The sequence below is a fragment of the Panthera tigris genome, chromosome B4 (assembly GCF_018350195.1).
Source record: "Panthera tigris isolate Pti1 chromosome B4, P.tigris_Pti1_mat1.1, whole genome shotgun sequence".
Lineage (NCBI taxonomy): Eukaryota > Metazoa > Chordata > Mammalia > Carnivora > Felidae > Panthera > Panthera tigris.
The window spans coordinates 79732207-79992178 of NC_056666.1; the positions used below are offsets into that span (position 1 = coordinate 79732207).

At 48.7% G+C, this 259972-nt stretch overlaps 9 protein-coding genes across 37 annotated transcripts; 3 read left to right on the forward strand and 6 right to left on the reverse strand.

Annotated features, from left to right (window-relative positions):
• The first annotated feature begins 7729 nt into the window (after positions 1-7729).
• COPZ1 (COPI coat complex subunit zeta 1) lies at positions 7730-27981 on the forward strand. 4 transcript variants are annotated; one of them, XM_042992444.1, is made up of 10 exons: positions 7730-7836; positions 19038-19106; positions 20458-20539; positions 21154-21245; positions 22807-22862; positions 23421-23552; positions 24197-24274; positions 24435-24486; positions 25666-25704; positions 26544-27981. In XM_042992444.1, exons 1-10 carry the CDS (start codon positions 7819-7821, stop codon positions 26589-26591), a joined length of 666 nt encoding a protein of 221 aa, XP_042848378.1. In that variant the 5' UTR covers positions 7730-7818; the 3' UTR covers positions 26592-27981. The 4 variants fall into 4 exon arrangements, with proteins under 4 accessions (XP_042848378.1, XP_042848377.1, XP_007081486.1 ...); XM_042992443.1 differs by lacking the exon at positions 26544-27981 and adding an exon at positions 26300-26467; XM_007081424.3 differs by lacking the exon at positions 23421-23552.
• Positions 27982-37571: 9590 nt separating this feature from the next.
• On the reverse strand, positions 37572-39734 carry GPR84 (G protein-coupled receptor 84). The gene is made up of 3 exons (XM_007081558.3): positions 39694-39734; positions 39448-39552; positions 37572-38936 (listed from the first exon to the last, which is right to left on the reverse strand). Exon 3 carries the CDS (start codon positions 38926-38928, stop codon positions 37744-37746), a length of 1185 nt encoding a protein of 394 aa, XP_007081620.1. The 5' UTR covers positions 38929-38936; positions 39448-39552; positions 39694-39734; the 3' UTR covers positions 37572-37743.
• Positions 39735-44294: 4560 nt separating this feature from the next.
• On the reverse strand, positions 44295-65553 carry ZNF385A (zinc finger protein 385A). Of its 6 annotated transcripts, none has more exons than XM_042992447.1 (8): positions 65211-65553; positions 58422-58558; positions 50542-50652; positions 48767-48929; positions 46641-46883; positions 46127-46296; positions 45809-45904; positions 44295-45661 (listed from the first exon to the last, which is right to left on the reverse strand). In XM_042992447.1, exons 1-8 carry the CDS (start codon positions 65218-65220, stop codon positions 45431-45433), a joined length of 1161 nt encoding a protein of 386 aa, XP_042848381.1. In that variant the 5' UTR covers positions 65221-65553; the 3' UTR covers positions 44295-45430. The 6 variants fall into 6 exon arrangements, with proteins under 6 accessions (XP_042848381.1, XP_042848380.1, XP_042848383.1 ...); XM_042992446.1 differs by having other exon boundaries at positions 46641-46889; positions 65211-65547; XM_042992449.1 differs by having other exon boundaries at positions 46641-46889; positions 58422-58554; positions 65211-65545.
• Positions 65554-68954: 3401 nt separating this feature from the next.
• On the reverse strand, positions 68955-91384 carry ITGA5 (integrin subunit alpha 5). The gene is made up of 30 exons (XM_042992445.1): positions 91049-91384; positions 84518-84648; positions 82821-82933; positions 82565-82685; positions 82326-82387; positions 82191-82236; positions 81801-81926; positions 81523-81567; positions 81342-81385; positions 79184-79240; positions 78952-79004; positions 78436-78644; positions 77945-78136; positions 77672-77717; positions 77405-77506; positions 77165-77220; positions 76871-77025; positions 76408-76545; positions 76207-76274; positions 75676-75826; positions 75498-75590; positions 75272-75351; positions 75074-75154; positions 74859-74964; positions 74271-74423; positions 73030-73116; positions 72837-72950; positions 71885-71986; positions 71168-71290; positions 68955-70077 (listed from the first exon to the last, which is right to left on the reverse strand). The coding sequence occupies exons 1-30, from the start codon at positions 91279-91281 to the stop codon at positions 69994-69996; spliced, it is 3171 nt and encodes a 1056-aa protein (XP_042848379.1). The 5' UTR covers positions 91282-91384; the 3' UTR covers positions 68955-69993.
• A 33192-nt stretch (positions 91385-124576) lies between these two features.
• Positions 124577-140030, reverse strand: GTSF1 (gametocyte specific factor 1). Of its 5 annotated transcripts, none has more exons than XM_042992456.1 (9): positions 139879-140030; positions 138198-138242; positions 132240-132340; positions 130324-130450; positions 129802-129885; positions 129290-129407; positions 127835-127929; positions 126888-126924; positions 124577-124784 (listed from the first exon to the last, which is right to left on the reverse strand). In XM_042992456.1, the coding sequence occupies exons 2-8, from the start codon at positions 138211-138213 to the stop codon at positions 126908-126910; spliced, it is 558 nt and encodes a 185-aa protein (XP_042848390.1). In that variant the 5' UTR covers positions 138214-138242; positions 139879-140030; the 3' UTR covers positions 124577-124784; positions 126888-126907. The 5 variants fall into 5 exon arrangements, with proteins under 5 accessions (XP_042848390.1, XP_042848389.1, XP_042848387.1 ...); XM_042992455.1 differs by having other exon boundaries at positions 139838-140028; XM_042992453.1 differs by lacking the exon at positions 139879-140030 and adding an exon at positions 138815-138962.
• A 104-nt stretch (positions 140031-140134) lies between these two features.
• NCKAP1L (NCK associated protein 1 like) lies at positions 140135-197057 on the forward strand. The gene is made up of 32 exons (XM_007081429.3): positions 140135-140245; positions 158488-158856; positions 159965-160075; positions 160808-160900; positions 166439-166495; positions 166983-167125; positions 168067-168157; positions 168248-168385; positions 169198-169246; positions 169345-169501; positions 172217-172273; positions 172531-172627; positions 173180-173289; positions 173460-173592; positions 174063-174144; positions 174326-174384; positions 174600-174745; positions 176127-176259; positions 176530-176649; positions 178729-178874; positions 179158-179289; positions 180757-180975; positions 182856-182986; positions 185698-185795; positions 185931-186024; positions 186181-186263; positions 186563-186643; positions 189607-189700; positions 190619-190735; positions 191111-191220; positions 192705-192794; positions 196668-197057. Exons 2-32 carry the CDS (start codon positions 158755-158757, stop codon positions 196797-196799), a joined length of 3405 nt encoding a protein of 1134 aa, XP_007081491.1. The 5' UTR covers positions 140135-140245; positions 158488-158754; the 3' UTR covers positions 196800-197057.
• LOC102968267 (gametocyte-specific factor 1-like) lies at positions 148629-154945 on the reverse strand. Its single transcript, XM_007081428.2, has 7 exons — positions 154838-154945; positions 153162-153274; positions 152594-152714; positions 152311-152412; positions 151075-151141; positions 149556-149626; positions 148629-148807 (listed from the first exon to the last, which is right to left on the reverse strand). The coding sequence occupies exons 2-7, from the start codon at positions 153252-153254 to the stop codon at positions 148794-148796; spliced, it is 468 nt and encodes a 155-aa protein (XP_007081490.1). The 5' UTR covers positions 153255-153274; positions 154838-154945; the 3' UTR covers positions 148629-148793.
• Positions 197058-202969: 5912 nt separating the features above from the next.
• On the forward strand, positions 202970-230439 carry PDE1B (phosphodiesterase 1B). 17 transcript variants are annotated; one of them, XM_042992460.1, is made up of 19 exons: positions 214380-214720; positions 214955-215178; positions 217238-217360; positions 217658-217755; positions 219573-219686; positions 221048-221230; positions 221427-221493; positions 221841-221957; positions 223489-223671; positions 224122-224262; positions 224672-224772; positions 224881-225006; positions 225132-225233; positions 226349-226469; positions 226770-226851; positions 227182-227290; positions 227768-227898; positions 228407-228526; positions 229024-230439. In XM_042992460.1, exons 4-18 carry the CDS (start codon positions 217691-217693, stop codon positions 228508-228510), a joined length of 1746 nt encoding a protein of 581 aa, XP_042848394.1. In that variant the 5' UTR covers positions 214380-214720; positions 214955-215178; positions 217238-217360; positions 217658-217690; the 3' UTR covers positions 228511-228526; positions 229024-230439. The 17 variants fall into 17 exon arrangements, with proteins under 17 accessions (XP_042848391.1, XP_042848406.1, XP_042848394.1 ...); XM_042992461.1 differs by having other exon boundaries at positions 214380-214580; positions 214873-215178; XM_042992462.1 differs by having other exon boundaries at positions 214380-214580.
• Positions 230440-231523: 1084 nt separating this feature from the next.
• PPP1R1A (protein phosphatase 1 regulatory inhibitor subunit 1A) lies at positions 231524-239420 on the reverse strand. Its single transcript, XM_042990847.1, has 7 exons — positions 239212-239420; positions 235357-235417; positions 234311-234348; positions 233927-233990; positions 233190-233345; positions 232188-232294; positions 231524-231654 (listed from the first exon to the last, which is right to left on the reverse strand). Exons 1-7 carry the CDS (start codon positions 239293-239295, stop codon positions 231649-231651), a joined length of 516 nt encoding a protein of 171 aa, XP_042846781.1. The 5' UTR covers positions 239296-239420; the 3' UTR covers positions 231524-231648.
• Between the last annotated feature and the right edge of the window lie 20552 nt (positions 239421-259972).

Here is a 259972-nt window from a genome sequence, read left to right on the forward strand (position 1 = left end):
GTCTCCCTCTCTGTCTGCCCCTCCCCTACTTGCTCTCTCTCTCTCAAAAAGAAATAAACGTTAAAAAAAATGTAAAAGTCACGCAGAGAATATATGATCTAGCAATTCCATTCTGAGGCACTTAAGCAAAAGAACTGAAAATAGGTACTGAAATGTTTGTTACATGAATGTCCATAGCACTACTATTCTATCTATAATAGGCAGAAGGTGGAAAGAACCCAAATGTCCATCAGTTGATAAACAGAACAGTGTATGTTGAACAATGGAATATTGCAAGGCCCTGACAAGAAATGGAATACTGATACTTGCTAAGAAATGTAGGCATCTTGAAAATGTTATGCTAAGTGAAAGAAGCCAAATACAAAAGGTAAAATATGGTATGATTCCATTTGTCTGAAGTATCTACAGAGATAGAAAGCAAGTTGGTGGTTGCCAGGGTCTGGAGGGAGGGGAAAATTGGGAGTGCCTTCTTTATGGGTACCAGGTATTTTTGGGGGGGCAATGAAAATGTTTTGGACCTAGATAGAGGTGGTGGTTGCACATTGTGAATGTACCTAATACCACTGAATTGTACACTTTAAAGTGGTTAATGTTGTGCTTATGATTTTGCTTCAATTTAAAAAATTGCTTCTGTAATCTCATGCCTCTGCTCAGAAGTGTTCAGTGGGTTTTAACTATTTTTTTTTAATTTTTTTTAACGTTTATTTATTTTTGAGACAGAGAGAGACAGAGCATGAACAGGGGAGGGGCAGAGAGAGAGGGAGACACAGAATCTGAAACAGGCTCCAGGCTCTGAGCTGTCAGCACAGAGCCCAACGCGGGGCTCGAACTCACGGACCGTGAGATCATGACTTGAGCCGAAGTCGGGCGCTTAACCGACCAAGCCACCCAGGCGCCCTTATTTTTAAGATAATAAATAACAATGGCAGAGCATGTAACAGTTTACATATATTTTTTACACATATATCTCATTAATCCTTCCAACTTTATCCCCACTTTGATATACACTTTTTTCTTCATTCGTTTTTAATTATAAACACATGCTTGTTGTAACAAAGTCAAACAATACCAACATATATGAAGAAAAACTATTTAATAATCCATACTTTCCATCTCACGCCCTAGGGTAATATATATAGATTTAGATTTAGTTTTCTTTTCTTTTTAAAAAATATGTGCTATTTATGTACGTACGTATGTATGTATGTATGTATGTATGTATGTATGTATGTATGTAATCTCTGTACCTGAGTTGGGGTTGGAACTCATGAACCCTGAGATCAAGAGTTACATACTTTACCAACTTAGCCAGCCAGGTGCCCCTAGGGTGACCTATGTTAATGCTTTTCTTCCACATTTCCCCCTATGTTATGCTCTCTCTCTTTTTTTAAGATTTTATTTTTGAGTAATCTCTACGCCAAACGTGAGGCTTGAACTCATAACCCCAAAGATTAAGAGTTGTATACTCCACCAACTAAGCCAGCCAAGGCTTCCCCACCTCTATGTTCTCTCTGATTAGAGTGCTCTTCCCCCAGATATGAACATCATTCATTCCCTTACTCCTTTCAGATATTTTATCAAATATCTTCTTAGTGAGGTCTTCCTTGACTGAACTTCCTGTCCTCATTTCTCCCCATTGTGAACAGTAGGGCTCCAAATTGTGCCACAGAGCAGAATTGCCCCCTAGCCTCCTCTTTAGTTTCAATTTCTCCCTAACACTTATCACCACCTAAACTCCTAGACAGTTTTCTTGTTTCTTTGGTTGTTGTCTGTTCCTGTTCCCCAACTAGAATGCAAGTTCCATGAGGGTAGGGATACTTGTTTTGTTCACTGCTATATCCCCAGTGCCTAGAGTGAGTGGCTGGCCCTCAGCTGGCATTCAATAAATATTTGTTGAATGAATAGAATAGGATAGGATAGGATAGGATAGGATAGGATAGAATCATTTACAAACATAGTTATTCATGATTAGAGTCTTATTTTCTTTAATTAAAAAATGCAATCGTACCTCATAAATCCCTCTGCAACTTACATTTTTCATTCAGCATGTCACTACTACTTCTCCAGGTTAACGCATACAGCTAGAATATACTTTTTTATTAGTTGCATATTATTCCACAGTCTGGATGTACAATAACTTATTCAACTATTCCCTTATTTATACACAATAATATTATTTCTCGCCATTGTAAACAATGATGCAATCAGCATTCTTGTATATGTATCACTGCATATTGGGGTATGTTTTTATTTCTCTAGGTGAGGATGTACTTGTGTTTACTTTACAGAGTATCACCATAATAGTTTCCAAGAGAGTGTCACGGTTCCAACTCCCACAATCATCTGGTCGCACTATAGCAGCTACCTAGGTTTGCATTCAAGGCATTTCACAATCTGGCCACAAGGTACCTTTCCAGTTTTCTCTCCGTCCTCTTCTGTATTCCTTCCTTTGAATCCCCTGTGCCATCAAGTCAATCCCTCAAACATTTCTTACACAACCATGAAGACATTATGCTGAGTGAAAGAGGCCAGACACAAAAGGACAAATATTATATGATTCTACTTATAGAAGGTACTGGAATAGTCAAATTCATAGAGACAGAACAGTAGAATAGCGGTTACCAAAGGCTGGTGGTGGGGAGGGGTGAATGGGGAGTTGTTTAATGGGTACAGTTTGAGTTTCGGATGATGAAAAAGTTCTGGAGCTGGATGGTGGTGATGGTTGCACAACAATGTGAAATGTACTTAATGTCACAGACTGTGCACCTAAAAATGGTTAAAATGGTAAAATTTATGCTATGTGTCAAATAAATAAAAACATCTTACTTTGTTTTACAATTGGAAAAGAAAAAGAAAAAAAAACAAACAAACAGATTTCTTGTACGTCCCAACCTCTATACCTTTATTCATAGCAAACTCTACCTTGGCATTTCAGTCATGGTGGGCCTAACTCAACACCTCCTCTTCTCTCAGACCTTGACCACCTTCCCGAACCAATCCTGAGGGATCACTTCCTTCTTAATATCTGTGGTCCTTGTCTTTTAATCCTAAACTTCCCTTTGACACTGTTCATTCATCTTTGTATCTTGCATTTTCACAAATGTTCATCCCATTCAGGAAACACTGTTTGAGTGTTACCATTTAAAGGTTAGGGTGCTAAAGAAATAAAACGAATGGGACACAGATGGTAAGTCTAGTGAGTTAGATCGATGTATTATAACATGGTTAGATCCATGTGTTATAGCATGGCTATGACTAGAGTCGACAATGTCAACAAAGAGGAGGCATCTAACTCCACTTGGGGACTTCAGAGAAGGCTTCATGGGAAGAAGCTGATTTTGTCCTTTAAAAAATAGCTTATTAAAAGCTTTTTTTAATAACTTATTTTTCTCCTTTTAAAATAGCACTCATAGGGGCGCCTGGGTGGCGCAGTCGGTTGGGCGTCCGACTTCAGCCAGGTCACGATCTCGCGGTCTGTGAGTTCGAGCCCCGCGTCAGGCTCTGGGCTGATGGCTCAGAGCCTGGAGCCTGTTTCCGATTCTGTGTCTCCCTCTCTCTCTGCCCCTCCCCCGTTCATGCTCTGTCTCTCTCTGTCCCAAAACTAAATAAACGTTGAAAAAAAAAATTAAAAAAAAAAAATAAAATAGCACTCATATACTTTACAATTTTATCTATTTATTCGTTTAAAATATTAAAAAATTTTTAATGTCTATTTTTGAGAGAGAGAAAGGCAGAGCGCAAGTGGGTGAGAGGCAGAGAGAGAGGGAGACAGAGAATCTGAAGCAGGCTCCAGGCTCTCAGTTGTAGCACAGAACCAGATGTGGGGCTCGAACCCACAAACCATGAGATGATGACTGAGCTGAAGTTGGACATTTAATTGACTGAGCCACCAAGGAGCCCCTTCATTTACTATTCTAGGGAGGGAGGGAGGGAGGGAGGGAGAGAGAGAAAGAGAGAGAGAGAGAGAGAGAGAGAGAGAGAGAGAGAGAATTCATTCAAGCAGGGGAGAGGGGCAGAGGGAGAGATAGAATCTTAAGCAGGCTCCACACTCAGCTCAGAGCTCAGCACAGCGCTCAGCTCCAAGACCCTGGGATTATGATCTGAGCTGAAATGAAGAGTCCGGTGCTCAATTTACTGAGCCACCCAGGCGCCCCAGCACTCACACATTTTAGAACACGCGGAAAATACAGAAACATTGAAAAAAGTCCTAGCAGTTCAAAAACACCACCAGTTACATTTTGATATATTTTCTTCCAGTCTTTTTCTCTATCCCCCCCTTTCTTTTAAAGATTTTATTTTTATTTATTTTTATTTTTTAAATTTTTTTAAATTTTTTTTTTATTTATTTTTTTTAAATTTTTTTTCAACGTTTTTTATTTATTTTTGGGACAGAGAGAGACAGAGCATGAACGGGGGAGGGGCAGAGAGAGAGGGAGACACAGAATCGGAAACAGGCTCCAGGCTCCGAGCCATCAGCCCAGAGCCTGATGCGGGGCTCGAACTCACGGACCGGGAGATCGTGACCTGGCTGAAGTCGGACGCTTAACCGACTGCGCCACCCAGGCGCCCCTTAAATTTTTTTTAAAAGATTTTATTTTTAAATAATCTCTACACCCAATGTGGGTCTTGAACTCACAACCAACCCCGAGATCAAGAGTCACACGCTCCACTGACTAAGCCAGCCAGTCACCCCTCCCATACATTTTTAATAAATTGTTTATAATCGTATATACATGATTTTATATTATGTGTGTGTATATTTATGAGGGGGGGAGGCGAGGGATGTATGCATTTCCTATTTGATTGATTCTAGAGGTTTTATAGGTGAAGGGGAGGTGGAAGCAAAAGGACCAGGAATGATCATAGAACTTTAACTGTAGATAGGGCCCTAGAAATCTCTGGTGGGCTGTATCTGGATGGCTCAATCAGTACAGTGTGCAACTCTTGATCTTGAGGTCCTGACTTTGAGCCCCATGTTGGGAGTAGAGATGACTTACAAATAAAAAAAAAATCTTTAAAAAGAAATAAAAATAAAAGAATTAATTTTTTTAAGACTCCCAACATGGGGCTCAAACTCATGATCCTGAGATCAAGATTCACACACTCTACCAACTGATCTAGCCAGGCATCCTCAAAAAAAAAAAAAAAAAAAAAAAAATCTCTGGTCTGAGCCTCCCCATTTTTCCAGAAGTGGCATCTATAGTCCAGAGAGGGTACAATGACTTACACAGAAGTCTTTCAATTATTTTTTTTAAGATTAAAAAAACTTTTTATTTAAGTAAGCTTCATGCCCAGCGTGGAGCTCAACGTGGTTTGAACTCATGACCGTGAGATCAAGACTTAAGGTGAGATCAAGAGTTGGATGCTTAACCAACTGAACCACCCAGGTGCCCCAAAGATTTTATTTTATTTATTTTATTTTTTATTTTTTAAAAATTTTATTCATTTATTTTTGAGAGAGAGAGAGAGTGCATGCACCGGAGGGGCAAAGAGAGAGGGAGACAGGAACCCCAAGTAGGCTCCACACTGTCAGTGCAGAGCCCAGTGTGGAGCTTGAACTCATGAACCATGAGATCATGACCCGAGCCGAAATCAAGAGTTGATTGCTTAACCTACTGAGCCACCCGGTGCTCCCAGAAATTTTACTTTTAAGTAATGTCTGTCCCTAACGTGGAGCTCAAACTCACAACCCTGAGACCAAGAGCCGCACACTCTATGGACTGAGCCATCCAGGTGCCCCAGAAATCTCCTACTTACTAAGTCTGAGTCACTACAAGAATTAACATCTCCTATCCAGCCAGTTGTTTTCCCTCTATAGCACAGTCACGTAATAGCCTGGAAAGAAAAGAATGAGCCATCTTTTGGAACAATGTCTGACTGTTAAAATTTGTCAGTTACTCTGTTAAAGAAAAAGGAGCCCCCTCCCCCACTTTTCCTCCTCATGGCCTTATAGAACATCTAGCACTGGTGTAAGGTACCTCAGGTAGGACTGGAATACACAAGAGGCTCGTACCACAAATCAGAAGAGTGGATTGTAGCTAAGAACATGGTTTTAGAACCAGACCTCCTATGTTGGAATGTATGGTGGTCAATTAATCACTGTATGGCCTTAAGTCGATTTTGAATTGCTCCAAACTCTACTTTTCTCATCTATAAAATGGGAATAATAACCATCTACTTCATAAAGCTTTTCTAAAAATATTAAATAATATATTCAAAGATTTAGCAGGTGACTAGCACATAGTAGATGGTCATTAAATGTTCATTTTAAAAAAATTAATTAATTTATTGTGAGAGAGAGAGAGAGTGTACACGTGTGAACATGGGAGGGGCAGAGAGAGAGGAGACAGAGAGAATCCTAAGCACTGACACTGCAGAGCCCCACGAGGGACTCAAACTCACCAACTGTGAGACCATGACCTGAGCCAAAATCAAGAGTCAGATGCTTAACCCATTGAGCCACTTGGGCACCCCAAATGTTAGTTTTAGCATTAAGCTGCCAAGCTAAGGACAACCTTGTGATGCCAGGCACAATGCTAACTAAATATCTGAATAACTCCCCATTTGGACATTTGGAACAGATAAAGCCTAAGCCCTTACTTTCTCCAGATGTGAGGCTTGTCCCCTGGGATTTTACCAAAAAATCATATACCTTCCTTCATAGCATGTATGTTAGCTCTATAGTTTGTCATCGTTCTATACATTTCTCTTAGGCCCTCTGACTCTACTCTCAAATTATTAGAAAAACTCCTGATAGTTTTGGGTGCTCTTCTTAGAGAGCTCCTGAAGACATAATTGTCAGAAATGGGGGGAAAAAAAAATCCCTGTAGAGATAAGGCAATAGGTGTCCCTGACCTAAGGGGTGTCAGGACCAAGGAACCTAGCGGTAGGGGAAAGCTAGACTTCATCAAAACCTTTCCATATTGTGAAATCCCTGCGTTCAGTAAACTTCTCTTTTCTCATTTTGCAACAGCTTGTCCCTACTGGAAAACCGCAGACCCTGTCCCTACACCCTTCCTTATCCTGGACCCTCTACCCCTTTGTCCCTCCTACTCTCTCCTCTCTAGGGTCCAAAGCTCTAACATCCCGTTTCACGTCCGGTCAAAGAAAATCTACTTTTAGAAACTCATTGGCTTCTTGTCCTTCCTTGGGCCCAGCAAAGCCTGGGACTCCATCTTGGGGAAATTGTTACTGTAGCAGTTAACTCCCAGCGGCCTCGTTTTATTTAATACACTGGGCATCTCTTGGCTTTTACTCTGTGGTTGTGCAGACTTCCGGTGAGGATGCTGCACTCAGCGAGTCTGAGGGAAGAGCTAGCAGTGTTTGCTAAAGCAACCTTGGATATCAAGGGCCTACCTAATATGTGGCTCTTGGACTGGGGATTCCGGTGCGATTCCGTCACGAGCTGTCCTGTGTTAAGGGCTAAGGAGACACAGCGCCCCCTAAAGGGAGTGCGGATTAAAGCTGCTAAATCAGGCCTACGGATATCACGTGGTCTCTTCTCCACCAATTGAAAATTAATAATCGCTTCCTCTGTTCCCCTTGGAAACAACCCCGCCCCCTGACCCTCCCGCCCCATTCAACCTTGAGGTTTTGGCGTTGTATTGAGTGTTTAATCTGACAATCAAATGCCTGCGCCTTCTGGCTGGACACCTTGCTTCCGCTGAGCAAGCTAGTACACTGATTGGCCAATAAAGCAATAGCTGTTACGATATAGTCCAATAATCCTCATCCTGGGCGGGGTCTAATGAGGATGTAGGGCCAATCAGCGGCGGTGTTGCTTTTGCGGCTCCACGTCGGCACCAGCTGCGGGGCAAGATGGAGGCGCTGATTTTGGTAGGAGCCGGAGGGGCCGCCGAGGTGCTGCGGTGTCCAGAGGGGCTGGGAGTTGGGGTTCATCCTGACTGGGAGGGGGTAGAAAGGGGAATCCCGGGTAATCCTCGGGGACCGAAGGTTCTGCCAGCCCCTGGAATAAGCGTGTGGCCTGGTGTAGGAACTGTAGGAGGTAAAGCCTCGGTTTAGAGTAGAAAGCTCTTCCGGGGAGAGGGCAGAATCCGTGGAAAGTTGAAGGGAGCACATGGAGTCCTTAGAACGCATAGGATCATCAGCATACTGAATTGGGGTCCTTTAGGTTTCTCCTGATTCTGAGCATTATGGATGATACTCTGATTGGACTTTCTCCAGACCTCCAAACTGGCCCCAAATTGTAGGACTAGACTGCAGTTGTTTGTCATCACAGGGTCCTCCTGGTGGTTGTCATAGTTTCATTTTCCGTTGACAGTTCTGTTACATATCTTCAAAAAAACGGTTTTCTTTTTACTTAGGTCTTCTGTTAATCCCTGTTATGTAGTTTTGTCATGGTAAATGTATTCCATCAAAGTTCTGGAGTACCTGATAAGTTAGCATGGATTAAAGAATATTTTTTCCAGACTCCTTATTCTCTTCTCCTTTTTTCTCCCCTTCTAAGGCGTTAAGAATTCTTATTGTAAGATCTGGGATGCTAACTGTCCCTCTGGTTATATGAGAATTTTAGTGGCTAAAAAAGTGTTTTAGCTTCTTTACCCGTATAATCCGTTTTGCCTGTTAAAACAAAATACTGTTACCCTTTCTTTGGAACCAGACTGGCGGATTTCTCTCTAAAGTGCTCTGTTTTACAGTCTGGGGATGTTAATATGTATGTGTGCGTAGGAACTCAGCGGCCAACCTCCTTCCTTGATTAACTCCAGGCTCTTTCCAAAGACGTTTTCTTGCATCTTTTTCTGCTCTAATACATGTACATATCCAGATTTTCATCAGGTAGAAGACAGTAACAGGTTTGATTTCTTTCAAAATGGCAAAGATAGGGATAATTCCTTCTCATCATATGAATTGATCAAGTCTAGGTAGTGAGCTTAAAAGCTGAGGTTTAAAATTTTTTTATTTTTTGAGGCGCCTGGGTGGCTCAGTTGGTTGAGCATCTGACTTCGGCTCAGGTTATGATCTCGCACTCTGTGAGTTCAAGCCCCGCGTCGGGCTCTGTGCTGACAGCTCAGAGCCTGGAGCCTGCTTCAGATTCTGTGTCTCCCTCTCTCTCTGCCCCTCTCCCGCTCATGCTCTGTCTCTCTCTGTGTCGAAAATAAATAAAATTTTTTAAAAAATTTTTTATTTTTTAATTAATCTCTGCGCCCAGTGTTGGGTTCTAACTCATGACCTGGAGATCAAGAGCCGCAGGCTCCACTACCTGAGCCAGCCACGCACCTCCCGAGTAGTTTTTAATAAGTTATTTTCTGTACCAGGCAGTTAGCCAGTATTCTTAACCAGTTAACAGACTAGGATAAATTCCAGGGAATTGGTTTCTTTGGAAATTTTTAGGAATTTTTTAAATGCTCCCTACATCTGTTTACAAGGGAGCCTGCTTAGAGGTATAGGAGTGAGGGACATGATGCTTGGGGAGCCGTCTTAATAAGGGATATGTGTGTAGTGGTGAGTTGCGGGAGGTATATATGAAAATCTCACACATTTTCTCTTACCTCAGTTTTCAGTCTGCTTCCTTGTTGAAGTCTATTTCAGTCTGCCTCTTTCTTGTATCCATTTTGATCTGTACCTAAGATGCCAGATTCCTGCTACCTTGGTGAGGTACCCCTGAACTTTGCTTTTAAAACCATATTGATTCTGGGGTGCCTGGGTGGTGCAGTCGGTTAAGCGTCCGACTTTGGCTCAGGTCATGATCTCACGGTTTGTGAGTTTGAGCCCTGCGTCGGGCTCTGTGCTGACCGCTTGGAGCCAGCCTGGAGACTGCTTCAGATTCTGTGTCTCCCTCTCTCTCTGCCCCTGCCCTGCTCATGCGCGCGCGCGCGCTCTCTCTCTCTCTCTCTCTCAAAAGTAAATAAAAAAATAATAAATATAAAACCATATTGATTCTTTGTCATGAGAAATCTATGTGATGGGTTTAGGGGAAACCAAATTATAGAGAAGAGGGCTTGCTCAGGGAAGCACGTACTGGAGGATACCTCTCCAGTATGCAGAACTGTACTTTTAAGCATCAATTATATAAAGCATTTATTGGGGACAAAGTACTAACAGGTATCAATTCGTGTGCTGGTCTCCAAAGTTCTTATGATATTAAACTAATATTTTCCTTCCTCTGTGTCAGCTCTTTACAATTTCATTATATTTTGGGCCCCCAATTAAGAATTTATGTATCTTTCTCATCATTCCAGCCTTTCTCAGCCAGAGTTCTAGGAGAGAAGTAAGCCTAAGGCATTCATTAACGTAATGAATCAACTTCTCTGTATCCACAATGGCACTAGTTTGTACCATCCTTGGGAGAAGTTAAAAAAAAAAAAGTAGTCATTTAAATAGTTTTCAGTATTCAGTGCTTCAGATGAGGAACCCTAGTTGAGAATCAGGTGATACTTCCTAAATGTTTATTTCTCTCTACCCTCACAAACTGGATCATGGAATTTAGCTCCATCGGATTCAGAATCACCCTTCTGCACTGGTCCTTTTTAACCTCATGCCTTCCTCTGTTTACTCAGCAGCACCTCCTGAGTACTTAAATCACCATCGTTGTGAAAAGTATGAGGAATCCCTGGATCTTACCTTAGCTGTCTACTGAACTAGAGTTTACTGTACCCAGATAATATTTAACAGACCACTCCTTAAAGAGGCAGACACCTTCTAAAGTTCTTGTAGGCTTCCTTTGTTCACATTTTTGTTTTGACTGGACCTCTAGGGAAAACTGATGAATGTACATTCCTCTGTCCTCACCTCTACAAGGCACACAGCCATAGGGTATTGAGAAGAAGGGAAGGGTAATCTAGAGGGGGTCAAGAAGAAACATCTGCCGAAACTTAATCTGATTATGGGAACTTCTAAATACCAGTAGGTTCCCTTCATTTAGGTACTTTACAGTGGGTCACGTTTCTTTTTCGAATTAAGTAATCTAGCTAGGTTTTAAGCAGATTTGTCTAATCTTTCTCAGGTCCTGTTGTCGTCTCCTAAGGAAAGAGACCCTTTCATCAACTTCCTTCCCAGTGCTTAATAGTGCTCCCAGCCTGCATCTTTGTACTTAACTTCCTCTCTCCTGCTGTTTTCTGCTGATGCTCCCTTTCTTAGCTGTGAATGGAGAGGGATCTCTACAGGTCACCATTCTCCATTAATAACCTATGAAATCTTAAAGATAATGACTTACTCCCTTCCCCCTTTACCTTATTTTTTTTTCTTTTCTTTTTCCTCTCAAAGCTGAATTACTCTAGCAGTCTAGATCCTTCAATCTTTCCTCATAGGTTTCATTTTTCCTAAACCTCTCTGGATTCACTTTCTGAGTGTTTTTCCAGTGCTTTTCAGACTAGACTTAATTCCATTCTTTCTCTCCCTTTATACCATTTTTTATCCTAAAACAATGACCACATCCCAAATTCTAAGACTCCTTCAAACATCAGGGCATCCAGAGTGCACAAGAGCGTGCATCTTTGTGGAGGAGGAAACTATGCAGAATACATCAATGACTTAAAGGTTGATACTGCTCTGTGGCCTTCGCTTCCTGAATCATCTTAATGGGGCTTTTGTTAAATTCCTTTGGCACTAACAGTAGAGGTACTTGGCCTGAATGCCCCCTCCCCCTGCTCTGGGCAAAGGTATCAATTACATTAAGCCCCCAAAGCACTCCCATCTCGTTCCTGGCAGTCCCTTGTGCCCCTCTCCCAGCTGCGTCCTTGCCGGTGCCTGGCCCCTCCATTTCGTTAGGAGAAGCAATCTCCTCGATCCTGCGCCGTGGAGATATATTTCTCAGCTAGGGCGCGAGCTGTGCCAGCACTGCCCCCGGTGAGGTCCCTGGCAGCCATAAAAATTTTTATTGTGATTATGTTGGTGTCGGGGTGTCCATCTGGGTTATTGCACACCTAGTTTAATTGATTGAAGTTTAATTTATTGACACTTCAAATTAAATGATCAGAATAAACTGTGCTGTTACTCTGGCCGGCTTGTTTTAATGGTTGATTGCTGGAAGCAGACCTCGGCTTGAACTAAAACCCCCAAAGAGCAATTGACGCTGCTTCTAACTCTCTCCGTGTCTTGCCCTCCAAGAAGACCTCGTTATAGATTTCCGACGTATTTATATATATTTTTTCCCTCTCCTTCACAGTGGTGGGAAAGAGTTGGTCCCCGGCAAGGTATAAATTATATCAAAGGTCTAGGGGAGCTGTCACATGGTCAAAAGAGGAGGAGGGGGTCTCCATGTGAAGAAAGACCTTTGAGAAGCCAGGTCTTCCCTGTGAAGCAGAGGATGAATGCAATTATCCAGATATTTGAGGGAGCCTAGTGGCAGATTTAGGGTGTTTTTTTTTTTTTATCTAGATATCTGCTACTGTTCTTTACTCCGCTGACACGACTTGGTTAGAGTTAGGATATTGACCACTAGTCATGGAAAGGGGAAATCAAGAAGCAAATAAAGGATCGAACAGGAATACTGAATCCGTGTCCACCTATCCACTTACACTAGAGTAATTAGAAAGATGGAAGGCAGAGTGCCCTCCAGCAGCTGACGAAGATGGATTGGGGGGTTGAGTCCATGCGCGTCATAAGATGCCTGTACTGGCAAGGGCCCTCTCACGTTCCGTCTTCCCTGATGCTGTGCAGAATAGGTTTTCTCCCAGATCAGATTATTAGAGGAGTTCTCTTTATCCTTCGATTTCCTAGCTTTCCTCTTCTGGCGTTTGACCACACCCATCTCTTCAGAAGACTTTCCTGCTGTGTAACCTAAGTCACATGTTGCAAGTGAAATGCGTGTCTCCTTATCTGGGCGTTTAGTTTTCCCACTGTCAAGGCAGGTGTATCCACCTACAGCCAGATGGTTTGGATAGCCCTACCAATTTTCTTCAACTCCTTTTCTATTATTTGTATACTTTTTAGAGGGAGACTGAAACTGGGGCAGAGGATAGCAATTAGGCCTTAGGACATGATTTTGAATTTTGGGTTGGTAGACTGAAAGACAAACACAGAGGCTGTCGACCCATTCTTTTAGACTAGCAGATTAGGGGCAGGGTAGATAGCCCGAAATGTTATAAACAAGAACTCTGCAGAAATAGATCTAGTTCCATCGGATTTTTCCCTTTACTGATGATATTTAAATGAGAGCTCTTGGATTACCCAACTGGGAAGGTGGGAAGTTCTAATGTCGCTCTCAGGCCTCAGGTGCCAAGTGCTCTGATTTCTGCTTGTTCGACTTGTCTCTCTTTCCAGTGCTGCTTTGCTTTGTCCTGCGTTTCTGTAATTTTTCATAATAGTTAGAGAATGGACTGTGCACCCTCTGGGGAAAACTTCTCCGGATGAGGTTTTCTGAAATGAAAAAATAATAATAAGTTCTAGGCTCAGACTCACAACCCTGAGCCCAAGAGTTGCATACTCTACCGACTGAGCCAGCCAGGTGCCCTGGCTTTCTCAGTTTTAAGACAGGACCTGAGATTTTGCATTTCTGAATCTTTTGCATTAGGCTCAGTTATCTTTGTCCTTGCCTGTCTCACAGCCACCAAGTTCAGTCACTGAAAGCTGGAGGGGTATGGTGCCGACCTTTGCTCCCCCTGCTGGCTGTGTTAGTTTTCTCAGTCACATTTATTAATTTATGAAGGCCACACACATATTTATTGAAGTCATTATTTGGTTCGAGGCAGAGGAGAGGGGGTGATTTTCAAAAGTATCATTCATTTCCCCCTTTCCCCCTCCTCTCTCCACACCATCTTATTATCCTCACAAAGTATCATATTTAATTCTAACTGGGCTCCTTGAAATCATAAGAATTTGTGAATGTGTAGTTTTCTGGTAACGGGGTCCATAAATTTCATCAGCTTATCAAAAAGGTCTGCTGTAACTTAAGGTATTAACCTTAACTGATCTAGGTCAGGCCTCTCATTTCTCTGATGAAGAAGCAGAGTCCCCCAGAAAGGTAGAACTTGAGTTAATGGCCGACCCAGATTACAGTAAAGGATTTTAGGAGTTCGGAGACATTTTCTCCTATAGTGGTTGAGTTCTTAGTGACCGTGCTTTCACATTTCCTGTCTCTGTCAGACAGGAAGATTCTTTCTAGGTGTCTCTTCCTGACATCACTTCTTCCTTCCTAAGGGTTGTGTTCACTTTCTTCTTTATAACCAGTATTTGGTCTCATGGCAACTGGGTAATGTTCTGTGGTACCTGTGGCTCCTGGTCTTTCCTGAGTTGTGCTTGAATCTAAGCAAACCCTTGGGTAGTGTGTGAAAACTATGCTTCCCAAGCCTGGAGCTAATTCTTCTTTTTGTTTGAAGTCCCTAGGCTTGTGGCTGGCAAATTGGAGCCCTCAACCCCAGAGGAGCTTTTCATGTTAAAGGAGTTGGCACAGAGTCAGGGAGCAAAATACCTGCTTAGCTACGTAGAGCAGCTGGGAGTAGTATCTAGGGATTTTTCCTTCCAGTTTTTACCGTCTTGGTTTTGCTCTATAAATAGAGTTGGGGCACCAGGGTGGCTCAGTTGGTTGAGCATCTGACTCTTGATCTCAGGTCCTGATCTCAGGGTCGTGAGTTCAAGCCCTGCGTTGGGCTCTACGGTGGGCATGGAGCCTACGTTAAAAAAAAAAAAAAAAGGGTCGAGGGAAGAGTGTCTTGTTTCTTGTTGATCAAGACCTGTTGCCAAGCCAGGGTACTACTTTTTGGCATGGCCATAAAGATTTCTTTCTAAGTGGGAAATGAAGAACTTTCTAGGAATTTCAACCAGGTTCTTACTTGCGCCCCTTCAGCTGTGTGGATAGCATCCTCTAGCTCCACAAAGCCTTCTTGGTCACATCCCCCCCCCCCCCCCGTCCCCGTGAATTAAATAAAAATAATTGGTCTTAGCCCCCAGATATCCTGTGTGCCTGCTGCAAAGATTCCCCTCTCTCCACCCCCCCCCCCCTTTTCCTCTTCTGGTGACATTTCATGATCTTACCGCAGAGTGCCTTCTGACTCTGTACGCTGTGAACTGACTTAATTCAGTGCTTTTTCAGAGCCTATCTCTCCTAGTTTGACTCACAAGACACACAGAGAACTTCTATTCAGAGCTGCCTTTTTAATATTTTTGCTGATTACACTGCTGAGGAAGCTGCAGGTCATTTGAAGGCCCACAGGGGGCAGCACTAGGAATGACTTCCCCTGTAGTCCCCCGTGTGCTAGTCGCCGGGGTACTGGGAGGTGTTTTTCACCAGACCACAGAAATCCTCTGATTGAGATCGGAGACTCCTTTGCAGCAGGCTGGTTGCTTGTTTGGTGTTGTTTCAGCGCTCCTGAGGAGTCCCGTCTAATTTCCTTGACAATAAAAATGTACATGAAAATCTCTCTGAGCCACCCAACCTCCCGCAAACAATCTGCCTACATGTCATTTCCAGGCACTATTAGCATTTGAGGTGAAGTTCTGTTATACACTCAGGCTGTGGCTCTCTGAAAGTCAGTGCATCACAGAACTTTGTCTCGAAAGCTTTCTAGCAGCTACACATTTGGGAGTGGGAGGGAAGAATAGACCTTTTAAATCCTTTGAACATGGCCTAAGCTTGTAGGGTCTTTTTCAGTAATCAGCATTTAATGTGTTACAAGGTCAAACCTAGTCCATTGTCCAGGAGGCCCATTTCTCAATAGCTGGGAGTTATTTATAAACTTGCCCTTTGCAAAAACTCAAAATGAAATTACATTACCAGTCATGGTTTCTGGGGCCTTTAAACTGGCTAGTTTTATGGTATGAGAGGAACTCTTGGCCTCCCCCGCTCCCGAGAGATAAAGGCCCCAGGCTGAAGTGGCACCGGCTGTAGTCAGGAGGTGGCAGGAGACAGACGTAAAGGAGATGCTGCTGGCTCCAGCTGTAGCAGAGTTGAAGCAGCATCCGCTCATGCCTCAATTCTTGGCTTTATTGAGTATGGTTATTCCCTCGTTTGAAATGACCAGCCTTTCCTCCAGTGCCTTCTTACCTCTCTCAGAGTCAGATCTGGTCTTCTCCCTGCCTTCCTTTGCCTGCCTTTTATCCTTCCCAGTAACATCCAGTTCCTCTTTGGGGGGTTTCCTTGATAACATCTTCTAGGAAGCCAGCGAGAAAGGCCCAGGAATCTCTTTCTGTCTTTGCCAGCAGTTTCAGGCACTCATACCCCAGTGGCCACAAAGGGCATTGTCTCTCTCCTAGTTGGCTGGTGGCTATAAGGGTTTTTCTTTTCTTTGGGATCCATCCCATTCTTTCTAGGGATGCCAGACTCTATGGCTGCAGGAACCAGTTATCTATGCCAGACTAATGCCCAGTTTAAACCATTAGGAAGCTCTCCAAGGTTTCTGTGAATGTGGAGAGAAGAACAGAGCCAAAGATTTCCAGGGGAAAGTAGGAAAAATGCTCTCTTCCAAATTTCCTTCCCTGTGGGCTTCTTTTCCTCTGGTCCTTTCCTTCATTCCCACTGGTGTCTCCCTTTTGGTCATTTGAGGTTGGACCCTCAAGTTGCTATGGAATTAAGCCCGCGTTATGGAGAGATCTTCCTGTGGGGGTTAGGAGTGAGGAAAGCTTCTCTATTTGTGACCTTTTAGATGAGACTCTAGAAGACTTGCCTCTGCTAGACACAGAGTTCCTTAGTTTGAGACAGACTATTTATTCCAGGGAGTAATGTGTATGGAGTAGGCATCTCTATGGAGTGTTGATCAGAACAGAGATATGTTGGTAGTAGTATCACCCCAAATGGCCACACCAGAATGTATACCGATACATGGAAGTCTAATTATAGGAGTTCCCCTAGAGGGGTGCCTGGGTGGCTCAGTCAGTTGAGCACCTGACTTCAGCTCAGGTCATGATCTCATGGTTCGTGGGTTCGAGCCCCGCGTCGGGCTCTGTGCTGACAGCTCAGGGCCTGGAGCCTGCTTTGGATTCTTTGTCTCCCTCTCTCTCTGCCCCTCCCCCGCTCATGCTCTGTCTCTCAAAAATGAATAAACGTTTAGGGGCACCTGGGTGGCTCAGTCGGTTAAGCGTCCGACTTCGGCTCAGGTCACGATCTCACGGTATGTGAGTTCGAGCCCCGCGTCGGGCTCTGTGCTGACTGCTCAGAGCCTGGAGCCTGTTTCCGATTCTGTGTCTCCCTCTCTCTCTGACCCTCCCCCGTTCATGCTCTGTCTCTCTCTGTCTCAAAAATAAATAAACGTTTAAAAAAAAAAATGAATAAACGTTAAAAAAAAAAAAAAGAGTTCCCCTGGACACTTACTACTTCAAGAGATTTTTGCCTTATTCTCAAACTTCATTTCTTGTCACAATTATCCAGTAAATACTGAGAGTTTAGTGTGTCACATGTTGTTCTGGACACTTGGAATAAATCAGTGAACAAACAGAAATTGCTATTGTCAAGAATTCAGGTGAGGAAAGCTTACATTCTTCATCACCCTGTTGTCCAAACACTGGGTTCCCTTTACTCTCATTCTTAATTCCCCGAGGCAGGGTTGGCTCTTTGCGTGGAACCAGAAACCTCCTGGCGCCTCATGGGACAGTTTACCTTTGTAGAGGTTGGAGTTTCTGGATCCTTGGCAATAATTCTTTCATGCTCACTCTTGGGTCTTTATTAAACACATGCCACATGCTTGGAGGTTACATTTGGCCCCTGTGAGAACCGCGGGTTTCCTAAGCAAGGCCAGGAAAGGGAGGCAACAGCCCTGTCTCACAGCACAGGGGAGGGAGAGCAAGGGTAAGTAATGTTGATTAGAAATTCAAGGAATGTGGGGCTCCTGGGTGGCTCAGTCGGTTAAGCGTCCAACTCTTGTTTCGGCTCAGGTCATGATCTGGCGGTCCATGAGTTCGAGCCCTACACTGGGCTCTGTGCTGACACGTGGAGTCTGCTTGGGATTCTCTGTCTCTGGTCTCCCTCTCTCTCTGCCCCTCCCCTGCTCACTCGCTCTCTTCTCTCTCAAAAATAAATAAACATTAAAAAAAATTCAAGGAATGTGAGGTGCGCCTGGCTGGCTCAGTTGGTGGAGCACACGACTCTTGATCTTGGGGTCGTGAATTCGAGCCCCACGTTGGGCGTGGAGCCTACTTAAAAAATACATTAAAAAAAAAAAAAGGAAATTCAAGGAATATGAGCCTGCAGACACCTTCTACACACATAACACTGCCTCCCTTTCCTTCCTTTTCCTCTCCTGGTTAGCTGGTTCGTTAGAAGTTGCAGGAGTAGAGGAGCTTTTGCAATGTGATATGCTTTGCAGTTGGATGTAACCATTAAGGCTGAGGCCGTGGTTCCTTTACGAGAGCCATTATCCTCAAGATTTGATTGTTGATAGTGAAAGAACACTCCCCTCCTGCTCATTAACTCCAGGCTCCCGGCTTCTTAGACCCTCTTCTTACTGCTTTGTAACTCCCCCAAAATTCAGAATGGTTTTTGTCTTGGCAAGTTAAGCGGTAGTGTTGGGAGTATCGTAGAGGAACTGGGATCATAGGGGAAGTCTTGGAAGATGGATGTCTCGCTGGGCTGCGTTCAGAACTGGTGTGTCTGTGTGCACGAGTGTGCACACGCATGCGTGTTCGTTTCCCTCTGCTCAGTGTGTGGGTGGTTCAGGGAAGGCTTGCTTTATGCCTCTGCATTGCTACTGCATTGGGACTGCAGAAACTTCCAAGTACACTAGGGCATTCAATCCTATTTTCAGATAGCCTCGTGCAGTGCCTATTAATTAATCTGGTCACATTCCATACCTACCTGTACGTGGGAGAGCAGGGAGGGAGGGTAGTTTGGAAAATAACTGTAGCATAATGTTTGCAAATAACATTCCATGACCTACCTTGATTAAATCCTCTGTGAGTCCGGCTCAGAGACACTGTTCCTCTGATGCTATTTTGGAGTTCTTTGTCGAAATGCCCCCTCCCTCAATTCAGTTCATTCACCACTTGATCGTTCTCGGCGGGAATTGTCTACATCTAACCAGGCTGGGATAGGGGACATGCAGAGGCACCTCTGTATCCCCTTGCAGCCCCAGTGGGACTAGGGGAAGGTAGCTGGTTTGCCACTGGTAGCAGGAGCCTTCAGGACTGAAGGTATGTTCCTATCTCTTCAGGAACCCTCCCTGTATACTGTCAAAGCCATCCTGATTCTGGACAATGATGGAGATCGACTTTTTGCCAAGGTGAGATTCCCTTTGAAATTCACTGAGGAGCAAGACAAAGGCTGATTCTGAGATTTGGACCTGGGACTGCCCCCACTAACGCCTATTCCTTGATACTATAATTTTGAGAATTCTTCCATTTTCCTGTGACCACTCCAGATGAAAACCCAAACTGCTTCTGTCTCTTACTTCCCCTGCTTCCACACTTGCCTTCCACAGATTTTGACCTCCTTTGTTGTCAGCATTAGAGCAGGGAAAACCTTGGGAACCTTGGTTTCTGAACAGTACAGTGTCTGGATAGGAGAAGCAGGCTGCCCATGCCCATCACTCTTGTCCCCCTTCCTTTTGCGTTGTCACCCTGCCTGCGTTTTCCCAGGAAATTCTCTCGCAGTTCCAGGGTTCCAGCCCTAGGTCTGCAGTCACCACCAAGCTTGTTACCTCTTGATTTCCCCAGTGTGATGTTTCTAACTTTGGATCTATTGAAAGAGAGGAGAAAGGACACCCCTCTCCTCTCCCTCCATAGTCTCCCCCCTCCTGTGGAAATTTTTTCTGTCCCTGGTGTATTAACTCCGGGCGAGCACAGCATAAATCAATCAGCAGGTAGAGATTAGTTTAGAATTCACCAGCTGTTCCTCCCTGTAATTGGATGTAACTATGCAGGACACCTTTTGAAACAGTTATCCAGTTACTAAATGCCAGACCTGTCATAGGTCTTCAGCTGACTGCGACGGATTAGCCCCTAAAGAGCAGAGCGATTTAGCAGCCTAGTATCTCCGCCCCCGTGCCAGGAAGAGCTTGGGAGTGGGCTCAGCAACGTGCTAGATGGTCTCCTGTTTTCAGTTTTCAGAAAAGAGAGCTAAGATACGAGAGAGGTTGGATAGGCTTTGCCTTTCTTTAGAGGAAGGAGGTTTTTTGCAGCCTTTCCCCCATTCCTCAGTTTCATACTGTGCATGAGGGTCTGGAAGAAGTGTTCTGTGCTTCTAGTGTCTTTTGCATTCTTTAGCACTGCTCCCCCGATGTAGGGAAGCTCCTAGGAAGCACTCCATGAGATCAGTCTCGGGATTGCTCTCCTAGAGTGCAGACAGGGGTAGAGCTTCATCGTAGGGCTTGTAGGCCTCTGCCCTTACAGTCTTAGAAGTGTGAGGTGGGCTTGCCTACGGCAGGGTCCCTAAAAATTTTTTTTTTTTTTTTGGTATTCAATTACTCACTGCCCATTCCCTGCCTCCATAGTTCTTCCTTCTTCGTGTCAGTGTTTTTCCCTCACCCCATGCCTTGAAGGAAAGAAATCCAAGATCCAGGGCAAAGCACAATCACTAATCATTCTGGGCTCCCAGCTCTAATGACCCAACCCATCTCCTTTCCCTCTGACCAGTACTATGACGACACCTACCCCAGTGTCAAGGAGCAGAAGGCCTTTGAGAAGAACATTTTCAACAAGACCCATCGGACTGACAGTAGGTCATTTTCCTTTCACTGCTCCTGGTGTGGGGGGAACCGTGGGGGGCGGGGGGGGGCAGCAGGACTGCAGAGAAAGGATAAAACGACTGCCTCCTTTTTTCTCTTTTTTCCTCCTCCCCTCATATAATAAACTCTTCAGAAATGTAATGGGGAGGTGAGTGTACCTCACGCGGGAATACCGTGCTGGAAGGTTGGCTGTTAGCTACCTGTCTAGTCCCTGGATTTATGAGCCTCACTTGACAAATTTAACTGCAGCTCTGCTTATTGTACCGCATCCATTAGGGCAGGTAAATGGAAGTCTGTAAAGGTGACCGCTCTGCATTTTCACCTCCGAAGGATCGACTAGTATCCTGTCTCATATACAAGGAGGGAAATAAGGGTAGTTGGCGGGGGAGATGGTTAGAGGAGAAGATACGTTTCGATTTCCCCAAGTTTATACTTCCCTTTTACCACCTGGAAAGAAAAAGCAGGTCAACTTTGGTCTTTGGACTTTATTACAACCTACCTTCCTTGAGCCCAAATAGCTGGATGCCAGGAATTCATGGGAACTCCTTCTACCTACTTCCTTATCTCAGGCCACCCACTGTTTCCACCTTCCCCCCACCCCCAGGTGAAATCGCCCTCTTGGAAGGCCTGACAGTGGTATACAAAAGCAGTATCGATCTCTATTTCTATGTGATTGGCAGCTCCTATGAAAATGAGGTGAGAATCCCCATCGCTCTTTGCTATTGCTGACTCCACTTCCTAAACCATAGGCAGGACAGTTACTGGTTCTGGACCCTAGGAGGGCCACGTCCCTCTGGCTTCTGACTGGGCTAATGAAGTTATCAGAGTCCTGCTGCCCTCACAAATGTGGCCTAGCAAACAAATCGACTTAGGGGCCCCTGGGTGGCTCAGTCGGTTGAGTGTTCACCTTCGGCTCAGTCATGATCTGTGGTTTATGAGTTCGAGTGCCACGTCGGGCTCTGTGCCGACAGCTCAGAGCCTGGAGCCTGCTTGGGATTCTGTGTCTCCCTCTTTCTCTCTGCCTCTCCCCTACACGCACTCTGTCTCTCTGTCTCTCTCTCAAAACTAAACATTTAAAAAAAAAATTTTTTTTTTAAATCAACCTAGAATGCAGGTTTTTCCCCACTTGCTCTTTTTTTTTTTTAAGTTTTATTTATTTAAGTAATCGCTACACCCAACGTGGGGCTTGAACTCATGACCCCAAGATCAACAGTCGCTTGCTCCTCCAACTGAGCCAGCCAGGCACCCCCCCCCCCCCAATTGCTCTTTTATCTTCACGTTGGAGACACCAGATATGTTTTCATACATACTGATATACGGTATCAAGGGTCTTCCCTGCATAGTGTTTTCAGAGGTAGATTTCTGAGGTGTGGTCAAGGTCAAGGGGATGCTTGCTCCTACTATGAAGGCTCCACATCTGACTGAGCTTGGGTCAGTTAGCCAACATTCAGGGTCATGTTGAAGCCGTACATTCTGAATGGGTCACTTGAGAAAACTGTGAATATAGTCCTAACCTGCTTCCTATGCACAGGAAAAGCTACTTACCTCAGGTAGCGACGTCTAGGAGAGTAGATAAGTAAAAATAAGCCCCCACCTAATTTGAAGCAAAAGTAAAAGTTGGAGAGAACCAATTCTTTCTGAGCTTTTACTACTTTAAGTGCTTTGTAAGGTACATTGTTACCTAATCCTTACAGCACTTATGTGAGTTGTGGGTATTAGTGTTCTTGTTTTATAGATGAGGAAACCAAAACATGAGGAACAATATGAAATTGCTTGCATATGACCACCATTGAACTGTATAAATGGCAGTTTCATATGGTTCAACCTAATAACTTTCCCAGGGTCACACATATAGAAATGGCTCAGCTGGGATTTAAGCCCAACTCTGTCTGACTCCAAAGTCCATACTCTTTCCACTAACTCTCTGACCTTAGTTACTGTTTGGTTAATGATTTCTTTACCTAAGATCTCCAGTAACATATACGCAGTTGGTAAAGACCTGTAGAGGACTGCAATAGGAAAGTTTGAACAGTCTGGTCAGAGAGAGGTCTCAAATTGTGGGATCGTGTAGCAGAATTAATTTCTGCGAGAAACCACAGTTCCTCTTCCTGTTTTTGCTCTGACTTCCACCTTATGCTTTTGGTCCTTTGTGAAAGCCCATGTCTTTTGATGCTTAATGAATTGGCAGGTTTTGTTTTCAGGTAGCAGCTTTCAGGGCCTTGAACCTTATCCTTCTGCTTCTCCTGTCTCCCAACAGCTGATGCTCATGGCTGTTCTGAATTGCCTCTTTGACTCATTGAGCCAGATGCTGAGGTGAGCAGGCCATTCTTGACATCTGTTTGGGAGAGAAAGTCACTATTCATCAGGCCCAGGAATTTGTGGGGGAATTAGCAGAGGCTCCAGGGAATTGATTTACCTTGAGAAGTTAGGCTTATTATTTCAGAGTAATTTGCACTGATGGGGAAGACTGGATGGAAAGTGTGTCCCACCTGGGGGATAATTCTCCTAAGAAAGGGGTTTGGGAGGGAGCAATGTCTGTCTACTCTCATATTACCCAGTGGCTCTGTCAGAGTTCTGAGTACCTTTAAGGTGCTTTTCTAGACTTCATTAGAAGATAGGGAAAGGGCAAGTGTGGGGAAGTGTCCCAGATGTAACATCAGTACCCTGGGAATGGAGGCAAGACTCCCAGTTTTTAACTTTAGTCCTTAGTTTTTCGTTTCTATAGGACAGGAAGAATATGCCATTTACCCTCGCCTCCCCTCCACCTCCCCAGCAGCCAGCCCTCTGTTCCCCATGTAGATGGGCAACAGAAGAGATATAAGATACTTTCCTTGAAAACATCCAGGGCTCTGAACTTCATTCCCCCGGCAGCTCCCAAGTGAACCCAGTACAGACAGCCATCCGCCATCCGGAGCAGAACAGCAGGCGCTCTCAGCCCCACAAAATCAGCAGGGCGAATGGCTCAGATTTCCTCAGGAAGGGGATGATTTATTTCTTAGCCAGGTGAATGAATAGACTTCATTTCAGTGATCTAGTGAAAGAGTCAAGCTGACGGATGTGACTGGCCACATGTACAACCACCGGATCTGAAGCTGGTGGATGAGGGCCCTGACTGTTCCCAGCCCCCTGGTTGGGCTTCTTTTCAAGGCCTGAGAAGAGCTGGTGAGGGAAGGGGACGCAGGGGGAGCAGGGGAATGGGGAGAGGCTTAGAAAGTCTGTTAGAGCTTGAGTGCAAATAGAGTTTGCACTCAACTCCTCTCCACCTCCCGCCACCCCCAGATTGGATTTAGCTGTTTATTTGCTTTTTTCCACCCACTGATGGTAGTGCTTATGAGCACTGTCATGAGCAGCATCACGGTAGGTAGGGAAGAAACAGTAGCTCTGGATAATCAACTCTTGGATAGTCAGAAATTGACTATTTTTTTGACTCTCTTTCCTGACATTCCTGATCCTTACTTAGCAGCTAAGAATAGGAATAAGCTTAGAGTGGATTAGCCAAAAAGTTCTTATTTACTTACTTAACTTACTTTTTAGTCTGTGCGGTTGGTGGAGGCATTTTGTTGGTCTAGTTTAGGATCCCCAACTCAGACGGTGTGCTAGGTTCCTATGTGTCTTAGGCTGATTTTTCTCTTCTCTTGGGGACTCAGGAAAAATGTAGAAAAGCGAGCTCTGCTGGAGAACATGGAGGGTCTCTTCTTGGCTGTGGATGAAATCGTAGATGGAGGGTGAGTTTTCTGACCTGCCTGGAACCTCCTTGGAGCTGGGGTGAGAGGGTGGGATCGTTGCCTCTGTCCTAAGGCAAGTGGCCTTAGTGACCAGAGTATCCCCACAATGAGTCTGTCCTTCAGGCCAGAGTGAACGATGGTCTCTTCTTTGTCTTCTTAGGGTGATCCTAGAGAGTGATCCCCAGCAAGTGGTACACCGGGTAGCATTAAGGGTAAGCAAGAGTGTGCTCCCCTACATCCGCCGTCTACTCACCCTCTAGGGCCAGACCTGCTAAATTTATCTAAAGGTCAGGGCTCGTAGAATACATACAACCTTCTCCTCCCCTTTCAAATTCTCATTGTCTCAAAGAGGGGAAGCAGAAGGGGCATACTTTTGTCCCTAACCTGCTGCCTAGCGTCTCATACAGTCTTTGCCCAGAGGGGACATTTAGTACATACTTAATTGAATCAAAGATGAGTAAAAGAAACCTTAATATTAATGATTCTGAAACTATAAAGGAAGTTGAGGTTGGCTTATACTTCCTTTGGGGATGGATCCCAATCAAGTGAGGCAGAGGAGTGTCTTCCTTGTCATAAAGTCTTTACATAACTAAGGACAGCACCTGTCTATCAGGAAGCATTTATTTGCAGAACCTCAGTCCTCTTTGGTGCTAGGGATACCAGAAAGGGGCCTTTGGGTTAACCGTAGAAGCCTCCAGGTCTGTTGGGGAGAAAATGGTGGGTGTAGAGAGAGCCCACCAGCAAACTGTGGGGTGCCTCGATGTTTGAGCAAAGCAAATCTCCCCATTCATAGAATGTCCCAGCTCTGACCTCCACAGAGTGAAGGCTGACAGTGCCGGGTAATGGGAAATCTTCTCCCTTAACTGCCGTGGGCTCCATTTGCATAGTTTAATCTTCTCCTCTAACATATGTCTCTATGTGGCAAGAGAGAGGGTCCCCCCCACCACCCACTCCCGCCTTCCTCTTCTCAGGCTGCTGTTGCAGCAGTTTATTTCTTCAAATTAACATGCTGTCGTTACCCATCAGGCCTTGCGGGATCCATTAAATTACCCCTGGCTCCCCCTCATCCTTTCCCTGGCGATATTGATATTCAGGGAAGGTCTTCTCTGACTAGGGAATCAGGTCCCCCACCCCCAAGTTGAGGATCAGATAACCTGCTGATTACTTGGAATGGAATAAATCTTTTAAGAAGTCCTCCTGCCTTAAAACAGAGGATGGATGAAATGACCCTTTTCTGCTCACAGTCCCTCTGGCCAAGTAAAATTATGGCTGTACCACCTAGAAGGGACAGAGAAGTCGGGCATCTGCCTTTTCCTTCTCCACTACCAAACCTCAGTCGGGTTTCACTCCATCTTTCTCCCGTGCTAAATGCTTGTTTCTCCGTGCCATAGGGTGAAGATGTTCCGCTTACAGAGCAGACCGTGTCTCAGGTAGGACTTTCTCCTTTTCTTCCTCTCCAGACGGACTGGGTCACTAAAGAGACTAGAATAACACTCCACCCCAGCCCAAGTTGGAATGAGTCTAGAGACCGAAGACACATCTTTCTTGGCTCCCTCTTATTCCAGAGAACTGGGACTCCTACAGCCAAACACTCCCTACCCCACCCAACTCCCATCCCACTTCCCTGTGAGCAGTGGCTGTCAGCCTTGCTCTGTACCCTTCAAACCCTCCCTGCCTGATGCCTCATTCAGTGATTTATTCCCCAGCAGAGGCTTGCCTTAAGCAGATGGTCTGTGTGCGTGCGTGTGCACGCGCGCGCACACACACACACACGCACACACTTTCTCTCTCTCTTCTCTTATTATTCAAATGAGGGCTAAGCTGGAAATGCATATTCTAGAATAAGCAGGTTTTGCAGATCCATCCTGCTACTTTGCAGATAGACTGTCTACCTGATGCGGGAGGCAAGGGAGGGATTCTGTTTTCTACCTACTTGGAATTCTCACTAAGAAGCCCATCTGGATGTGGTAACCCCTCCTTTCTAACATATGTCCAGTAACCCCCAGTTTTTTTCTTTCCTCCCAGGTATACCTCTTCTCTCTTCATCCCCCCAGTGGATTTGAATTTTTTTGGAATTTCCCAAACTGACAACCCTCTAGGGCCTTAGAGAGCTTCTTCCCATCCCTCTACCCTTGGGGATTTTCTATTTGCCATTCTTCTAAGGACAGGGAAGGCAAGTGCGGGGAAGGAGAGCCCCAATCTCTGTCCTTGCCCCGCCCCCACCCCCCTCCCCCAGGCAAGCCCCTCACTGCCGCTCTTGTCCCTGCAGGTGCTGCAGTCAGCCAAAGAGCAGATCAAGTGGTCACTCCTTCGGTGAAGACCTCACTGTTCCTGGCTCCTCACCCCCTCAGAAAATCCACATATCTGCTGTGACTTCTCATCCAGTCCTCCAACTGATGCTCTCAGGGTCATCTCGGGGATCACAAGGGATCCTTAAGTCTCCATCCTCTCTGTGGTTGCTCCCCCAAACCCCCACTTATGCTTCCTATTCTTTCACACTTTTTTTTTTTTTAACAGCCTGGGAGTAAAGCTCCCATCAGATTCAAACGCAGGGTAGTAGGGAAAGCACCCTCTTCCTTTCTACACCGAATTGTGCTGTCATGCTCTCCTACACCCCCCCCCTCCATATTTTCTTCTCAACTTCGGTGCCCTTTGCTGCAGCTACACTTCAGATCAAAGCAGGAGAAAGAATGTGCTGAGTGTTTTCCTCCCTTTGCCTTTACCAGGCCTTCATCCCAACAGCCCATATGTTAGCAAGAGGAGGGAGGGAGACAATGTTTTTTCTATAGAATGAGTGGGGGTGGCATATTCCAGTCTCAGCCACAGGCCCACTCACTCACTGGCCTCAGCGTTTCCTCCCATTCCTTCTTACTGCCCTGTCCTCCAGCCTTGGGAGAAAAGATGGGGAACAGCTCGTGGGCAGGGGACAGAGTAGAGGAAGTAGGGATTTAAATGTTATGGGATAGGGCTTATAAAAGTCTGTATTTCAGTCACAGCTGCATTCTTAACCCTGATCCTGGCTTCTAGCTTCAGAACCGCTGTGGGTCTGTGAGTGTTCACTGTAGGACTGTCCATCTCCTGGTCCCACTACCTGGACTCTGTCCACCTTCGCCACCCCTGGGATCTTTGCCTGGCCTGTCCTCGCTGTGCCCTGGAGCAAAGCCGGTCCCTGAACTAAAACTCCCATTTTCATCCTGGGAAGAAGAGGTTTTGCTCAGAACTGGGGAGGGGGTGGGATTTGTGACTTGGGCCTCTGGGCTCTGTCCCCTTCGCTCCCCCCACATGCATTTCACTCCTCTGCCCTGGGTCTGCAGTCTCTGTTGCTTAACCCCCTCTTCTCTCTGCCTCAGCCTTACATCCAGGCAGTAGGTCTGCGCTCTCTCCCTCCCTGGGTCGCTGAGAGAGGTGCCCTTCTTCGGAAAACCTTTGGGATTTGGATTCCCCCAGGAAGATGGGGACGGAGCACCCACTCTTGGGTCTAACCTTTCCCCTGACCCAAAACTTCCCACAAAAATGTCTCAAAAAACACCTTCCTGAGGCTTCACTCTGCCCCACCCACTAACTGCCAGTTCTCCAAGACTGAAGTGGGTGAATAACCGGGCATATCTGAGGGGACGTTTTTGGGGTCAGAGATGTATGGAGTCAGGAGATAGTCACCCTCATCTACTGCTGTGCGCAAAGAGGAATAAAACAGATTTTTTTCCAAACTGCCTTTGTGTGATGTTTCTGTTCCTCTTCCTCTCTTTTTGGCAGCTGCTTCTATTCCTCTAGCCCCCCCCCCCATCACTCCCCATCTTATAATATTTCTTCCCTCCTACCTCAGAGACTCCCCAGCATTCCACCTCCCCCCACCCCCACCCCTAATTTACGGGGCTGTTTGCCTCCTTGGCATCCCTCCGTCCCCTCGCCTGGAAATTGGCGCCAGGGGTGGGGTGGGGGTGGTATTTTCTCAGTGGGAGTCCTGGGGAACCGAGCGCTCCCCCCCCACCCCCAAAGCCAGCTGCCGGCTCCCGCCTCAGCCATTAGTAACCCGGAGACGCGCACCTGCGTGGGGGCTCTCCTCAGCCCCTGCTCCCTTCCTGCACCTCCCACTCCTGCTCTGAAATGGCGCTGAGCGGGTTATTTATCGGAGCCAGCGCTGCTCCAGAAGGTCAGGACGGTGGTGTAAATAACCTCTTCTCGCCATTTCCCCGTCCCTCCAGAGCCTGCTCCCCTCCCCCTCCTCCACCTTTATTCGCACAAATGAATGTGGCTGGGCTGGCTCAGAGCCTGGCCCTGCATCTTAATGGGGCGGTGAGCTCACAAGATGGATTTAGCTGGGGGTTTTATGGTTGCCGCGGCGACAGGAGAATGCTTTGGTTTTCTTTCCCCCTTCCTCCGCAGGATTTTAAGGAGGGGGGAGCGTGGGGAGCCCTCCTCCGCACTGCAGTTTTGAAGGGTCTCCTCAGTCACCTCTACAGCTCGTAAGATGGGCCTTCAATCCCAGGAGTAAGCCAGAGAGACCACATTAGGACCTCGGGAAAGGAGGAGGGAAGGAAGGTGATGGGAGTGGGAAGAGCCTCTCCAGCATCAAGACATGAAACCGAGTTGTCCAGTCTTGCCTGCTGTATGAGAACCTGGCAGTTAAGCTCGTCAGCTGTGGGGCACCTGTGCCCAGAATCCCCCCTCAGCAGGTAGAAAAAAAAGAAAACGCTTGGGTTATCACCTCTGTAGTCCTGGATTGAAAGTTGGGGTATGGGGCGGCGGGCGGAGGGGGGCTGGATGAGGGCTAGGGATCTTTGGTGTTGCCTGTCTGAGACGGGGAGGAAGCAGTGTCCGGCCTTCCCATCCTAACCTTTCTACTTACCACCACCCAGCATTGACCCTGGTTGGGGGGTGGGGGGGAAGGCAGGTCAGTGCGAGCCTTGAGGGGTTGCTGATCAGTGACGGTGTGGAGAATGGAGCTGTATCTCAAACTTGAAATGCTCTGAGTCTGTTTCCCCAGCCTGGCCTCGTTTGAACTTCTCCTGCCTCCTCTGTTTCCCACGAGGAATGGAACTCTGGTGCCCCGGCCTGCCCTGGCCTACCCAGTCCCTTGGCCAGCAGCTTTCTTCCAGGACTATGAGCAAACCCTTCTCCAGCACTGACTAAAGCAGAGAAACCGGGGACAGGGGTCTGATCATTTCCCTCCATTGGTCTCTGATGCTGGGTCTCTTGTTTTGTAAGCTTTCCCTTCTTCCCCAGGGAACCCTGGGAAGCCCCTCCTCCCCTCTCCCCCTTCCTCCCCTTTGGCTGGGAAAGTGACTGCAGCCTGAACAGTGCCAGACACCTGCCTGCCAGATGTGGCGATTCCCCATTCTTCTTCCCCCCCCTCCCCAAATGTCTATCCTCTACCCACCCCACTGAGCTCAGGCAGAGGGAGCCCCCCCACAGGGTGATTTAGTGCTACAGTCCCTCTTCCTCAAGTGCCCCCCTCCAGCTTCTCTCCCTTCCCCTGGTGCCCATGCCTCCCTCTTTTATCCCCCATGTCCTGCAGATGGCTTCCTGGTACAGACTCCTCCTCCTCCTCCTTCTCCTCCTCTCACCCTAGGGTGCTGGCATGTTTAAGCCCCAGCTCCTGGACTGGAGAATGAATGGGTGGGGCAGAGGTGACTGGCCTCTCTCTCACCCATGGGAGAGTACATCAGCAGGGCCGAGGACAGCGGCAGCCACAGCTGATGTCACTGGTGGGGAGGGGAGGTGTTAGGGGAGGAGGAGGTGAGTGGGGAGGGAACCGGCACTCCAAGACTGTCTGCAGGGGAAAAGAGGTCTGTGAGACCTTCTCAGGTAGGTGAGAGAACCCAGAACTGTGGCTGCCTGCTGGACCTCACATCTTTGTTTCTCTGGCTGAGTCTCCAGATCTAGCTGCTGGATCTGTGTCGCACTATGACTCAGTAGATGCCCCTCAGCTCCTCCTATTCACACTGACCCAAAATACACTTACAGGGAACCTTTAGTCCTTACCCTCCTCTCTTTAGTGTTTGCCCTTCTGCAGCTTTTCTCTCTTCCTTCTCATCTTTACTTTTCCTCCCTTAGTTGAGCTTGTCTCCTTGGTCATCTGGCTTCCCTGTCCCCCCTTCCACCCCATATCCTAACACAGTATGGTCCCAGACCTCCCACCAAAGCAGGCACTCATTCAGAGCCTCTACTCTGAGGCTCTGGGGTGGCAGTGAGGTAGTGGGGCTGAAGAGAAGCAGAGGCAGGATGGATGGAGAGTCCAAGGAAATCGGAGAGGCGGGAATAAGATCGAGAAGCACAACGAAAGAGAAAAATGACTGACAAAGAGGCAGAGTCTGAGAGTTAGCAGAAAGCCAGCATAAGGAACTGGGAGAGTGGGAGAAACCAGGAAAGAACAACCAGCCTGGGAGCTGAGAAACAGAATGGAGAGATGGAGATAGGAAAGTCACAGCAAGAGAAGACAGCTGGGGAGGGGCCAGCCAAGGGGCAGGCTGGCTCTCCTGGGCTCCGGCTCCCTCATGCTGATGGGTCATAAATCTTGGGTGTGTGTGCACACGAGTGTCTGTCTGTCTGTCTCAGTGTGTTGAGTGCACAGCACATTTGTGTAGGGGTCGGTGGTGGGGACAGGTTCTCATTCACCCATTTCTTTCAGCAGCCTCCTTCCTTGAAGAACCCCACAGCAACCCCCGTGTCCCGGTGTTTCTGATTTCCCGGGGGCCATTCCCAAGGTCCTTCCGCATCTTAAGAATCCTGGCTTTCTTGCTCAGAATGCTGGCCTGCTGGAATGTGCAGTCGGGATCGGGATCCGTAGCATCAAGAGGCCCCAACCCCTCGCCGCCCACCCCCAGTGCCTGCTCACCAGCTGCTCCTGTCCATCTTCTCCTCCCACTCTTGTGTCTCTCCCCACTCCACCCCGACCCCTCCCCCAGCCTCTGACCCCCCAGCCGCCTGGGGCCCCGGGTTGGAGGGGAGACAAAGACAGGATTTATCATCAGGACAGAGAGGCAGCCAGAGCGCAGGGCTGAGGGCAGTGGCTGACCTCCCTGGGATGGGAGGGAGTGCTTGGCCAGATGCTGGGAGGCTGGAAGCCTGGGTTCCGATGGCTTCGGCTCACAACCCCCAACTTTTCTCACTCCAGCCTTGCTCTCTCCCTTGTCCCTGAAGAGTTAGGAAACAGAGAGAGGATGGCCTCGGGGTGATTTTAGGCCTCTGAGGGAAAACCCGGGAAGAGGGAAGGGAGGAGACTGACATCTCAGGGTCATTCTCTTATGCGTACAGAGGAAGATTCGGGAACCAGAAGCAATCAGGCAGCAGTTGGTTCCAGGACTAGAAAGGAGTTCAGGTGTACAACTGCAACCGATGAGATGCAGGCCTCTAATACAGAAGGACTTCTCCAGAACAGGCCCTGATTGCCAGTAGAGAGAAAGAAAGGTCCTTCCAGGTCCTGGAAGATGGGAGATCCAGGCTTACCTGAAAGCGAGGGAAGACATGGATCCCCCTAAGGGTTATTAGCTCCAACCCCTCTGAGGAGACCTTCCTCCCTGAGATCCCCAACTGCCTCCTGAGAGGTCGTGAGGAGCAGCTGGACCCCGCCTTTACAATAAAGAGACTATTGGCCAGAAATCGTCTCTACTCAGCAGGCAGGGTATGTGGGCAAGGAGAGGGAACGGTATGATCCAGGAGTTTCCGAGAAACCAGCCCATGTATCTTTCCGTGGACAGCTCCTGCAGCTCCCCTAGCTGCCCTTGGAGGCCCACGAGACCGTCTAGCACCTCAGTGCGTCGGAGGGCTCCACAAACCCAACTCTGAAGCTCTCGCACCCATTCCAGCTCCTGGCACCTGATATCCTGCTTCCTGCCTCTTTACCCTCCTGTCCTGGGAGAAGGCCGCCAGAGTTATCCCCAAGTGAGAAGAGGCTGGGAGGAAGAGAAACTGAGGCAACTGGGCGTTTCCAGCCTCCTGGCCTCTCACCACAATCCCACCAACCCATTCCCACCCGGGATTTGGTGAAGGAGACCTTCTCGCAGTTTCCTTCTACAAGCTGAAATCACTGTCTCAATTCCTGTGGAAAGCCACACATTTGGAAATTTTAGTGGCAAAGGGTCATGGATTGGGAGAGGACAAAAGAAGTGGGGTGGGGGATGGCGGATGGTGCAGGTTGAGGGGAAAAAAAAACAGGAAAAGGGAAAAGAGAGCATCTCGTTTTTCCTCACTCCCCCTTCCCCCAATTGAGAAGGCAGATTTACAGCCTTGGTTTGGGGGGGGGGGGTAGTGAGCATAAGGAAGACAGATCTGCAGTTCTGCCCTCTGAGTGTCTGGGTACTTAGCTTTAACTCCCCCATTAGCATCAATCCCCATCTTGCTGCCCATCCGTCTTCTGACATCAGCTCCTTCCCCTTTCTGTAGCCCAGGCTTTCTGACCCTAAGTGGCTCTTAAAGGGCCAGTCTAGACCCTTCTCTCCCTCCCTTTTCCCGCTCCACGCAGCAGAGTCTAGTGTGTGCGCTTTTGTGCACGCACGGTGGCCATCCTTACTAAAGCCACAGTGGATGGAGGGCACAGTGTTGTGTGTGTGTGTTGGGGGGGGGGCACCTCTTCTCCAGCTCTCTCTGTTCTCTTTAGATACTCCCCCACCCCCCATATTACTGACCTCCATCTTTGTTCACTACTTATCCAAGCCCAGAGTCAGAGCCCTTCTGACTGGGCTGGGGGTCACAAACACATGGTCCTTGGAGCTAAGGGGCTGGAGAAGGTATGTGGATCACAGGACAGATCCTCTCCCTCCCTCATTTCCTGGAGGCCCAGGGCAGGGAGTATCAAGGACTACTGGCTGTTTTTAATTCTCAGCCAGCAGTGGGGGTGGACAGGTTGGGGGCTGAGACTCCTAGGAGATGCCCTGAGCCCCACATTCCTAGCCTCCTTTCCCAGGGACCCAGGCTGTGGTCTGGGGTCGGGGAGAGGGGGGAGGGATTTCAAATCTTCCTCTCCCTGTGAGGGACGTGAATTGCCAGAGAAACCTGCCTGTGAATTTCCTGGCTCCTCTCCTCCATTTCTCAGCAACTTAGCTTAGGGGGGCAGAGGGGAAACTGGCTTCTCCCCACTTCTCTCCATCTTCTGCAGAAATGCTGTAACTGCACTCCAGGGGCTATAAGAATGCCAGGACACTTGGAAAGTTCCTCCCCCATCTGCCTTCAATCCTTTCTGCTGCAAAGATCTGCAGTCCTCTGAGGGGCTCTCCAGGGCAGTCCAGACCCCCTTCCTGATATCTGAAACCCATTCCCCACCTCCCTCGGCGCTCCCTTCTCTGGCTCAGGATGAGAGGGAATTGGTGGGTGGGGGCCTTGGGAAAGTGGCTACGCTAAAAATAGGAGCCCCCAGCTGCACCCCCCCATGGCCCCTTATTTATCACCTTGCAAACCTCACTCTCAAAGAAGCATAAATATTCCTAATTCCTGAAGGCCAGCCCTGCACTCATAAATTTAACTGGGGAGGTGGGCAAGGGGGAGGAGTGAGGTGTAGGGAAAGGGGAGCCCACCGCAGCCTTGAGGTAGAACGTCTCCTGGGGGAGGCGTGGGACTTGCCCTCCACCCCCCCCATCCCCCGCCCCCTTGCAGGCGCCTATGGGTCTTTCTAGAGAGGAGGAGTAGGCTTCTCTCAGTCGTTCCTCTGGGGATTCGGCTTCTCTCACTACACCCCACCCCCCACCCCATAAAAACCAACCTTAGCTCTGTCTTCTCTATTAGTTCTCCATCCTTCTCTCCAGTTTCTTCCCCGTTACTTTTCAGTTCTCTTTCCCTGCCCCTCTCTCTCCCCTCTCTTACTGCACCTTTGCTCCTCTAAGCCTCTGCCTCTTCAGAGCTATTGTCTGAAGGGAAATTTCAGTCTCTTATGCAGCAGTCTGGATAGTGAGGTTTGAAAATAAGTCTCTCAGTTCCTGGATCTCCCCCCCTCCCACCGCTCTGCCGCCCCCCGCGCCCCCCCCCCACCCGCTTCAGCCCCGTTGCCCCTTCAAATGCGCCCTCTTTTCAGCCCTTCCTTTTTTCTCCTCAGAGCCCCTTCTTTCTGTCCCTCAGTCTCCCCTTTCTCCCCAGCCTTCCTTTTATTCCCTTCACCCCTTTCATCCCCTCAGTTTCCCGCTTCACTCTTCAGTTCATTCTCTCTCCCTTCTCAATCTTCTCTCCCTACTCTACGCTCACCCCACCCCTACCCCTCAGATTCGCACCCCCCCCCGCCTATATTTACTCCTCCAGACCCCATCCTCTGCTGGGGATCCCCCCCACCACCATCACCACACCCCAATTCTCCTCCCCGGGGGATGAAAGAGCAGAGAGGAGGGGGGGCTCGAGGAACAGGTACAGTGAGTGCGGTTCCTCGAGGGGAGGAGAGCAAGGGGAGCAAGCAGAGGAGAGGGAGACCAAAGCTTTGGCGAGGGGAGGGGCATCCTGACTCCCCAGCTGCGCCCCCCTCTTCCCCGAAGCCACCGAGCCATAAATCAGGGCCAAGGCTGTTTGGCCAATGGTGGAGTGACTCGTAAATCGGCCTGTCAAGCTCAGCCAATGAGAGGAGGCGTTAAATCAAGTCCTGTCAGCGCTTGGCCAATGAGAAGCCCTGGGCTGACCATAAATCTGCCGGTGAGAGACAGCGAAAGAGAGAGAGCGTGCGAGCGAGCGAGCGCTGCCCGGGCGGGGACTGGGGAGGGGGCGCGGGGAGAGCGGGGAGGGGCGACGGGGAGAGAGCGAGGAGGGAGAGAGGAGTTGAGGAGAAAAAAGGCGATAACGGAGGTACCAGAGACGAAGACAGCCTACAGGAGAGACGGACAGATGCAGAGAGACAAAGAGAAGCCGCGAGAGATAGCGTCAGGAAGTCAGCGATTAGAGATCCGGCTCGCGCGGGGGACTGACAGAGATAAAGAGACCAAGAGAGACAGACACTGACTCCCACTCATGAGGGCCCCTAAGTGCACACACTTCCCCGAGACACGCGTGAGCGCCGCCCCACGAAGGACCTCGCGCGTGGACACGGACGCGCCACGCACACCCGCATGAGAAAGCCTGAGAGACCTGTTTGCTTTTCCTCCGCCTCTTTTTCCTCACTAAGTTGTTTGTTGAAACTAGAGGCGGGTGGGGGCGGGGAGGGCGTCGAGGGTGAGAGAGGAGGGGGTTGTATTCCTGCTACTATCTGGCCTCTCTGGTCTCAGACTCCAGGGTTTCCTCCTGTGCCCCGTGAGTCATTTTTTCCAAGCGACTGAGAATTGGGAAGTCCCTCCTTAGGTCTAACTTCAGTCTCTGTTGCTGCTCCTTTCTACTTGCCAACGCTTGTGAACTGCCTTCAAGGAATATGAAAAGTGAACCCTTTTACAGACCTTCAGAGAATTGCCAGCTTCCAGAATCTTAGAAGGGTGGAGCAGGAAGCACTTTTAGGAATTATCTGGTAACTTGATTCTAGTTTTAGGAAGGCAGCTGTCCTGTAGTGGTTAGACATGTGGGCTGAAGCGAGACTCTCTGCCCTCAAGTCATGGTCATACTACTTCCCAGCTGGACAAATTGCTTGAACTATTTGTGCTCCGATTTGTTCACTTGTGAGAATGAGATTGTAATAGATACTTAATGGTAAAATTTGTACGAATTACATGAAAGAATATATTTACAGGGTTTAGGACAGCACGGGGCACGTGGTAAGACTGCGCCCCACCCCCAACTTTGCACCCGCGATAAAGCCTGTGGTTCCGGTGGTCCAGGGTCCTGCTCACCTTCACAGAGCTAATTATCAGAGAGCCTTGACGAGAACCCTTGTCTCTACATTCCCAAGCTGATGTTCTTTATTGGTCCTGCTGTTCACCCCACCTGTCTGGGCCCCTGCCTCAGCACCCTGAACTTGACTCAGTTTTGAGGCTGCTGTGATCTTTGTTCTTTGGAAGAAGAACTCTCAGAAGCACGTGTTCTGCGTTAGGACACAGGATTCCTGGGACTTGGAAGTGGGTTGAATGTGAGGACATTGATCTGTCCACCTTGACCTATGGTTCTTTCTGCGCTTGTCTGAATCCCTCTGGACTTCACTTTGTTCCCTCCAAACCGTGGACTTGGGAGCAGGGAGGGGACAGCGTGTAGCCAGAGCAGCGGTACTGTCTACATGACTCTTATATTCCAGTGCTTGCCCAGTGCCCACCTGCTCCCCCCATTTCCAACCAAATAGACAAGAAATATCTCATGAGTAATCATAAATGTCTAATTCTTTACTTTCCCGCCTAAGCTTTGGAGGGAGGGGGGAAAGGGGTGCAGATCTCTGGGTCTTTGCCCTTGCTGGCTGGGTGGGAGGCGGTCTGTGGCCTCCCGGTCCCTCTGACACCTTCGGTCCTCAACAAGGAAACACAGAGAACCAGCGTCACCTGGTGGCCACAGGTGCTTTCTTTAAGTTCACACGGGTGCTGACTAGGGTGACAGGATGTTGGTCGTGCTAGAGGAAGGGAACATGGTTTCCCCTCAGCTGGACCCCTGAGCCCTGTTAACTAGAGTCTCTGTTCTGCTCTCATAACCCAGGATGACAAGAACAAGTCAGGGGGAAGTGAGGGGCCAGGACTTCAGTTGATTTAGGTCTGACTGGTGTCACTGCTAGGGCAGCCGGAACCCCTCTCTGCCATTGCCTCAGCTAAGCTCAGTTCATGTCCACGGAGCAGGGATCCTCTCCCATGACCATTCTCTTCGGCTAGGGCAAGGGCCAGGGCGTTGGACTCACAGGAGTGTGGCTATCAAAGCTGGATTACAGGGTGCCTGGGTGGCTCAGTCGGTTGAGCTTCCGACCTCGGCTCAGGTCATGATCTCCCGGAATGTGAGTTCGAGCCCCACGTGGGGCTCCGTGCTGACAGCTCAGAGCCTGGAGACTGCTTCGGATTCTGTGTCTCCCTCTCTCTGACCCTCCCCCGTTCGTGCTCTGTCTCTCTCTGTCTCAAAAATAAATAAACATTAAAAAAAAAAAAGCTGGATTACAAAACTTTTCTGAGCTAAATAAACCTGTTTGCGGGGATTAGGGGACTGGGGGCGCCGATCCTGGCAGTAGTAGTTAGGGACAGGAGCCATTTCTGGGAAGTTAAATGAAAAGACAGGTGGATCCTCTTAAACCAACTCACATGTTTTATGCCCGTAAACCCCTCAGCTGAAGGCTGTGTCCTAGGTCCTCTGCTTCCCAACCTTGCCGTGACCTAGGTTACCCAAACCCTCAACTGTTAGTTTCCAGCTGCACACCGGTCCTGGCCTATTATTCCCCAAAGACCACATCTGAGCCCTAGAAGGATAGAATTCATTTATTAATAATTAATAATGCATCTTGGGCAGCCTCGAGCTGAAGCATCGATCAAGGGATGGAGAAGCCTGGTTTGGGGATGGGGGAAGTTGTGAAAATGCCCACAGGCTTTCCTTTCGTCTGCTCCCCTACCAGCTGGCCACTTTAGCTCTGTTCTGGAGGAGACAGTGCTGGATCCTGGTGACTGGGGAACACAGTTCTAACGGAGCCTACGGAAACTCTGGGGCCCTCGTCTTAGGATGGAGCCGTAGGCTTGGCGGAACTGACGGTTCATGGCTGCATAGAGCACAGGGTTGATGCAACCGTTGAGCCAGGTGAGGTTGGCAGCGAGCATGTGGACAACCCGAGGAGCGCGGACCCTGGCATCCAGGATGTTGAGCAGCAAGAAGGGGATGTAGCTCAGAGCGAAGCAGAGGAACACAGCGAAACACATCCGGGTCACCTTCCCAAACTCTGACGGAGAGTCCTGAGTTCTTTGGGCTCTTTTGGTCGGCCTGCTCTTGGCAGGTGCTTCTGGATGGCTTTTCTCTGCCGCCTGCTGACCTACCTCCCTGCTGGGATGGTCCTCCACCTCTGATGAGTCCCCTTCCAGGGTCTGGGTGGTGGCAGCACTGACCGGCTCAGACGAAATCCCCTCGCTGGGCCTTCCTGACGCCCGCCCGCTGTCCAGCTCCTGGAAACGACCAGGTGTGGCCTCATCTGTCCCAGCCACATGGTTGGAGTGGATACTTGACTGCTTATACTGATCCAGCGCCTGTGCTGCTCGCTTCACTTGCCGGTGGATGAGCCAGTAGAAGATGCCGACGCTGCTGAGCCCCAGCACAAAGTAGATGCCCATGAGGATGGTGGTGTAGGGCCGGCCTCGGATGCGGTCAAAGCTGCAGGTGCAGACTACAGGCACCAGGATATAGATACGCCAGAGAGGGGCGAAGCTGGCCACGCCTACCACCCAGGTACTCACCAGTGCCAGCACCATCCCCTTGGCACTGAAAACTCGGGGAAAGAGCTTAGGGTGGGCAATGAGGAGGTAGCGTGCCAGGGCAATAAGGCAGAGGGTCAGGATGGAGACGGAGTTGGATGCAAAGAGGAGGAGTCCAAAGACCCTGCAGAAGGTGGCGCCGGTGCGCCAGTGCAGGTGGAGGTAGGTGTCCACAGAGAAGGGCTGGAGAAGGGTGCAGTACAACAGATCGGCCACTGTGAGGTTGGCGATGAGCAGGTTGAAGCGGGTGCGGAGCTTGGGCTGGATGGCCAAGGCCAGCAGGGTGAGGATGTTGCCCACGGTGCCTGTGACAGCTACCACCACCCCCCAGCTAACTGCAACATAACGATAGCCCAGTACGGACTCATGGTAGCAGGAGAAGTTGGCTTCGGAGGTGTTCCACATGATGGAGGCTGAAGAGGAGAGTGCGAGGGAAAGAAGGAGTCAGAACCTCGCCTTGAACTTAGGTCTCTTGGACGGCTCTGGGGCCCTGGACACCTGAGCTTTTTCACAAGCTTGCCAGCCTCCTGAGCCATTCCCAGGCCTCTTCATCCCCAACCTTTCCTGAGATCCCCAACCCCCCCCTCCTTCGGCTCTCTCAGTCCTCTCCCATTCTCAAAGATTTCCCCCAAATTCTTCTCTAAATATCTTTCGGTGTCCGCCCGCTCCAAACTCCAGGCCTCTTCAATATCCATCCAGATGTTCTCAGTAACCTCAGTGCCCTCTGACTTTTTAATCTTTTCTCTTTCCCCTAAGACCACCCAGGAATTCCCTACCTCTATTCAGGATGCTACTGGTCCCCTCTGCCCTTGTCTGCTACACACACGCAGGTCTCAGGTCTTGTTGTTTCGTTTTGTTTTTTTCATCATCCGGGAGATGAGGAGACAGAGAGAGTAAAAGTACACCCACCACAAAAGTACTCACCTGAGTCTCCCAGCCTTCAATTCTCACTCCAGTGGAAGAAGTCCAACTCACTTGAGTAGTCTTTTCTGGTGGGCGGTCAGGCTCCAGGACATGGTCGTGTGTCTCCTATTAATAAACGAGACTGAACGGATAAGAAACTCCCCAGTTTCTCAACCTCAGCCACTTCCTCCCTTCTCTTCAGTCCTACTCATTTTGTTTTGGCTAGTGCAATCTGGGCTTCTCTGGTGAAAATCCCCTGCTACTTACATCAAAGCTGTTTCGCTCCTTGCTAAAGACGAAGGCGTTTCTCTCCCCTCTTTGCATAGCAGGACACCTACAAGTTCATGGCCAAGAATTGTCTGGACAGGGAGACAGGCCATCAGAAGGCCTGGGCCACTTATCTAGGGGCCAAAGAGAAGACCAAGTTCCAGGAGCAATTCTGGACGCCCCGGAAGCCTTGCGTTTGTCAGGAAGGAGCACTGCCTTTCTTCTCTCCAGGACTCAGAGACGGTTCAAATCAGGGGGGTCCCATGTGATACCCTAACACATCTGATAAAAGGAGCCAGGTGAAAAAAGGTGAGAAAAGAAGTATTCTGGCTTCATTCCCCACAGGAGCACAGGCCGCCGTTCAATCGTTCATTCATTCATCTGTTCACGCAACAAACACGTGCTGAGGGCCTACTATGCACAAGACTCTGAGATAGACTCTAGGGATACAAGATGTTGTGACACATGGGCTTGCACATAGTCTAGCAAGGGACACAGATATATAGATATATAAATGCTTAATTGATTCTCTAAGGGGTCAGCAAACTTTGGCTTATGGACCAAATCTGGGCTGCCATCGGTTTTGTTTTTGTTTTTGTTTTTTTGTGTTTTTTTGTTTTAAACATTTATTTATTTTTGAGACAGAGAGAGAGCATGAACAGGGGAGGGTCAGAGAGAGAGGGAGACACAGAATCTGAAACAGGCTCCAGGCTCTGAACTGTTAGCACAGAGCCCAACGCGGGGCTCGGACTCACAGACCGCGAGATCATGACCTGAGCCGAAGTCAGACGTTTAACCGACTGAGCCACCTGGGCGCCCCTGTTTTTGTTTTTTTAAGTAAGCTCTATGCCCAGTGTGGGGCTTGAATTCATGACCCCTGAGAGCAAGAGTGGCATGTTCTGACTAAGCCAGCCTGGCGCCCCCACATCTGTTTTTTTTTTAATGTTTGTTTATTTACTTATTTTTTTATTTTATTAAAAAATTTTTCTTATATTTATTTATCTTTGAGAGACAGAGGACAAGTGGGGGAGGGGAAGGGAGAGAAGGAGACACAGAATCTGAAGCAGGCTCCAGGCTCTGAGCTGTCAGCACAGAGCCAGACGCGGGACTCAAACTCACAAGCCATGAGATCATGACCTGAGCCGAAGCCGGACGCTTAACTGACTGGGCCACCCAGGCTCCCCAGTTTATTTACTTATTTTTGAGAGAGAGAGAGAGAGAGAGAAAGAGAGAGAGAGAGCGCCAGCATGGGGAGAGGCAGAAAAAGAGGGAGAGAGAGAGAGAATCCCAAGCAGGCTCCCTGCTGTCAGTGCAGACAGGGCTCAATCCCATGGACTGTGAGACCATGACCTGAACCGAAATCAAGACTGACTTGAGCTACCCAGGCACGCTGCCCGCCCCACCACCATCTGTTTTTGTAGGGGCCATGAGCCAAGAATGTTTTTTTCCCCCACTTTCAAATGGTTTCATTTTAAATGGTTGTATAAGTACCTACATAATACCCTCCCTCAGTTTTGCCTCTTGGCCTGCACAACCTATAATATTTACTGTCTGGCCACTTAAGAAAAAGTTTACCAACCCTTACTCTAAAGGGTAGCAGCGACTTAAAGGAGCGAAATCGCCAAGGAGAAGGTCAGGAAAGGGTTCACAGAGAGATAGCTGGCCTGGGTTTTGAATAATGAACAGTTTTTTTGGAGGGAGGTAAGTAGAAGGACATTCGGGGCAAAGGGAACAGGATGCATAGAGTCGCAGAGGTTTAGGTAGAGGTGAACAAATACTGGGAGGTAGGGAGCAACAGAGAAGATCCTGGACAAGTGAGCAGGACGGGGGTGGAGGAAGTCCTTGTGCATCGTGTGAGGAGCTGGGGTTGTATCCTGGAGGCCATAGGGAGGTTTGCACTCACGAAGCTGTGAGTAAGGAGTGAAAGCGTGCAGGCCAGCAGTGAGAGAGACCAGTAAAGAGGCACCAGTTCAGACAGGAGCGAGGCAGAGCCTGAGCTGGGGCCAGGGCTAGCTTCAAAGACATGCCACATGTGTGATCACACGGGGCCCTGCACTTACAAGGGGCTGGGGTTGGCTTAACACTCCACACTGTCTTAAGATCCATTTTGAACAAGAAGTCCTGCTTTTTCCTCTTGCACTGGGACCACGAGCTCTGCAGCCAGTCCTGGTTAGGGCAGTGGCTGTGGGTATACAGAACAATGATCAGGATCCATGGGTCAGTAAGAAGTCAAATTAACCCGGTAAGAGGATTTATTTAGTGCTTTAGTGGATGAAGGGTTAGGAAGAGGGAAGCCTAGGCTGATTCCCAGTTTTCCCAGTGGCTGGTGGTGCTTTGCATCAGGAAGATAGGGAATAAATAGGCAGAGCAGCAGGCTTAGGGAACGGGGTGAATCATGAATTCAGTTTGAAACCAGGCTAGAGGTATGTATCTCAGCCCTCCTCACTCTAGTCTCTTCTAGCCTCCATCTCTATCCCCACGTGTGATCCAGCCCCTGCTTTTCTCCACCCTCTCTCTTATAGGACCACTCTTGCCTCTTGGACTTGGACTTCTGGATCTCCAGTCTCTGCTTTTTTTTTTTTTTTTAAGCTATATGGCCTGAAAAAACAAAACACAAACACCTAATCATCCTAAACTTGTTGGATTCCATTTCTAAACCCACAGTGAACTCCCACCCCCAACTTCATAGCTGACAAACCCAGGAGGCCCCTATTTCCCTTTCCTTCTCTCTCTCTTTTTTTAATATTTTTAAGTTTGTTTACTTATTTTTTTTAAATTTTTTTTTTTAACATTTATTTATTTTTGAGACAGAGAGAGACAGAGCATGAGCAGGGGACGGTCAGAGAGAGAGGGAGACACAGAATCCGAAACAGGCTCCAGGCTCTGAGCTGTCAGCCCAGAGCCCGATGCAGGGCTCGAACTCACGGACCGCGAGATCATGACCTGAGCCGAAGTCGGACGCCCAACCGACTGAGCCACCCAGGCGCCCCATACTTATTTATTTTTTAAAAATGTCCATTTATTTTGAGAGAGAGAGTGAATGAGCAGGGGAGGGGCAGAGGGAGAGAGAGACTCCCTAGCAGGATCCATGCACAGTGCCCAATGCAGGGCTCTATCTCACAGACCCTGAGATCATGACCTGAGCTGAAATCAAGAGTCAGATGTGTGCTTGGGGTGCCTGGGTGGCTCAACAGGTTAAGCATCTGACTTCGACTCAGGTCGACTTAGGCTCAGGTCATGATCTCACAGTTTGTGAGTTGGAGCCCCACATCCGGCTCTCTGCTGTCAGCACAGAGCCTGCTATGGCTCCTGTGCACCCACTGCCCCCCACCCTATCCCTGCTGGTTCTCTAAATAAATAAACTTTAAAATTTTTTTAAAAAGAGTTGGATGCTGAACTGACTGAGCCACCCAGGTGCCCCTATTTATTTATTTATTTATTTATTCATTTTGAGAAAGAAAGAGAGTGTGGGGGAAGGGCAGAGAGAGAGAGAGAGAGAGTATCCCAAGCCAGCTCCAAGGAAAGGAGAAATCGAGACCTGAGCTACAAGCGGGACACTTAACTGACGGAGCCCCTCCCTTTCCTTCCTCTTTAACAATCTTTATTTCACCTTCCCTCCCCCTTTCCTCTGAAAAACTGGAAGTGGGTGGAGGGGGGAAGTGAGCAAAGGAGATGCAATTCAGGGGGACCCTTGGGAAGATGCTGGGCTCTGGTCTGGCCTTTCTTTCTTTCTTGCCACCCAGCAGGGCTAGAGGGAAGGGGTCACAGAGTCAGTACTGTTCTTGGAAGTGTGACTGAGCTGAATTCTGGAGATAATAAAGAACATCTCCCCCCACATCATGTGCCAAGCTGCTGAACAGAGTGTACGTCTCTGTCCCACAGACCTGTAGGGGACCCAGAGGAGAAGGTGTCCTAGCATACCTGCATATCTGTAAATGGCATAGCCTCAGTTCTTTAGTCTTGGAACATGAAGTCTCAATGAACTTTTAAGAGACCCAAAGCTGTTCATTTTGCATATGGGGAAACTGAGGTCCAGAGAGGGGAAGGACTAACTCAAGGTCACTATATGGGGCCCAGCAGTGCCTAGAGCTCAGATGCCTAGTCCCTGTCCCAGCATCTTCCCATGCCTTGCGTGTTCCTGGCGTGGGTTTCCCATCAGAGGCACAAAAGCCCGGATTCTTTCCTTTGTCTGAGGCTGGATCTAGACTTGTTTTCCAGAATCTCGAGACACATGTGCCACAGGAGCGTCTTAGCCTAGGGGAGACTCCGTTTCCATGTCGTTGGCGCCGCCTGGTGGTGGAGTCGTGGAGAATTCTCAACTGCCGCGGCTACAGTCCGGCTACAGTCTTGAGACCTGGACTGGAAATGATTCCCCAGGGCCCAAGTTTACATTAGATCTGGGCGGGAGTGGGGATGAGTGATATTGGGAGCCTCTGCTCGCCTTGCACAGGCTTTGGATCTTGCCTTCTCCCACCCCCGTCTTTCCGGACCCCTCCTTCAGGCCCCCTTTCCCGTGTACCCTTACCCTTCACCATGCAGACAGATCTCCGGTTGAATAGCTCCCATATCGGCGGGCAAAGATTGAGAGTCTGAGTCTGGGGGACGGAGGGCAACGAATCCAGACTTTATTGTCGGGGAGAAGGAAAAGGGAAGACGTGGGTGGGGGGCCGGGGTTGCTACATTGTCAAGCAGAAAGAGTTGATGGGGACGGGAAGGCCAGTGGGGGCCCGTCCCTCTCCCGTGTCGGCTGCTAGAAGGGCTGACGATACGGAAACCACAGAGGGGGTGGGGTGGGGGGAGGGAGGTCACGCCCCCGCCCGAGTTGTGCAGTGGAGGTGTCTGGTGGGAGGGACAGCCATGAGGTCTAGGAGCTGGGACGGGGAAGGCTACAGACTCAGCGAATCCTGCGGAAAGGGGAGGGGCGGGGGCGAGGCTTCTATTGCTTTTTGCTCACAGTTTTGCGGAAGGCGAGGCGGGGGTGGGCTCGGACTGGACACCCCTTGCCCCCCTCGGTACCCCTTGGGCGATGGGTGCTGGTGAAAAGAATGGAATCCAGACTGGGGAGGAAGAAGGTGAGGGAAGGGTCTGTAGGGGCATCTACTTGGTCCCACCCAAGTGCCAGAGATGCCCCCAAGTGCTGCCCCCTATGATGGGCCCAGCTAGACCTGGGGCTGGGGCATGGTGCGGGGCGGGCACAGTGAGGTTGCAGGCGGTAAAACCAAAGTGCTTCTGAGGGACCCAGGATCCCGCCTGCTCCCCTCCCCCTGCGGAGGATGGGGGTGTTCACGGAAGCGCTTCAGTTTGGGGGCAGGGGCCGGAGTCCCAGAGTCCGCTTATTGCCAAGAAAAATCCATTTCTGCCCCCCGGACTCCGACCATGGCTTGTGAACCCCGTTTTGTGCTAGGTTTGGGGGGGAAGGGCTGAATGGACATGGCTTTTGGGAGGGGGGGTGTCTCCAAGGGGGCTCGGGGGTGAGACGGCCCCCCCTTTTCTAGGGGAGAGGGAAGGGCAGGGGGCGGGGTTCCCTGAGATCTGGGGTGTTCCCCCCCTTCTGAAGCCCCCCTCCCCCGCTACCCCTCCCCTTTCCTGGAACCCCGTACCTCGGGGTGGGGGGGAAGGAGAGAGAGAGATCATTCAGGGAGTGCCGGGAGTAGGGGCAGGCTTGGAGCCCGGAGGCCTGGGTCCCGGCTGGAGGTGGGGGGGGAGGTGTTGAATGGGAGGGGGTTCGGGGTTCAGGTCAGTAGGGGGAGAAGAGGATGGGTCCGTGCGCAGTTCGGATGGGCCCGGGTGCCGGGTGGAGCAGGGGGTGGGTGATCGGCGGTCCCTGGAGAAGAGGTGCGGCTGGGGCCGGGCGCAGGGACAGCGGGGAGCCTGCTGCCGCTGCCATCACCGCAGCCACCGCTAGGGGGCTGGGTAGCAGGCCTCCCGCCAGGGACTTGGGCAGCTCCTTGGAGAAAGTCAGAGTGCCCTGCAGCGGGGAGAGGGGCGGGGAAAGGGAGACCGAGGAGTCATTCTGCGGCCCGCAAACCCCACCCCTCCCCGTGCCGGCCCGCGTCCCCTTCTCCTCCCAGCTCCGGTCCCCCAATTGCCGAATTCTCCAGCGCCCAGGCCTCACCGCCAGCTCCCCCGCGCCTCTAGGTTTCTTGTGACGGCTCAGCAGCGGGTTGGGCTTCCCGGCCACGCCGTCTCGGTGCCGCCGGCTGGAAATGTGCTGCGGGGTGGGGGTGGGGGTGGGTGGGTAGGGAGGGGCAGTGGGTAAGGGGCTGTGAGCCACCCGGAAAGGAGTAACCGACGAGCCGGTAGGCACACCCAAAACACCTGGCCCCGCCCCTTCTGTGGTCCCAAGGAAAGGACCTGAGAGAAGCGCCCTCACCCAAGCTCCCTGTTTGTGAGTAGAGCTCCCTAGAATTCCCAGGAAAGGCCTTGGACCCACCTGTTTCAGTTGGACCTCCGAGTTGACCTTGACATTGCAGATCTCACAGTGGAAGGTTCGGTCCTGGGCAGGGGCCTCTGGTTCCCCAGGAGTGGGGGGCCCCAGACGAGGGTAAGCTTTGATGGGGCCCAGCCCACTTCTGGCCTCCAGAATTGTCTTGTGCTTAGTACCTGGGGCCCGCAGAGGGCAGAAGGTAAGGGGTGGAGGAAAACTTCTCCAGGCCTCCTCGGCAGCAAATACCCACCTTCCCAATTAAAATAGGGGGAAGCATCAAGTGTGGGGGTTTTCCAATCCCCTTGGGACACCCCCAAACACAAGGTAGGTCAGGGGAGAGTCACAGGTCGAAGAGTTAAGCAGAGGGGGAACTGAAGAAGTAAGTGGGAGATGATTAGGGAGGGAGATAGGCTGGTAAGTCTTGGAGGGGCCCGGATGTTGGAAGCCAGGGGCGTTAGAGGTGGGGAGGAGGAGTGGGCTGAGGATAGGGGAATAAGGGTCGGGGTGGGAGAGTCCTTACCTTTGTTATGAGCCTCAAGCTGGGACAGGGAGTTCACTGCCACCTTGCACAGGGCACAGTAGAGCAGCCGCTTGGCCTTTTCCTCCTCTTCCTTGCTGCCTCCAGGCAGGGAAGCTGGGGCTGGAGTGCCCCCTTCGCCCTTGGTTGTACCCTGACCAGTCTCCGGAATGCTGGGAGGGGATGGGGAGCCAGGCTGTTTCTCTGGGGATCCTGGGGCTGGACCCAGTCCATTCTCCATGGAGACTGTCGCTGGGGGAGAAACATAGGGGTCACCTCAGATGGTTTTTGGAGGAGATTCTTTATGTGGAGGAAACCCACCCCCATTTCCTGGAGGGCAAGGGCCCAGGAGTCCCCACCCTGTGACAACATGCATGCTCTCATGCCCTGGGCCCGAGCCAGATGTGGTCTAGCTGCTGCAGGCTGGGTGTGAGTCTCCAGCGCCTGGCCCATTCTCGAGAAGCTGGGAATGGTTGAGGGGTCCAGCCGCAGTGGCTTCCCCTTCAGGTTGAAGCTGGCAGCCAGCCTAGCCCTGGGGAGAGGCATGGAACAAGGATTCACCCCTCAGTGGCCTGCCAGCCAGCCTGGGCTTCCTGCCTGGCCAGCCCCTTCCCAGAGTCCTGCCCAGTCCCCAGGGAGGCATGCCAGAGAGCTCTAGGAAGGGGCAGAGGCAGCGTGAGGAGAAGTCGAGAGAGACAGTCGCAGACACGGCAAAAGGGAAACAGAAACAGCAGAACTGGAGAGGGAACAGGGATGCAGGCTGCTCTATAATTCATGGCTTGATTAAAGATGCACAGGCCCCAGGCCTCAGCGCTGGGTTCTGGCCTCTGTACAGGGGAAACTCTAGCACTCCCATTCTTGCTCCAGCAGCCGATCCAGTTTCCGGGTTGTGAGACCGCAGGCAGTGGGGGTGGGGCACTGGCAGAAAGGGACCTCCTGACCCCTGCACGTGTCCCTTTGCTTGTCCATCCTGTGATCTTTCCCTTTATTTCTCTTACTCGTTTGACATCCTTGACCTCCATTCCGATCCAGATAGCACACCCACGTCTCAAACTGGACAGGGCTTTGTCGTTTACAAAAGTAGGGCAGGTATCATTATCTCCTTAGAGATATCCTGTCGGAACTAACTAAATGAGGTAATATGCATAAAGCACCCAGAACATGAAATGTTATCTACCACCACCACTATCAGCGTCATCCCCGTTTTGCAGAGATGTTGCCAAGTTAAAAAAAGGTGACCAGGCTAAGAGCAGCCAGAGCACAATTAGAACTCAGCTCACCTGCCTGTCCTATCTGTGCATCCCTGAGGGATGTGTGTGTGTGTGTGTGTGTGTGTGTGCGCGCGCGTTGACAGTGGGATCCTGGTTCCCAAGCTGCTGATGTGGATGCCTGGTTCTCATTCTATTTGGGGTGGGGCAGAAAGGACAGGCAAGGATAAGGAGGAAATGGGGATGTTCAGTCTTTCTGGAGTTGATCATGACTGATATCTGATGTGGCAATCCCAGCATGAGGGGGGCTCATAGCCTCCTGTCTTGATATTCCTTCCTTCCAATTTCTTGGCTGGGAGTAGGACTGAAGATGGCCACCAGCCATGAGGGAGAAAGTCTCAGAGTTGCTTTTTGTAAACCTGGGAAAGATCTCCAAGATCTTAAGGTCTCACTCCCAGGATGCAGACTGGGCCAGAGAGGTCAAAAGATCAACCAAGATCATCCGGGGTGTTGCTTGAGTGTCCTGAGCTCTCAGTCTCCCCAAGGGGAAGCCCAGTGGGCAGGCCCTCAGATATCCTGATTCCCTCCCTGTCCCTCTCCCCAAGATGAAGAGGCCTCTCCCTAGATTTGATGGTTCCCTTTTTCTTGAGGAAGTTTGCCAGGTGGCCTCACCCTAGCCCCTCTCTGAGTCACTGGGTGGTGGGGAGGACAGACAGTGGGGACTCTGTTGAGAGGAGCTGGGGCGGGAGTACGGGTGACAGGATGGAAATTTTGTATCACTGTGTTTGGCTCCAGGACTCACCTTGGGTAGGGGTGGGGGGTGGGGGTTGAGGAAGAGAGAGATGAAAGCAGAGAATTCTGGGAAGCGGGCAAAGAACAGAGACGAGAGCAGTTGAACAATGTCGGGGTATTCAGACACACCTGGACGGGGGGCTACGCCATCCCCATTTGGGGGGGTGCTGCCTGGGGGAGCTGGGTCTCCAGGTTCCCGGACGCCAGGCTCCCTGCCTCGGGTCTTGGCAGCCTCGATGCCTTTGACTCTTCGGGCGTGGCGATTACCCTTGTAGTGTGCCTCAGCCTGGCTCTTTAGGGATGAAAGAAAAAAAGGGAATCTGAGATCACCTTTCATCCGACCATGCTCCCCACAGAGTTCCTTCAGGTCCTCGGGGTGGTCTCAGGAGGCTGCAGTGAATCTCTTACTATACCAGTGGGATGTAAAGCCATGCCGAGGAGCCCTGGTTTTTCCTGGGGTTCAGACTAGCTTCTCAACCTTGAGTCGCTGGGAACCTGGATCCTCACCTAGCCCAGACTCCACCCTACCACCACACCCAGGGCCTGGCTGATGACTCAGGCTTCTCACCTAGTTCTGGGTGAGGGAGGGTTACCCCAACCTATAATAGAATTCTAAATGGGAGGGGACCAGCAATCCAGCCAGCTAGCAGTCTCTTGGCCCCCTGGCCTTCTATGCGTGTGTCGTGTCTCCCGGCCTCTGGATCCAGTCTGGACTGCTTCTACACTCGGGCGAAGAGTCCCAAGAGCCCTGAGGCCTGGGCCCTACCCTGACTACTCCCCCTGGTTCTCATTTTTCCTGAAGCCTCTGTGGACACCCTGGAGGACCCTGGCCCCAAGCCCAGCTCTGGAGATAGAGACAGCAGCAGAGACAGCTGTCAAAACAGAGCCACTTGGTGGGGGAGGGAAGTGGAGGGCTGCCTACTATTGGCCCCCTGCCCCTCTAGTCCTCCACCCTCCACCAGGGAGTGGAGCCAGGGTTGGGAGAGGGGATGCCTGGGGTTGAGGTAACCGAGAGGCCTAAAGCTGGGTTGGTCCTGGTTCCACCCCCACCCCCACGTGCACCTCCTGCCTAGGACATACAGTTCTGGAGCCACAAGGTCACCCAGACAAGGATAGAGTAGAAATAAAAAGTATGGATAGGTAGGGAAAGAAAATTGATACCCCAGGGGTGAGGCAGTGGTGTGCAGAGCCTGGCAGCATGGTGGGTGTGTGCACGCGCGCGTGTGTGGACTGGGTAGAGAAACAGAACGTGCTTTATTTCCCCCTACTCAGCAGAATGAGGCTCTGCTGTTTTTCTCCAAAAGCTCTCAGAACCTGCACCCCACAAAGTCTCCTCTAGACCCACACAGAAGTCCCGAGGGAGCCTCACAAGGAGGACAGGACAGCTGGGAGGCTGGACACCTAGGTTCTGCGTTTTGGGTGGCTTCTCTCCATGGAAAGTCCCCCACGGGAAAGGACAGACAGAGGAGGAAGCCAGGTTAGAGTGAAGTGGGTGGACCAGGGGAGGAGTTTAGCAGAGGCCCCGGAGGGCACAGGCTCTGCACGGGAGTCAATGACCTAACTCAGCCCAGTGCCCAAGGACCAGTGGGCCAGAGGCCACTCTTGCACCCAGACATGATGGCCACCTGTGTTCTAGGAAATTCTGAGCCAGGGATGCCTCAGTCCCCAAGGGAGGGAAGGGTCAACCTGAGAGGACTGGCCGACTTCACGTTGAAATTACAGCCACCGCTTATCCCTCTCAAGTGCCTTCCATCCGCCCCTGCCCCTCCTACAGTGTCCCCATTCCCTGCTCTTCCCGATATCCCCTTTATCTCTGCCCCCCGCCCGAGCTCCTCTGTCCTCTGCTCTCCCGAGATCTCCAGGCTACTGCTGCCCCACCCATTTCGAGCAGCAAGGCTTCTTACCTGCGAATTGAAGCGGATCTGACAGACATTACAGGAAATGATGGGCCGCTTGGTCTTGAGCAAGGGTCCCCCAAAAGTGTGGGAGAGCACAGCCTTCTGCACAGGGTCCATCTGCGGAGGCAGGCTGGGGTGAGCCAGGAACCCCAGCACAAGCTTATGTCCATCATCCCCCACATTGGTTGCAGCTGGGTTGAACCAAAGGGCTCAGAGCCTCGTCCCTATCCCTCAGTTTGCCTGAGGGTTCTGAGCCTCAGTCCCCTGATCCCCTCCAAGCCCAATCCTCACCCTACTAGAAGGGCCTTGAGAGACCAACTGGCCCAGTGCCCCCATCTGACAGAATAGAAGTGGTTGGCCCAAGGTCACACGACCAGTTAATAGCAAAACTGGTACTTGAACTTGGGCTGCTGTCTCAGTTCATCATACCATGAAGATCCAACTCGGTCTTTTTGATGTACAGCTCGGCCAACCCACCAAAGGCCCACTGATGGGAAGTCCCAAAGCACCCTAGATCCTATGGCCTTCAGCTGAAGCCTCTGAACTCTTTGGACCCACTCCAGGGCAAGATGTCTACCAAGCCAAGCTTCTGGTCCCAGGAGACAGACATTCCCAGCTTCCCATCTCTGGGCCCCAGGTTGCCCTAACATACTCCCTAGATCTCTTTAAGGCAGCAGGTCTTAAGGGAGTAAAAGAACTCAGGAGAGAGTACATGGCTGTAGTGAATAATGGGGGTTGGGGGGGGGGGCAGGACCTAAGAAGCTGGGCTGGCCTGAGGCAGTGGAGAGATCTTCTGAACTCTTCCTCCCTTGATCACAGGGCTTCTGGGGCAGAGCTGTGGGGCTGGGCGTGATTAGGAACAGTCTTGCCCCCACCCTGGGTCAGCAGATGTCTTTGCAGTCTCCTGCCAAGAGTTCACATGAGGAAGGGAGAGGATGGGAGTTTCTGAGGCCTTCAGCTATCAAGGGATGAAGCCAGGGGCCTAGAGGCATGAAAACTGCCTCCCTGCACAGTCCTCCTCCCTTCTGGCCCCCTAGGCAGCCAGGGAGAGGCGAGACTGGAATGCACCCGAGGCTGAACAGGATTGGGTGATGGCTGGGACCTCTCATAAAAACAGAACGAAATTAGAACTGAAGCCTGGTCTTCCCGGTGGAAGGATCAAGTGAAAAATAGTTTCTGGGACCTGAGGGGTCCTTAGCTCCTCAGCTGCGGCCCTCCCCTGTGCTCAGGTCTTCATGGTTCCCAGTAAGACACTGGTGAGAGACAGGCATGTGAAGCAGGGAGAAGAAGGTGGCTGGAATCTGGAAAGTCCACAAATCCTGGCTCTCCCCAGTAGTCTCACTGGCTGGTTGGAAGGGGGCTTTAGCACCCCTGTGACATGGGCTGCCTCATTTGGTAGACGTAGAGGCGGGAGCCATGACCAAGTTCAGATGACTCGTCTGGCTGACAAGTGTCCATCTCTTGGCCTGCCCTTGGCTGGAAGCAGCCCCTTTCAGTAGCTCACTTTTCACCTCCTGGAAGCCCAGGTCCTATTCAAAGAAAAGCCAAACAGGGGAAGAAGGGGTGTGACTGCGGGTGTCTGGGCAGGCTGTGATCAATCTGTGCATGGGTGGAGTGTGAAGGAGTGTCATGTGCTGTGTGCACATCATTTATGTATCAACATTTCTGTGTCGGGGGCTTTGCCGATGCCATGAATGGTCAGGTTGTGCAATCTTCAGCTGTGTGTTTATCTGTGTGAATGTATGATGTGTTTGGCAGAAATAAAGACAGACCAAGTTGGAGACAGGCTTTAATCAGAAAGGGGAGACAGATGCCTGCTCTCGGCTCCCAGTCTCCAGGTGTCAGTACTCCCTATGCAGAGACACCCACCTCCCCCTGCCCCAGGGTTCTCCTCAGCCCCTGGACTTCCTCATATGCTGGGTGGGGAATGGAATTCAGCCCAAACAGAAACCCAATCTAGGCCAGGAAACCTAAGTCGATGACAGCACTAGGGAGAGAGGAGTGGGATGGAGAGGGGACAGCGGAGGCCAGGGTTCTGTCTCTGCCCCACCCATCACCCCAGCCTGCTTCCCACAGTGCCCTGAGGATGACCTGTGGGCTGACCATGCCTACATACATCCCAGGAGAATGGTCCCTGCCCCACCTGGGTCCCTCTTCCAGAGTGAAAGCCTTTTCTCTTGCATACACCCCTCCTCAGGTTTAAGTCCATAAACACCAACCAGGGGTTGGGGAGTGGTGAGAAAGAGGGTATCAACCCAGTGCACCATGGGTCCTTCCCACCCTCTCCTCCAGGAACTGAGGAGACACCAGGCTGAAGGTGAGGGCTCCTGGGCCCAATCCCTGTGCAGGTGGAACGTGAGCCACTGAAGTGCCGCTCCAGGCCAAGGTCAAGAGGCCCTGGTGACCTAGATGAGGGCTCTCTGGGGAGGGGTGGAGGCCAACATCTCCCACAGCCCATCCCACTCCAGAGCCCCTACCCTGGGATTTTGGCCTAGACACTGCCTGGAAAGGGCCACAAAACATTCCTCTCCCACCTGCCCTCCAACAGCAGACATGAAGGGGAATCGCTCCCTAAAGCTGGGGCAAAATGAATCAGGAAGGGCAAGGGGGAGGGAAGGGAGGAAACCAGATCAGGAACAGGAGAGGGGGCCATGATTATATTTCCTTCCATTGCCCTTTATCTGATGGAAACCGCTGCCCCATGTTTGACCACCCCACTTCCCCATCCTCCCCCCCACCCCCAAATAAAGGTGAAAAGAGAAGGAGGGTGCAATCTCGGGGATGGGAAGACCAGAGGGACAGGAAGGATTGAAATAGGAAAGAGAGTGAGCTAGGGGGTGTCTAAAGAGCAGGTGGAAGCTGGTGGGGGAGGGATGCTGGGAAAAGGAAAGATGCCGGGATGGGATAAGAAGGATTTGGCGGCGTGGTAATTTGAGGGTACATGTAAGACCTGATGGGAAGTCTGAAGATTTGGGGGACTCCAAGGATCTGAGAAGCAGAGGTGGGGGTATCCAGTATGGTGGCAGTAGTCTGGGGGTGCCAGCTGGGATCCAGAGATTGGCAGGGACCGCGCCAGTTATGGGGGATGGGCCAAATAACCCGAGGACCGGGCGAAAGGAGAGGTAGCCCGCCCGCCAGGGGCGGGCGGGGATAGGGTGGGGGGGCGCTGCGGCAGCGGCGGGAGCCAGGGAGAGAGGAGGGGCCGGGTGGCTTACCCTGCGGGACCCCGGGGGCCGCGACTCCATGGCCCGGGGTGGCGGACCCGGGCGGGGCACCCGAGCCTGGCCGGGCCGGGCAGGCCGGGGACGCGGCGCTCGTTGCCCGGGTGGCTCGGGGCTGTGCGGCCGGGCCGGCCCGAGAAGGGGAGGCGGTGCCGGCCGGGACCGGAGCCCGCCCCGGAGGCGGGGCCGAGGGCGGGCCGCGGACGGGGGCGGGGCTAGGGAGCCTGAGCAGGAGGAAGGGGGGCTAGGGTGAAAAGAGGAGAGGAGAGGGTGTCCGTATCCGGATACTCGTTCCAGGGTGGTAGACCTTGTCCTGGTGAGGGGCTGCTCGGTCCGACGATCGGGCATTGACCAGGTGACCTCGGCTTCCTCCACTGAGGATCCTTGCTGGGTCCCTTGTCCCCACCAATCCTAATGGACGGCTCTATTTCTCTAGCTCGGACATTTCTCCTTTCTTCCATCCCTTCCACCCTGGCCCTCGCTCCCTTGTTGACAACCCCTTTTCCGAGCCCCCAGACCAGTGTTCCCTCTGCACACGGCCCCTGTGCCCTTTTTACATGTCACTTCCCTTACTAGGGATGGGAAATCGAGCCCAGGTACCTAGGTGTCAGGCACTGCTCTCTCAGTGATTCCTCTGAAAGGTGGAGCTGGGAGGCGCCCAGAGCAGAAGCGACCTCATACTGGGGACAACGTCCCTAACCTCTTCTTCCTATCTCCTCCCCTCGCCCGCCACCTGCTGGACAGCTAGGTTCCCAAAGAGCTTATGTTTCATGCACTTGCTGCCCTCTGGCGGTCAAGTAGGAGCAGCACTGGGGGCTCAGGGTCAGGAGGGCAGAGCCGCTCCCTCCCCCAGACACCTCCTCATCCTCTCCAAATAGGTCTTAGGATTCCCGCTCTATCATCTCTGGTTCTCACCCTCTCCCATTCCGTCTCTCCCGACAGAGAGATGAGTGAAGCAGCGGACTGAGTGTAGAGAGAGGCTGTCTTTGGGAGACAATGAGAGACGTCCAAGGGCAGAGGAAAGCATAATACAGGGAAGGGTCTAAGGGGTAGGAACTGCCCCAGTAGGAGAGAGATCTGGAGGTATTGTATTAGTCCAGAATCCATTAGCCATGAATAATACCACCACCACCACCACCACCACCACCACCACCTAATGTTGACTGAGCCCTTGGAATGTGCCAGACTCTGTACTGAGCTCTTTGCATGGATTATCTAATTTAATCTTCACAACCACTATTCAGAATAAGTACTATTATTATCTTCATTTTATAGACGAGGGAACTGAGGTTTAGAGAGGTTAAATAATTTGCCCAAGGTCATAAGCTAGTAAGTGGCTGAACTGGGATTTGAATTTAAACCTGGGCAGCCTGACTCCAAAGCCATGTACTTAACTGCTGCACAGTACTGCCAAAGGTCTGTCTGCAGCTTTTCTGCAGTCCTCACTCCCCTGCAGAATTTGACACTATTGATGCAGCCCGCCACACTCTCTCCCTTGGCTTCTCCAACTCTACAGGCACCAGGCTGCGTCCCTACCCCCCTCCAGTGGCTCCCCCACATCCTTTGCTGGAGCCTCCTCCTATTCCTACTACCTAATTCTGCTTATTCCAAAAAGCTGAGTCTTGGCCTTTCTGTCTCTGGTCCTCTCTTAAATAAAAATAATAGCGATGACATAATAATAATCATAGCCGCCAACACCAGACATCCACTTTGTGCTAGCTATTCTGATTATGTAATACGATTCTCGCAACAGCCTTGTGAGTCGGTACTATTACTATCTGGTAAAATTCGGGTTTAGAGTAGTGAAGCCATTTGCCTAAGGTCACACAGCCAGTGCTCTCGGAATGTCAATTCAAATCCTGCCAGTCAGATGCCAGAGCTGGTGCTGCTCAACACCCTGCCGCACTCTCTGGGCTTATCAGGGCTCATGGCTTTAAATAGCTAGTCCTCACCAGAGGCAGTCGAGCCATGAACCCTGGGGGAGTGAGAAACCCTGAACTACCCATGCGAATTGCATGGCTTTGTGACCTTGGGCAAGTCACTTAACCTCTCTAGGTCTGTGTTTCCTCATCTACAAAATGGGGGAAATGATGAGAGACCTAAGGGCAAGCGTCAATGAGGTGTGTAGATGGGGGAAGTATTCCCAGCACCTTCTGCTCCAGTCGAACTGAATCAATTGGACCCCCTCAAGTGCTCTTTTCTAGCTCTTATTCATGCTATTTGCTTCAGTCTGGAATGTCCTCTAAGGCCCCTTTTAAAATCCTACGAATAATTCTTCAAAGCCCAAATCCTATGTCACCTGCTCCGGGTTGAATCCCTTTTTCCTCTGTTCTCCTTTTCCTGCTCAGCTCTGGTTGGTCCCTTAGGCACCACCTCATTCAGCAAGTCTTTCCTGACACCCCTTTGGACTCCCATACAAGCTAAATGCCTCTGACGCAGCTCTTTTCACCCTACAGGGTAACTGTTAACTTGTTATCTTTCCTACTAAACATGAGCTCCCCAGGGGCACAGGCTGAGTCCTGTGTCCCTGACACCTGGTACAGTGCCCAGCACATAGTAGGTGCTCAAAAAATTTTTTTGTTCACTTGAACCATCATTGGTTTCTCTGTCACAATATTTATAACTCTGCCTCTGTTTTGCGTTCTAGATTGCTGCATACATTTCTGTATTTCTCCCCTGAATAGAAGCTCCTTCCAGACTGGACCGTATCAGCAGTGCCCGGGGGGCTCAGTCGGTTAAGCATCGGATTCTTGGTTTCAGCTCAGCTCATGATCTCGCGGGTTCATAAATTTGAGCCCTGCATCGGGCTCTCCAGCTGTGAGCACGGAGCCCACTTGGGATCCTCTATTCCCCTCTGTCTCTGCCCCTCCTCTGCTTGTGCTCTCTCTCTCTCTCTCAAAAGTAAACATTAAAAAAAACAAAAACAAAAACCCACAAACTCTTAAAATTGAACCGTATTGTGTTTACCTTCACGTCTCTATTTTATCTAAAACAGTGCCTTGCTTATTATAGTCAGTATTCCATTTTCTCATCTGTAAAATGGATTAAACAATAGCTACCCTATAGGGTTGCTATAAAGACTAAGATATGAAGGGTACTTTGTAAACTTCAGAATGTAGTGCAGATGTTGGTTTGGATTCTTTGGGAGGAGTTTGGAGGAAGCAGCTGTGGTATAAAGAGAACTCCATTTGGAATCAGTTGCTACGGGTTCAAATCATACCTTAGCACATACTATGTCAACGTAGATAAATTACTAATCCCTCCCGAGCGAAACAGGAATAACAACGTCTACTTTGTTGGGTTGAGGTGAAGAGAAATGAGATCAGGTATAGAAACATCTATGGCAGTGCCTGCTGCATGGTTGATACTCAGTAGACGTTTTGCAGCTGAATATGGTTTGATGGTGGGTTATTTGCGTGGACTAAAGCTGACTTCCCCTGAACCTTTAGCTCTAGCCCACTTTCTAGGACCCAAATTCCAACTGTCTGCTGGACGTTTTTGGCTCAATGTCCCACTGGTTCACCAACTCACCATGTCCTAAAGTGAGCTTCACAGCTTCACCCCAGACCAGCTTCTTCCTCTAAACCCCGTCCTCTGTTGGGGCGCCTGGGTGGCTCAGTCGGTTAAGCGGCCGACTTCAGCTCGGGTCATGATCTCGCGGTCCGTGAGTTCGAGCCCGGCGTCGGGCTCTGTGCTGACAGCTCAGAGCCTGGAGCCTGTTTCAGATTCTGTGTCTCCCTCTCTCTGACCCTCCCCCGTTCATGCTTTGTCTCTCTCTGTCTCAAAAATAAATAAACGTTAAAAAAAAAAATTTAAAAAATAAATAAATAAAATAAAATAAACCCCTGCCTCTGTCGAGGTGACTTCTCCCTCCTAGCCACAGACGTTTGAATCTTGGAGTCAGTCTTGACTCATCCTCTCTCTTCTCCCCTATCCCCAAATATCAGTTGGTCACCATGGCCTAGGAATATTTCCTTGGAAACAAACCCCTTGCCCTTCCCCCTTCCTATATACTCACACTGCCACTACCACTGGCCCGGTGTGGCCTTCCAGGCTGCCCTTCAGGCCCACCTTGGTGGGACAGCCTCCTCCAACCTCTGCTCCCTTTCATCCAGCTGTCCCAATCACCTTCCTCAAACACTGCTCTGACAAAGTCATTTTGCTGCTTAACAATGGATAATGGCTCCCTATTTCATACTGTATTAAATCCAGACAACTTTTCCAGGCCTCTAAGCCCTACCCCACTGATCCTCCCCACCCAACTGTGGGTTCCAGAGAGCTAGAATTTACAAACAGGCAGGCTTGTGACCCTGCTTATCCCTTCCTTCTGGATTCGGCACCCGTCACCCCTCCCACCTCCCTGTAATCACTATCACCCATCTGGGTCTCACTGCTTCTCTAGATGGTGGACTCAGTGAGATGATTCATATAAAACATGTAGCACAGGGTCTGGCTCAGCAAATGGGAGCTATTATTGTTATTGCTGCTAATAGTATACCAGATAGCCAACAACGCTTGTAACTGACTAGAGACTAGAAGTCCGGGGAGATGGGGTCCTAAGGAAAGATAAGGAAGTAGATAGGAGAATCAGGGAGGGGTGAGTCAGAGTGAAGGAAGGAGCTGGGGTTTCAGGAGGGTAGGGTGGGCAGGCAGGCTGCTACTCACAGTGTTGTAGTTGCCGAAGAGGCCCAGGGTGGGGGCTGGCTCCAGTGGGAAGGGCAGGATCTGCTTGAGGTCCAGTGGGGGCTGCATGATGGGGGGCTGCCGAAGCAGAGGGAGGGGCCCTGCCCGGCTCAGGCTGCCTGAAGGGCAGAGAAAACATTACGTGGGGCAGGAAGATTGAAGCTTGGGAGCCCCACCCAAACCTGTCTGTCCCACTCCCCGGCTGGGGCCCCCACACTCAGAAGTGTGACCCCCATGCGCACACACACTTCCCCTGCTTGCTAGCTCCGGAGCAATGGAGCACGGTGCCCTGTGGGCCCAGGGGAGAGTGCACACCAGCCCTTCCCTTCTGGGTGTTTTTCACTTCCCCCTTCTCCAGCCTCCCTCCCCCAAGACCTTTAGGCATTTTACAAACCCAGGAAGAGGACAGACCTTCTCTGCTGGATCAGCAGGACTCAGGGAGCCCCACGGCTCTGGCCACTCCCTTCTTCTGGTTTTGTTTTTCCCCAAGGAATCCCAAAGGCGAGGTCTCACCCCAGGGGGGACAGGGTCAGGTGGGTGATTCCTCCCACTGCCCAGAGGGGAATGTTGAGGTCTCGATTTGGAGGAGGGCCGCTGAGTCTCTCGGGCTGCCCAAAGAGCTGTGATCTGTCCTGGCTGTTCTTAGTTAATTGTTGACATCTCTGGGGGTAGGTGATAAGTGAGTGGCGTTTGCCCTGGGAGGTGGACTGCCTGGGCCCATTCTCAGAGCCCCTTCTCCCAACCTTCCTGTCTCCCCCCAAACCCCCTTGTCTCCCTGAGAGTGTTCAGCTCCAGCACCGCAGGAGGAACCGCCACCCGGGCCTCTGGAAGGGGAATGCCTGGGTCTGACCCCAAGGGGAAATGAAAGTCCAGGCCAGCCACTCCACTACCCACCCTCCCCTGAAACTTTTTCTCCTCCCCTCAGAGCCATGGGAGGAACCTTGCCAGGCTCCAGTGGGAGGAGGCCAAAGGCCCTGAGGACCCCTCTGGGCTTCCGCTAGCCCAGCTCCCTTCTGTGACCTCGCTGTCCACCAGTCAGGGAATCCTGGCTGCCCTTCCCTGCTCTAACAACCCCCTGCCAGCAACAGGGGTTCCCAGGAACAAAGGCAAAGCCAGGAGGCTGCAAGTTTGGCCCCGTCCTCCCTTGACCTTACTGGGGCAGAGGGTACCCCAGGATCCTTCCCTGCTCCCTCCACAGAGACTGCCCCTTTGCATACCTTCAGTTTCTGGTGCCTGCTGCCCCCAGGCAGTGGCCTGGCCCCGGCCCCCCAGGGGCCTGGGCCTGACAGCGTCCCCTTCCCTTGGTTCTGCCCCCAGCCCCCTCCCTTGCCAGCCCCCTCCCCCCCAAGTCCAGTCAGTAGAATCAGCCAATCAGAGTCCTGGAAAAGTGGGGCAGAGGGGAGGGCGGGGGAGCAGGGATTAGGGAATCGGAGGCGAGAGGGAGGGGGTGGGGAGGGCTCAGGCACAGCTGGGGGCAGGGAGCTGGTCCAGAAAGGTCTGGAGGGGTCTGGCTCTTCTGCCAGGGTGGGTGGCCAGGGTCCCTGAGGTCAAGGCTGCTGGGAGCTTGGGCTCTAGAGGGCTAAGGGTTTGAAGGAAAGGGCAGGATGCTTGGCTTTGGCTCTTGGGCAGCTGGAGGTCTGTACACCCTGTGTCCATTCCCTCCTCTGCCATCTCAGAGTTAAGATGGGGTAGGGGGAGAGCAGAGAGAGAGAGAGAGAGAGAGAGAGAAGAGACAGACAAAAGTGAGTGAGAGAGAATGGGGAAAAAATGACAGAAGCCGGAGTAAGTGATTGAGAAAAGGGACAGAGATACTGACAGAGAAAAGAATAGTGAACAATGGAGAGATGGAAGACAGTGAAATGAGAGAGAAAAAAAAGAGACTGCAGAAAAGCTGGACACAGAGCTAGACCCCAGGGTGGAAAGACCGACAGAGAGCAGAGAGCAAGAAAGGGAGAGAGAAGAGAGGGACAGATGGTTTGAGGGGCAGTTTGACCACCTCCCCTTCCTGGTCTGTCCCCTCAGGACTCCTCCCCCCATGCACAACACCCCCCCCTCCACCCCAAGCCTGGCACACCAGACCAGGGCAGCCTTAACGAGCCCCGGGCAGCATCAGGAATGGTGAGAGAAACCTGAGCGCTCCCAGAGTCCCCGGCACCCAGCACCCACCCCTAGCAGCTGGTTTGGGGCTGGCACTTGCCCCGCCCCAGAGCAGCCCAGCTCCTTGACCCTTTTCCCAGCTCTAAATTCTCTTAAGCCCCATCCCTCAAGCCCCCATCTCAGAAGAGACAGATGAGTTCTGGAAAAGGGAATAGAAGAAAATACGTATTGTGGAGCCGCTATGTGCCAGGTAATGAGTTCTGAGTATTATCACATTTAATCTCTGAGGCAGCTATGATTCTATGGGGGTAGCTGATACCATTTTTCCCACTTGACGTGCGAGGAAACTGAGGCTCAGAGGAGTTAAAAACTTTGGCTCATGTCACATAGCCTGTAAGTATCAGAGCTGGGAGCTAAATCAAAATCTGCTGCAAATTCTTTCACTGCTACATAACCCCCGAGGACTCTAGTGTCACTCAGAAGGGATGGAGGTCCCAGCACAGACTTCCATCTTGTTCAAGGAGAGGAAGGTCCCTGCATCTTCCTGGGGTTGGAGGAAAACAAACAGCAGTGATTCAGTGCCCTATGGCCAGCAACTCCTCTCCTCCAGGACAAGAACCCAGGAGGGAAAGGGGTGGGGGGGAAGGGGGAGGGAGGATGGAGTGAGGCAAGGAAGCGAGGTGGGTAACTGGACATTCGTGTGTCTCCCCATTTTTGGGTCTACTGAGCTATGAGACGAGGAGAGGGGCAGAATGGCAGCTCACGGGCCGAGTGGGCAGAAGCAGAGCTCTCTCGTTTCAGGTAAGCCCAAGCCTCAGTCCCCTCTCCCTTTTTCTGAGAATACTAATAGTTGCCACTTGTTTTTTTAACGTTTATTTTTGAGAGACAGAGAGAGACAGAGCGTGAGCGGGGGAGGGGCAGAGAGAGAGGGAGACACAGAATTCGAAGCAGGTTCCAGGCTCTGAGCTGTCAGCACAGAGCCCACGAACCGCGAGATTATGACCTGAGCCAAAGTCGGACGCTTACCCGACTGAGCCACCCGGGCGCTCCATAATAGTTGCCACTTTTTGAAGGCTCTTTACGTGTCAGTCACTGGACCTACACCGTCTCCTTGAGGTTGTCTCCACTGCTCGGAAGCTGGGGAACTAGCTCATTTGGCAAATGAGAACAATAGTACTGCCTCAAGGAGTTGTGGAGAGGATTGAATCTATGTAAATTGCTGGCATGCCACAAAGGGAGCTAAATAAATGTTTGTTAAATGAACGAGTCCTCATCTTATCAATGAGGACAATCAGCTTTGAGAGGGGGAATTACTTGACCAAGGTCACACAGCTAGTGAGGGATGTGAACCTGTCTGTCTGGCTCCAGAGACAGGGTTTTCAAGCACTACACTTTTGTAGGTAGACTAGGGATGGGGTATTGGAGGGAAAGGCAGGTACATAGTAAGGTCTGGGGAAGCAGGAAATCCAGGGCTTCTGACATCCGACTAGGTGAGGTCTTCGGGCAGGTTTGGAGGGGGTAGGAGATCGAACTGGCGTGCGTGCGTGTGTGTGTACACATGCATGCACGTGTTCTTGCATGGCACACAAGTCAGGCAGGGCAGGGAGGAGTTGGGGCCTGGCTGGGGCAGGCCACTCCAGAGGGAAGCTCATTAGAGTAATTACCTCCAGCAGATAGAGCCCCACCCAGCTCTGTGGGGGAATTGCCAAATGCTTTATTAAAGACAGTTCCCAATGCACTTTAGAGGGGATGAACTCTCAGACCCTTGGATGGATGTCCATCTGGCTCTTTCTAGGTCCTACCTAGCCCTAGGCCCTTTGATCCCGCTCACACCGAGCCACAACCAAGCCACATCCAACTCCTTCCATCCCACTGAAGTCTGGTCTTTTTCTTCCTCCCTTTCCCAGAAATTTTGGCCAGGTCAGAGTCTCAGCCCCTTGGCTGTCTTAGGTCAGGTCTGGGGCCTCGAGCCCTTGTAGTAAAGAATGGGAGTGTCTGCCTTGAGCTAGCTCAGGGAGGGGTCCTGTCTGGTAAGAACAGGAGCCAGGAGAGGTGTTAGGGTAGGGCTGTGGGTTAGTGCTGGTCTTGGAGGTTGGGCCAGGCTGAGAGTGAGATGAGATATATGGTTGGCGTTAGGGTTGCAAGTTGTATTAGGGCCTTAACCCCAGGTGGTGAAAAGCCTGGATCAGCACTGGGTTAAGATGGGGGAATTAGACTCTGGAGCCAAGGGAGGAACTGGATTGGAGACTGGACCGGGATCTCATCTCTAATCTATCTCTTTTTCTCTTCAGGCCTTTTGGCCTCTTCCTCCCCAGCAGTGCCTGAAACTGGGGAATGAGGGGAGAGCCTTGAACTCCTGCGTCCTGGGTTCTTGACCAAATCCCATGTTTCTGTTCCTTTCTGCCTTGATTTCCCTCATCTGGACAGGAGGCAGGTTGAGGGCTGGAAAGGCTTTGAAGTCAAAGATTAAAGGAACAAGGGGATGATTATGAACAACTACTTAAAACATCATCCTTGATAACCCCAGGGTGGATGTAGGCGGGGGCGGGGCCTAAAGGGAGGAGGTGGCCAGGAAGGGAAGAGAGGGAAGATCCCTGGGAAATCTTCCCAACCTGACAGGACAGGGCCTTCTTCAATGCCCCCTCTCCCTATGGGACCCAGTTGGAGAGGACAGTAAGAAAGGCCCAGAACAAGGAACGGAGCCCAGAACCACCATCTGCTTAAACCTGGGCCCACAGTGTAGATCTTAAGCAGGTAGGCCGGGCCCCACCTGCTGGTCAGGGTCACCACGTACATGGACTCAATGGGCCTCAGTATTTGGAAGCTGAAAGCCTACAGGGCATGGCCCTGGGCGGGGGGTGGGGGGAGGGGGGTGGGCAAGGCCTGAGCCCTGGCTGGCAGTTTCCTCCCTCTCTCCTTTCCTCACAGAGGGCTAACGTGCGCGTGTGGGCCAGCAGGCTTCCCGCCCCTCTGTAGGTGGGCACAAGGAGGGAGTTAACTACAGTGTCCTGTCCCACATCAGGCAGATGTGGTGGGGGTCCAGTTGGCAGACCCAGGCATTTTTCCTGTGGTGGGGTCTTGGTCAGGCTTGAGCAGGTCTCGGAGGTCGTCTTTAGAGCCCACTGACCAGGGGAAGTGTGGCTCACACTGGTTTATTCTGGAAAAGCACGATGCTCCCTCTGGGGCCCGTGCCCAGGGTGGAGCCTGCGTCCAGGGTGGGGCCAACATGCAGGGATTGCACACGTTGGAAGAATGTGGGGCCTGTGCTTTGGGGACCTGAGTCCCAGATGTGATGGTGAGGGTCACTTTAGGCTGGGGATAGTCTTCATAGTTGGGTGGGGAGTCTCTTCTTTGCTGGAGATACTCATGGGAAGGAGGCAGGCACCAGTCATTCACGCCTCTGTTCCCTCATTCACTGAAGAGGTATAGTGGAGTGTTAGGTGGAGCAGGCAGACATAACATGGTGAAGGAGTGAGGAGGTACAGGAGGAGGAGAGAAAGAGAGGGAGGAAGGAGGGCAGAAGGGGAGAAAGACCACTAGTGGGAAGTCAACAGGGATCAGACCAAAGAAGGGAAGCCAAAGAGCAAACTGCAGAGGGACCCAGCAGAGCCCGGGCAAGCCCTCCATTGGGAGGCAGGGAGACCACAGGTGTCTGGGCCCGGTTGTGGGGGGGCATCTCCCACCATAAACAGGGCCCAGGAACCGGCCCAACCAGGGCAGAGGTCAGAGGTCAGAGGACACAGCAGGCCGGCCTAGTATTGTGGAGGCAGGGGCCTGGAGCCCCTGGAGCTGAGGAGGAGTCCAGACGCACAGCTAGTCCCTCTCCTCCCCCACCCAGGGGCTCCCTCGCGATGTAGGTCATGAGGATGGGGTGGCTGTGGCTGAAGGGTTGTCAGAGTCCCGCGGGGGCTCCCCTCCCCCATCCTTACTCTCTCCATTGCCCCTTGTTTCCTGGCGCCCCTGGCCCAAGGCAGGGGTGGGGGTGGGGGAAGAAAGAAGAAGAAGGAAGCTGGGAAGGAAGGGCCCAGGCAGCCAGAGCAAGGAGAGAGCGGGGCAGGTCCCGGCGTGTTGGGGCAGGATGGCTGCGGAGACAGGATCCGAGCCGCAGGGGCCCCGGGAAGGACAGTTTCCCACCCCTGCTTCTACCCAGCCCCCTTATCTCCAGCCCTCAGGTTCCCACCTCCCACCACACACACCTCGAAGCTACACCCACCATCTTCTCCCCGCCCGCCCCCCACTTCCTCCTTTCCCTCTTATCCTGGGCCCAGAAGGATGTCGGAGTGTCTGAGCTAAGGGTGGGGGAGGGAGAGTGTGTGCGGGGACGGGTCAGAACCTTTCCCTCAACTCCACTAGGCCAGGACCAGCCCTCTCCCCCAGCCTCTCGTAGACCGTCATATAATATTCATGAGCCTCATGAATACGCAATATCCTCATTATGGGGCGGGGGTCTCACTCGGCTCTGCTCTCTCCTTCACCACTCCCTAAATTACCCGGAGAGACGGCAGCGTGGGGAAGAGGGGAAGAGGGGACCCCCAGATGTGGAGCCAGATGAAGGGGGAGGGGGAACCGGTCGCTGACGGGCGGCCGCAGTCACCGCGGTGCCGGGAGGTTGGGGGGGTGACCTACTGAGAGGGACCCAGGAGCCCGGAGCCCAGAGCCGCAGAGCCCACTCACCGAGGATCATGCTGGGGACCCAGGCGCCCGGGGTTCCGCGTCGCTCTGTCCCGGGGGCCGTTCTGGCCGGGCTGGGGGTACAGGGGGAGGAGTCGGGGGAGGAGCAGAGGCCGGCCCAGGCGGAGCGGGGGCGGAGCCCGCAGCAGGTGAAGACGGGAGGAGGGGGAACCCGGGCACCCTGGGCTCCATGAGGGGGCGTCTTGACGGTTCCTCGCCCCTTCCTCTCCTACTGGCTGCCCCTGGGCCTCCTGGATTTACCGTGTCACTGCAACCAGGGCCGGGGGAACAAGACATCTACAAGACGGTGTGAGGTGATGGAGGAAGCTGGGAACTAAGATGCCTGGGTTCCCGGGAAGGGCTGAGTCTGAGGGCAGGAAGTCTGGTCGTAGGCTGATATAGGGTGGGGGATGCCTCAGTCCTCTGGGGAGGGATGGAGCCTGGGATGGGTGTGACACCTGGGTCCTCTCCGGAGTGACAGGCTGGGCAGGGTCGGAGTGGGGGGAGTGCAGAGAATGTTAAGGTCCTTTGTTTCTTTGACTTTGGAGCAGGATGCCTGGGGGCTGGGTTTCAGGGATGAAATGTGGGGCTGAAGATGGGTCCCAGGTTGATCTCTGGCTGGGGTTCAAATGCCTAGGTCCTCAGGGAAGGTCTGCATGAAGAGAGTTGCAATCAATGCAAAGAGGTGGAAAAAGAAGCTTGCCACTGAGATGATTTATTAGGGCAATCAGAAGATGATAGAGGATCCAGAATTGAGGCTCAACCCTGTAGAGAGGACCTGAATTGGGGTGGGGATGGGAGCACCCATCAGGCATCAGGGTCTGAACCCAAGGCATTCACCAAGGTGAGTGTGGATTGTAGAGGACTAGTGTGTGTGGTGAGGTGGAGGGGAGGATGGAGAATAGGGACGAATGTATGGGCTGGGGAGTGTCGGGGGGGGGGGGAGTACAGGACACTGGATGTATTTTAAGGACCATCAGGGGACTTGATTAGAGGTGGGCAACTGGGACCCCAGCATGAGGCTGGAGTCTGGGAGTCTGTGAAGTGTCTGGAGAAGATGCAGCTGCCACAGCCTGGACCTGTCTGTACCTGCCCCTAGAGGGAGGGCGGCAGGAGGACTTCCCAGAATGCCACACGGCCAGCTTCAGGCCAGCCCCCGCGCCAGAGGGAAAGGAGGTGTAACTGGGAAGTAGAACGCTTGGGATATAAGGAGGATGGAGGCAGGGAGGAAGAGGTTGGTAGAAGGGTGTTGAGACTGGAGTCTTGGAACAGTCAGGGAAGGGGACTGGGGACTGGCATTCCTGGGTTCAGCAGGGGAGTTGGGACTAGATGGCTAATTAAGGTACGAGAACTTCAAATTCCTGATTCTGAGCTTCAGCAGTCTCTTGCCTTTACCCCACTGATCTGGTTTGACAGAAAGATGTTCCAGCTCAAGGGCAAGAGAATGCTGGGGATTCCAATGCCTTGGTCTTGTTCTGATCCAGAGGCCCAGAGATGTCAGGGGACTGTGGCCTTGCTGCCCAACTGTGGCCTTGGGGGAGAATGTAGGGTCTCTGAGCCAATCAGAGGAGGTCTTGTTACTCCAGCTCCAACCTGCCACCATGTTGTTCAACTCTAGTGTCACAAAGCCTGCTTCTCCCCAGGTCCTGTTATCTAGCCTCCCCCCACCCCACCCCTCACACCTTTCCTTTTCTCTTCCCATTTTCTCCTCCTTGGTGAACTCAGAAAAAAACAGAGTCAGCATCAGGTGTGGTTGATTGGTGATACAGACCCCTTTGCCCTCTGATTTGTCCACCATCCCACGCTGTCTCCAGGGACTCTGAGTTAAGGAGGTCACAGAAGAGACCTCTCAGAAGAGGGGTTGCTTAGCTTACCAAGGTGAGGCAGCTGGCTGGAGGGCGGGGTGACCTTGCAGGCAGCTGGGGGTGGGGGCAGTGTGCGGGGTGAATTCATTATTGATGAGCCCTGCACCCCGGGCTACTAATGAGCCCAGGCTGGTTGCTCTAATTGATGTCAAGAAACTTGAGACCCCCAGATCAGCTTCCCGCCTGCCAGCTGCCTCTCCTGAGTCCCCTCCCCCTCCCTGTACCCCCAGCTGCTGTTCCCTTCCCAGGGCCTCCTTTCCATCGGCACACAAACAGATAAGGATAGGGCTCAGGCCTCCTAGCCCCCTACCCTCATGTCCCTCTGGATCACTCAAGTCTCAGGATGAGGGGCAGACATTCTCTGGAAGGGCTGGGAGCTTTGGAAGGGAAACAGACCAGAGCCTGAGAATTACAGTTCAGGGGCAGAAAGCCTGGTGCTAGATTACAACTGCGGCATTTCTGAGCCCAAGGAATTCCTTCCTTATGTTGTGCACCCTCAGGAGAGACCTTGTCACTCTCTGAGACTCAAAGGTACAGGCACTACACAGACACACCCATGACCCAGCTGAGTGGTCACAGTTCACTTCCCCTCCTCATTTCCTCCTGCTGATGGTGTAAGAAATCTCAGATCTGCCCCCTGGAATTTGGATGATGCCAATCCCAGCCCTCCGCCAAGAAGGGGAGTATGAGATTTCCTTCCTTGAGAATTCCCAGTGTCTTGTTATATGCTTCAGCTGCAATCCTTGGAAATACTGGGTAGCTCTTGGCCTCACTAGGTCTCTTCCTCCTTATCAGTCCCTCTTCATTTATGGGTTCTGGGAAGAAGTTCTAGGGTACAGAATTATCAAGAAGTCACGGATTAGAGTGTGCAGCAGCCTTGGTCTCCCAGGAGAGATATTTTTAAGGTGACGTAGGCACTGCTAGGCAGGAGCTTAAGTTAAAAAGAATAACCCCGGCGATGGGGAAAGAGAACGAGATGGACTTCACGCACTCTCCATCCCCCAAATTCCCACAAATTTGTGGCTATGCTGCCCTCTGGTGGCTGAATTCTGGTCTAGCATGACATGGACATCTGCCTCCGATAATCCATTAGAATTTCTTCACCCCTCTCCTCCCTCTTGTGGCACATTAGGACAGTCCTTGAAAAGACAGAGGACCCTGAGGGGCTCCCTTACTTTGATTTCTCTTCAAAGACCTAAACCATGTTGGTTAAGAATGAGGGCTTTCACAGTCAGACAAGGCTAAATTCGACTATGCTCTCGCACTCACTGGGTGACCTTGGGAAAGTTATATAACCTCTCTGGACCTCAATTTTCCCTCATGTAAATGGGGTTAATTGTACCCACTTCACAGGACTATGGATAGAGAAACGAAATGAGATAAGGTATGCAAACTATTTAACACCCTCTCTACCTACCAGTATACAATAAGCAGTGAAAGCAAAACAAAACAAAACAAAAACCTCACTGGCTTTCTTCTGATTTAGTTTTGTGGCTTTTTCTCTCAAGCCACTTCATTATTCTGATTTAGGGAAGCCCAGGTGAGCATTCTGGACCATCGTCCTCCACCTTCAACTTGGACCTCCCCCTTTGCACTCTTCCCTAGTGCTCAAACCCAAAAAGAAGGAATTCTTTCCCTTCTCTCCGGGAGGCGCTGGGAACCAGATCTGGTGGAGCTGGGTGACGGGCAGAGGAGTCAAGTCCTCCATTCCCCCCTTCCATCATCACATCATCTCTTTCACCTGAGAGAAGGGAACCCAAAAAGTGGTTCTATAGTTCCTGGGGGTCATACTCCTGGCTCCCAGTGGAAAAAAGCTGTGAAAAACAGACATTTCCTATCCACTGAGCCATCTGGTTCCAGGATGGGCTTGGAAAGAGTGGGGTAGGACACAAATTCCGGCTCTGGTCAGTGGGGGCACCGGGCCGGGTTTATTGCACTTGCAACAGAGTTTAAATAAGTCCCGGATGTCCGGAGCTGAGGTGAGGGGGGGTTGGGCAGGGAGAGAAGGGGCAGCGTCAGTGCAGCTGGTGGGCAGAACCCAAATCCTGCAGGCCCAGGACAGTGGGCTCCCCTTTTTCTGGGGGACTGGGAGGGCCTGCGTCTGGCCAGGCTGAGGTTCCAGATCTGTTGCCATCATGGCCCCTTCAGGGTCCTGGGCAATTCCTGACTTCTTCTGAGTCAGAGGTGGATTGGGCCTCCAGGCCCAGGTCTGGAACAGGCTCAAATGTAGTCCTGGATCGGCTTGGTTAGGTTCCCAATGTCTGAGTCTGAGTCCCAGATCAACCCCAGGCCCCAGGTTCGATCTGGCCCCATTAAAGTTCTGAGTCCCCTTGGAGCTGGTTCTGAGCCAGCATCGATCCTCGTTTGGGATCTGTCCTGAGCTGGGCCTGGGGCACCATCCACGGTTAGTGTTTCCTTGTCGGCCCACTGGGGTGGGGGCTGTCCAGAACTTCCAGGTCTCACTCCCCAGGTTCCAGGTTCTTAGCTGGGGGGCTTCCTGTGGATCTCTGGCAAGGCTGAGAATAGATCTTTGCAGGCTGGAGCTGGACAGTAAGTCCTGGTGGCACATCTGGCCCAGATAACTGGGACTGGATTCCCCAGGTCTGGTTCCAAGTTGTTTTCAGGAAACTCTCTCCAAAATGCAAAAGCTGCAGGGAGGCTGGGGCCTCTATCCCTGGATCTGAGTTCCCCTCTCCATGAGGAGGGCATGTGTAAACGAGGGTCCTTCACAGTGCATGGGGGGAGGGGATCCCCAGCTCCTCACCTCCCGGCTCTGGCCCTTCAAGTATGTCTCTGGGCTGGGGAGAGGAGCTTCTCCCTGGCCCTCAGCACCTTCAGGAAGTGCCCAGCCCCCTCCCTGTCAGTAGACTGAGGGTGGGGGGACTGGGCCTTGAGGCTTGGGAGTCTGGGACTGGGAGGAGTCAGGCATCAGAGGTGGCTGGTGGCTTGAGTTGAGCTTTTTCCATGGCGGTGCCGTATGGGAGGGAGCGTTTGAAGAATCCGAGCTAATGAGAGGGGGGAAGAAGGGAGAGTTTAGATATTCTGGCTTCCATTTCTCCCCAGATCTTATCCTAAGCAGAAATGAAGATGATTCTAGTGCTTCTAATCTCCCCATCTTGGGAAAGTGGCCTAAATTCCTGGCTGTTAAGATTCCCTCTCCAGGGGTGCCTGGGTGGCTCAGTCAGTTAAGTGTCCGACTTTTTTTTTTTTTAGTTTGAGAGAGAGAGGTCACAAGTGAGCAAGGGGCAAAGAAAGAGAGAAGCAGGACCCACGGGGGCTCGAGCTCACCCAGTGTGGGACTGGAACTCATGAACTGTGAGATCACGACGTGAGCCGAAGTTGGATGCTTAATGACCGAGCCACCCAGGTGCCCCAAATGTCCGACTCTTGATTTTGGCTCAGGTCATGATCTCACAGTTTGTGAGTTCGAGCCCCGCACTGGGTTCCATGCTGACAGTGTGTACGGCTTGGGATTCTCTCTCTTCTTCTCTCTGGCCCTCCCCCATGCGCGTGTGCACTCTCTCCCTCTCTCTTTCTCAAAATAAATAAATAAGTAAACATTAAGAAAAAAAAAAAAAAAGACTATCTCTCCAGTAGGTCCAATGGGCCAGGAGGGCTAATGCTGGGAGTGCTTTTGGTACACAGGGTTCGTTCATCAGTGCTGTGAAATTGCCCCCAGTTAGGCCAGGGCTGGCGAATAGTTTTGAATTCAAGATCCAAGTCTGACTGCTTAATAGTAGCTGCCTCTTGAGAAGGATTCTAAGGCCACTTCTAGGGTATAGTCAAGTGGTGATGGCTGCCATTAGTTTTTGTAGGAAGTGATATCACAAATGCCACATATTTGCCACTTGTGAGTAACATTGCTTTTTTAAGTCCAGGCAAGCTTAGCAGCTTGGGTCAAGAGACTCTTTCTGAGCTAGCGGTTTAGAAGGGAAGGATCCGACAGGCAGGGTCAGGATGGCATGCCTGTGGCCAGGGCAGAGGTAGGGGCACGTGGCTGGAGAACTGGTCTGGAGATAGATGCTTGGGACTACATTGGGTTAAGGGCAGAACCTGACAAAAGGGCAGCCAAGTCACGGGTAGGATGTGGCTGACCTTGTAGAGGATGTAGATGAGCAGACCTAGGAGCAGGAGGCCAATGAGGATGGCTAGGATAATGATCCACAATGGGACACCGTGGCTGCCTTCTGCCTTGGTCCACTGCACAGCCGTGGCCACCTAGGAAGCAAGTCAGGAGAGGTCACTGAAGGGTCCTTAGTTCTCCCCACCCTACGCTTGGCTGCCACTTGCCATCGGACCAAGACCCACCTCTTACCTCCCATGTTGGCCTAACGCAATTCTGGACGTTATAAAGTTTAAATTCCTCAAAGGTGCGTCATTGTCTCTTACTTTTGGGTCTTCACCCCTGCTGACTCCCCTCCCCAGAGAATATACCTTTCCTGACTAATTAGCTTGGTAGTTCCTGTTTATTCTTCAGGTCTCGGCTGAAACATCACTTCCTCCAGGAAGCCTTTCCTGACCCTGCAAGACTGCGTTTCACTGTCCCCGTGATGTGTTCCCTTAAATATCCTGGCACTTGTCACACTGTGTTCTCATTGCCCACTCGACTGTGAACTCCAGGAGTGAAGATACTCTGTCCATCTTGCTAATCGTTATATCTCCAGGATCCAGCCCAGGCTCTGGCACCTAGTAATGCTCAATAAACATATTTTACAATAACGAGGCCGGCCCCCACCCACGTCCCTGTTTTAGTGCCAGGCCCAGTACTCCAAGCCCTGGTGTCCTTGGCCCAGACCTCTGGCCCAGGTTCACCTGAAGTTCCTTTCGGGGAAGCTGCTGAGGCAGGATTCGGTAAGGCATCTTCAGGGCTTCATACACGGCTTCACACTGCAGGCTGAATGGCTGGTGCTCCCGCTGTGGGTGGGGACAAGGTGTTCGGGGAAGCCCCCCTTAGGATCTAGAGGACACAGGGGCTTCCCCATGATCTGGCTCAGGTTGTGATCTTTCCTATTTTGGACCCATTCTCTCCTGAATATCTGTGTTCCTTATATGAGATAACAGATGTGTAATTAAATAGGTGTAACTAAATAATGCATAATTAGATGATGGCATGTTCAATAAAAAGGTTTTTTGAGGGGTGCCTGGGTGGCTCAGTTGGTTGAGTGTCTGGCTTTGGCTCAGGTCATGATCTCACGGTTTGTGGGTTTGAGCCCTGCTTTGGGCTCTGTGCTGACAGCTCAGAGCTTGGAGCCTGTTTTGGATTCTGTGTCTCCCTCTCTCTCTGCTCCTCCCCCACTCATGCTCTGTCTCTTTCTCTGTCTCGCTCTCAAAAATAAATAAACATTAAAAAAAAAATATATATATTTTAAAGTTTTTTGAATCATTGATAGGGTTAAGCAGCCAGGACACTGCCTGGCCCACAGCGTTTGCTCAGTAAATAACTGCTCTTTACTATTCCTACATCTGCTTGCCTCTCCACTATGGATTCATCTTCCATCTCTGTTGTTTTTATCATTCTCTGCATGCTGGTCTCTCTCCAGTTCTCCCTCCTCTGAACGGGCCCGGAGAGGGAAGCTGTCACTCCCAGTGTGGCCACCAGGTGGCACAAAGGACACACAGCCCAGTCTAAAGGAGGGTGAGGGATGGGAGTGGGAGTGCCTGGGTCCCATTCACCAAAGGAGTTGGCTTAAGCACTAGGGAAAGGGAGGGGAAGATCAGAAGGCTCTGAAGGTCAAGGGTCAGGGCTGAGGTAAGGCTCCCTCACTTGCAGGAAGGTCTTGGCCCACACTCGAAAATGCAGTTGCAGACTTCTGCTCTCTTGCCGGTGCAGTGGCCCGAGCTCACAACGCAGCCTAAAACACTCTGCCTCGGGGCATTTCTGGGAAGAAAGGAGAGACTTGAATGTGGAGTTCTGCCCTTCTGGTGGCTCTGAGAACCCAAGTCCCAGTGTGACTTACCAAGATCTGAGGTCCTGAGGAGGCAGGGCTCCGGCCTGGAGCTTCCCGTCTCTGTAGCAGGTGGTGCTGGGAACCCTCAGGATCCAACTGGAAGAAGAAAGAGACCATTAGGGACCACTCTTGCCCCATCACAGTGTTGAAGTCAGCCAGCACCTGGGTTCCAGAGCAGCTTCAACCTATGTTTTTTTTCAATCTGTTCTTTTCGTCCATCCAGTGACCATCTCCTATGGCAAGGCAGCAAGCTCGGTGTTGAAATACAGACACGAACTAAACTTGGTCCTTGGAGTTTACAAGATGTGTAAGTAAATAGTTAGGTTCCCATCCCTGCCTCAGGGCCTTTGCACTGGCTGTTCTCTGCTTGGAATGCTCTTTCCTGAGTCTTCACAAGCAGGTTCATCCTTGTCTTTGAGGCCTCAGTTCAACTGTTACCTTCTCAAGAGATTTTCCCTGATGACTTCATTAAAAGACTCTGGTCCCCTAGCCTTTCCATGTTAACATTGCATGTCGATTACTTTTCAGTACCTGTTAATCTTTCCCTTTTTAATGTAATGTAATATAATGTAAATGTAATTTTTTAAAATGTTTATTCATTTTTGAGAGAGAGAGAGTGTTAGTTGTGGAGGGGCAGAGAGACGGGGGTGGGGGGCATAGAGAGCCCGATGTGAGGCTTGAACTCACGAACCCTGATATCATGGCCTGAGCTGAAGTCGGGTGCTCAACTGACTGAGCCACCCAGGCGCCCCTCCCTTTTTCATTTTATTTATTTATTTATTTATTTATTTATTTATTTCATTTTAATTGTCTATTACCTTCTACTAAAATGTAAGCTCCATGAAAGTGGGGGCCTTGTTAGTTTTGTTCGGTGAGATATTTCCTGAGCCTATAACAGTGTTCAGTGTAGACACTCATTTAATTAAATGTTGCCAATGGGTAAACAAACTTTAAACCAGGCATTAGGTCCCAGGGAAACAGGTCTGAAGGGGCCTTCTCAGAGAAGGTGGGACAGAGATGGGCCCTAGAGGTATGCCCGGGCCGGAAGGAAGGGAAGGATATTCTAGGCTGTGTATAAAATGGTCTTTTTCCCTCCCACAGCCTTGAGGTGTCTGTGGTCCTTCTGCCCCTTGTTCAGTGACCTCGGTCCTAAGCTTCAGGCACATCCTTGTTCTTCCAGGCCTCCAGGGACCTTCTTCAACCCCCCTAACCTTGGTCCCTCTCCCCATGCCAGTCTCCAGGCCTCTCACCTCCAGGCCCTGTGAGTTGGGGGGGTGACTGGTGGTGCAGTTACCAAGTCCTGTAACCCTGGTCATGTAGAGAAGTTGCTGACCTTCCAGAGCCTGGGGACAGCTGAGTTCCAGCACACCCCGGCTAATGGAGCTGGGGCCCAAGTTGATGAGCTGAGGAGAGGAGAACACAATCATCCTGAGAAGGAAGGGAAGGCTTCTGCCCTATTGAGACCCTGGGACACTACGGCCCGCCTTCCCCTCCTGCATGTCTCCCACCTCGGAAGTGAAGGAGGAGATCAACAGGTGGAGACAAAATCCTCTCCAGCCAACACTCTTGGAGATGGATCCATCCTTCCCTTCCAAGTCACTTAACTGGCTGGTCTCTCCTCTGGCTTTCCCTCACAAGGAACCTGTCCAGGCCTTTGCCTATCCCTCCCCCTCCCTCCTCTCTTCTCTTCAGTCCCTCTCTCTAGTCCCAGCCATCAGTCACTTACAGTGAGTGGCTCCCCTTTCCCTGTCATTCATTCTGGTCCCACCCCTCCACTCCCAGCAGCCTGCCCCGAACCAGCCCAGTGCCTCCCTGCCCCCGCCTTGACCGTCCCTCACCTCATAGACGTGGTGGACAGCAGGACCCACATCTCCCTCCTCCTGAGGCTGGTCTCGGGGATGCCAGTCGCTCACTGGGAATAGCACTGCCTCGGGTTTGGAGACACTAAAGAGGAGGGTGGTTTAGAGGACAGTGGAAGGGATTCCATATGCACCCTTTCCTAGAAGTATCTCCCCTCCCAGAAAGGCCCCATTTTTGCCCTGGGGGAATTTACCCGTTAAGGGAGACCTGGGCCTGAGCCTCCACTGAGAGCCTGAAGGAAACCACTTCGCTTTGGGAGTTGTTGAGATTCTTGCTGTGGGATGGAGGAGAGACTGAGGCAGTGCTGGAGCCCAGCTAAGGAGAATGCCCCCTGCACCAGGCCCCGCCCCCTGCACCAGGCCCCGCCCCACCGGCCCCACTGGTTCCCTACCTGAGAATCTGGAAGTCAAACTGGATGGTTTTCTTTGTGTCCCGGAGATGAGGGACTGTGAACCGCAGCCCCCCCCAGATCTGCGGGACAAGGAGGGAGGACAAAGGAGCCTGTCAGACTGGGCATTTGCCTCATCCCAGTTCCAGCCCCCTTCCCTATTCCACAGCTGTGCTCTGGAAAGGCTGGTCACTGTCTTCTCAGATCTTCACTCCTGTGCCAGACTTACACTGGCTCCTGCCTTCATGGGGTTGCCCAGGTCACACACCAGCAGGCGGCTCTGGTTCACAGCAAAGTAGTCACAGCTCAGGCTGGAGAAGTTCTGGAGGTGGGGTGGGTATAGGTAAAGCTTTGGTGCCCCTCTGACGGGGTCTCCTCCCAAACCCTGCCTCAGAATCCCCTCTCACCCCTGGGTTTCTGACGAGTCCTGAGTACTCAGCCTCTGGAGGGGCTGTGACCCGAAGCTCGGCCTCATAGGCGCCGCCCTCACCCACGTTCTGGGCGTGGAAAGTTAGGTTCAGGGAGTTCTTGTCACCCAGGTACACGTGGTTCTGCTCCCTGGAGGGGGAACACGGGGCAAAGGACACTGAGAAATTAATCCCCAAATCAGGACAATGAACCATAACAATAATAAATAATAATAATAACAGATACCATTTACTGCGTTCCAACTCTATGGCCAGAAGTAGGCCAGATGTTTTATGTAGATTATTTCATTTAGTCCTTCCAAAAAGGCAGAGAAATGGATGCTATTATTCCCACTATACAGATGAAGAAGCTGAAGCTCAGAGAAGTTGAGTGACTTCCTAAGGTCACACAGCTTGCTAGTATGTCCCTATTCTACCTTTTCAGGTGCCAAGTGCTTCCAAACACCACATGTTCTGCTATGCGACCCTGGCATCTTGGAATCCCCCAGCTTGCTGTTGGCTTTCACTTACCCAAACACTTCCAGCTGTAGGTCTGGCACACAGATATTGTCTTCTCCACAGTCCAGCAGGATCTGAGCCTGGGGAGCAGGTTAGCCTTGAGAGGCGGACTTTAGACCTCCTCCTGGGCTGAAGGCTCCCCGCTCCAGGGCACTGCCCCAAGGTGCCCAGGTCTCTTTCCTCCCGGGTCTCATCGCTCCCCCATCTCCTCACCTTGTCCTCGATGCGGCTCTTGCTCTGGTAATGTAAGACTGGCCGGAGGCCATGGCTGTCCACAGGGGCTTGGGGGTCCAGGGAGAAGTTAAGGGCGATATGAATTGGGGAGAGCTTGTCTCGGAATTCCGACTCGTTCTGGGGGTGGGGAAGAGGGTTCGCTGTGTCAGGAGGCATTGGGGACTTGGTGGCCCTGCTCCTCAGCCTCTCACATGTCTCTTGGCCCATGCAGGGCCCTCAAGAATCCAGGTGCCCAAACTTGACCATCCACTTTGTTTCTGAGGCCCTGACAGCCTGCTTCCCAGTTCCTCTGACAGAAGGGCCCCTTTCCTTGCCCCCAAAATCCTAAGCCTCTCATTGGACTCTCCTAATCTCTCTCTCTCTCTTTTTTTTTTCCAAGAGGGGCCCCAGTTCTCTGTGACGCCCTCCCCAGGCCAGTCTGTTCTCCGCCTTTGGGCCATACCCTGAGGTAGATCTTCATCTCTCTGCAGTCCTCCCGTGCCCCGTTCTGGATGAGTAGGGTCTGGGTCAGGGTCGCCTGTCTGGAGGCCAGGAACAGTGCCCGCCGTACTCCCCCCTTCTGCTTCTGCCAGTCCAACTGGAGTTCTACTGTGAAGCCTGCAGCCAGGAACATATGTTCAGGAGAATCTGTCTTTCCCTCCTAACCTATTCAGAGAGAAGGGAGGTGCCAAGGTCCCCTCCCCCTCCTCCCCACCCCGTATCCCAAGGCCTAAGAGATTCAGACAGTCTCTCTCACCAATGGAGTCAGGAACATGTTTTCCAGAAGCATTGAGGCAGAAGCTAAGGTTGATGCTGGAGGAAGACCAAGAGGAAAGCTGGTGAACGGGCCCCCTAGCCTCCGGCTCCCCCCTAGAAAGACCCAGACTGGGGCACCTCCTTTCGTCCCCTACCACAGACTTGGTTTCTCTGCCCACGTCCAAGCCCAGACTGAGGTATTCCAGACTCAGTCTCTGTAATCTCCTGGGCCCCTGCTCACCAAGCCACAGGGTTCCCCTCCAAGCTGCAGCTACGCTCCTCTGGGTTGAACATGGCAGGGAAGATGGTGAGGGAGGCACTGGTAGAGACGATGGGGCGACCCCTGCCAAGAGTGGATATGGGGTCAAGAGAACTAAGACTCCTCTGGAACCCTGGGCACAGGAAGCTGATGCCCAAGCCCCGGGAAGCCAGTGGCCTTTGTACACTTTCCCAGCCTTAGCCCATCTGAGAAGTTCCCCAGTTCCCACTTCTCCCCTGGAATTCATACCTGTACACCACAGCCTTGTCCACACCAAAGGACCCCACGATCAGATCTGCAAGAAGTCCAGAAACTACCCCTTACAGCGAGCCCCACATTAAGGTCCTCCTTTCCTAACCCTCTCTAGTGTCATTGCTCAAAGGAGGCCGAGGCGAGGGGACAGCACCACCTGGTGGCATTATCCTAGAACTGCACCCAGGAGCTTAGGAAAATGCAGAAGTGGGGGTAAGGGTCCGGGACCAGGAGAGTTCTCAGGTGAGAGGGGCCTGGGACACTACTCACCAGGGTATCCGTTGCCATCCAGATCTCGGCTTCCTCGAAGGGCGGAGCCAAAGAAGTTCGGCGTGTGGCCGGCTGCCCACAGGGGCAGCAGAACCTGGGAAGGCTTAGAGCCTAGCCCCGCTGGGCCCCCAGGGAATATAAACACAACTCCCTGCTGGGTGTCTCCACCAAAGGGAGCTCCAATCGCTACATCTGCAAGACACAGAACACACACTAGTCTGGAGGCCAGGAATCCAAGAATCCAAATCTCTACCACCAGATCCCAGAACCCAGGAGTGGGTTTTTTTTTTTTTTTTTTTTTTTCCATCTGTCATTCCCAGTTTTCCAATCACTCAAGCCCCAAGACCTAGACAGTGGGGTTAAAGTCAACACACCTCCTAGGGAAGTCACTGGGGGGTCTGGGTATCTTAGCTGACAGCCGGCCTCTCCCCAAACCTCTTCTGACTCAGGCTCCAGACTCCTCCTCAGCTCCTGGGACCTCTGGTGCTTACCATTGTAGCCATCCTGGTCCAGGTCCCCCAGGGGCGTCAAGGAGCTGCCAAATCGGCCAAACTCATCATGGCCAGTGAGGGTGAGGGTGGGGGTGGGCTCCATGCCAGCCGGGTTCTGCAGGTAGATGTAGACCCTGCCCACTTCCTGAGGCCGCCCATCAGCTGTCCGTTCCATGAGCAGAGGCGCCCCCACCAGCAAGTCGTCCAGCCTGAGGGAAGGGGAAAAGCTAGGCACCCTGATACCCTGCCTTGCCACCTCCCCAGTCCCAGTGCCAGGACATCTTAGGTCTCCTGGATCCCAGGCTCTTGCCCACCGAAGTGAGAAGACTTGAGATCTTGTGGTCTTTTAGCTCTCAGCTCTCTCCTTGCTCCTGAGCAAGGAGATGACAGCACAGGAGGAGAACCCAGAGCAAAAGCCTGGAGAAAAACTCTCCTTGGATTTTTCTGTCCTACCCCCCGCTCTTCGGTCTTGGATCTGGGAAGGGCATCGTAGTGTGCCCTCTTCCCACTACTCACCCATCCCCGTTGACGTCTGTGGCAGCCACTGCATAGCCGAAGTAGGACGCCATCTGGGGTGGGGGTGGACACAGAGGCAGCACTGGGTCAGAAGTAGGAGGTCACTCAACAGGATCAGCAGGGACTGTGGCTGGGGAGGTCAGAGACTCCAGGGAGCCTGGGCTCACTGGCTTACGCCTGGGACTTGGTTGGCAGAGGGCCAGGCTGGGTTGTGTGTGGGGTGTGTCCTCACCTGTTCCCCTGAGAAGTTGTAGAGGGATCGGATGTCCGAGCCATTGAGGATGGTGACCTGGGGATGATGAGATATACCCATTGGTCCCGGACTCCCAGACCATCCCATGGGTAGAGAACAAACAGGTACAGGATATTCAGGGGGAAGGCATTTGCTGGAGACACAGACCGCTTGTTTGTTAATTCCCTCCTGACTTTGCTCTCACACCCCCATCTCTTTGCCAGGAAGCTCCACCACAAGGCACCCTCACTATTTTTCTCCATCACTTATCAACTACTGACAGAGGTTACGTTTGTCTGTCTGTTGTCCATCTCTACCCACTAGAATAGAAGACCAGCGGGGGCAGGAGTTTGGTTTTGTCCTTTGCTTTCTCCCCAGAGCCTGAAGTCGTGCTCGGTGAGCAGCAGACAGTAATTATTAGTTGAACGACTGAATGCACCCTGAGACCTCAGGCATCCCTCATCCTTCAGGCCTCCCAAACCACAAACAGCTCATGTCTCCCTTTGGTCTCCCCTCAGTGACTGGCCCCACCAGTCCCCTGGTCGCTTGGCTCCTTGCCCCCTTCCCCACTCTTGCTGCTCCTACTCTGGGGTGAGTCCTCTCCCAGACTGCTGGACGGCCCCCCGGCTCTCATCCTGCCTCCATCACCCTGCCCCGACTGCCGCAGTCAGACTGATGGTCCCAGAGTGGATCCAGGAGGGGCACTTCTGGCTTGGAAACCCAGAGTGATTCCCTGCAGCCGCTGCCCAAATTCTCAACTTCTCGACTGGTCCTCTGATGGATGCCCTGGGGAATCTGGCCCCAACTAATCTGTTTTTCCTCAACCTTTCCTTATTCCCTTCATGCTCAGTCAGCCCACGAGTCTGCTACAATGGCCTGACTTTTTTCCATTTCTGCCATGCTCCTGTCTAGGATGCCCTCTTGCCACATCTCCACAGATCCTTCATAGAACCTTCTCTGATCCTTTGCCACTACGTGGATGGAACTAGAGGGTGTTATGTGAAGGGAAATTAGTCAGAGAAAGACAAATATCATACGACTTCACTTATATGGGGGACAAAACAGATGAACACAAAGGAAGGAAAGCAAAAATAATATAAAGACAGGGAGGGGGACAAAAGAGACTCTTAAATATGGAGAACCAACAGAGAGTTCCTGGAGGGTTTGTGGGAGGGGGGATGGGCTAAATGGGCAAGGGGCATTAAGGAATCCACTCCTGAAATCATTGTTGCACTAGATGCTAACTAATTTGGATGTACCTTAAAAAGGAAAAGCAAAGAAAAAAAAAGAAGAACCTTCTCCGATCCATTCCTGCCCTAGAAAAGTAGGCTATTCCTTCCTCTTAACTGCTATATCCTCTTAACTGCTTTTCTGAAACTTCTCATTGTGCAGAAAGAACGCTGACTTTGGACCAAGACGGATCTAGTTTCAAATCTCTCTCCAGCCCCTTACTAACTGGGTGATCTTAAACCACTTACTTGGTCTCAGAGCCTCAGCTTTCTCACATGGAAAATGTGTATGGTATTATCTACCCCCAGAAGCTTGTTGTGAAGAATACACATCATGAGAGGACAGAGCCTGACGCAGCGGCGAGATCGTGTATAGTAGATACACCTTGGATTATAATTGTATGTGTGTCTTATCTTACATACTTGATTAGAAGCACCTTACGAGATGGGGTACGGTGTCTTTTTCATCTTCTTATCTTTGACCTGGCCTTCATAAATGTTGTTAATTGAATGAACTCCTATGGCCGTCTTATCTGTGTCCTTTCTAAAGCGCTTGTCACGGTCTAATAATAACAGCTACCAATTGTACACTGCTTCGTAGTTCACTAAGAACTTTCACAGGCGTTATCTCATTTCATCCTTACAAGAGCCTCGTGAGGTCAGAACTATTATTATCCCATTCTACAGAGAAGAATGAGGCTCAGAGAGGCTAAGTAGGTCTGGGGATTTTGTGGAATGCAGCGGGGGGTATATGAATAAATAACAGAATGACTCATTCAGAGTAAACGCCAGTACTTGAACCCAGGTCTGCCTCCAGAGCCTGTGTTCTGATCCGCTTTTTGAACCCTCACAAACTGCCATGCATGGTTCTTTGAGATTAACCAGGGGAGGGGAAGGGGAGAGGGAGGGAAGGTCAAGTTGGGTCTTACATAACCATAAGTGAGGTTCCCTTTGGGCACGCCAGCGACAAAGTCTGCAAAAGAAGAGAAAGTTGTGGGCTAAGGGAGGGGAAGGGGAAATCCGACCAGCATGGTGTCTGGGTTCCTGTGGCCCTAGGTCCTGGGTCTCCATTCGTCCCCTCCCTTGGCCCCCACCTGGAGACACACTCACCTTCTGTGTCATCACCACTGAATTCACCCACAGCCACAGAGTATCCTGGGGGACAGGATGGGTGGATATTAGTATTCCTGGGGGGACCCCTCTGCTGTGGCCCATCCTTCAGTTCCTTCCCCAACCCTACTGGGCCTTCCTACACAGCCTGCACACAAGTGGGGCAGGGGGACAAAGGATGCCCGAATGGAAGAAGAGAGGTGGGGGGGGGGGTGCAGGGGTTGGGACAAGACCACCGGAGGTTCTTCCCCCCTATTTCCTCCCTGGGGCTCGCTCACCCAGGTAGCTGTCATCGTAGATGGAACTGGCCTGGCGGGTCTGCAGCTGCCCCTGAACCAGGTTGATCAGGTACTCGGGGTAATAGGATTCGGCAATCTGTTCTTGGGTGGCCGACAGGATCTGGCCTGGGGAAGGGGGTGAGGAGCTGGACGGACGGAGGAGGAGGGTGGCAGGGAGGGGGGCGCCAGGAACTGACTGGGTGGGATTGCAGAAGTCTGGTTCCAGGAAGGGAAGCTTGTGGAGGGTGGTGGAAAAGGGTACAAAAGTTTCAAGGAAGGGAGAGGAAAATCTGGACAGAGAGGGAAGAGGGAAGGATGGTGACCTCAGACTGGAAGAAGGATGAGAGGCTGTGTGCCAGGGGACTAAGGGACAGCAGAGGAAGGACTTACCTTGCCAGAAGTAGCTCCCTGGTCCACCCAGGACCACGCGCCCAGTCTGTGGAGGGAAGGAGAGGAGTCCACATCTGGTCCTGACCCCCCTGGGACATCACCCACAGCTGCATCTCTCCCAGCCCACACTCTTACCTTGGTGAACTCAGCACTGAAGCCCCCTTGGCAGTAACCCTGTCCTGCGGCCCAGCTGAAATCTGTGAGGGGAGAAGGTGGTGGGAAGGAGCCCGGCACAGACGGGTCACACAGGAAAGGAGAGAGAGCTGAACCAGAGAAAGGATCTCCCTGGACCAGACAGTGATCAGAAAGGCTAAGCGGGGTGGGGAATCACAGGGAGGAGGCAGACACAGGGCACATGCCCCCTCTTGCCCTACCTGAGCGGCAAGGTGCATACTCCAGAATTCGGGTGAAATTGTCCGTGGAGAGGTAGCAGGTGCCCACGGGATCATTCAGCGGCTCCTTCTCTGTGCGCCAGCTATATAGAGGAGCACAGGCCTGGCGGGGCCCAGGAGGAGGGGGCTTCAGGTGAGTCCAACAGGGCTCCCCCCACTCCCTCAGGCCTCTGCTCCATTCCCCTGGTCACACCACACCACACCACTAAGAGCCACTGTCAGCCTGCTGAGCCCTCACCAAAATGGAGGAGCCGTGGGCTCGAACCGTCGCTCCAAACCACTGCAAGGACTTGTACTCCACAGGCTCCTCTCCCTCTGGGCTGGGCAGTAATGACTCCAGGAGTCGAGAGCCTTGGAGAAGTGAGAAAAGGGAGTCATGCCGGGCTGTGGATGGCTGAGCCCTAGAGCGGCCCCCACTCTCAGTCTGGGGGTGCCCGGGCACTTGCAAGCCCTGAGCTCCATGACTCACTGGGAGGAGTGGGGAGGGGGTTTCAGAGTCTGCTTTGTGTAGCCTGACTCACCCTTTCCCTGACACGTGTGCATCCATGGGTGCGCACACAGAACCTAGCGTTTCTAGAGTTGCTGTCCCCTGGTGCCCCTGCCTCCTCACCCAGCTGGGACAGGGACACTTGAAGTGATGTGGGGCCACGGGGGTGGTAAGTAAGAATGGCTGTTTCCCGAGAGGGCAGTCCTCTGGGTATGCTTCTCTGTACCTGGGTCGGTGTCTCTAACAGCACCTTGTCCCATCCCTTCTTTTCTGGCTCTTTCTCACAATTCTGGATCTCTGTTCCCTTATGTCTCTCTCCCAGCATCCGTCTATCTCTCCAAGCCCTGTCTCTGCTCTCTATAGTACGGTTTTTTTCTTTCCTTTGATTCTCATCTGTCTTTCAGATTTAAAAACAAAAGTGGCGGGGCGGGCAGGGAGCCTGGGTGGCTCAGTCCGTTGAATGGTGGAGTGCATCTGACTCTTGATAACGGTTTGGGTCGCGATCACACAGTTCATGGGATCGAGTCCTGCATTGGGCTCTGGGCTGTCAGCAGAGAATGCTTGCGATCCTCTCTCTCCCTCTCTCTGCCCCTACCCTGCTCTCTGTCTCTTTCTCTCTCTCTCAAAATAAATAAATAACTAAACTTAAAAAAAAAAAAAAATGAATGTGTTTCATGATCTTATCCCTGTCCCTGCCATCGTCTCCGTGTTTTTATCTCTCTTTTCGTCCCTTTACCCCAGTCTTTATCTCTGGAGCCAGACTGCTCAAGTTCATGGCCTTGCTCCACTATTTACTAGCTGACTTTGGACAAGGGACTTAACCTCCATTTTGTCATCTATAAAATGGGGCTAATACCTCACATGATACTGAAAGGATTAAGTGAATTAAGTGAGTTAAGATATGCCGGGCGCTCAGGACTGTACCTGGCACAGAGCAAGTGCTCTTGAAGCGTTCGTTAGCTGTTATTGTTTATCTTTCCATCTGTATCCCTCCCAGCCATCTCTGCATCTACTCTGGGCCTTGAGGTCCCCGAGGGCAGTGGTTTCATCATGTTTCAGCCCCTTGCAGCACCAGCACGGTGCCTGGCGTGCACTGTCACTTAGTCAGTGCTTAGTTAAACGGACTGAAAAGTCTGTGTGACTCTCCCTGTCTTTGTGTTACTGCCCTGGCCTCCCAGAGTTGTGGGTGATTCAGGGGAAATGAGAGCCACATGTTTCTGAATCATGCCCGCCCTCCTTGGGCTGGGCTGGACTGGGAACATGGTGTGAGTGCCACGGGAGTCGCTGCACGGCTTCTACACTGAGCCGGAGCACCAGAGCCTGGAGGGAACGTGGCCGTGGAACTGGACAGGCTCCACCCCTCCCTCAAGGCACCCTTCGGCCCGCCCCCAAGCCGCAGTACCACCCCCAGTCCCTTCCTGAGCTTCCCCGCCTACCAAGGAGGTTACCTTTACTGTCAAATTCAATGGGGGTGCAGTGTACCGGGCTGGTGCCCCAGGGACAGAGGTAGACGGCACCACCCTGCAGCACTCCCGGCTGGCTGGTGTTGGCCTTGGGAGCTCCCACCAGCACGCTGACCCTGTGGAGGCGAAAGGAGAGGCGGTTCAGAGTGACTCCTTCTCCAGTCCCCCCAGGCCTCTGGGCCAGGGGCTGGCCGGGGGTGGGGTAGATGCCCCCTGGGTTGTATTTATATCTCAGAAGATGCCACAGATGCCAGAGGCACAGGCTGGAGTCAGGCGGTCCCCATGTGGCGCTGTCACTAACACAACAACCACCCCCCTCCACCACCTTCCCTTGTTATTAAAGAGAGGAGGAAGCGGAGTCAGTTCTGAGAAAGGAATAGGGGCGCCAGAGGGCCCGAACCCCATCTTCTCCATCTCCACTCTGGAGCTGCCGGCATCAGATATGCAGCCCCTGGAGCTCCAGGGTCCTCTCATCCTCTCACCTAGCCTCTACCCTCTTGTCCCAAGCCAAAGTCCTTCTCTGGGCCAAGACCCAGGCATCGGGCTGCCCAGCCCTGGGGTGTGTAGGAGGAAAATGTGAGTCTTGGGAATCAGTCAGTAGAAGTGGAGAGTGGAGCTTGGAGGATGGTGAGGACAGATTCCCCTGGGCTCTGGGGTAGAGCTCCCCATCTTGGCTGGGTTTCTGTTCAGCCCCTGAACCCCTTTCCCGCACACCATCGCTAGGAATCTGAATTCAAATCTTGCTCTCCTGGGGTGTTAGCTCTGAACACGGTGCTTCGAGATGATGAGGAGAAAGTTGCCTTTGCTGGGGGTCCTATGTAATGGGGTGGTCAGAGTTAAGGTCCTGGGCAATCTTCTCACCTTCCACTCTGCCTCTATCATTGTCTTTGAGGTCCCTTGTCTCCAAGGTCTCCATGCAGCCATCAGCCCTCTTGATTTTCTCCTCCAAGGTCTCCCACAAGGACTGCATCTAGCAGCTGGGGGCAACTGGACCTGGCCCCTGGGCCGGTGTCCCTGCCAGTCTGGCCTCAACTCTCCTCCCATACCTGCCTCAGACACTGCTTCTCAATCTCTCTGTCCTTCTGCCCTTATGATTACTTGCTTTCCTCGTTTTGGTTTTTTAATCCTCTCTCTTGATCTCAAATCTTGTGTTCTTCATCTCTACTGGTTTCTGTTCCCCTTCAGCTTTCAACATTCCCGGTGTCATCCCTTCCCTGATATTTGGGTATGTTCCCTAGCTTTTCTTACCAGGAAAGAGCCCGAGTGGGTTAGTATGGTAGAGGTCCCAAAAGCTAGGGGTGTCTTCCAAGAGGACCAGGAAGGGTAGGGGTGAGTGGGGTGGGGTTCAAGAGGAATAATGGATGGAAGCAACGAGGGGGCAGGACCATGGTACTGAAGGGGGAAATGAGGAGTGGGCAGGGAGGAAGGGAGGATGAGAACAGAGGAGGGAGAAGGCAGGGTCCAGAGGAACAGGAGGGGGGCCAGAGAGGAGAGTTCCTGGAGTGAAGGGGGGTGGGGTGCGAGCCCTGGTTACCCTAGGGACAGGAAATGTTTACTGCCTGTGGCTTCCTGTCTGTTTCCAACCTCTCACTTCTCCGTTTGTCTCCCACCCGCAGGGCCCCACCCCTCTCACTCAGGCATTACATCCAGTTGAGGGGGGTGGGAGCTGGCGAGTTGGAAGGCAGGGACCCAGTCAGCTGCCAGACCCACAGCTTGGTGGCAGGCAGAGAGTGAGTGCACTGTCCCGGGGCTGGGTGAGGAGAGAGGGGTGCAAGCCTCTCTTAGTAGGGGCAGCCCCAGAGAATAGCTATGATACAGGAGGCAGTGAAAAGAGCACTGGACCATGAGTCAGGAGTTCTGGGTCAGGCACCAGCTCAGTGTGGACTTGGGCAATATCCTTTCCCTTCTCTCTCCGGGTGAAGAGGTTGAACAGGTTGTCTTGAAGTCTCTTGGAGCTCCAACACTCCCTTTCCAGGACAGCACAGGGCTGCAGCCAAAGGACCCTGCTCCCACTCCCAGTTTTCCCACACCCCTTGCTCTTGGGAAGCAGCTGAGCCTGAGTGCTCCTGGGCTGGCTTGTGGAAGAAGCTTGGAGCCTGGCAGGGTTAGAAGGCGAGAAAGACCTTACAAAGCCTGGGAAGCCCACAGGCTCGTGAGCCAGGGGTGTGTACATTGTAGTTGTGTGAGGGTTCAGGAGATGTGGTGTGCACGCAAGGGACACAGACTCAGATGCCCGTCCCCACCCCATGACTTATACCTGCGGGTGCAGTGGCCCTTCCATCCCAATAAACAGTGCCCTCTCCCACGTGCCAAGCAAAGTGCCTGGTGTCAGGGTAGGCACGTCACCGAGCTTATCGCTGTTCTCCCTCTCCTAGTTCTTGCTTCCTAAATCTGGCAACAGTTGGGCCCTCTTAGGGGTCCACGAAGGTAACAGTGGAGCGTCCTTGCGCTATTTTCAATATTTCAGAAAGCCTAACGGAAATCATGCATTTACCTGATAAGGTGGCTGGGCTAGTTAAAACCTCAAGGGTATCTGCTTTGGGCTATAATTATATCAACTGATGTGGGGAAGCTGGTTATATCTCAAATTGGTTGAAAGCTCTGATTGGCGGCTACAGATATCTTCTTGTTCTAACTTCTAGTTGATAAAAAAAAAAAAAGACAACAGGGAAAAGGAATTAATTATTGCTTATTAAATGCAGTTTGGCAGATAAACTCTTCCAAAATGCCGAGTTCAAGGGAAGAAATCATTGCCATCATTTCTTTTGAAACCTCAGATCCCTGAAATTCTAGAGTTGGTTCTCGGAGACACGGATCACCACAGCTGCAAGGCACCAGAGAGAGCATCCACTGGGTTGAAGACTTCCTTGCAGATGCCTTCCTTGCAGACTTCCTGCCACATGACATTTGAGGAGGCCAGTTTGGTCCTGACAGTCCTCCCCATCTTCTTTTAGAGCAACCTCTTTTTCCTGTTTTATACAGAATGCCCTGGAAAGATATTGTTTGATTTTAAACAAAAATACAGAAAAAACTTGTTGTGGTTTGTTTGTTTGTTTGTTTGTTTGTTTTTTGAGAGAGAGAGAGAGAGAGAGAGCGCGAGCACACTCAAACAGGGGTGGGGAAGAGGGTGAGGGAGAGAATCTTAAGCAGTTTCCATACCCAGCACGGAGCCCGATGTGGAGCTCAATCTCACCAACTGTGAGATCATGACCTGGGCCAAAATCAAGAGTCGGACGCTTAACCGACTGAGCCACCCAAGTGCCCCCAAGAAAAAACCTTAATTACGAGATTGCTGACCTAGTCCCGTGTTCTCATTTTACCAAGGAAGTTAGGGAACATGGCCAAGGTCACTCGGAATCCTTCCTGACATAAGAACCAGAAGCCACGAATCCTCATTCCTAGGCCAAGGTTCTGGTCTACCCTGTTGCCAATTTACCCCCTTCTCTCCCCTCTACTATCTCCCCAGCCAGGCTTCTGATTAACCAAGTTCCTGTTCAATACATGGTTACTGTTTGACTCTGTTGGCCTGGCAAGATTGGGGGCGGGGAGTGTCAAGTGGATCAGGGCCCAGCTCCTGTAGGTCCTATAGCAGCCCTGGCCAGGCCCCAGGAGGACATCTACATCCCCCAGTGTGTTCTCAAGAGATATGTCCGGCTGCTTGGTGAGGAAGAGTTGTGGCAGTACCAGAAGAGAAAGAGAGCTGGGTTAAGGCTGAGCATCTTTCCAGCTGGTGACCTGGGCCAAGTCACTTCTTTCTAAGCTTTGGATTCGCTCCCTATAAAATGATGGATTGCCCTTGAATGGTCCCTAAGCCAATTTCTATAATTCCTGAAGCATCGGCTTTATATGTGCATATAAAATGGGGTAATAGCGTTTCCTCTAAGGCAAAGATTTTTGTAACCATCCGATGGAAAAATTGATATGACAGTGTGAAGGAATGTGAGGGACCATTATTACGACCACTACTATAAACAAATACTAGAAGCGAGTAAGAGATTGGGGGCGGGCGGGGGGCGGGGGGGAGTTAGACAAAGAACTAGGTGATATCCAAGGAGGAGAAAACCAGAAAACAGAAAGCGACCCTGTAAAAATCATGCCTCCCGTGTACTGATCACCTTCTATGGACCAGGTGCCTTTTGTATATATTGTCTCATTTAGTTCTCAGAACAGGCTCATAAATTAGGTGTCTGATTCTCGTGAAAACACTACGAAACAAACACAGAGCTTAAGTAACTCGCCCTAGGCCACACAAAGAACAAGTGGTGGGGCCAGGACGCACGCCCAGCTCTGCCTGACTTAAAGCTTGGCCCTTTCCTGCCACATAAACCTCTCTTGTGCTCACCCTGCCCTTTGATGCTGTTTCAGGGTTCCTGTGAGAGGGGTTGTAGGGGGAACAAGAACACTGAGGCCCTCCGTCTCCAGGATGATGGCCCCAGGTGGGGGCTGTGTTTGTCACCACTGGGCAGGAAGGGGTTGCAGGCCCAGCTGTGGAGGGAGGGAAGTCACTGGGGAGGTGGATTGTTCAGAGCCCTATTCTAAGGGTGTATTGTAAGAGAAAATGAGAGGGGAGGAGTGCAAGCTGGACACCTGGGTTCTCTTGGGAGGAGAGATGAGCAGGAGGGGATGGGGGAGGATGAGAAAGCGGGGTCCCGGTTTGGAAGACTGCTTTTAGGGCCTGTAGGATCAGGCCAGGGGCCAGACAGACACCTAGGGAATGGGAGTGTGGGAAAGTCCAGATGTTTTAAAGGAGTGTTGGGAAAAGGGAGATGACACTTTAGCTAGGTGGGGGTGGGGTACGAGCGAGGTTAAGAGCCAGACAACTGGATTTACCCTGATATGGGGGAGGATCCCATCCCCTCCCTGCCGGGTCTTCTCTATTCCATTAGGGTTGTGGTAAGCAGTTTGAGGGGGCCTGGGGGAGGCCAGGCCTGGCAGAGACTCCAGGCCAGGGTGATGCAATGGGGTTTGGGCAGGAGGCCAGGGGGGGTGGGGTGGGGGTTGGGTGGGGACCTTGAATAGCGCAGAACCAACAGCTGGGGCCTAATCATCTTTCTTTTTTCCCATCCCCACGTTCGTTCTCCAGACAAAGAAGAAATTTGTGTGCCCCCCCCCCATTGAATTAGCTAGATTAACCCCTTTCCTCCAAAAATTAAAGAAAACACATAGAGATCAGTTAACTGTATCCTATATAAAAACAGCTCACCTCTGACAGAACTTCTATCAAACCCTGAGACATTGGGGTTGGGGTGGTGGTGGCGGGGACCAGTGGAAAGCTCAGAGCCCAGAGACGGAGAAGAAGGAGGATTTCCCAGTTAGTGTGGAGGATCAGGAATCTGGCACCTGGGAGTCCCTGGCCGGGCCCAGGGGCAGCTAGCTACCTTCTCCTCTTCCTTCCCAACCCCCCACATTTAAACAAACACTCCTGTTCCCATGTTGCCTCAGCTCTAACTCCGGTTTCCCTAAGTCTATGGGCTCCCCACTTTCCAGGCGGTCAGGTCCGGTCTGCTTGTCACCCTGCTGAGCTGGGAATGAGGACCCTCCTTTGAGACTTCTCCAGTCCTTGATGTCCTATGTTATGACGCTCTGGGGCCCAGCGAGCCCGCGTCTCCCCAGCTTCCGACCCCAGCCCTGGAGTCCGGTCTCAGTCCAGCTCCAGACTACAGGCTACAGGAAATCGGCATTTCTCTTCCTCCCAAGAGCTAGAGGAAGAGGGAAACCGCCCACCCCCCTTCACGCGCGCACACACACCCCTCCCGACACATCCGAGCACCCGCCCTTGGCCGAGCCCGCCACAGCGCCGGCGCCCCCAGTGCCCGGGTCCCGGGACTCTCCTCAAGTTCCCGGGTCCCCTCGTCTGAACGGAGATTGGGGGTGGTGGGCGGAGTAGGAGCCCGAGGAGAAAGGGGAGGGAGCCGCCATCCCCCTCCCGGGTCTTTCCTAGTCTGAGCGGAGGGGGAGGGGAGGATGGGGCTGGTCCCCATTTAACCTCCGGACCCCCTCAGTCTCAGACTCCCCTCTTACTACACACAGCTCATTCTACCACGACCCGTCCTCCCTCCGCACAATGGCCCTCAGGAGACCTGAGGTCCCGCAGGGCTCCAAAAAGCCCTTCCCGGCCTCCGCGCCCCCTCTCCGCCCTCATCCGCCCCGGGTCCCCGCAGCTCACAGATCTCAGCCAGAGACCCGCTGCTCTCCATTCGTGCGTCCTCCTTTTCCTTGGCCCCGAGACCCTTGCCCAGACCTCTCCAGCTTCCAGTTTCGTGTCTTCTCCCCACCCCACACATGTCTCACCACTGATCTCAAACTCCAGGCGCCCAGCTCCACGCCGGCCACTGTCCCCTCCCTACTCCCGCGCGGGCCCCCAACTCTGGCGCGGGCCCCCAACTCCAGCCCTAGTCCTTCCAAACTCCGCCTCTCAGACTCAAGCCTTGGTCCCCTCCAGACTCCAGCCGCGCCCCCAGTCTCCAGCCCCCCACCCTCCCAGCCCCCATCCCGCCACTAACCCTCCTCACTCACCCGTCCGTCCCCGGCCGGTAAAACTCCACCGAGAAGCCGAAGAAGGAGCCCGGGGGCCCAGAGAGCACAGCTGGGCCCTCCGCGTCTAAATTGAAGCCCCCGACCCTGGGTGGCGGCGGCAGCAGCAGCAGCAGCAGCAGCGGCGGCAGCAGCAGCAGCAGCGGGGGTCGGCGCCGGGGGCCCCAGCGCAGTTGCACGGCGTGGAGAGGGAACCCTGGTGCCCGTCTCCCCATAGCGCCCGCTCTTCCCTGTCCTGGGGCCACCGACCCGGAGCCGCTTCCTAAACCTCCCAGAGGCGAATGACTCAACGCGGGGAGGAGTTTGCCAAACTCCCGGCTGAGCCCTCCCCCCGCCGGCCGGGGGGGCGAGAGGGGGGGCATTCCTGGGTCCTTGGAACGCTGAGCCCGCGCCCCCCACCCCGAAGGGGCGTGGGGGGGGCCGCACCTCTCCACTCCCCTTTCCTTAGCCCCAGCTGGAGGCCGGTTGTCTGGACTGGGTCAGACTGGGCGGGTTTGGGTTTCCCCCCTCCTTCTCTCTGCTTTCCCCTCCTTCCTCCCCCCTCCTTTCCAGATGTACAACGTAAACGCTCGGAAAAGGAGTCGGAAAAAGGGAGCGGAGAATTTCCTAATGAGGAAAGGAATCACCTCTAAAGGGAGGAGGGAGCCTGTATATGTGTGTGGGGGGGTCTCCCTCATTCCTTCAGGGAGGAGACTTTGGGGTCTAAAGAGACAGGAGACACCTCTGGCATCTAGCCAACTGGGATTCCCCTTGCCTTCCCGGGCCACTGGGTGCCTGGGTTCCTGCCAGCTGGATTTGAGACTCAGGAGTTGAGGTTCAGAGTGCTCCCTGGCAGCCTGATCTGATGGGGGACCTACCGGGGCTCCTCGAGTACTGACGCCGCCTCACCCCCTCCTCCAAGCTGCTAGAATTGAAAACCCAGGAGTTGGGGATCACTCACCAGGAAGATTCTACTTCAGGACACCCCCTTCTTGGTTGTAGGGTATGGAAACCTCTTTTGAGACCCTCCCCAGAAACTGGCAGTTGACCAAGAGCCTGGGAGTGGTTGGGAGGGGGGTGCTTTGGGCCCCTCAGTGACTTCTTGATCAAACTGGCCTGAAGAATTGTAGAATGGGGTGGGGTGGTTGGTGGTGGTGGTAGCGTCTTGCAAACGCACCCAACCTTTAGGTTCTGGAAGCTGGAACCCAGAACCCATTATCCCTGGATCCCCTGTGAATATAGAGGAAGAGACTCTTTCTCAAGGGAAGGCAGTGACCCCCTGCCCACCCCTTCCCCCAGCCCTGGCTCTGTGTGATGAGATCACCTTTCAGGATTCTAGTCTTTATCTTAGTCTGGGGGAGGGGGACCAAGGGGCCTTGATTTTCTCCTAAACTTTCCTTCCCCGCCCCCTTCCTGCCTTTTTCCTCCAGGACTTCTCCCCTTCCAGAATAATAATCCCCCAAATCAAACCCTGCCTCTTCTCTTCCCCAGGCCCCTGACCCACTCTGGCCTGGGGGACTCAGAATGAAAGTACCCAGAGTCAATGCTTTTTCCTTCCACACGAGTCTCCTCATTTTGCTACTCTACTTCCTGTCCCAAATCACCCAGCTGTTTTTTTAAAAGCCCCTCTCCAGAGCCAGCTGCAGCCCAAGGGAGAGGCCAGCTGGTCCGATTGTGGGGTGATGCCGGCCCCATCCCACCCTCACATCTTCAGGTCCTGACCCTTTCTTAGGCGAGGAACCCAAGGAATCTCTGGGTCAGAATCTTAAGCCCACCACTGCTGCAAAGGTAACCTCTAGGTGAAAACTGCCCAAGCCAAGGGCTGAGAACCCCCTTTGGGAAGAGAGGAACTGCAGCCTGACTGCTGTATAATCCAGCAAAGCACAAATGTATGAACCCAGCTCTCTCGTGTTTTTTTTTTTTTTTTTTCCCCAGCCCAGGCACCAACTCTTTAGATTTTTCCCAGGATTTGGGAGCTTGGGGTGGGGGCGGGGAGGGGAATAGGGAGGGAGGTGTGTGACTCAGCTCCTCCCAGGAGCCCTGGTGGGGGACAGGGGACATAGTGTCCTGCCCCAGTCCTCCTCCCCACTCCACACCCCCAGCCTTGGCCAACTCAAACAGGCCCCCTCCCTGTCCATTCCCGGCTCCTGTTTATACCGGGAGCCCCTTAGTCATTCTCTGGCTGGCTTTTCTACTCTCCCCAATATCCCTCCTCTCTTGGCTCTCTCTGCCCTTATAAGTCCTCTCCCAGTGGCCCCAACACCTCCTGCCTTTCCTCTCACCATGCCTGCCTTTGCCTGGCTCTGCTTTCCTCTGCTTCCGGGTCAGGCCTGGCTTAGGGTTCCCTCCTAGTTGGAACGGCTTCAGCACAGCCCTCCAGGTCTGGAAGCTGGCCTAAAAAGGTCAGCCAGGAGGGGGTCAACCTAGAGGTTATCAGCCCAACTCTCTCTTTCAGAAGAGGAAATGGGTGGCGACAGATGAAGTGACTTATCCAAGGTCACACGACTAGCAAGTTAGTGGTGAGTCTAGAACTTAAGTGTTTTGACTCAACCCAATGCCCTCTCTTCTTAGGCAGCTGACCTCTAAACGTTCTGTCTCCTCTCCGCTTTCTCTCTTTTGTGTATGTCTCATCTTGTCTCTGGCCCAGCCTGTGTATCTTCAAGTGTCTCTGTTTTCTCTCTCAGATCTGACCTCTCTGGTACCCTCTGTCCCATCATCGCTCCGTAGGAATGATTTGCTGTGATGACGGACACTTATTAATCACAGTCTGCTTGACGGAGGGGCAGAAGGGGTGAAGGGCAAGGGCAGGACACTCACCAGGCTCCTGCTGTCACCAGCCTGCCTGCCTGAAGGCTGGAGCCTCAGAAGCAGAAGAGTAAATTTGCAGAGGTGGTCAGGGTAGTGGTGCAAGTTCTAAAGCCAGGAGCCATGCTTAGTTTCAGTGGGATGGGAGAGGGCTGGGGAATATTGATAAAGGTTTATTTAGCATGTGCTCTGTGCCTGGTCCTGGGCTTGACCTTTAACTTGTCTTTATCCTACTTAATTCTTCCTAACTCTTCAGCATTGAATGTATTATGATCCTCATTTTATTGTCAAGAAACTGAGGCCCACGGAGTGAAGTGACTAAGCCAAGATCAACAGAAAGAAAGGGGCAGAAGTAGAATTCAAATTCACCCAACTGATTCCCAGGTCGTTGCTTTTCCCACTGTACTGTCAGTTTAATGCTCTAAACTGGGCTGGTTTCTGTGGGGGAAGATTCTGGAGCAGGGATCTTTAAGCTAGGGTCACTGTCCCCAGGGTGTGTTAGGGGGAAGATGGGGTACACAATCCATGAATCCTCTGAAACTGGATGGAAGTATGCATGTGATTTCTCTGGGGCGAGACTCGGTTGTTTCTTTTAGATTCTCAAATGCCTGGAAATTCTGAGAACACTGAGGCCCGGGTGTCCTGATTTCAAGGAGTAGATTCAAGCCTTGTTGGGTCTGTACAAAGCCCGTTTGGGTGGTTTGGGCTGAGTGAGGTCTTCGTGAAATAAAACTTCCTCACTGGTGTGTGGTATAGCACACACAAATGGGTTGTAGGTACCCCAAGACAGATACAGATCCCCTCAACCCTTGTAGCCTAGAGAGACCCGGGACTGCCAGAAACCCCAGGCTGGTGGCTCTCACTTACCCTGGTGGACTGTGCAAATATCATGTTCTCGGGGTCGCTTGATACAAACAAGAATTGTAAGAGTTTGCTGGACAAAAGGGGCCAGGCCAGAGGAGTTAGGTGGTTTATGACTCCTGGCTTTGGCCTGGGGGTCCCGCTCCTTCTGCCCTATGGTGGGGTGATGAGTTGGAGTCATTCTCAGAGAGGGATGGAAGGAGAGATACTTAGGAAGTTTATGGAGCTGCAAGGGGCTCTCTGGAAGGAGAGTGGAAGCCCAGTTATCTCAGGAGTCTGGGTCCAGAGCCTGCTAACACCGAGGCACTGCTCTGAGCTTGTGTATTTAAGAGAGAGCAATTGGAAAGGACAGGAGCAGGCCATGTGAACCCTTGGGCTCTGTCACTGCCCTGACTCAGGTCTCAGTCTAGGGGAACTGATGGCTCCATCATCTGTGAGTCACCACCCACCACCCCCACTCCCTGTCTGGTGGGGAGACCTCCCCCATGTCCTAGACCTAAAATAAACCCAGACTACCCGCCCCTTTCCACCCCCACTTTGCTCAGAGCACGGGAGGGGTAGATGAGAGATGTTTGCTAGAGTGACAAGACCAGTCCTGGGAGATAAGATGCTTGAGTTCTCTTGGTGCTCCAGGGCTCTGAACCTAGGGCTTGAGACTGTGACCAGATATCAGTTTGGTAGGAACCAAACTGGGAAATTTCCCAAGCTGGGCTAGGTTAGGGAGAGACAGAGGGACAGGAATTAGGGGGAAGGGCATTGATGGGAGAGGAGCAGGGCTGAGGAGACACTGGGGTAAAAAATATAAGATCCGGTAGTACAAAACAAGCAGATCAATGGGAAGGAATTTCCCCCACCCCAGCTGGAGTCTTCTCTTCCAAACCCTCTTCGGTTTTCTATTCTTTTTTTTTTTTTTTTTTCCTGGAACAGAATTCTACAGAAAATGTAACAACCCCAGATAGGAAGTTAAAAGGGAAATACGATTCTCTGGGGCGTCCTAAACGTTGACCTCATTTTATTTGCTCACCCACCCCACCCCCATTACTTTCCATCTTTTTTCTCCCCCTTGCTGCCCTGTACCTACCTCTGGACAGGAAAGGAGTGCCTGAAGCTTCTGTGCTTAAGGGCCTGGGGGCTGGAGGAGAGATCCATCCGGGGTGGGAGCTGTGGGCGGGAGCAGCAGTTTCCTGGGATGGCCTTCCCAGATGTAAGCACATCTGGAGCCCATCAGGGAGGGACCTGGAACACCAGGATTCCCAATACACATCCGATCGGGGCTGTGAGGGCTGAAGATGAGCCAGGCGGTCCCTCCCACCTCCATAAGTTTGCCTGCCATTTCCAGTCCTCTCCTGGGAAGGATTACCAATCCCAGACAGGAAATTAGGGCATTGGAAGGGGCTGGGAGCCGGGCAAGAGACTGCTGGGATTTGCACCCCAAACCCGGACATACTGTTTCATTAACTTCAGCTCTTTCTGGCTATATAGAGATGACAACATCCTTGGTCAGGCAGGCATCAGGGTGTGTGTGTGTGTGTGTGTGTGTGTGTGTGTGTACAGCACAAGTATGCCATGTTTCCTTAACAAAATAATAAAATTGCGGTGGCATGAGGTTGGGGTTGGTGGCCAGCATGTGCCCCCTGCTTGCTTCTCATGAAAAGACAGAAGTCCTCCTCCCCATGAGTCTCTGGACCTTTTGCACTCCTCACCTCTCCACCCCTAAACAAACACACACACTCCTTCCTTGGCTGCAAATTCCTCTCCGTCCATCGTCACCTTGTAATGAACACATTTGTTTTCCAGGGATCACGTACAGGGCTAAGAATAGGTCTATCCCTTGCCCTTCCCTTCAGAGAGATCTAACCTGTTGGGGTGCTGAATTTGGGGGTAAATGGGGCACGCAGTGACCCCTGCAAGGGGGTCCAGGTGTCGCCAGCAGCCAGCCCCGAAGGGTAAAACAGAAAGTCTCTGGGACTGAGACTCAGGAACTTACTGCTATGGAGCACTCCTGGGGAGGGGGGGGAGGTACGGGCAGAGCCCTCTCCCTTTCTGCTACAGCTATAGCTTGATGGGGAACTTCCGCAAACCTTAAAAGATTCTTAGCCAACTTCTGGACTCCAAGGCTGTGGTTTACTGAGCTGAGATAATAATATAATAGAAGGTAGTGTTGTACACAGTTAACAAGCGCAAACATATATCAGGCTTCCTGCCTTACCTGCTGCAAGGGTTGAATGGGCTATGCCCTTTGAGCCTCTGTCCCTTCTCACCTCTGACCTCAACCTTTGATTGGACTTCAAAGCCCCAGGGGAGAAGCCAAGGGGAGGAGTTCCCTGACCTGTTGGCATAGATCCCTTTCAATAGCTATCCAGCAGCTCAGAGGCTGGGCACCCAACACCTCCTTGCCAAAGTCTCTGATCTAGCCTTGGCTAGGGGGTCCCAGCTGACAGAACTGTGGGGTTAGGAGGTTGGGGTTAGTTAGGGCTCATGTCCTCAGGTCTCTAAGATAGAGATGTGTGTGTGTGTGTGTGTGTGTGTGTGTGTGTGTGTCTGTGTGTGTGTGTGTGTGTGTGTGTGTGTGATAGAGACTGATCTGGGAAGAAGGGAAATGGGGTTTGGTAGAGAGCTGAGTGACTGGGGGAGGAAAGATTGGAATGGAGCTCAAAGCTTTCACCTTGGGGAGATCAGCCCTTTCTTCAGACCACACCCTCACACCCAGCCAGCCATGGCTGGCTGACCACACCCCCACAGCTGGCTGGGAAGAGATCACAACCCTACCCCCCCCCCCACAAGCCAATTGCTTACAGATGTGCCACAAAAGGGGGGGTGGTGGTGTTGGAAGGAGGTTGGGTGGATGGAGGTGCAGGGAGGGAAGGAGGGGAGATTCATGGAAGGGAGAGAGGGAGAAGTTGTGGTCAAGGAGAGGAAGACTGGAAGCGTTGGAAGGAAAGAGTTGGAGAGGGAGAGGGGAAAGGGGAAAGAAGGGTCTCCTTCCCCCTGCAATTTGCCCCACTTGCTGCAGGCAAATTAATCTCCTTAAACCAAAGCTCTGATGATGTTGCTTCCCAGCTCAAAACCTTCCACGGCTCCACTCTTTTAACCAGTAAAGATGTGTCTACTCTAAAGTGCTGAGAACCAGGCAAGGCACATAGGAAGTGTGGTTGACCCAAGTCCGCCTACATTTTGAGTGCTAACTATGTACAAAGTTGAGTGGGCCATGCTCGGGGGAATAATAAAGGAGAAGAAGGAGGAGGGAGAATCAGACTATGATGGAGAATGAAATAGGAGCAAAGGGGTAGACAGAGAGGGGCCACGGAAAGAGAACAGGCAGAGCGACTGGACAGGAGAGCCAGTGAAACAGAAGGGGTGGAGGCAGTGAGAAGAAGGGTCCTGGAAAGATGGTAGGAGGAAAGGGGAAAGGGCCAGGAAGGCAAGAAGTAGGGGGAAGAGGGAGGCTGTGGAGGGAGGGAGGAGGCATGGCAAGTGGAAGATGATAGAACTGGGGGACCATCCCTTCCTCCTGCTGGGGCAGGAACTCTGCTGGCCACCAAGAGGCACTTTGGAGTGGGCAGGAAGCCTGCAGGCTGCCTGGTCTGCTCCTCACCTGCTCCCCATTTAGGACCTAGCTTTGTCTGTTTCTTGCCATTTTGGGGTCCTTGAATTGACTATTCTTTCTCTGGTTCCCTGTCCTCCTCACCGCCACCCCTTGGGTACCAATTTCTGAAGTCGGCTTCCTCTGAACTCATCACACCACAGGCCGGTCTCCTGCATTCCTCTTCTATGGGTTTCTTTCCATGAAGTGTGTGGGCAGTGGTGAAACAGACCCGGAGGTGCTTCCAGCTCTCGTCTGCTCTCCACTCAGTGTCTCTCCTCCTCTGATAAATCCGTCCCAGGCTGAGACATTTGTGTCAGAGGTCCCTCTGGCTCCTTTCCTGCTCCTGAATCCCTGGGGTGGTGTTTGGGGGTGGGAGGAGGGGTAAGGTCCGAGGTGGAAACTCTGACGCTGAATGCAGGCCCCCAGCCCCACTCAGACTGGCTGAGCTCATCTCTCCAAGCAACCGCAGCTGGACATTTTCCATGTGATCACCTCAGGGATGGGGGCTGGGTTCCAGAAACCCAGACAGAGCTGACTGAGTTTCACAACCAGCAGGCTGGGGGATGGATCACCCTCAGGTGCTCCACCTTACCTCTGCTGTGCTCTGTAGGGAAAGCCATGGAGAAGCAAGGCCAGAGGAGAAATAGGCCTGGAGAAGAGTCAACGCTGGGATAGATCTTGGGCCCAAGTTGGCCCAGGTTTCTGTGTCCCTGCGTGAATGTTCACTGTTTGTGCTGGCTGGGCTGGGAAAAGATCCTGTGTGATGTGAACGTTTACGTGAGGTGAGAATCTGTGTGTGTGTGTGTGTGTGTGTGGTCTGAACACCTGCACATGTGTCGGTATGCACATACATGGGTGGGGGGCATCTCTGTCCTGAGTGGTCAACAGGCCACAGTTGGGGTGTGATTTCTTGTCAGTGCAGGGGGAGGTGAGAGAGCTGCCTGAGGGATGAGAGCTGCCTGTTTTCCCCACCGCCCCACCCCTTCTCTAGCCAGTGGCCTTCTCTTACAACCACAGATAACCGGAAGGACAGAGAAAGCAAGCCATAAAACAGAAGGAGGAATGGGTCACTTTCTTCCTCAGTGGAAAAAATTGGGGCAAGGGGCTTCGGGAACTGGCTGACGTGGGGCTGATCGGCCAGCAGTGGATGCAGGGGTTGCTGCGAGAGTAGCCCCTGGCCTCCTGCCACAAAGGCTGCGGAGCTGGAAGCGGTAGACGGTGTCCAGTGTGGGTCTCCGCACCCTTTTACCCCATCTCCCCCAGGCCCTGAGATGTTGGGACACTCTGGAAGAGGTGGGTGGGGGGTGTTCGGTGGGGAGGTAGAAAAGAGAGTGGGCAGGAAGCACTTGGCTGTTTGTCCCCTCTCTTTCCTGACTCCTTTGTGGCGGCAGACGGGCTTCCTTCCTCCCCAAGCCACCTTGGCTCCCAGCTCATTTCCGCTTTTATGCCCTTAGTGTAGCTCTCAGGCTGGCACAGTGGAGTTTTTCCAAGCTGAGTGTTCTGGGAACGGGGACCCCTAGAAGAGTGGGAATAGGGGCCGAGGAATGCAAATGAGATGCCAGTCTGGCCCTCTCATAACACGTTTCAAGGTCAGTAGCCCCACTTGAATGAACTGTGGGAGGGGATCATTGGCCAGAAGATGGGAAGCCCCTGCACCAAGCAGGGACCCAGGTATTTGGTTACCTGGGGCCTGCCCCTCCTGCAGCTTGGGATGTGGAGACAGCAGGGCTGAAGAGACACCCCCACCCCCCCTGCAGCCTAGCTTCCTTCTCTGCATCCCTACTTGGCTGTCCTTGCCTCGGTCTGCCCTGCCCCACCTCCCACCTCCATCCACTGCCCTACAAGTCAAGGAATGTAAGTTTCCTCTCTCACTCTCTCATTGATTAGTCATGGGCACCCCTATCCCCGCGGGAACTGTTACTCACCCCTGGGCCTCCCCTCACTGGCAGTGGTCTCCCCAGAACTGGCTGAATTCCTGTAGGAGGAGCTCACAGTATTGGACATGGAGGGGAGGTAGTGAGGGTTGTGGGTGGTGGGCAATGTCCTAGAGACAGCCAAAGCAGGAGACCCTCCGTCTCCCCAACACAAGCATGCGGGGAGGTCCTCCTCCTGGCTCTGGCCACTTTAATGGTCGCGGAGGTTTAGGCAGAAGGGGTAGAACTGGGGTAGGGTCTGTGTGCTGTGACTGTGTGGAGAAGGGCCCAAAGCAACTGGGCATCTAGTCCCTTCACCAGTGCTGGCTTCGGGGCCAGGACAGAGCCTGGGGCCCGCTCTTTGGATTTGGCTGAGTGCCCAGGCCTGGCCTCTGTCTCCCAGAATTAGACAGGGGCCTTCCCAATAAGGAGCCTCCCAACTCTGGGTCTATTCCCTTGCTGCCCCCACTCCCTCTCCCCTCTAATAGCTCCTCTGCCCTAAAATGGCCACATTTTTTCCCTCCTTTCCTCCTTCCCTCCCCCATATCCAGTTTTGGGCCCCAGGGGAGGGAAGGGGGCTTGGTAAGCATTAAGGACTGCCCAGGGGCCATATGGACTGGTTTAGAGGAGGGTAATGGGATCTCAGGAAAAGAGGGGAATCAGGCCATATGACCCAGGTATATATAGGGGTGGGAGTAGAGGCAGGGCTTCCTAGGGTTACTGTCTTTTCCTATAATAATAGCGTATGCTACTGTTATATATACTATATACGATTATACATATTATAATACACACTATGTACTATACTATGAGAGCTTTACACATATTAACTCATTTACTTGGCACTGCCACTGTATGAGGGAGCTACTGTTAAACCTGTTAAGATGAGGGAACTAAGACACAGAGAGTTTAAGTAACTAGTCCAGGGTAAGTGGAAGAGCTGAGATTCAAACCCAAGCGATCTGGCTTCACTTTAGGAGAAACTGACCCACTGGCTTTGTGGAATACTTGAGCCTCACTGGCCGAGGCATAAGGAATTCCCAAGTGACTTATAGGGTGATGCTCACAGAAGCTGCCAGTTAAATGTGACCCATTAAGGACCCTTGGGTATTAGCATGGGTACAGACTAAACACTCCCAGAGAGTCATTGGTCCGTTAAAAAAAAACAAAAACAAAACCCAACAAGCGTATTGTTGAGTGACACGCAAGTGATATGCAGGTTAGGACAGAAGCCAAATAAATGTGACTGGAGGGCTGGGGTGGGGGTGGAGGGTTGTGGGGATGCTAGAAGGGGCCCCAAATAAGATCTAGGGCTAAGAGGGAAGAATGAAGAAGAAACCACAGGTGTGTGTGGAGGGACTTCCTTGAGCCCTTTTCCAGCCTTTGCTTTGTTCTAGGCATTAAAAAATAGCGACTTATTTTACCTACTGAGGTGGAGAAAGGAAGAGGAGAATGAGAATTCTTCTAGCTCTGACAGCAGGCAGGGACCCTCTGGGATGGATCCAGGTATTTGACCTGGAAGTTCCTGCTTGAGCAAGACTCTGCTCTTCTCTGGTTCTCAGTTTTCTTTTTCTTTCTTAAACCAAGGAATTGAACTAGATGGTCCCTGAAGTTCCATCTCCAACACATTCAGATGCCTATATAAGAACTCAGTGGGGGAGGGGCGCCTGGGTGGCTCAGTAGGTTAAGCGGCCGACTTCAGTTCAGGTCCTGATCTCACGGTCGGTCGGGTCCCTGAGTTCGAGCCCCGCGTCCGGCTCTGGGCTGTCAGTTCAGAGCCTGGAGCCTGCTTCGGATTCTGTATCTCCTTCTCTCTCTGTCCCCTCTCTCTCTGCCCCTCCTCCACTCACACTCTGTCTCTCTATCAAAAAATGAATAAACGTTAAAAAAAAAAAAAAAAAAGAACTCAGTGGGGGAAAACCAGCATGGGGGTTGGAGTCCTTGTGTGTGTGTGTGTGTGTGTGTGGTGGGGGGGGGGCAGGACTAAACAAACACTTGGTAACTAGGATGAGCTCAGGGCTCTGAGGGAGAGACTCTGCAGGGGGTGATGGGAAGGAAACCAGGCCAGGCCAGGCCAGACCCCAGAAAAGTGAATGGAGGATGGACTCATTCATTCATTCTTTCATTCATTTAACCATGTAGCTTCAGAAATTAAAACCTAGGAATCTGAGCTTCCCATCCAAGGAGCCTCTAATGAGGCTAGGAGCTCTAGATGTCTAGGAGGGGCAAACTTTCAGGTTCCTCCCCAATTTTTGAGGTATTATGGGAAAAATTAGCTAAGTACCAGGTACAGATCTGAGCATTATGCGTATATGACCTCATTTAACCTCAAAACAATCTGATGAGGCAGCTGTTTCTATCTTTCAAATAATTTGCCTATTTAATCTTGCCAACAACCCTCTAAAGTTAACAAAGCCATCTGACTGATGAGGAATCTGAAAAAGCAGGAAAAGGCAAAATTAGATTTCTTTTTTTTTTTAAACATTATTTATTTTTAAATATTTATTTATTTAGAGAGAGAGTACAGACGAGCAGGGGAGGGGCAGAGAGCGAGCGAGAGGGAATTCCAAGCAGGTTCCACGCTGTCAGCACAGAGCCCCACGTGGGGCTTGATCCCACGAACTGTGAGATGAAATCAAGAGTCGGACACTCAACTGACTGAGCCACCCAGGTGCCCCCCAAATTAGATTGCTATTAGGACGTTTCTAAGTGTTTACCAGGTGGGAGACCCTGGAAGGAGTTGTGGGGATTCTCACTTCCTGTGAAGATCTTTTCTGCTCTGGGTTTCAGGAGTGACTTAGCTGAAGGACAGAGGGGTGTAATTTGCAGCCCTTGACAGACAGGGAATGAATATGCACATTAAGGTGCCTGACAGTTACTGGTTATGGCACCTTGATACCTTTGCCTTTCGAGATAGAAGGTATCATCATAGAGTTGGGGAATTACTTTAAATTGGCCACAGGAGCCTGGGAGGCCAGAGGCTGAATTCTGAGTGAACTAGCTGCCCTTTGTTTCACCAACTAACTACTGGCTCAACAGCAGGATAGAAGGGAATTAGATATACAGAGGGACTTCCCTATTGTTTGGGTTGATAGGGGAATCTTGCCTCCTGTGGGCGATTGTAAAGTTAATAGATTGTTCCATCACCGGTCAGCAGGAGGTGGGGGTGGGCGGTGGAAGGGGGGGATGGTAGTGGAGGTGGAGGCTCCCCCAGATGACCTCTGACCCGTTCGAAGAGCCTGAGATTTCTGAGGGGGAGGAGGAGGAGGAAATTTACCAAAAGGACACTTTGAGGGGAGGAGGGTCCACGTGTTGGGCTCCAGCCTGGGGTGAAGTCAGAGACATAAATCACACCTCCCAACTGCCCGTTTCCGCTTTGAGCTCGGTTCCCAGCCAAAAGCCCGGCTATCCTGCCAGAGGAGTGAGTGTGGAGACAGGGGAGGGACCAAGGAGCTGGAAGCCAGTGGTTGGGAATGGGAATCAGCTGGGAATGAGCATCTGGTCTCATTAGAGTCATGAAATGGGCTCAGGGTGAGGGCTGGTAGGGCCGGGAGCCTGGAGATCTTCACAAAACTGCTCTCTGGTAGATCTCGCTCTCATTCTACTTGGGACACACCCACCACCCCACCCAGTCTGTTGAATTCTCCTTTCCCACAAACCACACCAATGTGACATGCCTCAAGGCTCAGACCCCTACAGAGACACACCCCCACTCTTTTCCCATCCAGCTGTTGCTCACTTTTGCCAGAAAACCCCTGATCTTCCTCCGATGACCATGACGCCCTGAGAAAGGAGGGCAGCCTGAGGGAGATAAGTGTATCCTGGATCTTCATTAAAGGTCTAGAACCATCCTCCTCTAGTGATCCAAAAGCCTGAGCTATGTCATTTTTTCCCCACAGGGGACGGGTCTGGCGGCTTTTCCCTCTCACTTTAGGAGAACGCTGGGGTTGGCTCTCTTGGTGTGCAATGCCTCCTCGCCAGGAGGTAGAGCGTAGAGCGGGAGGCCTGACACTCAGTGTGCCTGTTGGGTGAGGTAGATGTTTGAGGGCAGGAAGTTGAGAAAGCAACTGAGACAATGGCGTTTTTCCGCTGGCCCGGGTCCAGGTTGCCGGGTCCTGTCTGACCCTAGCAGCGCCTCCTACTTCTTCCTTTGGTCAGCTTCCCACTCAGGGCTCATTTGTGGGGAGAGATAGGAGAGGCAGTGTTCCAGTGGAGGGAAGGCCTCTTCCCCCTTTTCCAGGTGACTGTTCTGGATTGACCAGAGGTTTGGGGGGCACAAGTAACCTGGTCCAGCCTGGGACCGTGCCATCCGTGCCTGGTGTTCTCTTCCATGTAAAGGAGTTTGCCGTGACCTCTCTATGGTATAGCTAGAAGTACATCTAAGGGGAGCAATTATGCTTCATTTTGGGCTACGTTTGCCCCATTCTTTTCTCTCAATTATCTGTTTGCATCCCCATTAGACTGGAAGCTTTACTGGAACAAGGACTGTGTGTCTGTCCATTGATTTGGCCCTCAGACTAGCATTAGGAAAATTATATATATATATATATATATGTATATATATATATATATTTAATTTTTTATTGTATATTTATTTTTGAGAGAGTGAGAGAGAGTATGAGCATGAGAGAGGGAGACACCAAATCCGAAACAGGCTCCAGGCTCCAAGCTGTCAGCACAGAGTCCAATGCAAGGCTCAAACCCACGAACCGTGAGATCATGACCTGAGCTGAAGTCGGATGCTTAACTGACTGCGCCGCCCAGGCTCCCCAATATATATTTCTTGATATGCAAAGTGATAACATGATGATACAGGAGGAGGAGAGGGGGATCTTGGGAATGCTGGAATATATGTTTTCCTAGAAAAGGGGAGGGAGTTGGGCCACAGCTACCAGGGCCACTTAAATGGGGATAAATTGGTATTGAAGCCTCCTTCGACCCCTATCTGTTTGGATCAGAAAAAGCCTCTTCCCGATACAACCTCTAAGTCAGTCCCTTGAGGCTCAATGATTAGGTATTGTTTTACTAATGTGCTGAATTTATCTTTAGTTTTCTCCTGTGATTCCAACATCTGGAAGGCACTCATCAAGGCCTGCACAAACTTCCCCAACTCCTTCTAACTCTCAGTCACGCTCCTCTCTTCTGAATTCTTGTGCTCATAGTCTGGACTACACAGTCTAGAATTTAATTATACAGGGTATTTATAAAGTCCTTGTGAATACATTTAGAAAGTGAGTACATTTGGATGTATATATGATAGAAGAAACGGTAAATATTTTATGAAAGCATATTCCATATAATTTTTAATGCTAACGTTTGCTTTTTGTTAATATGCTTTTAATCTGTACAGAAAAGGCATATGTTATACTGGAAAGATAACCTGGGTTCGAATGCTGCCTCCCTCACAACAAGTTACTTGACATTCCTGAGTCTCAGTACCTTCATCTGTAAAGCAGAAGTCATACCTTCCTTGACTTGTTGGGAGAATTAAAGGAACATGGTGCATGTACCATCACCTGCTGCAGTGCGTGACTGCAAATATTAAAACCTCATCCAATCTGGCTGATGAATCTGAAATCTATTCAAAGTCTGATAAGCTCTTTGAATGAAACGGGATGTATTTTATTGGTCAGTTCTCAGCACAGACTACTTCCTCCTTAATCCTCTCCCAGTTCCCTAGACTTCTAATCATTGCACTGTATCTTCTTGTTTGTCTTGCCCACTGTGAGAAATAAGCCCACTGACCCAATCAAAGGAGGGACTCGGAGACTTGGAGCACAGTGAAGCCAGGCTTTCGTCAACGTTCCTGCAAAAGCAGGTGTCTGATGGACAGGCATGCTCTGCCAGTCACAGCAGGCAATTTATCTCCTAGTATGCAAGTCCCGCCCCTGGTTCCTCATTGGCTGAGTACTACAGAAGTTACAACCTTACCCGGGTGTCGCCTATGCCCATATAAGGCGTAGTAGTAAGGTAAAAAAATAGTCTGATGAGGGGACCCTGGGTGGCTCAGTCGGTTAAGCATCTGACTTCAGCTTTGGTCATGATCTCGTGGATTGTGAGTTCGAGCCCCGCGTCGGGCTCTGTGCTGACAGCTCAGGGCCTGGAGCCTGCTTCAGATTCTCTGTCTCTCCATCTCTCCATCTCTCGGCCCTTCCCCCTGCTCGTGCTCTTTGTCTCTATCTCTCAATAACAGATAAACGTTAAAAACAAACAAAAAAAGTAGTCTGATGGGAGCAAATGTACATTTCCTGAGGTGACAGAGTCTTTCAGTCCTTCCTCCCTCTGGTCTTTGACACATGCTCATTGCAAAGCCCACGAAAATAAGCCTCTGAAACAGAGAGGGTAAGAAGAACCAGGAAGTAAAGTGTTGAAGGGATTGGGACTCCATTATGGGGGGGGGGGGGTTCATATATATTTCCAACAGGTTGTAAACCTACTGTTAACTAGACAGCACAGCTTTTATTTGGTATTTCTGAAAATGAATCAATCCTGTCTTTTCTCACACCCACTAAACTCAGTTCTGTGAGGTAAGGGTCTTGTTTACTTCAGTTTTTCCGTTGTCTAGCACATTGCCCAGTTCAGTAAATATTATTTGAATAAATTAAACCTTTTTGCAAAAGCAATGGTGGGGTGCCTGGCTGGTTCAGTCAGTAGAGCATGTGACGCTTGATCTCAGGGGTATGAGTTCGAGTCCCATGTTGGGGGTAGAGTTTACTTAAACAACAACAACAACAACAATGGTAGGGGTGCCTGGGTGGCTCAGTCGGTTAAGTATCTGACTTCAGCCCAGGTCATGATCTTGCGGTTAATGAGTTTAAGCCCCACATCAGGCTCTGTGCTGGCAGCTCAGAGCCTGGAGCCTGCTTTGGATTCTGTGTCTCCCTCTCTCTCTGCCCCTCCCCTGCTTGCACTCTGTCTCTGTCTCAGGAAATGAATAAACATAAAAAGAAAATTTAAAAACCCAAAAAAGCAAAGGTAAACATAACAGTGATATTACAAAATTAATTTCTGAACTGTATGACAATTTTTTAATTAAAAAATTAAAACAAAAATTTTATGTTTAGTTTTGAGAGTTAGAGAGACACAGAGCTTGAGCAGAGGAGGGGCCGAAAGAGAGAAAGACACAGAATCTGAGGCAGGCTCCAGGCTCTGAGCTGTTAGCACAGAGCCCCATGTAGGGCTTGAACTCACAAATTGTGAGATCATGACCTAAGCCGAAGTCAGACGCTTAACCGGCTGAGCCACCCAGGTGCCATGACAAATAATTTTTTTAACAAGATAATCTTCTAGCAAGATAGCACTTCTTGCTATCGTGCTTTGGATATACATCCAATTCTTGAAATGTATCTGGAGATGTGATCTAATGGCTTGTTAAAATTGTTCACTTGAAGCTGTCCCCACAGAACCAGATTTGCAGGTATGGTAGAGACCATTGTCTCCCAACGTCCAGTTTCTTCTTCTTCTTTTTTTTTTTTAGTAATACGACCCTTCCACTCTGCTACCCACACTGAAGTTTAGCAGGATACATGGCTGTTGGCTAGATACTACTCTGCCCAGCCTTTCTTTCTTTCCTTTAAATTAAATTTCTTTGAAAGTTTATTTATTTATTTTGAGAGAGGGAGGGAAAGAGAGAGAATCCCAAGCAGGCTCCGCACTGTCACTGCAGAGGCGGACGTGAGGCTTGAATCCATGAACCATGAGACCATGACCTGAGCTGAAATCAACAGTCAGACACTTAACCAACTGAGCTGTCCAGACGCCACCCCCTCCCCCCAAGCCTATCTTATAGTAGGAGTGGCCACAAAACCAAGTTCTGGTAAATGGAATGTGAATGAACCAATGCGTGTAACTTCTGGGTCATATTCTTAAAAAGGAAAGCTGATTGCCCTTGGCTTCCTCTTTCTTCCTTTTGCTTGCTGGGACATAGTGACAAACTAAGTAGCCACCTTCCACCAAGCCATACAAGACTTCTCCACTAGTCAAGGACTACCTACCCATCTCCTTCTGGTTTATTCCTTTATTTGAACCACTCTGTGGGTCTCTTTGTTACAGCAGCATGGCCTATGTTTTTTGAAAAAGATTAAGAGCACCATGAAATCATGAAATCTCAGCCTACTTTGAAGAATATTTTTAAGGAGTTCAAAAATCAAATTGAACCAGTTTCAATGAAAATAGAATCTGCTGAGGTCTAATTTTATTTTTCTCTTTTCTTTTCTTTTCTCTTTTTTTTCTTTTCTTTCTTTCTTTCTTTCTTTCTTTCTTTCTTTCTTTCTTTCAGGGCAATGGCAAAGGGTCTAGTTTCTTTTAATGGCATTTTGTGAAAAAGTATGGAATTTGATCTATCGTGAGCATACTCAAATTTCTTGCAGGCGGGGGCACCTGGGTGCTCTGGGTGGTTAAGCGTCTGACTTCAGCTCAGGTCACGATCTCGTGGTTCATGAGTTAGAGCCCCGCGCCCGGCTCTGTGCTGACAGCTCAGAGCCTGGAGCCTGCTTCAGATTCTGTGTCTCCCTCTCTCTGCCCTCCCCCGACTCATACTCTGTCTCTCTGCCCATCTCTCAAAAAAAAATAAACATTAAAAAAATTTCTTGCAGGCGTTTAAACATCCAACCTCCTCTATTTAGCATAATATATTATTTACGATAACCTTGAAATCCTTGATGGATTATGGGGTAGCTAGCCTCCAAGATAGCTCAATGATCCTCATCTCATGGTATTCATGCCCTTTCTGTGTTCCCTTCCTACATGGCTTCCTACAATACAATACTGTGGAAGCGACATATGTGACTTTCAAGGCTGAGTCATAAACAGACATTGCAGCTTCTACCTTGGTGTGCCTCTTGGATCACTTGCTTTGAGGGAAGGCAGCTGCCATGTCATGGTGACACTCAAGCAGCTCTATGGCAGGACCCATGTGGTGAGGAACTAGGGCCCTCCACCAAGAGCCAGCACCGACTTGCCAGAATTTGAGTTCGTGCACATGAGTCACCTTGCAGTACAAGGTGACCAACCCTAGCTGAGCTTTCAGAAAACTGCAGCCCCCGTTGACATCTTAACTACAACCTCATGAGAGACCTTCGGCTCAGAACCACCTAGCTAAGCTGCTTCTGAGTTCTTGACCCACAGGAACTGTGTGAGAGAATAAATGTTTACTGTTGTTTTAAGTCGCTACATTTGGGGGCGATTCGTTATGCATCAATAGGTACCGAGTGCAGATTAGAAATTCCTTGAAAGTAGGACTCATGAGTTCTACCTATTTTACTTCAACTTACTGCATCACCTCCCTTCCCACTTCCGCCTTGGAGATTAGAGCATATTGAAATATCTGGCAAGGGGCGCCTGGGTGGCGCAGTCGGTTAAGCGTCCGACTTCAGCCAGGTCACGATCTCGCGGTCCGTGAGTTCGAGCCCGGCGTCGGGCTCTGGGCTGATGGCTCGGAGCCTGGAGCCTGTTTCCGATTCTGTGTCTCCCTCTCTCTCTGCCCCTCCCCCGTTCATGCTCTGTCTCTCTCTGTCCCGAAAATAAATAAAAAACGTTGGAAAAAAAAATTAAAAAAAAAAAAAAAAGAAATATCTGGCAAAATATGGGAGGTGAAATGACATTCCCCTTGAAATTCAGTATGACACATCCGAATGAGGAAAACCAAGATGTCAGTCGGTCCATTCTGACCGTTTTTTTATTTCTGAGGGTATTTACGAGTCCCCAGGGTGGAGGTGAGGATAAAGGAGTAGAACTCAGGTCTCAGGATGAGTATTGTTATTTGTCATTCCGGAATCCCCCAGAATTCTCCGTTCTCAGTTCGGGAGTGGAATATGTTCTTAGGCCTGGGTATATAGGGAAGCTTTGGTAAATGGGGAGTTTCCAGTATCCTATGGAAACTTCCAGTATCCAGAGGATACTGGAAACTCACCTGGACAAAGGAAGTGAGATAGTGCCTGGGGGTGGGGTGGGGGGGAAGGTGAAGTGTTGGCTCTCTTCACAGGATCACTTCAGGCACAAGTCCTTGCCCAGGGGCGAGGTGAACATTGCACAGGCAGCCAGAACCAATGGCCAGCCTACTGTGAATCTGCATCAGCAGGAAGGGGCTTGAGTGAGGAGGGGGAGCTCTGTAGGCAATGGAGCAGAGATCAGAGACAGACTTGCACTGGGCCCAGACTCAGTATGTAGGAATACAGTTGTCCCTTCTTATCTGCAGGGGATATCTCCCTGGATACCTGAAACTTAGACGGTACTGAACCCTATACATACTTTGTTTTTTCCTATACACACATACCTATAACATTTAATTTATAAATTAGGCACAGTAAGAGATTAACAAGAGCAATAAGACAATCATAATGATATATTGTGACGAAAGTTATAAATGTGATTTCTTTTTCAAAATATCTCTGTGCTGTACTCCTCCTTCTTCTTACGATGATCATATGAGATAATGCCTCCGTGATGAGATACAGAGAGGCGAATGACATCGGTTACTACTGACCTTCTGACATCTTGTCTGAGGCTCCTCTGCTTCTGGGCCGCGGCTGACCGCAAGTAACTCAAACTGTAGAAAGTGAAACTGCAGACGGTGGGGGAGGAATCCTGCACAAAGGATATTACCTAGATGAGCATCACTTTATTTTTGACACAATAGTTTTAGATTCTTTGAGTTACAAGGTTGACTAGGGCCTCCAGCCTTCTCAGTACACAGAAGACTAGGAGGTCTGTGGACTTCACATCCCTGTGGCGGTGGACGTCCAGTGTGGGAACAGAGGTAGCACGAGTAGGGACACTAGGAACTCAGAACTTTCACTTCCCCTTCCCGCCCCCCCAGTACATGGTTCCCTTAGTTTAGACACAGCTTATGCCTGGGGTCACACAGGGTTCTGTGGGTGCTATATGGGTCACCCTCAACAAGGGAAAGTCGGGGCGCCTGGGTGGCTCAGTCGGTTGAGCGTCGGACTTCAGCTCAGGTCACGATCTCACGGTTTGTGAGTTCGAGCCCCGTGTAGGGCTCTGGGCTGATGGCTCAGAGCCTGGAGCCTGCTTCCGATCCTGTGTCTCCCTCTCTCTCTGCCCCTCCCCCATTCATGCTCTGTCTCTCTCTGTCTCAAAAATAAATAAACATTAAAAAAAAAAATTTAAAAAACAAGGGAGAGCCAATCACTGCTCAAAACTAAATAGCAGATATTAGAGGAGGAAGATATTCTAGATACTGTCTAGTCCAATGTCCTCATTTTACAGATAAGGAAACCAAGGCCCAGAGAAATGAAGTAACTTGCCCAAGGTCATACAGCTAACGTGGGATAGAATCCAAGTATCTTTATCCCAAGTTAGTTCTTTCCACCAAGCCACGTTTGCCTTCCACTCTACTAATTCCCGTGTATCCCACTCCCATTTATCCTAACACTCAACCTCAAGTTCTGGGTTATATTCAGAAGTTCCATTTCTAGACTTTTCTTTTCCAATGGAAGGGCAAAGATGAAGAGCTTCTGCTATGGTTTGCAGATAGAATGCTACCCCCTTTGCCTGCCTCCCTTTCTCCTGTCGCTCTCAGTGACAAACTGAATCTATTTCTCCATATGCAGGAGGTTCTCGCAGAAGTTCTGGGCTCCATTCAGTCTGTGGCAGGGGAAGCGGATGGGCACAATGCCCTGGGATGCCCTCCAGTTTGGCAGGCTGATCGTATCCAACTGATGGTCATGGCCTGGTGCCCACTGGTAGGGAGGGTGCCCACCCATGCCTTTAGTTGGTGCCTGGCATATCCACAGATGCCACATGGCTGGCGGGATACCTATGCTGCATCTTGTCTGATTTGCTGGTCCTGGTTTGTGTCACTTTTAGATTTGTGTATATATATGGCAGAATTTTAGAAGCATGGTCTCTCCATGGGTTTAAGATGCTGGCATTTCTAGACCGGCAGGCAGGACACCTCACTGCCAACCCAGGATCTGTGTTACACAGCCCAGACCTGGACGTCAGGAAACTCCTTCAAATGTGTCTGTGATCCCCTTCTTCCCATCCTTCTGCCACCTTAGAGTTCTTTGTATCCCTCCTTCCCAGCCTCGTATCAGAAGCTGAGAGGTCCTAGTGTGAGGTCAAAGTCTCCAAGAAAGGGAAGGAAGAAAATGGGGTGTAAATAGGTTTAGGTAAGTGGGGACTGGGAAGCAACAAAGGTACCTTGCTTATTCTCTCTCTCAGGCTTCAGAAGACTCTGGAAGCTGCTTATTGCCCAGTATTTTCCACTGCAGCCCCAGGCAGACTTAGACTGCATCTCTACCTGCTGGACACCAAGGAGATCGACAACCCTGCTTTTAGCTTTCTCTTTGGAATATGGAGAGTAAAACTTCACTAATACTCCACCTTTATTCCAAGGTTAAATTCTTCCTTCTCAATCTGTTGAGGCCACATTTTTCTCTCTTAGAAACTGCCTTTTCAGAAGGCTGGACTCCAGGGAGAGCTGGGTACAATTTCCACCATATGCTATTCTTTCCCTCTCCAAAAGTCTCTAAGAGGCTGGATAAAGGGCCTCACCTCCTTGCATCAGTTGCCCTAGGTGCGGGGGGTGGTTGAAATCTATGCCCTTCTTCACACCTGTTAACTATGTCCACAAACAGAAAGCAGCAGGTAGGTGGGGTTATACTTAGGCATAGATCACAGGGTCCCTGTTCACCTTAGGGGCAGGGAGAAAAAAAGATAGATAAAGAATTGCCCTTGTCTCTATGTCCCCCACCTGACAGAGAGATATGGGAGATCCGGGGGGTGGGGTGTCCTCTCTACTGCTCTCCTCATACTCATGGCTGTTCTCTTCCCATGCCTACTAGCGAAGACAACTCCTTTAGGACCTACCAGCGATCATTCAATCATTTCATGGTGGAAACCATGAAAGTCATTTCAGAAGTGAAGGTCATTTATAAGTAGTGACAGCTCTCAAATGAATCTTTTATTGGTGAAATGGGACAGTGTCAATAAATACCCTTAAAATTGAGTAGGACACACAATAACGTCAGTCCATGGAGGGTACAGGGCTAGGGAAACAAATGACACCAGATCCAGAAATCTACTCTCCTTTCCCTGACTACATTGTGATCTACCAAGGTTAAGTAAAAAGCAGTCATTTCTTTTTTATTGTTTTGGATGCCTGACCTTGACTGAAAGGATGCCCTCTGTCTTTCAAATTTTTGTTAAAATTTTTTTTTAATGCTTATTTATTTTTGAGAGAGAGAGAGAGAGAGAGAGATACAGACCACAAGCAGGGGAGGGGCAGAAGAGAGGGAGACACAGAATCCACAGCAGGCTCTAAGCTCTGAGCTATCAACACAGAGCCCACCGTGGGTCTTGAACCCACAGACTACAAGATCATGACCTGAGGCAAAGTTGGATGCTCAACCGATTGAGCCACCCAGGCGCCCCTCAAATTTTTGTTTTAAAAATTGGAAATCAAGGAGTAAAGACAATGTATGGGGATAATCTTGTGCTGTGTGTACATCATGTCATCTGTGTATTAAATATCCTCAGTTTATTCACTACAGTGCTTATAGTTAACACTATTAAAAACTTTAGTGCATTCCCCCCCCCCCATTTATACCTTTAAAAAAGTGTTTATTTACTTCGAGAGAGAAAGAGAGAGAACTCAGGGGAGGGGCAGAGAGAGAAGACAGAATCCCAAGTTGACAGTGCACAGCCTGACGCGGGGCTTGATCTTAGCAACAGTGAGATCATGACCTGAGCCGAGATCAAGAGTCCAATGCTTAACCCACTGAGCCACCCAGGTGTCCCTCCCATTTATGCCTTTAAATGATCTTATGATTCAGGTACCATTCCTTTATTATCTCATATTCTTAATAGTTACTATACTATACTCTTTACTTTGTGATTAGTGTGTACAGTTTTAAGGATCCATGAAGGACCTAGGTTCTTAAAAACTCAAATAGTGTGAATATCTTCCTGGTGAATTCCTAAAAAGCCTTTATTCAAAGTAACATGTACTTTTAGAAACCTTACTGTACAGAAGAATGACGTGAGGTGTATTGTGAAAAACAGATTCCTGTGTGCTGCTTCCAGATATTCTGATTTAGTAAGTCTGGACCAAAGCCCAGGCATCTGCATTTTAAAATAAGCACCCAAGTAATTATGATGTAGGTGATATTTGGATTATGCTTTGAGAAACAGTGCCTTTGACTATAAAAGGCCAGAGGACAGGACTGTAACTATAACAAATCTTCATGTGTACGTCCCATTTAATTTGCTGCATGTAGCAATAGATACAACATCGGAGTTTGGATCATCCTTGGCTAAGGACTAAACCCTGCTCATTCACTGTCATCTCATTTATCTTCTGCACTGAGGAGAGGCAGCCCTGGGCCTGCCCGTCTGTTAGAGGCCCTTGGAAAAGAGGCTGTGTGTTACATGTTGAGTGGCTTTCTCTTTTGCTTATCCAAAATATGTCTGTGCAAAGTTTTGGTAAAGGCTGTACACTCTGACATACTGGCCCTGGTGATTCTGCAGCCTTCACCGGAGCGGCCTGAGAAGAAGCTGTCATTTTTTTCTCTACGTTTTGAAATGCACAGCTCAGGGGGCGGGGTGAAGGGTGGAGAGCCCGGGGACTAAACTGGAGTTGGTAAACACGCGTGAAGCAAGCTAAGAAAGCATATTAGCAGGGGAGGAATGACACGGGCTGCACGCGGAGCCTGGAACAACACAGATTCTCTGAAAAAAGACAGCACCAGTCGCCGCCGGTGTCTATTTTGAAGGAAATAACAACTAAAAACAGTACCGACCCTTGGCTAACATCTGAAGGTTTGTCTGGAAATTGTGTTCTGAAAAGAAGTTTGCATCAGAGAAGCAAGAGAATGAAGGGCAAGTCTTGAAGGAAAAAGAAAAAATAGGCCAAAAAAATCCAGCAAGCACCTCAAATAGCCCAAAGGAGGTTGCAGGGACACGGGGAAAGCTCTATTTAATCTCTCGCCTAGCTAACACAGCCTGGAGGCAGCTTTTAATGCACTTTTTTTTTTTTTTTATAACAAGCCTCGTTTTTGAGGTTGTGATGAGCCTTTCTAGCTCCCGGAATCAGTGATGATTCTTTAAAGAATTTCTTTTCCCCTTGACACCTGGGGACAGATTAACCAAAACCCCAGACTGGAAAGTAGGGAACTCCAAAGTTGCTCTGGTGTGCTTTTAAAACACTCCATGTGACTCGGCATGGTGAAGCAAAACCCCATCACTTTCTACGTTACTTTCTGCTTCTCTCACCTCATCTAGATGGCCTCAGAGAATATTTTAAGGTTGACAGGAAAATTTTACAGAATGATCAAAAAGTAAAGAAAGCCCTAAAAATGGTTGTATAATCTTCCTCTTAAAAAAAAAAAACAAACAACACTAATGTGTTTTGGGGGCGCCTGGGTGGCTCCGTAGGTTGAACGTCCGACTCTTGATTTTGGCTCAGGTCATGATCCCAGGGTTGTGGGGTAGAGCCCTGCGCTAGGCTCCGTGCAGAGTGGAGTCTGTGGAGATTCTCTCTACTCCTGCCCCCCTCTGCCCCCCACGCCTGCACTCTCTTTCTCTAAAATAAATACAAAATGTTTTTCAATTGAATAACTAAGAAAACAGAATTGTAGGGTTGGATTGAACCTCGGAGGTTATCTAAGTTCAGTCTCACTTTATGAAGACAGTTATGAGGCACAGAAAAGTTTAAGGTTTCCAAGGTCGCGGGGCTGGTCTTAGATTGAAGGTATGTTTGTACGGACTCTCAGTTCAATGTCACTTCTGTCAACTGCTTTCATAACCACTTTTCTCAAGTAGTTTTTGCCTGCCCTTGTCCACTTAGTACTCACGTACTGTAGCAACAAATTTTTGGCTTTTTTTTTTTTTTTTTTTTTTTTTTTAGCATGGGGGCAGGTTGCCATATGGTACTTTTTTCTTTGAACTTTGAAAGTAACCAATTTCCTCATGAAAAAAAAAAGAGTGACCTAATCTTATTGTAAAACAAATATTCAAAAACCTCAACAGGCCCTAGAGTAAACTCTCAGTGCTTCAGGTGCTGACTATCTAGTTTCCTTTTTCCTTCCTCTGCTGACCATACATTTGGATGTTTACATCGGTCAGTAGCTCTGTAAAACTCCGATACTATATATGTTGTAGGACTGTTTGTGGCAGCTTCCTGATCCCTGGATTGTAGCTACGGCGCTATGTTCTCAAACTCAGTATTTCAGCGGCCATCGGAGACTGCAGCTCCCCAGGTGGGTTAGTTCAGTAGTGTTCTGGGAATCATTCCTAGAGGCCCCGCCATAGTTTGCTTCTCCAGCTATTCAAGTGATTTTTGTAAGCACTTAATGCTCTGCATTAAGTTTCCTTTTTCCTTAAGAATACTGAGATACTGTGAGTTTCTGTTTCCTGTTCTAAACCTTGCCTGATGCAGGCATTTAGAAGATAATTATAACACAACTCAATAAATGCTATTAAAAATAGTGTGAACAGGGGCGCCTGGGTGTCTCAGTCAGTTAAAAGTGTCTGACTTCGGCTCAGGTCATGATCTCACGGTTCGTGGGTTCAGGCCCCGTGTCGGGCTCTGTGCTGACAGCTCAGAGCCTGGAGCCTGCTTCCGATTCTGTGTCTCCCTCTCTCTCTGCCCCTTGCCTGCTCACACACCCTGTCTCTCTCAGAAAGTAAATAAACATTAAAAATATAGTGTGAACAGAGGACAGTAGGAGCCTAGGTCAGAGAGGCTGGAATAGTTATCCAAGGAGATAACATTTGAGTTGGAACTTGAAGGTGGAAGATGCTAAGCAGAAAAGTGTTGGCACAGGGAGGAAACGAATGCATTTTAGGAAATAAGATGTACCAAGGTACAGTCACTAAACAGCACAGTGTTGGAGAGATGGTGAGTTCACTATAGTTTGACTATGAACAGGATGGGGAGACAGCAGGGCTGGAGCAAGTATAAAACACAGTGGGATTAAGAATACTGCCTTTAGGGGCACCTGGGTGGCTCAGTTGGTTAAGCATCCAGCTCGGATCAGGTCAAGATCTCGTGGTTGGTGAGTTCGAGCCCCACATCGGGCTCTGTGCTGACAGCTCGGAGCCTGGAGTCTGCTTCAGCTTCTGTCTCCATCTCTCTCTGCCCCTCCCCTGCTCACGCTCTGTCTCTCTGTCTCTCTCTTTCCCTCAAATATAAATAAGCATTAAAAAAAAAAGAGTACTGCCTTTAGGGGGTGCCTGGGTGGTTCAGTCAGTTGAGCGTCTGACTTCGGCTCAGGTCATGATATCACAGTTGGTGGGTTCGAGCCCCACATCGGGTTTTGTGCTGACAGCTCGGAGCCTGGAGCTTGCTTCGGATTCTGTGTGTGTCTCTCTCTCTGCCTCTCCCCCGCTCACACTCTGTCTCTCTCTCAAAAATAACAAACATTGAAAAAAAAAATTAAAAAAAAAGAGAATACTGCCTTTAGGGGTCACAGACCTAACTCCAATTCTTGTTCCTACATACAGTAATTAAGTAACTCTGGTCAAATCTTGTATATTCTATAATCCACAGTTTCCTCATCTACCAAATGGGGACCTAATAATATCTACTTCATGGGCTTATGTGGAATTAATTGGAATTAATTAATTAAAAATTAATTTTTTAAATGTTTATTTACTTTTGAGAGAGATAGAGACACAGCTCGAGGAGGGGAGGGGCAGAGAGAGAGGGAGACACAGAATCCGAAGCAGGCTCCAGGTTCTGAGCTGTCAGCACAGAGCCCAACTCGGCACTTGAACTCATGAACCGTGAGATTGTGACCTGAGCCGAAGTCGGAAGCTCAACCGACTGAGACACCCAGGCGCCCCACATACAATGTGCTTTTGTACAGTGCTTGGCACATCAAGTGCTCAAAAAGCCTCTGCAACTATTATTAGGTAAATTGGGAAAGAATTACTAGATAAAAAAATTTTTTTTAATGTTTATTTAGAGAGAGAGAGAGAGAATGGGGGAGAGGCAGAGCGAGAGAGGGAGAGAGAATCCTGGGCAGGCTCTGCACTGCCAGCACTGGGCCCAACTCAGGGCTTGAATCCATGAACTGTGTGATCAGGGCCTGAGCTGAAACCACGAGTTGGACGCTTCACCCGCTGACCACCCACCCAGAAGCCCTAGGTGTGTGTGTTTTTTTAAAAGAACAAATGTAACCTTAGCATTTTTGGAGCTTAAAGGCTATTTATTTATTTACAAAAAAATTTTTTTTCAATGTTTATTTTTGACAGAGAGAGACAGAGCATGAGCGGGGAAGGGGCAGAGAGAGAGGAAGACACAGAATCCCAAGCAGGCTCCAGGCTCCGAGCTGTCAGCACAGAACCCGAGACAGCGGGGCTTGAACCCACAGACCACGAGATTATGACCTGAGCCGAAGTTGGATGCTCAACCGACTGAGCCACCCAGGCGCCCCAAAGGCTATTTATTAACGAAAAGTATAACACATAAAAAGAGTTTAAGAGAAATAAAATTAAGGTAAAGAGAAAAGAGCAAATAACTTCTGGAAGACAGTGGAGGATAGAAGTGGGTGTGACAGCCAGCCTCCAAGATAGTCCCCGGTGATCCTTGTGCTCGTGCTCCTGTAAAACCCCCTCCCACAGCTCAGCTGTGTCACCAAAAGCATACTGTGGAAATGATACTGTGTAACTCTTGTTAGGTCATAAAATAATTTACGGTTTCCATCTTGCTCTTAACTTACTCTCTCTGAAGGGAGGCAGCTGGCATGTTGTGAAGACACTCAGATTTCTGCCACCAACCAACACTGATCTGCCAAGCGAGTAAGTGAGCCACCTTAGAAGCAAAACCTCCAACCTCGGTCAAGTGTACAGGAAACTGCAGCACGGGCTGATCTTGATTGCAATCACATAAAAGACCCCAAACCAGGATCACCCGCCTAAGTCACTCCTTACCCATAGAAACTGTGAAGGTAATAGATGTTTATTATTGGTTTATCCACTAAGCTTTGGGGAAATGTTATGCACCAACAGATAACTAATACACTGGGATACAGAGCAGGTAGCAAGGGTGAGGTTAGCCTTGGAGAGGAAGCATACCCCTGAGATAAAGGCAAAGTGGATGCTCTAAGAGTTTAGTCTGGGGATGGGAAAAAGAGGAAGCTAAGTTTGATGACCACTATTTTCTCTAGAGAGTAAGAGGCAAAGCCATCTGCTGAAAGTAAGGATGGGAAATAGGGACTATAAAGTTGAGAACAATAGGGGCGCCTGGGTGACTCAGTTAAGTGTCCAACATCGGCTCAGGTCATGATCTCACAGTTTGTGGGTTCGAGTCCCGCATCAGGCTCTGTGCTGACGGCTTATAGCTTGGTGCTTGCTTCGGATTGTGTCTCCCTCTCTCTCTGTCCCTCCCCTGCTTGCACTCTGTCTCTCTCTCAAAAATAAATAAAACATTTAAAAAAATTAAAAAAAGATAAAGTTGAGAACAATAAAAAGGGTGCAGTGGTCACCAGGTAAATTCGAAAAAGCCCAACAAGAATGAATATCCGAGTTAAGAAATCATACATCTGCAGTGGAGTCAGTTGGCATATTTAGGTGATTTTCTACCACCATGCTCAAGAACCCAGAAGAAATAGGGTGTAAGAGATAGTGAGTTCCACTTGACTTGGGAATTGGTGACGCAGAGACAGTAAAAAAGCAATGCGGTCAAGAGAATTCAGGGTGCTGATTTAGGCCACCGGAGTGACTATGAAGTCCAAGGTGACAGACATGGAAATGAGTTCAAAAGGAAACTCACAGCCTGGGAGAGTGAGAGGTTGGGTGCAAATTACCATTTAGGGAAACAGGAAGGGTCTAGAAGCCAAAAGCAGTAAATTAGAAATCAGAAGTCCCAGGTTATGGTCACAGCTCAGTACTAATAAGCCATGGATCCTTGGCAAAGATAGTTTTCTGGGCCTCTTTTTCCTCCACCCTGGGTTAAAGTATGTAAAATGTCAAGTAAGAACAGTGGTTTGCCTACAGTAAGCACTCTGCAACTATGTAATACTTGTTCCTAATGTTTTAAAGTTATATAGTATTTATTCGTTTTATTTTTTAAAATATTTATTTTTGAGAGACAGAGTGGAAGTAGGGGAGGGGCAGAGAGAGAGGGAGACATAGAATGTGAAGCAGGTTCCAGGCTCTGAGCTGTCAGCACAGAGCCGGATGTGGGGCTCGAACCCACAAACCATGAGATCATGACCTGAGCCGAAGTCGGACGCTTAACTGATTGAGCCACCCAGGGTCTGTGCTGACAGCTCATAGCCTGGTGCTATGTTATATAGTATTTAATGCCCAGTTATATAGTATTTAATACACATGTACGAAGCATCAGATAAACACCAGGAAACCTACCACCCAACTTATTGAATAGAATAATATACTGTGTTTTTCCCTAATCCCATCCCCACAGCTTCTCCACTGGAGATAACCACTGTCTTGAAGTTTGTGTTTATCATTCCCTATCTGTCTCTGTCTGTCTGTCTGTCTGTCTATCTATCTATCTATCATCTATCTGAGAGCATAAGTGGAGAAGCATGGCATAGGGGAGAAAGAGAATCTTAAGCAGGCTCCATGCTCAGCACAGAGCCCAACACGGGGCTTGATCCCACAACCCTGGGATCATGACCAGAGTTGAAATCAAAAGTCAGACTCTCAACTTACTAAGCCAACACCCAGGAACCTCCCCCCCCCCCCCCCGCCACCCCCTGCTTTTTTTTTTTTTTTTTTCAAATGTTCCACATTTGTACAGCACCTATTTCTTCATATGTAAGATAAAGCTTTGCTCTTAAACTCCCCTTCCAGCTCCAAGGCTATGAGATATGATTGGGTGGGCATCAAAGTTACACACCTAGCAGAACCGTATGTTTTTCAAGGGCTTTATAAAGCTACAACACTGACTCTTCTGTTGACATCTCCAATTCAACAAAAGGATATCTCAATGGAGCTTCTAATTTCAAAATCAAAACTTCCCATCACTTTTAATTTGTACCTCTGCTAGAAAGTTCTCCTCTACAGAAAACCAACACAAGGAACAAATAATCTGTCACCTTGTCCAATGAAAACCTAGAACCCAAGCCTGAGAATGAACTAGAAAGCAGACTTCATTTCAATGACAAGCATTTTATTTTTTTTAACGTTATTTTTGAGACAGAGAAAGACAGCATGAACGGGGGAGGGTCAGAGAGGGAGGGAGACACAGAATCCGAAGCAGGCTCCAGGCTCCGAGCTGTCAGCACAGAGCCTGATGTGGGGCCCAGACCCACGGACTGTGAGATCATGACCTGAGCCGAAGTCAGGCACTCAACTGACTGAGCCACCCAGGCGCCCCTCAATGACAAGCATTTTAATAAAAACGAAGAGGCATGGTTGGGTTAATATGAAGTATTTCATACAACCTGGATTTACATCCTCCATAAAAATGTGTAGGTCTTCTTGTCTTCATGTTTCTTCAAAGGCTCTTCCACTATTTTAGTTTTTATATAAAACAGTCTTTAAGGTAAACACAAATGCAAATCTGCTGACCATATGGTTGTTCTCCAGGGGTACTATCTGGCCTAGGATGCTATTTTTCCTAGCTATAGACAATCTTAACTTGTATATCTGTCTCACCAGTTACCAAGTTTATGAGTTAAGCGAGTTGGACCAGGCAGTGGAATTGCTGTGTAAAGGGCAAATGTCCTGTTCATACAAAGGTCTGCATTGGTCAGACCTCAGTACAGCTATTATAGAAAGTCACCTGAGCCTGTTGGTACTGGGGTAGCAGGTTAATAGTGTCCTCAGTGGCTTCTGAAGAGGCCAGGACTGTAAAGTAGGATGTGAATATGTTCTGGACCTTAATCGTACTAGGAAGACAGTCATCAAAAGAATGAGTGGTCACTACAGTATTTTTCTCATAGAATTTTGGTGGTTTTCCTTATGCTGCCCACTGAGTTGGCACAAGAAAACGTGTATTTTTAAAAAATTTTTTGGTAATGTTTATTTTTTATATTTTTGAGAGAGACAGACTGTGAGTGGGGGAGGGGCAGAGAAAGAGGGAGACACAGAATCTGAAGCAGGCTCCCAACGCAGGGCCTGAACTCCCGAACTGTGAGATCGTGACCTGGGCCGAAGTCGGACAGTTAACCGACTGAGCCATCCAGGCACCCCGGAAAATGTGTATTTTCTTAAAGGTCTCCTTTCCAAGGCCAGTCCTGCTTCAATCATTTAAAATATAGTATACAAATCACCTTGATTTTTATAACCTGCCTCTTTAAAAATGGTAATATAAACACAACGTTATCTCCTCAGTGTCTGCCTACTTTAAAGCTTAAAATGAACTGGGAAAAGTAACACTAAAGGACTCCAAGAATGCCAGTATAGGTATATACATTTTGTCTAAGAGATTAACGAGGAAAAGGTACTACCATGCATTACTTGCAATTAAATCCAGATATTCTCCTTGTTTAGCTCGGGTACAGCTACCAGGAGAGCTCAGAATCATTTTTACCTCCAAGTGTTTATCCCTGGTAAGAACATTTGCAAATCACAATGGCACTTCTAGAACCCCTACAGAGAAAGGCAATCTTCCAAAAAGCAAATCCTCTCCTTGGGGTAGAGTATGGAAGCCTTGGATAAGATTGAAATGCGGGCCTCAAAGGCTCTCTGGGCTAAGCTTGTGAAATACCTCTGCATTTAACCTGTAACACTTGACTTTAACTGAAATTAAGGCAGAATATTCAGCTGCTTACCTGTCCACATTCCAAAGGGAAGTCATCCTCTGAAAAAGAGGATCTCACAGAGAAGTTTCTCCTTCCCAATTCTGACAGATGTATAGACTTAGTCACTTCTTTATTCTAGTTTTTGGGAATTTCCAAAAATCTCTAGTAAACTAAATCCAGACTAGTGAATTCTAGGCCCAATAAACATCCCAAGTAGTCCCTGAAAGCTCCTGGACCAGACAAATTGGCTGCTTTAATCATTAGTTTACTAAAGAAACAGCAGGCTTGTTTATTTTGTGAGCTAATGAAATTAACACAGGTAGGCGTTCTCCTACAGTGAGTGGTACTCACACTCGAAAAGGTCAGATGTTTTGTGACTTTGTGATTTCTGATTCTTTTGTTGAGTTGTATTCAAGCAGTTAATTCTTTGCAATGAGACTCACACCCCTGCTTGTTCTTCCTAAACTGGTTAGGTGTTCTGGATTACAACTACAGAATAGACAGTTTTGTTGTTATCACCCAAACAAATGAAATCAACAGGGATTTGTAATTTTCCAGTAAGACGAGTACTTTTAAAACGTTAGGTTGTGAGGTATTGGTTGATATACAAATAACCAGATTTAGTGGCATAATGGGTGTTTTCTCCCCCCTCCATACATTATCACCATCTCCAGAGGAAAAGGTTTATTCACTTAAGATCACACAGCTAGAAGCAGAAATACCTTGTACTGGGGCTTATCTTGAACCTGTTTTTAGAGACGGCAACTAAATAAACTGCTCTGCTTCATTAGGAGAGACTCCAATGGAAAACTCATGAAAGGAGGCATTCCATAAAAGCCCACTCTCCCTTATCTGTTACCCACAAACAATGCTAGACAGATCATTTTTGAAATTATTTGAGAGCATGCTTCATCCAAATCCTTATCTATACCACATCCTATATCCCTCTCCATGCAGACTTCAAACCAAACCAAACCTGAAAAAGCCAACCAATCAACAAAAACAAAAAAGCAAAAACGCACAGATAATCCAAATAAACAAACAAAAAAACTGGTCTGGGGAAATCATGAGGTTTCCTCTTGAGAGCCAACCAGATGCTAGGACAGCCCGAGCTTTGGGTGTTTCAGAAATTGAACTTACTCTACACAAATCCCAGGGTAGTCGGCAGGGCCATCACAAATTTAAGCTTTGAAGCTTAATCAAATTTCACACATAGGTGGAAAGCCTATCTCTTCCCCACACATACATTGTTCCTCTCCATTCCAATCTTCACTCCTACATAATCTACACCTGGTTTGACACCGAGTACAATTTCCAGCTGGAATGTGGGAGAGATGAAAAGAAACCTACCCTAGGTTGGAAATATTCAGAGAGCAAGATGTTCTAAGATTTTAACCAAGAATGGGGTATTTTGCTATATAAATGCTATCAACATCTTGAGGACTCTGGATAAAAAGATGCACTGATCAAAAAAGGCCCATTCCTATAAATTCTAAAAAGAAGCTTGCTGATGTGTGTCAGAGAACATAAATACAGTTTTTTGTTTTTTTTTTTTTCCAACCCAAGTTTCTTGCCTGCTTTAGCTGGATCCTTTAAGATAACTTTAAATAATTATGTTTCATTAATGTGGAACAGGATGTGATTTCTGATCTTGGGGCTGCAGGTACTTAATGAAACTATCAAGCTATCTATGTTGATGCTTTATTTGAAGCAGTTCTTCTGAGTTTCAGAGTTCTTTCCTGCATCAAATGAATGAGACTCAAAGCAGGGAGGAAAAAAGAAAAAGGTACTTGTCAGTTTGAAAGTCACAGTTTATCTTTCTATAATTAGGAGAAAAAAAAAATGAAGAACCCATTGGTAGCAGGAAGAAGCAAGAGTCTTCTAGGGTCTGGCATCTGCAAGGAAATGAGAGAAAAAGAAGAGATCTTAGTTCCTGTCAGTGATAAAAACACCAACTACATCTGACAACAGGCCACATAACCTGATTAAAATCTCTTGGTCAGCTGGAAGAATCTGCTGTTGTTAATGGCAGAACACCAAGTACCTTCTGACCCTTAACTTTTCAGTTCCACTAAGCACACAGAAACTTGTTAATTGAATTAAAAACATTCTACACAGAGATCGATGTACACTCCTTGTGTCAACAGTTTCATGAGTGAGAAGAAAATCAGAATTGACTATCCATACAATTGACTCCTCGAGACAATTCTGGATTAATTTCAACTAACATATTGATCTTTTTCTCTTCTCACATACTCTATCTACTCATTAGTTCAGTAATATTTTTTGAGCTGTTTACAATGCACATTAGGGGAACAAAAATTAATATGATATCACCTGCTTCGAGACACGTACCTAGTAAAAAGATTTGTTTATAAAAACACAATGAGATAAAAGCATAGTAAATGCAAGGTGAACCGATCCTTTTTATGTATATGTATTAAAAAAAAATCTCCACCCATACTTAAGTTCCTTAAGGGATAAAGTCCTATCTTCTCTTTTTTTATCTTTCCAAAGAAGCTACAGCATTCTACAACAGACATTCAAAATATGATGCTTTATTTTTTATTAAGAGAAAAAGGTCTGTGGCTGTTTAAGGATTCTTACCTAAACTAGGATAATTTTTTTCCCTTGGTTCCTCAGAGGTTATATAGAAAAATACATTTTCAGCATGTAAGGGGTTTAACAGCAAAGAGTTAAGTTCCAAAGGAGAGGAACATCTAGTATTCAGCATTAGAGACAGGAGCTTCTCCTAGGCTTTCATCTTAGAGTAACTTTTTTTTTTTTTTTGTAATCTCTACACCCAATGTGGGGCTTGAACTCGCAACTCCAAGATCAAGAGTTGCATGCTCTTCTGAGTCAGCCAGTCGCCCCTAGACCATTTTTATTAGGTAGCTATCCAGACGAGATGAGCACCAAGCATCTTGGGAGGCGTGTCAGAGAAGGCTTCAAAGTTCGCCATTCATCCAGGTCAGTGTGTGCTTTCCTGACACACCCCAGTGCTGCTGTAGCACTTTCTCTTCTGGGGCCAAATCTAATTTTCTGGTTTCCAGATGTATTTAACCATGTGACATCAGAACCTACCAAGAAAAATGGATAGTACCTAGAAGCAACTTGTAAATATTGTCCGTGGCTAAAGGGTGTTTGCTTTTAGAATCTCTTTTCTGCTTCTCACTAGAAGAAACATCAGTTTTGGTACAACATGAACCCTAACTCACAGGAGATCCACCTGCTTCACTGTCCAGAGGAAGCGAATGAACTGGAAGGCATCAGGCCAATTACTCATTAAGTAAATATTCACAGAGAGCCTACTATCTGCGTGACAGTGGGGATATCATCTCCTCCCTAGACTAATAATATTCCTTTTGCCAGGAGCAAGACGGCCGGGCAACCTCAACCAAAATAGCATTTGAAGCATCAAATTTGGCTCTGCCATAGGTGTACATGGTTACCTCAAGGAAAGGCTTTCTCTGTAAAAAGATTTTGCTCCCTTCATATAGATTTTGTGAGATTCTACTAAATCAGGTATTCAGATAAGATCGACAGTGCAAGACTCTTAGAGACCCCAAACTTTTAAGTGCTCATTAAAAGGAGTGAATTTTTTGATGAGTGTTAAACTGTACAGCAAAGGAAAAATTGCAGAGCAGTGAAGCACAGCTGTCTGATTAATCTCAAGCCCATTAAAAAGGCATGATAGATCTAGAATGCAACTTTGATAAAAAAAAAAAAAAAAGAAGAAAAGAAAAAGGAAAAAGGCAATGTGTATTAACGTTAGGGAAAGCAACTTGGCATGTTAACAGAATTCTAATTTAACCAGTAAATGCCTATTCATTAGTGTGTAAAGCCATAATAGAAGCTATATACTTAAAAAACACAGGCACACACAAAGCTTTAATTTGGTACCATAATCTGAAAGAAAATTGGACCCAAATTGCTTTATGTCCAGTTAAATCTTGCTACCATCTGAAGAGATAGTGAAATAAAACTGAAACACTTACTTGATGAGATAGATATTCAGTTACTGTGCATTTCCATCTATGGAGTAGAAATATTTCAAAATAAATACACCATGACAATTGAAACTCACTCCATTCCCTATTCTTACTAAACACAAATGACTTATTCCTGGGGTAGGCTGAATTACAATATAAAAGTAGAAGAATTCAAAATTAGTGATTGGGTTCTACTCAAACGCATGGGAAAAGAATAGTTCATTCATTACCTATCAAGCCTTCAGGCATATGATCTGGTGATCTCATTTTTTTTGGAAATGGAAGTATCCAAAGGGAAATGTTTTAAAGGGAATCTTTTAGCCACCTACAAAATTAGCTCAAACAGCAGCAGAGACCGAAATCAAGGGAATGTGCATTTGGGAGCAACATTAGGAAAGTACGTGTTAAATAAAAATGACAGTATCTTGGGTGTGGGAATTTATCAGGGTGATATGATATGAATTCAGTACCTATTTACCCAGAACGGCCTCTGATGCCTAGGGAAGACATCGGAATACTATTCTTAATGCCAGTTCTTCTGACTTATTACTTTCATTTTCTCTCTTTCATTTCCTTTTAGGTCTCTGCAATCCATTTCGAATCCCAGTTTCCTATTGATATTATGCCTTGAATGTCAGGGATGACTTCCTCCTAGGCAAAAGTAATAGCTTTTTTATTGGTCCCCAAATTTGCCCACGGTATTTGATGTCAGTGGTCACCCCAACTTGAGCACATTCTTTTGGTTTCTGCGATCCTGTACTTTCCTGTTATTAACCAGGGCCAGGGCTAGGGTGAAGAAAGCGAAGTGCTCAGAATGCAAAATTCAAGGAGGCACTCACTCTCAGGGTCATGCGAGTGTAATGTGTTCACGCTGAACATGTTTTTGGCTAGTCAAGACCAACCATATTTACACAATGAAAAGAATAAAAGCATTTTGCCTTTATTTCACTTACTGTTTTTCCACGGCAGAACATACGGCAGAGACTTGGGAACACGCATGCCTGAAGCCAGGTTACTCTTATGTTCCATAACTATGTTGCTTGCAGGGCTGCAAAAAGAAAGACAAATTTGCCTATGCCCGCCTATCTGTATTCTCCAGGCAGGCACACACAAGACCATCAAAAATGTGTTTTTTGTAATTTGGGGGAAAACAGCAAACTACATTCTGAAATGTAAACACATTTCCATCAAAACATTCTTGCAATTAGAATGATTACTACTTCTCTGAAAAGCTCACTGTTCTGTAAAAGCATTAAGATGGGTCTGACCATTTTCATTTTCCAGAAATTGAGATAAACAGCAATGCCATCTACTGTTCAGTTGTGTGACAGGCTCATCAACTCACTCAACAAATATGAGAGATAAAATGCCAAGACAACCAAACCAAAGGCAACACATCTCATAGGACGGAGGGAAAATTAAAACTGTACTATTAAAATTCATCTTCACGTTCTTCTATTTTAGTGCACACACACAATAAGGTACACATGCAATTGTTAACTTATCTTAGGAGCTAAGAAATAAAAATTGATAAGCATTCTATTTGGGGAAAAATGAAGTCTAGCATCTCATTCCTTCATTTTCTAATCCATAAATATTTTCATTTCTGAATATTTGCAATTTGGTCTTGTTTGAAGATGAAGTAGTAATGAGAAATCTTTTTTTTTAAAGTTTATTTGGGGGGGGAGAGAGGGAGGGAAAGAGGGAGGGAGGAGGGAGGGGGGAGGGGGGAGAGAGGGAGAGAGAGAGGGAGAGAATATGAGAATGAATGAGTGAATATGCAGAAATGAGCAGGGGAGACAGAACCCCAAGCAGGCTCCACTCCCTGATCTCATGAACCATGAAATCACAACCACGACCTGAGCTGAAATGTAGAGTTGGGATGCTCAACAGACTGAACCACCCAGGCTCCCCAGTAATGAGAAATCTTATAGATTTAGATACAAATCAGTGGAAAGAAGAGATGTATTTTCTTCCCTACCCAAAGGTACTCTGGCTTACCCAGTTTCAAGTCACAAACTTTTAAGATTATTTTTCCTTAGACATTAGCTACCCAGAGTAAAACTGATCCATGTGGTGTAGCTGGAGAATTTTTTTCAAAGTGTTTAAATACTGTGAACCTAGCAAAAAAACCAAACAGACACAAGAATGTCTCGTACCACTGTCTCCCTTGCTAGGCTATAAGCTAGTATTTTTGTGTTCCCATAGTGATTAACACAAAGCATGTGACTTTTTTATGAACTGAGGAATAAAAAAGGAAAATAACTCATCAAAACCACATCTAGACTACATTACCACCAAGTAACACCATTAAGGAACGAGATCAAATCAGGCTTTGGTGGCTTCCTTTGGTAACAGAGCACTTGGATTTTGGGAGGCAGTGCTGGGAACGAGACCATTTCATTTACCTGTTGTTGCCACAGTAGTTGGCTGTGCCCCAGACAAATGGGGTGCTGGTCTGTTCCCACAGATCTGCCAAAGAAAGCAAAACACAGTTTGTGGTGCTGTAGTTTATGCTAGTTGAATCTGTAAGGTGGGAAATAATACACCTAAGTTTAGAGAAGCAAGTAAAAATTGATCAAGTACCCTGCCTGACACAGTAGCAGGGATTTAATTGAAGGATATAAACACAGCAACATAAATAATAATAAACGTGCCCAGTAACAACCAAACACAGATGGTACAACACAATTTATGGAAAAAAACAGATGTAAAGAAGTGCTTCTTCCAATCAAGAGGGATAGGCTGTTCCACGTGTCTGCACAGTGATACAAATGTGCTCGTTCTGGGGCCCAATAAAAATAATAAGGCATTCTGCACAACATGGTGTGCTCATAAAAAAGGAAAATCTTCCTTCTGTCTAAAGCAAATGACTTGAGAATTTAGACACTGTGAAGAAAAAGACATAGAAACACTTCACCTTTATCCCAGTCTTCATCGCAAGGAGGGCACTGCCAGGTGCTCTCGGCCAGAGACTCTTGTCCAAGGTTCCTGGTTTGGTTGACTGCAAGATAATAAAGACTCTGCTGTAAGAAGGGGACATCGCCAATTATGTTAAAAGGGGTCAATGGCCTAAAAGGTTGCAGGGTAGCCTAACAGGTCTTTGTTTCCGAAAAATGGATGCTACAAAAGCTAAACAGAGAGGTCTTATCCCTTTGCTGACAGAAGAAAGAGAAGCAGAAACAAAGACATTTATCATATTTACGGCAATAAAATGATTCTTATTTTTAGATGAATTATTGGTAAAATGGATCAGGCTGTTCAGAAGGGAAAGCAGTCTGACAAACACAACCTGACAACCTGTTACTGATGAGATAAAAAACTCAAAGGCAGAAAGGTATTATTCTTCTGAAATGATGAAAGTCAAAAATCAAGGTGACAACATAGCACAATACATAGCTAGGGCTAACCTCTAGCACTGGAACACTTTAGCTAGTCTTACCAACATCCTGCTCAATACAACTTTTATCGTCACAGCTTGAGATATGGTGGCTGATTTCGGCCCGAGGAACCTGGTGGCGAGCATTGAAGGGACAAGTAGCCAATTTGTTTGCGACATCAGGATGATTCTGCAGAACACAAATTAAGGGGTCTGTCAAAATAAGGAGGTTTATTCTATAAACGACTCCACTAATATCTCTCAATAAACTTGTGGCTTAACTATGGGAGGCAAACTCATGGTAGAAAAGTGAGAGGGAATTATTTATCACTCACACAGACTGTACAGGTGACCTCAAGATCATCAAAACATAAGCTTCTTTGTTAGGATCACAGAGACTGACAACACAGATACTGGGTCAAAAGTGGCTTATACGGAAGGACATGGTGAATTTCGGATTGGGTATTTGAGCCATCTTTCTCAGGATCACAAGACTCTGGCAGCACAGCCTATAACGGTGGAGCTCTCTGGATGTCTTTGAAGGGTGATATTCAGGAAACAGTAACACGGAAACACGCTCTTGGTCTGCATTGCAGTAGCGCCCCTATTATTGCAATGCAATAGTGCTGGAAAATAGCTGTTGGAAGGGAGCCGCAGAAGCAGCAAAGCAATGGCTTTTCAGATTAACACAGGAACACTTATTTAAAGTAACGATCCCTGAAATGACGCTGTGAACAATTTGACCTTTATTTTGGTTATTGTACTGAGGAAAAGCCCAAATGAGGGTCTGTTCTGCTGACCAAGTTTCTTATTTTAAAAAACAAAACAACAAAGTATTTAACATCACCCAAATCCTGTAGCAAGTATATCAGCAGTTAAGAAATTCATTTATTATTAGAAGCAAAACACGTATCACAAATGATACTCAAAAATGTAAAAATAATGTGAAGGGGGAGGACACTAGAGAAAAACAGAGGATGAAGAAAATTGTGAGGAATCTGCAAGCATTCCAATGCAAAGATTTTTGCGGTGAAAGATTAAGAGCATCACAAGAAGAGAGTTAAAGACAGTGTCTTTTTATCGCTTGGCTTCCTTTCCCAACCTTTACCCTTGGGGCATGTTTGAGAGCCTAGGGAAGGAAGTCATTGTGGTATCTGCTGGTCCAGATTATCCAGGTTCAACTTTAAGGGATCCTTGCTCTAGAGATTCAAAAGGGGTGGAGAAATGATCACCAATGGCATTACAACCATGTCTCCAAGATTACAAGAGAAACACCCTTTAAAGGATGTTAATGCATACATGAATTGTATGCAGTTTGGATTAAATACCAAAAATGTTGTCCAAGCAAAAGTCCTTGCAGACCTTTGCCCTCTGTATCTGACATCTGTATTCTAAAAATCCTTTCTAAGTGCCTCAATTAGTATACCAGAATTAAAGTAGTTTACATCAGCTAAGACCAGAGAAAAAACTCAGATGACTTCTTCCCCCCCACCCTCCCAAACCCCAAAGACGCTTACTGTTTAAACTTGGAGAAATGATTATTTTTAGGAATCTTTTCTTAGGCTAACCTCTAGCTGTTCAACTTCTCTAACACTGCTAAACACACAAACAAAAAAATAAAAAATAAGTGTATTATGGCACTCAATCCTTATCAGGACAACGAACACATCAAATTTACAAGCCAAGAGGGATTTCTCGTTGCTAGCAAAATTAGTGTTTCCTCTGTTTTACAAAGAGTGAAAAGAGCATATAAAGGGTGTTTTCTCACTAGTTAAGGGGGGAAAAAATGAAAACGAGAAAAAATTTATGTACTCAATAAATAAATTCCTTTCTATAAATGTTGGTAGTTAGAGTCCTAAAACAATTCCGGCATTAAGTTAAAACACTTTTGTTAAAATTATACGGTTATTTACAAAATCTGGCCTCTTAGAAGAACTCAGGAGGTCATTACAAGGCAAATAATGCAAACAATATCTTACCTTTCTGCACTTGATAAGATGATAAGGAAACCTGCAGGCCCTGATCTGGTGGTTTTTATCATAGGGGCATTGTAATAACTTTTCAGGGTCCAGGGAATCGACTAAAAGAGAGAAAGGTAGGATAAACATAAACCCAACCAGCCTTTGTACAACTCCAGTATTCCAGACACACTGGATTTTTCAACAGAATCTTTAACAATAGAACAAGTCAGTCTAATGACAACTTGGCATTTTAAAAAAAAGGGTGACTAAACATTTAAACACGAAAATGTAACTCCGAGAAGATAAAACTGTATTACCACCAAATCTTGGGAAGTCTAGCAAAACAAGCTATCATGGGATAGCTTGATAGGATATTGATAAGATAGGATCTTATTAGTTCATATTTGGTTGTACATAAATTTGTTTTATACGAAGAGTAACAATGAAAACAACAATAAAGTTAAATGAAATGACAGCCTCTTCTCCCTTCTAGATGTGCTAATTCAGGGTCATTCTTACCTCTAGCTAGCCAAACCAAAGCCTCCCAACCAGTATGCTAAAGGTCAGAATGGATGGTGTGCCAATATATTGATGGGGGATTCCTCTGCACGTGTGCCCTCTATCCCCCATCAGTCAGTTCTAGGGCAAATTGAGGGTAGTTAATACCCTTTGCCAGCATTCCTGCCTATTTACTAGTATGTCAGGTCGTGAAAATAGTTCATAAGCACTGCTCTAGATCTAGATTTCTTTTTCGTTTGTTTTGACTACTGTTAAGTAGTTCCTGATATTGGTTGCTGCAGACACCTCTCAAATGAAAACAATACCTTTATCAGACAGGTGGTTTTACCTTTTTTTTTTTTTTTTTAATTTATCTTGAGAGAGAGAATATGCCTGTATGTGTCCTCACATGTGCGGGAGAAGAGAGAGAGGGAGAGAGAACCCCAAGCAGGCTTTGGGTTGTCAGTGAGGACCCAACGCAGTGTGAGATCATGACCTGAGCCAAAACCAAGGGTTGGACATTCAAACAACTGAGCCACCTAGGCGCCCTGGTGGTTTTACTTTTCATAGTTTGGAACACAGGTGAGGAAAAACCAGAATTCTCTAATCTAGTGATTATCAAGTTAGATAAAAAAAAAAGTAAGCTACAAAAACAGAACCTCCTAAGTTTAAGACAATTGCAGACATATGTGAAAGAAAGCCCCTAACCTAGATCATGCTATTTAAAACTACCCTTAGAAGACTACACTTTTGGGGTGCCTGGGTGGCACAGTTAACCATCTGACTTCAGCTCAGGTCATGATCTTGCGTTTCGTGATTTGAGCCCCACGTTGGGCTCTGTGCTGACAGCTGAGAGCCTGAGGCCTGCTTCGGATTCTGTGTCTCCCTCTCTCTTTACCCTTTGCCCGCTCGTGTGCGCGCGCACACACACACACCCTCTCTCTCTCAAAAAAAAACAAACATTTTTTTTTTTTTTAAAGAAGACTATACTTTCAGGAATTACCTCTATAGTTACGAAAGAAGTTTCTCTAAATGGATAATGCTACCTGTAGACTTCACATGATGCCCAAGCTGAGCCCCAAATTCTAACAAGCTTGGTTAAGAAAGGAAAATTAAATGGCTAAGCACATTCTGAGTATATTATGAGGACAAGAGGCAACCTAATAAAATGCTGTTGCCATCACTGAAGGCAGTGATAAAAGTGAAATCATGTAAACAATTCACATTTGATAAGCAGCTTATAAACCAGGAGACTGCTCTGAAAATCAGAGGTCAGTGGGGAATTGAAACAGGCAGTTTCACTGGGAGAGTGGTAAACATGGAATAGACTGCTAGCCATGATCGTGATGCAAATGAGCCAGAAAGGTGACTTGAAGGACGGAAAGAATAGGAAGGAAAAGTATTAGAGGACGGGCAGGCTTGTTACGCCAACCGGGCTCATCCTGACGAGCAATCTTTTCATATTTCTGAAGCTTCAAGACACCCAGGGAGAGTTTATAGATAGAATTCTTATTAGTTTCTCTTCATTTAATCCATTCCATCATGAGCACGTCGGGCCATGTCAGCAGCTGACTGACTGGACACAACTTATGACTCGTACACGTTATACTACCCGTACAGTGCCATGCATCAGAGCTGATAATGATGGCTTCCTACCATTAACGCTTTACTTCCTGGCCTCTGGTAACTTAGGTCAGCTCTCAACTGGTTTCTAGATTTGAAAAATTTTATTTTACTTCTAAGTAAAAAAATTTTCATGGTGATAAACAGATACACAGCATAAAATTTGCCATCTTGGGGCGCCTGGGTGGCTCAGTCGGTTAAGCGTCCGACTTCAGCTCAGGTCACGATCTCACGGTCCGTGAGTTCGAGCCCCGCATCGGGCTCTGGGCTGATGGCTCAGAGCCCGGAGCCTGCTTCCGATTCTGTGTCTCCCTCTCTCTCTGCCCCTCCCCCGTTCATGCTCTGTCTCTCTCTGTCTCAAAAATAAATAAAAGTTAAAAAAAAAAATTTGCCATCTTAACCATTTGTAAGTCTATAGTCCGGTAGTGTTAGGTATATTCACATTGTTGTGCAACCAGTTTCCAGAATTTTTTGCCTAGCAGAACTGAAACGCTATACCCATCAAGCAATCCAGAACCAAAATGCTATCCCCATCAAGCAACAACTCCCCATTCTCTCCTCTCCCCAATCCCTAGCAACCAGTAATCCTGCTTCTTGTTTATATGAGTTTGACTATTCTAAATACTTTATATAAGTAAAAGCATAGGGTAGTCTTGTTTAAAATTTTTTATTTTATTAAAAAAAATTTTTTTTAATGTTTTAATTTATTTTTGAGGGACGGAGCGTGAGGGGAAGACACAGAATCTGAAGCAGGGTCTAGGCTCTGAGCTGTCAGCACAGAGCCCTATGCGGGGCCCGAACCCATGAACAGGGAGATCATGACCTGAGCCGAAGTCAGACGTTTAACAGACTGAGCCATCCAGTCGCCCCTAGGGTAGTCTTTTTTTGACAGGCTTATTTCATTTGGCATAATGTCCTCAAGGTTCATCCATATAGTAGTATGTGACAGGATTTCCTGCACCTATTTTGCTATTTGTTTTTTTTTAAGTTTTTATTTACATTTTTAAATAATCTCTACCCCCAATGTGGGGCTTGAACTCACAACCCTGAGATCAAGAGTTGCATGCTCTTCCAACTGAGCCAGCCGGATGCTCTGACCCCCTGCCCCCTTTTTTTAAAACTTAATATATCTTGGAGCTCCTTCTATGTCAGTGCATACAAGGAATATTCAAACAAACAAATAAACCAAAAACAACCAAACCATAACAGGAATATTTTAGTGTTGCATAGGGATGTGCCATAGATTTTTAATCAGTTTTTATACGGATGGACATTTAGGTTGTTTCCAGTTTTTTGTTATTATATATAATGTTGTGACTAACAATCTGGTATACACTTCTTTGTGTACCGTATGAGCATTTCTCTTGGACAGATACCTAAGAGTGTGGCATTGAGATACAGGTGTATTTAAAGTCCTAAATACCTGTAATAAATACTATCAAACTGCTCAGCAAAAACTCTGTCTGGCTTTTTGGGAATATAACTTAATTTGGAAAACAGAGTAGGCCCTGTAGATAAGCTGCCTCTAAAAGCACAGACTCAGATGTTCCTTACCCTTGGGTAGGGCCTGGAACCCACGTGAGAAAAAATGGAGGAAACTTCATAGAAATCAGGACTAGACCCAACAAAAGTATCAACAGCTAAGAGGTACAGCTCCCAAGCAGAAACTGGAAATCTTCTGGAATCTATCAAATTAATTTTTTTAAGGGGCGCCTGGGTGGCGCAGTCGGTTAAGCGTCCGACTTCAGCCAGGTCACGATCTCGAGGTCTGTGAGTTCGAGCCCCGCGTCGGGCTCTGGGCTGATGGCTCAGAGCCTGGAGCCTGTTTCCGGTTCTGTGTCTCCCTCTCTCTCTGCCCCTCCCCCGTTCATGCTCTGTCTCTCTCTGTCCCAAAAATAAAAAAAATAAAAAAATTAAAAAAAAAATTAATTTTTTTAAGTTTATTTATTTTTGAGAGAGAAAGACCATGTGTGTGCACGCGTGAGTGCGCGTGCTTGCATGTAAGTGGGGAAGGGGCAGAGAGAGAGGGGGAGAGAGAGAATCTCAAGCAGGCTCTGTACCCTCAGCATCAGCGAAGGGCTTGATCCCAGGAACAATGAGGTCATGACCTGAGACAAACTAAGAGTCAGACATTTAACCAACTGAGCCACCCAGGGGCCCCACAATCTATCAGATTAAGGTTAAAATTTAAGGTTGAGAAGGTCAAGTATATTCTAAAGCAGAGCTTCTCAAACTTTAACATAATCCCTAGGCGTTAAATCACTTGGGGACTGTGTTAAAATGCAGATTCTGATTCAGTAGGTCTGGGATGGTGTCCTGACACTGTGCATTTCTAACACACTCCCAAGTGATATTTTTCTAAGCAAAATAGAAACATATGGCTGAAAAAAGTAAAGAATGAGAGACATAAAGGGGAGTTGTTGCTTTCTAATTTAATAGAGTAGTAAGCTTCCAAGAAGAAATAAATATTTATCTGCCTATCTCACATGGAATTCCAGGCTTAAATTATAATATTTTAAGAAAAATTAAGGGAGTAGGGGAGGGAGCCCTACGGAAGACCAAAGAGAATCAGCTTTCTAGATCAGGGATTCTCAAAGTGTGGTCCTCTGATAAGCAGCCTCGCCTGAAATCATGTCAGAACTGCAAATTCTTGGGTCCCAGACCTTCTGAATGAGAAATTGTGGGATTGAGTCCAGCAATCTGAGTTTTAACAAGCTCCCTCGGTGATTCTGCTGCATGCTCAAAAGTCTGAAAACCTCTGATGTAGATATTTAATAAAGACCATTTCCATGTAGTTTCTATAGATTGGTAATAAAGATTCTACTGGACTCTTCCTTGAAGGTAAAATGGAACAAAAATATCCTTTCGTTGGAACTTACTCTAAAGACATTCTGAACGAGACAGCAAAGTAAGAAACAAAGCAGGCCCCACTGACAAGTTTCATCCATTCACTGATGCAGAGGTTCTTTAAACTTGGTTAGGACCTAGAAACCATAGTGCCTTATGGTATCAAGTATGGCATGACACATGAAAAACATAGGACTCTGTCCCTTACTACGCGACCTTGGGAAAGTCAGTTAACCCAGGTTCTATTTTCTCGTAGGTAAAATCTGAACGTTAAATGAAATGATTTTTCAGGTTTCTTTTGTTTTTACGTTTGTATGATTCTAGGTGCTCACTCCCTTTTGACTTCTTGGGCCATCTAAGGTGCCTGGGTCACTTGAGAATTAAGAACTCTTCCTAGGATGTCTTTAAATCCTAAAAATTCAACGTACGTCAACATCATTATGTACACAATATTATTCCTCACAATAGAAAGAAAACAGGGGTTACTAGCCCCTTGTACTTAATAGGAGCAACTGAAGTCCTGAGAAATTAAAATGCTTCATTTAATAAAAATATAGTTTAACACAGCTGTCCCAACTGTAGCCTTTTCAAAGCTTGATAAATTTCAAGTGTCTTATTTCTTTTTAAAAAAATTTTTTTTTTAACTTTTTTTATTTATTTTTGAGACAGAGCATGAATGGGGGAGGGGCAGAGAGAGAGGGAGACACAGAATCGGAAGCAGGCTCCAGGCTCCGAGCCATCAGCCCAGAGCCTGACGTGGGGCTCGAACTCACAGACTGTGAGATCGTGACCTGAGCCGAAGTCGGACGCCCAACCGACTGAGCCACCCAGGCGCCCCTCAAGTGTCTTATTTCAACTTTGGGTATTTCTCTACTACCTACCACATAGACATCTTCAGCAGTTTAGGGAGAAATGTGAATCCTTCCCAACACACTAAAAGTCTTGTCAGACATAAAACTATATGTAAAGAATTTAACTTATTTTCTAAAAGCAACAAGAAGTACATACTGTAAGTTTCTTCCATGTTGGAAATGAAGGAGCTGAATCCAAGTGCTGAGGGGGGAAAAAAAAGCAGTGGTTCAGGTAACCAGAAATAAAAATGTACCAAAGGAAGTCCCAAAAAGGGGAGTCGAACTGGAATTGAAGCTACCCAAGTTCAATATAAGAAAGCCTGACTGTCCTGTTCCCCCAAATATTTACCCTCCTTTAAAGCATTCTTTACTACTTTGAAGTATTTTAACATGCTTGCCTAACACACGTTCTTGGAATAAATTCTAGGGCTCACAGTTAAGAAAAACCAAATATGACTACTAATTTAAACTGTATTCAGGTGATAAGGCAGTCTACTTTAAGTACACACGTAATGGATCCAATAAGCCCAGAGCCATTCTAGCTTATTATTTCTGTGACTTTTCCTAAGCACGACTGCGAAGTGCCACACTTATTCCAGTGATGTTTCACCTCCCTTCCCCCCTGCCAATCTCCTATGCTAAAATGGATACACTTGGTTAAGTGCCTCCAGTTAGAACTCATTCCCTGTACCACTGAGGGAAAACTTTTGAATGTTAGGACTTAAGAACTGTTCATTTTATGGATACCACAGTAACAAAAGTACAACTCTCCACCAGAAATGCAGACGATTAAAGGATAGGAAATAGTTCTGTAGTTTGGATCCTCTTCTACTGAAGATCTCCCCCTATTTAGCATTGTGATTAAACAAACATCATTATGGGGAAGAACTAAATTTATATAAAGCCATTCTCATAGGAAACTCCTGAAAATTGGCTAGATTTACGGCTATTGTCTCTAGAGCAAGCTCTGCTTTGGCCCTTCATACAATTCTACACCCCTTTCCCCCATTCTATGACATAAGCAGCCTTGGAATCTATGATAGGAAATACAAGTGATCAGCTGGAACTCTAGTTTAGAAATTTGCTGTGGAGCCCATTTCTTAATGACAACTGTTAGTGAAAGTGTTGTAAAAAATATTTTTCATATCTGGATTAAGAAATCCCGATCTGCCTTTTGACAAGTTTTACTTATACGTACTTTACACTTTTTCAATAAAAACTAAGAGGTTTGGAAGGAAGAACCAAGTATTAGGTTCCTTGATTTTTAAGCCACCGTAAACTTTGGGGGCAGAACGCCTAATTAGAGTAGACTAAGGGCCCTGGAACCCATAGCTTCATCATTCAGCCGTGTCCACTGAAGTATCTTCCGTAACGAACTGTTAACAGGCGATTCTTTACCTTTTCCCTAGTACTAGACCGCGGTGAAATGGACAAATTACGTGAAGCAGTCAAGTTTGGGGGGCTGGATGTAGTCTGAAGCGACCGGTTAAACTCTTAACAGAGATGGGGTCTCAGTAAAACTATCGTTTTTCTTCCTTTAAACGAAACAATCAGAGTAGATTTAAGCAAGGAGACTAAACTCGAGAAGGGGGGGGGGGGGGAATGTGGTTAACTTAAAAAAATGGAGACAAAAGAGGTAGAGGCCCTCGGGGTGCGCAGTCACAACAGCAGCGCCGGGAACCCACAGTCCCAAGGCTACGGGAGGAAAAAGGAAGATATTAGAGGGCGAAGGTGTCCCAGCACACTAAAGGGGAGGTGTTCGGCGGCCCCAAGCCAGACGGGCCTCGCCTTCCCTACCTGGTCGAGACACGCTCTTCCCACAGTGGCTTTCTCCTCACCTCCGCGCCCCAGCAACGCTCGTTTCCGGCCCCTGACGTTGGAGGGTGGGGCCCCCACTTCCTGTGACGCTGGCCTCTGCTCCGCGGGAGCGTGGGCTGCGTGGACCCTCCTTTCCCTCGCCGCGGGCCCCGCCTTGGCCCCTTCCTGCCCTTCAGGTTCCCCCGCCTCGCGCCATTCTCCTTTTTTAGCCCATCCTCCTGGGGGTCTCCGGAACGGTAGTGGCCTTGCGTGGGTGGAACCCGCCCTGCCTTCCTCGGGGTTCGTGGCGGCCATCTTAGGAAGGCGAATGTGCGCTCGAAGCGGGAATGAGACTGGTTAGGGCCGGCTGCTGGTGGGAAGGAAGCCTTGTTGGTGTCAGTTACCCAGGTAGAAGTGTAATTTGGATTTTGCGGGGCGGGAAGAGGGAAATCGTAAAGGAGACAAGCCTACAGAAGAGCCTAAACAAACAAAACACCAAGGACAGGAATCTAGTTGTTTTTGTTTAGCAAGCGTTGTAGCATCTTAAAATTCAGAAGTCAATAATAGTAGGTAAGAATGCTTGGGAGGGAGGATGACCTCGTTGGGTTAAAGGGAGTTTTAGAGTTGAGGGGAGAGCTCAGTGAAAAGAGTTGGAGAGGTGAAGGGAACCAGAACGCTATAACTTGATAATGGAAACCCAAACATAGATTTGTTCGCCCTGTTGTGGAAACTGTGATACACACACACACACACGCACACACGCGGTACTTGTCCCTGAAATGCTTAGGAAAACAGGCCTAGAGTGGATGAAAGGCAAAATAGCAGTATAACAGATGTCGAAAATATGGTCAGGACTGGAAATTTACATTAGGAAGAAATCACTGAGGCCCAAAGTAAGCTGGGAACGCTTTATGGAAAAAAGGGACTTGTGGTCTTTGAAGGTTAGACAGGAAAAAAGGAAGATGTTGACATCTGTTACGGTAGATCTGGTGATACTATTTTTCAAAACCAAGAAGTAAAAATACGATATGACAAAAATTTTTGTACTCCAAAGTATAGGAGGCAGTATGAGAGATCAGTCTGAGTACTGAAATATTGGGATTTTTGAAACATATCAGTGACTAATAGAGCCTAAATGTGACTTAGGAGAACTTATCCTGATAGCATGAACTGAATGTGGCTTCAGTGAAAAGGATCACAGATGGGACATTTTATTTTTCCGAGAATACTCTGTAAACATAATTTGTTACCTGTTTGTTTTTTTTTTTTTAAGATTATCAGCTCTTGGACTTAGGAGTGTGCATCACAGTCTTTGGCTCATATTAAGACCCTAAAAAGAAATGTGTTGTTAGGCGCCCTGCCCAAGCCATTCTTGTAGGCTAGTGATTTTTAATCTTGTCTGTACATTCCAATCATCTGGGGAGCCCAAGTTCCCCTTCCAGACCAGTTAATCAGAAAGGGCTGGGCATAGTTATTTTTAAAAAGCTACCCAGATGATTCTAATGTGCAGTCAAGGCTGGGAACCACTGACCTAGGCACTGTTTTGCATTTAGGAAAGCTATTCTTTCACCTGAGTGGCCTGGATAATTCCTGTGAAGGAGGAGCAAGCTGTTAAAGTGCTTCTTGAAAGATAATAGCTAAGAATGAAAGCTTCACTGCAAGCCTAGCGCAAAGCATTTTAGAGAAAGCTGCTGTTTCGGCAAATCGGTTTCAGATTGTTAGGAATATCTTAAGGTAACCTTTCTGAAATTCTAAACCTCTTAATTTATCACATCATTCATGCAGATTGGTGGGGCCAATGTGATTTGAAGTGAAATGTGATTTTTCAGGCTTCAAATTGCAGTAAGCTGGTGAAATTGTTGACATTGTTACTGTGACCCATAAGTACTTTTCAGATACCTGCAGACTGAAATTTCTGAGGAAGACCTAGGGCTTGAGAGGACGGAAGGGGTGGGTGGGTTCCAAACCAGAATCCAAAGTCAGGCTTCACTGCGTTCAGTAATGCGTCAGGGTGACAGGATCCTCAGCTGAGAAAGCTGTTCCATTTAGCAGGAGTGAACAAGCCCACCAACTTGTAAACAAACTCCCCCCCCCAACTTTCAGTGGAGATTTTAAAATAAAAATGCGCCACACATCTATTCTTTCTATTCTTAAATGCTTTGTTCATTCATCTCCAACCTAGAAAGTTCCTGCTTTATCTAAGATCCCTGCTGAGTTGTCTTTCAGACTGGCTTTTCAGCCAGGTTGAATATATTTGAAAAGGGAAAAAAACAAACCAAGGCATTTACACAGGGTTAGCCTAGGAGCTAGAAGCTAGCTAGGATTAATACCATAAACCGAATCTGATCCTGGCTGGTTCTCTCTGATGATAGGCTAGCATTTGTCCTTAAATTATAGATTATGTATATTAAATTTTTTAAAAAGTTTATTTTGAGAGAGAGAGCATGTGTGTGCGCTCATGCTTGGGATGGGAGGAGGGCAGAGAGAGAGGGAGAGAATCCCCAGCAGGCTTTGCACTGTGAGCGAGGAGCTGGACATGGAACTCCAACTCACGAACCGTGAGATCATGACCTGAGCCAAAATCAAGAGTCTGGTGCTTAACTGACTGAGCCACCCAGATGCCCCTATAGATTATATTTTTGAACTAATAATTATAAGGTAAAAACAAACACTCTGGACTAATGACTATAAAGACAGATCTGTACCCTAGTGATTAAAAAAACAAATCTTTGTTAGAAAATTAGTTTTCTCAGCTTTTAGGATGGAAGGAACTCCAGTAGTCCTTGAGATTCTTTGGGAGTTTCAGTGTTTGAGATAGCCCAATAAAACTGAAACTTTAGTCCACCGGAAGACTAAAATATTAAATTTCTTTGTTTCTGGCTTGAGTGCTGTCAACAAAATCCTGATTCTCTTATCTAATTATAGATGCCGGTCAGTAGTTAAGTGCATAATTAAAAATAGGAAAATTATTGGGGCACCTGGGTGGCTCAGTTGGTTGAGCATCCGACTTCTGCTCAGGTCATGATCTTGCGGTTCGTGAGTTTGAGCCCCGTGTCGGGCTCTGTGCTGACAGCTCAGAGCCTGGAGCCTGCTTCCGACTCTGTGTCTCCCTCTCTCTCTGCTCCTCCCCTGCTCATACTCTGTCTCTCTCTCTCCTTCAAAAATAAATTAAAAAAATAGGAAAACTATTCAATAAATACAATTGCAAAATATTTCAAAATGAGAGAGCTAGGGGATCATAGTAGATGTTCTTACTGATGAGGATAGATTGGGAAGTATTGCTGTAGAGGAGGGTGAAAAGTTGGGCCTGGTTACAATTTTTCAGGGAAAGTAGCACAGAGAAGTGCTGCCAGCAGGGAGCCAAAGAAAATAAATTTATGTTTAAAGAAGAGTCCCTAGTGGGAGTTTGGATTGAATAATAACCAATATTAAGCTCGAGAAACACAGGATAATAAAGGGTGAATAAAAATAGTGATTTTTAGAGGTCCCTGGGTGGCTCAGTTGGTTAAGCATCTGACTTTGGCTCTGGTTATGATCTCACAGCTTGTAGGTTCAAGCCCCACATCGGGCTCTGTGCTGACAGTTCAGAACCCGGAGCCTGCTTCGAATTCTGTGTCTCCGTCTCTCTCTGCCCCTCCCCGGCTTGTACTCGGGCTCGTTCTCAAAAATAAACAAACATTAAAAAAAAAAGAAGTAGTGATTTTTGAAAAATTTGTACTTTAATTCTGTGGCTTAATATATAAATGTCATATACCTGTGTAATTCACATTGCCTATAACAGTTACCAGTGGGCTTGAGAAATCTGTTCTCTGTGTTTTCTGTGACTTCCAGCTAGTTCTTTTTCCAGGAGTCAGCAACAAATAGCTCCTCACACTGTTTCTGATGCTGGCAGCTAAGATGTAAATTGTAAGTCAAAGTTTGCAAACCATTGTGAGTATCACTTGGCTTATGAACAAATCGGTGAGGAAATGGAACTGCTTAAAAGAAGTTTGTTGAAAAGGTGGTAGAATGGCAGAATTATACTAAAGAAATCTTACCCACTAAAAATTACATAAAGGACTAATCTTGCACTGAACAGTTCTAAAATTCTGTCATTCTGATCTGTTATTTTTAAAAACGTCAAATGTTTTATGAGGACTTTAAGATACAAAACAGATGAACATGTGGGAAGGGAAGCAAAAATAATATAAGAACAGGGAGGGGACAAAACAGAAGAGACTCTTAAATATAGAGAACAAACAGTGTTGCTGGAGGGGTTGTGGGAGGGGGGATGGGCTAAGTGGGTAAGGGGCATTAAGGAATCCACTCCTGAAATCACTGTTGCACCATATGCTAACTAACTTGGATGTAGATTAAAAAGTAAATAAATTATTAATAAAGCAAAAAATAAGATAAAAATAAAAATGTCACTCAAGGGTCATTTTTTTCTCTGAAACCTAATGTTTGCCTGGGATTAAGTTCTTATGTTTTCTTATAACCTCCTTCCACCCTCCTTCCACCCTCCTTCCTTCCTAGCACTTAAACTGTGTGTTAGACCAGTGGTTCTCAAAGTGTGGTCCCAAATTGCAGCATCAGTATCACTTAGGAACTTGAGAAAATGCCAGTTCTTAGGACTTACTACAGACGTACTGAATCAGAAGCTCGGGTGAGATGTCCTTTCATCTGTGTTTTAGCAAGGCCTTCATGTGATTTTGATACCCACGAAAGTTGGAGAACCATTGCCTTATACTCTTACTGTCAACATTGTTCCTTTATAATGGACCACGCCACTGTAGTTCTTAACATAGTGTGGCAAGCACAGTAGATACTTGATTATTTTAGAGCACAGGTGTATTTTGTCAGGAGCTGTTAGGACAACTGTGAGACATCATCTACCTTGTAAGAAAACGTGGGAAGAAGAGACTAAAATATTGGAGATTTGTCCTTTCCTCGTTTTATACCACAGTTGCTTGGGAAGCCTGCACAGAAAGGTCAAGAAGTATGGACCAACAATAAGATAAAGCTGGGGAACCAATGAGCTATAGTTTGGTACATTATGACATGAGTAATGGGCCTTAGCAATTGTTTCCCCATCATACTGTGAATGTAAGAGTAGAAATCCTAAACGTGATTGTAGGGAAGAAACTTCATAGCTAGGAAGGCTTGTTAGCATTACATAAATACAACTTAAATTGCCTTGTTAGGACTTTTTGGTGAAAATGAGTGATTCTGGTTACCAAGGTTTTTGAAAGATTGATTTATTCAGTATAAATATTTAATCCAGGGCACTGAGTCTTCTTTATACCCCATGTCTATATAGATTCTTCATGTTCAGCAACTTTGATTTTTCTTTTTTTTGTAGGCACAGAACTGTTACATAGTCAAGATCATGTCTCTCCTAAAGCACCTTATAGTAAAATAATAATAAATCAGAATGAAGGGACATTAAATGGAGACATAAACCACCTGTTATGGGAGTATGGGGGAATAGTTAAGACTTTGGAGATCTAGGCAGGCTTTGAGGCAGTTACTTTGAAACTTTGCTTTTTTTTTTTTTCCTTTTAAGTATTTTTCCATAAGTTTGTTTACTTTCAAAGCTTTGACCAAATGTTACGTCAAAGGCCAAAAAAAAAAAAAAAAGTGATATTTTAGTTTCTATTGTGCCTTCCTCCAATGAACTCAAAACTTCTCAAAGTGAGATTTGAGTAGATCTGACATCTATATTTTGAATGGCAGCTGCCTAATTAATGATGTTTTATTCCTTAAGACTAGGGTGGCCAACGTGGTGGTGGTGTTGTTATCCTAGGATAATTATTGTTCCCCCCTTCATGCTCAAGAGTATCCTGGTTTGAAGAAAAGATTATGTGGTCACACCAATCAATTAAGACTACATGGCTTTTTAGGGGACGATACCATATACCTAAGATATGATAAAGGAAGACATCTTTGTCTTTTGGGCTATTTTTCCTAGGAAACATTTTCTTAAAGTTTTTTTCAAAGGTTTATTTATTTTTGAGAGAAAGAGAGAGAGAGAGAGAGACTGTGAGCTGGGGAGGGGCAGAGAGAGAGGGAGACCCAGAATCTGAAGCAGCCTCCAGGCTCTGAGCTGTCAGCACAGAGTCCAATATGGGGCTTGAACTCACAAACCATGGGATCATGACCTGAGCTGAAGTTGGATGCTTAACCAACTGAGCCACCCAGGTGCTCCACCTAGGAAACATTTTAATTTTCATATAGTTTGGTGTTAATATACCAAAGTGTAATTTAAAAAAATCAAAATCTGTGTAAGGCCTTAGATGAAAATCTTGTTTATATTATGTAAATACAAGGGAGCAAGTCAGTAGCCCTCCTTTGTACAAAGTATACTAGAATGTGCTAGATTCTATAGGTATCTAGTTATTCTCCCTTCTATTTTCTGCTTTAAAGGGGAGAAAAAGATCATCTGAAAAGGATCTAGAAAGTATTTAGGTAGGAATAAGTCTCATAGGGTCAGAAAATATCCATTTGATTACAATTTCTACTTTTAATTGTAAGTCTAACTATACCTGAACTAATCAGTAAACTAGCAAAAAACTGAAGTCATTATTTAAAAAAATTTTTTTAATGTTTATTCATTTTTGAGAGAGAAAGAGAGACAGAGCACAAGCCAGGGAGGGGCAGAGAGCGAGGGAGACACAGGATCCGAAGCAGGCTCCAGGCTCTGTGCTGTCAGCACAGAGCCCTATGTGGGGCTGGAACCCATGAACCAAGTGATCATGACCCGAGCTGAAGTCAGACGTTTAACAGACTGAGCCACCCAGGTGTTCCTGAAGTCATTTTAAAATTAGTTAGCTGCAAAAAACAAAAAACGAAAAACAAAAACAACAGCTTAAAAGGAACAAATTTTGGCCTGTTATAAATTGGGTCTTGATTCAGTTTAAGCACCAAGTATGTGAATATCTCCTAGATGCATAGCACCAGGCTAGTGATATATGGTATAGCAAATACAAAGCAGCATGTGATTCTGACTTCTCTTGTGAAGATTTGTGGTATGGTTGAGGTTGGACACCTGGTAAGTTTAAATGTGGTGAGGCATAAGAAGTAGCCTTAAACAAAACAAAACAAACAAACAAACAAACAAAAAAACAGCTAGAAAGAGATTTCAATGGTTGAAGGGCAAGGGGTAACATTTAAAAATGAACAGAGTAGCAAAGAATAAGGTGTATATAAGATTGGAATAACCTGACTTCTATAGAGTTAAGAAGGGAGATTTGGAGACATGCTCCAGACTCAGCTTCTCATAAAAATTATATCTTTTTTGTTTGTTTTGTTTTCTAAAGTAGTCTCCATGTCTAACATGGGGCTTAAACTCACAACCCTGAGATCAAGAGTCACATGCTCTACTGACTGAGTCAGATGCTCCTAAAAACTGTATCCTTTTTTTTTTTTTTTTTACTTCTTTTTAAAGTTTTTATTTTTTAATTTACATCTAAGTTAGCATATAGTGCAACAGTGATCTCAGGAGTAGATTCCTTAATGCCCCTTACCCACTTAGCCCATCCCCTCTCCCACAACCCCTCTAGTAATCCTGTTTGTTTTCCATATTTAAGAGTCTCCTAGGGGCGCCTGGGTGGCGCAGTCGGTTAAGCGTCCGACTTCAGCCAGGTCACGATCTCGCGGTCCGTGAGTTCGAGCCCCGCGTCAGGCTCTGGGCTGATGGCTCGGAGCCTGGAGCCTGTTTCCGATTCTGTGTCTCCCTCTCTCTCTGCCCCTCCCCCGTTCATGCTCTGTCTCGCTCTGTCCCAAAAATAAATAAAAAAAAAGTTGAAAAAAAAAAAATTAAAAAAAAAAAAAAAAAAAAAGAGTCTCCTATGTTTTATCCCCTTTCCTGTTTTTATATATTTTTTTGCTTCCCTTCCCTTATGTTCATCTGTTTTGTATCTTAAAGCCCTCGTATGATGAAATCATATGATATTTGTCTTTCTCTGACTGACTAATTTCGGTTAGCATAATACCCTATAGTTCTATCCACATAGTTGCAAATGGCAAGGTTTCATTTTTTTTGATTGCCCAGTAATACTCCATTGTATGTGTGTGTGCGTGTGTATACACGCACACACACATATATACCACATCTTTATCCATTCATCTATCGATGAACATTTGGGCTCTTCCATACTTTGGCTATTATTGATAGTGCTGCTGTAAACATGGGGGTGCATGTGTCCCTTAGAAATAGCACCCCTGTATCCCTTGGATAAGTACCTAGTAGTGCAATTGCTGGGTTGTAGGGTAGTTCTATTTTTAAGTTTTTGAGGAACCTCCATATTGTTTTCCAGAGTGGCTGCACCAGTTTTCATTCCCCAAAACTGTATCTTTTAAACATGGAAGGTTTGTACAAAATTAATTGAAGAAGGTTGATCTGATGGTCATGTAGTACATGACTTGGAGTAGGAGAAAAATAATCGGAGGATAAAGAATCTGATTAAGGGGGTGCCTGGGTGGCTCAGTCGGTTAAGTGTCCGACTTCAGCTCAGGTCATGATCTCATGGTTTGTGAGTTCGAGCCCCACGTCTGGCTGTGTGCTGACAGCTCGGAGTCTGGAGCCTGCTTCAGATTCTGTGTCTCTCTCTCTGCCCCTACCCTGCTCACGCTCTGTCTCTCTCTCTCTCTCTTAAAACTGAATAAATGGTAAAAAAAGAAAAACAAAAAAGGATATGACTAAGGTTACTGTATTTCCTCCACTAATAAGGGAAATAGGCAAAAAAGCCCTCTAGCCTTTTGGTTGACAAATGAGGATATGAAAACAAGGAAGACTAAAAAACCAAATGAAGCTGGTCACAGGAAGGATATTCTTTATTTAAATAAATAAAAACATATTAAGATGCCAACAATGACTGGAGTTGTTATCTAAAACTTGACAGTTAAGATTCCCCCAAAGTTTGAAAAAGGACAATACATTTTCTGTCTGCTGGCTCTTTAATCCACAGCTTCTCCATCAGTTTTTCTGACCTATGGGTAGAAAGAGAACATTAAAGTAGTGTCATTTTTTATAGTGTTTTTATAGAAGACCTAAGCTCGATATGTGTTAGTTGCACTTCAAATAGAGTTTTAGACAGTTCTTTCTCCATACTCTGACTTAAAGGCATTGGGACTTTCCTTGCATTCTACTATTTGGTGTGGAGAAGGACTTAGAGTAGAAAATATGGTTTATTTTTTTAAAGAATAAAATTTTGTCTAAGAAACTTTGAAGATTTAGAATACGACATTAGTGATTAGTTAAAACTATGTTAATATCATAGAACTATGATATTGTTAGTTTTTTTTTGAGAGAGTGCAAGCATAAGTGTGAGAGGGGCAGGGGCAGAGGGAAAAGGAAAGTGAGAATCTTTTTTGTTTTTTAAATGTTTATTTATTTTTGAAGGAGAGAGAGACAGAGTGTGAGTGGGGGAGGGGCAGAGAGAGAGGGAGACACAGAATCCAAAGCAGGCTTCAGGCTCTGAGCTGTCAGCACAGAGCCCATTGCGGGGCGCGAACTCACCGCGAGATCATGACCTGAGCCGAAGTTGGATGCTCAACCCACTGAACCACCCAGGTGCCCTGAAAGGGAGAATCTTAAACAGGCTCCACACCCAGTGCGGAGTCCGACTTGGGGTTTGACTTCATGACCCCAAGGTCATGACCTGAGCATAAATCAAGAGTCAGACACTTAATTGACTGAGCCACCCAGGGACCCACTAGTTTAAAAAAGTTACGCTACCTTTTCTCCAGGACTTATAGTTGTTAGGATGTTTTTCATCCATAGTCTCTTTTTTTATGTCTCCTGAGTCACTGTAGAAGATAACCAAAAAAGGAAAATTAGTTGGAGACCAGCACTGAAGATTTAGTTTAGATAATCAGTTCTAGGGGATTAAAATTACTTTATAAAAAAGGTTTATTTATTTATTTTGGGAAAGAGAAAGGGAGAGTGTGCATGAGTGGGGGAGGGGCAGAGGGGGAGAAAGAATCCCAAGCAGGCTCTGAGCTGTCAGCACAGAGCCTGGTGTGGGACTCCATCTCACAAACTGTGAGATCATGACCTGAGCCAACATCACAAATCAGATGCTTAACTGACTGAGCCACCCAGGTGCCCCAGAGATTAAAATTACTATATCATTGTCAGAGTGGGAATTATTGACTTTGTGCAAGCTTCTGTTTATACAGTCCCTTTGTACTTCCCATACCCCTGTACATGTGGTGGGTAATTCCATTGATGGCTTCTCTCTCTCTCTTTTTACTTTTTTAATTTTTTTAATGTCTTATTTATTTTTGAGAGACAGAGACAGAGTACATTCGAGTAGGGGAGGGGCAGAGAGAGAGGGAGACACAGAATCTGAAGCAGGCTCCAGGCTCTGAGCTGTCAGCACAGAGCCCGATATGGGGCCTGAACCCATGAACCATGAGATCATGACCTGAGCTGAAGTGGGACACTTAACCAACTGAGCCACTCAGGTGCCCCTCTAACTCTTGTTTTTAAGTTTACTTATTTTATTTCGAGAGAGAGAGAGAGAGCAGGGGAGGGACAGAAAGAGAGGGAGAAAGAGAGAATCCTAAGCAGGCTCTGCACTGTCAGCACAGAGCCCAGTGTGGGACTCAAACTCACTACCCAAGAGATCATGACCTGAGCCGAAACCAAGAGTCAGATGCTTAACCTACTGAGCCACCCAAGTGCCCTGGCTTCTCTAACTCTTAGATGTGCCCTTCAAGCTTGTTAGGTTGGATCCTTGTTAGGTTGGTTCATGTGTAGTATAATAATTATTTTCCCTTTACAATTTTAGGAATTTTTTTTTATTTTTGAAAATATAAGATAGAATTGAGAACCTGTGTAATCAAGTCCTTAATGGATTGAAGTCCTAAGTGGAGCCTTAGGGAGGGAATGGAGGTACTCAGAGCCCATGAGTATAGATTTTTAAAAATTTATAATTGAAGTTTAGGCATCTGCCAGGTCTATGACGTAGTGGCCATCTAGCTTTAAGAATTGAACTTAAAGGTATTTTTCTCTCTGTTCCAATAACTTTAAAAAATTTTTTTAGAGAGAGTATGCAAGCGAGGGAGAGAGGCAAAGGGAGAGAGAGAGAAAGAGAGGGAGAATCTTAGGTTCCATGCTCAGCACAGAGCCTAATGTGGGACTTAATCCCATGATGCTGGGATTATTACTGAGCCAAAATCTACACGCTCAGCTGAGTGAGCCACCAGGCGCCCTACTATTCCAATGACTTCTGTAAGATGATTTATCTTACCTTTCACAAACCAGCATTTTTGGAGCAAATGTCTTAAGAACAAATAAAGGAGAATGATATGTGTTATCTAGAAAGGAGGAGAGAGGATGGAGATGTGATACAAGTACTAAGCATTTTTTTTTTTAATTTTTAATTTTTTTAAAGTTTGTTTATTTTATGAGAGAGAGGAACGCATGCTGAAGGGGCAGAGAGAGGGAGAGAGAGAGAGTCCCAAGCAGGCCCTGCCCCATCAGCATGGAGCCCAATGCAGGGCTCGAATCCATGAACTGAGACCATGACCTGAAGAGTCAGACACCCAACCGACTGAGCCACCCAGGTGCCCCAGTACTAAGCATTTTTAGATTGTTGCAGAGAAAGCTAGTTGGCAGCAGAGATTTGAATCTCTCTTCCATAGTTGTTGCTGGGAATTGCCTGTGCCGCCAGGGACAACGTTCCCACCAGTTTTACCTTAGGTGTGGCCATATGATTAGTTTTGCCAATGGAATGTGAGTGGAAGTATTTTCTTCTGGATCAAGCTGCTTAAGAGGCACCTGCACCTCCACTGTCTTTTTGTGGCAGTTTGGGAAGCCAAGCGTGGAAGGTGACAGTCACAGATGAAAAGAGCCTGTGGTCTCAATCCACCATCCCCACTGAATGCTTGCATTGGGCTACACAAGGAAACTTCTGTTGTGTTAAACCAGGATATCAACACAACTTGGAACTTTATCTGTTAAAGGAACTTGCATTATTCTAATACACACATACATCTTTATTTAATACTTATCTTATAAGGTAGGTGTTATACCTTTACAGGTGAGGGAGATGTGGTTGAGAAGTAACTTTCCTTATGGCCACAGCCTATAGTTGAACCTAGACTGACTGAAAAACTAGTGAATTCTTTATGGCATGCTACATTTTAGAGAAAGGATATCACTTGAGATGGGATAAATCCAAACCTTTTAGACTACACGTTTCAATTTATACCAATACTTTTTTCTATGGAAAGTGACCAGATATTGGTAAGGTAAGATTCTTTAAGCTGTTATAAATGATTTTTGGTTTTAATTAGATCCCTTTTTGCTGGGTTGCTTCTCCAGATGCAGATGAAATTCCCAGATTTATTTGACTGTGTTGAAGGATTTTGTGGGAGGAGTATTAAGACTTCATTTATCCAGGACTACAGTACTTATCAGCTATGAAGGACTTAGGGTCCAAGCCTTCACTTATGGCTGTGTTCACTGTTTCACCCTTGCTCACCTATGTTCCAGACATCAGGGTCTAGAATCTGATTGGCAGTATTAGAAAGTTTTTCATTTGGCTCCAAACTCGGAGAAATAACCTTTGGAAGATTAAATGGCTCTGAAATAAAGCAGATCAGAAGTTGTAGAAGCAGAGTAGAAACTTCCTTTTGTTTTTCATTCCTCTTAGTGGGCTAAGACTTCCCTAGTTATGAAATATGGAGGGCATGGGGCAAAAGAACTTGATGCCACTCATCTATCCTCCCCCCCACCCCCCCACCCCCCCCAAAAAAAAGACTTACCATCATCTACAGCAGTTCTATTGACACAGTTAGCCTCATGTTCCTTGAGCCTTTTGACTGGGACCACATGGCAAGCATTATATTTGCAATTAGCCATCTTTTTAGCTATCTTCAGATTTTTCTAAAAGAAAAAGGCTCTTGTGAAATGGCTATTAGGTTTTGCCTGTATTCTACCCTCCATTCCTTTCATGAAATGCTGAAGACAAACCATTTCCAACATTAAGAACTGCTAAGTGCTATGTATGGTCAGAAGCTTGTTCTTTTTTTTTTTTTTAATCTTTTAACTTTTTATATTGAGCTTATATTTCTTCCACCAGTGATTTAACATTTTTTAAAAAATTTATTTATTTATTTGAGAGAGAGAGAGAGAGAGAGAGAGAGAGAGATTAGAGAGGGAGAGAAGGAGAGAGAGAATCCCAAGCAGGCTCCACACCATTAGCACAGAGCCTGATGCAGGACTGGAACTCACAAACTGAGATCATGACCCGAGCTGAAACCAAGAGTGGGATGCTTAACCTACTGAGCCACCCAGATATCCCAACATTTTGTATTAACCAGGAAAACGTACCTTTCTACATGATGCCAGGTGGTACTGTAACCTGCTGGCTGGCATCCTGTGGTTTGGGTCATAAGGACATATTTCTAGGACTTCTGGCTCCATGAGGCCTAAATAGTAGGAACCTTGGGTTGACAAAGAAAATATTGACATTTAAGATCAAGTAGTTTTGACATAGGCCTACTTTCTGTTCTCAAAAAAAGAGGCAAAGATATGGGTATCTCCCTATGAAAGTTTTGCATGTCTAAAGCAATAGCCTAGTCAGCTAATAGGAGAACTTCACGGCTTACATGCCTTGGAAAACTAAAAATTAACATTTATACATACATTTTAGTCTCATGGGTTCTTTTGAATAGAATTCTGTGCCCCCAAATAGAGTATTAAACAGACAAGGCTCTTTGGAAAGCTCACAGTACTGGGGTAAGATGAAATTCACCATCAGCTTGAGTGTTCAGGAAAGCAAGGCCGGGGCAGCTGGTTCCTTTACAGTTCAGCATTGCTCCCTTCCTTCTCTTTGCCAAATCTATCTAAATTAAGCCCTTTGCTAGACAAAGATGCTACTTGTCAGATCAGCATAGCCCTTTTGGGGAGAGGGGAAGAGAAGAATGAACAGTACCATGTTCAAGTTCAGGCTACTTTATAATTATCTGCAAATGCCAGTCTGAAATCTTTAAAGTTGTACGTATCAGCATATGAAGACTCCTAGAAAGAACTAAGAATATACCATCTCAAATCTGCCACATTTGACTGCCAATAGGAGGCCTACTTTCCCTTATGGCTAGCTGTCTTTAGCTATCCTAGCAGACATTCACTTCAAGGACTCCCAAGTTTCCAGGCAACAGCTACAGCTGAGATTTCTGCAAAGCAGGGACAGCATAGTCTGATTGAGATGGGGGGGGGGGGGGGAGGATCAAGGCAGAGTGGCATAAGAAGGAAGGATAGAAAAGTGCCTAGAATAGCCCATTTCAATTCTGCTTTGGATCATGCCTAGGGCATAGACAAAGGGCACAGAGCTAGACTGTTAAATGTCAGATTTTCCTGAGAGCATTTAGATGATTAAGTCCAGGGATTTACACTCAGGTGCCTTTCAGGAACGCAAGCCAGGGTGGCCCTTTCAAGCTTACACTGCATGTTAATGATAATATTAGAGCCACGAACACTTATTATAAAGTGAATTGGCTTTCTGGAAAATAACACCTGCAGTATAATCCAGTATCATACAGTTATCTTTAGATTCTTAAAGATAATAGAAGAGCTTTAATACTAAAATGTAGTCTTCAGATAACCCCAAACCCTTATTTTATCCAGCAGCCTAGAAAAGTATAAAGTTTGATCAGACTGATAAGGCTGGTCTTAACAAAGAGTGCTTCAAAAGTGGCAGCAAGAAATGGTAAGCTTGGACCATTTGTCTAATTATCGATAGCTGAATATCCCATGTTGGGAGGCCAAGACTATAATGGAGGCCATTTGATTTAATACTATTAGACTTGGCGAGAATGTTGTAGCCTCGAAGCTACTTTGACAATTAAACTGAGTCTAGAGGCCTTTGAGATCTCTTACGTTATTCTTGAAGTAGTGTCTCTCAAGAATCTGAAGGGAAGTGTGTCTGAATCTGAAGAGGGAAACAATCCTACAAGTCAGAACAAGGCAAATTTCGCAGAAGTTTGGGGTGAGGGAGAGCAAAGTACCTTTGTCAAGTGATGTAAATCAACTTTCTGTTCAAGCTACTCAATTCCTCTTCTCCCACCATCTGGTCTATGGTTTCTCAAGAGGTTTGGAAGTTTTTGATGTCATAGTTAAGTCTTGAATGACTGTTTTTCAATCTTGGTTGTGCATGAAAATCACTGAGTAGTTTTAAAGTGACAGATCTTCCAGAACTAGCAGATCAGAATCTTCACACATGAGGTCTGGCTAACTGTGGCTTTAAAAGAGTTCCACAGGGGATTCTGACTTGTAGCCGGGGTTACTAGGCCCTGCCCCGGGGTAATTGAACCACCCTCAGAAGGGTTCTTCCAGTTTCCAGGAGGAACTGCTGCATGGTCTTTCCAGTGAAGTTTCTCTAAAGTCTACCAGTTGGAACAATTAGTCCCATCTTTAAATCTGGCCTTTTTATTTATGCGATGCTAAGTAGAATTTCACAGAAAGTGACATAAGCTCATCACATACTAAAAACACCCAAATTTTACTTTCTTTTTGGCATTCTTAATCCAGCGTACCAGGCCTTGAGCTGAATGTTTACAAACACCATATCATGTAACCACTTCTACAGGTATATGAGGAATCACCACGGTTTTATAGATTAGGAAACCAACTCCGTGAGTGAGAGAGATCCTGAAGTTACAAAGCTGGCACATGTTTGAATAACATTAGAATTATTTGAGGTAATACATACAAAGCACTTAAAGTACCGGGTCCCTAGTATATAACTAGGTCATCACTTCGCATGTAGGACCTTAATACAGTTTTTTTCGGTAGGAACTGTTATCAATATCTCCATTTTGCAGGCAGGGAAACTGGATCAGAGCTGCTAAATGATAGAGTTGGGATGTGGACTCAAGCTTTATGGCTCCATAACCTGGGCTCCTTGCCTCTAAATCATAAGGCTTTGTCCATTGGACTCAACTAACATTCAAGCCCAAAATCTGTCCTATGCCAAAATGTAGGGTTTTCACATATACTAAATACAAGCAAATAAGTGTTTTCCAGTCTCCAGCAATCTTACAGTTCAGCTGGGGTGGCAGTAGAGTATGAAACAGGCAGTCAAAGATGGGACCTAATTTAGATGTAAAATATGTGGTAGTGACCAAATACCGCAGGAGTTCAGCAAGGGCCGGACTTAGGACTTTTGGAGCCAGATCCAGAAGATCGAGTAGGATTTGGGTCAGCAAGAGGGAAAGCACACATCATGAGAAAGGCAGAAATGAATGTGGCACATTCACAGTAGACTACTAGGCTGGTCCCTGCTGGGTTGGGGAGTATATATTTGGGAACAGGAGAAAAGATTGGCTTGGTATGGAGAGTCTTCAACAAAATTTTCAGGAGGATAACAAATGCAAGTGAAAAAGATCCAATGAAACTATACTAACCTGATAAAAAGGCTGTGGCTATATGGCAGCTGTGCTTCCTACCTGTTGGTGCCTCAGCAACTGCTCTTAATCTCCCCCATCAAGGTGAAAGACCAGTAGAAATCCCACCAATGTCTTTAGTAGAACCTGGGTTTCTTTGAGAATAGCGGGTAATTCAAATCTTCAGGGCCAATAACACCTCATTCCAGGCCCCTAGCTTTCTAGGGAGTCTATCTAGTAAATAAACTGGAAGGCAGATTTCTGTTTTCCAGGAGTATAAAGTTTCCCTTAGGGATGTTTGAAATTTTGTGTGTTAAGCACTGTCATCTTGTTTCTTTAAAAGAGACATTATCTTGAGAACAAACATATTAAGATCTGTATATAATAATGCCAATCAGCTCTCCTATCCCTCCATCCCAGGATTTATTGGAATAATGTAAGAGCCCTGGATATGGAAAATGAGAATGATTGAAAAGTGGAAGGGGTGCCTGGGTGGCTCTGTCGGTTAAGGGTCCAACTTTAACTCAGGTCATGATCTTGCGGTTCATGAGTTCGAGCCCCGCATCAGGCTCTGTGCTGATGACCACTTGGGAGCCTGGAGCCTGCTTCAGATTCTGTGTCTCCCTCTCTCTCTGTCCCACCCCCGCTCGCGTTCTGTCTCTCTCTCCCTCTCTCTCAAATAAATAAATGTTAAAAATTTTTTTTAAAAGAAAAGTGGAGAAAAGGTATTGGAAAAGAAGTAGATATGAAGACAACTCTGTTTAATGTAGAATTTTTCTGAGGGCTTTCTGCTTTTCTCCTTGAAAGAAACATGAAAGTGAGTTGGTTTTCTTGAATTAGGGAGCTAAGGCCTGGTTAGAATGGCAAGAATTTTTTAGTGCTAAAATTTATTCAGCCTTCTAAGATTTAAAGTCTATTAACTACTTTTCCCTTGTTAATCTCAGTTAATATGGTTCTTCATGTGGCCTATTTCCCAATTTAGTCTTAATAATTCAACAAACAAGACAGCAACTTTACTAAGTGGTTGAGTCCAAGAGGTGGTGTTCTAGATCAGTGTTTCTCAACATGTATTTGATGGAATATTTGCACCAAATCCTCCCATGGTACTTAGAAATGCAGATTTCTAGGCCTCACTGCAGAGTTACCAATCCTGAATCTCAGAGGATAGGGATTGATCTCAGTTTCTTAAGCACCTTTAAGAGCCATTGTACTAGATGGGGGCCTGGGTGGCTTAGTAGGTTAAGCATCCAATTCTTCATTTCAGCTCAGGTCATGATCTCACAGTTTGTGAGTTCAAGCCCCACATCGGGCTCTGCTCTGACAATGTGGAACCTGCTTTGGATTCTCTCTCGCACTGTCTCTCTGTGCCTTCCCCACTTGTGTGACTGTTCTCTCTCTCAAAATAAATAAATAAACTTAAAAAAAAATAAATGAACTCTTGTGCAAGAGCAGTGGTTCTCAAACTTGAGAGTACATTGGAATTACTTGGAAGGCTTATTGAAACACAGAGTGCTGGACCCTACCCCAGAGTTTTGGATTCAGTAGGTCTGGAGTGGGTCCTGGGAATATGCATTCTAACAAGTTTCTAGATGATGCTGATATGACTACATTTTAAGAATCACTGTATTAAAGTATTGTGAAAGATATGAAGAAGTATTAGATACAATTCCTGTCATTAAGGGGCTTATGATGTGGTTGGGGGAGATAAGTCATATACTTAAAAATATAGTGAAGAATATGGTGTTCTGTATAGTATTTGACACTGGAAGGGATAATGTGGAGGATTTGGGATTTAATCTGGGCCCTAAAAGATGGATAGGCCTAAGGTTCAGCTGAGAATAACATAGGTGTTCCTTTTTTTTTTTTTTAATTTTTTTTTAAACATTTATTTATTTTTGAGAGACAGAGAGAGACAGAGCATGAGCAGGGGAGAGGCAGAGAGAGAGGGAGACACAGAATCTGAAGCAGGCTCCAGGCTCCAAGCTATCAGCACAGAGCCTGATGTGGGGCTCGAACTCACAAACCATGAGATCATGACCTGTGCCGAAGTTGGACACTTAACCGACTGAGCCACCCAGGCGCCCCTAACATAGGTGTTCTTGATAGGGATATATAAAAGAGAAAAAGCTTAAAGGTGGATGGGAGTGGGGTAGTCGATACTTGTTTGTCTGGTGCAGAGCTTTTTATAGGACTCTAGTGAAGGGGTAAGGCCCAAAAGGTTGGTGCTAGACTGTGAGGAGCCTTGAAAGCCTGTCCCTCTCCCCTGCCTCCAGCAACTTCACAGTCTTACCAAAAATGCTACACAGCTAGAAAGAGGAAGTGTCTCCTGCTGAGTGTGCAAGAGGAAGCACAAGAAGATTCTGAAGGCCTGTGAGCTGTAATGACTGCTTTCCCCCATGAGCCAATTGTAGAGGCTACAGGAAGACCAGCGCACCAACCAGGCTGGGTCCCTCCGCCCAGGGGGTGTCACCACCCAAGCTGAAAGTGTTTGGGGAGATTCGGCATTGCTGTCCGGATACTCCTCTCTTTCGGTGGCCATCATGTCTTTGACCTCTGCCTACCAGCATAAATTAGCCGAGAAGCTCACTATTCTGAATGATCGAGGTCAGGGGGTTCTCATCCGCATGTATAACATCAAGAAGGTAAGCATGAACAACTGGGCCAGTACTAATTATTCCAGCAACAGTAGGGCAGGGGACCCCGTGGCTGGCAGTTCCAGGGGCTAGACTCCTCTTCTTTCCCACTGGCCTTCAGTCACTCGGATTACATAGGCCAGCCAGTGTAGGAAGGCACAACGGGAGGCTCTTTTTAAGGGCTTTCCCCTTCTAGATATGATTCTCGCCCCAATGAGAGTGTCTGCTTTCTGCTGGGCATATGGAGGTAGGAAATAATTTTGTTCTGAGTCACTTGAATAAGGTCTGGGATCTAGAATTCTGGGTCTCATTGTTTATTGTTGATCTCCCATACTCTGAAGACATCCAAAGTTGGGTCTCTGGCAAAAACTTTTCCATGGAAGTACTTACCTAAAAGGAAGAAAATAGATATTTCGATAAAATATGGGTAGGTGCCTTCTGAGATACTTAGAGTCTGAGAGTTCATGCTCTGGTTGTGTGTGTATGCTTAGGATAGGATCTGTTGAGTTGAGAGAGGCTGGTGACAAGAGTGAGACTAGGCGGGGCTGTGGGGTGGGGGGTGGGTGGGGGGCAAGGAGCTGGGCCTAGGGAAGTAAAGAGATAAAGACAGGGGCGGGAGTGGGGAGTTTCTGGAAGAGAAAATAGGGAGAGGAAACTTTTATGCATTTTGTAATAAAACAAATCACCAGGAACATGGTTTGTTTGACCCCGTGACTCCTACAAATGCCCTCTGGGTGAGATACTTAGATATGGACATAATTGTGACACATTTGCCCATGAAGTCTAATTCAGGAGCAGCTGCTTTTCTCACTCCTTCCGGCTTCAGCTGAGGGGTGGGGAGAGAGCTTCCTCTTTGCGCTGGGGCCCCAGCAGACGCTGAATTCGCTGAATTCTTCTCCGTGAGACAAGATACCCAGGTTGTTCAGCTCTACTGATAGTTGGCTTCATGTCTTGGAGCTTGTTCCTCGTCTACTTAACAGTAGACTTTCATAATGCTTTCATTATGAATTCTCAGATTCCCTTTCCATGAGACTGTGTGAGAATGAATGCTACAGGGAGGGGTATGTTTGGAGAGACAGGAGAAAGGGTTGAAACAGAGTGTGCTTTATTGGTGCAGACTTGCTCAGACCCCAAATCCAAGCCACCTTTTTTACTGGAAAAGTCCATGGAACCTTCTCTCAAGTACATCAACAAGAAATTTCCCAACATTGATGTCCGAAGCAGCACGGTGAGAACATGATCCCTCTCCTCTCTTTTCTCTGAAATAATTCTGTGCTTGGATGGCTTAAACTCTCCTCTTTTAACTGCCTTTTTTTGAACTTGGGCAGGGCATAGAGTAGCCTCCTTTTAGTTTTCCTGGGCTCAACCACAGGGCTTCAGGCTCTTGTAATCTTGAGAGTTCTGAGATAAGATGGGATTCTCTCAGGGTAAGCTAGAGCAAAGCATTGCCCCTTTCTCTGTTGCAAGATTCATGAGAACACTTTGTTCTTGTAGAGAAAGACAGCTTGGTCAACCCAGCAGGGTACATTTATTTTACCGTTGTTCCTGTTTCCCCCTCTGTTTCCTTGCTGATTATCTGAGAATCAGGCATCTCATGGAATGTTCCTTAGTTCTCCTCCATTAAATATTAGCCCTAGATTTCTTACCATTATACATATAGCATCTTCTCATTCTGCTTCTTTTGACTTTAATATAAATGACAAGCCTCTTTGACTGAAAGAGACCTTGAAGTTTCCTCTCATTTAGCACTCTGTATCTAGTCAAGATTATACGCATCATCTTACCTAGAGACTCTCCTCTGTTTAAGACCTTCAGAGCATTGGAGATTTTCCAACTTTGCCTGTTAGTGTATTTCAAGTCTTTTCAAGAATGTTTTAGGCATGACTCCTATTCTTCTTGGATTACCTTGAACAATTGTGTTATTTTGTGTTTTAAAATTTTTGCTTTGTGTTTCCCTCAGCAACATTTAGGACCAGTACATCGAGAAAAATCTGAGATAATTAGATTCCTCATCAACTACTACCAGTCATTTGTGGATGTCATGGAATTTCGGGTGAGCTCTCTCTAGCCTAGGACCCCAGTATAGGCATTATCCTTCTGAGGCTATTCCTTCTTTAGTAGATGTTCATTTATGTTTCTTAATATTGTTTCTTGAAAAAGTAAGGGATTGGGGCGCCTGGGTGGCTCAGTCGGTTGGGCGACCGACTTCGGCTCAGGTCATGATCTCGCGGTCCGTGAGTTCGAGCCCCGCATCGGGCTCTGTGCTGACAGCTCAGAGCCTGGAGCCTGTTTCAGATTCTGTGTCTCCCTCTCTCTCTGACCCTCTCCCATTCATGCTCTGTCTCTGTCTGTCTCAAAAATAAATAAACGTAAAAAAAAAAAAATTAAAAAAAAAAAGAAAAAGTAAGGGATATGTACTGATGTGGAAGGATATCTTGGTTAAAGAAAAACAAGTTATAGTGTATGATATAATTACATTTCATTTATGGGGCACCTGGGTGGCTCTGTTGGTTAAACGTCTGATTCAGCTCAGGTCATGGTCTCACGGTTTGTGATTTCAAGCCCTGCATTGGGCTCTGTGCTTACAGCTCAGAGACTGGAGCCTGCTTCGGACTCTGTATCTCCCCCTCGCTCTGCCCCTCCCTGCTTGTGCTGTCTCTCTCTCTCTCGAAAATAAATAAACATTAAAAAAATAAAAATAAATAAATAAAAGGATACATAGGCTTGTATATATATATATAGTGTTAGTATGTACTTGGACAGATTTGGAACATTATACATTTAACTGTTAGGAATAACTACCTTTGGGAGTAGACTATGATTAGCTTTAATTTATTACACTGTATATATTTAAGCATTATTAAGTATTCAAGTATTTTAAGTACCATTCCCCAATATTTTATTACAAATCTGAAAAATTTCAAGAATATTACAATGAATATGATTCTATTCTTCTCTTAGATTTCCTAATTGTTAGTATTTTACCATGTTTGCTAATCTTTATTGTTTTCCTGAACCATTTGAGTCAGTTGCAGATGTCGTGCCATTTCCCTTCCTAAATACTTTAGCATACATCTAAGAACAAGAATATTTTCTTACATAACCCTAATATAATTATCGCACTCAGGAAATGTAACATTACTGCAATATTATTAGTTTTAACATACAGTCCGTGTTCACATTCTACTAGTTGTCTCACGTATAACACATTGGATTTAGCTGTTATGTCTCTGTAGTCTTTTTTTTTTAATTTTTTTTTTAACGTTTTATTTATTTTTGAGACAGGGAGAGACAGAGCATGAACAGGGGAGGGTCAGAGAGAGGGAGACACAGAATCTGAAACAGGCTCCAGGCTCTGAGCTGTCAGCACAGAGCCCGACGCGGGGCTCGAACTCACAAACCGCGAGATCATGACCTGAGCCGAAGTTGGCCGCTTAACCGACTGAGCCACCCAGGCGCCCCTGTAGTCTTTAGAATAGTTCCCAACCGTTTTTTTTTTTTTTTTTCCTTATGTCTTTGATGACACTGAGTTTTTGGAGTCCAGACTAGTTATTTTTCAGAATATCCCTCAATTTGGATTTCTCTGATTTGTTAACTCTCTGATTGTAGTTTTGGTAGCAATACTACATAGATGATATTTTCTTTGTGTTTTAAATAATGAGCGGGTACTATTTTTGTAAATGTAAACAAACTGTAAAAATTATTTGGTATGATGTTTTTGAAGGGCAAATTGATGATGTGTTTCAAAAGTCTTAAAAACACATTTTTTTTTTTTTTAAAAGTTTGTTTTGAGAGAGAGAGAAAGAGAGAGAGAGAGAGAGAGAATGAGCCGGGGAGGCATAGAGAGAGGGAGAGGCAGAATCCCAAGCAGGCCCTGCTCTGTCAGGACAGAGCCTGACTTGCCGCTCAAACTCACCAACCATGAGATCATTGACCTGAGCCGAGACGAGTCCATCGCTTAAGGGACTAAGCCCCCAGGCATCCCTAAAACACATACTTTTTAATGTAGTAATTTTATTTCTAGACGTTTTTCTTAAGGAAACAATCAGAAGTACAGAGATATGTAAGAGTATGTACTCTGTTAAAAAAAATAATGTACTCTTTTGCCTTATTTAAGATAGTGACAAATTGATAATTGATGTATCCGATATATAGAGGTTTGGTTAAAAGTTCAGAGTATATGTCTATAAATGAATATTATGCAGCTGTGAAAGATGATAATATTTATGATAATCAGCATGGAAAAATGTTTTTCATATATTCTTTAATCTCAAAGCAAATTATAATACAGTAAGACATAAGATGTCTCTAATATGTATATTTATATGGGGAAACACGCATATAAAGAAAATTTGAACTTCTGATTGGTGGGATTTTGAGTGATTTTAAAAATGAATTAAAATTATGCTTGTTTGTATTTTATAATTTTTCTGCAATGAGCATGTGTTATTTACATATTCAAGAAATAACACAGATTTTAGCCATCTGAGCAATCCAAGTTTGCGATGGTACCATAGGATTTCTTCAGATGAAACAAGAGTATGGAACCCTGCTTTGGGTGCCCCGAATCTACCTGAGGGGGCTAATCCAGGCCTTTCATCACACAATGAAGTGGGGTCATGGAAAACTGTAAAGTCTGAAGGAGGGTCAGGTCAGAAGTTATTAATCTTGGAACTGAGGGTAGTGGTTAGGAAGAAGGTAGGCAGGCACTGGTGGAGGTGGTGGAAAGAATGCTGGATGCATATAAACTAGGAAACCTTTGGGTCCAAAGGGGATTTTAGGACACCTTCTGGTTGCTGCATTGGTAAAGTTCTGAGCCCAGGGTGTATGGTATCGCTCATTTAGGGTAAGAGGAATAATAGAGACACTGAGATATTGTGCATTGTAAAGTAGGTAGGCTCTGAATCAGACAGACCTGGTTTCAAATCTCAGCTTTACCATTTGCCAGATGTATAAATTTAGACAGGACACTCTTTGGATTCCAGTTTCTTTATCTATAAAATGGGGAAATAAGATCTATGTGGGGTATTTGTGAGAATTAAATGAGATGATGCAGGGAAAACATCTAGCTCAGTGTTTAGCATATAGTAAGGTTATAGGCCAACAAATGCTAATTCCATTCTCTTTTGATTCTTACCTTTAGAAGATGACTTATGTAGTGACATTGTGTGAGTGGCTGATAGTAAATCTCATCTATAATCTTTGGGAATTGGGTTTCAGGAAGGTGTGGTAGAAAGGCCCTCCTAGCAAATGAGGCAACATAGAGGTAGACAGAGATTTAGAAGTCATGTAGTATACAGGGAAAATCATGAGCTCTGTGTTCTAATTCTGATACTATCCCTTACTAGTTAGTGATCGTGGGCATGTATCTTAACTGCTCTTAGCCTTGGTTTCCCCATGTATTAATTTATTTTTAAATTTTGTTTGTTTGTTTATTTTTTTATTTATTCATTAGAGAAAGAGAGGGAGGGAGGAAGAGAGAGGGAGAGTGTGCATGCATGGAGGAGAGGGACAGAGAGAGAGAGAGAGAGAGAGAGAGAGAGAGAGAGAGAAGGAGAATCTTAAGCAGGCTCCACGCTCTGCACAGAGCCGGACATGGGGCTTGATCCCACAACCCTGGGATCACGACCTGAACTGAAATCAAGAGTTAGATGCTCAACTGGCTGAGCCGCCCAGGCGCCCCAATCCCCCATGTGTTAATTTAGATTAGGTCTTTTGGGGAAGATAACGTGGAAACATTTTTTCCTGTTTTAATAAGTTTGACACATATATGCACCTATGTAAAAACCACCACAGTGAGAGTATAGAAAATTTCCATCACTCCAAATGTTTCCTGAGACTTTTTTTTCCCAGTTCAATCCCTATCTCCTCAACTCCTGGCCCCAGGCAACCACTGATCTGCTTTCTAGATTAGAATTTTCTTTTCTTCTCTTTTCCACAGGTTCATATAATTAGAATTTATACAGCATGCATTCTTTTGTATCTGGCTTCTTTCACTCAGTATAATGTTTTTGAGATGTCTCTCTGTTGTTTCATGTAACTGTGATTCATTTCCTATTTTTGTGGAGTACTGATCCGTTGTATGGATACAATTTATCTATTTACCTGTTGATGGCCATTGGGTTGTGTCCATTATGCATATTGGTGGCCATTATGCCCACGATGCTATAAACATTTGAGTACAAGTCATTGTGGCAACATATTTTTCATTTCACTTGGGAAAATAATTTAGAAATTGAATTGTTAATGGTATGTGTATGTTTAATTTTGTAAGAAACTGCCAAACTTTTTTTCCAAAGTCGTCGTTCCCTTTTCTCCTCCCATCGGTCATATATTAGTGTTCCAGTTGCTCCACATTCTCATCAGCACTTACTATTAACTGACTTAAATTTTAGCCTTTTCATGGGTATACAGTGTTGTTTTAATTTGCATTTCTCTGATGACCAGTACCGTTGAACATCTTTTCATTTGCTTATCGGCCATGTGTATATTTGTTATTATCAAGTATCTGCTCAAGTCCTTGGCAACACATTTTTAAAGTAAAAATATATATATTCTTTGATCTAGCAGTTCCACCTTGTAGAAATGAAAGTACCAATATGTTAGGAATAGGGAACAAAGGAGAGGCCATGGACTGGGAACAAAGAAAATGTCCATCAGTGGGAAAAAAGGCTGAATGAATTGACCACAACATGGGCTATTATGTGGCCATTAAAAAGAAGTACATTAGTGTTCTACCAGATGACTTGGAGGACTTTAAGCAGATAAGGTTGGATGAGAAAAACAAAATGGCAAGAAGAATATAACATTATCTCAATTTTATAACACAAATGATGATGAAAAAAACCTCTCTCTCTAGTTTTCTCCTCCCCCCCCCCCAACTGAATAAGACTATATAAATAGGGAGAAAATTAAGAAAGGCCATACTGGGTTGTTAAACTGGTTTACCTGGGGGTTGGGGCAGGATGGAGGGTGGTGCCGATGTGGGGGGAGGGAAGTGTCCACAATAAAACTGCATATTTATTTAGGTAAAATTATGTATGAAAAGAAAACGAATCCCTATCACACTGGAATGAGGGTTCAATGAAGGATATGCACATTACCTAGTAAGTAGTACTTAGCACATAGTAAGTGGTCAGTAAATAGAAACACAGGTTGGGTCGTAGTCTCATTTGTTAATGACTAATTTCTGAAAACAGGAGATGGATTACAAGAAAAACTTTTGGGATTTATCAATAAAAAATGGGTCTAATTTCCGGTATCTTAGAAACAGCCTATCAGATGATCTGCATTTTGTAACCTTTTTGTGTGTGTGTGTGGAGGAAGGGGGCACTGGGATGATAAAATTAGGGAGAGTATGTGTAATATAGTAGTGACTTGTGTCTGTGGAAACTTGGGCATTTGGTAGGGTAAGCTTAATGGGGGCCCACTGATGGCTTCCTGAGGAGAAACTCCCTCTATTCAGCTTCCCTTATGTAACTCAGTGGCTCTCTAGGACCTCTAAGGGAGAGAACCTTCCCTTCAAATTCTAGTAGTACATGTCACCTTCTCTTTATTCTTTATTCATTCTCATTTCCAATTCTACCCCCAGGATCATGTATATGAGCTTCTCAACACCATTGATGCCTGCCAGTGCCATTTTGATATTGTAAGATTCTTCGTCATTCTCTTCTACCCTAGAAAAGGTCTTGGTTGGAACAGTGTGGGTTGGGAAGGGACTGGAAGAATGGCTATTCCTTCAGGATGATAATATATTACAATATGTTTAATATAATATACTGTATTATTCACTCCGTGACTATAGTTCTTTTGTATAAAGTGCTGAAGTTAAAGGATATTTACATGTGAAGCAGATCAGCAGTATGATTTATTTAATATAACAATGACACCAAAATGTTCTTATTCCACCTCTTCTAACCTCCAGATGTTACCAAATTTCCTGGCCTTTTTGTATCTTGAGCTCATTTTTAACCCCTGACTGTGGTTCCGATTTTCTCCTTCTGAATTTTCCATCCTACCAGTTCCTCCTTCTAAACAGACCCTTTCGGAGTCTATTTAGTACTGTCTGGAATGGTGGGTGAAATAGGGATTAATTGGCCTTGCTGTTCTTGGGTTCCTATGTATTTTCCTTGCAGAATCTCAACTTTGACTTCACCCGGAGCTACCTGGACTTGATCGTGACTTACACCTCAGTTATTTTACTTCTGTCACGGATTGAAGACCGACGGGTACTCATTGGCATGTACAACTGTGCCCATGAGATGCTGCATGGGCATAGGTGAGTTAAAGGGATTTAGGAGATGAAGAATCTCATACATGGTGGTATGAGGTACAAGGTGGACACAAAGGAAATAGAATCCGTGTTTTCTCAAATGAGAAAACACTTACAATCTACATGATGATCCAGGCCAAAAAAAATTTTTTTTAAATCCTTATAATGGCATATGTCAACAAGTGCACAGCTCTTTTACATATAGTTAACTCTTGAGCATCTTCTAGTGGATTATCCAATTTGCATTGTCTCTGATCATTTTTTAATCCTGGGCTGGCTTCCACTGTGCTTTTCAGGTTATTGCGAAAGGAAGATAGTTTTCTTTTTTTAGTATTGGTAGGAATAATATTAGCAAGGTAAAGCCATTAGAGGTAAGTAATGTATGATAGTACATTTGAAGCCAAATATAAATGGATTTTGGATTATCTGAAATTCTGTGCCCCTCCATTAGTGCAAATAAAAGTATTTAAGGGCTGAAAAAATGAAGACGAGAAGAATCAGAGTAGGCTGTGACACATTGTTCTATGTATGATGTGTATTCCCATGTGTCTCCATGAATACCTAGGCACGTGCCTTACCCATTAGCTTTGAATTTACTTGTATCTTTTTGGGTTGTGTACAGATTTGGACCTAGGCATGTTACTCGAATTGCAACTAATTAACGTGAATTTATAGAGTACCTATCATGTGTTCAGTACTATTTTGGGTACTTACATGGCAGAAACTTTCATGGACCTGCCCCAAACTATGTAGTTCTATCTAATAGCTTGATACACTTGGGTCTGGAATGGGTTATCTATATATGTAACTCACAGTTTAGTTTCTATATCTTTGAAGGTGGAGGGGGATGCCAGCCTATGCACACAGCTTTATCCCATCTGCAAACATGAGAGTTTATATCATGGTCAAGGGAGACCTGTAACTCTTCTTTCCTATGCTTTTTCCAGTGACCCCAGTTTTGCCCGTCTGGGGCAGATGGTGTTGGAGTATGATCACCCTCTGAAGAAGTTGACAGAGGAGTTTGGGCCTCACACGAAGGCATGTTTCCTGAGAGAGTGGAGAATTCCTCTGGTGGAAGTATATCGTCCTCGTCATTGACATTAAGGATTCATTTGTTTCTTCCCACAGGCTGTGAGTGAAGCTCTCCTCTCTTTGCACTTCCTCTTCGTCCGGAGGACCCAGGGGGCTGAGCAGTGGCGCAGTGCCCAGCTTCTGAGTCTCATCAGCAGCCCCCCAGCCATGATTAACCCTGCCAATTCAGACACAGTACGTTCCCTTCTCTGGTCAGTGATAACATTCTCTTTGCCAAGGCCATCTCTGTAGAGAGTGCTTCTTTCAAGAAATATCATCCCTAAGAGTGCTTTAGCCCTCTTCTAGGATATGCATCTAAGTTGATAACCTCTTATAGCTAAAAAATCATGTTTGGATTCGAGCTTTTGTTTGGACCAGGATTAGCGTGTGGCTGCCCATAGGAAGAATTTAATGAATAATCATAGAATGAATGGACAGATGAAAGTGAGTCATTAGACACCTATTCAGCCCAGCAGGAAATTAAACATAGGCATCAGTTAATGAACAAATATTTTTATTCAATTAATATGGGCCCAACATCCGTGCTTCAACAACTTAAACTCTTGGAGGGAATATATGCCACGTAGTCATAAAAATACAAGAGATGGTACAAGATGAATGAGAAAGGCCAAATGAGTGATTTGTACTTGAAGTGGCAAAAGAATCCAAAGGAGGAAGAGATCATGAGAACATTTTGAGTATTGCTTTTCTAAGCTGTTAGAGAGATATTATATTACATGTTTCGTTGTCCCAACTTCCAGCCCAAGCTTCATTTCCTTTTCTCAAGTGTATTCATTTTTGCTCATTTCACTTCCACTGCCTCACCTCCATGATTGGCAGGTTCCCCAGCTACTGGTTTATCAAAGTGTCCTGAGTCAGTCTGGTAAAATAAAAGTTGGTTTTGATACTTAAATTCTAGTTTGACTGCCCTGGTCTTGACTGCCTTAGTCTTTAAGGGAAGACCAGGTTCAATAACTGCTTGACCATCTCTGCCTCTCTTCTCACAGATGGCCTGTGAGTACCTATCTGTGGAAGTGATGGAGCGCTGGATTATCAGTAAGTTTCATGGGATCAGGTGGGAGTAGATGTCGCAGCGTGTTACGTGGATAGAAAATTCTAAAAGTCTTCCTCTGCACTATTTTATCCACCTGCAGTTGGGTTTCTTCTTTGTAATGGGTGCCTCAACTCCAACAACCAGTGCCAGAAGCTGTGGAAGCTGTGTCTGCAGGGCTCCCTGTACATCACCCTAATCCGGGAGGATGTGCTACAGGTGCACAAGGTCACCGAGGACTTATTTAGCAGTTGGAAAGGGTGAGACATGAGAGCCAACTAATCTTATTTTGAGATTTTTAGGGTTTTGGGGAAGAGGGAAGACAGAAGTGAAGGAAAGAAAACATTCTCAGGAGGGAAGATCGGTTATTTACATTAGATGACATTGAGAAGTCAAAGAAAATGAGGACTGGAAAATGTTCATTGGGATTTGGCTGTAAAGGTGGTCTTAGTGCCCTTCCTGTGCATAACTTCAGTTGAATGGTAAGGTTGAAAACCGGGTTGTGGGTTTAGAAGCAAATGGGAGATAAGGAATTTAATAAGTAATTCTTTTAAGAAGTTTGACTGTGAAGGGAAGAATCGAGAGAGAACTATAAAGAGAAGGAGGCGTTGGATTGAGGAAGGGGTCACATATCTTTATTACTTTTTTATTATTGCGCACTAATATCCAGAAATGTACAAAATAGAAAGTGGACGTTGACTACAATCTCATCTCCCGGAATAGTTTGGCGTATGTCCTCCAGATGCTTGTGTGTCTGTAACACGTAAAGGCGTGAATGTGTTTTCAGCCTTACATAAGCAATTTTTAAAGAGCAATGGACCCGCCGCTACATTATGTTCTGCAGTTTGCTTTTTTTCACTTACTATATTTCGGATATTTTTCATGTCCGTCTATAGTGACTTAATCTTATTCTTTTTAACAGTTGCATAGTATTCTATTATGTGGTTGTAACATAAGTTATTTACCCAATCCCCTGTGATGGACATTTGAACCATTTCCACTTTCCTTTCTTTGTTTTTTAACTGAAGCATAGTTGAGAGTGTTTCCTTTTTTAAAAAAAAAAATCATTACAAACAATGCTATAATGAACATTCTTAGATGCATATCTTCATGAACATTTCTCTAAGGTAGATTCTCAGAAGTGGAATTGCTGGGGTAAAGGGTATGCATATACCAAATTTTAATAGCTCCTACCAAATTGCCCTCCAAACAGCTGTATTATCTGCAGTCTATGAGAATTCTTATTCCTCATACTCTCAACAACTGGATATTACCATAAAAAGAATCACTGTCAGAGTTAAGAGAGAGTAAGTCTAAGATTAATAATTAGAAGTTACAAGGGGTGGATTTGGGTCTATATCTACATCCATATCTGTATACCTATAAAACTTTCTAATAATTATTGCTTGTTTTTTTTGAAGTTTCTTTATTTCTGAGAGAGAGAGAGAGAGAGAGAGAGAGAGAGAGAGAGAGAGAGAGAGAGAATGAGTGGGACAGGAGCAGAGAGAGGGAGACACAGAATCCAAAGCAGGCTCCAGGCTCTGAGCTATCAGCACAGAGCCCGATGCGGGGCTTGAACTCGCAAACCGCAAGATCATGACCTGAGCCGAAGTCGGACGCTTAACCGACTGAGCCACCCAGGTGCCCCAAATGATTATTGCTTTTAAGGAATGGAAGGCACGTTTGAAGAGTGTTCAGTTCCCCATCACTAAGAACAACAACTAAGATGTAAGGTTTATAGTTGAGGGAGGTTTTTGGTATAAATGATCTAATTTGATCTTCATGGTACTTATACTCATGTGTAAGTATTAATATATTTTTTATAGATGAGAAAATGGAGTTAAATCTCAATGCCACTCATTGGAAATAGGAAATAATTCCAGATTATTTGACTCTAATCCTGTCGCTTTCCATCATACTATGTAGAGGTGAAAAAATTATCTACCAGGAATGCTGTGGAGTTGAATCCTGATTTAATTAAGATACTTTCCAAGTCTAAATTTCTTTCATTCTGTGCCAAGTTCAGTAAGGGAGTGGTTTGGAAAAGGGAAAAGAAAGGTTATGAAGTTTGACTAATGCAGTGGCAACAGTGATGCAGGACAAGAGAAGACAGATCTAAGGGACACAGGGAACACACAGAGCCTAAAGTAATGTGGGATTTTTGAGCCTGGATCACTAGTAGAAAAAGGAGATGGTCAGGAGAGTCAAATATCACAGACCAGTGAAGATCAACGAAAAGGCCATTTGGTGATTCAACAGTTCACATTGACTTTAGAGAGAACAGTTTTTTAAGTGTCAAAAGCTTTGTGGGATTCAGGGGTCAGTGAAAGGTGAGGAAGTAAAGAGTTTAGGTGTGTCTTTGGAGGAGTTGGGTGGTGTGGGAGTACAGGAAGTTCAGCAGATTGTCAAGGTCAAGTGAAAGTCTTTCAGGATAAGGGAGGCTTTGAACTTATGTGTTGGGAGTAGAGACTAAACTGGTGGAGAGGGAGAGACCAAGTGACAGAGGTAACTGATAAAGAAAAATTCTAAGAGGAGAAGGGTGAGAATGGGATCCAAGGTAGAGCTGGAGTAACTACTCCTACTTAAGAGCAGGGCCCGTGCACTGCCTCTTTTGTCTCCCCCAAACCTGGAAGAGTACTTGGCCTAATAGTGTCAAGGCAGGAGCACATGACAAGAAGTCCAGACCCAGTTTTGCCATTACAACCCTATGTAACCTTGGGCAAGTCGTTCCTCTTCCCTGGATATTATTTTCTTCTTCCGAAAATAGTGAGGAGAACTGGATAATCTCTAAGCTGTATGAGTCTCTTATTAGTAGGCCAGGGAGAAAAGTTGGGTTTGGAAAGATCCTGAAAGTGAGGGGTGCCCATGCTTCCCATACATAGGCTGTCATTTGGAATCTCTCAGGACTGGGAAGGTGGGACAAGGTCTCTAATTGGTGGTGTGGCCAACCCTGCTGTGCTTGTGTCAATTTTCAGGTATGGCAAGAGAGTGGCAGACATAAAGGAAAGCAAGGAGCATGTAATTGCAAACAGGTAAAGGTGGGGAATGGGCTCTCCAAGAGGGGATGGAATAGGAATCTCTCTTGACCTTTGTTCTCACCTAAACCGCCCACAGCTTAATTGCTTCAACCCAAGAACTTGCTGCTGCCCCACAGATTCTTGTGTTTTCTTACCAAGTCTAATGGCAGCACTGAATGTTCCTCCTATCTGATACCCCTTCCTAAATGCCTTAGGAGGATTTTTAAGGATGGGAGAGGCACTATTCTCTCATTTCTACTTTCTTTCCTTAGCGGCCAATTTCACTGTCAACGGCGCCAATTTCTGCGGATGGCAGTGAAGGAGCTGGAGACTGTGTTAACAGATGAGCCAGGACTGCTGGGTCCTAAGGCAAGAAAATGAAAGGCTGGCAGGGGAATGATGACCAATGATGAAAGACTCTGTGGGGGAGTGACTTGGCATTCGTTAGTTTTTGCATTTCTGAGTCGTTCGTGATCTGTTTATATATGTATACACTGATTCCCTTGAATCCTCCTGGAGCACCCCAAAACTTTTTGGATCTCTTTATTGGGCACCATCAGGGGGTAGTATATGATGCATTATAGCTATTTGTGTACTTGTCTTATCCTCTATTTGAGTGTGATCTAATTGAAGATAGAGCTTGCTTTTTTTTTTTTTTTTTTGCCAAACCACATAAATGCCTACTAAATATTTCCAAGACTTAATAGAGATGAAATAGTATTGACTGTGAGCTAATGTCAACATACGTGCATGTCTGATTCTGTTTCACGTGGTTTTTATGGGTCTCTGTGTTTATTATTGGCTACTATTGCTGGTGAGGTTACACGATTGTGTCCATAGGCATATTATCGTGATGGTTCTCTGTGCTCTGAAATCCATTTTTAAAGTTGAAAATTCTCATAATCTCTGTCCTCTCCTTAGGCCCTTTATGCTTTCATGGCTCTGTCCTTCATTCGTGATGAGGTCACCTGGCTGGTTCGCCACACAGAAAACGTCACCAAGACAAAGACACCTGAGGACTATGTTGACTCGTAAGTACTTGACATGGTTAAGAGCCTTGACCTTAGATGGATTGGGAAATGGGACAGGGAGGCATCAAATGACCTCAGGAGGTCTCCGTTTCTGCTCTATTATCACTGTCTTTGTCTCAGTTGATATTTCTAGCCTCAAAACCTCCCTGTTCTCTTCCTCGACTCTGCAGGAGCATTGCAGAATTGCTTTTCTTATTGGAGGAGATTAGGGCTCTTGTCCGGAGACACATCAAAGTGATACAGCAATACCACCTTCAGTACCTGGCCAGATTTGATGCCCTTGTGCTCAGTGACATCATTCAAGTAAGTTTAATTAACTAAACTTTGGAACTGTCAGGGTGATCCCTGGTCATTTCCCGCTGGGGGCCACCCTGGCTGAATCTCATGCTTTGTAGATTGTCAAAAAGCCCGATTTTCCTCTCTGCATTTGTTGAAAGAAAAAAAAAAAAGACCGATAATCTCCACGGTCTTTTTTTTTTCCCCTCTTACATGAAGAAATAGGAGAGAAAAATACTTAGGAGAGAATATTTCTTCTTACATGAAGAAATAGGAGAGAAAAATGCTACTTAGAAATAGGAGAGAAAAATAAAGAGAAACTGGGTGTTAGCATGGCAGTGAACCCAGGGGATTTCCTCCATCTCTTGGTTAGCTCTTTCTGTTTCTGGCACTTACCAGTTCTTTCTACCTTCATGAACTGACTGAGCCTTGTAGTCCTGGTTTCTGTCCTGGTGGAACCTCTACCCACTTGATGTCAACTTGAACTTCTCTTTTAGAACCTGTCTGTGTGTCCTGAGGAGGAGTCCATTATAATGTCCTCATTCGTCAGTACTCTCTCCAATCTCAATCTCAAACAAGGTAATTGGAGGGAAGAGGAGAAGGTAAGGTATATAAGGGTGAACATCTTTTGTTCTAGAAATATTGATCTCTTGAGCCAGGGAGTGGGACAAGATGACTTTGAAAAGGACCTACCATTCTGTGGAGTTTGATATAGGGTGCTGTTTTATTATTTTCTTTTAAACTTCTGTTTTTCTTGTAGTTGATAGTGGAGAGAAATTTGAATTCTCTGGATTGAGGCTGGACTGGTTCCGTCTACAGGTAGGTCTGTTCCTGTTAATGGTCCCGCATTCTCAGGGTTCTTCCTCCTCAACAATCCCTTCTCTGTTTATTTCCTAATCTCTGCTGTATAGAGTGATTCAACATTGACAACTACTGATTGACAGGACAAACTCTAGCCAAACTGTAGCTCCTAGGTGGGCTGTCCTTTTCATTTATTTTGTTCTTCTCCACCCTTTTCCTAACTCCAACCACAGGCATATACCAGTGTGGCTAAGGCTCCCCTGCACCTTCACGAGAATCCTGACTTAGCCAAGGTGATGAATCTCATTGTCTTTCACTCCCGAATGCTGGACTCAGTAGAGACTATACTGGTGGAAACTTCTGACTTGTCTACTTTCTGGTATGCCCTTATTCAGAGCTCTTTATCATTTGACCTGATCTCTTCCCTGGCTTCTGTGGAGAACAGTAGTTCCTTCCAACAGATGGGAAAATATTGTTTGAGAGTTCCTTAGAGGCAGGTGCTCCAACTCACTCATGCCAGGTTCTACCAAGTCATAGGAATTTTAGGTTGACTCCCTTTTGTTTTGGCTTTCTTTAGGATAATTATCTGTGATAATTCATCAGTATATATTTTTCCACACTGGTATCTTTGGAACCTTCTGCAGCTTCTTTTTATTCTTGGGGTATTGTGATTTAAAAGAGACATGGAAAATGTGGGGTCTCAGTGGAGGGAGCTGAAAATAATTGAGAGAGTTGGAGAATAGGGCCTTTGGAGAATGAAAATTAGTTTGTCTTCCTTAGGTATCATTCAGCATTTATCAAGTGACCACTGTTGGACATAACTCTGTCCTTTGGCAGATCAAACAAACAACACAATATGTTGGCTCTGTTCTCTGCATTCAGTATAGGTGGGGAGATACAACACCCATGTACATGTGAAAAGGACATCAACATAATAATTGCAAATGTAAGAAAGTGTAAAAAGAGTGCATGATATTGAGAGGATATAGGGTTGAGGAAAGATTAGTATCATGGAATTAACCTGAGAAAGTTTTCTGGCGCCTCAGTGGTCGAATTTTGGGAGGGATGTGAATTAATATTACTGTAGGACTTCTAAATTAGGGGGAATAGCCCAAATCATGCAGAAGCTCTAGGGCGCCTGGGTGGCTCAGTCGGTTGAGTGTCCGACTTTAGCTCAGGTCATGATCTCACAGCTCATGAGTTCGAGCCCCGCGTTGGGCTCTGTGCTGACAGCTCGAAGCCTGTTTTGGATTCTGTGTCTCCCTCTGTCTGCCCCTAACCCACTCGCATTCTGTCTCTGTCTCTCTCAAAAATAAACATTAAAAAAAAATTTAAATCATGCAGAGGCTCTGAGGGAAGAATAACAAATTTTGGACAAGGGCAGGGAAGAAGATTAGCACTAAACCACCATGGGGTCCAGTATGAAAATCGAAAAGGGTTAAGTTTCTTGGTTTCCTGTCTACCTTAAGAGTAGGGAGTTGTGGGGGCACCTGGCTGGCTCAGTATGTAGAGTATGTGACTCTCAATCTTCGGTTCATTAGTTCAAGCCCCATGTTGGGCATAGAGCTTACTTAGAATGAGAGAGAGAGAGAGAGAGAGAGAGAGAGAGAGAGAGGTAGAGAGAGAGAGAGGAGGGAAGTGAGGGAGGGAGGTGTGAAGATCAGTAGATATTTGTTGAAAGAATGAATATTCTCTCCACCTCAAAGGGACCAGCTGGCTCCTAAACCCTGGTTCTAAGTCTGCTTCCCCTTTGTCTGCAGCTTCCATCTCCGCATCTTTGAGAAGATGTTTGCCGTGACCCTGGAGGAACCTACCATGTTACGTTATGCCATTGCTTTCCCTCTGATTTGTGCTCATTTTGTCCACTGCACTCATGAGATGTGCCCGGAGGAGGTGGGTACCCTGACCTCTAAGCCCTGTCATCTCTCTAATCACATCTCATCCATATTCCACAAAACACAATTCCAAGGGTTGGTTTTGGTCATAAGAAGGGTACAAACATAGGTATGTGACATGTGACCCTAAGTGTCTCAGCTTGATGTAGAACGTGTCCTCTCTCTGGGTCTCAGTTTCTTCTTCTGAGTGGTGGCTCAGAGCAGATTATGAGGAAGAAGTGACTGTCTTGGTGATGACAATTTCTTCCTTGGTTCCTCTTTTCCAAAGTACCCCCACCTGAAGAACCATGGCCTTCATCACTGCAACTCCTTCCTTGAAGAGTTGGCCAAGCAGACCAGCAACTGCGTCCTGGAGCTCTGTGCTGAACAACGAAACCTGAGCGAGCAGGTAGGCTCAGTCTTCTCTCTCTATTTCAGTTTCCCTCTGTCTACCTTGTCTTCCTGTCAAATGCCAAGTTCTCTAACCCTTTCTCCCAAGTAGAGCTAGGGCTTTTGTGTACTTGAGTTTACGGCAGGTTTCTTTTCTTAGTGTAGTTCCTTCAGTCTTTACTCCCTTAGGACGAGATAGAGGTGTCTAAAAATACTCTTATTTGAACAGCTGCATACCAGCAAAATCTGTGCTCTCACTTGAAGCGTTCTGAGAGAGGAGTTAGCTCCCTTGTTTATTCCCCCTCCCCTCTCTGCCCTGTGTATGCATAATTAGGACTGTGGCCCCTATATCACCTGTCTTGTCTCACCTTTCTGTCCAGCTGCACCCTAATCCGTGGCCATGTGAACATTTTCAGGCACCTCCTCTGTGTTTATCCTCAGGGCTGCTTTCTTGTCCTTGTCTGCTTGTTTCCCCCACGCCCCACCTTGACTGACTCACAGCACCTGGTCATGATTAGCTCAACCTAAATTTCAGAAAATTAGAAAATGAGGAACTTGTTGTCCTGGAGTCTTTCAGGCTTCCTAGACTACCCACCCTTCCTGGGTTTGAGTCAGGCTTTGTAGCAACTTTGGTAGAAGGGGGTCCAGGTTGTGTGTGTGTGTGTGTGTGTGTGTGTGTGTGTGTGTGTGTGTGTGTGTTGTGTATACATATGGATGGTTAATATTATTACTTACGTAACCTTCCCGTTGTCTCATATGTAAAATGCGGATAAAAATAGTTTCTTCACAGAGGTATCATAGAGATGCAATGAAATAGAGTATGTTAAAGATTTAGTACACTGCTCTCAATAGATGTCAGCTGCTATATTATTTGGTACTTACTGAGCCCTAAGCTCTGTGCTGGATTTTTGGGATGGGGTCCCAGAAGGAAGTTACACAATCCCTGCCCTTGGGGAATGTCCTGGTTTAAGGGAAAGAGGAGTACAAACACATGCCAGAAAGAAATTTAAGTGATGAATGCCCAGAAGCTAGGCAACCAAGTAGAATTGCGGGCATATTCTTCACTTATTTTGAGTCCCTACTACATGCAAGGGACGCGAAAGAGATTTGCTCAGTGTTGTATCAGGGGTGACTCAAGCGTGATGTGAGTAATTGTTTTCACGCACACCAGGACTTTGTGCCCAGATGAGTATTGCCCCCTCTAAAGTTATCATTTGGAATAAATAATTAGTGATGTTGCCATAACGAGCAGAGTTACGTTATTTTGGAATTACTTTCAGAATCTACCGCAGACGTTTTGGCATAATATCAGGGTTGACACATCTTTAGGGTCACATCTCTTAGCATGACTGTGAAGTACCAAAACCGGTTTTCTCATGGTGCTTACGCTACTCTGAGAGGAATTCTGAATGAGGAGTTTCCAGACATGCTCTGCACAGGCTCCGCAGCATTGGATTAAGTGGAGAGAATTCGAAGATGATTATCTTGAAGGAGAAACCTGAATATATAATTCTATCTTATATTTTCTGTGCAGCTGACTGGGCTATCTCAGTGAAGAGAAGAGATACAGAATTGATTAATAATAATAAAAAAAGAAGTGGAAAGAGAGTGCTGGCCATATTGTGAGCTCTGGATCTTTGTACAGCTACGTAGCACGGGCATCTGTATCCATGGGACAGAATATGAAGGGATGTAAAGTGAGATGGTTGTTCCATCCAAGCAAAAAATAACTTTCTTCCCAGGTTGGAAGATCCTAGAAAGTGCAATTGCGTGGAGCTCTTAGGTCCTATTCCTTTTACTTGAATTTTTCCATCAGTAAAGAGTTTCTCTCAGGATGTGAGTGGGGACTTGACGATCTGATCCATAAAAAACACTGCCGTTTCTAGATTTTGAGCCCTACCCATGGAGAGATATTTAGTGATACCTAAAAGAAATGAGTGCATTTCAAATTGGCCCCCATTCAAGGAGGAGATGCTGGAAGGAAAGAGGGAGAAAGGCAGACAAATAAAAGAATAGACAATAGTGGAGGGTCTGCGAGATGGGCTCCTTGTCAGTTTTAGAAATGGATCTCACTATTCACTTGTGTTTGTCCCTAAAGCTTCTACCTAAGCACTGTGCCACTACCATCAGCAAAGCCAAGAATAAGAAAATCATGAAGCAGAGGCAGACTCCCAGAAAAGGAGAACCTGAGAGAGACAAGCCAGGAGCTGAGAGTCACCGGAAGAACCGCAGCGTCGTCACCAAGTGAGGACCTGGGCCCTTGAGGGCTAGGTGGCCACTGCCTCCAAGAAGGGAGAGCAGGGAAGAGGGAAGGTGATTCGGCAGAAGAACGTGGGAGTGGTGGTGGCAAATGGCAGATATGGAAAAGCACTTCCGTGTGAATTTCCTACTTTGCCTTTGAAGGCGGCATCAATGTCCTAGAAGCTGAAAGGGTCTGAGGGTCATGGGCCTGACAAATCCTTCCTGGGTACTAGCAGGTAGTGCCAGCCCTGTAATTAAAGCTCGCTTTACTTTCTCAATTTCCCAGCATGGACAAGCTACACCTAAACTTGACAGAATTGGCACTGACAATGAATCATGTGCACAGCTTCTCTGTGTTTGAACACACGATCTTCCCTTCTGAGTATCTCAGCAGCCATCTGGAGGCCAGACTCAACAGGTATCACTCTTTCCTTGTCTTCTATGTTTGCATAGTATGGTAGTCCTTTTTTTTTTTTTTTTTTTTAGAGAGAGAGAGAGAGAGAGAGAGAGCACACACATGTGAGTGTGTGCGTGTGCGTGACTGGGGAAGGAGCAGAGAGAATCTTTTATTAAAAAATTTTTAAAAATTTATTTCATATATAGAGAGGGAGCACAAGTGGGGAAGAGGGAGAGAGGAAGAGGGAGAGAGAGAGAGAGAGAGAGAGAGAGAGAATCCCAAACAGCCTCTATGCTCAGTGTGGAGCCTGACATGGGGCTCTATTCCATGACCCTGGGATCATGACCTGAGCCAAAATTGAGTTGGATGCTTTACTGATTGAGCCACCCCGGTGCCCCTGCATAGTATGGTAGTTCTTAAAGTTGGGTTCTGTTAGATTCATTCTGGTGGTCACTCTGATGGAGTTAATCTGGCATAGGTCTCAAGTATCTTTATTAAAATGCAATTAACAAAAAAGGTCCCAACATTCTACAGGTGGTTTGGTAAACAACCAGAACTGATCACCACTGGTTTAGTGGTTTAGTAGAGTGAGCAGGGATTTCGCGGTCAGGAGACCTGTGTTGACATCCTGGCCATTAGTTAAGACACTGAAGTGGGGAATCTGACTTGTTTGCGCCTTGTTTCCTACCCTGCAAATAAGGATAATGATATTTACCTTATAATGAGAATTACCTGTAATTGAGAATTGGTATAGAATTAAAGGTAATAATGTGTACGAAGTTCCTGACACATATAGGCTTCAATAAAATAGATTCCCTCCCTTCACTTTGCCTCTCTTTCCATTGCCCCCTGAAGTAGGAGGAATATTCCTTATATTGGAGTTGAGTGCTATAGTCAGTAATTAGGGGAATGAGGGGAAGAGGTTTTGGTTTTTTTGTTTTTGTTTTTTGTCTTAAATAATACTCCAGTCTTCTATGTTTTGTTTTGGAATTTGTAATCTATTCGCTTGAGTTGCCAGGGAAGGCGTGCTTGAGAAAGTGACATTTGGGTAAACTCCTGAAGAAGCCAAGTGTGTGACTATCTGAGGAAAGAGCGTTCTAGGTAGAGGAAATAGCCAGGGCAAAGGCTCTGAGATGGGAACCTGCCTAGAATGTTCAGGGACACGGGGGAGGCCAGGATGGCTGGACCAGAATGAGCCAGGGACTGATGGGTCAGATGTCAGGTTAGAGACTAGGTTGGAGGAGTTGGCAGACTGTGTAGGTATTTCTATGTCATTGTAAGGACTTTGACTTTGACTCTGAGTGAGATGGGGAGCCTTGACAGGGTTTGAGCAGAGCACGAACAAATGTACCTACCTTTTTGGGTTTCTGTGAGATTTAAAGGAGGTAATGTGTGTAGTTAAATCATAGCACAGCACCTGGAACACAGTATAAATGTGCTGCTACCGTGTTTAATATTATGATTGTGATTATGATTTTTGTCACCCAGAGCCATTGTGTGGCTGGCTGGCTACAATGCCACGACCCAGGAGATCGCGAGGCCTTCCGAACTGTTGGCAGGAGTCAAGGCATATGTCGGTTTCATACAGTCACTGGCCCAGTTTGTGGGTGCAGATGTTTCTAGAGTCATCCGCAATGCCCTCCTGCAGCAGACACAGCCACTGGACTCGTGTGGGGAACAGACAATCACCACTCTCTACACAAATTGGTCAGTGTTGCTTAGCCTCTTCCCTGCCTTATTCCTTTGTTACCACTTTTGCCTTTACACGGTCAGACCTTGGGTCCAGGCATTTCAGCTCTGAGGGTCATAGACCCCCAAATAGAGGCTTGTTTCTGCTAGAGGACTAGAGCAATAAGCGGGGGGCAAACCCAGATGTCCTTCTTTCCATGTACCATCTATTTCTGACCTTCCATGTAACACCATTCGTCTACCCTGTAGTAATTTGACCTTTCCCCTCTTATTCTCCAGTTCCTAATCTTCCTTTTCTGGATTCTTACTGTTTTAATTTCAAATGCTCTCTCTTCCTCTTTCTGAAGTTCTCTTATTTCTCTTTGCCCAGCTTCTCTCCCTGAAGACTATTCTGTCTAACGCAGTATCTCCAGAATACAATCACTTCATCCCAGATACGACCATGTCGAGTCTAGCAGTTTGTTTTTAATAGGAAGGGAGCCGCCTCTCCAAAACCAGAGGAGGTAGGGATTAGCAATGTTTCCTTTGAGAGTTTAAGGATGGAAAGGAGCCGGATTCCTACCTCCCCAAGCCACTGGGTGGCGCTCTTAATCCAATATCAGCTCAGCAGGAGCCAGGCTGCAAAGAGCCCCCCTGAGCAGGGGGAAAGACGGAGACCAGTTTTGCAAGTAAGAATGCCACCAGGGGCGTGTCAGGAAAGGAAAATGGGTGCTGTGGGTTAGGTGAAGACTTTGAATTGTTAAAGAGGGCATGCTTCTCTGAAGGGGGCACCCACCCCTTACCTCCACCTGATCACTACCCCCACGAAGCGCCTTACTTTTAATGGAAAGTCTCCCAGTTTCAAAATTTTGACAACAAATTCAAACTAAAAGAAAAAACCCCTCACCTTTGACGGCTGGGTTTGCCCCCCACCCAGGGGACTTCTGTAAGACCTAGACCCAGAGCTAGTTCCTGGGTGAGTGGCAGGGCCGGCCACACCCTCCTTTGCCTGGAGGTCAGGAGGGGATATTTGGAGGCTGGATGACCAGTGCTCACAAGGCTTCTGTCAGTCCAGGAGGTTTGACTTGGGACTCGGCTTCTAGAATCCTATGTCCTCAGTCCAACATTCTTTTATTTAAAAATTTTTTTTAACATTTATTTATTATTGAGAGACAGAGACACAGCGAGAGGCAGAGAGAGAGGGAGACACAGAATCTGAAGCAGGTTCCAGGTTGGTCCAACATTCTTTTATTTTATTTTTTTTAATGTTTATTTATTATTGAGAGACAGAGACACAGTGTGAGCAGGAGAGGAACAGAGAGAGAGGGAGACACAATGGAACAGAGAGAGAGGGAGACACAATCTGAAGCAGGGTCCAGGCTCTGAGCTGTCAGCACAGATCCCGACTTGGGGCCCGAACCCACAAACTGTGAGATCATGATCTGAGCCGAAGTCGGATGCTTAACGAACTGAGCCACCCGGGCGCCCCCCCTCAGTCCAACATTCTCGTTGGAGAGGTTGAGGCTAAGTATATTTCAGAGGAGCCCAGTTAGTAGGAACTTTTTTCTTGTCAGTTTGGGCTTGTCTTACCTGACAGAGAGAGGCCTAGGGCGAGGGGAGAGAGAACAGTTGGAAAAGAGCAGGGGCTGAGAGAGGGGAGTGCATACTGTTACATCTGACAGCGCCCGTGAAATACCCTGTGGACTGGAGGAGAAGCAGAATTACAACACTGCCAGTTGTTCTTGAGCCAATGGCTTGGGGTGTTAATTAGAGTGTTTTGCTGTCTTCTTTGAGTTTCTTCCCCCCACCCCAGCCTTTGGCAGAGTTTCTCTTCCCGAGCCCAGTGGTAGTAGTGGGGAGCAATGGCAGGGAGAAACAATCGAATGCTAAAATCGTGTGCTTTCTTGCCCAACCCTTAGGTACCTAGAAAGTCTGCTTAGACAGGCGAGCAGTGGCACCATCATCCTCTCCCCCGCCATGCAGGCCTTCATCAGCCTTCCCAGAGAGGGGGAGCAGAACTTCAGCGCAGAGGAGTTCTCTGACATCTCTGGTGAGCCCGGGGCCTGGTCTCCTTGGCGAGGAGCTGAGCCTTTCCCCTCAGTTCAGCATCTCAGCCTCCAGACCTTCCCAGAGGCTCATTCTGTAGGCTCCTTAACATCTCTGCGGGATTACACGTTGGGGACAATAAAGAGATCCTAAGTGAGAGCCAGAATTGAGGAGTGGCCGGGGGGTTGCAGGTGGAGAGGGAGAATGAGGGGAGTTGGGAGCTAGGTAAGGCCACTCAAGTTACTGAAAGGGTTTATTTTTCGAAGGGTGGTAAATAGTTATTTTCCATTTCCACACAGAATAAAGAGTTAGACATATAATGAAGGGTAAAGGATAAATAAATAAATGTAAGAAGGGAATTCTGATATTTGGAGTTATTAAATAGTGGTCTGATGTCATGGCATCTTCTTTCTGAGGGATAAATTTTAGGGCCTGAGCCAGAGCTTGGATTGCTGATGTATAATGATGATAAAATAATAGATGACATTCGCTGTGGGCTAAGTTGTAAATGTTCACACCTATTAATCCCTTTAATCCTCACAATGGCTTTGAGGTAGGAACTCCCATTACCCCCATTTTACAGATGAGGACACTGAGACACAGGGAGGTTAAGGAGCTTACCTAAGGTCACACATTCATAAATGTCTGAACTGGGATTTCAACTCAAGGCAGTCAAATTCTAGAACCTGGGTGCTTAATCACATGCAGTGCTGCTTCCCAGTGTCTAGAAGGACTTTTGTGTCTTAAGGCCGGTGGGTAAGGATTGTGGAGTGAATGAGTTGGGGTGTCCTTCTCTTTTTAAAAGAGGGCTGGAAGCCATACAGATCCTTTTTAATGGATTTGTTTTACTGACTGATTGATGAACTATCCTACTGTTTCCTCCCTCCTTTCACCTCCATGTAAATCCTGGCTCCTGCATGGTGTCTGGTACAGGTGGGGGATGCTTTCCTGACCCCGCCTTCTCCATTCTTCCCCTTCCTTGTTTGAGGCGGGGGGGGGGCATGTTATAGAAGAGCACACAGTTCTGTTGTCCAGTGCTGTCTCCTTCTTACCCTCATTCTGACTCCATCAGTAAGCTGACCCTACTCTTTGCGTTCTGGAGGCTTCAGATGTCCCCTTTCATCAACTCCACCCACAAACTGTAGGCAGCATCTAAAATCAGCTTTAGGTCTTGCTGACAACTGATGAGCAGCAGGAGGTAAGGCTGATTCCCCCTTCTACCACCCCCACCCCAATTTCCCCGAGTTACCATGGTGATGGGGCAATGCTACTGTAAAAATAGATAGATGGAAAGAGAAGGATGGCCTAGGGTTACTAGCCTGGAGTTGAGAAGACTAGAGTAAGGAGATTCAGCAGATCTGAACTGGATGATCAGTGTGTTTTCTCTCTCCAGGGGAGGCAGTTCAGCCCCTCTTCCTCTCTATCAGCCATTTTGGCATTATCAAGTTGACCAGGTGGCACATCTTTTTCTAATTCTCAGCTCAGTTTTTTCTACTATAAATCGGAGAGGCCAGAAGTGTGTAGTATTTACTCTAGACGGGGCTCTGACCAAGTTCCACTTCCTCTGTTCTTGGTGGAAGCAGAGATCAACTGGTCCTGCCTTCAACAGCTTGAGCGTGAGCCTTGATTTCTTTCCCCTCTGAACTCCTATTAACAACGCTAAACTCACTTTTCTGCTACCGGTCTCTTGTTGTTGCTACTTTTGGTTTTGTACGATTTTCTCTGCTGGGATGATGCATGGCCAAAGACCATCGCTGGAGCTCCTTCCTATTTGGATTTGTCACTAATGTTTCCAACAGGGGATTTCCCCAGTAGGGTGTCGTTTAATCCACAAAGAGCCAAAAGTGGGATGAGTAGGGACAGATAAGGCATCCGGGGCAGACTAGAGGGAGGAAGGACTTAGAGGAAAAAACAACTGGGATTCTGGGGATGTGTGTTGGTTATGAAAAAGAAAAGGTAGGTCCAGGAGAGGAAAATTTGGACAGTGAAGCATTCAATAAGGGAAGCAGAGGGAGGAGCACAGAAGACACCAGAGCTTAGATAAGAAACTAGTTGTGGTATCTACAGAAAGGGGCAATAAGAAGACATTGTGCTAGGTTTCAGGTACCAGCCCTTGACTTGGTTAAGTGACCTTGAACAAGCGCTTGACCATGTCTGTTAAACCAGAAGAATGTACTGTATACCTCAGAGGGCTGTTAATAATGATCACATCAATAATCCTTTAATCATATATATCTTTGTGGGCTTCTAAGATTTTTAGCATGGGCTCTTATTGACTCTCATATCCACTCCGTGAAGTATTCGGGGCAGATATTAATTTCTTCATTTTACAGAGAGGTAAATGGAGGCTCAGAAGGGTCAGTGATTTGTTTAAGGTCTTACATCTAACAAGTTAGTACAGCTAGTCTTGCAAGAGCAAAACCCAGGTACCCCAGAAAGGGACTTGGGAAAGGATCGCTTCCTGTAAGAATGTAAAGTAAATATCATTTGCGGTAAGTGTTTGCGTGAGTACCAGTGGGGAGGGGGTAAATGGTCCCACAGGATGGCCAGGTCTGTCACCTAAATGTAGGATTGCAGGCCACTTCTGCTCCCCAACTTCCCACTTCCTTTCCTTGAGGAAAAATATTGTAAATGTTCAGATTTACCGTCTGTCTGTGGTGTAAACACTCCAGTGCTCTCTGAGTCCCACCCGGGACCACTGTAACTCTGTTTCAGAGATGCGGGCCTTGGCTGAACTGTTGGGCCCCTACGGCATGAAGTTCCTGAGTGAGAACCTGATGTGGCACGTGACCTCTCAGATTATGGAACTGAAGGTACTGTGGAAACAAGGCCTGGGAAAAGGCGCAGCCTCAGGGAAAAGGGGCAGGAGTAGGAGATTGGTCCGGGGGTGGGGGGATGTACCACAGTCTTGTCTAATCCTGCTTCATGTCTCTGTGTCCTGGCTGCAGAAGCTGGTGGTGGAAAACATGGATGTACTTGTTCAGATCAGATCCAACTTTAGCAAGGCAGACTTGATGGCTTCTCTGCTGCCCCAGCTGATAGGTGAGCACCTCCCTGATGGGACAAGGAACTGTAGCCATGGCATTACGGATGACAGGGGTTTTGGGGGAGTGGGGCGGGGCTAGGCTGGGTGTGCAGAAGCAAAACCCGCACTAGTCTCCTAAGTTCTACTTTTCTCACGCTCTTCCTTCTCCGCAGGGGCTGATAATGTGCTGAAACGCATGACCATCATTGGAGTTATCCTCAGTTTTAGGGCCATGGCCCAGGAGGGACTTCGGGAGGTGAGCTGAGGGCAAAGGGCTGCCCCAGAATCACAGATGCCCCTGAGGGGAGGGTTTGTATGAGAAATCGTGGAGATGTGTGGTGAGCATTGAGGAGAGAGGGGGAACGTAATTTGGTAGAGGTCCCGGAAGATCTCTGGGGACAGATGAGCAGAGGACACCTAGAAGCATGATGCGAGGGCCGCGTGGGAGGCTGGTGGGGCCCTTATCCAAGCTGGGGCCCTTGTTATGTTTGTTCCGTCTATCTTTGCAGGTACTGGCACTGCCCTGTGAACTCATTTATCTTCTCTCTCCTCCAGGTGTTCTCCTCCCACTGCCCATTTCTCATGGGTCCCATAGAGTGCCTGAAGGAGTTTGTCACCCCAGACACAGACATCAAGGTATGGGACAGCTCGAAGTGCAATCCATTTAGGAGATTGTTGTTGTAGAAAGGACGTACCCAGGACCTCGTGAGGGAGGGAGGGCTCTGAAGAATACTGTAGGGAAGGAGCCAGCATTTGAATTTTTTTTTAAATCTTTATTTATTTTTGAGAGAGAGCGAGCGAGCAGGGGAGGAACAGAGAGAGAAGGAGACACAGAATCTGAAGCAGGCTCCAGGTTCTGAGCTGTCAGCACAGAGCCCGAGGTGGGGCCCAAACTCACAAACTGCGAGATCATGACCTGAGCTGAAGTTGGACACTTAGCTGACTGAGCCACCCAGGCGCCCCAAGGAGCCGGCATTTGAATAGGAAGGAGCTGGGAGAGATTTTGTAGAGAGAGGAGTAGTGGTCAGACGATATTCTTGGAGAGACAGGGCAGAGCTGGAGAGACATGAGGGGGATGGACAGAGGTGGGAGCCTGGCGTACCTGTGAGAGGGTTGGGGAAACGTTACTGGAGAAAGGTAAGATCTAGGGTAGCATCGGCGGCTTTTTCTAGCTAAAGTGTGCCAATTAGATACTGAACTGTGTGCAAACAAGTTCCCTCTTCAGTCAGGAGCTCAGGTACTTTTTGTAAAATGATTTATTGCTTCCATCCCCACCCTCTCCACCTGAGCCCAGTTTCCCTTTTCTGGCCTTTCCTTCCTCCTGGTTCTGAAACTTTTTGATTCCTCTATGTCTGTGTCACCTGGCTCAGGCCTGCATCTACTACAGAGATGGACAGAGGAGGAGGGGCTTCTGCAGGCACCCTGAGTAGAACATCCACTTCTCTGCCCGCCCCCCCCCCCTCATCTTTGCAACATCTTCTTGTCTTTTGGATCACCTGAAACAAACAGGTCTGTTATGTAGGGTATACAGCCAAAGGCTGGGAACAAGGGTCTTCAGACACATAGGGCAGGCCACTTCTTCATGGAGAGAGCTCTGTGATTAAGAGGGAACTGGTCAGCAGGAAGAATCAAAGTTGGATATTAAGAAAAACTTCCTTGCCTTGAGATCAAAGGAATTATGAAATTTACCCTCTCTCCCCCTGAACCTCAGGCTGAAGCAGTCCTGGGGACCATGTGGGTTTGATGTTTCACTGGGCTGGCTGCCCCTTCTGACCGTTCTTTTACAATGAACTTGGGTTTCTGGAAGCTGCTGATGTCGGGGACGAATGCTATAGCCTGTCAGAAGCTTGTCTACCTGTATCTCCTGGGCAGCACTGATTTTAGGCCCTGCCTGCTTGTGAAAATAAGTAGGTTGGAGCCGGAGTTGGGGGGGAGGAGAGGTGGCCTGTCCATCAGAGATTCTGTTGCTGTCTCAGAGGAGTGTGAAGATTAGGGAAAGAGAAAATAAGACTCCTTCGATCATCCCTTTCTTCTTCCAGAAAAATCACAGGTCATGGACCCGGTCCCTGATCTCCCCAGACCCATGAACTATAGGGAATTTAAATAAAGGGCAGAGCAGGACGTGGCAAAGGTGAGCCTTCCATGACAAGTACCATAGGTGAAGTGTGTGTTGATTGGTGTATCTGTAGGGTGCTTTGCTAAAGTTACCCCACCCAGTTGTCTACTCTTGAAACAATTGTCCTTGTTCTCTCCAAACATTTTCAAGTAATTTGGTTAACCTCAAATGAGGTCTAAATACTCGGCATGGGAGTGGGGCTTTGGGGCCATATCCCGGGAACTTGATTTTAAGTACTAGAGATTCAAGTATCGATCAATAAGTGTATTTTTGTAATTTAAATTTGGTTAGCTAACATACAGTTCAATATTGATTTCAGGAGTAGAATTTAGTGATTCATTACTTACATACAACACCCAATGCTCATCACAACAAGTGCCTTCCTTAATGCCTGTCACCCATCTAGCCCATCACCCACCCACCTCCCTCCAACAATCCATAGTTTGTTCTTTATTGTTAAGAGACTTTTATGGTTTGTTTCTCTCTCTTCTCTCTGTCTCCCTTCCCATATGTTCATCTGTTTTGTTTCTTAAATTCCATCAATCAATAAATGTTAATTGAATACCTTCTATGTGCTTAGCGTTGTGTTAAAAACTAAAGAGGAGAAAAAGAAGTGCAATGTTCCTGGCTTTGAGATAAAGGAAGAGGAGGAAAGGAATAATGTTGATTGGTGACTAATGTTTATTAGTGACTCTGAGTGTGTAGGGTAGATGCTTTATACATGTGACCTAATTTAATCTCCACAACAACTCTGTGAGGTATTGTTCTCCCAGTTTTACAGATGAGGAAACTGAGGCTCAAAGAGGTTAAGTAACTTTTAGCCAAGGTCACACATTTAGAAAGTGGTGGTCCTGGGATTTGAACCCAGATCTTCTCACTCCAAGGCCTTTATCTCCCCTCAGATGCCATGAGGTTGTAAAGGATTATTTTCTAGGTGCTGAGATAAGCCATATGTGCCACCTCCTATCTGAAAAGGTAACTGATAATACCATGTGTGATCCATGCTAAGTCCGTGGTACCACTTTAGGAAGGAAGAGATGAATCGGGCCTGAAGTGTTTCAGTGAGGGCTTCACACATAATATGAGATTTGAGTTAAGCCTCAAGGGGTGGGTGTAACTTAGATATAAGTAGAGGTCAGGAAAAGACACTGTAGATGAAGAGGGAACCAAAGTATGACAGTAAGGAAGCAAGTTGTAGTTTGGAGGCAGTGAATTGATGACTCTGGTTGCATTGACTGTAGGAAGCTCTTGGGGAATTAAGAGTGAGAGAGGAAATTCGTACTGTGGAATATCTGAATGCCAAACAAAAGCATTCGTGCCTTTTCTCTGTAGGTTATGGAGAGCTATGAAAAGAATACCTAGAAAAGATGATAATTCACTGAAGGGTTAACATCTGTGATCCGGGAATCCTGACTACCTGTAGCTTCTGTCAAACACTTCCCTCTGGGAACCCTGTCCAGAATGTTGTTTTCTTCTCTACTAGGTGACCCTGAGTATCTTTGAGCTGGCCTCTGCTGCAGGAGTGGGCTGTGACATTGACCCAGCCCTGGTGGCTGCCATTGCCAATCTGAAAGCTGGTAAGATTGGGGAAAGTGGGCAAGGGAGGGCTTGGACCATTATTTTCAGGTGGGAAAATGTCAATGTCAAAAGAAATCTTCCCTTGGGATTGTGAATTCAGAGGATATAAGCTGGGAGCTAAAGAAAGACTTAAAGTGCAGTCCCTAACCCCCAGAAAACATTTACATAGGCAATTTAGATTCCTAGCCACGTTCCAACCAGTTGACCTGTCAATCTGCTAAAAAATATTAAGTGAGAGCCCCTTTGATGCTCAGCAAATACTCAAAGGAACTTGTGCTCTAGTTGGGGAGGTAAGATTAATGCAAATGAGACAATGAGAGAGCAAGCCACAGTTACATGTGATTTCATGCTGAGTTACATGTGATTTCATGCTGTGGTACAGCATCTATGTGCCTCAGAGTGATCTGGTGCTCTCCCCTCCCATAGAATCACCCTGATGCTATTCACTTCTTCCTCTCGTCTCCCGTTGTCTTTTACATTTCCCGGTACACATTTCCTCTTTCTTACGCACACTCAGAATGGGATGAAACCAAGGGGCTGGTATCAAGCCCTTTTAAAATTGCTGGACTGTCCCTTCTCTCTTAGTTTGGTAAGACTCTTCCCTCTCCTTCCTGCCTCCCCACCCCATCAGGCAGCTGACAGTGTCCTCTGACTGCATGTCCACAGAGCCCTTCCCCAAGAGCTCCACTTTGGTCACCAGAGGAGGCCTCCAGGATCAGGCCCCTCATGAGAAGTGGAGTCCAGTCCTGTTCCCCTTCAGCAAGAATGACTTGCCTGCAGTGCTTTAGAAAGCGTTTTCCTAGATAATTTTCTTACAGGATCTTCCCAGTAATCCTGGGAACTAGAACCTCTATAGAAGATAACTCCTGTTTGCTGATATTACTTTCCCTCTTTTTTTTTTTTTTTCGTCTTACCAGATACTTCATCCCCTGAGGAAGAATATAAGGTGGCCTGCCTGCTCTTGATCTTTCTTGCTGTTTCCCTCCCACTCCTCGCCGCTGACCCTTCTTCTTTCTATAGTATTGAGAAAGATGGTAAGTAAGGAGTAGGTGGGAGGGACCAGTGCTATTAGGATAGTCTCCTGGGGTAGGGAGAGGAGACGGAGACATTTGTCTGGAGAATGTACAGAATTCTGACTCAGGTGTAAAGTTCTGTTTCAAAGAACACTTGAGAATGAAGTCTCCGTAAAATTCAATTCCAGTGAGATTTCTTAGGAATACCCTTATCCTAATATCTAAATATCTTCTGATGTTTCTAGGAATATCATCCCCCAAATGCCTCCTGGTCCTTTTGGTGTCAAACGGGGGTGGCCTAGCCTGAAACAGTGAGAAAGTACCAGCTGGGGTCAGCCTGGGGTGGCTCACTTTATTCCTTTTTGTGTCTCTCCCCCTCTGTCAATCATAACCTAGGTTACAACAACAATATTCACTGCTTGACCAAAGCCATCATCCAGGTATCTGCTGCCCTCTTCACACTCTACAACAAGAACATCGAAACTCACCTCAAGGAGTTTCTGGTGGTGAGTACAGAGCCCAAGGCATAGCCCACCTCAAGCCCAACACAGGGCTTTGAGATCAAGAGCTGAGCTGTGATCAAGAGTTGAGTTGGACACTTAACTGACTGAGCCACCCAGGGACCCCCAAGTCCTCTGTTTTTAATAAGGTCTCCGGGACGTCTGATGCACAATCAAATTGGAGACACCAAGTTTTAGAACCCATAAGGAAGCCCTTTCCAACTCTAATCCTCACAAACAACAACGGAACCTTTTTTCACATTCTCAAACCTTAGTGTAAATCAGAATCACCTGGAGAATTTCTGAGTCAGTAGATTTGAGGTGGGGCTAGAAAATGTGCGTTTCCAAGATCCCAAGTTGATGCTGTTCATCCTGGGATCTCGCTTTGAGAACCACTGGGCTTGATTTCTAGGACTGGGGCTTATAATCAGGCAGCCGATTCTACTGTAGGTTACATCCCATTTATTCGAGAAAAATTGTTTCAAAAAATATTTTTAGCCAAGGTTTGACTCCCTGTAACAATCACCATTTATCTTATCTTAAGTTTTGCCTCTGGAAAAACACAGAATAAGTAGTCTCTTTCCATTGTTGAAAACCCTGGGGTTTTCCATTCTAAGTCCTCCATGGTAGAATTCAATCCATACGCTTCTGATACATGGTCCATTACCCACTGCCTGACTTCAGCATTCTCAACAATGGGGAACTTATTCCTCTGCAAAGCATGGGCCTGACTTAAGAATTAGGGCCTCATTTGTCTCCTTTTAGGAGGACACACAGTAAATCATATTCTCTCCGGAATCATACCATTTTCCTGGAAGCTTAGAGGGTCTCCATTTAAACTGGGCCAGCCAGCCAATCAGAATGGGATCCGAGCATCTTAGATATAAAGAATATTCGTACCAGATCTCTAAGATGGGGTGAGAAGGGACCCCCTCTCCCCTTTTCCGTTTGCCCTGTTTCTTTACTGAATGAGAGTAACCTGGGCCTGGGATGCGGTTAACCATGTTTCTTCCTCCCTCTTTGATCTGTTGGGGGCCTGGAGGTGAATGGAGAGGGACAGGCATTTGGGAGTTGACAGGAGGGGAATGTGAAGAACACTGCCTCTGAATCAGAGGCCCAGCTCTGTCTCTAGTCTGGTGGGGAGTCAGCTGTAAACAACTTGGTGACAGTGCTGTCTGAAGGCTGCCTAGGAAAAGGGATTAATCTCCAGCATACAGTATTACCTGTCTTTGTTCTAGCTTTTGTCCTCGCCCCTTGCAGCCTCTCCCCCAGCACCTCTGGCAACCTCCTGTTGTCTGCCCTGCCTGGTTTACAGGCAAAGCGCGTCTCTGGAGCCTAGGGGATTTGCTACTTTTCCACCCAGAGTCTCCAGGAACATCGCAGCACTTCTTAACTCTCCTCCTTGATCTTTGCTTAACTTCCTGTAGCCTGAGGCTGTCCCACTCTGACCTCCATAAAAATCTGCTTTCTTACAAATTCTTCCCCTACAGGTGGCTTCTGTCAGCCTCCTGCAGCTGGGCCAGGAGACTGACAAGCTTAAAACCAGAAATCGGGAATCCATTTCTCTGCTCATGCGCTTGGTATGTATTTGGTTTAAGTTGGTCTGGGAACAGAAAGAGCAAAGGCCAGAGGGTTTTGTGTCCTTGCCTTGTTGTGACTCAAAAGCATGAACTCAGGGGCACCTGGGTGGCTCAGTCGGTTGAGCGTCTGACTTGGGCTCAGGTCATGATCTCACAGCCCATGGGTTCCAGTCCCATGTGGGGCTCTGTGCTGACAGCTCAGAGCCTGGAGCCTGCTTTAGATTCTGTGTCTCCCTCTCTGTCTCTGCCACCACCCCCCCCCCCCCATACATTCTCTCTCTCTCTCTCTCAAAAATAAATAAAAACATTAAAAAAAAAAAAAAAAAAAAAAAGGCCTGAACCCAGAACTGAATTCGGCCTGACCGTTAGGACTCACATTCTGGCTAACCTTCCAGACTTGTCCTGTAATCCCAAGGTAGAGTCTTCAATGACTTCTCTGCAGGACAGGGCCTACCTTGTCCCTGGCTGACTGGGTCCTTTTTCCTGCAGCATTCTCAAGTCTGATCTGATGGGGCAGCTGTGTCCCTCATCCATAACTGCCTGTCCAGTGCATGTTTGATTTTACTTGACCACTTCCTACCACTGTATGTCTTGTCCTTAAGAAGTACTATGGGAAGGGTGCGGAATAATACAGAGCTGAACTGGGGGTGGGGAACTGGGGGCTCAGAGGAGGAAAGAATTTTCCCCTGAAAAGCTATTAAGACCGAGAGCGCGGTGGGTCATGAATCAGGCGCCTCCTGCTATCTCTTTCTTCCCAAGCTGTGGGCTTTTTGCTACTTTGGCAGAAACTTCTGGGAACTCTGACTCAGTTAACTTAAAAAAATCTTTTCCTCATGACGCTGTTTTCCTCTTCAACACGCTTACTCACTCTTTTGCTCTAAATGTCTGATTCTCCAGGTTAGTACTGCATTTAAATATGGTCAGGAGAGACTCCGGGACTGACCCCTGTGTTTCAGAGGCCCTCCTCTGGCGTATGGGGAGAGGACAGGCCCATCTGGAGCCTATGCTCCGCCTTGAAGTCCACACTAAAGATTTCTGGGACCCCAGAATTCTCTGCTAAGCGGTTCCAGCCTACTTGTAGGGCTTGTGCAAAGTTTCTTCCCCAAGTGCATCCTATTGAGGCGGGCTGTGCTGTTGGAGGATTACCTCTAGTGCTCAGGGAGAGAGACAGAGACAGAGACAGACAGAGAGACACAGAGTGTAAGTAGGGGAAGGGCAGAAAGAGAGGGAGACACAGAATCAGAAGCAAGTTCTGGGCTCTGAGCTGTCAGCCCAGAGCCCCACAGGGGGCTTGAACCTGTGAACCGTGAAATCATGACCTGAGCTGAAGTCGGATGCTTAACTGTCTGAGCCATCCAGGCGTGCCTTTATTTTTATTTGTTAATTAAAAAAATTTTTTTTTGAGTCTAAGAATTCTTAATTCAAACCTGACCTTCCACGAAATTATAAAGGTAGATTGTGAAGGTTGAACAACAGAACATAATAGTTTGATTTATTTAATCACATAGTATGCTGTACTCTTGGCAAGGCCCACAGATGTTAGGGGCAGGCATGCCTGGGACTCCCTTTGAGTCTGCTGTAAATACACAGGCATGGAGTGGGATCTGTGTCTCAGCTAGAAAAAGGCCTAGACTGGGCTAAGGATCCTGATGGAGATGAGAAGAGAATGGAATGAGGGTGTGGGGGGAGGGAGGGGTGTATGGTGAGGGGTGAAAGGGCAGAGGAGGCAGATGAGGGCAAAGGCCAGTAGTGTGCTAGGTAGAGCACAGTCTTTGGAGCAGCATGACCTTGGGCAAGTTAATTAACCTTTCTGAGACTCTGATTCTTTATCCAGAAAAGTGGGCCGTAGTCCTTGCCATAGAGTGTCAGGATTCATAAGAAAATATATGTGAAAGTGCTTAGTACATAATACATGCTCAACGAATGTTAGTTCTCTTTCTCTGCCGCTCATTTTAGTTTCTGGATGATTCTTCATTTGCTTCGTCATTTACTTGGGCAGCTGTCATCTCTGTAAGGTTGGAGGCGATTCTGTATGGCCACTCACCCCTGCCTCCTTCTGCTTTGCTGGTCCCCTGCTCGTCCCCAACTCTCCCCCCCCACCCCTCCCCCTCAGTGTGGGAGGGTGTCTGCCCCTTGTGGCCTCACAGTGAGGCAGCCGAGTAGCTGGGACAGAGCTAGGCCCTTTTTGTTAGAGGGAGAGACCTAGGGAGGAGCTGCTGCAAAGCAATTTAAATGCAAATGTTTCCCCACGGAAATACAGGGGAAGGAACTGTATTCTGAGTTAAGAGGCTACTCATGTAGCCCCAACTCCTGGCCAGGCACTTCTCTCCCTGGGGGTCTTTCTGTCTTGGCTGTCAAGCCTGGGCAGTGCCCACCCCTGTTACTGCCAGCCTGTTCCTGGCATGGGTTTAGCCGGGGAAGAGATGGCTCTCAGAGAATCATAGAATTCTAGATGTCAGGATGAGACCAGATCCTGGCAATTGGTCCAGTCCTTACACTTTATGGGTGAGGAAACTGAGGAGAGGGCGGGAAAGATGACACATGCAAGGTCTCCCCCAAAATATATGGACATGAGAACCCAAGTGTCTTGGCTTTCACTTTAGGGCTGTTTCTACTGCCATGAATTTCCTCCAGTTAGGAGCCGTGTTATCCTCTGTGCTTAATGGAGCAAAGAATAGGAAGTCTTGGGCCAGTGGATTCTTCGTGAAGCCATCACTCATTTCCCTGGACCTGAGGGTCATATCCTAGAAAAGAGACCCTATCTCTCTCCTGGCTTACGGTTTGAAAGTCTTGCCTAGCGAGAAATTCCTTGTGTTATCCAACCTACGATCGGAGCTACTGTTTTTCTGGCAGATTTCCTTTCCTCCAGCCTGCCGTGTCTGTTCCTCTGAGGCTGTTTGTGTGCGTTTGTATGTGCACATATTTGAGAATAGCAGAATCTTATAAAATTTAAAACTTGAAAGGACTTCAGAGAAATAAACACATTAGAGTTGATATAGTAGATTCTCTTTCCAGGATGAATTTTGAGGAATCAAAAACACCAGACATATTGGGGAGGGCCCATCTGTGTAAATTGCCAGAGGATACAGGACACTTCTCTCCAGAGTGTGTTTTTTAGTCCCACAACTTCATGGATGAGGAGAGCACTGAAGGAAATACACCCTGTTTCTTCTTCCGGGATGGGGAGCCTCCAGCCCAATGCTAGGCTGTGGGCTCTTCGCTAATATGCCCCCCTTCCCCCACCCCCTCTACCCTCAGTCTTATCCAGGCATCTTGATCTATCTTTCTGCTTGGCTGTGGGGGCTGCTGGGATCACCATAGCACACAGGCTTCTAATTAAACTAATTAATCATGCCTGCTCCTTTATGCAGCATCCTTACTGCTCCCCAAGCACTGTACTGAGGGAGGGAGGAGACTGAGACCCAGCACAAGAGGACCCATGTGGATTCCAGGCCCTTCTTTCTTGGCCTGCAGTGGTGATTGTTGCCTTCTCTGTAAAGCTCTGTCATTGGCGCTTTTATCCAACCTTACCTGCTTCTGTGCTGCCCCCCGCAAATGATTTGGCATCCAGAATGGGGAAAATGGGAGTTTTTCTGCCACTGGAGAAGTGATTCTTTCCTGCCTTCTGCTTCTGACCTTTTCCTGTAACCCTGAGAAGGGACACAGGGGCCATTATAGGGAAGCTGAAGAGGCCACGTTGCTTTCCTAAAGCTAAACCAAGTGAGGGGAAGAAGGAGGGGGGTGTGATTTAGAAACTTGTTCACTTGCAACTCTAAGAGCCTCAGAGGGCCCAGGAAACTGAACGAAGGAACAGGGTGTCACAGAGTTATACCCTCCCTGAGGTTCTCATCTCTTGACCTGTTTCCCTTCCAGGTGGTAGAGGAGTCCTCCTTCCTGACCCTGGACATGCTGGAGTCCTGTTTCCCTTACGTCCTGCTTCGAAATGCCTATCGGGAGGTATCCCGGACCTTCCACCTGAACCGAGTGCCAACTAGTACCCACTGAAGGGCCATTTGGACCTACCTAAACCCAGGAAGCTGTAGCCATTTTCTCAAGGGATGGGGTTAGGAGCCAGAGCTGATGAACAGACATATGGAGGAACAAAACCAAAACCATCCACGGCTGAGAAATCAAAGAGAAATGGGGCAGACGGTAGGGGGTGGGGGCGGGGGCGGGAGACGGAGGACAGGTGACGGGAAAAATTAGGGAACTGGGGCCACGTGTGTACATTTTAACATAGTAACATATAAATCATGTTTTCTAGCTTGTGGTGGCTGGTGCTTGAGCTCTGACTGGCATGGGTCTCTCGACCTTCATCACTATTCTAGGATAATGCTGGCGGGCAGAGATGATCAATCATCATATTAAACCATAATGAGCTTATAATTCTCCCACTGGAGCTGCTATTGTCTCCTGCACATTCATTAGGACGATTATCTCCTCTCTTCCTCTTCCAAATGTGTTCGGCAAACATTCAGCCTGCTCCTACTGCAAAGTAGTTAATAGCAAAGGAACTTCCTTTTTCCTTTGTGGGGGCTCTTTCAGGAGTCACGGGTCTCTTCCTCTCCTCCATCTCTACTGCCTACAAGAGGGAGTGCCCTTGAGAGATTCTCTCTGGGCCCAGCTGCCCTCACCTGCTCTACTACACCTTGTAGGGACTAAGTTCTCCCATCTGTGTAGCCATAACCCCTCCTGCTTTTTCTTTGACATGCCACAACCCAGAGCCATGGGTCAATCTAGCTAATTCTAAGTCACACCACAACGAGTGGGATCCGAGTCATGTGGGTCCCCCTCCCAGATTGTTTGGGGATACTCTCCCTGCTATCTGGAGCCCCTAATTTAACCCAAATCCCCTTGTTGTCATCCTGGGTACAGCTGTTGCTGTAGGCAGGGATTTCTCTGCTAGATCTTAAATTTCATAGACCTCATTAGATTATAGGGCCCTGAGAGTGGGTATACTTGAGGGAGTCCAAGCTGTTTCAACTTAGCCCTTTTCTGCACTAATTAGAATTTCAAGTGTCACAAAGCCTGGGGCGTTCAAGATAGCACTAAACTAGATTCAGTTAACTCCGTGGCAGGAAAACAGTGGCCCCATCCATCACTTCTGTGCACCACGGCCAAGGAGGACTGGGGCAACAGACAGTAGGTCACAGGTTGAGAGTGGTGGAAATGGGCGAATATAATTAGTTGATTAATTAGGGTCATGTCCATCATTAAGCTATTTGATAGCTGTTTTGGGATTTTGTATGCACGTCTGATCTTTACTTCTCAGTACCCAGGCTTAGTCAATAGTTCTTAAACTTAGCATTCATAATCGATACACAAGTTTTTCTTAGCAACAGTTGTCTGTTCTTCAGGATAGAAGCAACAGAGGATCCAGCTTCAGGCATCAGCTGGTTGTCCTTCCTTGCTGTGGAAGGGACATTATGTTGTAAAGGAGTGACTCAGGGTCAGGCCTATTGAGACTGAGGGCAAAGTTGATCAGGAAGAGGAGTCTCAGACGTATCTGAACAACTACTCCTACATCCTACTCTGCTAGGATCTTACTCTTGAGATGGAGACCTCTTTTCCATGCACGTGTAGCACTACGTAAGAGGAGCCTCTTTTTTTTTTTTTTTTTAATTTTTTTAAATGTTTATTTACTCTTGAAGGAGAGAGATAGAATGTGAGTCAGGGAGGGGCAGAGAGAGAGGGGGAGACCCAGAATCCGAAGCAGGCTCCAGGCACTGAACTGTCAGCACAGAGCCCGATGCGGGGCTCGAACTTCTGATCTGTGAGATCATGACCTGAGTGAAGTTGGTTGCCTGACTGACTGAACCACCCAGGCACCCCAAGAGGAGCCTCTTAAGGACAGAAGAGATAAGTTGCTGCAGGAGAGTAGAGGGTAGACATGATACTTCTTTTTTTTTTCAATTAAAATTTTTATTGAGATGGGGTGCCTGGCTGGCTGTCCTTAGAGCACGTGACTCTTGATCTCAGGGTCATGAGTTCAAACCCCACGTTGGGTGTAAAGCTTACTTAAAAAAATTTTTTTTATTGAGATAATTAATCCACATGCACTTGTGAGAAATAACACAGAGACACTGTGTGTCTACTATACTCCAATTAAAAAAAAAAAAAGGAAAACACAGAGAGCTCTCGTGTATCGTTACCAGTTTCTCCCAGAGGTAGCCTCTTGCAAAATTATAGTCTACTATCATAACCAGGATATTGACATTGATACAATTCATGATCTAATCCAGATTTTCCCAGTTTTACTTATTCTTGTTCCTCTGTGTGTACAAAATGTTGTTCCGTACAGCTTTTTTACAGCCACATCCCCTTCGCCTTCCCGAACACTTGGCAATACAAATCTGTTCTCCTTTTCTAGAAAATGTTGTCATTTGACATAATATCTTTTCACAAACATGTAATTACACACACATTTCTCTGCTACGTATACTTTTCCGAAGTGCTTTCACAACTTCTATGACAATTCTGCAAGGTAGCTGGGGAAGGCTTCCCTATTTGAGGCCAGTCAACAGATTCAGAGACATTCAATGATTTCATGAAGGTCACGTGTTTAACAGTACGTCTAGACCCAGGACCCGAGTCTGGTGTCTCAATCCTCGACGTTTTCTACCTGACCAGACTGCTTCCGCATCTGGGAGCTTTCGCTGTTAGGAAACAGAGACCCTAGAATGAGCGAATAGGAGAAGGTTTGGACATGATGGCCTTCACCACCTGAAACAAAAAGTGTCTAGAGGTGAAGGGACCCATCAGCATTTCAGGCGGTTTGCTTCCTTGACCAGGAGGTTCTCTGACCCCGGACAGCTGGGGACACAATCCGCGATAAGCCGCCTTCTGCTATCAGATGCCCAGCTTATTTTATTCAGGCCTTAAAAGGAACTGAGGAATGAATTCTGAGGGAGAAATTCTGACTCCAGTTTGTTTTGTCTTGCAGGCAGAGAGTAGGTTCTAGGCTCAGCATTTTGATTAGTGCAGTGTTTTCATTAAAGTCTCCATTAACTTGTTTGTGGCAGTGAGATGGAATTATCTCTCCCACGGGGCTCGGGTGAGATGCTTGTAGAGGAGATCCCTTTCCTTTGGGAGGGACAAACGCTGCTCCCCCCACTATGGTGTTCGGTTCAGTGGGCAGGTGGGGCCGGAGCCTGGCAGAGGGGATCTTGCCTGTTGGTCCTTGGCCTGGGAGAAACGGCCAGCCGTTTGAGCACCGGGCCCCAGGAGGGAGGGAGGTTCCAGCTAGGGAAAAGCTTCCTTCACACAGGTCCTCTGTGACCGTATCAGTTCTTCTCCAACAAAGTTTGACTCTCGGAAGAAGCTGGCACATGGCTGAAATGCACTCACGAGGTTGGGGGAAGCGTGTTCTTCCAGTTCTCCCCCTACAGGGCCTCCTGCTTCTCCCAAGTAGCTGTCATCAAAAGAGTTGAAGATGAGTCCCCCCTCAGCCCCCACACCTCAGTGAGTGTCAAGCGCTCTCCTCCCACCTGAATAGGAAGCAGGCGCACAGGCCAGGCTGCAGGTTGAGGAAGTCAGAAGTTAACTTGAGCTGAGTTTGCAGCTCTGGAGAAATTGAGGAGCAGGCTTTTCTCTTGTCACTTTGGAGGGAGAGGATTGTGAGGCTGCCCCTTTAAATAGCATTCCCGTAGGAGGCACATCACATCCATCCGTCACTGCTGCCAAAGCATCATTTTTGGTCTCTATCAAACTCAGAGCTTGTTGGGAGGCATTGTGGGGTTAGGGGAGTGATGAGGCAGGGTCTTCGAGAGGCAGGGGCCATTTGGAAGGGAAAAAGGAAAGGAATGAGGTTGGCAGCAGGAACCTGGAAAAGGGGGGTTGGGGACGAGAGGACAGGGAGAGAAAAATAGTGGTCTGTTGAGCCTGTGGATGGAGCAGATATATCTGGTTCTTATCTGTCTGGAGGTAGAGGAAGGCAGAAATGGGATGAGATTGCTGCCAGAAGGAAGGGGTTGAGGTTAAACACCAGGACGGGTAACTAAAGAAGGAGAAAGAGAGCCACAGAATGGAAAAAACACAAGAAAAAGGTTAGGAGACTTGGCCCTGGCTTTGTTGCTTTACTCTCTGTGGGGACCGCGTCATTTTTCTGGGCTTAGTTTTCCCATTTGTTGAATGAAGGGGGTTAGACTCGATGGACTCTAAAGCATCCTTCATGAATAACTTTTTGTTTTGTGTTGGTGAATTTTCCTTTTCTTCAAATGGGTTGGGAGTTGGGGGCCTGGGAGATCGGGGTGGGATATGCCATTGTGTTGACAAGAAGTGTCAACGGATGATCTGAGATCCCTCTGAAAGTACATCTCCCGCCTCTTTCCCACCTCTTTGTGTTTAAATACCTGCCTAATTTGGGAAGCTCCTTAGCTTGGATCCTAATTTGCAATTCTTTTGTAGTTTCCAGCCCATTCTTTTTCAGTTGTTAAGGGAGGTGATTGCTCTCGAGTTTGAGAACTGGATTGCGTAGGAGTCTGACTGGGGTCTCGGGTTGCAGCTTTGTCCTGCCTGGGGCTCTTCCTCAGGAGAGAGGGGAAAGGGTGATGGATGCGGAAGTTCGATGGACACAGCGAGGGAAGTCTCCTACTCTTTCTGCTTTTTTTCCACCTCTGCCTCTGCCTGTGTAACTTCCTGGGAGCTGGTGTTGCTGATTCTTCTCTGTCCTGCTAGGTCTGAAGGCCCGACCTAATCTAATCCCCTAAAAGGCAATTCTTTTATGTAGGAAGTCTTTGCCACTTCACTTCTGTCCGGCTGCTTCTTTTCTCCTCCATTGCCTGGGAAGGTGGGGGGGGGGGGCAGGGGGAGAACTCCCCTTCCCCATTTAGAATGGAGTAAATATCTTCTGATCATCCCTCCTTCCAACCTCCAGGGTTCTTGAAATGAAAACTCACAGTTTGGGATTCTGGATTAGTGGCCTGCTTGGGATCCAGCAGTTAGTGAATACATCCCCAGTTTCTATTTACATAGGATTTTCCCATAATGCCAAGGTAGGTGGTTATTAAGGAGGAGAGCCATTCTGAGGAATCCTAAGGTGGTTCCTGCCAGAATCCTTAGTAGGATTCAGTCCAATGCAAGAGGCTTTGCCTGTCACAAGGTCTTGAATTCAAATTTGGGTTCATTAATTGTTTTACAAGTGTTTCAGCAGCCAGGCTGTTTGGTGTGGGCCCTTAGGCACTAGATTTCTTTTACTGAAGACAGAATAAGAGGAAATAAGAAGGCCCCGCTACAGGAGGGGTTGAGATGAGATACCAGGAACGGTTTCCTGGTTCTTGAGGAGTTCTGTACAAAGATGATGCGGTCCTGCCTGCTCTGGTGGATTCCGTCTGGAGAGCTTTAAGCTTGGAAGAAACCCCCACAGGCCAGGGAGATGGAGAGAGGCACGAGGGGGAAGGCCACAGGGATGGAGACATATCAGGACCACCAAGTTAAGGGAACTGGGGAGAGGAACGGGATCCCGTGGCAACTCAGAGCAGACCTTGAACTTTTCCCTTCACATGAAGGCAGGAGCACAAGGTGTGAGGGTCTGTCTGGTCTGGGGCTGGGTTTCGGAGGGTGGATGGCTTCGGTCGGCCACGGCGCACGGGTTCCCCGAGGCAGAGAGAGAGTGGCGGGGGGTGGGGGGCGGCGGGGGGACTCGACCCCTCCCCCTCCCGCCCCACCTGGGGCGCACGGGCGGCTAGGCACCCGCGGATCCACGAAGCCACACGCACGCACACCGAAACTCAAAACACACACCGGGGAAGGCGCCCAGCCGCCCACACGGAGCGCTGCGGCCGCCCGCGCGCCAGGCACTCTGTAAACACGCACTCGCACCCCCCGCGCGGGGCACACGCGCCGCCGCTCGTCCCGGGCGCCCGGGTGCGTGCGCTCGCCCTCGGCGCCTGTGTCTGCGTGTGCCCCCGGCTCCCCCGCGCTCCTCGGGGAGGGGGAGGAGGGGCTGCGCGGAGTGAGAGACGAGCCGGCAGGCCGAGGAGGGAGGGCGCGCAGGGAGGGGGGCCGGCCGGGGGAGGAGGAGAGAGCAGAGGAGGCGGCCCCGGCGGCGGCGGCGGCGGCGGCGGCGGCGGCGCGGAGGGCTCGGACTGGGAGCCAGAGCTCGGCTGGACAGCGCGAGAGCAGGAGCCGCAGGAACTGCAGCTCCGCCAGCTTGGGCCGAGCCCGGAGATCCCGGCCTGGCTGGTCGGCGCCAGCCGCAGGTGGGAAGTGGTTGGGGCGGGCGGTGAGGGGCTCTCCCGGCTTGGGGCTGAGGCTGAGCCGCGGTGCCGTCTCCTCCCTCGGTTCCATAGATTGAGGCTGAGCATGGAGCTGTCCCCCCGCAGCCCTCCCGAGATGCTGGAGTCGGATTGCCCGTCACCCCTGGAGCTGAAGTCAGCCCCCAGCAAGAAGATGTGGATTAAGCTTCGCTCGCTGTGAGTCCCCGGCCGGGCGTGGGGGGAAGGGATCTTAGGGAGCCCGGAAGGGGGTGGGGGTGGGTGGGTAGCTGGAGCCGGGCTGGTGGATTCCCTCCGGCACACATGTTGGCAGGTGCGAGGAAATAAGCGGCCCTGACGCGCAGAGCCAGGCCACATGTGCAAAAGGCATGTGCGGAGCAAGTCGGCCGGTTGGAGAGGGTTTAGGAGTTGCAAAGCTAACGACGCGCCCGTGCCGGTGGACCCCCCGGGGGACACACGCAGCGCGGAGAGGCGGCACGGGATGCGCCGTGTGGCAGGGCTGCAGACGGGCAGCTTTCGGGAGGTGCCAGGCTGACTCACACGTATCCGTGTGCAGGGTCGTGCAGATGTGAGAACACATGTGTGTGCATGAGGGTCCGTGGGACACACAGATGTGTGTAGAGTGATGGCACACAGCTGCAGATCTAGTGCATGGGGATACTTGTGCCAACCTGTGGGTCATATGGGTCTCCGTTGGGATTGGTGGTTTCAGCCTCCTGCATCTTTCAGGGGATGGGGATGGGGGGCGCCCCGTACCTGAGCCCCTCATTTCTCTTGGGGCCTGGAAATCCACTGTGCACAGTAATGATGGGGGACCCAGCTGGGATCTGGAAGAGGGGGGTGGAGCCCCTACCTGGGAGCCCCCGGTGGTGGTGGTGGTGGTGGTGGTGGTGGTGGTGAAGAAAAATTAATTGACAGGGATAAGGTAACTGTCAAAACCTTTTTGTTGCTATATGATCTCCCAAGGATCTCCAAGCACATTTAGGCATCTTTTCTTGTTGTTGCAGGAGAAGGGCACGGGGGGAGGATGGATAAACAGGGAAACAAGGGACTCAGGTGTCCCATACTCCGGTCCCAGGGGAGGGAAGCAACTTTTCTTTCTGTTCCTCAGAGGAGGAGAGGATTGGGTCAAAGACAGACCATGCACCATGTTTATCTCGCAGTCAGACGCCATCGGGTAATCTCCGCAGTCTGTTGATTCTTAATCAGAGAACAAGGGAAGGTGTCCTTCTCCCTGATATGACTCCCAATGGTCCCAGGAAAAAGGCTGTAGATGTTTGGTGAGGAAATGCGGGAACCATAGCCCTGAAACCCAGTTCCTCCCCATTATCCTCAATAGTGAGCACTGAAGCTTTCCATTTACTGGGTTCTGGCAGCGGGAGAGACGGTGGTAGGAGATGGATGGATGCTAGTGATTGCTTTGTTTTTAAAATACTATATCTATGGTAATAAGATGGCCCCTTGATATTGGGTGGGTCTGTCTGATTTATACTGTAGCTGCTCGGAGAGGGCTTAGGGAGAACTGAGGCACAGTGGGCAACAAGGCTTGGCATCCAAATGTGCTTCTCAGTTCCTCTCCTTTGCTGCCTCCAGCCAATGCAATTTGCTGGGCTCTATGAAGCGCAGCCTTGGAATGAGTTCTGGGACGAAGAAATGGAAAACCGGATTGAATTGATTTTTGTTGGGAGGAGCACTGGGTGATTCTTGACAGAAGACGGTGCTCTGTTAATGGTGACTAAGCCAGGGTTGGGGTGGGGGTGGGCAGGTAAGGAAGTGGTGAAAAAGCAAAGAAGGGACCTCATGGTTCATACATTAGAGAATTCAAGGTGTCCCAGGACGGCTTCCCCATAGCGCTCATAGCTCATCATATACTTTCCTTGCCTCCTTTCCAGGTAACGAATGAGACCTGCAAGAGAGCGGGTTTTACCTGTTCACTGTCTCCCACACCTTTCTAACCCAAAGTCTTTCCTGGAAGAAAATTGCTCTTTCTTCCTTGACTATGAGAAGTGCTCACTGGTGAGAGAAGAGGATCCCCAGAGGAGGCACTGAAGCCCAGGGAAAGAAGGGAATAGAAGCAGCTGCCCCTACAGACTGCATTAGCGGAGATGTCCTTACGGGAGATCATGGTGGACAGGGATCGCTAGTCTTATTGATTGAATTATTCTGGTCTTCACTCCTGTCAGCAGTCTGGTTCTTAAGAGTGCTAGCTGCATGTCATAACTTATCCAGAAAAGCCCCGTTTTCATATTATCAGTCACCAGGAATAGATTCTTGATCTCCCTTTCTCAGAGCAGAGAAAGATTTTGATATCAAGGTAGATCCCGAGTTGATGGCTTATTGGATTTGGCCCTGTTTGAATATTGGGGAGGCTTGAATGTGGAAAGAGGGGGATGGACATGATTATCCCATGAGTGGGTTCTGAATAGAAATGAAGACATATGTATAAAGGCCTTGATTCCTCTACACAACGTATCCTATCCCCCCAGCCCCACAACTGTCCTTTCAGTTTCTTTTTTAAAAAATTATTTAATGTTTATTTGTTTTTGAGAGAGAGAGAGAGAGAGAGAGAGAGAGAGCGAGAGCGTGAGCAGGGGAAGGGCAGAGAGAGAGGGAGACACAGAATCCAAAGCAGGCTCCAGGCTCTGAGCTGTCAGCATAGAGTCCAATGCGGGGCTCGAACTCGTGAACTGCGAGATCATGACCTGAGCCCAAGTCACTCCAAACCCTCAACCACCGACTGAGCCACCCAGGTGGTGCCCCATATCCTTTAAATTTCTAATATAGGACATCTAGATTGTCTTCAGGGAGGCTGGGTCTGGTGTTTTTGCCTTGGGTTACAAAGCCCATACAAAGCCCATCAATGAATCTCATTGTGCAGGGCAGTTTCTTCTTGGGAAGGGCATCCAGGACTCCTGTTTCCCACAGTAGGACTCTGCCAAAGATTAACTTAAAATCTGGAAGCTATGAGCTGAAGTGTCTCTAGCTATGGGATTTCACCTCTACCTGGCAGGAAAATTTTCCTAACAGCGCAGACCTGTGAGGGGAGGCACAAGAGAGGCTGGGATAGACAGTCTGGAGATGATGGGTCGAGCAGGGTGAGTATCTCTAACCCTGAGTGAAGGATTTGACTGGACTGCCTACCCTTCTCTGAGACGAGAGGGCCTTGAGGAGTGTAGGGTAGGGTCAGTAGAAGGAGGTTTTCTGTGTATTTTGTGAATCAAGAAAATCTGTGAACAGAGATTGGTTGGCTTGCCATCCTTAGCTCATTCATTCATTCAACAACTATTAATTGACTGCCTCCTGAGGGTCAGGTGACGTGCTGGAGGCTGGGATATACTAGTGAACAAAGTAGACGGTCCCTGCTCCTATGGAGTTTGTAATCTGGAGTAAAGTGCAGTGGAGAGGGGATAAGGCACCCTGTTCCTCATTTTGCTACATCCATCCAAGTGGTAAAGCTCTACCACTCCAGTTTCTGCCTAAACTTTTCCTCTGAGGGGGCCTAGACACCAAGAAAAGCATAGAAATGAATTCTTTCTCTTTCTCCCAGGATAGTACAAGCATCACTTTCTTCTCTCTGTCCCAGTTTCTCCTGGAATTTTACAGACAGAACTTCCCTTTTCCTTTGGGATAGTATAAACACAATCCCTTCCTCTTCTTTCTTCACATGGACTCAGGACTCCCCAGATCTAGGTGCTATGTCCTAAGCTGTGGTTCAAGGTCATTACGGCTGAGCTGGAACAAGGACCCAGCTGGGCATTAGTTTTGGTCTTCTTTGTTTCATCAGAGTCTAGTGTGCTACCTGAAACATAATAGGCACTCAATAAATGCCGTTAAATAAAAGGAATGAACAAATGAATTAATGAGTCTATGTGTACATGTCACGGAGCCCAGTTCTGTCTCTGATTCTGTGGTGCGTGTGTTCCTGCGTGTGGGTGGAGGGGGGTGGGGTAGCAGGAGATAGGGATGGAGGAAAAGGAGATGGCATTGTGTTTTGAGAAGGCGATGTTTGAAAGGCGTGGTGTTTGAGGACCACAGGACGGAGCCTGGAACTGAAGGAGTTGCAGAGAGGATACAGAAACGTTATTTGGGTGTGTGGATGAGATGTATGAGGATAAAACTGTAATGCCTGACATGGGTACATATGTGTCTGGGTGAAGGTTGTGGGGGGGGGGGCAGCTTGTGGAGTCAGACCTCCATGAGGATGCCTCTTTGTTTTCATATTTATAAATGGCATTTGTGATAATAAATATGTCGGGAAGGCATGCACTTCCCTGAATACCCGAAATTGTCCTATGTATGAATGAGATGATGATGATGATGATGATGATGATGATGATGAGTGTGTGTGTGTGTGTGTGTGTGTGCATGCGCGTGGGCATGTAGGTAATGGGATAATAAGTATGTGTGATCTTGTGTATGTGTTTGCGATACACTAACATTTTTTTTTTTTTTTTTTTTTTTTTTTTACAATACTGGGGAGATGAAAAGGGCAGTCGGAGGAAGCTGAGGGACTGGACTGGGTGCCTCACTGATTGATTTATCCCCCCTTGTGTCCTCATTTTGTATGTGACCCACAGAGTGATCTTCAGTGGCTCTTACTGTTTTTGAAAGCTGTGCAGCCGTTCTCCTTTTTCTGCATATGGCTGTGGGGCTGCTGTGAAGATTGCAAGATAAACTGTGGCTCCCTGGATCTCTGGAGAAAAAGCCCCATTTCTCCCAGGCCCTGGCAGGGATGAGTTTTAGTGCCTCCTTCCTCAGATCAGCCAAGTCCCTCTTTTATTTCCAACCATGGCAAAGGGAATCTCTCCTTCCTGGGTTTTCTAGCCCCCCGTCTCACCAATACCTCCCGTCTTTCCATTTCCTTCATCAGCTGTGTCTTGAGTGAGGCATCTCGATGGTAGAAGGTGAAAAACTCTTGCAGTAAGGGAAAGGGAGGTGCAGGGAGGGAGGACATCAATTTAGACCAAAGGAAGAACTTCACAAACCTCTGGTCGGAGCGGGTGGCTGGAGAGAACGAGCATGGCCGAGTGGTGGTGGTGGAAGAACATAGGGAATGGTGGGAGACTTGAGTTGGAGTTCATGTGCCCATGCCGCCAGTTAGTAGCTGCATGACCTTGAAGTCACACGTAGTCCCTCTGATCTCAGTTCTTCATTTGATACCATCCACGTGAAGGTTTGTAGATGGCAAAGTCTGGAGTTCTTTCAGCATTGGAGAGCTTGCTGTGTGAAGAGGCAGGGGGAATGAATGGGTGACCATTGGCTTGGATAGGGGGGGAAAGCTAAAGATTCAAGAAGCAGGAATATGAATTACTTAATGGGTTGAAGTCCCGGTGTCTGGGACATGATTTGGTAGAGTCTTGTTGATAAATGGTTGTCTGGAGGGGTGAGACAGGTGTCTGAGCTTAGACAGTAGAAGACTGAGTGGGGTTGCAGGCTGGCTGTCTTACAAAGGATGTGGGACACTGAAGTCAAAAGAAAAGAGAAGGACTTAACTCCCGTCACCCCTTTTCCCTGTGGGTCAAGCTAGAAGTGGATGGGCCAGTTGTAGTTCTAAGACATGGTGGGTGTGGGGAGCCCCGGGACTGCCACTGGCGAGTTCTGGGAGCATTGGAGAAACTCTTCTCTGGCATTTATCCTAAATTTCTAGGTCTTGTTGGGAGTGATATGATCAGGTATGCCACATCCTATACTAGAGAATCTCTAAAGTCTCTCAGAACCCAAATATCACTTTGTTTGCCCAGAGGCCCCAGGAGGCCAGTTGGAAAGACCGAGAGAGGAAATTCTACAGTGGAGATTGCATTTGCCAGGAGGAAGGGGAGGATGATGAGGTGTGATGTACTGGTACTGGAAGGCCAGGTGAGAGACCCAGCAGGAGAGAAAAGCCTAGACTTCTCGAGACCCCTTTCTACCTGCCCGCTGTCCAGGGAGCCCCTGAAGTCAATGAAGTGACTAGCTGTTTCCTATCTTCCCCTCTTTTTTTTTTTGGCTGCTCCCATCTGACTGGGATGGAGGAGCAGGGGACCTTGAAACAGATCTTTCCCTCTCTTGTGAGTCTTTAAAGGAATCATCAAGGATTTGTTTCCGGCTCCTCTGCTCCCTCTGCTTTCCTCCTCTTTTATTTTTCTTGCATCCTTTCCTCTGTCCCTTCCCTCCTTTGTTCCTGTCTTTCTCTGCTGGGGTGTGTTTTGCTCTTATCTCTTGTCCCACTTCCTCTCTCCCTATTCCCTTTGACCTGGCTTCTCTGGCCCTCAATTCTCCTACCCCTTTCTCACCTTGGCCAGGGGCCAGGCCATCCCTGGGGCCTCCCCCTCCTCTTCCCCCTCCCTGCCCCCAGGAGTGGTGGTGATAGTGCAGGGTGAGTTTGCTGCAGGCGCGCTTTGGGACCACGTTAGGAGTCCAGCCTCAACGGCTGTATTCTGCACCTTCTGCACCGCCTTTCTTTTGCCTTCTCAGTGACCTCATCTTCCCAGCCTCCCTGGGGAGGAAGCCAAGTAATTGCCTTTGGATCTCAGGGGGCTGATTTTCTCAGGTACGGAAGTTGAGTAGCTATTTTCCAACCCTCTTCAGGACTGAGAAAAAGGGACAAAACCAGGGCAGCAGGTGGGGTGCAGGGGAGACACCCAAGAGATGGGAAGTTGTTAGATAATGAGACCCTCCACTAGAGAGGAAGACTTAATGGTCCCTGGGAACTGGGAGAGCATCCTGGGGCTATTTAGTGGGGGCAAAGGGAAAAAAACGTGAAGGGAAAAAAACATTCATTGTTGTCCATTCAATGCCGAGAGGTCCCTAATGCAGGTGCTTTTGCCCCTTTGTCCTGAATATCCACCCCTCCGCCCCCCTTTATCCTGCAGTGGCTTCTCTCCCCTCAGCTCCTGCTACATTTGTGTGAGTCTGAGAAGGAAACACCAGGTTAGGATTCGACTTCAGCATCTTAGACCTGGCAGGAGTCCACTGAGGGAGCCGTGATGAGGTTTTGGTGAAGAAGCAGGCTTGGTGGGAAAAGGGTAGGGTATATCCAGGGAGTGACCTGGGTGGGGGGAGGGGGCTGGGAGAAGAGCGAGAAAGGGGGTGCTTCAGGTGGTGCTGTTGGATACAGCCTGGGTCCTTGGTCAGCAGATTCCATAGCTGCAAAGAGAAGTCAGATTTGCAAATAATTACTGTGGCTGCAGTGGCGTGATTAGGCTGCCAGCTGCTGTTGGCACCATTTAGTTTTGGGAAGGGAGCTTAGCTTCCAGGGGGCTTAGTGATTTTTTTGGCAGGCAAGACCCGAGGGCTAGAGAAACGTCCCTTTCCTTCCTGTTCCTTGGCTTCCCTGCTCCCCTGTTTATCAGCTCTTCCATATCTAATGTGATTGGCTCTCTCCTCTAGGCCCACCTTGTTTGGAAACTTCTTGGGGCCTGAGCTGAGTGAGCACACATCCCAACAGCGTCGCCAAGCTCCCTAAACATGGACCATATCTACCAAACAGTAGCTTTAGAAATTCCAGTCTTGAAGAAATATTATAAATCAGATTGTACCAGACTCACCCTAAAGACTTCTGTGTCCTGGTTGTTCTCTTCCTTTCTGTTCCTTCTTGAAATGCCCAGAAGATTGGCTGTTGTTTTGATTGCAGCAAGATGGAATAAACAGAGATACACAGGAGAACTTCCTGGAAAGTTCATGGAGGTTAGAATGTGACGTTCCTGTGATAAAGAAGAAAACCATCACCCTCCTTTTACATCAGGGTAGGGATGAGTTGGGGAAGCGGTGAGCTACTCAGAAAGGATGAACTTGAACCAGGGAATCGAGACCCAGGCATCTTGTTTCCTGAGTGCCTCCAACCCAGGCACTGAATCTGAGAATCATAAAATGTTCAGAGGAGGGAGCGCCTGGGTGGCTCAGTCTGTTAAGCGTGGACTTTGCCTCAGGTCATGATCTCATAGTTCGCAAGTGCTGACAGCTCAGAGCCTGGAGCCTGCTTCAGATTCTGTCTGTCTGTCTGTCTGTCTGTCTCTCTCTCTCTCTCTGCCCCTCCTCTGCTTGTGCTCTCTCTCTCTCAAAAATAAATAAACATTAAAAAATTTTAAAAAATGTTCAGCGGAGGAAAGTGATGCCTAGAGATGGTTGGTAAGGTTGGGGGGCAGGGCTGGGACTAGGCTCCAATCTCGCTAGTCCACAGTTTTGTGCCACGCTGGAGTATCACACCTGCAGTCAGTCCCTTTCCAAGCTTCCAGCTCACTTTCCCATCCCAGGCCGCCTTCAACATCTGCTAGGCCCCCTGGACACAGGGCATCTGCTGGAACATCTGCTGGGATGTGGTTTGGAGGGCTGGTGGGGTGGTCCACATGGAGGTGGTTAATGAGCAGAATTAAACAATGCAGGGAGGGAGGGACAAGTGAGGCAGAGAGGGAGAGAGAGAGAGAGAGAGAGAGAGAGAGAGAGAGAGAGAGAGATATCTTAAGGATTGGGTCCTGGGAGCCTCCTCCCTCATTAGCTAGCCTTCCTTGGACTCTATTGCCCACCCCTCCCAGTTCCTCCTTCTCTGAAGGGCTGAAGCCTCAGGGAGAGGTGACTCATTTGCCGCCTGGGCTGGGCTGGGAGCCGGGATATCTGGGGTCTTATTGGTCTGGGCTGAGGCTCAAGCGGTTTGGTTACCCTCTTCCTCATCTGATCTGAGCTGTTCTGGGCTTTTGCTAGGAACACCTGTTAGAAACGGCTTCTGGTCAGGAGGCAGAGGAGGAGTACTTTCAGACACAGCATGGGTTGGGGCCAGCCCCTTCACCTGTGCTTCAGTGTTTCCCCAGACCCTCTTCTTCAGCATCTTTCAAATCTCTCTTTCCCTCCCTGCCCCCTTAGTCCTCACTGCTCCTCCTCCTCCTCCTCTCCCTGCACTCTCTTGGTTTCTGTTCTTCTCCCACTCCCTGCCGCCCTCCACCACCCTCCCTCCACCCAGCTCCTCCGTCCAGTGCCTAGAGATCTCTTACTACCGCTGCCATGTCAACCTGAGGCCCACTGCCTCCCAGGATGGCACCCCAGCTCTGCCACCAGGGGGGCTATTTTTATCCCTAGAGCCACCCCCGCCGCCACCGTGCCCAGCCAGCTGCCAGAACTGAGGCTGCTTGTATAGCAATGGGGGAAGCCAGGGGAGTGAGGGGAGCAGCAGTGCTTGGGGAAGGTAGAGATCTGGTTGTTCTTGGTTGCTGGAGCACTCTGCATTTTCGCCACTTTCTGCTTCTGACTGCCTCCTGGCCCCTGTGGACTCAGGAGCCAGGGAGAAGCCCTAAACATCTGGAGTGGTGGTGGCAGGGTGACTGGGGCTTTTCCACACCAGGGGGCCTGGGTACAAGGGTGAGCATAGGAGGCTTTGTTCATGGAGGACTCCCAGTGAACGTTTGCTGAACAAATAACTAACTAAATAAAGCTCTGGGCTAAGGAATAATCTGTGACCTTCATGTATCACTTTATAGCTTGCAAGGTGCTCTCATGCGATCTCATTTGATCCTTGTGTGAATTCTGTGAAGCACATATTACTTTCCCATTTTACAGACAACGAAAGGACCTCAGAGTGTCCTGCCCAAGGTCATACATGGTGACAAAGTCTAGGCAAAAGTCTCCTGATTTTAATTCATGTCCTCTTTCCATTGGATGTAGGTGATTTCTTTGGCTCTTTCAATTTCTGAGATTTTGGAGCCTTGACATCAGCCAGTTAATCCCTTCCCTAACCCTCCCCACCTCCACCCCTGCTCTCATCCACTCCCCCATCTCCACCCCCTCTCTTACACTCCTCTGACCAGAGGCAGGGTTTCCAGTTCTTTGTTTACCCCCTGTCCCAACTCCTATTCAGTGCAGGTGGGGAATGCTGGGAAAAGGCCTGGGAGGGAGGCATTATGCTTGTGCTCCTTGCTATTTTTAAACTAAATTTAAGGACTAAAGGAAAGCCCATGCTGGACGCTGCTGGGGTCATCCTATCTATGCCCTGCCTTCCACCCAGGGAAGTCTCGTTAGCTCAGACAGAAGTGTGGGGTGTCTGTAGATGCGTAGGTGAGTGGATGTGTGTGAAATTGTTCTCCCCAGGAAGGGGTGGTGGTTGGCCAATATCCTTCCTTATTAGGAACAGTTCATAATAATACCAGGCTGGGATGAGCAGGTATGGGATACATGCTGGGATGATGCAGCATGTATGTATGTGGGGTGAGGTGGTCAGCAGTCACTTGTCCCACCAGCTTTGGTTTTACTGAGCAAGAGAGCAGAGGGAAAGAAACCTGCACCTTTCTGTGGGAGGGTTGAGGTTCGTGAGTACTTGACGTGGCAGGGCCTGGAGTTGGGGGTGGGGGGTGGGGGAGCTGCCCTGGCTTGGTGTTTGTTGGTTTTCCAGGCTGCGTGCAGCTGGCTACCACCTTCCTCCACTCCTAGCCCATGCATGTCTCTCCAAGCAAGCATGTCCACAGGCCAGGCCAGTGACTTGTCCCTCATTCCCTGGGTGTCAAGTTCTGGGTCTCTGACTTTGGGTCTAGTCCTTTTTTTCTCTAAAAAACACTCATCAGTGTGTGTGTGTGTGTGTGTGTGTGTGTGTGTGTGTGTGTGTTGCGAGAGCAGAGAGAATGAGATGGGCCCAGAGAGGGTTTCCTTTCTTCCAAAATCTGCAGCAGCCCCGCTTCATGGCTACCGGGACGTACGCCAGGAAACAACTTGTAGATATTTAACCTCCATTCCTCTGTTGCTGTTGAAGCCCACTTCCACTTGTCCCAGTGCTCAGTGAGACTGAGAAACAGCAGGTTCCCAAACTTCATTTGTTTATAATCCTTCAAGGCTTTGGCACAGTGACAAGGTATTTTAATTTCTCTCCGCTTTTTGGGGATAGAGCTGGCGGGGGGAAGACTTCCCGTCATAAAATCCTAGCTCTTGGTCTGTTTCTTCTCTTTTCCCTTTCTCCTGTCATACTCATCCCCACTAGTCCCCTTTCCTCATCTCCATATTATCCCCAGCTCTAAACCCTGGATTAAGGAGAAGGCAGTCGCGCGGGACTCTTCCCTGGATGCGTTTGTCTTCACCCGGGGCTCTCCTCCTTGGCCCCGCCCGGCCCCTCAGCTGACCAATCGCGGCCCCGGTGCGCTTGTATCAGTGACGTCACCTCACAGCCAATCGGGAGGCGGGCTGGGGCTGTACGCGCACGTCCACTTCGCGCCGCAGAGGCCGGCTTCTGTCCCCCAACCTGAGCGAGAGCAAAGCCTGGAGGCGGAAGGGGTGGGGGGTGGGGGGTGCCTGGTCCCAGGCCCGTCCTAGGCTGTCCCATCAATTCTCTTCTCCCTCTGGGCTGGACTGGCCTCTCCCCAGTTCATTCACAGTTATCCCCCAGTCCGCGTTTTCTAGATGAGACCACGGTGGGGGGGGGGGGGGCTGGGAGTGGGAAAGTAACTTGCCCAACCTCTTGGTTTCTATGAGCGAGTCCTCCCGACTTTCATTCACTGCTTGGGCGGGGCCTTCCCTCCCCCTTGAGCGGGTCTCTGGGTGAGGATTCCCCTGATTCCTGGCTTCCATAAGCCCCTCCCCTGTAGTTTCTGCTTCTCATGCTGTCTTGCTTCTGTCCTTTCAGGTGGGTTAAAGCTCATTTTGAAGAATGGCCCCGGAGGAAGACCCTGGGAGGGAGCTGAATCTGCCTTAGCCCCTCCAGGGGTTCCTTGCAGGGTCCCTTCCCCTCCCACGGGCGGACTTCCTCTCCACAACAGGTTCAGGGTGGGTCCCTGGCCCTGTACCCTTAAGCCTTCTGCTCACCCCTTCTCCCCAAAGAGGAGCCCCACCTCCTCAGAACAAGGGGCTGGACTGTGCTATTTCTGTCCTTTCTGGGATTCTTCTGAGAACAGATTCTTGTTTTCGGTCTGATTCAGATGTGAAACTTTTCCCGTGGCCTCTCACCCAGTTGCTGTGGGCTGCTTCTCTGTCTCATCACTCCCTTCTTCCTCCCGTCAGGCCCCTCCTGTTCCCCTCCCCAAAGTTCTCTCTGGTCAGTCGCTCATTCTGCTCAGTTCTGCCGAGACCTGGAGGAGGAAGTTGGGCCCAAGAGGGAGTCATTCCCCTCAGGGGCCCTGGGGCCCTGGGGGCGGCATTTTGATAACTCTGAAGTAGGACACTTTGATTCCCATGGCAAACCCTGTTCCTGTGCAAAGGAGCCACCTCCAGGTCCCCATCCTCAGGTAGGCACCAGGGCTGAGAAGGGGAGAGGGGGGGAGGAGGAGAAGGAGGACAGGTTGCTGTGGGTCCACCACTAGTACTTTGGTGGAGGGGGAGGGATCAAGACTTGATGGCCCCCATATGTGGGGTGTGTGTGTGTGTGTGTGTGTGTGTGTGTGTGTGGCCTTCTCCACCTTTTACACCATCTGTCTTACCCTTCGCCTTATTCTCCTTCCATTTCCATCTCCCTTTTCTTTGTTTCTTTCTTTGTTTCTTCTTCCTTTCTTTGGCTTCCTATTAACGGTGGCAGGTGACTTAGCAGTGCCTCCCCCCTTTCTCTCCTCACCCCAGCATCCTTAGGACCTCACATTCCTCTGAAATCTCCTCATCTGGTCTTAAGAACCCCAGAGGGAAATAGGATTCTTCTCCCAACCCCTAGCCCTTTGACCTGAGGCAGTCCTGTCCTAAGCGCCCACTCACAGTGATTTTTTTAGGAGTGTGGTTGCTGGAAGTAATACAGGGAGCTTTGGAAATGGCCAGATCATCAGCCATGATGATCCAAAGAAATGAAGTGCTGGGGAAGCTGAGCTCTTCTGGGGTGTTGGGATTGTTACTGCCCTGAGCCTTCCCTTTCGGCTGCCTAGAGCTGGGAGAGACTGGGCCTTCCCAGGGGTCAGGGTCTGAGACTTTTCCTGGGGCGCAGGGGCTGAAGGGAAAGGAGAAAGAAGCGGGTGTGGAGAAACAGGGCTAGGGGTGGAGGTGGAAGGATTGCTGGGGAAGCTTCCAGTTTTCCTTAGGCCGGGATGAGGACTGGACAGGGGTGAGCATCCTGTTGTGCAGGGAAAGGGACCCTTTCCTGGACTCTCTGAGGACCGAACCAGAGGGAGTGGAATGATACTGCCATAGGTGGAGAAGTGGGACTTCCTGCAGAATGCTGAGGTGAGGGCTGTGGGCAGGTCTGGGGAGATCCTAACTCCGCAGCCCTGAAGGACTTTAGAACCAAGGCCACTGCCAGGCTGGAAGGGTGGTGTGGGAGAGATAGAGGACTTCAGAAGGGTGACGTCCAGCACCTGGAGCCTTCTAGCTGCCCGAGTCCAGGTCCCCTTCTTGGACTCCCCGTTTGTCAAATGTATTCTTTAATCTTTCTTTCCCTCCCTCCCCGTTCCTTCTGGTGTCTGGATCATGTCGGGTTCAGATTTCACCAGAAGCTATAAAAGAGCAAGATCTAGAGGGGGAGGCAGGAGGAACTTGGAGGGAAGGGTGTGTTAAAGCCAGCCACAACTTCATTCTTCTCTGCAGGCTCTCCATTAGAGTTTCAGAAGCCCTGCCTCAGAGATCTCCATCGTGAGCTCTGGCAGATAACTCCGCACCTGATTCCTCTGCCCCCTCTCCCTTTGTTTATTGAACGAACATTCACTGAGCACGTACTGGGTGCTGTGCTGGGTATAGCAGCAGAATAAACAAAGTCACTGTTAGCGTCGCTAAGGTGCTTACAGGCTGCTATGGGCCGACAGACACGAGCACTTCCTGGTGGCGCACTGAGGAGCCATGATGAAATGGGTTCTAGCTTCTCTCCACGCAAGTTACATGCTGGAGCTCCTTCTGCCCAACACCTTTGGTGTGCGGGGCACAGCTAGGCTCCAGTAGTGTGAGTCGTGGGCTTGCCCGCCTGACTGAGATTGACAAGTTGTGTGACCTTGGGCCAGTCACTTAACCTCCCTCATCAGGTGATTGTGTGGCCCACGAGAGGTTTGTCACTATGAAGGAGAGATCGTGGCCAGGTTCACTGCCCCATTTCCCCTGTTAGGGGGCTTCCTAATCACCAGCCTCCGTCCAAACTAGACTCACCCTTCTCCACCCGGACTTGGGATGGAGAAGGCAGGCGCTTGTTGGATTCAAAGGCAACGGCGGGTGAGCTGGTTGGGGTGGGGCCAGCGCGATGCTGGTCAGTTCATTCCGATTCACATCACGTTTATAGAAACCCATCATTGTGTGTCAGGCCCTTCGCACACATTATTTCATTTAGTCCTCTTGTTGACAGCCCTTCACAGGTGGTTTATCATTATCTTCACTGTTTTACAGATGAAGGAAAAGAGGCTCTAAAAGAAAGGTTCTCAAACTTGTGTGCAGGAGAACCATCCTGGGTGTTTGGTAAACATGTTTGCAGATCCTTGGACCATGACCTCAGAAATCCTGGGTCAGTAGGTGTGCAGGGGGACCTAGAATCTCAATTTTTCACAAGTAGTCCAGGTGATTCTGGTGCCAGTGGTCTGCAGGCCACATTTTGATAGCTCCTGATTGAGAATTAGTCAGTGACTTGCCCAAGGGCTCAGAGCCAAGAGGTGATAGATTTGAATCCAGGATTCCTGCCTCCCAGAACTCAGCCTCGGTTTCTGCCTCGGAAATAGGGGTAGCGATTTCCTCCCAACTCCCTCCCTCCCTCTAGGCCCATTGTGAAGATAATATGAGATAATGTGGGAGAAATCACTTTTTAAAATGTAGAGCTGGCGGCACTGCTAACGATTATGCGAATACATGCAAATGAACACGCGTGGGCTTGGCTGTTCACTTTGGGAGCCTGTGCTGGGATGTTTCAAGAGGTGGGTCGAGAAAGGAAGTGGAAGAACTTTGGTGAGTTTAGTTTTGGGTTTTAAAAAGGGCTGACCAAAGTGGAAGATGAGGGCTGGGGCGGGAATCCGTGAAGAGAGATGAGACCAGAGGCTTTTCTTTCTTCTTGGGTTGTGTGTCCCCAGATTTGAGGGTCCCTGGCCACAGGGACTGACCAGGAAAGGGAAGCCCTGGCTTGTGCCTGGGCTCCAAAGGCCCAGAGGCGGAGCGAACCTCTTTGTTCTGCCATCTCTGGGATAGCAGTCTGGGAGAGGCTGGCTCAGTCCCCCTTCCCAGCTCATTGTTTTTTTATGTTGACTAGCCTCTATCCCACCTTCCTAATGAAGCCCTAGCTGGGGCAGCAGCTTTACTGAAGCTGGCTTCTTTCCTGCCATTTGCACATGCAGCAGGAAGGTCAGAAGTGGGGTTTGAAGATGATCCACTGAGGAAGCTGCCGCATCGTCCTCAACTGTTTTCTTCCTCCCTTTCCCCCTTTCCCTTCTGCCCCATTTGCATTCTGACTGTCTTCATCAGGACTGCTGGCCCCTGAGGTGAGAGTTGGACTGTGACTCTCCCTCTGGCTGGCTATTTCGGGCACCCCCTTTCCAAAGCTGCTGAGACCCCAGGATTCTGGAGCCGCTTCTGTTCAGGAGTACCATTGTTCTCCCTCCCCGGCATCCCTGGGAATTGATGCTAATTTCAGCCTCTGGTCCCTGACTCATTCTTTTCTCCTTCCTGACTCATAGGGTGACCTTGGGTTTCTGAAGCCCCTCTCAGTGGGGAAGTGTCATGGCTACCATTTCACCCCCCACCTTGGTTTTAGGCGAGGCAGGGCAGAGCTGGGGGAAAGAGTGAGAGGGGAATGTTTCTTTGCTTTCTTTAAAATCATCATCTAAAGTCAGAGTTTTGTTGGCTTTGTGGCTGCCTGGGCTGGACTCGCTGGACTTCTAAGAAGTCTCCCACTTAATCTCTGACCCCCAGCACTCACGGGTGCAAAAGATGAGGGATTGTACCTTCAGGCAAAGCATCCCGTAAGTGAGACCCATGACCTCACTCCCACCACTCTGGCTCTGGGGGAAGCTGCTGTGGGGCAGACGTTGGGGATCGGCACAGTCACACATTGCCAATGCTTCTCTTTGGCACAGCATTGGGGAGGCAGGGGTTAATCCTGCTTTGTCCGGGTTGATGGATTCAGGAATCATAATCCATTAGCTCTGCCTGGATGGAGTGAGGCCAGGCGAAAGCATTCAGATTGGTCTTTGTTCTGTGTCTTCGCCATCCCTGACAGGGACGGAGGGGTTGTGGACATGTACCCCCCTCCCTGCCATGACCAAGGGACATAATGGAAGAATCTCGGGAGCTCTTTTGCTTGCTGTTGACCCCACAGCTCACTCTTCTGGGGGAAATTGGCAATCTCAGCTCTTGGTTATCCAGGCTACGAAACAGATCATCCCCAAAACATTGCCCCAGGGGCTTGTACCTACCTAATGGTGCTGCGCTCGGGGCAGTCTGAGCCAGAGTTTTCAGGAAACAGTGACTGAAGGGAGGTGTTGAGAGGTCAGAGATAGGTGGGGATGGTGGGGCCAGAAAAAAGCCCAGGATGAAACTTTGGGGGTAGATAAATTTAATATAGGTAGTGGCAGTAGCCTGGGATGAGAGACACTAGCTATGATGCTTACTGTTAGAAAGAGTAATGATCTGTGGAAGACTGAGGCCGGGTCTGTAACATGCACCCCATCAGAGGGTGTTGTGTTACTACGACAAGGTAGCAGCAGCGTCTGACCGGGCTCTGCGTACCCACCCCCCACAGGCTGCGCTACATGGTGAAGCAGTTGGAGAATGGGGAAGTGAACATCGAGGAACTGAAGAAAAACCTGGAGTACACAGCTTCTCTCCTGGAGGCCGTCTATATAGACGAGACACGGTGAGAGAGCTGCACACACAGGAAGATCCCAGACAGGCACAGTGATCCAGGGTTGGGAGTAAGACAGAAAGCTGGTGACAGAGACGCGTGCCAGGGCCGGAGCAGGATGGGAGAGCAGAACTGTAGATAGAGATGTCATGGAGGTAAAGAAGCAGAGGAACAGATAGGGAGTAACAGAGGTAGAGACAGACACAGGTACCAAGGAGAGAAGACCTTCCGAGCTGGAAGGGACCTTGAAGCTCATGTGGTCCTAACCTTCTTGCCTGGAGGGTGGGGGAGGAATCCCTCTAGACCTGTGCTGCCCAGGATGGGAGCCACTGGTCACAGGTGGCTGTTGAGCTCAAGTATGAATTGAGCCGTGTGTGTGTATGTAAAATGCATGCTGGTTTTCAAAGAGTGAGAAAAAGGATTGTAAAATATCTCAATATACTTATTGACTTCACATAGAAATGCTAATATTTTGGGTGTATTCGGTTAAAGAAATCTTATCATTAAAATGAGTTTCACCTGGTTCTTTTTACTTTTTTATTTTATTTATTAATTTTTTTTTTGATGTCTATTTATTTTTGAGAGAGAGAGAGAGAGAGAGAGAGAGGCAGACCTAGAGGGAGACACAGAAACCCAAGCAGGCTCCAGGCTCTGAGCTGCCTGCCAGCACAGAGCCCAACGTGGGGCTTGAACTGACGAGCTAGGGGATCGTGACCTGAGCCAAAGTCCAGCACCTAACCGACTGAGCCACCCAGGCACCCCTCTTTTTACTTTTTTAATATGGCTACTAAGCAATTTCAAATTACTTATGTGTGGCTTGCATTTTATTTCCGTTGGACAGTGCTGCCGGTCTCCAGGCTCCCTGACAAGGCGGTACCCGGTCCATTTTCTGCTTGAGCACTTGCAGAGTTGGGAGGCTCACTACCTCACATAGTGAGCTGTTTCATTATTGGAGGCATCGGATAGAGAGAGACAGACATTTAAAAAATGTAGTGAGAGAGCACTCCTGAGTGGCTCAGTCGCTTAAGTGGTAAGCCTCTGACTTCGGCTCAGGTCACGATCTCACGGTTCGGTTAGTGAGTTCGAGCCCCGCCCCGCGGCGGGCTCCGTGCTGACAGCTCGGAGCCTAGAGCCCGGTTCGGATTCCGCGTCTCCCTCTGCCTGCCCCTCCGCCTCCGCTTGCACTCTGCCTCTCTCCCTGTCTCAAAAATAAATAAACGTTAAAAAAAAAATGTAGTGAGAGAAAGGCAAGGGAGGGTCAGAGAAGGGAGCGAGGAGAGTTGTTGAGCGGTGGGGTGTGGCTGGGCCCAGCGTCTCTAGGTTGTGGAAGCACCCGCTGTCTTTGTTCTGTGACTCCCCCTCCGGGGCCTCAGGCAAATCTTGGACACGGAGGACGAGCTGCAGGAGCTGCGGTCGGATGCTGTGCCTTCGGAGGTGCGGGACTGGCTGGCCTCCACCTTCACGCAGCAGGCCCGGGCCAAAGGCCGCCGCGCGGAGGAGAAGCCCAAGTTCCGCAGCATCGTGCACGCCGTGCAGGCCGGCATCTTTGTGGAACGGTGAGGCCCGCCCGTGCCCAGCCTCCCTCTGCCTCTAGATGTGACCCTGTCCCCCAGACACCCAGGGCTTCCGGGGCCCCTACCGGACCGCCAGCGTGGCCCCCCTGCGCCCAGCGCGTAGCCTCACAGCCTGCCCCACTCAGACCCCACTTCCCCAACCTTCTTACCTGCGCTTCTTTTCATCATTCGCCCTTAGGATGTTCCGGAGAACGTATACCTCTGTGGGCCCCACCTATTCCACTGTGGTCCTCAATTGTCTCAAGGTGACCCCCCGGGTTTTTGGGAAAGAGGAAGAAGGGTGGGGGATGGAATGCTCATTGGGACTTTCCGACTCTTCATGGGGTGATTTTTGCTTTCCCTTTTAACTGCCATTCCCATGCTCCTCAAAACGACATGTTGCCCACTCCAGAGGCAGACTCCTACGTTTTTGTCTCCTCTGTACTGAGAGATGTGTTGAGAAGAAGGAGGCCCCGCTTCACCACGTCTTTGTCTTCCTGCTTCCCAAGCCTCTGTAAACATTGGGAAGTCCTCCTTGAAGTCTAATTGTAACCCTCGCGGAGGCTGGGAAGCTCCCCTGGGAGTCTCCCTGCCTAGTCTGTTGTTTCCACAGAACCTGGACCTCTGGTGCTTTGACGTCTTCTCTTTGAACCGGGCAGCAGATGACCACGCCCTAAGGACCATTGTTTTTGAGTTACTGACTCGGCATAACCTCATCAGCCGCTTTAAGGTTGGGCAGCATCGGACCCCTCTTCCTGGGCAGGGTTCTCGGCTCCCATCACTCCTATTCTAGAAGATTCCCAACGAGCAGGTCCCACAGGTTCCCTCACTCAGTCTCACCATCAGGGAAGTGTCCCTGTGCCCACCCGCGCAGCCTCTCTTTCACTTGCTCCATCCTGAGCTTCTGACTTCATTTATTGTTTTCGAGGAGAAGATTCTAGGTCTGCAACCTTCCAGCCTAGGGTTCTGCTCTCTCCCGCTTTGCTTCTTTCTCATAACTTGTCCTCTCCAGGCTGGCCCGAGGTTCAGCTCCCTGTGTCAGCTACCCTGCCTCCTGCCTGTGGACACCCGAGGCCTAGAGTCCAGATGCTGTCAGCCTGTGCCCTTGGGACTAGAGTCTCTCCATTTGTTTCCTGGCTACTCCTTCCCTTCCCCCTCAACTCTAGTCTCTGGCCAGGGAGTTTTATGGAGAGGATCAACTCTTGGCGAGGCTGCGTGGGGCTGTCTGAGGGGAGGGAGGGTGTGTGAACTCAGTTTGTTCTTCAGCTTGGCTGACCACAAAGAATACGGGATTAAAGTCCTCTCCAGATTCTGTGCCAGGGGAGAGTGTCTTTGGGGAATAGGGGCTGGAAAAAACCACTTCCATGTGGAAAAACCACACTAGGAGTTGGAGGGTAAAGGGGTTGAAGGGTCACATTGGGAATATTTGGCCAGCGCTTAGGTGGGGGTGGGCCTAGATGTTAGAGCAGAGGAAAACATGAATGTTCTGAGGGGGCCAGGCTGGGGACAAAGGGGTCTAGTTGGAGGGGCCTTTCTCGGAGGGCTTTGGAAGATCGTCCAACCGCCCTCTGCCTCTGCTTCACTGCTATACGCCGTTGGTGCGTGTGAGCCTTTCCTTGACCCTTGACTCCTCATTTTACAACAACTCTCAAGAAGGTTTCCAGAACTTTCCTGAGATGCTCAGTTGAGATTTTCCTCGGTGTCTTCCTGAGGCCAGTCCTTCTGCAGCCTCATTTTCTTCCTTCCAATCCTGCCTTCTCCAGGCCAGAGAACAGCAGGGTCTTCCTTTTCCTAAGCTTTTTCCCAGCTCCTGTTTCTCCAAACTGGTTCTCAGACATACTCCAGACGCCAGGTTCTCCTAAACTTTGCTTCCTTGCCTGGAAGGACTGGTTTTGAGGGACCCCGAGAATAACTGCATCAGGTTGGGTTTGGCCCAGCCCCGGTCCACCGTGCGCCAAGGCAATTAGAGAGAGAGGGGCACTTCCTGCTTTAGTGTTCACTCAGGGCAGAGATTCCAGTTGGAGCCGCCCTTGTCAGGCTCCACGTTCCCTTCCTGGGCACCCAGCCCCTCCCCTGCGTCCCTTCCCTTCCCTCCAGGGACACCATGGCAACGCAGAAGCAAGGGCAGTTGTCATGGAAACGGTCCTTTAAAATTCCCTGAATTTGGGGCACAGCCCTCCGGGGTGGGGGTGGGAGATGTTAGGGTCTGACTGATTAGTGGTGCATCTTCTACGTCTCCTTACTATTGCTCACCTCTACAGAAGCCTGCCCCAGTCTTGAACCTCGCTCTCCTCACAGCCTCAGCAGATCCAGGGAGACTGGTGCAGACACCAGCCCTGCCCTCTGGGAGCCTTGGGCCTTTGAAGGAGGCAGGCATGCTCCAAGGGCATATACGGAGACAACTCACAGTAGCTGGACAGAGCTCTGGCTCCCGGTGCTTGAGTGTGTGTGTGTGGGTGTGGGTGGGTGGGTGTGTCTGGAAGGGTCATCTTATTCTTTCCCCTGAACTTCTCTCCATGGTCTCAGATTGGGGATGGGATGGGGTGGTTGGAAGATAGGAGGGAAGTTTTCTTTTCTTAAAAATCCCCAGGGAAATAATAATAATTACAGCTACTCTTTAGAGAGCACTTACTAAGTGCCTTGTACTTATCTCATTAAATTCAAGGTAGATGGTATTATCTTCATTCTGCAATGAAGTATCGGAGGCACGTGGCTTACCCAAGGTCACAGGGCCAGCAGGCGGTGGAGGCGGGGTGTGAGCCCAGGTTCACCTGACTGCCGAGCTCGTGCTTTCTCCCTGGGCCCCACTGCCTCCTGTAGACAGGCGGCATTGCTGATGTCAGTCCTCGGCTGCGGGCCATTCCTGCAGATCCTCGATTTTCTTCCCACTGCAGATTCCCACTGTGTTTTTGATGACTTTCTTGGATGCATTGGAGACAGGCTATGGGAAGTACAAGAACCCTTACCACAACCAGATCCACGCAGCAGATGTTACCCAGACAGTCCATTGCTTCTTGCTCCGCACAGGGATGGTGGTAGGTGCCCAGGAGATCATTCTTCCGTGGTTTAGGGTCTAACGGCTGCAGAACTGGGAAGTCCAGACTGTACTCCCATTTCCCTTTCTGTCTCTTTGGTTCCTTGCCTTTGGTATCTCAAAGTCTTTACAAAGTCAAATTGGACTTCGCTCAATTCTAGAGAATTCCTGGGTGGACCATAACTTCATGGGCAATGCTGGGGACGTGTGCTGGGATGCAGTGGGAGTGTTGCATGGTGGGGTAAGGGAGGGCATTCCGCCATTCTGGGAGCTGAGAAACCTGCCGTCTTAGCCCAAGAGCTGGCTTCGAAGAATGGAAGGGATGGGCTGAGTGGTATAGCCTGGTGTGGAGGTCTTTGGGCAGTGAAGGGCAGGGGTCAGACCCCTCTCATCCTGTCCCTTTCTCCCAGCACTGCCTGTCCGAGATCGAGGTCTTAGCCATCGTCTTTGCTGCAGCCATCCATGACTATGAGCACACAGGCACGACCAACAGCTTCCACATCCAGACCAAGTGAGGGGTGCAGATGTGGCAGGGGCAGGAGGGGCCAAGTGGGGGTGGGGGCGGTCACCGGAGTCGCCACCTATAGGGAGCTGGGCCTGATGACCCTTGGCTTTGCAGGTCAGAATGTGCCATCTTGTACAATGATCGCTCCGTGCTGGAGAATCACCACATCAGCTCTGTCTTCCGAATGATGCAGGATGATGAGATGAACATTTTCATCAACCTCACCAAGGATGAGTTTGTGTGAGCCGAAGGCGGCAGTGGCCGTCCCGGAGAGACCCCTCACCCAACCCTGTCTTCCTCCTTCCTGGCCCTCCTGCCTCTGGGTGCTGTAGGGGCTGATCGCTTTTCTGCTTCTGTCCATCCAGAGAGCTACGGGCCCTGGTCATCGAGATGGTGTTGGCCACAGACATGTCCTGCCATTTCCAGCAAGTGAAGTGCATGAAGACGGCCTTGCAGCAGCTGGAGAGGTGACATCTGGTGGGGGTGTGACCGGGACTCGGCCAGAGTGAGGGCTGTGTGAAATGGGGACACGTATGTGGGCAATTGGGGTGCCAGGTCTTTACCTGGATGTAGGAACTCTCCTGGCCCCAGGTATCTGAGTCTGTCTCTGTGGCCCTGTGTGTGTATGTGTGTGTGTGTACGTGTGTGTGTGTGTGTGTGTGTGCGTGCGTGTGACACGTGTGTGTCCACGGCCCTGGGTTTATGTACAGCCCAGGCTGTCGGTCTCCTGGAGAGCACTTTGGGCCAGGAGTCTGAAATGAACGTTACAGCCCCTGCAGGACAGCCTTTCCCTGGAACGTTGGCAAAATCAGGCATCCTTTCTGGACTCGCTTTCTTCTCTGTGCAGTGTGAGAGTGACAGGCTTCCCTGCAACGGCTTACAGCCAGTTCCGCTGCTAATAGGGCTATTGAGAGAATCATTGGAGGTTAAAGAAAAACAGCACAGAACAAATGCCGTGATTGCTGAATGTTGCTTAAAAGTGGGTGGGAGTCTATAAATGCGTTTAAGAGAGAACAGACTGTGTGTGTGTGTGTCCTGAAGGTGTGTCCCGTACGGCGTCTCTGTGTGGGACAGCGTGCAGTGTGGCATTGTCGGGGAATAATAATATAACAGTAATAATAATAATAATTGTTACTAATGTTATTATAGATAATAACTACTCAGCACTTACCACGTGCCAGACACTCTACTAAATGCTTGTATGTTGTGTGTCATTTAATTCTCAGAACTACCCTGTGGGGCGGACTTTGTTACTATTTCCAGTTAGCCTTGAGGAAAGTGAAATATGGAGATTTTAAGTAACTTGCTCTGTGTCTCACAGCTAGGGAGTGGTAGGTAGAGTGGGGATTCGAACCCAGGGCCTCTGGTTCCAAGAGCTCGGGCTGCTCCCTATACGTATAGGAGCGTGTGCGTGCGCGCGTGTGTACCTGTGTGGGTGCGTGCACATGCGTGTCATCTCAGAGACCAGTTGAAGTTGCCCGCAAGGATCCAAGGACATGCATGTGATGGGAAGTTAGGAATGGTCCAGGTTTCCTTATCCTAAAAGATTGGTCTCCCTTTGCTTGCCACCTGCCCTGACCAGGATTGACAAGTCCAAGGCCCTGTCTCTCCTGCTCCACGCTGCTGACATCAGCCACCCAACCAAGCAGTGGTCAGTCCACAGCCGCTGGACCAAGGCCCTCATGGAGGAATTCTTCCGCCAGGTAGCATGGCGTCTTCACCCACCCCTGCCCTTCTCTCCCCTTTGTTCTCCAGGTTCGCACTCCACCTCCAGATCTTCGTGCAGCTACCTGCAACCTCTGACTTGATCCCAAACCCCTGGGATCAGATGTCATTTTCCCAGAAGCTTAACTGTAGTTGCATTCCCCTTGCGTCTCATCCATTTCCAGGCCAGAGGCGCTGAAATTCCTCTTCTCCCACAACTCCCAAGCTCCCCCAGCCTCACCCTGGATCTGGTAGTCTGAGGCACCCCCTCCAGCTTTCCCTGCCCTGTCTTCTCCCAGGGTGACAAGGAGGCAGAGCTGGGCCTGCCCTTCTCTCCACTGTGCGATCGCACGTCCACTCTGGTGGCGCAGTCCCAGATTGGTGAGTGTCCTTTCCCATAAGGAGGGGAGTACCGGGAAGGGGAGAGGATGCCTTCTCGGCCTGGCCCAGGGTTGCTCCAAGTTGCCATCCCTCAAAACCAGTCTTCCTATCGAGTAAACCTGTGCTAGAGCACGGGGTCCTGGGTGAAAGGCCTGGGGGTGCAAAGGCAGGGTCAGAAAGGCATTATTCCAAAGGCTGCCCCCACTGGGGACTCCTCAGCCCCGGGTTACCCCATTTTCCATGCAGCAGGGGGTGCCAGCCACACAGGCCCCCGTCCTCTGCCCAGCCCTCCAGGTGAGGCCTCTCCATCCTGCTCCCCCTTCCCTGCAGGCTTCATTGACTTCATCGTGGAGCCCACCTTCTCTGTGTTGACCGATGTGGCTGAGAAGAGCGTCCAACCCCTGGTGGATGACGACTCCAAGTCTAAAAACCAGCCCAGGTGAGGGATGCTGGGGTAGCCGGGTCTCCTGCTTCTGGGGGAGGCAAGAGGGACTCACAGAGAGCCCACGGAGGAGGTACAGCCATGGTGGGGCCGGCGGAGAAGCAGGCTACTCAAAACTTGGGAGTCCCTGATGTGTGTCACACACAGGGGTGAAAGGATGAGACCAGAAGGGTGTGACCCGCACCTGTGGTGCCCTCCACCAATTTTTGTTTCTTCCATTAGCTCTGTCTCTCTTGCCTCTCTGCTAATCTTGTTTTTATTTTCCTTCTAGTAGGAGGGAAGGTGTGGAGAGGGAGGGGTGAAATTGAGTGAAGAGGGCCAGGGACTTGGGGGTACCTAGCAGAGGGAAAGGGAGAGAAGGATAAGTCTCCTTAAGCCTCCTCCTGGTCCTCCTTCCCCTCCACTCTGAGGGCTGGTGAAGGCAGCTCTGGAGTGGGCCGGGTCTCACCTCTCGAGCTGGGGGGCCTGCTTTAGCTTCCAGTGGCGCCAGCCTTCTCTGGATGTGGAAGTGGGAGACCCCAACCCTGATGTGGTCAGCTTCCGCTCTACCTGGACCAAATACATTCAGGAGAACAAGCAGAAATGGAAGGAACGGGCAGCAAGTGGTAGGTACCGTTGGAAGCGGGGATGAGGCCTTGTGGGGAGGGTGGCTGATGGAGCAGTAGCAGGACCATTTTCCTTAAGCCCTGGAGCGTCCCTTTGTGTGACTCCCAGAATTGAGGATGGAGCTAATCAGACTAAAGTTAGATCCCAGGAAAGACTGTTGAGCTGACTGGCCTGGATCATTCTAGAACGGGGACAGGAGAGAAGATAGAACAGCCATATTCCACAACCCGAGGGACTCCATGCATATTGTGGTCTGCAAATGGCGCCCCGTTAGATTTGGGTAACTTGGTGGCCTTGGCTGGGAAATCTCTTCCTTTATGGGTGAATTGAGGGTTGTGAATGTTAGCACGGCTAGAGGGGCTCTCCCTAAGTTGGCATGGGTTGAGTATAGTTCATCTTGAAGGCGGAAGGATGCATGAGAATCCTTTACTTTTCTCTATATACTTTTTGGGTTCTGGGGAAAAATATTTCTTGGTCTGGTCCTGACTTCCTAAATGTCCCCTGCAGGTATCACCAACCAGATGTCCATTGACGAACTGTCCCCCTGTGAGGAAGACACCCTGCCCTCCCCTGCTGAAGATGAACACAACCAGAACGGGAATCTGGACTAGTCTGGGACTGGGCCGGGTGAGCCTGTGTGGTGGAGTGGGGAGGGTCTGGAGATTCTGTAGGGAGTAGGGAGAGCTGGGTGTCTGACAAGGCATCTTAGAAGGGTCATCTCTGGGGTTCAGTGGATGTGAAGTTCTCCCTCACTCTTCCTGGGGAGGAAAATGGAGGAAGTGGACACAGAACTGAGCCAGGGTGTGAGTGGGAAGCAAGGAATTTTTCCCACCCCCTCTGTCCACTCCCTGCAGGAAGGAAGGAAGAAGCTCCTCAGAACAGGGAGGGCCTGAGCAGCCAGCCTCTGTAGCACCTTTGAGAGGGTTCGGGAACAGGGCCCAGTCAGGGTGCAAGATTCTGTGAGGTCGAAAACCATCCCCCAACACCACACCCTTGGCTGGGCACCCTGTGCAAGTGGTTTAGGCACAACTGTATATGGGACTGAGTGGGGGGACCTGGAGAAGGTGAGTCAGGCTGGAGATAAGGCAAAGAGCTGAGCACTGAGACCTCTCCCTCTTTCCCAGGTCCTCAGTGAGTCCAAAGTGTTCGATGTCATCAGCACCATCCATCGGGACCGGCTCCCCCATCTGCTCCAAGGGAGCACGGAGGTTGAGGAACAGACAACCCACCCGAAGGCCAAATGCCAGAGATTGTGGGGTTGGGGGAAGGGCCCCTCCCCACCCGACACCCATTGGGGCACACTTCAATTTCCCAGCAGCAAGACTGGGGAACTTTAGGGTCCCAATGGTCACTGTGCCCATCCCCCTGCCTCTGGACCTGCCCCACCCCCTCCGTGGCCAGATGGCAGGCTGGGGGAGGGGAGCTTCTTGGAGGCTTCCCAGGGCCCAGAGGGGAGGGTCAGAGATGCCAGCCCCCAGGCCCTCCCCCATCCTTTTTGCCTCCAAGTTTCTAAGCAATACATTTTGGGGGGTTCCCTCAGCCCCCCCCAGATCTTAGCTGGCGGGTCTGGGTCCCCCTTTTCCTCCCCTGGGAGGGGCTGGAATAGGATAGAAAGCTGGGGTTTTTCAGAGCCCTATGTGTGAAGAGGGGAGTGGGCTCCTTCAGGGCATGATACCTTTCTAGGGCCTGGGAATGGGGGGGGGGATATCCTCTTTACCCCAGACCTGTACTGCTTCAGCGCCATCCTCAGCCCCCCCCCCCCCTCCCATCCCAATCTTCCTTCCCTCCCATTCTGAAATGTCGACTGGGGGAAAAGAGGAGGCCTTCCCTGGGGTCCTCAAGAACTTGGGATTGGTCTAGGCCCTTGGGGCTTATCACTTACCTACCCTGGCTGTCCTGAGCCCTTTGCCTCCTTCCCCTCCCCTGGGGCCAGGAGGCTCCCATCCGACCAATGTCTGTAAAGTGCTTTGAGGTCTCCCCAGCAAAGCACCTTCAGGATGCATCTTAGGAGCACAGGCAGGAGAGACCAGCTGGGTTGGGGTCAAGGGTGCATGGGGAGGGTGACGTAGAATCCAGTAATCCTGCACTGCTAACAGAGAGGGTCCCTCCCCTCCCTCCCCCTTCCAGCACCTGCCCAGCTGCAGACACCAAGAGGCCCCTCCCCCGGGACAAGTGGAGGGTGGTGGGTGGAAGGCAGGTGGGAGGGACTCAGGGCTGCTGCCGGGTGTCCCCTGAAGACAGCCCAGCCAGGCCCTGTGCCCCTTCCTCTCCTCAGGCTCCTTGAGCCGCCTTGTCCCAGGAAAGGTCCAAGTCCAGGTGACTGCACTCCTCCTTTCTTGTAAATACCAACCATGCATTTGTACAGTGGGCCCTGTTCGTGTGAAGTCCATATCCATGGTCTCTCAGACCTGCCACCCTGACACTTGTCCCTCCTACCCCACCCTGAGTGGGGCAGAGACGCATGTGACTCACCCCTGCCCTGGGTCTCCCAGAACCCTGCTATAGCCAGAGATCAATAAAGAAGGGAGACCAGGCCTGGATGTGTTTGGTGTTCACTGGGTAGAAGTCCACTGGACATCTTCATGTACACGGACTCCTTAAGCTCGAGAAAATCCTGGTGTGGTGTTCTCCCTATCTGATGTGTAGGTGGGTAAGCTGGGGTCTTGCCTGAGAGCACATACTAGGAATGGCAGAAGTGGGACCTTACACCCAGGTTCTTTTTCTCTCCATCAGAGTGCTGCTTCAGTAAGGAAGGGCGAATCTTGCCTTCCCTCTTCCCCTCTCCCCCCTGGAAAGACAAAAGCAGGAGAGGCCTGACTATGGAAGTTTCTTCGCCTGTGCTGGCTTTTGTGTTTTCTCCTGGCCCCTCAGTGTCTAGGACAAGGGAGAGATGATCTTTCCTGGTCCCAGCAAAGGCCTCTTTGTTAATAGCCACTGTGTTCTCCACGCGTCTTTGCTAACGGGTTGGAGCAGGGGGTGTGGTCTCCTCATGGCTGGAGGAGGGAACACACCCTGAAGTGTGGGAATCATTAAGGTTTGGAGGACAGGCAAAGGCATCCACACAAGCAACACCTCTTTCCAATGGGCGAGCCAGGGTGCAGTTCCACCTCCTGTCCAGCAGGCGGCGGCCACAGCACAGTCGCAGCTGGACCGGCCTTACAACTCCCAAGTCTCACAGCTGCAGGGCAACCCTGCCAGGTGGCGGTATCTTTTCTGCAATTAAGAAAAGAGAACCCAGGCCTTTTGTTCCTTCTTGGTGCCCTGGAAGTTAGTCCTTCCACCTGTCTGACCCCCATCTCTCTTCCCAGAGCAAGTAAGGGCAGGGGTCAATTAAGAAAAGAGAACCCAGGCCCTTTGTTCCTTCTTGGTGCCCTGGAAGTTAGTCCTTCCACCTGTCTGACCCCCATCTCTCTTCCCAGAGCAAGTAAGGGCAGGGTTGGGGGAGAACTCCCCCCACCCCAACCCCTTCTCAAGGCTCCTGCCCAGCTTCCCCATTTCTCCTGCCCAGCTTCCCCATTTCTTTCCAGAAGGAGCTGGGCAGAAGAGCAGGGAGTTGTAGAGGGGGCAGGACAAGAAGGGAGGGAGAAAGGATTCTCTAAGTTGGGAAAGAAGGAAAATGCCAAGCACCTAACACCAAATTTATCACTTTTTAAAAACAGGAGATTTTTCCCAAAAGTGAAGAATAAGAAACAAATCCAGTGTCCATGCATCCCAACTGCAGTCTTGATTCCAGGATACCTCCTTCACTCTCAGACCTGTTGTGGGGGAGGGGCAGAAAGAGGGCATGTGAGAGACCAGAGGTCCTACTGTCCCCACCCCTACTAGTCCGCCCATCCTCAAGCATCTAACCTCTGGTGTCTGACGCCAGTCGCCCCGCTTGCCCGGCCTACGCAGGGGAGGGAGGACCGTAAAATCAGAGTCCACGAGGCTGTTTCATCAATGCCTCCGCTCCAGGCATGACCACTGCTCACCCAGCTTGGACATGAGGCTCTCCCTTTAGGTTCCAAATGCCCTTTCTCAGAAAGTCCACGGTCTACTTCACCCAGTCCAGGAGCCAGAAACCCCAATACAGAGTCTAACCTCAACCCTTCCTCCCGCAGCTTAATCCCATTTCTCTCTATCCACGGATACGTAATACCCCCAAATCTTCTTGCCTCAGACAATAGCTCTTCAGTGACTGAAGCCGGTCCTCTGTTCCCCCATCCCCTAATTCCAGATCTTAGTCCTTGCCCTCATTGACACAGCCTGCTCTCCTGTAGACCAGGCAGCCCCAGCCCTAGGCTCTTACCGAGTTGGCTCCCTGGGAATCCAATGGTGGTATATGGGTTGTGGGTTCCTCTGTGCTGGGTTTCTCACTGCCCCTCTCCTGAGTTTTAGGGATGGATTCTGCAGGCTCTAAGGAGGGAAAAGGGGTGGTGGGAGGGAGAGGCAGTATTCATGAAAGCTTGGAGAGGGAGCTGCTCCTCTCACTACATCCAGTGACCTCTGAGAGGGGCCCAAGACCAGGCTGGGGGCAACCAGACAAGCCCAGCGGTGTTTTCTCTCATCACGATGATTACTACAGGCTCACTTTTTAAATTTGCAATCAGAAATTGAAAGATAAAAAAACGCTTCAAAGGGGAGTTCAAAAAAGTTTGGGTACAATTGGGCAAAACCTGACCTGAGATGATAACGGGACTCCTTTTAGTCTTTATCCCATTTGGTAGGACCATTCATTTCACTGCAGAAATAATGTGTGTGATTACAGGGTGCTCTGTTGGAGGGTATTACGTAATATCAGTAGATATATACACACACCATGTCACCTTCGTAGAATGGGAAAAGCTCTGGATTCTGGAATCCCACCTGGGATGAGGGACTGTGGAGATGTGTTAACAGCACTACCAGCAGCTTCCGGTTCACTGCATGTGTCGGCTGCTGGGCTAGGAACCGGTCTCCTTTCATTTTCGCAAACAACCCAATGCAATAGGCATCGTCGTTATCATTTTACAGACTGAGGTTAAGTGAGTCGCTGGAGGCCTCCGGGCTGGTCAAGTGAGGAGGATTCTAGCTTGTGCGTGCTGGACCCACCACGGTGGGCTCGCTCCCTCCCCCCGTACAGCAGGGAGCCCTGCAGCCCAGGTGGGGAGGGTTTGCTCTCATTCAGTAAGCAAAGGTGAGACGCAAATACATGGAATACATCCAGACATATCCATATTCCCAGGACAGTTTCCGGCTCCTAGTAGACCCCTCCCTATCACGGCTAAGGTCTGCCTCCTCCCGGGCCAGTCCCTCCCCAGCCTCAACGTACTTTGTGCTTTCCCAGAAGGGCCCAGCCTTAACTCCGCTTCTGTGTCTGTGATCCCAGGTGGGCAGGACTCCTGGGTCCCTGTGCTCTCGGCGGCTCCCTCAGGTTCCTCTCCCTGCTGCTGTTGCCCCAGGTGATGTTCAACCATCATCTGGAGCTCTGGGGGCACAGAAAGGGAGGGACGTGACTGCTCAGAGTCTCAACAGCGCCGCTGAAGGGCCGGCAGACATTGCTGGTGTGACATTTCCATCCCCTGAGATCTGAACGGGGGGGTCGGTGGGGGGGAGGGGTGGGGTGGGGAAAGATATGCGCTGGGCACTAAGGAGGGCCTAAAGCTAGACAATAAAACATACTTCCTTCAAAAGTCAGAGAGGCGAGGGGCAGGGCCTTCAGGAAGAAAAGACCCTCCTAACTTGCTGGGATACTTGGGGCAAAAGAAAAGACTCAGTTTAGGTTCAAGAAATATTTGAGTACCTTCTGTGTGGTGAGCACTGCATATTTTATTTAACTGCCATAGTGAGGTGGTACTCAGGGCTCAGTAGGTTAAGCAGGTTCTGCCAGGCCACCCAGCTGGTGGGAGCCAGAACCGGAGTCCAGCCCAGACTGTCTAGCAAACGATTCAACTCTAACAGAGGCAGGTTTCAAGACTTCGCAACAGTTCCCTGCAAAGGGGTCATTTAGGTCTACGGCTCAGCCTCAGGCACAGCGGGGCAGAAGGGGATGGGAAGGGTGTTCCTAACCTTTCATTGTGGGTGTGGTCCTCGTCACCTTCTTCCGTTGCCGTGGAGACATGGACAAAGTGGACTGTGAAGGACACAGGGCACAGATGGGGGCCGGCCCGTCTCGCCCACCTTCTGTGTCTTGCCATGCTTTGGACTGGAGATTGGGGGGTCGGCGTGGGCTTCAGAAAGTGGGGGAGAACATTCCTGCTTCCCAGCCACCCCTACCCCCGTCCCCACAGTGAGCAAAGAGACTGAGTGTGGGGGGATATGGTGTGAGTGTGTGTCCGCTCATTGGGAGGGACGCAGAGAAGGGGGAGTCGGAAGGCCCTAGAGATTGGAAGGGCTGAGGAATAATCCTCTAATAATTCTCTGGGCTGGGCTGAGCCTGAGGGACCAGCTCACCTTGAGAAGCGGGTTGGGGATCCGGTCTTCATCTATCTCTGAGGGGGAACGGGGAAAGGAGAAAGTGAAGAGGACTGAAAACCCGGGGGGGGACCCCCAAAAAAGAGCTGACTTCCCAAGGGGAGGAGCCTCTGTGATCACCTCTTTCCTGATCTGTCCCTCACATCGGCCGCTAGGAAGTCAGCCTTGATGTCTGGCTGCCCCAGGCCTGCTCTCTTCAGCTCCCCCCTGCCTTGCTTTCTTCCCGGTACGTAGTCCTGTCCTTGACTCTGTGGTCCATCGTGTATCTACATCCTCGCCTCAGACCTGGAGGTTCCCGAAGTGGGATCGGTGTGGTGTTTTTGCTCCTTTCCTCTCTCTGAAGTATCCATAGCTCTTTCTCCTCCCAGTCATTGCCCCGACCCCAGGTTCAGAACGGAACCGTGCACGGGAGGGAATACCAGATAAAAAAGAGCAAGTTTATCCTGCGCAGGGAGGTACAACCAATTTTGGTAGTTGGGGGCAAGCCGGACATTCAGGCATCTTGAACTCCAGTCTGGCTTATTAGCATGACCACCTCTCCCCGACATTCCCTGAGACCCTGTTCTCTCCCCAGACCTTGCTGGGCACAGTGGTGACCGGCATGCCAGCTGCTCCCTGAGCTGTGTCTAACCTTCCCGTTCCCCTCTGGGGGCTGTGAGGCTAGCTGATGGAGGCGGTGTCTCCCCCTCACAGCTGTCACTGCCTCTGGGGGTGGGGGCCTCAGCGTCTCAGTTGCTCGAGAAACCTGGAAGACTGTTGCCGCAGCAACGGCACTCAGTTGACCACCCCAATTCCTGGGGGGGCTTAGGACGCAGGTGCGTTCCCTCCCCTCCCTAGCACTGCTCCGTCTTTCCAAAGCAAAGGAAATCCTCCTGCTAATCCAGCCGCCCGCTTTCCCGACCCTGGGACCTAGAAGCTCTCGGACTCCTCAGATCTGCCCTTCTTCCAGCCAGCGCCCCCCCTTCTCTCACTGGACCCCCTCAGCAGCCCCCAGTCCCTTCAGTGACCCATCCCGGGGGGGTTACCTGGGGATGACTGGTCACTGGTCAGCACGAGGGTGGCGGGGGTGGGGCGGCGCCTCCGAATCTGAGGGGAGAGGTCAAGTGCACGTGGCAGTCTCAAAGACCCACCCAGTACCCTTCAGCAACATAATCCAGGCCACCCTCTTAACATACCTCAAAAATGACCACATTACACTGAGCCTCAGGTCCCAGGGTGGACATTCTTGGACCCATCCCTTTCCCTTAGGGACGCAAAAGATCACCCCCGCCCCCTCTATCCCCCATCCCCCCTTTCTGTTTCCGCATCTCCCCAGCTCTCCCTCTCAGCAGCTGTATCTGCTCAAATGCATCGATCTCTGGCCTGCTGTCCTTCCGTCCATCCTGATCGATGGTCAGAAATAACCTGACAGGGCACGAGGGCTTTCCCCCAGTCTTCTAGCCCACCACCCCAGACAGACAGGAACGTTTTGTGCGCCAGCATCTGTGGGCAGCACCCCTCACACCCAGCCCAGCCTGGGCGACGGCACCAGGAAGGTAGGTCTGAAGGTGCGTTCCCTCACCCATGCCCCTCTCTAAATTCCATGCCCCTCTCTAAATTTCTCCCTCTGTCATCGGACACACTGCCTTTCTAATTTGTCAGCAAGTGTGGTCTGGGCAAATCCTTGTAACGGTAAATAAAATACAGGCAGGACCTAGTGGGGGGGGGGTGCTAAAGTTACCTGAAAAATCTTATGCAGGGGCCCCAGGGTCCCATTCTAAGAAATTAACATATAAAAGCTGGTTGACTCCTGGGCCTCTGAGCCCCTCTGCCAACTGCTGCTCTTCTGCCAGGCTGCCAATAAAGTTGATTGTTGTTGCAGTCAGTCCAAGGACTCTTGGGACATGTAGGTTTTCTTTCCTTTCTCGGGAGGGTTTTGAGGCTTGGAAGTGAGGGGAACGCATGGGGCTGGAGTTCCTACAGCAACCTTCCGGGGCAGCAGAGCCGGGGAAAGCCAAAGGGCTGGGAGAGGGGTTAAGATCATCCAGGGCTGAGCACGGTAGGGCAAGGATACTGAAGGATGGAATTCCTCTCTCTCTGTGTCCATTATTTAGTATCACTACCACTGGGGGCGGGGGTGGTAAGACGCCCGCCCCTCTCTATGCCCAGAAAATGGATGTCAGCCTTAGCAAGAGGCACAGTGTTAGTCTGAGAGGGGGATTCTCCCCAAAGAAGTGAGATGCACAGAATGGGGGGCTCTTGGGGTGGGTCACTGTTTTCTCTGGAAAATCCAGTGGCATCTGTTTTGGGTGACATTTCAAGGTCCCTGGCAGTGCTGGTTTTGTGTGTGTGTGTGTGCGTGTGTGTGTGTGTGTGTGTGTGTGTGTGTGTGCAGTCATACACATATGCATACACATATGCACTACACACACATGAGCTGTGAGTCCGTCTGGCCATTCCTGGTACAGATGTGCTGGGCACCAGCAGGCGGGTACTTGTTCTTCCTGAATGTGGGGTGAGGGCCATCCTTTCCTAGGAGAGGACTCCTTTTTATTTCTCTCCTGCTGTAGGCAGAGGGGGAGTGCTGGTTGTGGAAGAGTCAGAGAGACAGGGAGAGGGTGGGGGTGTTAGTGGAAGTTGGGAGTCCGAGAAGGAGACCACAAGCATGCCGGAAAGGGCTTTTGAGAGGGCACCAGGGCTCTGTGATGTTGGACAGGTCCCGTCCTTAACCTTGGACAAGATCTCTAGGCGCTCAGAGTCTTTGACAATTTTGATATCCTAGAGATATCAGAGAAGGGAGTAAAGTCAGACTTCCTAAAGTAACCCCCACCCCCACCCCAGGTACCTGAACTACTAGGAAGTGAATAGATGGTCTTTCTTCTTTTTCTTGCACCTCCCCAAATTCCGAGTGCTCAAGGATACCTCGTGCCTTTGCCTCTGATTTATTGCCAAACCAGTCACACCAAATACCTGGTCGCCGTGGGCGCCCCTCCATCCCCTGCCACTCTGTGCTCCGTAACTCCTAGCTTCTAACCCCCTTTGCTCTCCCTAATCCCAGTCTGGATTAGGCCCTCTTGCCACGCCTGGAGCTTTTTGCTTGGGTAACACACTTGGAGGACACAGCGAGAAGGGCTGAGGTTAGGCTGCAGCTAGAATTTCAGGTCTAGTGGACAGGACACCGATTTCTGAAGACTGGAGAAAAACAGGCAGCAGTCCCGTCTCTCTCTTTTTCCCTCTGGCTCCAGAGAACTATCTTCTCCTCCTGTGTCTCCCGACCCCTGAACCAGCTGGACTACCCCCTCCTCCTCCCAATACACATGGACACCTGCCGTCTCTAACACCAAACAGATGCAGGTGTCAGGGAGACCTGTCTGTGCCAGTGGAAGGCAGTCCTTGGAACCTCACCCCTAACCACCCCCAGCCCACACTCACGCCCGTTTCCTGGGGCTGAGGGTATCTTAGCTAATCCCTTGCCTCCAGGCGTTAACAGTCTTGCCCCTGACTCTGGGGGGACACTCCCCAGGCTCGGGCTCTCCACCCTGCTCATCCTCACCAGGCTTGAGGCCTCACCACAGTCCATCCTGCTGTCACACCTTGGGGGTCTGGAGATGGGGCTCCCCCCAGGCCAGGGAGAGGACAGATCAGGTTCCTCACCCCTCCCCACACTTTGGGAAGCTGAAGTTGCAGGGAGACTATGTGCACCTACCCCTCCCTTCAGATCCCGACCTTCTTCTCCCAAACAGCTGGAGCCCACACAGAGAACCCTCTCCAGCCCATCCCAAGAGGTCACAGGGTGTTGTCAGGTGGGGAGGCCCCGCCAGAGCCCTGGCAGCCGCGTAGGGGAAATGGAGAACTGACCTTGTGGCCGACAGATATTCTTTAGGACCGGGGATGTCCAGGCAAATGGACAGAGAACACAAAACGAGATGGCGCAAATGAGCAAATATTTGGCAAATGGGCGGTAGTAGTGACCACGGGTGGTCACCCTCTCCACACACATGCTCACTCTCCCTGAGACACACACTTGCTCACACACTCTCATCCACTGCCACCTCTGCCAGGCTGCTCTGAGCTAAAAATAGGCCAGGCCCACGGCTGGGCCAGGGCCTGGACTCCCACCCCTTGAGCCCAGGCCAGCGCAGTGCTGCTCCCGTGTTTAGGGAGTCCCTTGCACCCAGCTCCCAGAGAGCCCCTGCCTCTGGTTTCCCAGCGCCATTCTCTGCAGGCCACCCCCACTCTCTGCTCCGAAGGGCAGGAGTTGGGAATAAGGACCCACGTGTCCAGACTTGCATTAGAGGGGAGCCTCAGCCTGCAGACCCAACCACCCCTCTCCCCAAAGCCCGGGAGCTCTTGGTTTTCCTAGGTTCCTCCTGGTTCTCACTCTCTGGAGTCACGCAAGGTGGCCTTCAATGAGGGGAGGGCTGGGAGAGCTATTTCTCTTCTTTCAACTCCTTTCTGCAGCACCAGGCTCCCTCCGTTCCCCGCCTCCTCCCCTAACCCCTCCCGCAAGGCTGCCGGGCCCCTACGGCGCCCCCTCCCCCGCCCCCCCCCCTCGAGCTCAGAAACTCTGGCGGGGGTTGACTGAGTGGGGGATGCCAGACTGGCGAAGGGGGTTGGGGTCGTGTCCTCAGGCAGGCCCCCTCCCCCAGGGCTGGGGCGCAGAGAGCGACTCTGCGGGGACAGGCTTCGAGTGGAGGCGCTCGTGCTAGCACGGACAGGGAGAGGTGGCTCCAACAGTGGGGGAGGGGATAGAAGACCCCCCTCCCCCCCAACTGAGCGCGGTCGCCCTCACAGGGGCGCACTGCCGAGGGCGGACGAAGCAGGTTTCTCAGATCCCCCAGCCCAGGAGGTCCCTCGTTCTTTGCAGGGCGAGTCCCCTGCCACCCCGCCCGGCTCCGCACCTGCTCCGCCGCCTCGGGGTCAAGGTGCGGCTCCAGCAGCGGGACCGTGAACTGGATCTTCCGGGGGCTGTTGTCTTGCTCCATGGCTGGGGCGGCGGCCGCTGGGCCGGCGCTGCGGCGGGAGGGAAGGCGGCGGGACTCGGGGCTGGGGCGGGCGCGCTCGCTCTCCGCTCCGCTCCGGCCCCGGCCCCAGCCCGGCGCGCTCGGCTCCCGGCGCCCTGCTCGGCGCTCCCCGCTCGCGGCCCCGGGGACTCTGCGGCCGCCGATTGGCTCCGCACCCGCCCCTCCCGGCCCCCTCCCCCTCCCCCCCCCCCCCGCCCGGAACCTTAACCCCGTCGTGGCTGCGCCGCGGGCTGCGGGGGTCTCCGCCCCGCGGGCGGGCGAGCCGGGCGTGGCCGGGTCCCAGACTGGGTCGGCGGCCCAGGCGGGCCTCCGGGTGTCCTCAGAGCTCGGGGCAGGGAGTGGGGGTGGGGAGCGGTACGGAGAACTTCTCCAGGCTAGGGGGACGGGTTTTAGGAGCGGGAAGGTGGAGGGGCGCTGGCAGGAGGAGGCGGCAAACGCGAGAGGAAGATTTCGTTTATGATCTTGCAAGGGGTTGTCTCATAGAGCAAAGAAGGGAAGGGGATTTAGGCATGCAGCAGGAGGGATGAAGGCTAGACACGGAGAGGGACTTTCCCTTGAGAAGAAAACAGTAGAGCGAAGGGGAAAACTCGGAGGGGAGGTGTGAGGGCTGGGCGCAGGTCTTCTGTTCACTCGGCCGGCAGGCAGGGGGGAACTGAGGCCTTACAGAGTCTCCAGAGGCCAGAGCCTCTCTGTTGAAGTACGGATGGGAGTGGGTGGAGGGCTCAGGGAGAGAGGACCATCTGGGACTCAGCAGAAGGAGTGTTGGGGGTGGGGAGCTGATGATGCTTGTGAAATAGATTTCTCTTTCTGCTTGCTAAACTACAGGGCTGGGAAAGCAGGTGAAAGGCCTGCAAGGGGAGAATGCTGGGGGATGGAAGGGAAACTCCTGGTGGGGTGGCTCATTTGCAGTTGGGGTTGATTTCCAGTTCCACTACTGGCGGGATAATGAAAGTGATCTGCTGTAACTGAAGGGATGGAGGTTAGACTAGGTGAAGAACTTACCACCTTGGTGTAGGACCAGATGTCAATCAGGACTAGTGAGTGAGGCAGATAGGATATTCATAGGAGCTGTTGGGGGCACCATGCTAGGGCCTGGGGGCCATCGCATAGAGGGGAAAAGAGGTGCCATGGACCTGAGGAGGGGCAGTGCTGATGAACCACGGGGGGGGGGTGGGTTGGGGGGGGGAGGAGAAGAAGTAGGGAGGAGAAGGGACAGGGAGTTCTGGGGGGAGGGGCTGGGCCAGGGCCAGGGCCAGAGATCTGTTTCTTTAGCCTTAAGCCCAGCAACTGCAAGTTCCATACAGATTAATGCCTGGTTCTCTGGGGTCCCTATGATCACTCTTTCCTCTAAGGGGTCAGCCTCAACTCTTAGTTGCCTCCTCTCCTGGGCAACCCTTCCCTGACCTGGATTTCACACCACCCCTTCCCCTTTTACCTCCCAAAATAACCTCCCCCCCCCCCCCAGGCATATCTCTTTACACATGCCAGGCTCAGCTCAGTTTTCTCAGGACAACACTGGGGTATAGGGACCCAGTGGGCCAGCCAGACCTCCATTCGCATGATAACTGACCCCATTTTGTTGTCACTAGACTCTAGGAATGACCCCCTACACTCAGGATGCACTTGTGGGGGGGGGGGCTTTTCATTCTTTTAAAAAACATTTTTCCAGTTTTATTGAAAAGTAATTGACATGCATCACTGTATAAATTTAAGGCATACAGTATGATGATTTGATTTACATATATTGTGAAATGATGACCACAATAGGGTCAGCTAACATCCGTCTTCTCATATAGATACAAAAAAAAAAAAAAAAAAAAAAAGAAAGAAAAAGAAAAAAAGGGGAAAAACATTGCTCCTTGTGATAAGAACTCAGGATACTCTGTTAACAACTTCCCTATACAGCTATATAGCTATAGTCATCATGTTGTATGTTCCATCCCTTATTTATTTACTTATTTAAAATTTTGTTTAATGTTTATTTATTTTGGGGAAAGAGAGAGGGAGAGCATGAGCAGGGGAGGGGCAGAGAGAGAGGGAGACACAGAATCCGAAGCAGGCTCCAGGCTCCGAGCTCTCAGCACAGAGCCCAATGCGGAGCTTGAACCCACAAACCGTGAGATCATGACCTGAGCTGAAGTCTGATATTTAACCAACTGAGCACTTATTTATCTGAAATCTGGAGGTTCGACCTTTTGACTACCTTCCTCCACTCCCCCTCCCCCTGTCTTCCACTTCTGATAACCACCAATCTTATCTCCTTTTCTCTGAGTTCAATTATTTTTTAAGATTCCACATATAAGTGAGGTCATACAGTATTTGTCTTTGTCTGATTTATTTCACTTAGCATAATGCTCTCAAGGTCCATCCATGTTGTCACAAATGGCAGAATTTCCTCATTTTTTTTATGGCTGAAAAATATTCCATTATATCTATAAATCTATATCTATCTCTAATCTATGTCTATATCTATCTATATCTATCTCACAAGGTTATCGCTTCATCCATCAGTGGTTGTGTGTTTTCCTATTGTAAATAATGCTGCCATGAACGTGGGGGTGCAGATATCTTTTTGCCTTTAGCCTCTCTTTGACGTAGCAAGGCCAACTAGGAAAACAACTGATTGTATTTCCCAGCCCCTCCCCTGAAACTACCCCCATGCCCCCAACCAGAGTGACTGGGGAGGGAGGGGATAAGAAGACACTGAAGCCAAGAGAATAAAGATGGGGTGGGGAACGCAGGACCCATTAGTAGGCAGGCACTTTGGTTTCCTCCTCACTCACTCACCTCCCAACCACGCATACCCAGAGCAGAGTCCAGAGTATCCTCTACATAGGTGACTGGCACATCCCTTACCCCATTCCACCGGGACTCTGGAACTTGAAGCCAGGATTCTCACATTCCTGGATCTCTGGAGCCCCAGAATCCCCTCACTGAGCTTCAGTTTCCTCATTTGTAAAATGGGAGAAGAGTCTCCACCTGATAGGGTATCATCTGAGGTAAGATACTGGCATGTAGAAGACCCTCGATGAACCCATGGCTGCTGTCGTTACTGTCTTGTTATCTCCTAGCAGACAGCAGAGTTTGGGGAGACATCCCTCCAGGGTTTCATCAGGAGAACCTCTACCCTACCCCAGTCATCCAATTTGCCTGGGCCTCTTTCCCTTGTATCCCTCAGACTTTGGTCTGGCCATGGAAATTCCTCCCCAAGTCCTACACCCACCCTTCATGTTGCTTCCTCAAGCTCCAGAGTCTCTGAACCCATGGTCCGAAAGCTACAGGTAGGGAGAGGGCCCCGATTGCTCAGGCCTTGGGGAGATTCCCCATGAGGGGCTGTGTGGGAAGAAGGGTCTGGGGAGCAGCCGGTGCTGGGGTGGAGGCAGAGGAGGAGAGAGCCGGGAGAGGGAGGAGACAGCTCCCAGTACCCGGCTTGGCTTTTCCAGGAGGAGGCTGGGTGCGGGTGGGCGAAGCGTTTCTGGGTAGTGGGGAGGTGGAGTGTGACTGGCCTCAGCTCCTGGTGCTGGGGTCTCCGCGTGGGCTACAACGGGTCTGTCCGTGTGTCCTGTTTGGACCTTTATTCATGCCAGAGCTGGGTGAGTGGCTGTGTCTGATGGGCTTGTGGGTGGAAGAAGGCACGGGTTGCTCACACACGGGGCTGGGGAGTTGCGGAGGTCCTGCCATCCGCTCTTGGAACCCTCTAGAATAAGAGGTGGAGCCTGCGCCGCCCCAGACCTTCCCCAGCTCGCTTGTGTCTGTGCGAGCGTGCTCGTTTGTAGGAGCGTTCCCATCCCCGCTGCAGTCACAGCCAGGCCGGAGGAGCGGCCGCTGTTCTGCGCAGTGCCCTTCTGGGTCCATGAAATATTTAAGGCTACAGGGATATGACTTGGTGATGCAGTCACTTAGCCTTAGCTCCCACCCGCCCTGCTCTGGGAGCTGGACTCTGGGTTGATGGGGCTGCTCTTTTCGCTCTCAGCACGGTCTTCTCTTATTTATTTGTCCTCCTTACCCCCACTCAGCTTCTCAGGCATTAATTCACGACTCCTCACAACTGACCAGGAGGGAGGCATATGTTAGGATCTTTCTTTTACTCTTCATGGGCGGGGCCGTGGAGCAAACTGATGCTGGGATGGGCCGCTTGGCTTGGCGTTTGGGAGGTTAGAGGTCAATTCTTCCCTCTGCTGCCAACTCTCTGGGCTACTGTGGGGCAATCGCTACCTCCCTACCCCGAACACACAGTGGCCTTTGTTTCCTCACCTGTAAATGAGGGGAGCAGGTGACTACGTGGGTTTCTCCCCATTCTAATATTTTGTCATTTGGGGTTAGGGGTGCTCTAGCCACATATTGGGAAGTCTCAGACCCAGGGTTGGGACCCAGAGGTAGGGACCTCACCTCTATCTTTGCATGTCTCCCTGCCTGGCCACTGTGGCAGGGGTTAAACCCCTGACTGTTGGATACATAATGCATGCATACTTTTTTTTTTTTTTTTAAACATTTATTACTGAGAGACAGAGACAGAGCGTGAGCAGGGGAGCGGCAGAGAGAGGAGGAGACACAGAATCCAAAGCAGGCTCCAGGCTCTGAGCTGTCAGCACAGAGCCCCATGCGGGGCTTGAACTCATAAACTGCGAGATCATGACCTGAGCTGAAGTTGGACGCTTAACCGACGGAGCCACCCAGGCACCCCGCATGCATACTTTTTCACACATATAGCTCTGAGGAGGTGAGGCTAGAGACTGATTTATACACCCAAAGGAGCAATGACCCCATCCAAGTGGTCCCCCTGGGAAGCCATATGTTCATACCGATTTGCTGCAGTTTCTCAAACATTTCTGGAAACTTTTGGAATCATCTGAGGTCTTGTGACATATGCTCTGAAAATCCTCACGGTAGAGTGAATCTTTGTGCTTTGGAGTGGCTTTGCTCTTCTGGAAACGCCTGAGAGTCTTCAGGGGTCATGCATTGTGAAGAAGGAGGGAAGCCAGGTGGGGAGAAGAACTTGATCTGGAACTGAGGTGCGGGTACCCCGGAGTGAGGCTGCATGTCCCCTGTGGCTCTGACACCCATCTAGAAGGTGTCTCTGCAAGAGAAGTTTCCAGAGCTTCTTGTGAGCCCCAGCAGCACCAATGGTGGGGATGTGTGGCGTCTAGGGGGATGACTTGGAAGGCCCAGCCTCCCTCCACTGTGTACGTCCTGGTGTGCCTGTGAAAAAGCCCATCGTTGCAACTCTGCCAGGCGTGGGTACACCCCCCTGCAGCTGGCGCTCTTGGGAATGGGGCCAAAGCTGGTGATTCAAACACAGGGGCTGCTCATTTCCAAAGTGCTTTGCGTCTTCTTGAACCACAAACTGGTAGAAGTGGAAGAGACATGAAGATCAATCCACTCCCCCCTTCAAACAAGAGAGGGGAAACTGAGGCCAAGAGAGAGGAAGCAGCTCTCCCCAGGACTAGGATCCATGCCAGTGCTTTTCCCGATAAGCCAGGTTTGGCGGCTTTTACGGGGCAATGGCTGAACCTGGAGCAGTGGCGTGGACCAGATGACCTCTTGAGAGGCACTTTAACCCTCTGATCATCACCAGCTCAGAAGAACCTGTCCTTAGCTGGCCCCTCCTACTCCAACTCTGACAGGTTGGATTCATTCTTCCAACCAGTATTTATTGGGTGCCAGGCATTATGCTAAGTGCCGGGGATACAGTGGAGCACAAAACAGATAGTCTCTGGGCATCTTACAGCCTAGGAGGGGTCCGGGCGGTGGTGGGCTGACCAAGTAATTATAAATGATGACTACTACAAAGGGGGAAGTCCAAAGAATGAGATGCATCCAGAAAGGAGGAAGGTCAACGTAACCTCTGACTGCTTAGACCCCTCTCCCCCCCCCCCCCCCAACTCCGTCCCATAGGAGCTCCTTCCCGCATGGGGGTTAAACACCCAGCCTCTGGAGCACTCTGCCTGGGTTCAAGTTATGCCACTTAGTAGCACTGTGGTCTTGGGCAAATTGTATAACCTCTCTGAGTCTCAGTTTTCCCACCTGTAAATAACAGGTATCCCTACTGTTACAGAGAGGGGTGGGATGAGGTGAGGTCCATAACGTGCCTGGCTCAGTGCCTAGGACCCGTTAGGCACTCGAGAAATGGGCATGAGTGATTAAGAGTCCATCTTAGCAAATGTTTTCTCCTTTGACTCTGGAAAAAGCAGGGCGTGAAGAAATGGGGATTTCAAAGCTTTCAGAACTAGGGTTTGGGGATCTGTAGGACATCCCTTGCCCCTTTTCAGCCAGAGCCTGCTCCTCCCCACCTCTGTCTGATCTTGATGTCTGTTCTTGATGTCCAGCTGTGTTCTCATCAGCATGGATGGCCTGCTAATTAACACCCGTCCTGTTAATGATTACATCTAATGACTTTGACTTGGGCATGAGACGGAAAATTCCCCAGCCACGGGACTGGATGAGGGTACGTTACCAAGGTAGGAGGGAATGGCCCCCTGGGCTCTGACCATGTTGTTGATGGTAGGCAGCTGGGGGAGGGGAGCAGATTGCCTGGGTTTTCTCTCTGGGCTGCTCAGCCGGGGGAATGTGGATGGTGGGGGTCATTTGAAAGTTATGGCCAACCGTCCTTCCCCACTCCTCCCAGGCTTGGCAGAGTGCACCAGGCCCCGGCCCAAGCCTTGGCATTCCTCTGGCCACGGGTTGGTGGTTGATTGCTCCTGCAGCCAGGCAAGGCTCGAGATGGTGTATTGGTTTCTCAGGGCTCCTGTAACAAAGTGCCACCAACCGGGTGACGGTGACTCAAAGCAGCAGGAACTTATTCTGTCACAGTTCTGGTGGCTAGGCGTGTGAAATCAAGGTGTCAGCAGGGCTGTGCTCCCTCTGAAGGCTCTAGGGCAGAATCCTTCCCTGCATCTCTCAGCTTCTGATGGCCCCAGGTGCTCCTTGGTTTGTGGCATCGTTACTCCGTGTGTTTACATGGCTTTCTTTCCGCTTGTGTCTCTGTGTCCTCTCCCCTTCTTATAAAGACTTCAGTCATGGGGAGCCTGGGTGGCTCAGTCTGTTAAGCTTCTGACTTTGGCTCAGGTCATGATCTTGCAGTTCATGGGTTCGAGCCCCGTGTTGGGCTCTGTGCTGACGGCTCGGAGCCTGGAGCCTGCTTCAGATTCTGTGTCTCTCCTCTGCTCGTGCTCTGTTTTTCTCTCAAAATAAATAAATAAACATTAAAAAATAAAGACTTCGGTCACTGGATTTGGGATCCTCCCCTAAATCCACTATAATTTCATCTCAAGATCCTTAATTAATTACATACATCTGTAAAGACTCTAGTTCCAAATAAGGTCACAGCTGAGGTTCTAGGTGTACCTGAATTTTTTGGAGACACTATGTGCCCCACTACAGATGGTGCCTGGCAGGGCAGAGAGGTGATGCTGACCCTGTGGCCCGTGCTGGGGCTGGCACCTGCCTCTCCTCCCCACGTAGAGGAAGTTCTCAGGAACTCTGGGAGGGGCTGACTTGGGTCTCAAAAGGCCTAGAAAGGGAGGCGACTAGTGGAAAGTGGTGAAGGGATGGGAGTAGGGATGTTCTAGATTGGAGAAAAGAAGGCTGAGAAGACTTTGAAGGGAAAATCCTGGGTCCCTGTAATTTAGTCCTATCGGAGGGGAGAGTGTAACCCATGTTATACTGTATATATGTTATCTATATACATACTATGACATGTATTGTATACTGTATGTTGTATTTTATATTATGTGACAACCACCACTTGTCATGTAATAAGAAAATAAAGTTGCAGTTTGATTTCCCTGGTGAGTTTGATTCATGACATTATCCTTTATGCTTCATTGGGATGCTGGACAGGGGCAATTTTTTCCCTTGCTCTAAGGAAAGACTCTTAACTACTTTGCTTACTCTCACGTAAGAGACAGGCATGGAGCGTTGATCAGAAACTCGAACAACCAGGCGAGTACATGAATCAAAACTTGGCGCTATTTAATGTCATTCTTGTGCCGCCTGTTGGGCCCTGCTTCAGTTGCCGGGGAAAGGAGCGGGTGACTGGCTTCTGTCTGTCATGTTCTCCCTCCTCCCCTGCCCCCCAGGCCCGCCCTTCGCCCGCTCTCACCGGTTGCCTTTTCAGAGTGAGGTGCGGTGGGGAGAGGTGGGGTGGTGTGGAGCAGACAGGAAGGGGCAGGTGAGATTTCACTGGGTGATACTCAGACTCCTCTTCCATCAGCCGGTGGTATCCTTGCCCCTTTCTCTCTGATCTCTGGTGACTGTTCTCTCGTGGGCCCTTTCCTGGCCTCTCAGAGCTTTGCCGTCAGCCCCGTTCCCCTGTGTTCCCTGACTCCAGGAATTTGAGCCTCCTTCTTCAGCCGTTGGGGTCCTTGTGTCCCTCGAGGTAGCCCTACTGGACAGCGCCCAAGATGGATGCATGGGGATATGCTTGTTTCTCTCCCAGGACCCAGAGCGGATTCTTCTTTGCCAGGCAAACTAGCCCAGGGCCTTCTAGAGGACCAGCTCCTTCAGCCTGCCCACATGGCGGTTCCTTGGTCCTTCCTTCTCCTTCTAAACTTCTGGGTGGCATCCAGGCCCCAGGACACTCTGCCCTTACCTCAAGGGGCCACATACTCAGCTTTTGGGGTAACCTCTGTAAGCACCCACCAGGTTTGCTGTGAGGTGGGTAGGCCCTATCTCCTTCCCTGGGAGAGGGGAGATGGGGCTCACAGCACAGTTTTATCTAAACATTGCCTCCTAATAAAATCCTCCCTTCCCTCCGTACTATGAGATTAAAAAAATTTTTTTTAATTTATTTTTGAGAGAGAGAGAGATGGAGCACAGGCAGGGGAGGGGCAGGGAGAGAGGGAGACACAGAATCTGAAGCAGTCTCCAGGTTCTGAGCTGTCAGCGCAGAGCCTGATGTGGGGCTTGAACTCACGAGATGTGAGATCATGACCTGAACTGAAGTCAGACACTCAACTGACTGAGCCACCCAGGCGCTCCTTGTACTGTGAGATTAAAAAAAAATATCCTTGGTCTGGCCGAGGTGGTCAGAAACTAGTTCTTAAAAATTTCCTTTGAAATTTGTCATATGATGAGTTGGCACTTCACTTTAAAATCTCACCTGTTGGGGGCACCTGGGTGGCTTAGGCGGTTAAGTGTCCGACTTTGGCTCAGGTCATGATCTCACGGTTCATCGAGCTCTGTGCTGACAGCTCAGAGCTTGGAACCTGCTTCAGATTCTGTGTCTCCTTCTTTCTCTGCCCTTCCTGCACTAGCACTCTGTCTCTGTCTCTCTCTCTTAAAAATAAATAAACATTAAAAAATTTTTTAAAAACCCTCATCTATTGTATCTTGGCGCCTACTTGAACTTCTAATTTTAATATCTTGTTACAAAAGCACCTGGGACAGTGAAGATTGTGCCAGCAGAGGGGGGCATGAGGTTCTAAATCCATACTGGCAACTTCTCCTCCTCAGGGAAGGGGAGGACACCAAACAAATGGCCAGAGGCCGAAGGGCCACCAGAGGGCAGCAGATCCTGTTTCAAACTCTTGTCTTTCATTGTACTCCTTGGAATAGTTTCTCATTGTTCCCAGAGACCAGGTAGAGCCCAGGTGGTGGGCCATATGGAGGGGCTCAGTTCTCCTGGTGTCTCCACTGGTTCCCCCATGGTGACCCTACTTTCTGAATTTCTGCAGTCTGACCACTGTTCTTCCGTTTGAAGTATCAAAAATGTCAGTCTACACTGAGCAGTAACAGCCACTAAACACCTACGTCGTAATGCACCTGGAGATGAAGCCATACCCTCTGCCTTGGAGAAGCCCGACCAGGGAGGGAGAACGGTGACCAGACACGACGAGCTGCAAAATGGCAACCGTTGTTGTAGAGACAGAAATAAGGGTCTTGTAACTGAACACACAGAACCACGGAGCGGGTTGGCGGTTGCCAGGGACAGGGGTGGGGGAAACGGGTCAAAGGTGGTCACAGGTGCAAACTTTCAGTTATGAAGGATGAATAAGTTCTGGGGATGCCATGTACGGCATGGTGACGACAGTTAACAATACTGTATTGCATATTTGAAAGCAGCTAAGAGGGTAGGTCTTAAGAGTTTTTACATACACACACACTCACACTTGTAGCTGTGAGGTGATGGGTGTGCTAACTGGCTGAGCTATGGGAATCACTTCCCAGTACTTACTTATATCAAGCCATCACATTGTACGCCTTGTATGTCAGTTACGTCTCAATAAAGCTGGGGAGGTGGGTGGGAGAGAAATAAGGGCTTTGGGAGCACTGAGATCGGAGCACGGGCTGGAGAAGGCTTCTCTGAGGAGGGGAATTGGGGTCAGGTTTTGTTTTTTTTTAAGGATGAATAGGAATTTGGGGAAGAAGAGGTGAGGAATAGGGGGAGGTAGACTGACAAATCCCGGGGGACAAGGGAGCGGACAGGTGACAAGGGAGGTGGAGGACAAGAGCTTTCTTTCCCATTCCCAGGAGGCGGGTCTAAGGCTGGATGGCTGCAGGATTTTATTAAAAACCGAGGTGGAGGTGCAGAGAAAAGCAGGATGGGTGCTTTGAGCTTCTCAGAGAACTGGTACTTGAATACTTGAAGGAATTCATGTGGCTTAGCCGGGCTTAAAGAAGACTCAGGGGTGGGGTGATTTTGGCATAACAGGGGAGCTGAGGGCATGGGCTTTGGATGGAGTGGATGTTGGAACGGATCCTGGTTTTTCCAATACCCGGGTGGGTGGGGGGGCCGGACTGACTGCCTTACTTCTCAAGCTTATTTCCTAATCCGTGGAATGGGAATAGTAATTCCTATATGGTAGGGCATTGCGAGTATTGATGGAGATAATAAACATAAAATGCTTAGCACGGTGCCTGGTAAGCTTGGTTAAATGGTAGCATTTATTATTGGAGTGACAATTACCTTTAGATGTCACATGGAAGCAACCAACTTACTCGTGCTGTTCTGCCAGGGCTGAGGCAGCCATGCCAGTGAGAGGGAGAGAGACCTGGCCTGGCTGGGAGGAAGGATGCTCTTACAGTCGGAGGCACCCAGGCCTAGAAGAGGCTGCACTGTGTGTGAGGAGACATGTGTTACTGGACGTACTCAAGAGGCTGTCTGGGGTATCCTTACGTTGGGACCTGTTTCGGTTCTATTTCAATCCTTGGAGATCCTGGGTTGCTCCGAAACTGTGCAGGGGAGTCTACGAATAGAAGATTCTGTGATTCACCTTGAAAGAGAAGGGCCCCGGGGACAGAGGAGATGGAGCTGGCGGTGGAGAGAATCAGTGCCTCTCCTGAGCTAGGGCCAGTTTACCCAAAGCCTTAGCTATCTTGTCTCCTCAGGTGAGGGGAGGGCATGTGGGAGGCTCTGTGGAGGCTGTCCCAACCCTCATCCTGAGTCCTTGTGATGGGACTCCATTTTCTGTGCGGGAAGGTTGGGAGTGGTGGGGAATATTCTTTTTTAAGACCCCTTCCTTCACTTCCAATAAGAGAGTCCCCATTCTGGGGACCCCCTGTGCATGCCTTGAAAAGCCCTTCCTGAGACAGAATTTCAGGCTTCCTCACGGCAGTGTCTGGACCTCTGGTGCTGTACCATGTTCTCAGCGAAGGTGGCCTTTTCTTCACCTCTGAATTAATTCTGCAGATCCTGGGGAAGGGAGCCCTGGGCCTTTGAACAAAAGCTTCCCAGGGTCTTTTCTTCCCAACCACTCTGAGGGAGGGAGATCGTTACCTGCCACTACTCCCCTGTGCCCCTTTCCATTAGAGGAGAGGACTTTGCTCCCTTCTTCACAAGGGATGTAGTGAACCTTCGAGTCTCTCTGTTCTTTACTTGTTCCTCCGAGGAAAAGAGTAGCTAATTTCATCCCTCCTTCCCTCCTTTCCTCCTTCCCTTCTTCCTTCTTTCCTTCCTCCTTCCTCCCTCCCTTCCTTCCTTCTTTCTTTCCTTCCTTCCTTCTTTCCTTCCGCTCATAAATTCAATTTGGATTTGTTCATTGAACTCCCCTTGCTCAGTAATTACTGTTCACGATACTAGAGAGAAATGATAAATATTAATAATTCACAAGTTCCCAGGTTTCATAGAGCTTACATTTTTGTGAGGTAGAGAGTATATAAACAGGTAGACAAATGTGTAAATAAGATAATTTCAGAATGTGGTGACTGCAGTGAGGCAATAAATAGGGTGAGGAGACTGATGGGAGGGTAGATGGGGGTGGGCACTGAATGGGGTGGCCAGGGAAGCTCTCTCTGAGGAGGTGACCTTTCAGCATAGTCCTGAAGGATGAAAAGGAGCCAGCTAAGCAAAGAGCAAGAGCAACAAGGTTCTTAGCCAAAGGAACAGCAAGGATGGAAGCCCTGAGTTGGGAAAATGCTCGTGTGTCCCAGGACCATGAAGGATGCCATCATGGCCATGAAGTGGTGAGCAGGAGAGTGGAGTGAAATGAATGGGAACTAGACCATTTAGGGCCTGTAGGCTCTGGTAAGGAGTTTGGATTTTCTTCGAAGTGCAATTGGAAAACACCGACGAGGGGTGCCTGGGTGGTTCAGTTGGTTAAAAGCGTCCAACTCATGATTTTGGCTCAGGTCATGATCTCACTGTTTGCGAGTTTGAGCTCTGCATGGGGCCCTGTGGTGACAGGGTGGAGCCTGCTTGGGATTCTCTGGCTCTCCCTCTCACTGCCCCTTCCATTTGCGTGCACGCATTCTCTCTCAAAATAAACAAACATAAAAAAAAAAGATGAAAAAAAAAGACCACCTGTGAGGTTTTCACGGTGGAAACAATTAGTTCTCATGACTAACTGACATGATTTGATATACTTTAAGAATATCACTTGTCTGGGGTGCCTGGGTGGCTCAGATGGTTAATGTCTGACTTGGTTTTGGCTCAGGTCATGATCTCAGGTCATGATCGTGAGATCAAATCACAAGATGCGCGACCTCACTCAGAGCCTGCAGTCTGCTTGGGATTCTGGCTCTCTCTATCTCTCTCTCTGCTCCTCCCCTGCTCATGTGCACACTCTCTCTCTTTCTTTCCTTCTCTCTCAAATAAAAATGAAGATAATGATGAAAGAAGATCATTTGTCTTTTGGAGGTTGGTTTGGAAGGGGTAAGGGTGGAGGCAGAGAGGTTAGTCAGGAGGCCTTTGCAGAAGTCTAAGTGACAGACCATTCTGGTAAAACTGGGGTGGTGGCATGGGGATGGAGAGAGTGGGATGAAGTCAAGATGTATTTTGGAGATAGAGTCTAACGCTCTGTTGATGCGGGGATTGAGGCAAAGGCAAAAGTCAAGATTGAGTCTTAGGTTTTCAATTTGAAGAATTGAGTATATGAAGTTACATGTAATGAGATGGGAAGGTGAGGTGGACAAGTATGTGAAGACACTAGTTCAGGTGCAACAACAAGGTCTCGATACCCTGGCTTAAGTGGAAGTTAAACATGGGTAATATGGTGGCTTCACAATATTCAAGACTCAGGTTCTTTCTATCTTGTAACTTGTCCTTTTCAAAATGTGGCTTCCATTTAGTGGCCTGTGATGGCAGTGCCAGCTCTCACCTCTTCGTCTCATTCCAGTTGGTGGGAAGGGGGGAAAAGAGAAGGGGAGGACGTAACTCCTTTTCTGTCACTGCCCTCTATAATTTGCCATCATCGTATTGGCTCATATCCTACCGGCGGCAACCAAGTCACATGGCCACATCTAACTGCAAAGAAGCCTGGGCAATGGAGTCATTAACTGCATGGAAAAAGTGGTGACGTAGATCAGGGGTCTGGGTAAGGCCAAAGAGTTGGTACAACTGAACTTCTAGAGGAAAGGAGATGGACGGTCAGGAGGTGGTAGATAAGATGTGATTCTTGGAGATTTTGGAGGTCACTGTGGTGAAGTGTAGGCTGAGGTACAGAGGTCAAGGACTGAGAAGCCAGAGGGTCGGTGAGATCATCTGTGTGAATGTGGAACATCATCAGGAATGTTGACAGGAGCAAGTGAGGGGAAGAAGAGCAGGAGTTGAGGTCATCAGTGAACGAGGGGGGAGGGTTGGGAGGAGGGTGACAGCCTGTGTTCAGAGCTTCCAAGGAGAGGAGTTTTGAAATTGGAAGGAGGAGCAGAGCTATAGAAGCAGCAGTGGGAAACCGGGAGGCCTTCCCTTCCCACATTCTAGCTCTGAGGTAATTGGCAGTGAGAGGGGGAGAAGCCTCCTCTTGAGAGCCTTGTAGGGGCTGTGGGACTCTCAGGAAATCTTAAAAATTTAAGACTAGTCAATTGAGAGAACACTCAAAACAAGACATTGGCACTGTCAAGGAGTTTGCTGATCACATGCCAGGAGTTCCGGAAGTCACAGTAGAAGGGTCTGGGAGAGAGGCCGGGCAGAGAATTGGGTTGGGTTAGGGAGATGGGAGTCTGGATAACTGGGTCTTGGAGGCTTTGGCTTGACTTTGGCCACGACTGAGGAAAACAGAACGGGTGTGACAGGAGGGATTCGGTTACCCACCTTCCTCTGAGAGCAATTGGAACAGGGTATAGATTTTAGTACCTCCCTGGATGGTTTGGGACCTCTGGCAACTGATTCCTGTGGTACCAAGGCCTAAGTGGGTGTGAGTGGTGGCCGATCCCATGGGAGTGTTAGCAAAATCATGGCCCCCAAGATACCCATATCCCAATCCGCAGAATCTGTACTATGTTAGCCTTCATGGCAAAGGGGAAATAAGGTTTGGGATGGAATTAAGGTTGCGAGTCAGCTGGCTTGAAAATAGTGAGGTTATTCCAGATTATCTGGATGGGTCCAGTGTAAGCACAAGGAACCTTAAATGTGGGGAGGGATTCAGGAGAGAGAACCAGATGGGTGGCAAAGCGAGAAGAGCTTGGCTGGCTGTGGCTGGCTCCGAAGATGGGAGGATGGGACTGAAAGCCAGGGAATGTGGGCGGCCTCTGGAAGTCGGAGTGAGCACTGACAGGGTTTCTCCCCTGAGCCTCCAGAAAAGAATGTGGCCCTGCTGACACCTTGATTTCAGCCTCGTGAGACCCATCTTAGACTTCTGTCCTCCAGAACTACAAGATCATACAGCTGTGTTGTTTTGAGTCAGTACATTTGTGGTAATTTGTATTTAGACACTGTACTTAGGAAACTAATACAAGATGAAAGGATCTCCTCGTGCAGGCAAGTGCTCCCTCCTGCAGCGTGGGGGTGCCGTGGCAGCTGGGGAGACAGAACACTCATGGGACAGGTTTCACCAGGGAGAGCGGTCCATGTGTTAACAGGAACGTTCCTGAATAGCGTTGCCTCTTTCTCTGCTGCCCTCTCATGATGCAAACACACACATTTGGACAAGGCTTCCCTTCTCCTTCTCTCCCTTGGGGTATGTCTGCTGTTTCCCCGTCTGCTTACTGGCTCAGGTAGGGAGGAAGTAGAGGAGGCCTCGCTTGGACTTGTGTCTTGACCGCGTTCTTTAGTTCAGCTTGTCAGAGAGGTCAGAGTACCGTGGGTTGTCTGGCACTTGTCTGGCCATTAATAAAAGTGATGCTTTGTTCTCCTTTCTGCCCCCTGTTCTGGGAGCACCTTCTCCATGGGCCTGATTCAGAGGGATGGAGGGTTGACAGGCTGTTGGGCCACCCTGCAGCCTTGACAGTAAAATCAGGGACTGGCCTAGGGGGACGCCAGCACGGTGGATTTTAACAGGCAAAGGCTTTGAAGTTAACTTTGACCTGCAGCTTTATGGGTGCAGCTGAAGTGGGAATGAAATTACCCCAATTTCATGTGGGTACAGAGCACAAAATGGTTACATTTTGGTTTCCGATTATTTGTGCTAATCTTTGGTAAGTGGTGCGAGGTTGGCTGTCCCCGATCCTGATTGTCTACTTTGTTTTAAACTACATTTAAGGCCACAGATGGAAGCATGGAAGGATTTTATTTATGGCCTGCCCACAGGGTCCTAGAATTATTCCTGCCACACAGCCTCAAGTTGGCTCTGGGTTGTACATTTATTAAGTCAGCCCTGACCTCTGATCTCAGAGGCCCGCTGTGGGATTAACCGCATAGGTGTGGTGCACTTTGCACAGATAAAAAGGACCACGACCCCTTCTGTGGAGGAAACACCAATGTGGATGAAAAGAATCAATGGAATTATTACAAACCTAAAGGTTGGGTTTGTATCTATTTATCAAGGTGTCTTGAATATTGTGTCTTTAGAAATCAGACTTAGGGAATCAAGCAGATATGGGGAGCATTTGAGATGCAAGTCTTGGTCTTAACAGGGAGAAAAATCAGCAAGAAGAGGAAAGAAAAAAGAAGGAAGTTCTGTTGACTGAGCTGGAGAGAAAGATAAGATTTTCTCAGGAGAAAGGTTGAGTTCTTAGGGGCCTTATTTGAGATATAGCAAAAGAAAAAGGAAATGTCTCCCTATCAAGTGTTTTTAAGGACTGAACTAGAAAAGAGCAGAGTATTTATTCATTTCTTCTGGGCAAAAGATATGAACAGACACTTTTCGAAAGAAGACATCCAGATGGCTAACAGACACATGAAAAAATGCTCCACATCACTCATCATCAGGGAAATACAGATCAAAACCACAATGAGATACCACCTTACACCAGTCAGAATGGCTAAAATTAACAACTCGGGCAACAACAGAGGTTGATGAGGATGCGGAGAAAGAGGAACCCTTTTGCATTGTTTGTGGGAATGTAAACTGGTGCAGCCACTCTGGAAAACAGTATGGAGGTTCCTCAAAAAACTAAAAATAGGACTACCCTACGACCCAGCAATTGAACTACTAGGTATTTATCCAAGGGATACAGGTGTGCTATTTTTGAAGGGGCACATGCACCCCAATGTTTATAGAAGCATTGTTGACAATGGCCAAAGTATGGAAAGACAGACGAATGGATAAAGAAGATGTGATATGTATGCACAATGGAGTATTACTTGACAATCAAAAAGAATGAAATCTTGCCATTTGAAACTATGTGGATGAAACTAGAGGGTATGATGCTAAGCGAAATTAGTCAGAGAAAGACAAAAATATGACTTCACTCATATGTGGAATTTAAGATACAAAACAGATGAACAGAAGGGAAGGGAAGCAAAAATAATATAAAAACAGGGAGGGGGACAAAACATAAAAGACTCTTAAATATAGAGAACAAACTGAGGGTTGCTGGAGGGGTTGTAGGTGGGGGGCTGGCTAAATGGGTAAGGGGCATTAAGAAAGACACTTGTGGGGATGAGCACTGGGTGTTATATATAGGGGATGAATCACTGGATTCTACTCCTAAAATCGTTATTGCACTATATGCTAACTAACTTGGATGTAAATTAAAAAATAAAAATAAAGTAAAAAAAGAGAGGCAAACCAAGAAACAGACTCTTAACTATAGAGAACAAACTGATGGTTACCAGACGGGAGAGGGGTGGGAGGATGGATTAATTAGATGCTGGGGATCAAGGAGGGCACTTGTGATGAACACCGGGTGTATATGGAAGTGTTGAGTCACTATATTGTACACGTGAAACTAATATTACATTGTGTGTAAAGTCACTGGGATTTAAATAAAAATTTCAAAAAGAAAAACAGAAAGAAATACTCATTTCTGGATCCGAGAGGATGAATGGGGCCGATTTAATAAGGATGCAAAGCCGACCGAGGCCGCTAGAGGGAGCCTGGATGGGGTGAGAAACCAACGTAGAAGGGTTTGCATAGTGTCGGCGAGGAAAGGACCCGCTTAGCGGCGAGCACAGCGGCTATTAGGTTAGTTTCAAAGGGACACAGTTATTTAGGAATGAGGGGTGGCGGAGGTATTGCCCATGCCCTGAGGGGCAGGCCCAGGAATTTGTGGTCAGGACCTCCCTGCTCCCTGAGCAGTGAGAAGATGAAATACACACTAAGGGGAATTCATGCAGGAAAGAAATATAGATCTAGCCACATCTAAGTTAAATTAGTACTACTGGGAGCATTATTCCAAATTTTTAAATATCACAAGATGGCAGAAATGTCTTAAACGCCCGACTTTAAGAGAAGAGATAGTAGCATGCTCCCCACCCTCTAGTGGTAAACTGAATGTCCAAATTCACCTCTCCATGGGACGCGGGAGGCCGCTGTGGCTAAGGGCTGGCCTCCTGTATCTTGAATCCTCATTAAGGGTTCTCCCCACCGCCCCCCCCCCCAAAACCCCACAAGACTGTTGTGCATTAGATTCTGGGCACATGATTGCTCTGAGGCCTGAGAATATGCTCGTGCTTCTAAGTTTCATTGGTGTAAAGCTGGTGCCATAGTATTATTCTGCGTCCCAGTTACTCTGACTTTGAATAAGAGGGACCAGTGAGCTGCTTGGGGATAGATTAAGTTAACTTTGGAGATGCCGGGAGGAGCTGTTTACATTTCAGGGGGGAAGACCAGGATGTAGCCAGTCTCCTGCCTCCGGGCGTTAACAGTCTTGCTCCTGACTCTGGGGGGACACTCCCCAGGCTCGGGCTCTCCACCCTGCTCATCCTCACCAGGCTTGAGGCCTCACCACAGTCCGCCCTGCTGTCACACCTTGGGGGTCTGGAAACGGAGCTCCCCCCCAGGCCAGAGAGAGGACAGATCAGGTTCCTCACCCCTTCCCACGGTTGGGGAAGCTGAAGTTGCAGGGAGACTATGTGCACCTACCCCTCCCTTCAGATCCCGACCTTCTTCTCCCAAACAGCTGGAGCCCACACAGAGAACCCTCTCCAGCCCATCCCAAGAGGTCACAGGGTGTTGTCAGGTGGGGAGGCCCCGCCAGAGCCCTGGCAGCCGCGTGGGGGAAATGGAGAACTGACCTTGTGGCCGACGGATATTCTTGAGGACCGGGGATGTCCAGGCAGATGGACGAAGCTAGGTTCCTTCGGAGTGATGCCTCCTGGCTAAGAACGAGCAGAACAGGACATGGTAAAGGGAAGAATTTTGGACGTTTCATTTTCTTGCATTCTAATGTAAAAGAAAAGTATACTGAGATTTTGTTTTGTGTTACTTTTGAAATTAGGAGGGGGGGTTAGGTTCAAATTTAGAGTATTTCTTGGTTGCTAGAATTGAGGTATTTGATATTTTATGGTGCCAGGTAGTGTTTATTTTGTAACCTGCAGGTGAGCTGTACTGAACAACGACACAGCCAACTGGAGAGAGGAAACCGAGTTTCTGTTGTCTTGGAGTTAATTTTGGTCCCCTCTGGACCCAATCAAGAGGACTTGGGGGGCAGTGGTTAATTGGCCACCCCAATGATTCTAGGAGGATATACAAAGAATAGTGATGAGAACTTGTTACTTCATTTTTTGTTTGTTTGTTTGTTTGCAAGTATTAAGTGAGCAAATATATGTAAAGCACTCAGAAACTTATTTCTCCATTTCCTGTTTGGAAATCTATTTCTTATTTCCACCTTTCACATAGCAGGGGCTACAGAAATCAGTGGGCCATATGATATGGCCACTTTGGTTTTTTTGTTTTGTTTTTAAATTTTTTAATGTTTATTTATTTTTGAGAGAAAGGGTAGACAGAGCGTGAGTGGGGGAGAGGCAGAGAGCGAGCGAGACACAGAATCCAGGCTCTGAGCTGTCTGAAGCAGGCTCCAGGTTCTGAACTGTCAGCACAGAGCCCGACACGGGGCTCGAACCCACGAACCGTGTGATCATGACCTGAACCGAAGGAGGACGCTTAACCGAATGAGCCACCCAGGTGCCCCTGATATGGCCACTTTGTAGGTCAGGAATGGCCAAATATCTGTGACGTGGGAGACTGCTCTGATGCATGGCTTGTCTTCTCCTCCCCCCCTCCCCTTCCCTTCCTGTCTTTCCAGCCATACCTGTGATTGGTTGCAGATCCTAGGTCCACCTGTTAAGCCAAAAGGGTGGAGAGAAGAGAAGGTTACTCCATGTTGAGGGTGTTCCCTCTTAGAAGCACCCTCCCCACAAGAGGAGCAGGTTGGAGGGAATACTTCCCAGCCTGTTTTCCTGTGTGTTGCTTACTCTCCTTTGGGGGAAAAGTAGATGATCCTATGGGTGAGAACCCCAGAGTAGCTCATCCTGCCCTATCTCTTGTTTAGTCTGTGAATCGGGGGTGAGGTGGGGTAGGGTGGGGTGGGAATGGGGAGATGGGGTCAAAGCCGAAGGCTCCTTTGGCCTGGGGTCTCCTATCCAGTTTTAACCAAGAGCCCTGAATTTTGGGTTTATAGAACATCTGTCCAGCTGCTAGGAAGCTGGATGCTTTCACCATTATGTAATGACCCTCATGTCATTTTTTTATTGGTCTCAACTGGAGGGTCAGAACAATGAGTCTGGGGCTTTTAATCTCCAAGACACTTCAATTTTCCTAACCTAATCTTCTCAAGGAACTTCCCCTCCAATTCTTTCCTAAACTCCAGAATCTCTCACCACCTTCCTCTGTCATTTTGGCAAGAATTTATGCCTCATCTCAAGAATTTATGCCTGGCAAGAATTTATGAGAAAGACCTATAATAGAACTTTCCATCTAGGTTGGGTGATGTTTTTGGTGGAGTTGTGAGTGTGTCTTTGTATTGGAGGGGAGGGTGGGTAACTAAGGGCAGTGGGCAGGTGGAAACTTTCTGTACCAGGAAAAAGTGAAGGAAGGAAGGATGGAGATTATTTTATCTGCCCCCAGCTGTGAACACACTTCCAGTTTTTTCTGGGCCAGGG

What these genes read in the sequence shown, in the direction of transcription:
- COPZ1 (XM_042992443.1), top strand. An exon ending in ATGATTTATTTCTTAGCCAG is followed by an intron (nt 23,553 to 24,196) that starts GTGAATGAATAG and finishes TTGGGGACTCAG; the next exon opens with GAAAAATGTAGAAAAGCGAG. An exon ending in TACACCGGGTAGCATTAAGG is followed by an intron (nt 24,487 to 25,665) that starts GTAAGCAAGAGT and finishes TCCGTGCCATAG; the next exon opens with GGTGAAGATGTTCCGCTTAC.
- GPR84 (XM_007081558.3), bottom strand. Translation starts at nt 38,928, where the DNA reads ATGTGGAACACCTCCGAAGCCAACTTCTCCTGCTACCATGAGTCCGTA.
- ZNF385A (XM_042992446.1), bottom strand. An exon ending in TCTTCGGCAACTACAACACT is followed by an intron (nt 50,653 to 58,421) that starts GTGAGTAGCAGC and finishes CTGCCTCCGCAG; the next exon opens with ATGGACCCTGTGCAGAAGGC. An exon ending in GCTTGAGGCTCATAACAAAG is followed by an intron (nt 46,297 to 46,640) that starts GTAAGGACTCTC and finishes TGCGGGCCCCAG; the next exon opens with GTACTAAGCACAAGACAATT.
- ITGA5 (XM_042992445.1), bottom strand. Translation starts at nt 91,281, where the DNA reads ATGGGGAGACGGGCACCAGGGTTCCCTCTCCACGCCGTGCAACTGCGC. An exon ending in CATTGAATTTGACAGTAAAG is followed by an intron (nt 82,934 to 84,517) that starts GTAACCTCCTTG and finishes CACTTCTCCAAG; the next exon opens with GCTCTCGACTCCTGGAGTCA. An exon ending in GGACCAGGATGGCTACAATG is followed by an intron (nt 78,137 to 78,435) that starts GTAAGCACCAGA and finishes TGTGTCTTGCAG; the next exon opens with ATGTAGCGATTGGAGCTCCC.
- GTSF1 (XM_042992453.1), bottom strand. Translation starts at nt 138,896, where the DNA reads ATGCTAAATAGGGGGAGATCTTCAGTAGAAGAGGATCCAAACTACAGA. An exon ending in ATCTTATCAAGTGCAGAAAG is followed by an intron (nt 130,451 to 132,239) that starts GTAAGATATTGT and finishes TGTGTTCTGCAG; the next exon opens with AATCATCCTGATGTCGCAAA. An exon ending in AACTACTGTGGCAACAACAG is followed by an intron (nt 127,930 to 129,289) that starts GTAAATGAAATG and finishes TTCTTTTTGCAG; the next exon opens with CCCTGCAAGCAACATAGTTA.
- LOC102968267 (XM_007081428.2), bottom strand. Translation starts at nt 153,254, where the DNA reads ATGGAGCCAGAAGTCCTAGAAATATGTCCTTATGACCCAAACCACAGG. An exon ending in ACCTGGCATCATGTAGAAAG is followed by an intron (nt 152,715 to 153,161) that starts GTACGTTTTCCT and finishes TTTTTCTTTTAG; the next exon opens with AAAAATCTGAAGATAGCTAA. An exon ending in AAAATGCTGGTTTGTGAAAG is followed by an intron (nt 149,627 to 151,074) that starts GTAAGATAAATC and finishes TATCTTCTACAG; the next exon opens with TGACTCAGGAGACATAAAAA.
- NCKAP1L (XM_007081429.3), top strand. Translation starts at nt 158,755, where the DNA reads ATGTCTTTGACCTCTGCCTACCAGCATAAATTAGCCGAGAAGCTCACT. An exon ending in GATGGAGCGCTGGATTATCA is followed by an intron (nt 169,247 to 169,344) that starts GTAAGTTTCATG and finishes ATCCACCTGCAG; the next exon opens with TTGGGTTTCTTCTTTGTAAT. An exon ending in TTATTTAGCAGTTGGAAAGG is followed by an intron (nt 169,502 to 172,216) that starts GTGAGACATGAG and finishes GTCAATTTTCAG; the next exon opens with GTATGGCAAGAGAGTGGCAG.
- PDE1B (XM_042992457.1), top strand. Translation starts at nt 203,097, where the DNA reads ATGGAGCTGTCCCCCCGCAGCCCTCCCGAGATGCTGGAGTCGGATTGC. An exon ending in GCCTTGCAGCAGCTGGAGAG is followed by an intron (nt 225,234 to 226,348) that starts GTGACATCTGGT and finishes TGCCCTGACCAG; the next exon opens with GATTGACAAGTCCAAGGCCC. An exon ending in GAAGGAACGGGCAGCAAGTG is followed by an intron (nt 227,899 to 228,406) that starts GTAGGTACCGTT and finishes TGTCCCCTGCAG; the next exon opens with GTATCACCAACCAGATGTCC.
- PPP1R1A (XM_042990847.1), bottom strand. Translation starts at nt 239,295, where the DNA reads ATGGAGCAAGACAACAGCCCCCGGAAGATCCAGTTCACGGTCCCGCTG. An exon ending in ACCCCGAGGCGGCGGAGCAG is followed by an intron (nt 235,418 to 239,211) that starts GTGCGGAGCCGG and finishes CTCTCCCCTCAG; the next exon opens with ATTCGGAGGCGCCGCCCCAC. An exon ending in CAGTGACCAGTCATCCCCAG is followed by an intron (nt 234,349 to 235,356) that starts GTAACCCCCCCG and finishes GTTCCCCCTCAG; the next exon opens with AGATAGATGAAGACCGGATC.